Raw genomic sequence first — 243,793 nt, 5'->3', positions numbered from 1 at the left:
CAGCCCAGCCACAGCAGGGAAGGGGTGTGGGCACTGCAGGTGCCCTGTGCGGGGTTTGGGGCACACCCACCAGGCCATGATGGACCACTGCCCCACTTGTGCAGCAGGCATGGTAGACAACCAACAAGGAAACGAGAGACACTCCAGCTCAAACTTTTTTTCCTCATGAGAGCTTTGCATGAATCCTCAAGGATGCAGGAAGCAAGACTCACTGTAGTCCAAAGATAGTACTGGCTGTATCTACGACACAGGCACGGAGCACCAAGCACAAAAGAATTATTTACTACAGAAAAAATATAAAATTCTTCCGTGAAGCAGAATCAACGTGAGAATGCCCACTTGTACTACTAGGCAGGTAGCTTGGTGGTAAACATTCAATTGCAGAGCTCTGATAAAGCACTGAAGCTCTTTCAGAAGGCTTCTGGACTGGACAGTTGAGGTTGGTTTTCCTGGCTTAACTGACAGCAGCAGTCAGGATTACAGGTATTAGGTATCCCCAACAATACTGCATTGAGATATCCTCCAGCCACGTACACTTAGATTGGCACCATTTTTCTCACCTCAAAATTCAAGCACTCAGTTTTCTTGAGCTTTAGAACCAGGGCCACTCAGAACTTGCAGTTCATTTTGCAGTTAGGTCCCTGCACAGCAAAACTTGTAAAACTTAAATTTCATTGCTCAGACTGTGGTTTGTGGCTCCTTTAGGGAGGAAGGCGTGTCTGAGGAAGTCACAAAACATTTCTGAAGGGATCTTCTAAGTTCAACAGCCACAGTTCAAATCACCTTGAACAAGCAGAGAATTGGTAATAATTTCAACTGTTCCCATCAGCTCAGCTCCACCGAAGAGGATGTGTGAGTGGAAACGCTACTGGTCAGGACTTGTGGCCTTCTCTCTTTTCTCCACTGTCAAACATCAAATGTAACTTCAGAAAATCCAGAATTTAGTGCTTTAGCAGTAACACAAGGAATCCTCTTCTCACAGAAATACCACTCCAGCGCTGCAAAGACTGACAAGAAATATGTGGTGCTCTGCTGCGCTTTTCAAGTGACACCAGGAGCTCGTTAGTCCTCAGCTTGTATTTCCTCCCACAGCACACTCCAGTGACAGCATCTGATGGTTGATGTCGGTCAGTGCAACTGAAGTTATTACAGGGCACTCTACACACTTGCTTCACCAACCCGATGACCCTCTGAAGGAGAAACCCAACCAAAACCATCTGCAGCAGCCTCTGTAACACCACTGAGAACACTCCTGTATATCCAGCAAGTCATACGGAAAGGCAGGGAGAAGAGCACCTATGACTGAATTTATGGAAGCAGCTACAGAAGTGCAATGTGCCAGCAACAAGAAAATCTCCCGCAAAAACAACTTAAAATGACTTTATTTTTTTAAGTATATTAGCACAATATTTACAAAATCATTTCCTGTTTCATAAATAAAAACATTTTCTTGGGTAAAGACTATAGATCTATAGATATTTCAAATGTCTGTATGTTTATATATACACACATGTACACACACAAATGAAAGCACACAGTTATGAACAACTTTGGTCTTAAATTACTGGTGGAAAAGGGCTGGGTGTATCAATGACTTTTTAAACTCTTGCTTTTAAGTTTGTACCTACAAGAAATCCAGCCCTTAACACAACAGGACAGTGGGTTTCTCCCATTTCTGGGGCAACTGATTCTGCAGCCCCTACAGGGCCACTGAGCTCCTCAGGTTTTGAGCTCGGCCCGATCCCAAGGTGACACAAACGGGTTCTGCTGCAGTTTGCTTTACAGAAGGTAACATAAAGCTATTGTACATAACAGTTTTTATAAGGCAGAATACCTCAACAGAATTCCACTTGATTTGGTTTTTTAATTCCTCAGCTGCTAGACTTTCAATTTGCCAGAGGGAATCACTAGTTATAAACAGGGAGCACCGCACAGTGCTAATCAGATAAATTCTTACACTGAATTGTTAATAGAGAATCATTCCCATCTTTAGCTAGAGATCGACTGACATTATGGAAAAACCTGCATCAAAAGATTCATAGGTAAGCGCTCAAATCTTACAGGAACACTCCCACTGACAAAGTATGACAGTGAGTGTAAGCCATACATGCTTCTTCCATGTTTTACCACATGAATGATCTTCTTCCCTGTGTCCAGTTCCACTGATCCTAGGGAGGGCTGGACTAGAGGTTGCTTTAAATGGTTCAATCCTGCAGCCTTAGCAAGAGGGCTGTTTATGACAGCACCTTTTGTAAAATCAGGTATCTCGATTTTGTTTTGTTGAATTCTCGATGCCAAGTGCCTGCATCAAGACTTGGAGCTCAACATGCAGAGACCAGAATCTCTGCAACATGCACCCACAATATGGACATGGAACTTTGTAACATTCAACTCTGAGAAGTGCCAAATTACTCAGAATCTTTAAAAACATGGATTTTATTATGTTACTGCTTGGCAAACCAAGTTTTAAATTGTTAGGAGGAGAAAACCATGTGTATCTTTGAAATACAATACCTTAGTACAAACAGCAGACAGTGTCAAGATTTCTACAAAGTATACACAAAGTCCAAGAGAAACCAAGTATATTGGAACAACTCTCATAACAGCTGTAAAATGTGGTAAAATCTCATGGAATGTGCAAGTCCTAGAAAACTGATTTTTAACTGTACCACATATATATATATACAGAAACTGAGCTTCCTTATTTCTCATCAGCTCCTCCTACTTACTTTGTATTTTATGTATTTGTGATATAACGGCAGCAACATAAACTTCGGTGAGAAATTATATAGCTCCTTTTTTCCATTCAAGAAAACAAGATTTTAAAACTCTGCCAAAAATACACTAAATAGGACGGCTCCTATTTTTATGAAGCATCCACGACTTTTACAAATTCATCGAGTTAAGAAAGCCTGAAATTGCTTCCAGTACCACACACTGCACAACATGAACACACACATAAGAACCACATTCAGCATGAAAATTACTAACTGCTGTGCTCCGTAATTCCAGTGCTGAATTAGGCTCCAACAGCTGAGCAGTTTCTCATCCAGGAATACAGAGGAGGCACGGAATGCTCTCTCCCTGGACAAAAATACCGGCCACCACAGCATACACGGCTACTGTCCAGAGAGAGGAATACTAATGTTTTGTGGAATTAGAACTCTGTTAATGACTTCATGAGAACTGGGAGTAAACTTTGTACTTATGCAACTTTGTGTAAAAGGTTTTACTTTTTCTTAGAAAAGTTTTGCTGAATGTCAGAAAAGATGTATTTTTACAATCTCTACTTCCTGCTTGTATCACACACATAGACCATACTTTGCCCATGCACACAAATAAAGAAAACAATAGTCTAAATGGTATTGCAACCTCTGGGCTGAGCAGGCCCATTATCAAAGCAGTGACTAATGATAGTTTTTGAAAATAATACCACTAAGGATTACTGCAGGGAGACCCTGTAGTGGGCAAACAGTGCTTTCTATGTTCTCACCCTCAACCATCCCATATATACCAGAACAAAAGAAAATGAAGTTCACATGTGGGCAAACACACATGTTCCTTGCTACAGCTGCTGTGACTATAAAATTACATCATTTATATCAAAAGCACTTTTGCCACACATGCAAAACAACCAGTTTCCTGAATTTCTTCTCGTTGAGTAGTGCATCTTCAAGGCCACGGTGTATCAACAACGGTGTACATTTTGTTCACGCATCACATAGCTTTGGAGTTCTGGGAATTTAAAAGAAAAGACAAAAAAAAAAGATTGTTCGGGAAGAAAAGCAACTCAAGTTACAGTTTCAAAAAAAAAATTATTTCTTTTTTCATTTCAAACTTTGAAAGCACATTTAGCAGTCAAATAATGGAAAAGGGTGTTAGTAACAGCAAGTGATATTTCAGGCTCTCCACCACAGAACAGTGGACACTGCCTTGGAGACCTCTCTCATTTATGAGCTGGAATAAGCTGAAGTGGCTCCCAGACTTAGCTGTCTGACCCACCCTGTCTTTACTCCTAATGCCAGTTTACTTTCACATGCTATTTTGTAAACTAGTGTGCTTCAGCATCTGACTCAAGCCCCCTTCAGTGTGTGAACTTGCAGGGGAAGGTTCAGGTACAAAGCAGGCAGAGCTCCAAAGGTTACTGCCTTCAGCTTGCGAGTCAGAGCACTTGCCTTCCATCTGTAAAACCTTCTGTTAATTTTTAGGAGCCCTCTTTCAAGGCAGAAAAAGCAGACAGATTTCTAGCCTTACCCTGAAAGGAAAAACGAAATGGATAAGTGGCAGTTTCTGGGCTTTGGAAGCTCTACCTCAGCACTAGAAGAGGAGGTGGGTTTTCATAAGCCTAAAGGAGACCCAAGAAGAAACAGTCAACTTATTTAAAATTGGATCTCCGAGCCAAACTCCACACCTTGTCCTTCAGCAGTATGTGGTAACTGCAGTGGTGACATCCTTTTCTCCCTTCTGGTCTCTTTTAAAGAGTGCAATAAACTGATAAATATTTATTTGTTTCCTGATCTCAAACCACTCTGTGAAGACCAAGCAGTAGCCACTTCTGGAGTAAGATCTACCTTCCATTCCTCCTAATTCAGATTCTACTAACTGGTATACGTTTATCAATCCATTTAGGAGATACCAATGCAGTTGTCCTTGGTATTGTAGAAGTGCTTGTATTGCTACTGGTTTAGAAAATTATTATATGGAAATACTTGAATGAACCATGTAGTAGCTATAAGTAACATAAACAGTACAGCACACAGTATCTGTAAGGAAGTCTGGTTTTAAAACCAACTCACACACCTTTTTTCCAATTAGGGCTAACTAGGACCTCATTTATTGTCACGTTGTCAATTCACACCTCCCAGAAGTGGCATGATATAAAACTATTTCAAGTGAACTAACATATTTGAGTGGCCTTACTCTTTATCCTGAGTAGCAAGAGGTTGTCATTTAATGCAAGGAGTACCAGGCTAGGGGTCTAGTGATACCACATCACAAGCTTGTTCAGTTTCCAGGAAGAAACATAAGTACCAATAGCACCAACAAGTGCTCTTTTATCCTATTACCATGAAAAGGAAGTACAGCTTCTGAATAGAAAACGATCAATAAAACCGTTTTGATTTTCAAATGTTAGCATCTAACCTAAAACTAAAGCTCTTCAATGAGAGCATTTGAAATAATAATAAATTAAGTGAAATCTGATTGGAATACAAGCAATCTAATGAAACCAAGAGAAATAAAGTGGCATCTAAAGAGGGGGAAAGTGAGAGAAAGTTACTTTTAAACCACTTTCTAGTGAATTTCCATGGGCGATCACAAACATACTATTAAATAGTTCTCTCACTGACTCATCCTCTTCATTGTTTAGGAATATACATTCCTGCCATGCATATTACAGAAGGTAAATTCTCTTTCTTTTCAATTAAATATAATTTGAATTAAGAACAGCAGCTGCCCTGAAACCTGCCCTCCAAGTTTCATCATATTAGCACTGGGTAACTGTAAACATCCTCCAATACACATTAAATTAAATAGATATCTGGAGATATACTGGGACTTACCATCATTCTAACATCACTCCTTTTGCATCTTTAAAAACCAAGCAAATGGATTAGTAATGATTCAGCAAGAAATGCTTCATAATTAACATTCAGATTAATTCTAAAATTCAGGTTAGAACTTGCAACTACTCAGCATGCCAACTAGTGATTATAATAGCAAAGGAAAAAAAAAAAGAAAAATAGAATTTTAGAGGCATCCCTTTCTCACTGTAACTTTCCCTCACCTTAAGTACTAACAGAGTTTCCCAACACCATGGCAGAATTTCCCCCAACCCAAAGAACTATGGGAAGAATAGGGTGGCAAGGATAATCAGAAGTATTTCACCTAAACAAATGTTTTTGAAGAATTAATATCAAGACCCCATCCTTGTTTCTCTCTTAAAAGCTGAACGTTTTGCAAAGCACAGAGGGTGGGTCAAATATCCTAAAATATTAGATTTGTCCTACAACAGTCAAACAACGCCACTGGCTAGCAAGGAAAGTAGCATAAAGCAAGGAGACTGGATCTGCCCTAACTTCCTTGAGGAGATCAAACTCTTATGACTCACAGAGCTACATACATTGACACACTGATCTGCCTTTTCAGTGCTATTCTACTGGGAACTACACTTATTGTTCAGCCTTTTTCCAACATTAATCCCTTAATTAGAAGATAAGCCTTGAATATCACCTACCATTTAGTGGTTCTTCTACAGCTTTCTGCAAAACATTTAAAAATATATATATGTATAAAAAGCCTTCATGTTTATTTTTGGCTCGCCACAGTTAAATTACTCTAATTGACATATACAGTAAGTAGTGATTCTACAAAAACGAAGAAAGCTTAACGTTAATCAAATTAATGACTGGAGTTCTGAAAAAGATTTAAATCAATCAATAGCTGCATTCTCCAGGTTTTCCCCCACTTTTACTGTTGGCTCAGATGAAATACCCCTAGGTGGCAGCAGAAGGCATGCAGTTACTACTTTTAAGCTCCAACACCTAACTGATTATTTGTGCCACTTGATCAATGGTTAGTAACAAAGCAGCAGGACTAAAAAGAAAAAGAATTAGTAGCCAAGCAGTCAAGTGGAATCTCCTCAAAAAGAAATATGCGACAGTTATGAATTTAGTCTGGAGGACAATCATCAGAAACAACACACGCAATTACAGAAAAGCTAAAAAAAAAAAAATAAATCAGTACTTGGTTAAGATGGCAGATTTCAAAACACACAGCTTTTCCCACCTCTGACTCAAGGAAATCTCAACAACCATTTTGTAAGTTTGCCCCAGTGTCAAAGTGAAGCCCTTCACCAATATTAAATTTTCCATAGTCTTTAGATTACACAGAATCAAAGTGTTATTTCCAGAATTCCTTCACACCTATTTACTGTCTCAAAGCACAGCAATATATGCTGAACAGCCCTTGGTGGAAACAAGCAACATATTAACACACTTCAATTTCCACTAAGTCTTTCCATGAGGCCTGTGCCTTCATGGACACAAATTATGTCACCTGAATTCATTTGTATCTAATCCTCCACTAACAGCAGCCACAAAAAACGTATTTTTAGTGGCTGAGGTTTCCAAGAGACCTCTAAGCTTTCAAAATTTCTTTTGCTTTCATTCCTGTCTCCAGTTCAGAGACGAACACGATGTTCCCTACTACCTTACTGTGGCTATTTGTTTATTTCTCAAATCCTTGCTGCAACGTAAAACCACCTTGTGAGGAGAACAGCTCACAAAGAGAACAGAGTCCTCATCAAAGGATGCTATTTTGCTTGCTGGCTTCTATTTCAAAGTTTATTTAAAAATAATACTAAGTTAAGGAAAAAATCTCTTGCTCTGTTTACTTCCGTTGTATAAGTAGACACAAGGATGTTAGATACAGACAAGACTGCATGTTGAATGAAAGATATCTTTAATGTCTCAGGTCATTTTTATAACATAATTACCTTTCTGAACCTCTTTTTCTTTTTTTTTTTTTTTTAAACTCTGTGCATTTATACTCCTTCCTTAAGTGAAGTTCATTCCTCTGAAATGCTACTCCTTAAAATGACAACAGATGAGAAAAGGCAAAGGAAATAAAAAATTAAAAATCTCTTGTCCTAACTGCAGTCAGCTCTCACGTCCCATTTTTGGAAACCATCTTTCTCTAACAGCTGGGTCTCAGGCTGTAGACTGGAGACCTGGAAAGGTGCCTCAAACAATGGCTGCCACCCAAGAGATGTTCCCCTGCTACAAGGAAATTTTACTGGTATTTTACTGTTGTGCCTCTTTACTTGCTTGTGCAAAAATGCCAGAAATCAGGCAGTTCACATTCATGAGTCACTCGAAAGCACTGCCTAAGTCTATGAAAATTGCTGTTGTGGAAATTATTACTCTAGAATTCAAAACACCTGTCTGAAATACCCTCTTTAAAAAAAACAAGGTGTTTTTGATTTGTTCTGTGTTACCTAAAGACAGAACTCTGTTTTCAGAAGGCCTCATCAAATTAAGGGGCATTATAGGAAAATCAGAAAGAAGGTCAAGGCTATACTATCCAACAGCCAGGAATTAAAAGGGAATATCACAGAGTTTTTCAGAGAGTTTTGATGTACAAGACCACAGTAAAAAAACCTCCTAAGTCTTTCTTACAAGCCACCTGGATGTTTTGCACTCACCTTAATGAAAAAGCTTTTCAAGAAGGTGAGCAGGTCTTTAGAAATACAGATGAAAAAGTGCATTGTAAAAGAATGCCCTTGACATCCACCACCTTTTAGTGACAGCAATGGAAACTCCATTTGGGCACAACAGTCGGAGTAGCCACCAGGTAAGGGTGGCAAGTACAGTACTACAGACACACTCAATAGGGACAATGAAGACCAACTCACTCAACATTAGACATCTGTTACACAGCCAGAACTTTTGCTTGCTACCAACCTGGTCTGAATTCGAACTAGTGAAGAAAGGTTCAGTATCTCACTACAAGCCCCTGTGCCATCTAGTCACCCCAAATTTATTAATTTTAAGCTTACCCCTGGACGAGGATGATCTTTCATTCTGGAACCTAAAATAATTACAAAAAAGTGACCAGGCAGATGAATAAATTTCACGATCAACCAAATAAAAACACAGATTCATAGACTTGCTAAGGTTGGAAAAAGATCTCCAAGAATATCAAGCCCCACCATTCACCTAACACTGCTACCTTCACCACTAAACCATGTCCTCAAGTGCCACAACTAGACAGTTTTTGAACACTTCCAGTAACACTGATTTCACCATGCCCCTGGGCAAGCCTCTTCCAATGCTTGACCACCCTTTCAATGAAGAAATTTTTCCTAATATCTAATCTAAACATTTGCTAATGCAACTTGAAGCCATTTCCTCTCATTCTGTCACTTGTTATCTGGGAAAAGGTATTATCTACAGATAAAACTTGCAACAGAGTAGCAACACACAAAATTCAAGCTTCCCCTACCCAAAAGGACTTAAGTTGATGATCTGCAAATTCCTAAATGCTCTAAGCACTCCTCTGTTTACGAACTGAATAATCTTATCACACGCAGTCTGCAAATTGTTTCACTCATGCACTCAGCTCTAAAGATGAATTACGCTACACACTATTCACTGTGCTTATTTTGGTGTGCTGGTCTACCCCAAGTCACATTTGACTTCTTCAGCCAGCATAATCAAACCACAAATGCAACATTTACATAGCAGCACACAGTATTTAAGTCATATACAAGTAGATTAAAGTCAATAAAAAATACTTTTATTGTTGTTATTAAAAGGCTTGCCTCAGCTCTGTCACATTTTTGATTCATTATCATCTATCCTGGATATCAAATATTAGGAATGCTGTCTTAATTCCTTCTTTACTGGAAATCCTCCCTGTCTCAGGGTCCATTATTTCTGGTCATGCCCACATATGGTGTGCACACACTAAACCTGGAAGCCTGCACAGTTCAGTGCAGACTGGGGAAGCGATGTATCCTCTGTGTCCAAGCTAACAAGCTGTTTGAAGAGCCTTCACGCACAGCTTGGCACAAATAATGTCCCTCTGCTCTCCCACCCAAGCTGTGGAGTCCACATAATGTTATGCTGTGTTGTGCCAGCATTCCAACCACATAGCGTTGCTGTTTGTTGCTTATTTAGCAGATCTTTAAATCTCTCACCTTTTTCGAGATCTGATGAACAGACCAGATTAGTTTCTGAAACAAAGCCTTGCTATTCTTTTCTCCTGGTTTTAAAATTAAGCCTAAGTAAACCCACGATTCACTAAAAATGAAAGGTGTGCATTGAAATTGCTCTTACTTTAACACACCGATTACCAGTGAATACCAGCAGGCAGATTCTGCTTCTTTAAATCCGTATTTTGATAAGCCATCCCAAACCCACTCCATGAAATCCTTAATATCCTTTTGCTGTCTACATTCTAAGCTTCAGCAACCCAACTGTGTAAATGCAGAACTTTAACAGCAACATCCCTCCTACAGCTGAAACACTCTTACTCAAGAAACCTGGCTGTGTTATCTCAAAACAGTTCATGACAATCAACTGCAGATTTCTTTACTCAAGATTCCCTACAGTCTCTGTGAAACAGAGCCAACACATACAGACAACTCTTCAGTAATTTTTAAAACTATGAGATTGTGAAATCACACCTCATGCTCAAATAAAATACATCTACTTAAAAAAAGGAAAAAAAGCAGAACATTAGGTGCTACTTACCCATAATAAACACGTAAACCAGACTAAGCAAACTTGCAGTAGCCATAATAGCAAAGCCAGCAATCAGAACAGACGCATGTAATGGAGGACAGGCTGTTTAAAACACAATAAAAGCAACTGTATCATCAGGCACAAGTAAAAGCACAAACGTTTATTTTCGGACATAACTTATTAAAATAAATAAGCCTGATAAAAGCAGATGGGATTAATTTCTCTTTCAAAGCTATCCCAGAACTACTACTGCATCTTTTTCTGTATACATTCTTTGGTGATACAGAGGCATTTATTGATTTATTTTACTTACATGTACTGTTCTACTAGTTTTGGTATTCTACCATCGTTCACTGCAATTGACAACATTTCTTCATTAACTGTATTTTAAGTTTAAACTTTACATCTTCAATGCCAATTGTTTTGAACTGTAATTGCATCAGATCACAGAATACAATACTGCTATCGAAAAAACAGGATAAAAAAAGGGAAGAAGGGTGCAGAATATGTGGCTAGTTCTGAGGCAAATCAACCACAGAAAACAGGAATGCTCCATATTTACAGGGATACCAGAACAGGAAGAGGCTATTACAGTTTAACCATACTTCACTACTGAAATTCCTTGTTCTCTCTCTGATCCTCCTTTCGAGGGACTTAAAAGTCATTGCAGCTATCTGCGAGCTCAACCCAGGATGAGCAGTTTCTACTGATGCTTAAGGGAGACTGAGCTAAACTTCCAGAAAGACAGGTAACATCAACCATGTATGACCTGGGAAGAGACCGCCCTGAAAAAACAGGGAAGTTTTTCTTTGAGAAGGTAATAAAAACATCCTCCATTTTGTGTTACTCTAGAGCATTAATGCTCTACCAGAAATCTCCTATCAGTTTATTTTACTACTACATCTTACAACACTTCAGTGCCCCTTACAAATACTTCTGTAAATACTAAGCAATAAGCATAAAACTTAAATCATAACCCCACTGAAAGGTCTATCACTCCACTCAGATTACACAAACCTTTAAAAAGCATTTCAAGGAAAAATAGGTCTTAAATCCCCAACCAAATAAATTAATAAAATAAAGGATGTCTCTAAGAAACAATAAATCAGGAGCATAAAGCACCTACAAGGAACACAAGTATACATATACTCTACTACTAAATATACTGCCAAGGATGCCTAGTCCTAAATTCACCCTTTTCTCTGCTGTGGGGTTCTCTGGTGGGTGCAGGGGAAGGCAGGGAGGAGGTAAAGGAAGGGTCAGAGGCAGGAATGAGGCACATCACTGTGTGTGGTGTTTAGTTAGTTCCTTTACTACAGTGACTGTTTTTCAGTGATGAAACAGAATGCCAGCCAGAAATAGACTTAAAACAGTCCAAGAACACTTCCAAGTTTACTGCCTCTACATTTACCTTCTTAATGTGTTTCAGTGGTATTCACTGAAATATTCATGGACTCAGTTGCAAACAAGCAGAGATTAACAAGGGATTTCTGATTTACTCACTGAACATGAGAAAATTATTATGACTCTAGTTGTTTCTAAATATCCTAAGCCTTAGCACGAATAATAATAATAGTCACCTGGAACCAACACTGACCTTCAAGGCACCGATATGTAAAATTAAAATAATTAAATTTTATTTTTCATAAAGCAACTGCTCCTAGAATGCAGTCATGAAAAAGGTATACGTAATACTGCCTTTGGGCTATTCTTCTTTCACCAGATAAAAGCATTAACACAGTAGTCCTAAACTACATTTACAAAAGCTACTTTCACAGCTTTTTACAGTTAGAAATAAAGAAACATGAGGTATAAACAAAAGTAAAAAGCCACTTCCATAGAAGACAAAGTGCTTACCTGGGACACACAGTGCAAAGCCAACCACGGCAATTATATAACCAAGAATTTTCAAACCTATCAGAGCCAGTGTTGTTTGAGGTAGACTGTCAAAAACTGGGAAAAAAGAAAGACAAAACTGTAGTTTTTCAAGTTTAGCTACAGAGACACAAAAGGTAGGTAATTCACATAAAGCTAGGAATCAGACTCTTCTAAATTCTAAGCTTAGCCAGTCAATGTCATAACAAAATTCACAAGTCACTGCAAGGCAGGGCTCTTGTAGGTATACACACACCTAAAAATTATGTACATATAAATAAAATGATAAACAAACCACAATTAGAAAAAAATGAAACAAACATTCTGAGAGACAGTTATTCAACCCAATCCCTAGACCCAGGAAGGAAGAGCAGAAATCCCTCAAATGTGCTACCCTAAACCTCATTCTTCAAGTGGGTAACTTACACTTCTCCCCTGAAGCAACTCAGCCAACCAAACCAGCTGAACATTTTGTTTTGAGATTTGAGAAACGTCAGGAATGCAGGATGCTATTGTAGCACTTATTTATAAAACTCAAAATATTCTGTAGGTTGGGGTGGGGGAAGAGATCAATTTTTTGCATCCACGTGTTAAGGAATAAATAAACACTCACCAATTCCAAACATGAAGTATTGAAATGGTACCAAAATCACAGCAGGGACCACAATTAGGCCAAGACCAGCTTGATTCTGTGCAGTGTAGCCATCTACAAAAATTTATTTGCCAATTAGTAAAACAGAAACTGTTGATCTGAATAAAGTACAAAGTAACAAACATAAATCATTAGCAACATCAAGTTTCGAGGGTTCAGAAAAAATCCCACTAAACCACCAAAAGTCACTCTAGTCCCTACTATTCACCCAAGGCAGTAGGATAGAAAACATAAATAAATTCAGTCTTTATCTTCCTAAGATCACTTCAGGGCCTTACAACCCCAAAGCTGTTTCTCTTATAGTCTATATATATTTTTTTATTTAAAAATTAGTAGATGGCAATTAATAGGTGGTACTAACTTCCATACTACAGCATGGAATAGATTCTTTTGTGCTCTTTTCCCCTTAAATTAAGAAAGTAATTTTTGTTACTTACCTTGGAAAAAAAGAGCAGTGCCTACACCAGCTACAGCTATAAAGATGACAATTGGTACTATAATGCACACTCTCCTCTGAGATTCCATTTCACACTTTAATACTTAAAATAAAAAAAAAAAAAAAAAAAAAAAAAAAAAAAAGGAGACAGAAAGGAAAACAATCAGAACCATTCCTAAGCAAAGAAACTCAAGCTCCTAAAAGTTAAAACTATATACATTCCCAATATTTAATCTGCTTTCATTCCTTGATATGGTAAATGTGGTTTACTCAGGAAAATGAAACCTGGCATTGGTGTTCTGGTCAAATTCTTAAATTTCTCCTTCCATACAATTCAGGTGATATGTTAATGTATTTCTGTGACATGGCACAGGTTGATTCAGGTAGATGCCCTACTGATTTTTAAATGTTACAGTGAATTTGTTACTCAGGTGGAGTGTCACACAGGAATTCATGAAATCCAGGTTTCATTCCCTTTCTCGTGACTCTGTGTGAGCTCAGACATATCACCTCTGTCCCCAGTGGAACTTAAATCCTAAAAGCCAATCCTGTAAACAAAAACCCCCAAAACCCCCACCTCAAACAAATCAACACAACTCCCACAACCCACAAACTGAAAAAACCATACATTCCCAAGTGTTACACAGAAAAATCATGCCCAATTTAACAAGCTATTTAAAGGTATACAGTAGCATTGACAGATTCACAGTTTTTCTAAAAGGGTGCAAATTAAAGGAAAAAAATCCTCCTAAACAAACCAAAAAATCCCAACAATTAAGTCAGAAGTATCAAAACTCTTTTCCCCACAGAGGTCAAAGACCTTTCAATAAATTGCCCAGGTGCAAAAACATCCAAGCACACTCAAATTACTCCTATAAAATGACAGTGCTTCTCCATGAAATTATTACTTTCCCAAAAATATTGAAGTTCTGCTATGAACACGAAGCAATGACAATTCCTGAACACATCAGAGACTCCTAAGCCATAAAGAAAAATTAATCTAACACCCTGGAAATAAAATAATTTTTAAAAAACTGTATTACTTTTCAACCTCTGACCATAGATGAACCTTTGAAGAGTCACATACCACTTCCAGAAGTTCATGAAAACATAATATAGGAAATTATATATAGATGGTTGAATACATATCTGATTACTGCAAGTCACTCTGAGCATGATTTTCCATTTCTTATGGACTTGACTCTTAGCACAATTGTCTGGGGTTTTTTTTGTTTGTTTTTCTTTTGGGAGGGGTGTTTTTGTTTGTTTTTTTAAAATTTTTTAGAAGTCTACAAACTGAGAAAGCCTGAAAAATCTCAAAGATTGATGTAGCAAACTGCATCACAGGGATCCATCTGAAAGGCCAGGACAAAGCACACTCTACACTGCACAGCACTTGGTCACCACTGCATAAAGAGCACCCAAGGATGTCTGACACTGGTGAATGATTGTATTGCCTCTAAAAACATTTAACAAAATCACAGATGTTGGTGTTAAATTATAGCTCAGCCACTGCTAAGAGACAAATGAACAATTTTACATTGAGACGACAGAACCACCCTTCTATCATATTGATTTTATGACCACAAAATGAAACATTTTTGTTTCTAATTTTACAGCAAAGTCATGGTGAACCAACTGTGAAGAAGAGTTTCTTTTTCTACCCAACGACAGTGCCCATTATCAATTACATCCCACAAAAATTATATACCTGCAGAAAAAGCACATCATTTTGCAAATGATACAGTCCTGGCAGCAAAAACATCACATGGCAGATGAGCTCTAAACACAGACCCCAGAAAGCAAGCCCTGGCCTCCAAGCAAATGAGCAGTGCGGCCCAGACCTCACTGCTTAGGGGTAAACACACACCACCTCCCTGAGTATTATCTGCATCGATTCCACCACACATCTTTCAGATGTGACCACCATCTTCCATTTTACACAGATGCCTGTGTGCATGCAAGTGATTTCAGGACAAGTCAATAACGGCAAAGAACTGAAGAGCCGATACTTACCAATGACAATGAGCTGAGCCGCACACAAAATAATAACTATGCACAGCAATGATATGATGATGGCCCTTTCCACAATGAGGAACCATGATCCTAGAGAACAAACAAAGAGAAATGTTGGGAAGAGAAAAAAAACATGAGGTTATTAGCCTTGAATTTATTGTTCCTTTTAGGTTATGCCCTAGATTGCTCACTATTATATGTAAGTTAGCATTAAGAGTTATAATAGGCTAAGAAGGCTATGACCTCTACCTATGTAGCCTTCTCCCTGATCATGTGTGTGACAACCTACTTTTTCAGTATTTCCAGTTACCTTAACATTCTCCAAACTGGAGGTCTTAACCTCCACTGGAGCAGGATATGTTGGTGTTAATTTCTGGCTAGTGAGCTTGTGGAACTACCAAGAGCACTGTTGATCAGAAAAACAGTGTATTTAGGCTAAGTAGTGAAAATATGAGAAATCCAATTTGATACTTCCTCAGCTATTCTACTCTACTGTCAACTGCTGTAACTCCTGAAGAATTCCAGGTGTATGATAAGGAATACAGGAGTTAACCTAAGTGAGAGGGAAACACTGCTTTGTTAATTTTAGGTCTTCCCAACATCATCCATTTAGTCTTTTTTCCGCCTGCATTTTGGATGCCTTAGGCTGTTCAGTCAGTTGTGCTGTAAGACCTTGTAAGCCACCTTCCACCATAAAATTCTGAAAATATCTCCACTGAACTAGAAAATGTAGTTAATTCTTGCATCTCTGCTCGTATCTTCATTTAGACTCACTCAGTGGAAGCCCAACTCTCCATTTCTCACATTATACTTGCCACCATACATGCCTGCACATTTGCTTCCAAAGAAATTTCTAATCTTTATTAAGATACATATTCATTGCACTTTCTCTCCATATATAAAAGCTGTATCTGTAGCTCCAGAAACATGGACTTAAGTAGCAGTACTTTATAACTTTCAATACCATCTGAGTACTCTGAGGACAGGTTTTCAGCTCCTAAATTCCCCTCTTTCCCCTCCCTCCCCGCCTCCCTCAAGAGTCACAGAAGAAGATATTGTGGATGCAGCAGAAATACAAGACAAGCACAAAATAGACTGAAGGCAAAGAAACAGGAAGAATATCGGCCAACTTCCTAACCACCAAAACAAAGTTAATTTATTGAATAGTTTAAAAGAAGGCTTTCAGCTTCATTTGCATTTCCAAAAAAGCAAATACTGAACTGTTGCCATTCTCTAGATAAGCCAAATCCCAGAGATGCTGTTCGATGCAACTGAGAATAACTAACTAAAAAAAGGATCTGCAAGCAGAGACTCAGCACCAACTTCACTTCCTCTGTAGCATTTCCAGATGGCACTACCAGGTATTACAAGCAGAAGAAGAGCAGCCACAAAGCCTGGTATCTGCTAGGACTTCAGCCAGCAACACACAACTACGTATGGTCCAGTCTTAGACTCTAAAAAAACTTACTGTAGAGAAATTCTTGCAATATTGCACATACATGCAACATGCAAATAAGAGGAACAGCTGAGCACATTTTCCTGGTAAGATATTTCCCTTACTGTGATGCTCCATAGCAATAAACTAAACTCCTGGCAAAAAGTAGTATTTTCAGAGCCAATATAAGCAAGTCAGTTCCAATGCCATGAGAGCAACTTCCAGACTGAGGTGAAAGAAAAGTAAAGAGAAGAGGGGAAAGGAAACAGGGGAGGAAGAGAAGGAAGAAAAGAGGAGAAGAGAAAAAGGAGAGCAGGAAGAGGAGAAGACAAAAAGAAAAGATAAAAGAGAAGATGAAGAGTGGAAAAGAAAAGAAAAGGGGGGAAACTTGACAGTTGCTGTCCTGATCAGGAAAGACTGTGCACAAAGACCACAGCACTTGCACAGAAATCTTGCTCACTCTGCTACCCAATTCTTAGGTGAGTCCAGGAATTCTCTGGAGTGAGAATGAAGAATGGTTGGCTCTTGTAAGGCTACCTTTGTAAAAGCATCAACTGGAACATGATAGTAGTGACAGCATGAATTCATTGCTCAGAAATGACAGAGCGAAGACTGGTACAGGATTTCCATTATTCACTAACCCTTTTCAAAACTCACTTGCTACACTTCCTTCTATTACCTTGTCTCAAGAGTTTCTCTAGAGCACTGAGGAGAAAAAAGCAAGAGAGAACTGTGCAGAAGAATGACAAGAGAGAGCGACTGTGCTACCTGCAACTAAACTCTTAAACATAAGATTAGGTTTTACATTTTCTAGCATATACTCTCAAATCTAATGTGACCTTGAAACTATGAATTATTCACCAACCACCTGCTTCCTTTGGTGTTGTATTTTCCTCGCCGCAACTGACAACTAGAAAATGAAATCAGAAAAGTTACATCAGTTTCCAGCTTTGTTGTCTTTATACCAATTTCAAAATTGTAAACACAGCAAAAATAAAATTCACAAATGGAACTCGATCCTACTGCATTCTCAAGCCTTGTTTCCTCTTCCAGAGTTTAACAATGAACGGCAAAAACAGCCAAAAAAGGCTGAATAAGCTGTAAGAGAAGGAACGGAACTGTGTAGACCTCTTCTCCTGTTTTCGCAGTGCTCTAAGAAACAAATGATTTTGTAGCATCTTCACTTTCAGTGCCTGTACCCCTCTCAATCCATTTCAGGATCACATTTGCTTTGCAGTGAATATGCCTAACTGAATAACTAGACCCAACTGAGAATTACACAAATGACTGGAGCAGGACATCTCTCTGCACTTCATAAAGATTTTAACGTGAAATGCAAAAAGTAATAACGAAACCATCCCAGGACAATTCCAGAGTACATGGGTAAGGCAGCATGTGCTACACAGATGCAACAACATGTGGTGCTTCTGAAAACCTCTCCAGAAGCAAGAAGCAAGCCTCCTTGTAAACAGGTACACAGTGCACACAGAGAAATGTGCTCTGTCACTTATGCAGAGCACTTGACAGACAACACATGTACAGCAGAACCCATTATTCAACAACTGAGATGCCAGAGCAAATGGTCAGTGGATGAGAAATTCATTTACTGAATTGCATTAATTTTAACATCACTTTAAACATCATCTTCTGAAGATGACATTTAATCCTGGAAAACCGTAACACATCACCACCTAGTAGTTGCATTTTCAACTTCACTGGAAACCTACATAACTTCAGATCAAGTCTTAGAGCTCTTACACAGAATTTCTATTAGTTCTACCTGTAATTTCCCAGCAAAGAGAAAAGATTGCAAGAAGTAACTCTTCAAAGAAAAGATCTCTGCAGGCACCATAATGAACGTACACATTTCAGTATTATGAAGATAACAGGAATATGTTTCAGTACGTAATGCAATAACATGAGGGTGTTGAGCATATCAACAACTGTATAATCTAAGACGACGTGGGAAAGCACAGATTTTCCTGTAGCAGACAAATCATCCTCAGACATTATTACAGATCTTTCCCACAGAAGCACTCCCCTGTAACTTAAACCAACGTAACTCTTATCAGTTTTCAAGTTAGAAGGCCTGGATGCTACATTTTTTGTATTTTCAATTCAAAGGAATACATTGAGGTGGTCACTGTTTTTCTCCTTCCCTTAAGGTTTTGCTTGTGTTGCATCCCAACAGGTTCTAAAAGAATAGTAGGCAACTCACCTGAGCTCTGTCTAAGTTCCATTCGTGTTTCTCCTTCACTGTTTGATTCTGTTACTTCACAACTGTAATTTCCAACAGTTGCTTGTGCAGTGCTAAGCACCAGAGAGGCCACACCCTTGGTTAAATCCGCCTGAGATACCAATTTTGCTGATAAAAACGATGGGTCTTTATAAAACTCCTTTGTTCCTCCACGAAAAGAAAAAATTACCTTTTTTTCTTTTTTCCATGTAACAAACATGACATTTTCATTGTTCTCCCTTAGATTAGTCACATAACAAGGTAAAATGACAGTTTCGTTACAGTCATTTTTTTCAACAATGTCTGTTCCAGTGAGGATTAACTGGGCAGAACCTATAAAGAAAAATGAGAATGACACATTCAGAATTATTTCTTAATACACATGAGAATAAATTAGAAATAATTACAACAGTGACTTGGGAAAACAAAACAAACTCCCCCATGAAACCACAAAAAGAGAACCATGCTTTCAAGGAGTAACAAAAGAAGGAAAAAAAGGGCATTATTATAATTCTACTCCTCTGCACAGACTTAGCCATTCTCACATCCATTTAATGTACAGATACCATAACCTATCATAAATTTAAAATAAAAGTCGTAAAAATTTGGGTGCCACTTACTTGGACACTTCCCCCAAAATGCCATATGCAGAAATACTGCATGAGGGCCTGGTTTTATTAACCACAAGTTGTGCCATTGATGTTCAAATTTCTGCTCCTGAGCACACAGCTTTAAAAAGTCTACTTTTATACTTCTGAGAGAAGGCAGGCAGGGTAGCTTCGTCAAGAAGGGTTTGATCATTTGTTCCTTCTTATCTCTGAAGGTGGAGCCAAATTCCCACAGCTTTAGATCATTTCTTGCAAATTCTCTCTCTTTTCCTTTCCAATGGAGAAGGTGCACTCACAATACCATACATTAAATCAGATAATTACACTATAATTACACTAAGTAATTATGTAATTATTATTTTTCAAGTGTATACACAGCAGAATTGAAAATGGAGAATGTGTAACAATGAGAGGCTTTTAATGTTTTCTTTTCTATATTTTTACTTCTTTGGGAGAAATCATAACATAGTTTAATAGCTTTCTTATTAGTAATTGCTCCCTAAAGTTCCATAGACATTAATAATCCAAAATGATTTACCACATTCATCTGATAAAAAGAAATATGGGAAAAAGTATGTAAAACAAGACCACAAGCCCTAATACTGTAAGCACAGAGACTTACACACTGGCAAAGTTCCAGGGACCTCAGAGAACTACTGCTATTCCCATGTATAAAACCAGCTCAGATTTGTCATATGTATTTGATGATGATTAAACTTAATTTGGGGAAGGGGAGAAAGGAGAAAAAATAAAATCAATAAGAGTTGTGTCACTATTTGCCATAGTTCTTTTTTTTCAAAGCAGGAGTCTCAGATCAAATTTTAAAAGCATTCATCTTCAAAATATTGTTTTACTATTCTCACACGGGTTGCTGTATTACTACTGAATATCAAAAGCTTATAACAAACTGGCTCTGTATGTATTATGCATGACAGTGCCTTGCAACGAAGGAAGGAAGGAAGGAAGAATTATTCTCTGGCTTACTCACAGTGTTGCATTTTTAAACTGTACCTCAAACAACGAAAGTAACAAAAGCAGAACAAGGGGAAACTATACCCAAACCTCAATCTATGCCCTAAAAAAAACCACGTGTACACAATTAAAAGCTTAAAGGGTTCTTCGTGAACTTCACATATGTTTCCTACTACCTCAAGATAAAAGTTTGGGGTTTTTTTCTCCTTCAGAGTCAGTACATTTACATTTCCCAGGAAGAATTTGTTCACCCCTGGCTTCATTTCACTGAGAAAGCTGATTTTTAAAGTAAAGGAAAGGGACTGTACTTCCAAATATTTACCAAGGCAAACAAAAAGCAACCATCTTGAAGGAAACAGAAACGAATTGATTAAAATGTTCTCCCTAGTATTACAGCAGAGCGGCAGTGAACTGTAAATTCCTGATTCCACCGGTCTGCTGGCGTGTAGTCCACCCACGAAAGCCGGCCTGTTTTGCCTGCAGCCAGTGTAGAAGTGCCGGTGTGAGCTGCTCCACAGCCCAGTGCTGCGGGAATGAGGCGCAGGCTCCAGCGGGAAACAGACCCGTCCGTGCGGGTTCTGCCCCCTGCGAACGCGACTGCTCTCGCACCAAAGGGAACCTCACGGCTTGCTGCAGATGGTACTTCCACTATCAGGTTCCAATAGTCTTCTTGCGGTAAGAGGAAGCTAACAGAACATCTCTGGCAATAGTTCCCAAATCCCGCGGGCAGTGGACTATTGGGCGGGCTCTTAGCATCCAGTTTTCTCCCCGTTTATCAGTTCAGAGGCATCACATTAAGGTGAGAGTTTCAGAGCCTTACATTAAGCAGTCTGGGGCTTCTGAAAAATGTGCAATTGTGAAGCTGACACAGAAAGGCCGTTTCAAGTAATATATGCCGTGTCAAATGGGAAATGCTGCACAGGGTTCACAAAATTGGCTCTGTCTGGTCACCTGATGAGCACTTGCAGTTCTCACTGACTACAAACCTCTTCAGCCCGTCTACTGCCAACTCAGGATGCCAGGCATACATACGAGCTTTAAACACAGATACAAGCTTTAAACAGGCAGATTTAGATGTGCTGCTTACCGACAGAAGCACAAGCCCCTAGCACCCGCACCTCGGTCAAAGTGCCGCTACTTTTTTAACCCTCCATCCCCGCACCGAGTTTCTTCTCAAGGCAGAGAAGCAGTTAAGATGGTGCGGTGTCAACTGCACATCGACGGCACGCGAACTTTTTCTAAGACCAAGACACGTCGTCAACCACTGACCCTGTGCAGCCCGCGACCAGCTGGACTGTTTCAGGAAAGCACACTGAGCTGCGCTGCCCTCGTGCGAAGGCAGGCGAGGAGCAGAGAGCTCCGCGCACGGGGTCCCTCCTCTGCCCGGCATCCCCGGCCCGGGGAGGGAGAGGGAAGCGCTAAGGCGGGGGGGCTGGATGGCAGCGTCTGTGTCCCCGCTCCGTCCCGAGGCACGGCGAGCTCCCGCTGCGCTCCCGCGGCCCCACACGCTGCTGCGGCCGCCAGGGACAGCGGGAGCTCCGCGCAGGGGCCCCGCGAGTCCCCGCGCCGGGCGGACGGAGCGGCGGCGGCACCGCGACGGGTGGCGGCAGCTCCGCTCGGCCCGGGACCGGCTCCCCAGCCACCGCCACCCGCCCCGCCCCTTCCCCCGGGCAACGGGGAAGGCTCAGCCTTTGCCTCGCACCCCCGGGGCCCCGCCGCGGACACCGCCGCGGACACCGCCGGGGCGCCTGCGCCGGGACCGGCCGGAGCCGGGGGCGCAAGGGAGGCGTCTCGGGGCGGCTGCCGCGACCGCAGCCGGAGGGGCCGGGGAGGGAAGGAAGCGGGGGAGAAGGCAGGGAGGGAGCGCGGCGGTGTGTGTCTCACCTGCGCGCAGGGCGCCGAGCAGCACGGAGGCGGCCAGCAGCCACATGGCGGGGCGGCGGCGGGAGCGCGGCCGGGCCGGACCGACGGGCTCGGAGCGGCGCCGCAGCGGGCGGGCCGCGCGGGGGCGGAGGGGGCGCGCTCCCGGCGCTGATTGGCTGCTGGCGCGGGGGCGCGCGGGGCGGGGCAGCTCCACGGACAGCTCCGCTTTCCTCCTCCTCCTCCTCTTGCTGCTGCTGCTGTCGGCGGAGCTGTTGTAGGCCGCGGGAAGGCTGCAGTAGAGCCCTTGTTTTCGTTTTGGTTGTGGGTTTTTTTTCTCGTGTTTTTTTGTTTTGTTTTTTTTTTTTTTTTTTTTTTTTTAAGTAATTGTCAGGACGTGTATTCCACACCCGCGCGATCTCCGGGGCCCGGCGTTCCCGCACGCCCAGGGCAGAGGGGCGGATAAAATGGCTGCTCTGAGGCGGCCGCGGCTGCCAGGGCAAGGCGCCGCGTCCAGCGGCGGGGGAAGCGCTGACAGGGCGACTCCCCGATCGCCGCACCGATGTCGAGCCCTTTATTTTGTGAAGGATAAAACGCCTTGAGGGGCTTAAAGCCCCCCGTCCCCGCTTGCCGGGGGGCAGGCAGGGCTGTGTCCCCGCGGGGCAGGGGCGGGAGGGAGCGCTGTGGTTTCCCGAGCCACTGCTCGGCAGTCAGCTGACGGTGCTCTAGTGAATAATCCCGGCGAGAAGAGCGGAGGCGTTCCTCCTCCTCGCCAAAAGCGTGTGGAAAACCAGCCCTTGCCAGGGGCACGTTTCCTTCTGGCTGTAGTGATACTCTCTACGTAAAGACACCACAAAAAACACTGGCGACTCTGTAAGTGATCTGTTGACAGTTAAAAGCGAGGATAAATGCTCCATTTCTCTATTTCTACGTCTGCTGTAATACACACATTTGACTATTTCAGCAATGAACTTTTTTCTCCAGGAGTAACCCTCTGTAGGACCTTTCTTTTTAATATCTCAAAATTTTGGCTCTATGAATACTTGCACCCTAATTGCATACTTTGTTCTTAGGTGAAGAACATATGTGAAGCTTTGTGAAGCTTTGTGAATATTTGTGAAGCTTTTCACCAACATATTGGTGAAGCTTTGAAAAAGGACTGATAAGTATATATCTGTCTATAGATAGACATGATGTTTTTACAAGTCCCGAAGTTCAACAGAGGACAAAAGCCATGGCAGAATCAAAATTCTGTGAGGAACTGAATTTCCATGCTTTTTATGTCTCGTGGGATTACTACATTTATGGAGTTTTTTAGCTGCAACGTTAATATTGTCTTGGCTGGTTCTTCCCCCCACACACACACACCTCTGCTTCCTGAGACTCCATACTTTTAGATTCTTCCCTGTAAGTGATTAATGGATACCGATGCCTTGACTGCTGTGTTTGTTTTCTCCAGGTACTTATAAAGCACTCAGACATCCACAGCCATTCAAGTTTAGTAAAAAGCCTTGAGCAGTGGGAGCCATCTGACTCCAGAAATGATGGAGGGGGCTGGCACAGAGCTGCTGATCCTGCTCCTGCCAGACTGACTCAGATGATGTTCTCTGGAGGCCAGAAGAAACGAGCTGGAGCAGCGGGTAGCAGGGAAGACATGTCTGCGTCAGCTGTAGCGCATGCATCTATGCCCAGACTGAGCAGTGCCGTGTTGATAGCCACAGGCATTGGGGTCCCCTTTGTGGGGAGCTGCACAGCATGTTTTCTTTAAGAAAACTGGGGATGCTCTCCTCCCACTGCAAAGAGGAGAAGGCTACAGCTGCAGCACGCATTTGTCCCTGTTGCTAAGGTAACAGTAGCACACCCACACTGGCCTAAAAGCAAGACAGCGCGCATGGGAAATTTCATCCGGCCAGGAGTCTCGCGTGGGAGAGCGCTGCTCTCTCGGGTGCTGCCTCCTGTACTACTGAACTGGCTTTCACAAATCCCTGAAAGATAACTCTCTGTGCATGCAGTTTCCCTGATTTTGATGGGAATAGCTGTGCCATCCAGCGAGGTGTCCATCTGCAAGTACTTTGTCTTGTAGTGCTCAGCCTTCTGCTGCTGAGAAAGATCTGCAATGCCCCTGCTTGCTGGTGGTTTCAGGCAGCAGGATTGTGCAGCGCAAGGCAGTTCAGGTGCCCACTGAGACAAAGGTCGGGCAACTCTGCTTTCCTTTCCGAACCAGGAACACAAAGCAAACCCTGGTGAAATAGAAGAGCTGTGTGCTCTTCTCCATTTCCTAACGTCACTGTGACCATTCCCCTCTTGTTTTGCCCAGCAATGTCTCTCTTCACCCGGTGCGTACGTGCTGTAGAAGCTCATACAGAAACATACCTCAGAAGCTGTGAAAAGCACAACTCTGACACATGGATTAAGTCCAAGTGCTCCAAAAGTGAGAGGTCATATATTTTGAAAACTGTGCCTGAGTCAGTCTCTTATTTATGACTTCCAAGGCACAGTTTTGGTCTTTAAATTAGGCAGCTATTTTATTACCCCTTCTAGGCACTGATCTACCATTTCATACTGGTTTACTGCTCTTCGGAGTGCCATTGATCACTCTGGGGTCAGCAAGTGAGGCTGTGACAGGCATGAATCACATACACAACCCAATGTACAGGAGGCAGTGACTGCTGTGGCTGGCAGGAAACTGCTGAAGAGTGACATAAAAGCCTGAGTGCCTAAAGCAAAGGGTGTCTGTAGCTGTGATTTGTCAAACCAACTGTGAGGGCTGTCTCCCTCAGCAAGAAATGCAGTGGCCAGACCTCCATCTGTGTTCCTGGATTCACTCGACAATTTGTATGGAAAAACTCACAGGAACCACCCATACCCAGAAGTCACAGGGCAGCAACTTCATGGGTAGTAAATACCTTGCTCTCCCTCAAGCACCAGGAAGCATTCACAAAGGAGCCCTTTTATCTCTTTGGCTTTTGATCTGGAAACCTAGTCATGCCAAGGTTAAATGAACTGACTAAGGTTGCATAATTAGCCAGTGGCAGAGCTGAGAATAGACGCCATCTCCATTTTTCCAGGCCTAAGATCTAACTCTTAGCCCTTCCTGGGGGCACAGGCAGGCTACCAAAACTATACATCACAGCTCTATAGAATATGACATTTTTAGAACAGGCTCAACCCTGAATTTACAATAGTTCTAAACAACAACAACAACAAAGAGAAAAAACCCAAACCAAACCAAAGAAAAAACACCCCCCCCAAAAACCAACCAAACAACAAAAAATGAAAACAAACAAACAAACAAAAACACATACCAAAAAAAAAAAAAAAGAAGGAGGAAAAAAAAGGAACAATATTATCTTCTTATGAGTGCTCCTGCCTGGGAAGGAAGTAAAAATGGAATTCAAGTGGTATTTATAAATATTAATGGACTTCTAAGCACTAGCACATTAAATAAGTTCTCAGGGGCCAAAGCCTGAATTAACTTTGAGTAATAGTTGCTGGACACCTAGACAAAAATAAAGCAATGCTCTGAAAAAGTGTTAACCTTTCACAGTTTGACTGGGCTAAAATGCAGTCATTTGTCCTCCATTTCAAAACAAACCATTTTAGAAAAACAATTCTTCTTTCATGCTCCCCCCTCCCTTTCTTGGTTTCTTTTCCTGTTGAGTATTTGAATGCTTTTTTTTTGCATTTCCTTTTTTCACCTGCTGCTGTAGCTGCTGGGATTCATCAGGTAACTTACTGGCATTAGTGACTTGGTGGCAATTGAAACCCCAGCATGCAAACCCCTCTCCTTCCTTGAGGGCTCCTGAACTCAGAAGATTTACCTTCGAGGTCACTGAACACCCACTGCAGGCCACAGCTGAGACAGCCAGGTAGAGCAGCTGTCTTGGGGGTTACCTCCAGCCGTCCTCTGTGTAAATGAAATGCCTGGAGAACTGGATCAGGTTATCGACAAGCCTAAAGAAATTATATGTTATGGTATTTAGGCGGTGAAGACGGTGATCTGCTTTCACTCGAGGCATTTTGCTCCTTCCAAGAAAGTCCTGTAATAGTGAAACACTATGTGTCATTCCGGGGAATGGTTCAGTTAAGCAACAACTGCAATTTTCTACTCAGTTCTCAAGGGTTCCAGAAACCTCTCATTTCAGTCAAGATTCGCTCAGAGACGGGATCAATTCTTCTAAAATATTTAAGAAGAAATGTTCCTAGCTTTAAAGCTGTTTAAGACATGACTTCCCATGCAGTGCAAGTCAGAGTCCCTTTTGATGTCAGAAAGAATTAGGCTCTACCTATGTTTAGGTATCTTTGTTCAGTCACCGAAATGTATTTACAAACCTGGCCTTAGCAGCTTTCATTGGTGTACTGGCACAGAGAACACACTGTCCCACACATCACAAGCCTTTGTTAACAATGTACCCATTATGTTCAATTAGTTACAACACAGAGCATACGCTGGCCATGCCTTGCTCTTGGCCCATCCATCCTCCCTGGGGGCACCTACCAGCCCAGCCCAGCCACCATCCAGGTTTTGCAGCCTGCAAATACGGGCCCAGGGCAAAACAGAGCCCCTGCCTGCACCACCACAACTAAACCTTCTTCCCCCATCACAGCCGGCAGAAAGGAGGCGTATGCCTGCTCCCTGCTCTCCCTCTGCACGGCAGCAGCCGCAGATCCCCTGAGAAATAACACCCATAGGCAAGAGACGGTACATCTTGTGAGATGTTTGGGGAGACGCCCCTGCCGACTGACTCTCCAGTGCTTGTAGAGTGCCTGCCTGCCTGCCTGCCTTCAGCCAGAATGGGCTGAGGATCAGCTGAGGCCTCCCAGATTTCCTTGACATGGCACGCTCTCAGTGTGGTCTTGTGCTCTGTCCTCTCCCTCCTCCTTCCTAGCCCCAGCCCACTCTGCTTCTGTCTTTCACTAAATCCATAGAAATATAATTATCATGGAGATGTCTGCCTCTGGCGATTTTTTTCTTTGGAAATAATTATAATTGGCTGTGGCAGTTAAAAACTTATCGGAGTAGACAGATGACAGACAGCACAATCACATAAGCTTCCCTCTGAGAAAATAAAGCTAAAACCCCTTTATCAGCCTGGTTGGAAACAAAAGGTCTTCCTCTGAAGAGGCAGGCTGTGAAAACACAAAGAGAAGACTGTTATGCTCATGGATTAAATCTGTGGTAGGTAACCAAGCACAGGCAGCCCATTTGCAGCACGATGGTACTGTAGTAATTATAATACCACTCCTTTCATCTGAGGAATACCTAGCTAGGGACATATCACTCTATTCAGAGGCAGTGACTGAGGTCCCAAGAGGTTAATTATGTGGCTGGAAGCCATGTGGGCCCAAAGAGTGACTGCACCACAGACATAGAAAAATGTAAGCAAAGCCCCATAGTGTCTGTAAGGGCTACTTGCATGGGGATCCAAAGCTGGACATGGATCACTTATTGCTGGAGTAAGTCAACTACCCTCTCCCAGAGTGCAGAAAAGTTTTGATTCCTAGGTATATCTCTGAAGATCAAAGTCTCCTGGAGCCACCTTTCATGTGACAACTCACATGCCATCCCCAGGAGGAGCCTGTGCCCTCTCCACTTGGCTTCCTAGCAGAGCCCGGGCAAGGACTATGCAGCCCTAAGAATCATAGAATGGTTTGGCTTGGAAAGGACCTTAAAGATCATATAGTTCCAAGCCCCCTGGTGTGGGTTGGAAAACCTTTCACTAGATCAGGTTGCTCAAAACCCCATCCAACCTGGCTTTGAACACTTCCAGGGATGGGGCACGCACAGCTTCTCTGGGTAACATGTTTCAGTATCTCACCACTCCCACAGTAAATAATTCCCTCCTAATACCTAATGTAAACCTCCCCTCTTTCAGTTTCAAGTCATTCCCTGTTGTCCTGTCACTACCTGCCCTTGCAAAAGTCTCTCTCCATCTCTCTTGCAGGCCCCCTTAGGCACTGGGAGGCTGCTACAAGGTCTCCCTGGAGCCTTCTCTAGGCTGAACAACCCCAAGTCTCTCAGCTTTATTCTTCCCCTAATTGGTTTAGCAGCTCTCGTTCTCCAACAGGGCAGGATAATCCATCCACCCTACCCACAGTTCAAATAGTAGTTTTTTCCGAATTATTTTGACATCTGGCCTCTCCTTGGGCTGAATGGTTTTCTAATGGCACACAGGCTGGGGGCGGTTGGGAAAGTGAGGGGGAGAACTTCTCTTGGTACTAATTTAAAACAATTAAACAATTCATAGCAATTCCTGAGATGTTTTTAAGAAAATGAAAGCTGTGTGAGGAGAATGTTCGTCCAGTGTAAGTTGTTGACTACCCAGTACATGTGAACAGATGACAGCCTGAAATTCCATGAGACATGCTTGGATCTCTTGGTATTTGCATAGGCACAAAGAAATAGATTGTTGGCATGCAAGCAGTTGTTGCATGGGGGAGGGCTGATAGGGAGAGGAGGGAGGATGGGAAAGATAAGGACAGGGGAATACCAAAAACAGAACTGCATAAAACGTTTTCTGTAGGTCTAGTTCCCAGGATTACAAACAACCCATCAATGAAATCACTAACTGACATGCCTCATGTGCAGCCACATTAATGTCACAACTATTTCAGTTGGTCTAGTGCTTGCATTTCACTGACAAACTCCTCTACCTTTGGATGAAATCATGGATGGTTTCTATTTCTACTTCTTTTTTTTTTTTTTTTAATAGTCTTCTTGGCTTCCAACAGCTTTGCCTGGTTAAATTTCTCCCTCCAGCTAAAAAAAGAAATTAGACTGATCTCTTTTGGCAGCTGTGAAATGGTTGCATATTGTGTATGTTTTCTTGATAAGCTTGCATGAAATGGAATTTGGTTTTCTTTGGATGGATACACCACTTTTAGCACAATGTCCCTGCAAGATTAGCAAGTGTCCAATTTTTTTAGAGAATTTTTATGTGCACGTAATGTCATGTATGCCATTTCTATACAGCATTATGAATAGCACATGAAGCTGCTTGAACGGGGAGACAGAACTGACTAAGGAATGTTTCCTCAGTGAGTACACAATATATGTGATAGTGTGTAGTTTGCTAATCACAAAGCTTCAATTGATGGCAAAAACTCGACAAGATTCAGGTTTTAATTCTTGCCACTTCCTGGAGCCAAATTCAGGTGCTGTAGAATACAAGAAACTGTCTGTGCTGGGTGTGCCCTCAAAACAATCTAGCCCCACATTCTATAATGACAGTGCCCAGATGTGGGTGCCTGGGAATGAGGGCAGACGTATATGGTAGTTCTTACTTTCATACTTCCTCAGCCTCCAATCTTTTTTAGCTCAGACTCTCTGAGCTCCTGTTTTCTGCATATATTAGAGCCCACAATGCAGAGATAGAGAGAGAGAGGAGGTGCAACTTCCACTGAAGACAACAGATATTACACTGAAAAGTATGTGGGTGAATGTGATTGCTCTGACTTCTTATATGGTTATATGCACGAGCCTCAGCCTAGCCTGTGCTTCATTGTAATGCTATTTATTAAGAATAAAACCAATGAATGACGAAGGAGATGTTCCAAGGCAACAGGGAAAAGACCAAAATGAGTATAAAAGGGTAATAATATCATAAAAGATCCTTATTAATCTCATACTATGAGATAAAGTGGCTGGCATTCTGCCATTCTTTTGCCCAGTGTTTATTTTAGCCTTGAAGGTCTTCCATTGTTATATTCAAGAGACTCCGGAAGGGAGCAGGGGGCAAGGAATCAATTCTGTCTTGAAACTAAAAGCTTTTGGGAGGTGGAGGTGGGAACATTTAACCATTTATCTGACATGACCCCTCAAGATTATATTCAAATATAAGAAAAACTAAGTACTGGAATAATTAGCAGAGTGTTTCAGTTATTATGTGCTGTTTGCCTGCCTGTATGGTGAAGCTCTTCAGTACTGGTAGGAGCCAATAATGGCTCATGGAGAATCATAGACTCTGGCCTCGCAGGCTTCAGTCAGACCACCAGTGCAAGCTGGTGTAACTGTGGATTGCCAACAAAAAATTCTCCACTGTCTTTCTTTCATCTGTTTCTCATTCTGTCTCTTCCCAAGGGGCTGAGCCAACTGCATGGGGTGGGTGGGCAGAGGGGGCTCCTACCAGATCAGCTGATCTGTTGATCAGTCGATCAGCCTGATCTGTGAGCTGTTCCTGCTCATCACACTGCTGTGTATTGGCAACCCGTGTGGGGAAGGAAGTGAAGTGTGGAGATGGGAACAAAATGGGCAGCTGAACACACAGCAGCAGCTTCTCGTTAGATCAGCTTAAGTCAGCAGCAAAGCTGAAGTCCCAGGGCCGTGTGTTTGGTTTTCCTTTCTCCAACTGCAGCAAAGTGCTGCATCTCTGGACAGGCTTCATCCCAACACACACCTGTACAGCCAAGTGGCTCTTGGAGCTGGGGTTTTCAAGGCTTCCAGAGCCAGTGTAGGCAGTCCACGAGGCACTGCCATCTCCAGTTTGGTGGATCTCTGTGGAGTCAGGAGTCTTCCCAGGCAGACTGGCCCAGGCCCAGAGCACAGAGACATATGGTTGGTCTGTGGCTCTGAGGCAGGATGCCAGGGATGCAGGCAGCACTCCAGCTGAACCCTAGCTGGAACTCTGCAATTGGCTTTTCAAGTATGGCACTTTGGCCTCTTCATGTGGGCATTTTTCCACCTGAATTTGGTTACACATGAGTATTTTCAACCAGCTTGTCATCACAAGTCTTCAGTTTGGAGTAGGGACAAAGAAGAAACCAGGATGAAGTTATTTTCTAAGTTATATGAAGCAACTTTAAATTTAGCTTATGGCTCTCACTGTAACTGCTTTTAAACCTTCCTGAAGTGATAATTGTGGGTTTTGCTCTTTGCAACCAAATTTCAACTTGCAAACAGGAAAAAAAAGGAAGTGCTCAACAGGAACTCCACTGGTGAACTGAAAAAAACCTGTAAAACAGCTTTAGTTTTGTTTGAAATTTCCTTATTACTTTAAAAAATTATACTGAACATACAACATTAAAGAATTAAATCCTTATCTACCAACTAACAGCAGTTAAATGCAACTCATCTCCAAAGACAAAGAAAAAAAAAAGCAAGAGGCAAAACATATAATGCCCTGGAAAGCATTACTCCAAGAATTTTTGTACCCTTTCTCCTCAAGACTGTAGGCAAACAAAGCTTGTAGCTGTTACAAGTAGGCCTTTGCTTGTAGTCCTGCAAGAGTTTACACTGCGCTTAACTGTTTCTTTGTGGCTGCAGCAGATAATGTAATATCTCCCTGCATAAGTGGGAACAGTTCCAGCTATTCAGAGACCAGAACTGGAAGAGCTGCTAACAAAGGAGGTCTATGTGAAAACCATCACTGTTCCTGCATACTCAGCTCACTGGCCTCTGCCTTTCTCCTCCTCCCCCCTTCCTCTTCTCCTTCCGTTTATATTTCCTTTGCCTGTGTATCTGTTTCTGAAGTGGCTTAGACTCTGTCCTCACCTAACCTTTTGACTCCCCTGTTTTTTCTCCTCTCCTTATTTCCTTATTTCTCCTTATTTCTTCTTGAGGCTTTTGGACACCAAAGGTAGGTCTGGTAAACAGGTTTGTTTGTTTGTTTGTGCACATAGGCAGGTGGGAATGTCCTGAGACTTATGTAAGTTTATATTAAGGCTGTAGCAAACTCCATTTTCTTATCAGTCTGTCCTCCCAACCCTGAATAGCACTTTTTTACCTCTTCCTGTAAACAAGCTGCATATTTTTCCTATCAAGTGTGCTTTTCTCTTGCTTGGTCACTCTCACAGCAAATAGACTTGCTCCAATGTTTTTGCTTCCTCTCTGGCTTTCTCTGCAACTGCAGCTCCCTTCTGCCGCTTTGCATCACAGAAAGAGCCTCCTCCAGCTAATGATGCTGCAGCCTTACCATTTCTTCTCTGGGATTGTTTCTCTGCATGGGTACATCCAATTGCTTCCTCATGTTCACCAGCTTTTGTCTTCCAGAGTCTGTCCATGGAAGTAAACACAATTTCCATGTCCCTACCCTTGCCTTTCTTCCCTCTGCAGGCTGGGACTGTTGCAGATGCCTGTAGGGTTTCAGTTCCATTTTCAGCTTTCTCCAAGGCCAAGGCACTGGGTGTACGGTCTGCAAGTCAGGCTGACCACTGAAAGCAATGCCCTTCTGTGCCTGAAACTTCTCACAGCTACCCACAGTCACTCCCTCTTCACAGGGTGACATGTACACCCGGGAGTATGATTTCTGGGTAAGAGCAAGGTGTGGCTCAGCGATACTAGTGACGTAACTGCCCACGCTGGTCATGTGGTGGGAATGGAGATAAGCAAAGAAAGCTTAAGCACTGCTGGTTTCTGGGTGTCCTGGTAAGAGTAGTGCAAAACAGTCACTCAGAATAGCAATTGTCACTTGAAAACATGACTCATTTTGACACGCTTGGCTGTTTTAACTGTATACACCATTTGTAGGACTCCAATGACTAAGTGTGAAAATTTGCCTGAACAGTTTCGGGAAAGGCAGGTCAGTGCTAGAATTAGCCTCAAAGAGAGTCCACCGCAGTTCTTCTAGGAAGGTGAGCCTGAATGAAGGGGGCCCCTGAGTGCTGGCAGCTGTATTCCAACATAGGGTGAAAAGCACCAAGAAGTGACTTCCAGTACTAACCTGCCCAGCCGCTGAAAACAGATGCCTTTTTGTCTGGCTTTTGTTTTCAGATGGCCAATAAGAACAGATCAGCACTGGCACCATTGTCTGTAATGTGTCTTCACCCAGTGGAAGACTGTGGTGTGTTGTAAACAATCATGGCACTGAGTAAAGCAGAATCGATCACACAAGCACCACAAAGGATACATTTGCCAAAGCACGGTTTAAAGATCAGGATCTCTATAATGGAGCTACCACACTTAAGTCACAGTGAAAAGGAGGTACCAGCATTTTCTGGGACGAAATATAGAATAGTCATAAAGACTGCCTAACCCTTTAACATGGTTGCATTTTCTTCATCACAGTAAAGCTTTATCTTCTGCTTGTCAGAAGGTCCTTCACTGATAAACTGGTATTTTGTATTCCAAGTAACTACAAAATAAATGCCACGGTTCATCTTAGATGCAGACTCAGTTACTGTTGTGCAGTGACAGATCTTTCTGTATGCCATGGGTCCTTTTCATTGCTAAACTGAAGCTTTTATTGTTGTCACTCTGCTAAAGTCAGGAACGGCAAATTCGGGTGTTCAGAGACACCCCACAGTATGTGGCCACAGGGTAAAAATCTGGGTTCTGCAGGGAATATTACAGCTTTCTAAAGGCTACATTCTGTGGCCACATCTTCTTGTATTTCTCTTTTTCTTCCACCACTGGACAAAACAACTTTTTTCACAGATGAAAGCTTCCCTCTTTCTAGCCAAACCTCATGCTGATAAAGGTCAAGTTAAGGTGTTTTGAAACTCTGCATTATCAGTGCAGCTCTTCATGGTGCAGACAAAAAGGAAGATTTTTGCAGAAGCAGGTGGTTGAAATATAAGGGATTTTGAAAGATGCAACATAAAAATGTCTGTCCTCCAGACAAAGAGATAAGCAGATCCATCCAGAGTTCTGAGGATTTAGGCATATGAAGAGAGAGGTGGTGAAGATCTAAAAACCACAGGTGAGGTAGAAAAACCAATCCAGACTCAGAACAACATTTAGTCTGACCCCAAGAACAAGCCAAGAGAGCAAGTCTACCCGGAGAAGACTTGAATTTGTGAACAGCTTCTGTGTTTTATTTTCTGCTTTTTGTCTGGGCACAGAAGTTACCACCTGGCTTCATCACCACTTTCTCCTCCCCATGATTAGTGCAATCAATGAGATACTGAGTTTTGATTAGCTGCTTTTAGCAGAAGAGTGACAAGCACCATGGTGTTCACCCTCCTGCTGTATGTTGCTGTATTAGCAAATGCAGTCTGACCAGCCTTCTACAGGGTTTTCGTAAATACTCTGTAGAGCAGCTGAGGTTTCTGTGGCAGGATAGGCAGGGGCACCTTCCTGCTTCTCATCTCCTTTTGACACCCACACTGAATCGATGTCAGCAGTGGCTGCTTACACATAGCACCCTACAGAGACACCACGTCACTTCCACCCGGGTTAGCAGAAGCTCAGACAGACTGACAGCATCAGTTACATTCAGGTCATGTTGTTAAACTTCCAATTTTTCACAGGGAAAGCATCACAGAGGAGCACAGTGTGCACTTCAGAGGGATGAAGAGTAACTAGAAGCAACAAATGGAACGTAACTATGTGAAGGCATGTTTTCTGTATTGAAGCAATGATAATATGGAAGACCTTTTAAAGGAAGCTTTTTCATTCTATCCATTTAAATTTGTTACCTGTGTATCAATCCTGTTCACAACTGAGAGAAAATTAAACTGACTTTCAATAACTTTTATCTTCTCTAACACAGTTACCTGCAATTCTTTTTTCAATAGAGTTCTCCCAAACCCAAAGATAGTATAAAGTATTCTCTTACTCAAACAGAAAAGTCAGTGTACTAGAGTACTTACAGCAAAAAAACTCCAAACCTGCCACACCTAGAATATACCTTTCTGTCCCAAGAAAAGTCTTCTCAGAACAAGACTTTTTATTCTTTAGTGTCAATATAGCTGAAGATGAAAATCTTCATGAATGTTATACTTGAGCTTATAATATGGGCACTCCACAGAAGGCTGTAAAGAAATGGCTGCTGGACAGATCAGTACAAAATCAATGAGTGATACACTTTAAGATCACAGAGTTTGCATTGTTTTTACTGTTGTTAGATAGCATTTGTCAAACTAAGCAGAAATCCTTCCTGCCATCATTCTATGAAATTATGCACTTCCTGTAACAATGGAAATGATCTACAGATGCTGACAAACCTCTTGAAACCTTCTGCACAATTTTTTGGCTCTAGTTTCCAGAGAAACTTCACAAACAGCCTGTCTCCCTTGATCTGACTACTGGCTTGTATTCTTTCACAAATGGATTCTTTGAAAAGAGATAATATGCTCATGGGCCAGCAATGCCAAGAGAAGAATAGAGACAACCCTCTAAAACCTTACAAGAGCTCCCCTACCAAGACAAAATGAGAAACTTCTGCCCTAAAACCAGAGGAGGGATGGGAAACTTTTGATCCCGGGCATGCCAATTTAATTCTTTGTGTTACTACTGAATAACACTAATATGTCACTTGAAGTATTGTCACCCTTGAAAGCCACAGAAACAGGACAGTATTTTTGAATGAACAATTGCAATTAGTAAATCATCAAGAGGAATATTATTAGAAATAATTACTCTCTCCTTCTGACCTTAAAATATTCACCTTTGTTGATTTTTGCAACAGGTAGCTGAGACGTGAGTGAACTGGCATGTCTCAGCCACTTCTGGGAGTACTGAGATACAACCATTCTTAACTACTAAGAAAGGAATGAAAAAGAACAGAGTAAAACTAGGCAGTAAGTGAAAGACTAGCATTATTCAAATTGTTACTTCTCTTAATAAAAAGCTCTTAACACTGCTCATTCCAGTGTTGCGTGGGAATCATTGCAAAATGGTAGGGCTCTTACTAGGAGGCTGAAAGACAGACATTTCCAGCAACACCAAGCCCTGGAGCAATAGCTGAGCATTAGCTAATACCAGAGAAAGCCCTGCTAATGGCAACTGCTGAATGAAGAAATACATCGGAAGGAGGAAACGGCAGGCAAAAATAACCTTTGCTATCTCAAAGACTTCTGTGGAAACTCCCCACCTATAAAGAGTACAGATGCAAAACAGTAATCATATCCTGTGTTTACTTAGCCTCACAGGTACCAAAGAACTTCTCCCAAGTTTTATTGCAAGCCCTTGTCAGCAGCCACCCAGCCATTTCCTCAAACATTAACTCATCAACAAGGAAGTGGAAAGCAGTGACTGCCCTGCCGCTGCAGGAACTAGGGCAGGGTTTTCACAGGCATGTTGATATGCTGCCCAGGTCTGCGCTGGTCCCAGCCGAGGGGCAGGCAGGAGTGTGCGCCTTGCACGTGCAGCTGCCCTGTGCGGGCACAGAGCAGCATTGACATTCCCCCAGCAGGCAGGGAGCCAGCGTGACAAGACACAGCATCACACTAATTCCTTCTTTTTTTAATTAACATTTGTCAAACTTGGAGAGAAGCCCAGGCTGCAAAATTGGGATGCAAAACTCAAAGAGCGCAGAAGCTGGAAACGTTCACATACAGGCTCTTCATTTATGCCTAGTCTTTTTTATAGGTCATGCAGAGATGACTTAATTGCTCTTATTGTAACTTACAATTAGCAATACAGGGATTTTTTTGTATGTCGTAGTGCACAGTAGAGCTGTACTTCAAAAAAAGGGGCAAAGTTTAATAGTAGGTGGACATTTGTTTTCCTTTTCAAGGAAGAATTTTCCCTGACTTTTCTCTCTTTCGGGTGGGGGAAGAGGGGAAGGCCTTTAACGCCACCAGCAGACAGGAGTGGGAATATTTTGACCAGATCCAGGAGTTGTTTCTAACTTGGGAGTGGTTTCTCAAACTCTCATGAACTTCTCATTCACCCTCCCGAACAGCACTGCCTGGTGCAAGTTCAAATGATTGTCTCATCGCTGAAACACTGAATTCTCAGCATAAGACTGAAAGCCACTATTAAACTCTTGCAATTTCAATATTAAATTGCCAACACCGAGGTCCTCTATGAGAGAATTGGATTAAGAGGTAAAAATCCAGCCCTTTGCACTTTCCACCAGCACAGCACATAATACTCAATTTATGCTATTTGCTGACATTAGAAGAGAATGGGGAGTGGGATACTATATTTATTAAAGTAAGATGGTAATGCATGTACCATCACTCTCAGACATCCTAAATGGCCTGTAAACAGCACCTCTAATAGGGTACCAAGCACTAAGTCTACTTCCAATTTCCAGCACTTCCAATTTCCAGAGCACTTACATCCTAGCCTAGACATAAGATAGCTCTGGGAAATAAGACGTTGAGTCATATTATGAGGTTCAGAGGGATTTCAAAGCTGCAGAAACTCTAAGAAGTAATATGCTGCTAGTGTTACTCTCCTGGAGCTCTGGTGGGTACATGCAAGAGAGTTGAGCTGGCTACTGATGAGCCTTCCTCAACAACTCACTTCTAACAGCCAAGTGTCAGCTCTTCCTGGGGCCACGTACAAGATGGAACTATTGCAGTCCTCACGACTTCTCTGACCAGTCAGCAAATGAAGTTCCTTTTTTGTCCCTCTGCATGACTTCTGGATCTGTCCACAGCTAGCTTCTCTTTGGCTTCTACATGACATGTGACAGTGACACCATGATGCCTCCATGCTGATGTGTTTCAGAGGACTGAAAATGTTAAAGAGACCTTTGAAGAGGAGAGCTGTTAACTCTTACAAATAGTCCTTCTGCCCTAAATATTCTTCAAAAGAGAGACTCTTTTATAGCACAGCTTCACATGCATCCTACTAACTTAGGGACACCTTATTTTGCTGCTCTTCAGTTCTGACACTGCGTTAGATAATGAGCAATGTAGGAAGTAATGTGATTCAAGTGATTTAATTTTAATGTGGCTTCTGCTTCCTGCATTGATTCAGCAGTGGAGTAATTACACAGATCATTGCTTTTTTAGAAGGGCCTTTCAGGCCTCACTGCTTTCCTCATGCTTTTAAGGAAGGTGGAGTGGCCACTTGCTGGATCAGTAAGACTGTTTTCAAAGCAGGGTCAAGTGCTTTTACTGTCTAAAGGGACAAATGCCACTCTTTGCCAGATGACAAGTAAAGGCCATGTATCACTCCTGAGACAACAACAGAAGTGTCCTACTTAGATTAATGCAGTTCCAGACAGTACCATTAAAAATAATGTAGATCAATTACAGATAATTAGCATGCTATTTCAGAATTACCGTGGCATAAAGGCGGTTAGCTTTTCTTCCGGAGATTTTTCTGTCACATTAGAGGGTTTTTGGCCATGCCTGTCTCAACAGATTCACTTCTAACAGAGTGCTCAGTTCATAAGGGAAGGGTTTTGATTAATTGTGTTTGTTATATTAGCATGAAGGAGGAGTTTTTTGGGGAAAGTATTTACATAAACAGCACTTACACAGCACAACATTTGCAATCCAAAAGCGTCAGAGAGCTGCTTTGCAGGCCATGCTGAAGAGGTTTTGCTTTAGCTTAAGTTTAACTAAACCCACTGCTAAAAGTAAATACGCAGTAGCAACACCTCCTAACAAAGGGAACATGAATAATAACTTTTCTAATTTCAGCTGAATGTGGGAGGATATAGGTAGGCAGCAGAAAGTTGGAAACCGGTTTCCAATGTGATTCATGGAGATTTTCAGCAGTTGCTTGCACAGGTAAATTATAATAGCTGACATTTACATTTAGCTTTTCACTTATTAAAATCTAATGGGTTAAGGGCTTTTTCTTTTTGGTAAATGAAATACTCAGGCATAACAAACTCGAACTGGCTCATGGTACTGACTGTGTCAAGTATCTTGACTTTCAGGCACAGAACTGATCCACTGATTCTGCAGAATACTGCTCACCTTCAAGTGAGAGAAATTAATTGTAAGATGAAGGGAATTGCTTATGAAAGTTAGGGGAGGATTTTAATATCACTGGAATTTCACAAATATTGTCCATGGCTTATGAACAACTGGAACCAAAAGGATGTACTAGTACTTTAATAAGATTATTTCTTTGTTCCATCCTCCCTCATTACCAATAACATCTAGAATCACTCCCTACCTACACCTTTACTAAGACAAAGCGAGCTCCCCTATTGCCATAACATTTCCAACCCCTTCCTCCTACATTTTCCTTCTCGTTCCATATTACTCAACTAGATTTGGCAACATTTTTCCTTCACAGAGTTCAAAATTACGTGTTCTGACAAAAGAACAAAAACCAAGAATAATCCAAATTATGTCCACGGAGCTCTACTACATACTATTAATAAAAAAGTAGCATTTGACCCAATGCTAATATAAAGTGATTCTGAAACAGTAATGACACATGGAAATAAATTAGAAAGCTACAGTAATTTCCAAAGAGTACTTTTCACCTTCTTTGGTCTTATATAGATTTTGATATCATTGCTTCTGTTAAAGACAGCATTGCAGCTGATATCAATTTTGACCCAGCCTTTTAGAAAAGGCAATGATGTATTATTTTAATTTCATCAATTAAATACTTTACACTAAATCTGTGTAAATGGCAGTAATAGACATTTAGCATTCCTTTCAAGTCCTTTGCAAGTAATTTCCTTTCAGCACTGCAGAGTATCAAGATTGCAGGCTGTCAGTATCACTCTATAGACTTCCACACTACAATGTTAATTCTCCAATGAAGTAGAGACATCTTCATTAATAAGAATTTATTTGTATATCTGGAAGAGATCTGCAGTAAATCTTTACAGCACAAAAATAAACATGGCTCCACACTGAGTCCAAAGTGTGAATGTTACCGCTTTAAAAAGTGCACAACAAGCATCTTATTAAAAAGGAACAAGAAAAAAACATAATCCCCCCCCCCCCCAACAAAAACAAAACCTCTGAACTCACAGAAAAGCAAATGGTAGAAAACTGTATTTTGGGCAAACCAAGTCAGGTCCAAATAATTTTAATAGGCCCCTACTGGGGCTTCTGGAATCATTGTTGCATGCATATCTCTAGTCATATTGGACTTCTCTTTCAGCTTTGACTGGAGTAATGTGTGTTCCATCACACCAATCTGTATGTCCATCTGAATGGTTTCTTGCTTCAATTTTGTCAAGGCCTGTTTAATCTTCACTAGAGGAGCTGTTCAAAAAAAAAGATAAACAGTGGAACTCTGACAGCTACTCAACACAAAAGCATTGTTTTCTATACTTCACTCCTTAAAATTGAAGAGCTGAATGAACAAAAGGGCGTTCTACTCTAAAGACATGATTGTAGATACATCATTTTTAATATGCAAAACATTATAAAGACAGAAATAGGCAATGATAATTTTGCTCTTTTCTTGACATCTAAGATCTTCATAAAGATTTGCATCAGCATTAAGACAGGTTTTTCAATTATGTGTTTTGCTCAGCTGAAAGCCTCATCGCCATACCTGACTTGAGGTTTGGTAGAGAACACAAGACACCTTCAACAAAGGGTTATCTCTACCTGTGAAGAGTTATTAAATAATGTTTCTAATCCCTCACTTCCTACTATTATGATGCTGCTGCTGCATCATATTGCTCCTTATAATTGCTCTTGTTTTATTTTTCTTTAATCAAGTATAAATTATGTACCTGTCACTAAGAAAAAGAGTTTTTGGTTTGAAGCAAAAACATACTTACCACCATCAGTCATACTGCTTCCTTTCTCCTCTGTTTCTTGCTTTACTTTCTCTAATACTTCTGTAATCTTAAAAGAGATATTTTTCCTTAATTAAACTAGATGAATGTCAAGTTAAAAGAAAAAAATCTCTGCTGAATAACTGCATTAGTTAAAAAAAAAAATAAATAATCTATCTTTCTTGTTGAATACAGAGGAAGAATTTTTTCCAAACATTCAGAAAATCGTAATTTAACTTTAACTACATTAATGTTGTAAAAAAATTACACAAAAGCAAAAAGAGTAACAAGTTGAACAAACAGCATGGTGTTACTGAGAGTCTGCCCATCCCGAATGAAAACAACAAAGTAAGTTTTCACACAAAGTGTGACGCTGGATGGAAGAAGATAGGAATCAATATCCTTGCAGGCCAAGATTCACCAAATAACCATGCCTGCTGCCTGTCTGGAAGTGTCAAGACTTCAACATCTAACTGTGGAAACCTGGGAAGCAGCACAAGACGGTGCAGCAGTCAAGCCTGCTGGCACTGGCACAGGTACAGGTATGTAAAGTGCACGTAGGAAGAATAAAAATGCATTTCAGCACTGACTATCTATCGACCAGTCTGCCTTTGTAGACAATGAAGAAAACCCAAATATATCATTCTACAGTACAGTCAAGGTAATAATTCAGTATTTTTGTCTGTAATTTATAAGCAGCCCTTTATTAGGGCTTCAATGAGCCTTCTCAGTAACAACAAAGAACCATTCCTGCACGCCTGCAGTGGTAACGGTATCCCCGAGCGGGCTGAGGTTTGACTGCACTGAAGGCAGATCAGCAGGAACATCCAACGTGTCTAGTTTATCTCAGATATGCACCAATGCATCTACATAGTTTGAAGGGTGCCAACCACTAATATATTCATCATCACTAATGAGTCTATCAGCTTCCAAAGCACAAACACATTATAAATCTCAAGTCATCGTAAAATACATTCTTTTTCAAACCTACTTCCTTGAGAGTGAAATAGAAAGCAGCTCTAATTCTGCAGAATTCATATGCTCAGAAATCTTTGCCAGAAAACTCCCATTAAACTGCTGTATTACCTACTGCAGTTGGACTAGGTGATCACTGTAGATCCCTCCTAACTGAACTATTCGATCTTAAAACAGCTCAAACTTGTTCCACAATTTCCAGCACATTCTTAATGTGTAATCTATTTTATGTTACTTATTCCAGAGACTTTATTGTGTAATAAAGGAAGTGGGTTGCTCAAACTCAAACAGAGCCATTAAAAAATAATTTCAGAGTCGGACAACGGGTTGAAGTATTTGGAAATCAGGCCATAATTCTACATGACATGCCATGAAACACTCAATTTGTGGAGGCAGTTAGGAGTCTGGAGATTTTTCTTTGAATTTGTCAGAGCAGTGATTTAAAGGCAAAAAAAAACCACCACAGATTTGTGTATAATTTCATGTATGGAAAAAGTTAATATTTAGCAAATATTGCTTTTAAGTGCCTGGAAAATGAAAATTTCAAATTGTTAATTTCAACTAAAAATTAACAGTTGAGCTTTTCTTCTTCCAAAGAATTTATGGATATGACTTATTACTCTTCAATAATTCTAGGACATGAGTTATAAAATACAGAACACTTACCCTCATTTACAAACTGAGCTCACGATTCATGAGTTAAAAATCAATGGCAGCCCTGGTTTAAAATTTAGGCACTGGACTAGATCACCTCTCCTTAACAAACATTAATCTTTAACATGAGAACAAACCAGAAAGAACTGGTTTCATTAAACTATAAACACTAAATGATGACTCTCTGAAGACTGTTTTAAAATAAGATGTGTTTTACCTCAGAAAGCACTCTAGTCCTTTCAATTACTCCTCCACTTCCCTCCTGGTACTTCTCTTTAGCCTGGAAAGAAACATGCTTGTTGCTGTAATGACAGAGTTGAAGAGATGTATGCAGATAGCTCAGAGAAAACACCAAAACTTGCTCTCACATGTTCCAATTCCAGAAACTCTCCCACAAAGTCCCAATGACATTTACAAATGAGGACAGGCTTGAAACATCGGCCCCTGTAATGCCTATCATTCAGAACTTTAAAGCAGTTCTCAAAACTGTAATTACCAAATACACACCAGATAAGGAGTATGTTTTTTAATCACTGACATGAGGAAATAGACATAAAGAAAATTTGCCAGAACGCAACAGAACTGAATTCTGAAGCCCAGAACAGTACTTTGTCAACAGTAAATTACTATCTTGAAGATACTTAAAAGTTTAACAGCAAGGCAAACAGAAAGCACCGAGGTCAAATCCTGTTTAAGTCTTATTACCACAAACAGGAGGGCTTGCCAACAGGCAGCTTAAACAGGCCTCCTAACTAGGGTATCAAAAAGCTTCTCAGACAACACTCTATTGGCATAAAAACTAAGAAAAGCAAATAAGCAGAGTGCTTTGTGCACATTAGCACGAGTACTCAGTCTAAGAGATGGATGTTGGACTGAGACTGTAGCTTCTCCAGTCCTGACACATGTGTGAACTGCACACGGAAAACAGAACTAGCAATTTACTAGCTGCTCAAGACCGGAACAGATTTAGATAATACTCAGGCAAAAAACATTTACTTTGCCTGGTAGAACAGTTGAAAAAAAATTGCTAGTTTAGCTTAGGAAGAATATAATTTTACAACTAATCAACATGTCCCCTGCTTTATATCCAACAGCAAAATTCATAGATAATTCACTCCACTTCTTCTTGGCCTCTATCCTCACTTTATAGCAAGTTAATACTAGAGAAGGCAACAACAAAAGATCAGCAATACCTCACTCAGCAAGGCTTGGGCTGAACGGTATTCTTGAATCAAGTGCTCCAACTGATTGTTGATGTACTTTTCCCTGCTATTGATCTTCTCCAGTGTTCTGCTGATCTCATTATGGAGTTTGTCAAGATAACCCTAGAAAATCACATTCTCTGGGTTGAAAGTATAAAGATAGTACACAAAGAGTACTGAAATGATGCTGTAGTTAAGAAAGGATATGGAAGACTATAGTGAGAGAGAAAATAGTACAGAAATGCTGTGTTTAGCCAACAAAAAGTTATTCCCAACGTGTTCTGGTTTGCCCACCTCCAACAAAACACATATTTCAAGCTTTACTGCTTCCATCACAAATGTCAATGTCAGTATGTTACTCCAGCAACAGTATTTGACAGTATTGGGGGTTTTTTATCAGCACTTATTTTCGGATTTTATTATTCTATTTTGCCTTCTGCAGTCAGCATGTACTTATGGTAATGCATACATTACTGAATCCTGATATCCCAGTTAATCCTCACACATACAACTCTTTCTCACAAGGTATTTTGCCAGTCACACTGTCCCTAACCATCATTATCATATTTTTCCCTTTTTCGTTTAACAGCAATAGCACAAATAAAATGAAGGAAAAAGAAATCAGTTTGGTTCTTAATGCATATCAAATAAAAGAGAAAATGAAAATGCTGATAGATCAGTGAAATAATCTGTACATACAAGACATACCCTAGTTTCTTTCAAAGAAGAATCAATTCCATCCTTATGCTGGTGCATTTGATCTACATGAATCCTCCAATCCTAAAAAAGATGTCACAAATTAAAACATAGGTAAGTACAACTTTTATCCTCCTCTGGTTACTAAAAAAGGCGGGTACGCAAAGCAGGGTCAGTTCTCTTTTATTTATTTATTACCACATATCATTCTGCCCCTGCTATATTCATAGCCAGAGGCACTTGCTCAATGTGACACAATTTGTAAATCTCCTAAATGTCACATGTGACACTGAGATCGATAAACAAACACTGACATCCTCACTGATACCCACAGCAGCTCTGCTTTTGAGAGTCTGATCTTCACGGAACTATTACTGCTAGAAAACACTCTGGACACAAATACTGAAAATACTGAATGTAGCTGCACTAGCTCAGTTTATTCATAGACAAAATTAATGCTTTAGATGCCCAAATCCTACAGCTCCAGACTATCAGTTCTTCCCTTTCTATTTTAGACCTTACGGATACCAGGAGAATGAACAGAAATGAAAGAGGCAGAAATACCTAAACTTGGTTTTGATAATGGGACATAATTAAAAGAGGGAAAATTACTTCCACCTTCTGGATTATAGGAAACATACATGGACTCAGGGATGTGGGATGAGAAAAGGTGCTGTGAATTGTCACAGGACTTTACAATTAAGTTCTAGTTTCTAATGTCATTGATTAAACCATTAACACTCTCCTGGTACTACTTTTACATGCACAGCTTAGGAAACAGAATATGATGCCTTTCTTGTAGAATGGAAAAAGGCCAAACACTTCTATCCAGCTATTTCTGAAAGCATGAAAGCACAGAAGCTAGAAAAAGAATAATCCTCTTTTCATGGTCATTTTGACACATTCCTTACAGCCAAGAGATGGTGCATTAAGCTGGAAGATGGTAAACCATAGATCCTACAGTGGCTTTAATTTTTCATGTATGTCTTTATTAAGTTTTAATTCCTTACTGTGAGAATCAAGCATCATGTTCTCTGCAACAGATGGGCTTGCTGACGATCACAGAAAAATGGTCTGAACCAGGCAATTCTTCACATAGAAGAATGCAGGACAGTGTAAGACAGGCAAGCAGTTCAGCAGACAGTTGAGAGCGCCCCTGTTTTTGGCAAGATAATTATCTTTCATTGCATTCATGTGTATGTATTGTACTGATATATCACTGCTGCAGATTGATCCAACACCCCAAGTAGCTGGGTCACTACAAATGAACGATTTCAATACTGCTCTGATCTGTGTGTGCTACACAAGCTCCTAGAAAGAATGCTCATGGCAATGCCAGGAATGGTCCTAGGTTTGGTCTAGCCAAAGGTAGATGTCTACTTATAAGCTGCTCATTCCAGACTACTTGAAACAGATATTGGAGAGAAATACTCATAATGAATATACATATGATATATACACATGATGAATTTCACCTTGAGATAGTTATCTAAAAATTTGGTAAGCAAAATCCACTGAAAAATTTCTTTTTGCAAAACATAAGGAAAGCACATAATGACCAGATGAGAGGTAGAGACCAACTGTACTGTTACGTAAAGTTCAGAAAGATGAATTCCATACAATCAACCTTTCATGTGGTTGACAAATGGAACAGTTGAAAGAAGTTCATCAGCTCTCTTCCAGGACAATGTTTTAAGAGTTGGTAAACTAAGGGTATAATTTTTCAGAAGTGTGAATACATTGGAAATGTCAAAGGATTGAAGAAGTTTCCACTGAGCAAATACATAGAAATAAATATGCAGAAGTAAATATACAGAAATAAGGTGCCCTGTAAGTAGCAGAAAAAAGTACTATATAATATTGAGAAAACACCCTACTGAAAATTATCGCTTCTGTGGTCAAAGTAAGTGGCAAAGGTTCAGACAAGACAGCACTGGAGAGCCCATTTATTCACAAGTCTTGGCATGACAAAAGACAAAAACTGTAAATGGAAGATAAACAACACTGACTGAAATAACATTTTAATCAGCATGTGTACACACACAGATCCATTCTCAGGTACCTTATTATCAGTCCTGACTGTAACTTTCAGCTGTGGAAGCACACGTTCCACTTCCAGATTCCACTCTGCTGCATCTGTCGTGGACTGTAAAATCTCTTCTTGCTTTGAAGTTTCATTCATGTCCTGTGTAAAAATCACAGTTTGTATAGGAAATATTGTTATGCACAGTGAGAACTGTTAGAAATCATTATAATTCATATTTAGAAAAATATTTATATCAAGAATTATCTAGACTACAGACATAACAGATTTCTTTAATGGCTTTCTTTGAATTCATAAAGATTAGGAATTGTAACATATCTTCTCATCAAACTTAGAATTGAAAAGAGTTAAATGTATATAATAAGAAATTACATTTCAGAAATGGTGTTTGCATTTGTATCTGTAGTTTAAAATACATTCAAGAAACAAGTATCATGTTTCCCTAGATGTTTCTGCAAAAAATCTCCAGCAAATATTCTAGCAGTCCTTCAGTGATATCAATTTAGAAACTAGCTGCACATGGTTCCTTTAAAATAAGCTGATTCATTTCAGTTGGAATATTTTTTCAAGTTCAGACTACACAGGGATTTTCAGATTTAAATCAACAGAAACAAACTGCTGCTACAGATTTAAAAACCCTTCAAGAGAGGACTGATGTGTAACAACTTACTGATCTGTATGTTTGTGCCTTTAGGACATTCAGGTCAATATAATTTTCTTCGTTGTCTGATTCTTCTTCCTTAAGGAAAGTTGCAAAGTTAGACTTCAGTAGGTATTGTACAATCTTTCTCCATAGTTTCATTTTACAGGAGCACAGAACAAGAAGTATTAAATTCCATATTTCTGAACAAAACAAGACATGGGGAGTTTATAATAGAGCTTATGAACAGACACAATACCCGAGACAAGATGAAAGATGAAAGCTACCCCAGCATTAAAAAAATAAAACAAACAACCAAAAAATCCCCCTAAACCTAAGCCCACTCACATCAAATGGGCCATTATCAAAAGTTGTATGGTAACTGCAGTTTTTACATTTCTTAAAGCTTTACCTTAACAATAAAACCAAACCAAACAAAAAACCAAACCGCACCCAGACTTGAATACAGTTTTCAAGATGTTGTTTGCACTACATGTTTGCACTACATGCTGGAGTTGCAGAATGATGCCATATTTTAAGTGTTCAGAATAACACAATTGAAATTAAGGCAACTGGTTTGTTTTCTTGCCCATGAGACCACACACTGGACTGAGAGTTTTACAGAATTCTCTATTATAGTCTCAAAATTGCATTCTTCAGTGACTATGACCAGCCTAGAGCCCATCACCCATAACATGCATTTTCTGTGCATTACCCTCCATCTATCTACGCTGTATTTCACCTGCCATTTCATCACCCATACACTTCACCCTCATACACGTTGTCCTTCTGTTAACTGGCTTTTCTACTGAAACTGAAATTTCACCATCCACCTCCTTTCTAGACAAATTATGAAAGCTGCAATAACAGAGGTCTTAGTGAAGAACCCTTCAAGACTCAGTGAAAACCTTGGAGCTTATTCTTCTTTCTTCTACTCTACCCAGTTTGTAACCAACAGGGACCACTGTTTTCTTCTGGCATGTTTGACCCCTAGTCCCTGAATACTTGCAAGAAATTACTGGCAACTAGATGGGGACTATCTTTTGCTACCTGGACAATAAGTATTTGTGCAGGACTTCACAGACCATCCTACCAGAACAACAAGACTAGTTATCAGAACTGAGAACCCAAACTGTGCAGATTTCCTTGCACACCCAGCCTCAGTACTGCTGGCCACGTAGTGCAGGCTACCCAATTCTCCAAGATTTACAAAACTTTTACAGTTCTGATTTACAGACTAGACTTGTCTCTGCCTCATCAATTTTATTGAGAAGAATCAAACCCAAATAACAATCAATGAAACTCATGGCTAGCATATAACTACTGGAAATATTGCTAAATTCAGTTATGGGTACAGCTAATATCAATATACTGGCAGCAACAATGGACTGAGGGAAGAAACTTACACTGGCCTATAATTAGTCCCTGTAGAACCACAAGGGGCTCTAAAACCTGAGTATCTGCTTGGTATAAACCACCTGGGAACAAAATACCTAGTAAGGCAGTAAAACCTCAATGGTTTTATTAACACACAATTCAGAAGAGCCAACAGAACAGTTAGTTGTGAAAATCATGGCCTAGAGCAAACCCAGAGGTTCTCTGAAGGCCTTCAACTGTGCTTTAGTTAACTGTTTCATGCCTGCTTCCCCATTTAGGCAGCTTAGACCTTAACAAGATACAGAAAAGAGCAGGCAGATGACTGTTTTCCTATTTAAACCTTTCAGCCAACAGCTCATGTTTCTGAGGCTGGTCAAAAATGCAACACAGAACGTCTCTTATTCTTCTCATAATTATTCAAGAACTTTTTCTGTGGAGAATTGAAAGCTGATAAAAACGCAACCAGACAGCCGCATCACAACAGTTGCGTATTGTATGAAATTTAAGAATTGGAGTTTGGAATTTTTCTTGGCTAATAAAAATAAGCAAAATAATGTAATACTAAGGAAGACTGAGAGAAAATGAAGAGGAGAAGTAAACTCTTCAACTGTTACATTATTGTGGACTACTGTGCCCTACAAATTGGGACTATAATCATATGAAAACATTACTGGCACTCTATTTCCAACATTCTGACCTTTATTTTTCCCCAAGCAATTGAACACAAAAGTGGGATAGCTGTGGCATTTTCTATTCAATATTGCTCGGCCTTAGCACTCCAGAAAATTGTTTTTCCCTCAAGTAATTTTTACTGACATGGCAAGTGACCACTCCCAGGCTCACAGCTTTCAGTGTTTTGGTTTTGATCTACATTTATCTTGCACAGAATCATCAATTTTTGCAGAAATCGGATGTGAAATTAATTTCTTTCTGAAATTTTCACTTTAATTGTCCTCAGCTAACATCCTCTCCAGAAAAATCCAGTTTAAGTTAGCAGCAAAAGGACTCATTTCACAGAGACAAAACATGCCTGTTAACATGCCAATGTCTTGTGATCACATTAAGCTACCAGGTTACAGCGAGACTCCATCTCTCATAAAACTAATCTTCTGAGAAAGTCTGTCAGCCAGAAAGAACTTCTCCTCAACATCCATTCATCAGTAAGTCCTAAAAGCATATTAGAACTTACAGGTATATTTCATAGGCTGTTTCATAGCCATGACAACTTCACTGTAATTATTACAGTTAAAAAGTAGGAATAAATAAAACAATTGATCCTCAAACATTGCCATCTTTTTGATAAAAGGCATTTTGAAGCACACAGAAAGACTTACTCTTCAGCCAGAATTAATGATGGAATACTATTACCACTGCATTCATGGAATATATAGCAATGAGCTCCTATGACCTTTGTCTACAACAACAATTCTGCAACCTCTATTCAGATCTTTGTTGGTATTTTTAAATAAACATTCTATTTCCAGTTGTTCTTCTCCATCTACTCTGTTCCCAAATTTCAGACAAACTAAATACCAAAGTTAGTTTCCTATTTGCATGAAACCTAAGTTACAATAGTGAGCACTGTATTGTACTCACTATACAACAGAGTGAGTACAATATGCAAATTTTTTATTGGGCAAATTTTAGCACTGGGCAAATTTTAGCCAATTCTTTAAACAGGGATTGAAGTTTTGTTTAACATCAAGAGCTTGCATCAGTAGAACACAACTCTGAATCTCTGTGATTTTAATGCATGGTTAGATTCCACTGCACATAAGAACATGTGCTCTGTCTCAATGAGTTCACAACCTTATCTGAAAAGCAACAAAAAACTCTACAGAGAATCTGATGATGCAGGAATGGAGCCACAGGGAAAAAAACTGAACAGCTAATAGAAAGGACTTCATAAACAAAGCCAAGCAAAATGAACAGTGAATAAAAATGTGCTGATAGCTGACCAATACTAGTATCATCAAAGCATAAACCTACTGCAACATCCTCTTCCAATTTATTAAGTGTCAATTCTGCATCATCTTCTGTTATTTCTTCTTCTTCTAGCTCTTCTGTTGGATATGCTGGCCTGAAATTAATTCAAAGAGCAGCAGAGCTTTTAAACACAGTAAATTGTAAATACTTCTGTAAATTGCTCCTTAGCAAACAAAACATTTTATGAGAAGTAGGGATGGTGTGGAATATAATGAGACAGTGATTAGCATTTCACATATTTAAACAAATAAATTAACAGCCTTAAAAGACTTTGTTTATCTTGCATTGTTTATCTTGCACTTTATCTTAAAAGTAAGGATTATTTACTATGCCAAACAGTACAGTACATTCATAATACAAAAACATCTGGGGAGTAAATTTTGGTTTTCTCTTTTGGTCTAACCTCTTAAAATTCAAGTGCAAGTCACCACAGACTTATTTGCAGCTCACGTTGGAATTTGTGTATTAACTTTGCTATATCCATTTCAAAGCCCATCAGAGTGAAGGAATGAAATAAAGAACACTTTTAAACACATTTTCATACACTTGAAATTATCTGTGATCTAATTTCTCCTAATGTTTCCTTCATATTAAATAAAACTACTGTACCCTACTTGTAACATGATCATACTGTGCATACCTCCAGCTGAAGAGGTTAAGAACTGATTGTTAGAACCTAAAGGGACATTAAATATTTCAACTCAACTGTCAGATTAACAAGGAGTTATGCATAGGGAAATGACCAAAAAAAGGTCATCAGTTACATCTTAATTAGCTAAGTCTAATAATGGTCCAAACTCAGGCTTGCTGGTAATAGACTAAGTTGTGTGAAATTGCATTAGGAATTAATTGGTCCCAGTGCTTCAAGCCTAGTTGAATTTTGCATCTCAAGAAATGTCAAGTAAAACATTTTTAGTCATTACTAGGTTTTGTCTTTACCATTACAACTTACATCTGTTTGCTGGAAATCAGTGCATAAGGGAGGATGCTTAAAAGTGTATTATACCTTTTCCAGCTAAAGCCGGTGTGTTTCAAGGCTTCTTCAGCTAAACAATCAAGAACATAGCACACTTGCTCTCCACAACCAGCCTTTAATTTTGAGGGAGGAAAATCCACAGGCCTTCCCTAAAATAAAGAGACGTGCTATTTATTAATGGCCCATTGATCTGAGTTTCCTCGCAGGGAGAAAATATTTTTTTACACTAAAACCAAGGCATCCCTTGTGTGTGAAGATTTTATTAATGTTAATTTACGTTCTTCCCTTAATGCAGCTCCAGTCAGGCAACAGAAGGGAAAAGAAAACATCCCAATGCAGTGTAGAAACCTTAAAGCACGTGGTAACAAGGATACTCATAGGGAGCAGAAGAGTCAGCAGCCACAAGAGAGATGGATGGTCAAGCTCACAGGTGACAAGCTGGCAAAGGTAAGAACAGCTGTGGAGAAACTCGAGTCCTGAGACTTAAACACCAGCTTTTCAACATTGTTTTGTTTGCTCCAGATTTTATTTATAAAATATTTTTATTTATTGCTGTCATATAGAATGAAAATATTCGTTTGTTATGGTTTAACTCCTTTAGAGAACAGTCTTAACATCACAGCTCCACTGTAGTATAATCTTCCATAAGATCATACTTTCTGTAAGTTGATATATTTTCCTGACCTTTGTTTTTGTTGGTTTTTTTTTTTTTTTTAATTTGAAAAAAAAATCCCAATACTTCCTGGCAGTTTATACAACCTTTTACTTCTTACCAAAAAAAAGAAGAAAACATGAACACCATTGTGAACCATTCCCTTCACTGTGAATTATACCACTGACCATGGCAGGAGCAGGATCACAAGAACTGTGCAAACTTTCCAGATAAAATCTCTGCAAATTATGCTACTATAAATGAGCAACATATGTGGCACTACAAAAAGTAAACCCAGTTCAATCCATTTTGTAGAACAAAAGTAATTGGAATCATATATATTATTATAAGACCATTTTCTGCAGTGCTAAAATAATTAGCAAGTGTATAAACTTCCAATTAACTAAGTAACACAGTAGAAACTTATAAATAGGAGAAGTCTGACCGGTCCTTGTGCAAACAGAAGCAGGAAGGAGCGGAAGTGTGTGATTGTGGTTCTTTCTGAAGGTGATGCACATGTCTGACATACACCTGGGAAAACAGCCTGTTCAACACTTACAAAGGACCGCAGTTCCGAGAGCACGTTCGATATCACCGCGTTGGGGTCATCGCACTCCTGGGGCTGCTCGAAGGGACGTCCCGCTTTCGTGATCAGCCAAGCAGCGAGCGTGCAAAACATGAAGAACTGCTCACCAGGATTGGTGGGTAGTGCAAAGTAGTGCCTGTTTCAAAAGCAGGAAGAATGACAAATATTATGAGCTCCTGGAGCTCTTACAGCATTACAGGCCAGCACACACCACAGAGCAGTTTCTTTCTCTGACTTTCTCAATGAGCAATCCATCTGAACTAAATTCAGGATGCCTGGTTTCACACGTAATCACAGCAGGCTAAGTTTTCACAATCCAGCTCACTTGTTTCCAGCTTTGAGTGAGCTATTAATCAACATTAATTTCCAAGGAATCAAATAGAAACTGGGTACTCCTCTCTCCTGCCAGCAGGATACCTTCAGTTAAACACCACCAAATTAACATTTCCACACAAACTAAACTTACTCCCCTCGTTGGAGGAGCAACTTGGAGGAGTTGTTTACCTGAGCAGTCTCAAATCGCGATGAGCTCAATTCTGTTACCATTATAGAGATGCAGAATCCCATCACTTCATAAAAATACTACCACTGGCTAATGGAGAACCTATGCAATAGATCCATTCAAGTATCCCTTGCTTCCCTGCTCCAAACATCCCAATGGTCTGACAGCTCGCTAGAACCAATTTACAGCTGCTGTGCTCATGCTTGAGCCTGCTTCCCAACCAGGGAATAATCTGGACTGCCTACCTACCAAAATGTTGCTTACAGAAAGCTTAACTGTGACACGCTGCTGTGGAGCCTGGTTGAACCTGACAAGATGGGTTTGGAAGTTATTTGGGTAGGTGGATGTTTGGAACATATTGGTCCCATTTCCCAAGTTTCCTGCTCCCCCGATAATTAAAAAAAAAAAACCAAACAAACATATGAAGAAATGGATATGGATATGAAAACCCAGATGGATATGAAAACCCAAACTTAACAAGAATGGATCCAAGACCCTTTTTGCAAAGGGTCAAAAAATATATACTCCCCACAAATAGTTACGCTGAATTCAAGACACTCGGGATTATTCAGAATTATTTAGAATTTAGGTAGAACTATTTCTGGCACAGGTACCTTGGCCTGCAGCTTTCCAGTACCTGTCGGGGGGCAGGGAAGCTCAAGTGCTATTTACTTATCACATCTCAGCCTTCGGCGTTTTGAAAGCTTCCAGATGACACGGGAAGCTGTGCCTCTGGCTGGTTTTGCCTTGAGCCAGGACCTGGCTGGACCTGCCAGCCGGGACCTGCCCTCCTTCTTTCCCTGGGACTTCTCGCCCTCCGACCCCTCCCGCCGCCGCGCTGGGCCAGGAGCACCTGGAGAGCGGCCGCATGTTGTGGCGCCTCAGCGCCTCCTCCTCGCAGCTCAGCAGCTTCAGCTTGTCCAGCAGGTCCTCCATGACCACGAACATGTGAAAGGCCGCGCCGGGGCCGCGCTCTGCCGGCCCCTCGTCCGCCGGCCGCTCCCGCTCCCGCTCCCGCTCCCGCTCCCGCTCCCGCTCCCGCTCCCGATCCCGATCCCGATCCCGATCCCGATCCCGATCCCGATCCCGATCCCGATCCCGATCCCGATCCCGATCCCCCCGCCGGCCCATCCCGGCCTCCTCCGCCATCTCGGCCGCCCGTAACCAAGGCAAAGCGGCCTGGGGCGGGCCGGCCACGCCCCCCGACCAATCAGCGCTCACGGGGCAGAGTAACCCCGCCCATCATCACCATATATGGCGGGGGTGTGGCCCGGCCGCTCCTCCCGGTGCCGCTGGATCTTTAACTTTCCCGGTTCCCACGAGCTTCCCAGCGCCTCGCACGGTGCCGGCGCAGGGCGGGCAGCGTCTCGCGGCCTCAGGTGCGGTACTCTGCAGCTGGAAGAGTAAGTCTCGGGAGCTGAGGAGCTGTAGCGGGAGGTCAGTTGCGGCCGGCGGCTGGAAGTGCCGCGGGGTGGTGGGGAAGGGAGCGCGTGGGAAAGCTGGGACTCCCGGGAATGTACTTGGCACTGGTGAGGTACTTCGAGTGCTGTGTCCGGTTCTGGACCGCTCAGTTCAGGAGGGACACTGAGATGCTGGAGTGTGCCCAGAGAAGGGCGGCAGAGCTGGGGAAGGGTCTGGAGCACAAGTCTGATGGGGAGCAGCTGGAGGAGCTGCAGGGGCTTAGCCTGGAGAAGAGAAAGCTCAGGGAGACCTTATCACTCTTTACAGCTCCCTGAAAGGAGGTTGTAGCCAGCTGGGAGTCAGTGACTTCTCCCAGGCAACTAATGACAGGACAAGAGGACACAGCCTCAAGCTGCACCAGGGGAGGTTGAGGTTGGACATTAGGAGAAATTCACAGAAATTGTTGTCAAGCTTTGGAATGGGCTGCCCAGGGAGGTGGTGGAGTCACCATCCCTGGAGGTGTTCAAGAAACAGCAGGTTGCAGCACCTTATTGACAAGGTGGCAATCAGTCAAAGTTTGGACTTGATCTCAGAGTTCTTTTCCAACCTAAATGAGTCTGTGATTCACTGAATGTAGGAGGCAAACCTCACCTGTGTACTGCTGACACCAGACAAGGCCTTTGAAGAGAGACACCTCTTCTTCTGACTTCTTCCTGCATTTTATTTGGGTTTTTTGTAAGCTCTCTTCCAGAAAATATTTGAATCATTCTGTCATTTCTTCTACAGGAAACCAGATAGCACATGCAGGGCCTGAACTGTCCGGAGAAAAAGAAGCACTAGGGAAATATTGTTAGAAACTAATCACCTAACCCTGCAGGCAACCCAAGGCACCTTCTTGTTTCACATTACCAGCTTTCTGAGAAGAGTGTCATGATGTTTTCAGTCTTGTCTTCTTGTTCTCCTGTGCCCACACAGAGCTGACCTCGCTCCCTGTGCCAGTGTTGTGTCACTGTAAGGGCATTGCAGGTCTGGCTGCTGCTGCTGCGGTGCTCTGGCTCTCTGGGTGCCCCAGCACATTCCCAAGTGGCATTGACACTGCTGTAGAGATCACATTACTGATGAGAACTGATTTCTTCTCAGTTACAGCTTGCAGGAGTTAAAATTAAAGGGTTTGCTCAACAAAGCTGGGCAAAAGAAATGGTTAAGAGAAAAAGTCTTTTAATCCCAAAGAGAGAGAAAAGGAACACAAAAAGTGTGAAAGCTTCACATGTATAGAAACTTAGTTTGCACTGGAGAAACAACTGCTTTCCTTTATGGGAAAGGCATTAACTGTACCATGTGTGTGAGGCAAAGATCAACAGAGAGTGCTGTATATTTGGTTTTTTGTATATTTTGGTTGCCCATGCAGTCCCCAAAGGTGTCACAGAGGTACTGTTTGAACCATGTTACTCTGAGAGCATCACTGCCAATTAAATGTGATTGTCTGTTAAATGTGGCACATCACTCACTAAGAGAAATATAGCATTAATTGCTGGTTTTGAAAACAGCAAGCATAATATGTTGTATCAGTCTCAAGTTAGAAGTGATGGGCAAGTGAGTGAAGAACCCAATGAAACATGATCTACACCACTAGTAAGTGGAAAGAGAAAAGAAGGTGGATACTGGCAGTTGTTGCTGACATGGAGCAAAGTTATATATCATAAATGTTTGTTTTACTCTTTCATCACCTCTGTCTCAGATTTAATAACTTGATGCGTCTTTGTTGGTTTTGGTTTAGTTTTCTCTCCTAATGAATAGTGAGAATACATAAAACAATCACAGTAGCTTTACAAAAGAAATAACATGCAAAAATCATTGGGGTGTAAGATTTACATTCACCACAAATACAGTGACACCCTCCAGTCAAAGTCATTCATTAGTATCAAAAGAACTGGCTAGCAAGCCTGGCTAAGCCTGTGCCTTGTGTAAGTTAGGAATGGTACCTATAGCTGCCTTTTGAGAGGAAGAGGACTAGGGAAAGCTCTTTAAACTCTTTTCAAGCTATTTGATTCGTGAGGTAATTTCTCCACTGTGGCATGCTGTATTTTAGGATGTTATGCCTGAATGGAGGAAGAGTGCGGTTTATCAGCTACAATAAGATTATTCTTTTTCTATTATGCATGAGAGCCTTCAGTTCATTGCTATTTAAGTGACAAACCAGAAGATATGATGAGAGACTCTCCCCTGCCTTTGCATTCCTACCCTAGACTTCTATAGACACCTTTTTGAAAGTTCAGCTGATGTCCTTTTGATCTGATGAAAAGTAAAGTGTGAAAAGTTCTCTATATCTGCAATATTTGCAAATACAATCAAATTTCCCACCCAAGACAGTCAAGTGTTGTAGTAATCAGAAATATATTTTAAGAAGTAAAAAACAAAAATCACGCTTGACAAGGGGCAATGTTACATCATTTTGCAAATTATACTTGACCATTTTTATTTGATGTCCTGTTCAGGAATGATGAAGATTAATATACCCTAACCCTGCAAGAACACTGAGTATCAGTCTGCAAGGTAATGAGAGGACCTCAGCCATTATGAAATGTATAGGATCCTAAGGCCAAAAATCTGGGCCAAGACTTTTGGAAATAAAAAACATGGTACAAAGGCCTACAGTTCCTGTACAAAGGAAATTATATCATTATGGTGTGTCTTTTACCTGCCTTTAAGCAGGTTTTCTCCCCTTCTTTATGATACCAGTTTGACATGAGTCTACTACAAACCAGTGAAGACATGAAGGGACAGAACATATCAACTCTTACCATCTATTTATTTTACATCAGTGCTACACTTTGGTGTAGGTTTTAGCTGACAAATAATAAAGACAACAATGATTACTTATTTCTAATAGGGAGAATTAATTAATTCAAACACCGTTTATTAATGGTAGAGAATTGAGGAGTGTGTGAGGAATGCACACCCTGATTATCTCTGGGGTCCGGGACAGAGCTCCTGGTCTGTGGTGGCAAAGCTCTTTCAAGACGTTCTGCCCTTCCTGCCAGTTACACCATCATGTCCTTTTTTTCCCTGTGATGGTACAACTGCTTGGCACCGTGTGAGGCTGGTTGGTAACGTGGGTCATTGCAGCATGGCACTGGGAAGGTATGAGCAAACTGCAGCTCAGAAGGGTTTGAAGTTCAAGGTGGAAAAGGTGTGGAAACACATTTGAAGCTCAGGTGGTAAGGTGGCAGTGTGCTGATTTGAACATGTAGGTGTTTATTTAGGATTTCTACCTAAAGTTTACTTCAAGTTTAAAGACCAGAGCTCTGTGTTATAATATTGATTAAACTGAATGAAGACCCTTGCTGTCCCAAGGGACTCATGCAGCAGAAAAGCCATGAAAGAGACATTGGCACACTGGGTAGGAATGTGCTGCCTGCAAGAGTATTTTTTTTGTCAGGGCTAAGGAAGGGCAGAAGTATACTTATAGACTGGATTAAACTTACTCATTTGTACTTATGGGCTTTAGGTTGTACAGAACAGGAAGAAGTTACAGGGCTGTTTTCCAAGGATTGCATCCTGCCTTGTCCTTTCCCACATGGGAATGATGTTGTAATTCACTGGCACAAAGGGGGAAAACGTCTGCACTCCTACTACCACCACCAAGGCAGATAGCTCAGAATATGTTAACAGAACACGGCTTTTCCATGAGAACATCCCTAGTGGAAACACCTCCTTGAAAATTTGTAACCTGACTGTGACTGATGAGGGCACTTATGAATGCTATGTGGGAACAACGCAAAATTCTACAAAACGGAAGGTCATGCTGCATGTAAAAGGTCACTAAAACATCAAAAATGCTTGGATAGTGACAGTGGAAATGGGATGATTTTCTCATGTTGTTTCTCACATGGAATCAAAATCCTCCAACCCAGTAGAGCCCATTTTGAGCTGATGGTGTTATGAAGCAATTTGCTGTCTCTGGTGAAACACTGTAACATGAGTTGAAAAATTACAGCGCAGCACTTGTTTTCATAACCTACTGCACAGTGGTTTCTAAGGGATTATGAGGTGGTATATGTTATGTGGCTTCTCAGAACAGTACAGACCCTGGCATTGACAGTTAAGTTGCTATGCTTTCTTCTGAAATTTTGAAAGTAGTAAGATTTATTTTTTTTCCTTTAGTTGTTTTTTTTTTTCCCCCATCTACAGTCTCCTCTTACTATGCACTGGAATACCAAAAGACAGACACAGAAAGGAAACTGAAGTGCTATGCCTTTCTCACTTATTCAGCACCAAATATGTCTTGGCTACAAGGCAATATATCCATCCAAGAAACAGATCATAAGGAAACCAGGGATGGAGTCCTCTATTCTCTTAGAGGTGACCAGAACATTATAAGCACAACAGCAGATCCTTACTACTGTCGTAGTCATGTCCATTGTTTAATCTGGACTGCTGAATGGAAGATGCAAGGTAGGAATGAATGGAAGTCTCATCCTGCATCATTACTAAATGTCACAGGTGGCTTCAGAGCCAAACTGAGGACAGTATTTCTGCAGTGGGGCAACATGGATATGGAATAGTGCAAAAGGATGTACCCTTCTCTTTGAAACTCACCTGTTAGGATTACAAGGCAACATTACAATTTAAATCCAAGAAGTAGAAATGAGAGGGTCTAGCTCACCCTTCTGTAAGTTACTTTTACTCTGAATATTTCTTCCATATCAGTTTCACATTTTAAGAGGTACCTAATAAATAAACTTTACACTCTATCAAGGAAAGAATGAACTTGGACAAAATACACAGAAACCTTAGAGAATATGTGGGTTATATGAAAGTTTGCCTGCTGCTCTAGATGCATATGGTCCTTACTCAGTCCATTTCCCATCTTTTGCCAGACTTTTAGCAGTACTGTTTGCTCCTTCCACTGTACATGCGTTCTTAGGTGCCAGTTTGAGTGCTGGGCTGCATGGGAATGGAGAGCAGCAAACACTGCCTGCATTTTAGCAAACAGCAGCTCATTTAGTTAGTTCAGGAAAATCAGGACTATGAAACTTCAACTCTGTTTTGTCGTCCTCCTGAATTTCGTTGGAAATTCAGTTTGAGTAAATAACTGGTACTTTTCGACCTCTCCTGTATCTTAGGAAATATTTTTTAACTGGATGAAGAGCAGTTTCCTTGTGAGATGTGCATGGCTGCTTCCATCACCCTAGCATGTACCCAGATGCTCTCAGTTCCTAATCCACTGCACGTGCTTCAGAACAAGAATACAGTTGTTAATATATATGGAAGAGCTTACAATATGTAGGGTTTCAAGTATGCTGTCACAGTAGCTGACAGTTGCACTGTAAGTCTCTGTTTTGTTAATCTATGCCTCTGATCCGCAAGAGAAAAAGGTACATTTGGTTACACTTTTATTTGAATTTTCCTGAATTCACCGATCCCCCTCAGTAGAACATTTTGAAAGCAAACTGCCTTAGTTTTCCTTCTATAATAGCAGTGTGAGGTACAGTTCCGTTTTGTTTTGTCTACATGATTTTCTACCCCACACCTCTGTTCATTCAGCCTTACACACAGAAACCAAGCGTGGTTATACCATGTCAAAATAACGTATTAGCTTCCTCTCCAGCTGACTGCCAGCCACCACAGCCTCCTCTGGTTTTCCTTTCTTGGCTGAAAATCCCTGCTGTTAAATTGATGGTTGTGCTATGACGCTAGTTTGTCTTAACTAAGTTATAAAATATTAAGACATTCCTTCCACTTACCTGCCTTCTCCTTCCCTTCCTTGTTTTTTTAAAGCTATTCCTTAACTGTTAAATGTTCAACATAGACAAGTAAAATACTTAAGTCCACTGTAGCTGAAAGCTATTTCTAACTAAATACAATCTTTTTATGCTTTTATTAAATTGTGTTGTAAGAGTTTTATCCTTTTGCTTTAAATGTGCAGGTATCTTATTAGTTACATTTTCTCTCTGCTCCCAGCGTGTGGGATTTCATGCTACTTTACACAGGAACTAAGACTAGACTGAATCACTTCTATTAATGAGCCCCCCAGTTAAAGGAGAAATAGTCAAATGAAAAAGAATTTTTTTAAGTATTGCTGATACCAACTAGATTTTTTTTTTTTTTTAGTGTAAGATAGGTTTGTTTTTAAAATCTTCAGGTCCTTCTAGAAACATATAGTGATGTTTGAATATGATATCAAAGTAGTGAAATATGTTTTTATATTTGTTCATAGTAGTATCAGACCTCGTAAAAAAATCAGAAAATGTCTGAATAACCTTCATAGTATTTTCAAAATAACCTACAGAGAGTTCTTTAATTATCCTTTTCAGATTAACTGTCTAATACAGAAGGAAGTAACACCGTAATTCCTTGTGAATACAGCAGTAACACTGCAAACACTGAAGGTGTCTGTGTTGTTTGGAAATTAAACAGAAATTCAGTGACTTCAGTTGTGGCCTCCTTCAATGGTATATCCCACTCTTACCAGCCTCGAGCCCAGATAAACACAAGTGACCCTTCACTGATCCTGCATGATCTTACTGCAGTTGACAGTGGAGAATGCCTGTGTAATACTTCAACACCTCACTACACAAAACTTTTTGTGGCAACTTTGCAAATTGGTAAGTTGCCACTCCTTTCATTTCAGAGGATGGGGACCAGGTAGGGTGATGCACAGCCAAAGAGTCAATTGGAAATCTTTAAAACATTAGAAAAATCATCTTGTATAATTGGTACAGTTGGGTAGAGGAGACATTTTATTATTGTTGTCCCAGGCAAGAAAAGGTTACATAAGATGTTTTTATTTAAAGACTAGAAATTCCTTCTTTTTCAATCAGCAGCTTATTGTGGCCAAGGTCTCAAAATCGGTGGCTGCCTTCAGTTGCCACGAACTGCCCTCAGAGCTGAGGGCACAGGGGAACTCTCAGAATCCTGTTCTAAATGTTGTGCTCACAGCAAATATGGCTTTAAAGGCAGCAGAGGGATGATGGGAAGCCCAAAGATGTGGTAAAAGTTTGGCTGCAGAAGAAACCTGGTTGAAGAGAACACAACAGTTGTTATTTTCAAAACTTTAATTCTACGCTGTGGGCCTCTTTTATGCCTTTGTATACATATGTTTAAATGAATGCCTGTGTTTTTATAAACTGTAGTAAATTTCCAGCTGTGAAGTCTTAGTTACAGTTTTGTCATTGTCAGCAGCACATATAACAACAGTAGCACACAGGCTACTTTAATTTTACACAATTAAATACAATCACCTAAAGGACTGAGAACTAATATAGGGCACCTCATCAGTGTTTTTCAAGAAAGAAGAGAATTTGAAACATGCCAGGACATGAAAAATAGTGGCAACATAAGTGAAAAGGGGCTAGAATAAGTGATAATAGCTGAATGTTTTTGTCTTCCTTTCTTCCCCCTCCACCATGATAGCTTAGTTTCTTTCTGAAAACTTGATGTTTTAAATGGCAGTGGCTATAGACAACCTGAAGGAGGGGAGTTAGATTAAAGAAAACAGTTAAATCAGCCAAACATACTTCCCTGCAGATCAAATTCCAACATGATCATCCTTATCCTGTAAACCTAATATTGTGCTTCTGAAGTAGGGAGTGTTGAACACCTCCAAGGCGTCACATATTTAACTGGCTCTCCTAAGTTATATGCACAAGTCCATCCAGTTTAAACTTTATGTTTACTGGAGACAGTCCAAATATGATCAGAATCATCCCCTACAAATGTCTTTCTTTAGCTGCTGTCTACAGATGGATCTTACGATAGCCCTAGGTGATAGAAATCCCCTCTTTAGTGGTGAAATTACTGTGCTGCTCACAGAATCTTCCTGCTCTTGGGCCAGAAATACATTACACAGTACAGAGAAGACACTTACCAGAGAGATTGGCACCTTTGTGGCAGCACAGGCAGGTAAGCAGATAGACAGTAGGGTGGAAGGGAACGAGACAGGTCACTCTGTTGCAGAGCAGTTGTGGCACAGTAGCTGCTCAAGCATCAGAAGGATTTCCAAGTGTCACTGGAAAGAAGGCTTTTAAGGGGAAAAGAAGGATGAATTTACAATCATTTAAGAGGGTCTCTCCTGTGTAAGGAAGGGTTGCAGCTTAAAGCTGCTCTACCAGAGGAACTGACAAGATGTGGATACAGAGTCAAGCTAAAGGCAATGACTCGGTTAAATGCTATGTTTTGGCACTTTTCAATTTTTACTGTTTCCAGAGGAGCGTAGAATTTTTCAAATTCTTTGGACTAGACACAGCAGTGGAAAGGTAGCCTGAAGTAGAAGAACCATACAGTTCTTCTGACAGTTTGGTGCCACGCAGAGGTTTGTGCTAGACGGGCAATTGTGTAATCCATTGTTACCACCCACCTTGGGATTTCTTGTGTCCACCTGGATTGCATGGTTGCACTAAGAAGCTGGGAAATGTTTTAGATTAAAGTTGCAAAGATTTTGCAACAGAAGTCGTGGTCCAGGCTGGATAACACTTACAGAGCTGCTCTACTGGAAATCAGCAGAGCCATTAATGGCACTGAGCACCGTGCCTGGAGACAGTGTTTAATATCCTGGGGCAGTTGATTGGTTTTAAATGGGACTAGTGTTAAGAAGTCATCAAATCATACCATATAAACACAAATACAATTCTTTATCAGGAAAATTAAGTAAAATAATGTGCTTTTGGCTTTTTCTCCGTTTCCTTTTAATATTCTTTCTCCCTAAATCATAGCTTTTAGATTATAAATAAGAAAAATCATTGCTTTGATATAGATATTGAACAATAGTGAACATTAATTTGTGATATAAAGCACTTCTGTTAAATTTTTGGAATTTTTATTTTTAAAGAAAATTCAAGCAACACCTGGAAAATTGTGCTAGGAGTGCCTGTTGCAGTAGTGCTGGTAGCAGGATACTGTCTCTATATGAAGGTATGTGCAATCATTAGAGTATTTATTTTTTAAGGTAATATTCCCTCAAGATTTGCATAGGGGTTTGAGTCAAACTTTGCAACTTTTTATGAAGCATTATGACGCATTTGTAATTGGCTGGCTCTGTCTTAAAATATTCTGTCTTTTTCCTCTGCATTTGCTGTGAGTACCCTTAAAAAACCCAAACTTTCATTATTAGCCCATCTTTCTGTGCTTGACAGCACAGCCCTATCCATGGAGAGATATACCTCCAAACTCCCTTGGGTTTTGTCACAGTCTGAATTTGGAAAGCTTCAGGAGGCATTTGACGATGGTTACCGTGAGGTTCAGCAAGAACACGTGATTATGCCTCAGTCATTTTTCATGTGTGTCTCACTTGGAGATTCACTTACATGCTTTTTATTAGTCAATTTTAATGCTAACATGCTTTAGAGATGATAATATGCTTTTGCGATGCCGGTCTTTAAAGAATTTAAGCAAGATTATCTTGGGACCAATTGAGACCTTGAACATATCATAATCAGAGGAAGTGGAACAGTTTACAGGGTAACTCAGCTCTGGTTCCATGATGAAGGACTCGATGGAAGAAACAGGAATGTTTCTGCACTATTATGTGGATGCTTATTTTACTCAGATAATGTTAAAATGGAAAATGCTGACTTAACTTTACAGCAAGTGTGTCTTGTTCTGTTCCCAGTAGGGGATTAATTTTACACTTCAGTAGTTCTTACAAGCATTTTTGTTTTGCCTAGCTACGCAGAAGGGCAGAAATCCTATGAGCACCTTGACGTACCAGAAAAAAAACCAAAATCCTTCTGTGCACACAGGTGCACTTGAAATTGTTGATGAAAAGAACAAACAGTTCCTTCACCTTCCCCCTTCAGTTACAACAAGAAGCCACATGGAAATGTGATTCTCTGAGCAACAGTAACAAACAAAGGAACTGATAGAAGGCGAAAAAAAGTCAATTGACACTTGTATGTGAGAAGTTGGCATGAAAAATTGGAACTTGGATTTCCCAAAGGGTCAGAGAATTTTCCACAGAAGAAGGAATCCCTAAGTTTTGAGGGATTTTTTTTTTCAGTGTTAGGGAAAGAGAAGGCTTACTGTTTTTCATTTCTTTTAGTATTTGTGCTGGGTTACACAAAACTCTGGTATCCACCTTTTCTCTTTTCCCAAAATATGCTAATTTAGGTTGTGGAGAGGGACTTAAGGAGAGTACTCTATTATCCTAGGAGAAGAATGTATCCACAAGTGTGAAAAGACTGGAATGCTGATGCCTCAGACAATCCAGGTGTGCACACCTGCCACCTCAGGCTACCAGCTGGGTGTTGTTTCTTTGTCCTTGCACAAATGACTCATCTGTGATAACTCCCCTCAGGGAGGCTTCAGGACAATTCACTCACATGGCCTGAAGATATTCACCTCTGCTGATGGCCATAGTGGATCCACCTGTGCTGACAGTACAGGCAGCCTTAACATCTTAGAAGGTGTCCAAGGTTCTTGAAATCTCCAGTGATCCAGTATTCATCATTCAGTGAAGAACCACACCTGGACTTCACTCAGGAGGTTGAGGGTCTCCTCCCCTCATTTCATGGGAATTCTACCACCCAGGCCTCTACCACCACCTTTGATGGATCAGGACTACAACCACCATTGGAGTTGCAGCGACCAGGTCTCACTGCTGGATCCAGTGGGTGCCTTGTGAGTCCTTCCAGTCTCAGCCCTGCTCCAACTGCCTGTGCCAGCCACTGCAGCCTCACTCCAGCACTGACCCTCCAAACCATTCCTGCACAGGTTTTAACGGGTGAGGGGAGACTGACTGCCACCTCATTTTGGCATGGTGGGTAGGAGCTTTTGAATTTTCTGGTAAGCTTAACCCAGTTTTATCAGTACTGTTGTTTATTGTTCTTCCTGGTAGAGAGTTATTTTTTTTCATTTACATCCGAGTGTATTTGATCTCTGTCTCTCTCTGTATTGGAGAGAGCCAGGGATATTGAATTGGAGGAAGGATACTTCCATCTGGAGGTCTCCTTCCTCCCCAAACTGTCTCAAACTGAGACAATATTTTAATTTAGTATTAGTATTCTTATTAGTATTTAATATTTATTAGTAGTATTTAATAAGCAAAGACCACCTCCCAGTTTAAAGACAGAAAAGACCTAAGAGAATGCCCTGTTTCTGAGCAACAGGCAGTCCTGCTGGGAGGTGTCCCTTGACAGCATCTCCTGTGTCTGTCCTGCAGCTGGCAAACAAAAATCCTTTGACTGGTGGTAGTGGAAGCTTTTAAACTGACTGTTCTTATGAACATTTTTACTTTCTCCTCTCCTACAAAACCCTGTACTACTGGCAGGACAAATGGAAGTCGGGTTGTCCCAGCTTTAAGGGCTGTCCCTGGGCATAGGTATTATCTGTGCTTCTGTCCTGGTTTCAGCCAGGACAGGGTTAGTTTTTTTGCAGTAGTTGTGAGGGGCGTGGCCAGGACCCAAATTTTATTGGAGACCACCTCACATCATTTCCACAGACAGGGAGAAGGGACTCTCTTCCTGGGAGAAGGGGTTCTTTCCAGCTGAGAAAATGTGGTAGGGGAGCAGTCTGGCATTGTTCATTGTCTCAGGGTCCACAGTGAGCATTTCTGCATGTGAATCACTCTTTGGTGCATTTTTGTTATTAATATTGGTGCTGTTACTGTTCATTTTCTTATCTCATTGCTGTTTCCAGCAAATTGTTCCTATCTCAACCTGGGATCCTCACCTTTTGTGCCTCCAGTTCTCAACTCCATCCCTCCGCAGCGATAAGGGGAGGGGGAAAAGGGAGTGAGAGTGTGATGTGTGGTTTGGAAGAGTCCTGGTGGGGGCACTGAATTGGGAGAGTACCACTCCTAAACCATGACAGCCTTACTTGGCACCCAGTGTGGAGCACAAAGGGTTGAGATGACAACAGATCTTCCCAGAGCGGGTTTGAAACAATTTTGATCTAAGCATTTGCTGTATTAGGTATGGAGCCAGTGGTCACAATATTGCTTGGTCTGTTTATGTGGGTGTGGTACCTAATCCTGTATAGATTCCCATATGTGCTCCTTGAAGTGATCTTTTTCAGAGTAGCGAGAGGAATCAAGATTGCTTTGTTGCTGTACTGTGTGATGTCAGTTTATGACATGATAACGTAAAGGGCAGTGAGGGACATTTGGGATGTACATTAAGTGTTGCTCTCCTGCCCTGGCCTTGAGTGCTACTGGGAATTCATTAATGATCATACCCAGCCTGTGATGGGGAACAAGGGAAGATGATTTTCCCCAAGATTTTCAACCCTTTTTCCTCCTTCATGCCTATTTCAACAGTTTCTGAGATGTTCTTGTTGCTAAGTCTGCCAGGTCTTCCCAGAGTGATCCACACTGTGTTTAGAGTCAAGAAAGTGATTTCTAGGAAGGTCATTCAGAGATCTGCCCTGAAGGTGGTAGTCATGAGTGGCATGGAATGTGGGGGAAAATGGACCAGTTTTTTTGAAAATTCTCTGCTCCAATGATTTGGAAGTTCATCTCTGAGCAACTACAGAACTCTGATAAAGTGACAGGATATTTGCAAAGAGAATGCCATGGCAACTCTGTAGAGGAGCAACTTACTGCAGTGTGCTGAGCCCTGGCCACTATTTATTGGACACTGCTTGTCACTAGACAGCACCCTCAGGAGGAGGAAAAGGAAAGCAGACCAGCAGGCACCATGGCCACTCAAACTGCAGCTGAACCAGAGGAACAACGCATGCCAGTAGCAATCACCCCTATACTGAAGAAGAAATGCAAGACCAACTCCTACATGGCAAGTTGCAGAAACTATTAAGGGACAAGGTTGATCAATCTGCCAAAATTTAAATGTCTCAGGTGGATTTGGACTGGCAAAGGTGAATTATTTCTGGCTTGATGGGCCCATTATGCATCAGGTCATCAGGGAAGAGATGCAACATACAGATGGGCTCGTGAGTGAGGATTGGATTTAACCATGGACACCGTCTCCCAGGTTATCCATAACTGTGAAACAATGTGCTGCAATCAAGCAGGTGAAGCCTCTGTGGCATGGTGGTCAATGGCCAAAATATAAATATGGGGAGTCCTGGCAGATTGATTCCATCACACTCCTGCAAACCCACCAAGGCAAGTGCTATGTGCTGACAGTGGTGGAGGCAATCACTGGATGGCTGGAGATGCACCCTGTGCCTCACTCCACTACCCAGAACACTTTCTTAGGCCTTAAAAATCAAGTCCCATGGGGACATGGCACCCCGGAAACAACAGCTACTTTAACAATCTGCATATGACATACATGAGGCTGTGAAGCGTGACTGGATTTGCCCTTGGTTTTGATTTTGTCAGAGATCTGCCAATTAGGATTTGTTCCAACATAATGAAGTGGGCTGTTGGCAAGATGTAATCTTTTATTGATCCCTGAGGCTTGGCAAAATAGAAACGCAAATAAATGAATGAAATAAATACACTATAAAGTCTGTTTGGATTTTCACTTCATGTTTATTTCTGTAAGTGCTTATTTTTTTTCCTACATCTGCTTTCAGTTGTGCCTGATTATATCAAGTATCTTCTCATATCTGTCAGCTTCGATTGAGCTTACTCCTCTTCATGAACCTGAAATGCAATTGAGATAGTATAGGACTGTTAAAAAGAAAATGGCAGTGTTGAGGGGTTTTGGGGTAAAGTCACAAGCAAATGACAAAAGCTTCTATTTACTAATGGTTCTGCTCCCTGGTATTTCTGGTTTGTATCTGAAATAGTCTAGCAGCAATCTAGCCCATCTTTGCCATTTCACTGCGCTAACAATACAGCTGTCTTGTCCTCATTCTAGATTGTATATATATCCCTTTGAGAGCAGAGGACTTCTATACAACCCTGTTTCAACAGGTGGTGTTTCCAGGAAAATGGGTATTAGTAGCAGTAGCCAAGGTATTTCTCATGCTACATGATCAGAGTAGTCTCTACAGTGCCTTTCTCTCCCCAAAGATATTTCATGACTTTTGGGACAGCACTCACTGCCTGAACACGTCTCTTGGCAGCTATTGCTGTTACTGCCACAAAACTCTTTTTGTGGAGCTGACACCTCTGTGTGCACTGTTGAGCTCAGCTTTTAGCAGCGCAACACTCTGCTCTAAACCAGAGCTGGAATTGGTGTTGGCAAATAGCATCTGATTAATAAAACCAGATATCCACTGTTCTATGACTTTTGCATATTTGAGGCAGAAAGAGAGTACTACTAAGACACAGGGAATAAACAGCAATCTTAACAGTATTTACAAAAATAATTTACTCTCATGGTTTACCTAAATAGGTATGGTGCCACAGCTTTGTGAATCCGTGAGTTTTCTTTTTTTTTTTTTGTAGGGCTGGAATAATTTAGAGAAAAATCTGTGGAAATTTTTTACTCTTAAAAGCTGCAAATCTTTTTCTGAGCTTCAGTTACAGTACTGCTTCCATTGTATGTAAACGTGTGAGAGACCAGCTATCCATATAGTTTTAATGTAGCTGTGCTCTAGATGATGTAACAACAGTCATTTATATTAGTCAAAGGTGACTTTATTAGTCCAATATGAAATCAAAAGTTAGAGTGTTCCCTGCCGTAGAATGGTGGCTACAGAAGAGAAAAGGGGAGTGCTGCAATCACATGTGATAAAACCACCAAAATTATAGAGAAAGGGTTTTTTTCACCTCTTTCTTAACTCAGGAGTTGTTATGCCCGTAAAACTTAAGTGATGTTAAGCATGGAAGTTTGTATTTCACTTGCAAATGAAAGAGATAAAGCAATGAGCCAGCTCCTCTTTCTTCCATTCCTAGAAATAAGAACTCTACTCTTATTTGCCAGAAGGCAAAGCATAGATAAGCAAAGGTTTGCATTCAGTTCCAGACCAAGTGCTTAGGTCTCTTTTAGTTTCATCAAAATTATTCTACCACCATTCATATCAACTGCAAAACACCACAACTATATTTCTAATAACTAATGACTTCCCAGCATGTAGGTGACTAATCACTAGTATTTTATTTTTGTCCAGCTCTTCAAATCAATACAAGTTCATTAAAAGAGCAATGTTAAAATATCTAGCAATCTGCTAATGCAGTAACCCTCAGGCTGTATCACATACATGGAAAGCTACATCAACAGAGGGAGGAAAACGTGGAGTCTTTTAATATTCCTTGCAGAAAAAAAAAATCAAAAAACCAACCATAATAAATCCACCAAAATCACCACTTCTGCTGCTGAGCACAGAGGTTAGTTAAATGACAACATCAAGAGGACAGAGAATATATTTTGTCTTAAGTGTCAGATTGCTGTCTTAAAGGGTTATCTTAATATTAAAGGGTAGACCAAAACTAAAAAAATGCAGTAAACAAGAATTTATTCCAGTCTATGATATTTTTTCGGATGTAACAGATACACAGCATCCATTACTGTGTGTTAAACAGCCTCATTTACCCCACACAGTATTACTGTACCTTTTTCATGCCAATATCCCTTGACTTGCTCCTCAGCTTATTAACTTGAGATTCAGCTATTTCAGCCCTTTCTTCAGCATCATCCAGATCATGTTGCTGTTTTCTGTACTTCGAGAGGTACAGATTGGCTTGAGCTTCCTGGTGAGAAAAAACAGTGTAGCTGATTTCCTCCTGTCCACATGAAACAAAGCTTTTCATTTGAAGTGGGATGGAAAGTGCTCAGCATGATGAGCTAACAGCCGTATGGGGACCATTTGCCTCCTGGAGAACTGAGATTGCTGTTTTACAGAGCTAATGTTTCCAGTGGCATTCTCCATTTTAGGTGAACTGTGAGGCTCTCAATGTGCTTTCTAGGGGGCTAGAAGGAAAAAAGCCTTTCCTGTTCTTTCCCTTCCCCCCTTCCCTTGCAAATTATACTGCAATCATAAGGTAAAATTGAATATCTTAACTATAATCAACAAATATGCCAAATGTTTTATTTTATGTGAAATATAAATAGTTTTATATACAGGGTTTATATGACATAAAAATATCAATGCACAAAAAGTGTGTATTTGTACTAGAAGCTTCTATGGATAAAAGGCTGTGGGTTTAGAACAATAAATCTCTCAAAGGTAAAAAGGCCCAAACAGTTACTTACAGCTTCCTCTGCTTGGTGCTTGTAACTCTTCACTTTTAATTGTAGCTTGTCAATCAGATCCTGCATCCTGGCAAGATTCTTCTTATCTTCCTCTGACTGTATCAAAACACTGTTAGTTGGGCTGCTGAAGTAAAAAGGCCTAGAGCATCTCCCACAATGCATGAAGTATAGATGTGAAACTTATAGCTCAAAACACAAACTAGCCATGTTGTGATCCTCCTGTACACAGATGAGAAAATCTTCTGTAGGTTCATTGAAAATGTGTGTAAGCGTGGAGGACTGAAAGAGAGTACCCTCTCCATTTATACAGATGTAAATATAGATACATATATAGAAACATATATATGTGTGCACTTGCACTTTCAGAGTTGTACACATACATACACTCAGAGTTCCTTGCTCAGGGATGAGGAACACTCTTGTCATTATAAAGTGTGTCATGATACAATGAAACAGACTTATGGGAGAGTCTAAAACTGTAATTTGCATAATTTGAAGTCTGGTTTGGAGGCATTTCTGGCAAAAGGAGCCAGGTTTCAGCTGTCACACTCCATAACCAGATAATTCTGCTGGCTCACAGTATTCTAAGAAAACAAACTTCCCCTTCTGCATACAAAAGTCAAAGTAAAACAACAGGTAGGAGGCTAAATAATCTAAAGCAGATGGATGGGTTTATCTTCTTAAGAATGCTGTTGGAAGCAAAAGGATCAGTGCTCTGTGCTGCAGGCCTTTTTCAAAAGAGCAGCTGTTAGCAAACCTGCAGGGGGCTCAGGACTAGACCTTGCTGCTCAGCAATAGGTGATGGGGCCATGGGACTGAGCAACCCTACAGTGAGTGGTGCATTAGTCAGAAGAGTCCTTCTGGCTCCTTTTGGTAACAGCTGGGAGACAGCTGAGCTCTTTTTTCCCTTGCATTGTGAATAGTCATCAAAGCCTGCTCCGTATTAATACTGTACTAAAACTTTCCAAATTCCCAGAGACAGAGCCTTTCTAACACTAGTTACAAGTCAGGCAAGAGGGTGATGATTACTAGAACAGGATGCCAAGAGAAGCTGTGGATGCCCCATTCCTGGAAGTAGTATTTAAGGCCAGGCTGGATGGAGCTCTGAGCAGCCTGATGTAGTGGAAAGTGTCCCTGCTCATGGCAGGGGGGGTTGGAATAAGATGATCTTTAAGGTCCTTCCAAACCCCAACTGTTCTATGCTTCTATGATGGTAGCCCGAGGGAGATGTTTCTCCTATGCCTAAGCTTTGGTCGTAACCAGAAAGCTCTGGGTAATGCCATCCCTCACTGGAACATTGAGGCAATTTAAGACATGTTTCTTTCCAGTGACCTAGTGGTTACCACAGTCCCCAACATACCTGGTAAGTCAGCTCTTTTATGCGTCTCTCAAACTTGCGGGCTCCTTTTTGGGCATCTGAATTGCGGCGGAGTTCAGTCTCGAGTTCATTCTCCAGCTCACGAACCTGCAAAAAAAGAAAAACCATTGCCATTATGCTGCATCAATTTAAAGCAGCAGATAATTTGGTTCACATTTCAAGAAATGCTTATTTTCTAGGCGTATCCATAGAGTCAAATTTCAAGAAGGGATCAAAATGTCACCTTTCCATTCAGCTTTTTTCTAAAAGTATTTAAGCTGCACCAGCAGTCAGAGGTGCAGACATATGCAAAGGCCAGAAAAGTTTAACAAAGCAAGCATTGGAGAGGCTTTTGCTGATTTTAGATGCTGGGGCTTTTAATTATTTTTTTTAATCAAGGGCTTTGGTTATCTGCTGGTCAACAGCTCTCTGTAGCTGGATGATGAAGGGGAAGCATGCCTCCAAGAACTGCTGACCTGCATTTTGTGAAACAGAGGAAAAATGTTCATACTATCCCTTCTTGGCCTCTATAAACGTACCAGGCCAGCCCTAGGCTACCTACCTAGTGCCAGTTCTGGAAGCAGAAGGCAATGGTCTGAAATTGCACCACAAACTTACCCTGGATTCCAGTTTCTGGATCTGCTTCTTGCCACCTTTCAGAGCTATTTGTTCTGCTTCATCCAGTCTCTTCTGGAGGTCTTTAATGGTTTGCTCCATGTTCTTCTTCATTCTCTCTAAGTGAGCACTAGTATCCTGCTCCTTTTTAAGCTCCTCAGCCATCATTGCTGCCTGAAAAACAACCACATTTTACAGCAGCTCTCTTATGCTGTTGGATTATGTTTCAGAATAAAGGGTGGAAGATCAGCCTTGAATTGTCTCCTATTTGGATCAATCACTGTACCCAAAGCTCCAGATAATACCTTCTTTGTGTATATCTTTCATGGACAGAGAAAACAAAAGAACAGAAAAACCTTGGAGGCCTTTATTCCCTCTAATGCTTTGATTTAAGATTCCATCCCTCCCTTTTTTTTTTTTTTTTTTTTTTAGTTTTATTATCGGTGCTATATCATATTCTCATTTATAATGCCCATAAGTAAGCTTGTGGCACTCACTAGAGGCATTTTTTACAGAAACTATTCAAAATCGATTCTAGGTGTTTGGAGCTCTTGAAAGGTAGTAGCCTAAGACAACTGGCAGACAACTTTCCCTGCACAGCCACAGGTGAGAGCTGCCTGGGCAGTTCTAAGAGCAGAGCAACTTCTGCAGTCTGTGCTGGGATAGAAACTCGGTATCAACATCTTACATAGTCCCTGGTCTTTCTGTAAGACAGGTAAAAAGGGTGCCAAATTAGCTCATTCCTGCTTTGATGTTTGTACCTGCCACCAAGAGCCATTTACAGATTTTGTACCCATCACTGAGCTGTCACCAAAAGACAGCAGTCAGTGTAATCCAGGCTGGAGCCGCATCAAGGAGAATCAGCATCTTCTGTGTGGCAGGCAGTAATAGAGCTGTCAGCCGAGAACAGTAAAGACCACGGTACCAGAATAGCTTCATCCAGGCACTCCAGACACATAGCTCACAGAAAGGTCCAGTTTTAACTTTCATTTTTATTTGCTGGTATGATGTGAAACATCATCTGAACTATGAAGACGTGGATTTCTCCAGGTCTGTGGGAAATGAAACCACACCTGCCCAAACACCTGTCCGCCCTAGAAGAGTAAACTCCATCTCTCCTCCTGGGATCTTAGGCCTCATGTTTTTCCAGTTCAGTAATTTTGTTTCTCACATCATATTCTATGTACACCAGGAGATCAGTTAGCGCTAGTTCAATCTGTATTGGTTTAACTGTATCCAGGTGAATAACTTGCTCAATAAAAAGGTGATGTGACCTGAGACTTTGAGGACCAGTGGAAACTGCATTCTTGGGAAAACAAAACCCCAAGAAAACCCAAACCCTAAACATAAGAAAAAAGAACCTGTCCTCTCTTTTACCTCTAGCCTGCTTTATTTTGTAGTTTCATCAGTTACCTCCAAATAACTGTGGAACACTTTGCATACATGAGCTCTGTGACAAGCACAGAAATGGTCACCTGGAAATACTTTCTTGGCTGTCCTTGGACATTGCGGTATGAGAAGAAGTGAGCAAGGAACCAGCCTACTTACATCTGTGATTGCTTTCTTGGCTTTTTCTTCTGCATTCCGGCACTCCTGGACTGATTCTTCCACTTCATTCTGCATTTGGGAAATATCACCCTCCAGCTTCTTCTTTTGATTGATCAGGCTTGTGTTCTTTTATTAAGTTTTCCCCAGAGGAACAGTGGAAAAGGAGGGAAACTGATGATTAGAGACAACTCCTCTAAATACCATAGCACACCAGGGCTTACTGATTTTTGCATCTTCTGGATTACACGGAGCAATATTTGGGAAGGGAGAGCCAGGTACATGATAAGGGCTGGCTTGACTAGCAAATGTAGCTTCAGACAGAGCAAATGTTAAAAATACTCTCAAAGCTGTAAATATTCAGATTTTGATGCAGATAAAATAATAAGCAATAAGCTTAGAAGAATGAATAAGGCAGTTCATTTTGGTAAATTAATGATAGTTAATCAGCCAATAAGGTGATTAAAACAGAAGCTCAATGCCACCAATGGGCTGGAGGAAACACTGCAAAACATCACCAGCCTGTAGCACATTTTGATTTCTTTGTGACTATTTTTTGTGAAGAGAAGCAAAAATGCCATCGAGTCAGGACATGCCCCTCCATGGCACCTTAAAAACTGAAGTGTCCACCTCGACAAAGCCCAAAGGCCAATCTTAATGGAGACCTGCAAGGCACAGAGTGCACTTTGCTGCAGGTGGTTTCCTGCCCTGCTCAATCCCCCTGTTGTTGGAGTCCAGCCCCCGTGGTTACATCACAGGGTTACAACATCAGTGCCCTGCACAAACACAGCACCTGCTTTGCTTCTCCAAAGAAATGCCTCACCATCCCAGACATGGCTTATCTAAAGCAGGAAACTGGCCTTACAGCATGGAAGAATGAAAGAAATAAAATTTACCCTTGTTATTTTCCATCATCACTTTTCCTGGAAGCTGTTTAAAACAGTTGGATGAATCACCAATTCCTGCTAACTTGAAGGGAGTGAGGTGGCATATCTACAGCATGACTGAACTGTCCCTCATTTTCTCTCTAGATTTGTGATGGCCATGGACAAACAGTGTCAGTGGTTAACAGAGAAGGCAGTGAGGGAGAAGGCACAGAAAAAGCCAACCTGACTGTGAAGCAGGTTCACACGCTCAGTGGCTTCCAGCAGCTCGTGCTCTGCCAGCTTCCTTGCCCGTTCAGTCTGGTCCAGCAGAGCCCTCAGCTCATCCAGCTCTGACTGGAGAAGATTATTCCTCCTGTCAGAGACTGCCAGCTGCTCCTTCAGATCTTCATTCACATGTCCCGAGTCATCCAGCTGCACCTGAAGCTCCTAAAACAAAGCAGGTGTTTGGTTTTTTACCAGTGCAACTCCATTTCAAGCCACTGTGCTTACAGAGGAAAGGCAATAACAGAAGAGATGCCTTAGCAGAGTGATCTTTTTTTTTTTTTTTTTTTTTAAGCTATTACAAATATTTATGCAAACAAGAGAGCTGAATATACACATACTCCCTGAACTTCAGCCAACTCACTTGCTCTCCACTTTTAAAAGACTTGCAAGCTCACAAGAAAATCACAGGTTTTCAGTTTCTCATGCTGTAGCTTTTTGCCTCTGCAGGAGGCTGCAGCCAGCAAGGAGTTTATGACTGGATCTCATCCAGCTTGTATGCAAGTCTGAGAAGAAATCCATATTTCAGTATTCTCTGATGCCAGATGTGATCACTATTTCCCTTTACATTGTTGGAAGTAGTTTATGAACATCACCACTGCTGTTTTGGTCTGTGTTGATGAAACCCAGCCCGTGATTACTGATGGGTGCTTGGGGCAGGCAGTTCCCTGAGTACCTTTATTTGTGTCTGCAAGCCACGTGTTGCCTTGGTTGCCTCTGCAGCGTGCCTGTTAGCATGGCTGAGCTGGATTTCCATCTCGTTGAGGTCCCCCTCCATCTTCTTCTTGAGCCGGATGGCCTCATTTCTGCTGCGGGCTTCTGAGTCCAGGGTGGACTGCAGTGAATCTATGGCACGCTGCTGGTTTCTCCTGAAAAGGACATGAAGGATGAATGGAATAATTTTCCTCTCTGCACAGCAATGTAGAACTGCATGCAACAGTATTGCGCTCTCTGAAAGTGCCTCATTTCCAGAAACAGTATATTTCTGAATGTCACACATACATAACAACCCATGGATTCTAGTTCCTCACTGCTGTCTAACTATCTGGTGTGCTTCACACCCTCCGCTAACTCCTGATCTGTAAGCACCGGTAGCATCCTCCTTCTGCATTTCCTTTGGCAATACTGGATCTAGGAGTGCTCTCAGACTTCTGGTAAACACAAGCAAGTATGGATTTGAACCTAACAAGGAGCACTTCAAGCCTAGCAGTCACTTCCTAAGATATTTACTGAATAATTCACTTGTATGTTTTACATCTCAGCCTTTTTATGAAGACATTATGGAGGGTATTAATCAAACTGAAGGTGGGCTGTTATGTTCTAAGCTAATTACTCTAGGTGCTCTTTATAGTAAATGGCATGTATAAGCTATAAGTTATTGGGTCTTAAAATAGATGTTGAAAAAAACCGTTCTTATGCTAATGGTAAGGGGAATAATTCAGGAATAGAAATCCCGTTACGGACATCTAAATTTAGAAGAGATTAAACCCACCCAATTAAACAGCCTTGTCCCCCTGTGAAAGGCAGCTTAGTGTCAATTTAAAGACAAAACAGATACAAACAGGAGCTTAATTTTCTTGACTCTATAACAGAGAAGTCCTGCCATGAAAGTTTTGCTCTCTAACAACCAGAAGGTAACTCAAAGCACAGAATAGAACTCACAGAGAAACATTTATCTCACTGCTGGCCAAATTTTGCTGAAAGTGTAGGAATTCTAGGAAAGCATTGAGTAAACAAGGAAAACCTTGAGGGCCTTATTACTTCAGCAAGATACTGAACTGTACCCTAGACTCCCAGGAAACAAACCAGCATGTCTGCTGAACACTCATAATGAGGCTGAAGCAGAAAGCTCTGGTTAGCTTATCCCAAGGTCTCTGCAGTCCAGACATCTGCAGGATATCAAAATATTAAAGGGCAAAAAACTTCCTGAGCGTGAAACAACACTGGCCTGGCTGGGCCTTGGACTTTCCCTTCCCTACACTTTAGTGTACCAATCAATAATGACATGATTCTTGGGTAAATAACATTGCAACACTGACCAATTCAAGACCAAAGTTTTCTGAATGACTACACACACATATTGCTGAACATCTGGCCTAATGTGGCCTCCTTTTATGGGTGTAACTCTTCAGATTTGAATTTGTGCTGGGTGGGAGGGAAGAGACAAAAAATGTCATCGTCCTCTTATCTAATTGCTTTCCATTTTTCCTGTTGATCCCTCTCAGCTATAAGCTCTCCTCCTGTTACATTCACACTTTCTGCACCTCTGCAATTCTCACTGCTTACCCAAATGGTGTACACATAACAGCAACCTCCCCACATCCTCCCACGATCAGTGTAGCTGTAATTGCATAAATTAACTAAATGCCTTTAGATAACATAGGTTTGAGCACCACTGAGGTAAGTACTGCTAATTTTGCTTGGGATTCCCCTTGGGAGTCAGCCATCCTACAGGATTAGGAGATGGCAGACTCTCTATACCTACCTGTTTCCATATTGTAAACATACAAACTTAGTGGCCCTTGGTCTGCTGGGAATTTGGTCAGTTTTGTTACAGCTGCCATGTGATAATGTGATGCACTTGATGGGTTTAATTGTACACTGACAGAGACTGATCCGACAGGAATATTTGAACTAAGAAGTGGTATTGTGAGAGGATTACCCTTTGGCAAATAGTCAGAGCTGTCCTGGTTTCTGGTACAGACAGAATCTGCTTGTGGTGGCAATAACTACCTGTGGTACATTTGACTGGGTTGGGTCTTGAGCATTGTTCTGGTCTTTGAAGACTTTCCTGTTAAAAAACCATGCTGCTTTCTGGACAATACCTTATGTTTTCCATTTCTTCCTCCTTTTCTGTCAGTTTCCTTTCAAACTCTGCTTTAAGCTGAGAAAGTTCAAGCTGAAAACGAAGGGTTTTGCTTTCTTCATGCTCCAAAGCTCCCTGAAATACAAAGCACCAAGAGCTTGCAAGCCAGGAATTGCTCTTTTTTTTTTTTTTTTCCCAAATCACAACGGCTGCACAAAGATGATCCCTTCACACATCTCTTCCTGTTTCCAATAGCACTACTTCCTCCTTCCCTCTCTCTCTCTAGGCAAGGACATGAGTAGCTTACATTGCAAAACAAGGCACTTAAACGCCTTCTAATGCAACCTGACAGTTGGAAAATCGAGCAGCAAGTTCCTCAGAGGACAAATTGTCAAACAGTCCACAGCTCACTAGAAAACCCCCAGACAGCAACACCTTGGCCCTGCCTGCATGGCTTTGACATCAACAGCTGCTCCCTGCTCCACACCTCCGTAAAGACACCCTCCAGAAATTCACAGGCTTGCAAGGGATAGGAATAAGCTAAAACAAGATTATTTTTAGGAAGGTGAAGGGGTCCACACATCCATCCTCCAGCTCACAAAAATCTCTCCAAATCACAAAGTGTTGGAAGCCTCCTAATTATATAAGCTTATTAGGCAATATGACTTCAAAGAAAGAAATAACAGGTATCATCTCTGTATGACAAAATGCAAAAATACTGTCATTCTTTCCAATTAAAATGAATTGTCTGTTAAATAGGGGAATTTTGTTCCCATGTCTTTATTGCTACATTTCTCTCATATATGGAAGTGAAGGACTAAGCAGACAACAGCCCATGTAGAAATAGCAAGGCCTCTGACTTTCAGGTCTTGCATAAATCAGTCTCAGTGTCATTCTGTCTCCTTATTGATCAAACAGGGAATGAAAGCACAGAACAGAACATTGTATTTTTTGGGAGTGCTCTCTGAGGGTGGAACTGCACAAGCTTAGCTGTGCTTCCCTTGAGAGATGATGGAAGCAGAATGGAGGTTCTGAAAACTGAGCTGCACAAAATCCCTGCTAATCTCTGGCCGACATGCAACAGCTACAAGTCAATCAAATGCACACTTCATGCCAAGGAGCCACAACATATTAATGGGCACTGCACACAGAAGTTCTGTGTCACCAGCAGTGACTGCCAGAGACCCAAATTCACAAGGAAGGGAGAAAAACTGCATTAGACCATTTCTTCCACAATTAAAATAAGATACATCACCACTTTACTTTTGTTAGTTCCTAACATCACAGGGATTTAGGAAGCCATTCCACACAGTCCAGAAAAGTAAAGTGTGCCCCTCAGATTCCTCAAGAACTGATGTATTCTTTCTAGCAAGGGACGTTTTTTGACAAAGTGCATAATCATTCTCCACATTTCAGAGCTGTGGAAGAAAGACATGCTCTTCCCTCTGCTCTGATAGTGACACCTGTTTGTTTGGCTGTGAAATCCCTGCAATGTATAAAGCATCCTGTAACAAACAAAAGAAGTTGCACAGCATTTAAGTTATTAATGGATCCCTGTCACTGGCTGATGTTTGTTTTAGCAGATATTATTTAGCTGCAATCAAAAAAAAAAAAAAAAAAAAAAAGCTGTCTTCACCAAAAATCCCTTGCTGTATGTTGTGTTGTTTCTAGCCAGCACCACCTACACCCCTTCTTAGCTTTGCAATGCACCTCACTTTTGAGAAAACTGTCAGCTGAGCCCTTTAAGTGAATAACAAGTATTTCCACTTGGCTCATACCATATTGTTGTTTCTGGAAACTGGGATAAGGCAACCCTCTTGGGTATGTGCATACTTGTCACTGTAGAAATTAATGCAGTGAGGCCAATGTCTTTATCAAACTCCTGTTTTCATTTGCTTTCTGAGACTACTGCATCTTTTTAAGGAGGCTGCAGTATCCAACAATATATCTGAGACCTTATAAAATTGAAAGTCATCAGGAGGTTTGCTTTCTTATAAATAGGAAACGGTGGATTTGCTGTTGGAAACTAGACAGTTGAAATACCTGATAAAAGAGTATATTACCATAATTTTCATCAGTTTCTGTTTTTCAAGAGACTGTAATATTCTACGGTAAAGTCAGACAGGACTGAATTTTGAGGAAGTGGGGAGATTTCTGAGCTTCCTGAAAGTGAAAAAACCCCAAAACATGAAACCAAACAACGAGAGAAGGGCAACAAGGCTAGTGAAGGGTCTAGAAAACATGTCTTGTAAGGAACAGCAGAGGGAGCTGGGTTTGTTTAATCTCAAGAAGAGGAGGCTCAGGGGGCACCTCATCTCTCTCTACAACTACTGAAATGAGGTTGCAGTGAGGTGGTGGCCAGTCTCTTCTACTGTGCCTGCAGTGAGAGGACATGGCCTAAAGCTAAGATAGTTTAGATATTAAAAAAAAAAAAAATAGTTGTTGGAGTGGTCAGGCATTGGAATAGGTTGCCCAGGGAGGTGGTGGAGTCCCCATCCCTAGAGTTATTCAGGAGATGTCTGGTTCTGGCACTGGGTGACATAGTTTAGCGGTTTAGAGGTTACAGTGGTAGTGTTGGATGCATGGTTGGGTTGGTCTGTTCCAGCCTTGATGATTCTATGATTCTAACATAAAAATGAAGTTATGAGGCACCTCCTTTGAAAGGGCCTCCATGGATAATCATAGAGCTCACATCTCCAAAAGTCACTAATCACTCTTGAAGACACTGGCTAGCAAGGTTGGCGGAGCTGGGTGCAGAGAGGCCACGCGTGCTAAAAATCAACACACTGGTTGTGTTGCTGAGAGGATGAAAAAGATGGGAAATCCTGATAAAGACACCTTTCCCTCTTCCCTTGATCTTTCTTTCCTTACCTCTGCTTCTTCCAGAGCCAGCTGAACTTCTGACTTCTCTTGTTCAACCTGCTTCTTGATTTTTTCTATTTCGTGGAGGCTCTTGTTTCCTTCACTAATCTGATTGGTCAGATCAGAAATCTCCTCTGTAACAAAAGAGGATGGATGGATTTAGCAAACAGGGTGTCTGGACCATGCTGCAATTCATGGAGCGTGAATATAGGAACCATGCCTCAACTTGCTACCTCAAGGGCTTGTCTGTACACAAGCCCTGCCTTACTTTTACTTTTACTTACAGCAACTTTTTTTACCTGAACAACTTGAAGGCACAGCCTTTCTTGTGAACACTTTTTGAAGTGGTTATAATGATTTAGATTTTATCTGTGATCTGCAGGCTAGCAACACCATGCTCTGCTTTTAGAGCTGTCTAGGCTTCATCCACTGCACCTCTGTCATCTTTCTTGTTCCTCCCCTGAGACTGGCCTCTGCCAGTGACCTTGATTGGCAGGGTGGCAAAGGGAAGCTTGCTCTTCTCTGGCCATGCCAGTTTTTATGTTCAAAACCTTCACTGCCAGCATCAGTCAGTGTCTTAAGTGATATCAAAAAGCTCATCTCAGGACGAGATAAACACCTTTCCCCACGGCTGCCACAGGGCACCTGCATCCCCCCAGCTGTCCTCTGATGTGGCTCTTGCACTGGCTGCAGCACCTGAATGAAGCCTACCTTGGAGGTTCTTGTTTTCCCTTTTCAAAGTCTCCAGGTGGTCCAGTGTCTCCTCATAGGCATTCTTCAGCTTGAAGAGCTCAGTGCTGAGGCCACGGGCCTCCTTCTGGGAAGCCTCCAGCTCAGCCTGTGACTCTTCATACTTCTGCTTCCAGTCATTGATGATCTTGTCAAACCCACGCTGCTTCTTGTCCAGGGAGGCAGCTGCCGAGTTGGCCTTCTCCAGGTCAATCATCATGTCTTCCAGCTCATTCTGCAGCCTGTGCTTTGTCTTTTCCAGGGAAGAGCACTTGGCATTGGCTGCCTCAATTGCTTCCTCAGCTTCTTGCAGTCGAGCAGCAAGCTTCTTCCTAACCAGGTGGGAAGACACAGTGAAATGAACAAGTGTCACCACTGCTGTGTTATCCAGAAACACTGGCACCAAAGCAGTGTCTCAGTAAATCAGGTCTGAAAGGGAAAATGGGGAGAGGGGTGGAAGGTGAGGCAAGGGGAAGGTGAAGAGAGGGGGAAATCAAGCCTCTGTAGAGAAGGGACTATGATGGAAAAAACCCCCAGCTTAAATTATAAATGCTGACATGTGGCAGATAATTTTGTGCATGTGTGCCTGTGTATGAATATTTGAAATTGAACTTTTGAACTTGCAGGCACCAGCTTGCTACTTACTAGCTATAACCAGAATGGGCTTGTTGTGAATATTTGATAAGACCTGGTCTAAATGACAGTGTCATTTTCCTCCAATTAAGAGATATGAGACAATCACCAGTTAGGAGGCTGGTGTTGCCCTGTGCTTTTGTTCATAGACTATTTAGAATGGGAAAACAGGGGTCTGGCAAGAAGAGGTCCTGGAAAGGAAGGATGGCCCAGAAAGAAGATTGTGAACATACTAGATGGAGAAGACATGCTGGAAGGGGGAGAAGATCCTAAAGATCAGAGGTGTGTGGAGGCAGATCCTCGAGATGTTGAGACCTTGCCCAGTAACACCCAAGCCTGGTAACTGGGAGCAGCTGAACAGTGTGAGCCAACATGACTTTCTGCCCTACCTTCCCAGGGCAGCCCACCATCTCCCAGCTGGGAAGGGAAGTCAAGACCAAGAAAACAGCGCTGGGCCGGGGCAAAGCAAGTGAGTGTGAAAGATAACCAAGTAGGGCTATCTAATTTTGTTAGTACTCAAATGAACTCCAGTATCCACCACCACTACTCCACAGACAAGGACTCAGCAGAAACATTGACCTGCCCAAGCAATATGAAGAACAGAAGGACAGTCACAAATAACAGCAATAAGTCAGAGGGACTTTTCCAACCAGGTTGCCCCATTTCTTAGCACGTGACAAGCCCTAGGAAGCACAGTCCTGCCAGACAAGGGCACAGTGAAGCCCACGTAACTCACTTGGCATCTTCCAGCTCCTCAGTTCTCTGAATGGCATCAGTCTCATACTTTGTTCTCCACTGTGCCACTTCAGCATTTCCCTTAGAGAGAGCCCGCTGCAGCTCTGCCTTGGCTTCTTGCTCCTCCTCATACTGCTCCCGCAAGAGATCACAGTCGTGCCTGGCCGCTTGCAGGGCATGAGCCAGGGCATTTTTGGACTGCAGGGATAGAAAGGTCACAGCATTGCAGGGTTACCTACAACAAAACCCAAACAAACAGCCCCTAGAAATTCCAGTGGAGGCTTAAGCCTTTTTTTCCTTTTTGCCTCTGGCTTCAACAGTAGAGGTCAAGTAAGGTAAGAAGTGTTAAGTCATCCCTAACTAGTGACATGTGGAGGAAGCTATCAAGACTGAACATAATTTGACAGCTTTGGAGAAACACCCAAACATTTAAGGTGCAAGATCTGAGACTTTGGCTATCTTACTGGGTAAGTTTTATTTAACATTTATAGATGCTGATGATTTTCCCAAACATGAATATTTTTCCCCATTCCATTCCAGTGAATGGACACAAGCAAAGCATTACCTTGGTTTCCTCTTCTAGCTGTCTCTTAAGTTCTTCAATCTGTTGTGTAAATGATGTTTTCCCCCGGGACAGCTGGCTTATCAATGACTCCTTCTCTTCAAGTTGTCTAATAAACTCACCTGCCACAAAATTCAACAAACAAACAAACAAACAAACAAACAAATCAGTATGATGAAATTACAAAGTCCCAGTCAAAAAATCAAAGTTCCTGTCCAATTCTGCTGAGGAAAAGAACTTACAGTGATTGTGACTGACCTTTTGTGAAGCTTCTTCCAATGTTGTAACCATCAGACACTTCCCCAGGATAACTTTCCTTCGTGTTTGTTTGTTTGTTTGATTGTTTGTTTGTTTATGGGTTTTTAATGAGTTTTGTGGTTTGTGTTTTTTTAAATTTAATTTTTTTCTTTTGTACTGCCAATACTTTGGTTCATTAATTTTACTTCAGTTCCAGGATTAGACTAGACTGATGCTTACTTTCACATGCAGCTGTAGCTTGTTTTGTTTATACTCTTTTTCACTACTTTACATTGTTTTTCCACAGACTTCTTTTCAGAGGGCTACAAGGCACCCCGAGAACCTCACAACAACCAGCATACAGAGCAAAGGGATACGTAAGGAAAACTTAATTTAGCACAAGAAGGGTGTCACTGCAGGGTGAAAACTGCAGGTCAGGTTGAGGAAGATGCTATTCAACACAGAGAGCAACAGTATGCCAGCTCCTTCTTTATCCCTCTAGCATTGAAGGATGGGTGTACATGTCCTTGTTCCTGACACTGGGCACCTAGCTGGCACATCCACTGGTAAATATGGATATAGGTTTGTTTCAAAAGCCAGTCCAAGGCAAGGTCTCACCACCAAGTTTATAAAAAAACTAAAGATAGGAATGTCAAAAGACACAAAAACTGCTGCTCCATTCAGCAATCCTAATGCAGCCACCTTCAGAGCAGATGCCATCGCACAACACCGATGCGGTGCTGAGGCACCCCTGATAAATTCCTGGGAGACAGTCTATCTGGGCTGAACATACACATACCATTCTCACTCTGGAGTTTTGTCTTCTGAGTAGTGAGGTCATTCATGAGGCGAGTCATTTCATCCAGTTTTGTTTTTGTCTCATTCAGATGGTCTTCGTAAGTGCGACAAAGTTTCTCTGCATTGGCCTATTGAGAATCAGGAGAAAAGACAAGGAAAGCTCTGGCCTCCTGGCAGACATCTGAAAGCTGTAGCCATCCAAATGTATCTTTTTTTAATATGTGTGTGTTTGTCTTTCAGAGAAATGGCAAATAGCAAAGACACAAATACCAGAGTGGAGCGGGGAAGAATATCCCCATGTCTATGGTCCCAGGTCAGGGGACTCCCCATCAGACCACCTTCCCCGTTTGTTTTCCCTGAATTGCATTCCACCAGTGTAAAAAGACTCTGATAAAGGTTCAAAAGCCTATGAAATTCAGGCATAGCCTCCTCATAATTGCTAGATGGGAAAATCACCTCCAATGAAAATTGCTCTACTGATTCTGCTTTAATTGCCATTTATCATAAATTGGGTTTGATGACAGCTTTCTAACTCTGAGAATACTGACATTTCTTTTCTTCACTTGCACTGGAGGAAATCTATTTAGAGTGTTCTGAAAGCTAACAAGATTATCTATTCAGGAAACAAAATCCACAGTTCGTCTGTGAAAATGTACAGTGTGGTCGTGCAAGCCTTTGCTTTGCACTCCTTGCTAGCATGAGTCAAAACTGTGAACCAAGGGCAGGATCTGAAAGGACTCTGCTTAGGGTGAGAGATTTACTGCCTTGGATGGCATCACCCCAGTTGTCACTAGCCTGGGGAAGCCTAATTTAAGTGACACATTTTTGTGCTCTGAGATCATGGATAAACGGCATGCCTGGGATTGGAGATGCACCACGTGTTTTAGACAGGCCAGTTGCTGTCCCATCTCCAGGTAAGAAGGGTTTTTACCACCAGCTGGGGAAGTGAGACACTGTGCATCTCAGCATCTCCAATTCCAAGACATCACCTTCTAAGCAACTCTGGCTGTACCAGGTGTCCCGGGAAACCAAGCCTTAGCTACACATGGCTTTGTGCGGCTTTGGGAAGCCTCAGGACCCTTACTTTTCCCTTGACCATCTGCTCCATGTTGGATGACAGATCATCCACTTCCATCTTCAGCTCGCTTTTCTCCTTTTCCAGTTTCTGCTTGACCCTCTGCAGGTTGTCCAGCTGCTCCCCCATCTCGGCCACACTGTCCGCGTGCTTCTTCCTCAGGGTGGCGGCCGTGGCCTCGTAGTGCAGCGTGGCCTCCTCGAGGTCCCGCCGCAGCTTCAGGAACTCCGCCTCACGTTTCTTGTTCATCTCCAGCTGGGCAGCTGTGGCTCCTCCAGCCTCCTCAAGTCTCTCACTTAATTCCTCCAGCTCTCGGGCCAAGTCTGATCTCTGCTTTTCCACCTTGGCTCGAGCAGCTCTTTCTGCTTCCAGCTCCTCTTCTAGTTCTTCTATACGAGCCTACCAGAGAGAGATGAACACCTTTTGGTCACCTGCATGAGGATTACCTTCAGAATACCATGGAGAACCTTACAAATTGTTAAACCTTCTGCCAGCCCATGTTTTACAACACTGGCAGCTCAGCAGCTAAAAAGGACTTGCCCATTTGTGCCAGTAAATCAGATCTTGAGCTACAGTAATGAGGATGAGTCACATCTTTCTCACAGTACATTGCTCTACAAGTTCTAGTTCAAGACATTTAGGTCCAGTGCACTGACCTTATACTCCTGTATTTGACATTCAGCTGAAGTACATAGGAGGACTCACTTGCTAGTAAGAGTAGCAGCAATAAATTGTCATTTTAAGAGCTCTGTGACTGAAGTAACTTCTCTTTAGGAGTGTTTAGACGGGATTTCAAATACAGCAGTGTGAAGAACTGCGTGAATAGAGAATATTCATTGGGAGCAGTCTTTTTTATTAAAAGGCTATTTTGACCAATCTGCACTTTACATCCAGGTTATACAAATATTCTTTATTAACAAAAAAAGCAGAGCTGATATTTTCAGGTCCAGACATTTTGTTTGGACGGTGCTGACTTTCCTTGGCCTTTTCATTTCTGTTGAAAGTTTTCTAAGCATATAAAGCCCTTCTCTTAATTTCAAATCCAAGCTTATCCCTGCTGAACTCCTCTCCAGCAACTACCCTCAGCTCCATGGTCTGGAACAATGTTATTTGGTTAAAGCAAAACACCAGAGCCTTTCTGCTTTGCTTGAAACTTTTCTGCTTCTGGGAAGGAACCACATCCTGAGAGAAAAGGGAAATGGTACAGAGATGTACTACCTTCTGTCTCAAGGAGGAGCTGCAGCTAGCCATGAAAAGTTTCTGCAAGGCCTTTCAGGGAGGCACAAAGAGAAACTCATCCTATGATATATGAGAAAAAAAGCAAGCTGACCTGAAGCTCCTTGATCTTCTTCTGCAGCTGCATCACTATAGCTTGTTCATCTTCTATCTTGGAATTCAGCTGGCTCATTTCAAATTCTTTCCTGCCACAGAAAGGAAATTCCTACTGTGACAATTTGCCTTGTAGCTTCAAGTTAGGCTTTTGCAATTTTTAAACAGTTGTTCAATAAAACTTCTAACGTATCTAAAAATGAAAACAATCCTCATGTACTGCAATTTGCATGAAAACACATTTTCCTCCGAACAGCGGTTTCCAAGCCAAGCCTCTGCATGCATTTGTGCAGTTATATTTCTGGCTCTCTGTGTCATACAAAAGTAACACTATTTTCAGACTCAATGGAAAAATATTTTTAACAGTCAGGTCTTCCAGGTCTTCCAACAATACTGCAACAGATAGTTAGGATGAATAACTTTTTAGAGAGTTCCTTCAGCTTTCTTCTCTAAGCAAGGAAAACATTAGTAAGTTTTTTTAGGGATTTGTTGGGTTGTTTGTGGGTTTTTTGGGTTTTTGGTTTTTTTAATGTTGGAAAGTTTAACAAATTCTAATGTTTCAGGTATACTGTGCAAAAGTAAGAGTGATTTTCCCTCCCTTCTTGGCTACACACTCTCATAGTGGAATTTCCTCTTAGCCCTCAGAGGAGGATGACACACCTGAAGGCTCCGAAATAAGAATGGTAACTGTGCTGCTTTATTTTGTACAGCAGCATCAGCTTCTTACTTTTTCAGCTTTTCTTCCATCTGCAGCTTATCGTTCTCCAAGTCCATGACGCTCTCTTGGGTCAGCTTCAAATCCCCTTCCAGTTTGCGTTTTGCCCTTTCTAGATCCATCCTCACTTTCTTCTCTTGTTCCAGTGATCCCTCAAGCTTTAGGAACAAAGTCACTCAGTAAAAATATTGAAACAGATGGTTTACAACACTCAGATGTATGCTGTGCCCAGTTCTGTGCTGAGCTCTATCAAGCTGTGAAGCAGAAGTACTTTAACCACAAGCATCATTTTACTTTTTTTTTTTTTTTTCCCTAGCGGCCAGTGGGCATGTGGACTAAAGAAATAGAACAAAAAGGTTAGTCCATGCTTTACAGTTGTGCAAGCAGTACAATTCTCTTAGTAGCAAAGTTCTGTTTGACTTATGACAGTTATTTTGCAAGTGCAAACTGGGTGGATTTTCCCATGTTATTGCAATCCTTTCAGAGGCTGAACTACACAAATAAATGTTATAGTATTCCTGTAATTATACTTTTTACAGGCAATACAAGGACTACATTTCTTAAATGACAGGAATACCTTTCAAAGCTTTGCAACCTTTCATTCTCACGAAAACTGCTAAGTGGTGGACAAACAAGCCTGGTGAAACATGAAGGCAGAGCCAGCTTACATCATCCACTTGCTGTTCCAGTTTCACTTTAGCTTTGCTCAGTGTGTTGACTTTGTCCTCCTCTGCTTGTAGGTCATCTAGAACTTGCTGATGAGCTTCCTGCAAGGACTTTTTCTCCTTAGTAAGTTTGCTGATATTCTCATCAAGTGTTGCCATTTCTTCTGTCAGATTTTTGACCTGTGTGAGAAAGGAAGACGTATTTGTAAGATTTTGAAGGAAGGGGTTATCACAACATGGGTCAAATGACTGTCTGTTCTGAACTTGTAAGCAGGAAAACAAAGGAAAAAAAAGGATGTTTCCTCTCCTAGCACCTTGTGGCTTTTTGATTGAAATTGCCATCAAGGAAGTCAATGTGTGGCAGTGCTTGTTGTAAATGTAGTACATTATTTCAAATGTAATAAATTTTTTTCAGAGTCACTCTCATGGTGATGGACTCCAGCTTCTGATTCTTTCTGGGAGAAGCAGGAGATGAGCTTTACATTTACAGGCTCTAAGCAGGAGAGATGGAAAAATTCATGGTTATGTTACATTAGAAAATTGTTTACTTAAAAATGCCCAAAATAGATTTAATTTTTTAGCTGAATTGTAGCTCACTTCAGAAAAAGAAAAACTTAGTCCCAGAGTTAACAATTTTTATAAGGTCAAATAACTGAATATACTGACTCTTCAGTGTTACAAACAGTGTAAAACCATCAGAAGACCAGTAGCACTTGTCAGAAAGGTAATCCATGCCCAACATCTTGTGAATACTTGGTGAAATTCTAAATGTACCTTGTTTTCAGTAGCATGCTTCTCTTTTTCTACTTTTGCAAGTGTTATTTCAAGATCATCAATATCCTTCTTGAGCTCAGAGCACTCATCTTCCAATTTTCTCTTCTTGGAAGTCAGCTCAGAATTCATCTCTTCCTCATCCTCAACCCGCTCTGTCAGTTCTTTGACTTTGGCCTCCAGCTGAATCTTGGATTTAATCAACAAGTCGCATCGTTCCTCAGCATCTGCCAGAGTGTCTTGCTCCTGGTGTGGCACAAGAACGAGGACAGCAATCACTGCCTGGCCTTTTTCTTCCTCTCTTTTTCCCTATCCTGTAAGTGATCAGAGAGCCTGATCCAACGCTACAGAGCAGCGTAAGGAAAATTTCCTAGTCTTGATTTCAGAAGACAAGTAATTAATGAAGCAGGAAGAGACCATAGTGACATGACTAGTCGCATATGGGAGAACTTCCATTTCTTACTGCCACGGACAGTGCCTTGTACAGAACCTCTTACCATTTGTTATAAGCTAAAACATGAGATTTCTACCCACTCTAATTTTTAGCAAGACTCTGATGAGATCAACAGCTTCTTTTAATTAAATTGTACTAATACGCTGGTCTGTAAACCCTTGAGTTTCAAAGAACACCTAATAAGTATATGAATCTATGTGTCTACTCACAGCTTGGAGCTGGAGAAGCAAATCATTTTTTTCCTGAACTAAAGAAACTTGCTTTTCTTCAAGTTCCTTTCTCCGGGCTTCAGATTTTTCCAGGGCCTCCTTCAGTTTCAAGAATTCTTCCTTCATATTGGCCATCTCCTTTTCTGTTTCTGCAGTCTTCAGTAGAGGTTTGATCTTAAAGAAAAGCTTCATCCAGGGCCAGTTCTTGACAGCCATAAAAGCACGGATGTTCCACTGAATTACAAGAAGAGCATCCCTGGTTTAAGAGAAAACAAATAAAATTCCCTGAAGCTCAGCCTGCATTGGAAAAGTGAGATATTTTTTTTTCCACTTTCAGTCAGTTTCATGGCTTTGTTCTGAGCAATATTAGGAACTTGTACTAGATTACAAGAGATATGAAAAACTTCCTCCAGATTTTCAGAGACACAACAAATTTCGAAATCTGATTTTTACCAGAGCTTCAGGCAACCTAATATACAGTTTTATTTTATACAGTTATTTTCATCATACATCCACTTTAAGCCTTTAATTTAGGGTTATCTATAGCCTCAGGGACTGTAATTAATGGCTCTATCCAACTTATAATTAAATGGTAATTACTATTGTCTGCTAAGATTTAAGGAGGTGCCTTCATACCTGCGCTCCACTATCTTCTGAAACTCAATCCTCATCAGTCTGCCACGTGCTCTTGCCTGGATCATCGTCAAGATTTTTGCAAGCCTCTCATCCCTCATCTCTTCTAGATGGCCCAGGAGACCAGCCTTGAAGAACACCTGGTACATGCACAGATGTCATTTCACCATAACAGACCTTACTGAAATAGTCCAGAATGGTATTTTTGTTGACACATTATAAACTATACAAGTACGGAGGGCCAAATACTACTTGCATCGGGGACTGCATTGCACAGTTCCAGAGTTGTTTTAAAACTGGGGTTTATCTCCCCAGTTTGGAATAGGCCAAACTATTTTATTGCCACAGTACCTTTCAGCTGTGGCAGGGCTCTAAGTAGGTCAGCTGAACCACAACTCCTGACTCACAGAAATCCCTGCTAATGGGATCATGTTAGAATTGCACATGGCCTCATTTCAGCTGATCTTGTGGTCCATCTATGTTTGAATGTACATGTATTATATTAAATAAGCTATTGTTTTACTGGGAGGCATAGAGCATCAGCTGCTGCTGCGTCCACTTGTGTTTCTGTAATAAAAGCTTTGTGGGAGCTTGAGCCAGAGAAATAACGTTCCTCCAAGAACAGCTTAAAACCTACTATCACTTTGCTGCTATTTTGATGGTTTCTTTTATTATTAAGTCTCCATTAATCACCACCACCAGAAATTGCATAGTGTCCTATTCTGAAAAATAAATATTAGATTTATCATTTTTCTCTTTACATAAGCAGTGATGATCTTTTCTGGTTACCTTGGTGTGTCCAAAACGATACTGGTTATGGTCAACATCTAAAGATGCCATCAGTTTTTCAGCAGCTTTTCTGCTATCCACAAACTTATCCTCTGGGATCGCACCCGGATTCAGAATGCGGTACCTGTTAATAACAGATGAGCAATGAGCAAAATTGGGCTAATTCTCCTTTGGTTTTTCTTTCCCCTCTTCCCCCAAAACTTTAAAAAAAAAAAAAAAAAATCACCCAGGGTAATTTTCTACTTTGCATCTACCCAGACACAAGGAAGAGCAGAATTCCGCCTTCCATGTTCAGGCAAATTGAATGAAAAATTGACTTGAATGGAATAAAATACCTCAAATAAAAATGAGAATACATGCTTCGCCTATTTTGACTGATGGATTAGGACAGGAGACAGCACAGCTCTGCATTACCTTTGTTTGAAGTCAGCATAAAGCACCCTGTTTGGGAAACCCTTACGGCAAATGCGGATGCCTTCCAGGACACCATTACAGCGGAGCTGATGCAAGACAAGGAACGCATCCATTTCACCTGCAAGGGAAAACCAAGGCTAAATTAAGCTGAGTTTCTCCATAGGGCTTCATCTTAATTTCCCTGAGGAAATAGGAAAATGTGGGACGCCATCTCCTGAAAGAGCAACACCACTGAAATAGGTGAACAGCACAGACAGTATTTAAGTACTGTCTGGTGATTTAGAAGTAAGTAATAGAATGACAGAATTAAATAAACTAAAATTATAAGACTGCTGTGTTTTCCATACCTGGAGTTTTTGATTCATTGGGGATAATGCATCGTACAAAGTGAGGGGCTGTAGATTTTAGGTTAGTCATCAGCTTATTTAAATTTTCCTAGAACAGACACATTAAAAACATGATTAGCTTTACTGGTTTACTGGGATTCCAGCCACTTATTTCTCTCTTTGGTTTGTTGCTTGTTAAGTTAACTAAGGTCATATTTCTAAAAAATCTCCAACAAAGTTGTAAGCTTGCCAAAATTATTACAGCGAAATATGTTCAAATAAACCAAAGTAACTTTATTATAGGATTCCTCTCAGCTGTGGTAAAGTCTTAAGAAGACATATGTTTTACTTGGAAGCCTAGAAATGTCAAAACCAAGATGAACAGCAAGCAAGATGCAGTATCATCCTGTGGAGCATTTCTGTAAAGCCAGCTGCATTTTTGCCTCGTCACTTCTCCACTCATGGTCATGAGGAGTACCTCCAAATAAGATAATGAGTGGAAGGTAACTGTGTCCTTCTATCTGAGGTTTACCTACATTACAGCTTCCTCAATGTTACCCATAAGAAATGGTGAAAATGATGAATCACAGGCCCCATTTTCCCACAGGCATGATCCTAGTGGCAGCTTGCACCAGGAGCACATGCCAATCCCAGTAAAAGGGGATAACTGAAGAAAAAAGAGACTATCTGCCACTTCATTCAACCACAACTGCTTTAACCTTAGGATCCAGTTCCAAGCAGTAATAAGATAGGCACTAGCAAATTAGTTGTAATCAGTTCCTGTTCCAAAAGCAGGTATGAAGCTGTAATCTACAAAATAGGCGATAAAGGTTGTTGGCAATGTTTTACGATACTTTCTCAAACAAAATAAAAAAACCTGCTTAGTCTCCTGATTGTTCAAAGATGATGAAACAGAGCAGTCCCTGACACTTGAAATTTTAATAGCAGCATATTCCCTTAGCCAAGGTCAATAACCCAGTCCCCAAATCAAATTCCAGCATTTGAATTTCAATGTTTTTCTTGCCCATTACAATCCTCAACATTCTTCTTCAAAGCATTGTCCTAACTGAGATGATCAGGTGAGAAGAGGTAAACAAACCTTGTGCAACGATGACACTGTTTGGAAAGAAGCACCTTTCTTGCGTTTCTTTTCCCCGCCCTGGTCACCTGAGGGGAAAAAAGGAACATAAAACAATCTGTATCTCATTAAGGGGTGCAGGCAGGATGTGGGAAACAGGCAGACCATTTTAATAGTGCTACTCCCTTTGACTGAAAGGCATAGCTCATGACCTGATAGCTCTGATTGAGCACACCACGTGTGATACCTCAGAGATTTGCAGCTCTCTGTCCGTATTTAGGATTTTTGTCAAAGATCGCTGTAAGCTTTCTGGATTGCATTTGCATTTCAGATCTATACCACATTCGTGTCATGCAGAAAGTCCATAAATATGAATAAGGCAGAAAAATAACTTGTAACAAAAGTAATCTGTGGTTCATTGAAAGCCCCATAGGGTGAGATGATGTAGAAAAAGAAAAACTTAAATAATGCTTACAGAAAATGTATACTGTACATTGTACTGTATAGGCATTGATTCTCTCGTGTCTGCCATGCAGCCACTGACCTCGTGCAAGTAAAATTTGTCTAGTACAGAGGGAAATAAATATTTGTAATTTTAGATATAGTAGCTTTGCATCCCCTGAATTATGCTTAAAGCTTGGAAGTCAAAATCCCTCAGATCCTCCCAAGGAATGCTGGATTCTGACAAGCCCTTTACAAAGTTTCACAAGTTTCAAACATGACCCCAAAATGTACAGCAGTTGCTGCAGCTTTCTAAACAGTGGACCATTAGATCATTCCCAGGAGGTCTGGCATTCTGTCACCTGTCAACAATAGTCAACATAAACGGAGAAGTGGAGAGTGCAATGTGCTTGATGCAATTATCCACAGCCTTTCCCCCTTCAGAAAGTGACACTGCTGAGACTGGAAAAGGCTAATCTGGACAGGCTGTTTCTTTCTCCTGACACTTAAGAAAAGCAAGGTGGTATTCTGACAGACAGGAATATCCACAGGCAAATAGGCAGTTAGTAATTTGCAAGGATTTGCTAGTGGCAGGATTTTTGTTATTTATGTTCAGCTCCATCTCATTCCATTATGAAGTCTTCAGCCTGCTTGCTTCCTCAGGAAGTGTCTTATGATTCATGACAACAACATCTACTGAAATGAGGTGAGTAAAAAACAGGCTGTAAGTGATTGCAACTTCAGGACATAAGAGCTACATCTTTGTAATGAATGTCAGGTATTTACTTAAGAACAATTTTCTGGATGTTTACTACTCACCTTGTCATAAATAAAACAGTTCCATGTAAAGGATAGAGGTTAAATACATTCTTGGATGTACATGAGTCTTGTCAAACAAAAAACCAAGAGCAAACAAAAGGGAAGACATATTTGCAAAGTCTTCTACTTTGGCCAATGTGGAATGGTGTTCCTGTACCTTCAGTGTCTACTTGCCACTAATCCTACAAAATATTCCAAAACTCGTTCCTAAACTTGGTATTTCTTATTTATTTCAGTGTGGGTGTCAAGGAGGATTATAGCATGGGAAAGAAGAGCTGTTCTTGTTCAGAGGCATTTTATGTACACAATTTTTTGTGCAACACTTGGCTGCATATCCGAATACTTGCATGCCTAAACTCCCACTGGAGTGTTCACAACACACAGATCTCCTTGCCAAAATTGCTCAGAGATATTACGCATTCAAACTATCCGACTTAATGGCCTCCTTGCTATTACTGGCAAACTCCTACAGATGCTGTGTGCATCTAATTAATCACTGCCTCATCTAACATCGAGGTAATTGCATTTGAGAGAATCGCTTTGTTTCTGAAATTCGCTGCCGAGCACACATCCCAAAAACCAAAGAAAACCCATGTGAGCTGTTCCTGCTTACCACTGTCAGCGCCAACGTAGCTTTCAAACAAGCTTGCCAGGAGTTTGTTGGATGACTTTTGGAAAATACCTACTACGGTTTCATTAAGTGGGTCTTTGTTCTTCTCAAGCCATCCAATGATGTTGTAGGGAACCTGCAGCATTGAAAACAAAACAGAGGTTGCAAATGTTCCTCGCCAGAGCAGCCAGGAGCTCTTTATGGTTTGGCTTGAAGCCAGTGACTCCCTGTGCAGTGCTGTGCTCAGTGCAGTACCAGCTGCCAGTGGTCTTTTCATCACTCCGCTTCCAGTTCTCTGCTTCCTAATGCCCAAACCTCTCTTCCTAATAATGACCATCAGAATCTCATGCACCCTTCCAACCTGTCCGGTCCCTACATTTCCCATGGACTCCATGTGGCTGTAGGGATACCATGTCATCGGTGGCCCAGACACCCTACTAATAAGTGCTGAAGTATAAGGCACACAATTAATTATTTAACTTCAAAATAGCATGCTACGCTGGAATAGTTAGGGTTTTCTGACAGAAACATAATTATTAAAAATCTAAATCCAGGACTTTACCACAGCTCTGTTTAGTGGGAAAATATGTTCCATTATGAGTAGCATAAGGGAATAGAAGTTCTAATTTTCTTTGCTGAATACATTAACAACTACAATAAGGACCAAGATGGGCATTATTTCTTTTAATAAATAAAAAATGAGCTTAATGGCTCAATTATAATTTGAAATTAACAGCGTCAGGTAAACTCCAGCTCTGTTGAGCTGAGGTTTCATATCATCTGTAAAAAGTGTCTTATGCTCTTCTTGAACTCTTCCTGCCTATCAGGTCTGAAAACTAAGCTTTGAAACTGGGCACGTTTTGGCTCAGATACCACAGCACTGAATTATATTGTTGTTCACTTGTTCAGCAGACCTGTTAATTAAACCCTTACAGCAGAGTTAACCACTCTTCCTTTTGCTACTTTGACACAGTGGTCCTAACATGAGTAAAAACTGATATCAGATCTTTCGGGTTTTTTTTTCTTTTTTTAAATCCCCCTAGAGTTAGGCAGAAATTTATCAGTTCATTTGTCCAGGAAACCAAGGTGAAGAGTTAAATGCTGTTGCTGTTGTTTAATCACTAATCTTAATCTGACTATAGGAAAAATGAAAAGAGCAAGCCATATTTTCAGCAAAAGCACTGTTAGACTTCCTCAATTTTTATTATTCTATCTGTGCATTCAAAGGCCAGATGTTCTGGTGGCATCTAACTGTGCTGTGACACTTGTGCAGAGAGAGTAGATCCCTGCTTTTACTCCTCACTGTTCCTTTCTTCCCCTCTTCATCCTTCCCACCCTCTCTTGTTGTGTGCTATGGCCAAACCCCACCTGGAAAGCCTCTAAACAGAGCAGCAGAGGAACTTACTGCACCAGCATAATGAAGGAGTTCAAAGTGAGCTTCGTACTTCCTCTTCTTGTCAGGTCTGGGCTTCTGTAAATTAGGTGACTTGCCAAGATGGTTGTCGTAGAGTTTGGATTTGAACGTCATATCTGTAGCTTTTGGGAACATGCATTCCTCTTCAAGGATAGACAGGATTCCCAATGGCTGTGGATTGAGGAGCATCTTTGTTGGAAAATGTTTAGGCTGCCTGCTTTCAGTAGCTGTGTGCAGCTTGTGAGTTTTATCTGATGGAATTTTAAGCCTGCAAATTTTTTTCTCATCCTGAGGAGGAAACCCTTCACTATTCAGTATGTCAGCTGTGCCTTAGGAGGCCTTATGATGGCTTGCAGAAAGGTTTTGGTCTACCTTTCAGGGCAATTGGGCCAACTGGCATTTTATCATTCTTGTTTCAGGAAAAGATGAACTAACTTCCTAGCAGTGGACAGATTTTTTATGAGGGACCACAATCATGCACAGATATCCTGGCCCTGGAGAAGAAAGTAATTAAGTAGAACACTTAATAATCAGCCTTTCTACTCCAGCTCTTCCAAACATCCTGATAGTGCAAAATGCAAAATTTCATGTTTCCTTTCAGATCAGCAGGAATAGATGCTGTGCCATAAAAAACATGGCAGAGAGACACAAAGGGAGATACAGTTAGGGACAGCTGTCCCCACCAGGACCACATTACACTCACAAAGGAGGGAAAAGGAAAGGCATATCCGATGCTGGGGAAGTGGTGAGAGGTTTCTACCCTTTCCAGGGCAGAAAGAGCACAAAGCATTTTGTACATCAGCATGTAATGTGAGAATCAGGAGCCTCACAGGGAGAGGTACAGGGCATGAGACTGAAGCACGGCATTTGCCCTGAGAAGCTGACAGGTTTGATGTTAAGTATATGTGGAACAAGCTAAAAGGAAGAACAGCAGGGACAGAGAAAGACAAAAGTGCAAATCAGAGAAGGTTACACAGCTGTACAAATTACCAATTACAGCTTGTGGTTACTGTTTGCTCTGGAAGGCAGGCTTACAGAGGCAAAACCAAGCAGCCACAAATACTGATTTTCCTTTAATTCTGTACTGTGTGTAGCAAGGCAAGAAACTTGTCCTGCTGTTTATCCTACTCTGTTCACTGGGCTGTGAGGACATATCAAAGGGAGCATCATGAATAAAACCAGTTCAATAAGTACTCCTTAGCACTGCACATACCTTCTCAATTAGATCAATGCAGGCCTGCAGGTCCATGCCAAAATCAATGAATACCCACTCAATGCCTTCCTTCTTATACTCTTCTTGCTCCAGGACAAACATGTGATGATTGAAAAACTGCTGCAGTTTCTCATTAGTGTAATTGATGCACAATTGCTCAAAGCTGTTAAACTGCAGAAAGAGATGAAAAAGAGAAGCATTTGCATTGCAGTTAACTGTGGTAAGAGCTTGGTGGAACAGCAAGAAGGAAACTGTTTACATCTAAAACCTTCTAAACAGTAGCTGATTGAGAAACCACTGAGCATAAGACCAAAGGCAAAGGAGGAGGCAGTTCAATAGCAGGCAGCCAGCAGCCCACATTTGTTCAGGTCTCTCAGGATGCACATGCCTTTCCTTCAGCAGCGTGACACACCAGTCTGGTAAAGCAGAGCCAACGAGTTTTTTGCTCTGCACGTAGGGAGAGCAACATGTGGCAGCAACAGCATTAAGCACTTATCTTCAGGAATGGATTCCGAGAAACAGGAGTTGTGACACTCCTTTCTCACATACAGTCCTGTGCAACAGTGATAGAACAGAACAACCCAGATTGGAAGGAAACCCTGAGCTATGGTCTGGTGAAAACCTCCAGTGAAGGGGGCTCTACCAAGCCCTGGGGAGATGGTTTCAGTGCATGATTGTTCCCAGTGTAAAATCTTTCTTACAGTGAGATGAAGATATATCTTATATTGAGATACAAAGAGGAAGGAATATCATACCCTATAAAAGATGCTTTCTCTAAAAAAGAAAGAATGGGAACAATATATTCACCTAAAAACAGCCCAAAGCATGTGAGATGTTGTCCCCAGGAACTGTTGGCGAGTCCAGCTGTGCTAAATGCTGAGTGTTTTTTACATTTGTTCATGGAAAAAAAAAGCATTTAAAATCCTATACACTATTTGCTTTATGGCTTTCTCAGCACTTTGCCTCCTGTTCATTTAGAAATAGGAATACCCACCCAAGAGCTATCGTTTGACATCTTTCATGTCCTTCCACCAAGTCCTCACACGTTACTACTCACATCAAAGATTTCAAACCCAGCAATATCCAGGACTCCAATGAAGAACTGTCTTGGCAGCTTAGTGTCCAAGGTCTTGTTGATACGGACCACCAGCCATTTGAACATTCGATCATACACTGCCTTAGATAAGGCACCAACAGCATACAAAACCTAAAATACACGTTTCAAAATACCACTGTGTGAGACAAAATCCACTGTGGAAGACAAGGATTTCAGTGCAGTAGCCTGTTTCAATGTCTGCTTACAGTTTAAATGAAATTTCACAATGGTTCTTATAATCACCAGGGCATACTTAATACAACACACAACTTCTCCTATTATCTGCTGAATTTTTTTTCAAGTTATTGCTATTTATATGTGTGTATACTAACATGTATATAAAGTGCTCCTAAAGCACCTCTTCAGAATCAGCTGGACAGCAAGTTGCAAATGTTTTAATACCTTACATACTTCTGGAATTAGGTATCAGAAAGCTCACACACCGGATGCCAGCCATGATGTCCAGAGCAACTGCCAGAATGGGGGGTGAGGTCTGTGCTCAAGTTGCTCATTGCCATTTACTTCTAATTTTTGAGGGATGTAATAGCATGAGCAATAGGAAAAGTCTGCCTACAGTCTCTTCTTTAGGCTATGTACAACTACACCATTAGGACAGACCTCTCTGCAGCAGTTTTGTAGTTTCTCAGCTAGTATCACAGCCTGTCTTCAAAAAACAACTTTCACTGTAACCAAAATGCTGCAGTATCTTCTATAGCTGCAGCAGTGCTAACCCACGGACTTTTTTTCCCCCCTAAATTAAGAGATACCTTTAAGTGAATATTGCCTTTAGCTGATTGAGGTCACACAGAGTTTAAAATTACATTAGTAATGAATGAGTGATGAGTGAATAAATAATCCATGGTTCAACTCTTCCAGGTAACTATTCCCATCCAGAATTAGATATAAATACCCATGTGGTTTTACTGCACCTGGTTTCCTAGAGTGGCTGCTACTTACACATCAGAAAAACAATCCTATCAAAAGCAGTGCTGGCCACTATTCCTTTATCAGTCTCTTTACCAGTTTCCCTCACTTTCACTGTCTATTCCACCAAGTTTGGGGATATAAAATGAGAACAGGTACTAGAGGCTCATGTTAGTATTTCTAGCAGTTTTCTGTTTCTGTAAGATCTAATAGATGAATTCTCAAGGCTTGCAGGACAGGTTTCCAAATATCCTGAGAGCTTCTCCTTACCTGTTCAACACTCTGACCTTTGGTCACATACTCGTTGCCAACTTTCACTCTAGGGTGCAACAAACCCTTAATCAGATCTGAGGAGTTGATTCCCATCAGGTAGGCAGCTTTGTCAGCACCTGGTCAAGAGAAACAAGGTTTCAACAGGCTTTAAACTTAAAAAAAAGTACCTCCACTTCCAAAGAGAAATTAGATAAAGACCTTGGCCTTTTAATGATTTGTGTTAGGTGTGCCTGTACTCTCCCTTGTGGTAGAGAAGGTCATCTAACTATACCCCCATTGCTGCAAGAATCACACTTAAGAAACTCTTCAGATTTAGGGAAAAGAATGTATCTACACCCTGAGGTGCAAGAGAAAGTAAAGAAAACCGACCTCCACACGTGAAAGAGAAAACTAAGGCAGCAACATTTTACAGCCATCCTGCTATTCTGACTGTGTGTGTTCACCCTCTGCTGAGTAAGGTTACCCACCCCTCACCAAGCCTGCTAGAAATAAAGCACAGCACTCTTGGTTGAGCAGGAGCTACAGTGTGCAAGAACAACGCAAACAGGCTGCTGCTTCCTCAGCACACTGCCTGATACATGCTAGAGTGCTGAAGGTGAGGAGTAATTTTGGGTGTTATTCTTACTTTCAGTGCCATCAGCCTCTGCCTGCTCTTCTCTGGGTCTTTGTTTGAATTTCATATTCCCAAAGTGCATGATGGCACCTGTGAGCTTGTAGGAACCAGACTTCTCATCGGGCACAAATCCCAAGATGTCCATGGCTTGCTGTGAAAAGGAAACACAGGTATTTTTTTCACTTCCCTACTCAAAAGCAATGGTGTGTTCGCAGTCTCACAATCTACCTTTGCTGGCAGATGTTACTATCTTGTCAAAGTGTCTTATCACCCAAAGCAGCCCCTGGAACACCCTGAAGACCCAGCAGTGGCTGGGGAACAGGGGAAGAGTTCCCCTTATCCAGCATTTTATAAATCAAAATTATAAGAAGGTTGTGCCCATGGGCATTGCATGGAGTTAGGCCAGATTCAAAAGCATAATAGTCTACCAGGCCTCATGTTCTCATAATCTGAATAAAATTAACACCCATTTCTGTTTTCTCTTTAGTAGTTCCAGTGACAGAAGTTAGGCTCCTCTCAGCGATTTTCCTCCCCACATGCACCCGATCTACAGAACCCAGAGTCAAATCCATGCAGGCTTACATCTGTTGCCAACAATTCTTCTCCATCATCCAAGTTGTCCACTGTAACTACTCCTTGGGAGCAAAAGTGGTAATCGTATGGGTTGGTAGATATCAGTAGCATATCTGTAAAAGAACCGCCAAGGTCAAAACTGCCATCCATTCAGGTTAACCTCAAAGATGGAGATCAAAAAATCAACAGTAACATACATTTTGCTCTGCACAACTGGGCTGTTTTGTTGGGGTTTTTTACTTAACAGCTGCAGGGCAGCAACCAACTCTACTGTTCTAGTCTGAAGATGAAGACTTAGAGAAAGCATGAATAAAAAGAATATGGGAATACTGCATACACATCTATTAAACATGTATTGCAGTATATTGAGTTCATAATTTCCTGTATAGCCCTACTTTCTGCCTTGTGTGCCTGCAGGGGTAAAAATACCATCTAAGTAGAGAGAAGTATGATCCAAGACAAGAAGGATGTGCATAGTTTCCCCTTTTTTATAACAGACTCACAAAATAGTGCCTTCCATCACTCTTTGCAGTAGAGACTTTCATTTTGATAAATAAAAGTCTGAATATGGCTTGCTCTCTCTTTTCTCTTTCCTTTGCCTTCACATCAAAACCCCAAAATGCAGAGTTATTTTCTAGAAAGCTATCTGGCTCCAAAACTACAGGCAGAGATCTGCTTCCTTAAATCATCAGAAAGTTTCTCCCACGTTCAGCAGAACAATGTTTGGTCTAGATTTCAATCTTTTGTATACATGCACACATTCTTACATGTCCAGATATGCATGTATGCACGTAAATATGTCTATCAATATATGTTTATATAAAATCTTATTGTCTACAAGCCTATCTTACTTTGCTATGTAGTCACTATGTTATATATTCATTTATCTCCATTTATACCTGTCTATACTTGTTGATATTTATACTTATCCATATTTAGATATGTATATGTTTATATACAAGCACATACATTTCTTGTCTACAAAACAGAAGTCCTTATTGGTTTCAGCCTCTTCAAGAGCCTGCAGACTTGCTCTTGCTGGCCAGAAAGGTGTGTGCTGTTGTGGAGTATACAGATAGCTTATGAGAAAAAGCATATTTTCCCAGCACAGGGATTCTCACAGGAATCTCAGTGCAAAGCTTCCTTGAAATCTTTCCTGTAATATAATTGTCACTAATTAGGCCAAGTAAAGCTAAGAATGTTAGGGACTTGACCATGCACTGTCAGGATAATAAGACTTCAAAAGAGATCATGATTGCTATGGTGTAGTGGGAGTTTAGAGGAGCAGTAACGTGACTCCACAATGTATTTCATAGAATGTGTTCCTTCAGAGCACAAATTGAAGTCAGCAAACCACATGTAACGAGGGAAGGTTTTATTCAAAGCATTAGGAGATAGCAGCAGAGACCTCAGCTGCTCTCTGCCCTTCTGCAGTGGGTCTGTGGGACCCCATTTAGGCAGGGGAATCTTGAAAGGGGTAATCACCACATAATCAGCAGCAGGCAGCTTTGAGTATTTTCTCCTGCTACACAACATGCTGGGATGCCAGTTTTGCCACTTGGGGCAGAAAGAGGAAACTACCTTTTCTTCTTGGACCTATAAGCAGATCTTCTCATATGTGAAAATCTGGATAATTAAAGTTTTATCACCACAAATGCTTTTGGAGGCATAGCATTTTCCAGATGTTTTGAGAACTTGGATTACAGAAACCCAGTGTGACACTTTTTGCCTTTATAACGCTATGTTTTAAAAGTCTTAGACTTTAGAAAAATGGTCTCTGTTGCTGCCATTGGAACAGCATCTCTAAAAGATTGCATTTGACAGTGGAAGTTCAGTTTCATCAAGTAGAAGCGTAGCGGCCTTTCTGCACATGACTTTGCCCCCAGCCTCTCCTTATGCACTGTCCATTCAGTTGAAAGTTGGTTCTTAAAGGCCTCGGACCCCCATGATGCTTACCTAGTAGCTCTGGTTTCTTTCCTGACAGGATTTGGTAGAAGATGTGATAGTCTCTTTCCCCGGGTTGTTGGAAAATCACTCGGGATTTCTCCAATAAATCTAGTTGCACAAAGGAAAATTCAGTGAGAAAGGCTCTTGGAGCTTTCAGATGAGCAATTGTGTTTTTAAAAAGGAGAGAGTGTTCTGCTTACAGATCTCAATATCAGCAGATGACAGCTTGCCTGTAGTTCCAAAATGGATTCGGATAAATTTACCCTAATTCACAAGAAGAATATTCTAATTAGTGCATATAGTATACACAAAGGGAAACAAAGGATGCTGCTTGATGGCAATCATTTGGCCCAAAGAATCAGTTTATGCCAACTCCTTGGATTTGCACAGGCGGATTTTCAATGAGAAGTATCCAACAATGATACTGTTCTTCTCCAAGTCTAAATCTGCACATACAGCTACATAATCTGCTTGTGGAGAAAGGATAACAGTATACTTATCTGCCAGGCTAAGATACAGGAAAGCACACTGCTTCTAGTTCCATGATGCAGGTTTTACTGTAATGCAGGACTCAGAGCAATAAGCCTGGACTTAAGGGACACAAGCTTCTTTTTTGGCTTCTCCTCATTTGCAGTCCTAACTTACACGCAGCTACTTATGTCAGAAGAGTGTTGTGATTTTACACAGCTTTGCCCATTAAATTTGCATAGTCATCCATCCCAATTCATAAAAATTTAGTAGTTTTCATTTAGTTTCTCATATTCAAACACAGAAACTTTTTACAATAATTAATTTCTGTTCCAGCTGACAAGCTTCTTATACAATTGTGTAGCTTAATATCTGTTCCAGCTGACAAGCTCCTTATACAATTGTGTAGCTTTCCACAGATGCTTACAACTTCTAACCCTCTCCACACCTTCCAATTTAATTTTTAACTAGGTTTATTAGGGAAGCATGGGCTCCAAACTCAGGCTGTCGTCCTCATGCCATTCTTTTTGGACTTCTGAGCCAATGTCAACCAAATGTGTCAGAGGCAGAGCTCCTAAACAATTGCTCTCCTGAGAGGCCCAAGGTCATACCAGCAGGGAGGGACAAGCAGGGGCAGCTCACTGAGCCAAAAAGGTAGATGTTATGGATCAAAGGTAGGAGTACTGCTGCATGTGTGGGTGTGCAGAGAGGGAGGATGTCAAAGGGAGCAGCAACTGTGTTTTATTTCTGATATTTAGTGACAAAGTAGTGTTATTATAGGAAGTGTGAGTAACTTAGGAAAACATGGTAAAAAAATAAGGCGATGTAGCAGAGGCAGTCCTAGGAAAGATCTGCCATTGCTGTTCAGAGGGCTTCCTAAAACTGGGCTTTGCTTGTCTGCTGTTAATTTTAAACAATTTAAACATTTTAAACAATTATTCAGAGTGGATCTTTCTTTGTTCCTTTTTATTTTTTAATCCTTTCAGTAGGTTTGGTTTTAGGTGTTGGGTTTTGTTGTTGTTGTTGGTTTTGTTTGTTTGTTTGTTTTGTTTGGGGTTTTTGTTGTTGTTGTTTGTTTTTGTTAGATTCTACTTAGTTATTCTAAGTGTGGAAATCCAATCCTTTCATTGAGTAAAATGAGAAGCCATTTATGAAGGGCTTATGACAGAGATATTATTAACTGGCCATTGTTGAATTAGACATCACTACATTATGTTACAGACTTACAAAACGCGAGGAATTGTCGTTTCTCAGGGTTTTGGCATTTCCAAAAGCTTCTAGGGCCGGGTTTGCTTGAATGATTTGATCCTCCAAGGTTCCCTGGGAATCAAGATAGAAATACTGTTGAGAAACCTACAGGCCACAGACTCAGCTGTCAACTGTAACTCAGCCATGCATTCACTTACAGAGTGGAGCCTCTACACCAAAGTGATTTATTTAGCTTCACCCCAGGGGTGGCACAGTGTGAATGGCATAACAGCAAGGTCGTCAGGCAATTATGAGCGCTTTAAAAGCCTCAAACATTCTGCTGCTCCCTACTGTTTTGCTTCGTAGCTTTCACATCTTGTGCCATCTGCATGCGAGAGAAGTCACTGTATCTTCCCGTGTACTGTGGAGCATGTGGGGACATGGGCGTCAGTGTGTGTAGGAGAGGGGCTATTGAAGACAGTGACAAGTGCTAGAATGCCTCAGATTTGAAGGCACTCAGAGCTTGTAGTATTTGGGATTTTTGGGGATGAGAAAAGCTTTAACTGTCACTTGCACAGACTTCAGTTTGCTGAAGAGAATGACTTTATCTGCCTGGGCTCTGGGGATGCCTCACTGGGGGAACCACACAAAGTGAAATGCTGAGGTTTGTGACACATCTGACAGAGCCCAGCACCGTTTTGGCATGGAAAAGGTAAAATAGCAAAGCTGATGACTTACCCCGGTTTTGGTAGATGGCTGCAGACAAAATAGGAACATAATGGAGAGAGGAAAAAAGAGAGAATGTAAATATTGACATGAAGAACAATACAAAAGATAAAGATTATCAAAGTTAGCTGTCTAGTGGACACCAACAAACAAGCAGTACTTTTTGAAGCCTTCAAAAAGCATGTGTGGCTGTTACTTTATATTAACCATACAACACTGATACCTTGGAGTTTTGATGTTTTGATTTTTTAATTTTTGTAGATCTTAGAAGTAGTTATGTAGTAAATGTAGATTTTAGAATAGCAGCATATTATCCCTTTACCCTTAACACACCAGCTCAAACCCCTGTTACCCATTCCCATATCAATTCCCTAAATTCCACAGCCTGTTTAGTCTCTTTTTCAAGGTAGAATTGTAGAAGAACACCCTAACCCTATGGAAGAAGATAGAGCCATAGACCCAACAACCTTCAGGCCTAGAATTCTGGAAGGCCTCCAAGGACATTACGTGCTCTGAGGAAGATGAAGAAGAGGGGGTCCCAAAACGCCCCCAGACTCAATTTCCAAGAGGCGTGGCGGGGGCAGAACCTGGGTGGTGGCTGGACAGGGATTGGGTGAAAATCATTATAAAAACTGTGAACATCTGTATTTTGGGAGCCCACGTTGGGGTATTCCAGAAAGCCTGGGGGCTCATTTAAGCCTTTGTATCCTTATCTTATCTCCTACCTAATTTGGCTTGGAGTCCTTTTTTTTTCCCCACAGCCATTTAGGCAACAACACAGCGGTGCAAATAACAGATGGAAGATATTCCATGTAGTTTATCAGCCCAGACTGCATTTTACTTTCATTATCATCACCCTTTTTTCCCCCAAAAAATCCAACATTTTAAGTGCAGCATGATCGCATTGCCTAAAATTTGCCATCTGGCAGCAGTCTCCCTTCCCTGTCCAGTTAGTTGGTGTTTTGGTTCATTGGTTCCTTCATCTCCAGAGCGAAACCACCATGAGCACCAACCATGTTTGCATGCAGAGAGCTGGCTCTGAACCACTCGGTCATTTGTTAAGAAAGCCTTGCAGGTCTCAGATGAATGTGGATTAGATTTTGATGGCGTGAGTTATGTGTATAGACTCAAAGTCTGGCTGAAATTTTGGTCTTACAAATACAGCTCATAGGAATCAGTTAATTCACCATGCAAGAGCACTGAGCCTTCAAGTGCAATGAAGCTCATAGCAACACAAGATAAAAAGCAGCATGAATACAGTATTCACTGTAACGTTAGAGAGCACTTTTAAAAAACCAGCACTTATCCAAACAGAGATATAGAAAAGCTGATTGAAAAAAAAAATCTTTTGTCAAAACATTACATTTTTTTGGAGAATAAAGAAAAGCTTTCAACAAAACAGACATTTTGTTGAGAAGTTATAATTCTAGTCTTTTTGAAGACTATTTTCCTTGTGGGAAAAAAAAATTCCCAATCTTTACAGTCTCCTCATCTTCTGACCAGCTTTAACACAATCAGAAGCAAATTTAGCACACACAAAACCTGAAACTCCTGGAGAAAAGAGCAGCAACAACAAGAAACTGTCCAGAACTGGGAGTGTGTTTTCTGCTCCATTCGGAATGTGGCAAGTTCAGCTGTGCATTGCCTCTGTACCTTCAGAACAGCATGCTGTCAGTACTGCAACTTGAGAGGTTAGTTGTACACAACAAGCGAACCTTGGGAGCCTGAAATAAGACAGCCACTGGCAGACTTACGTTCTTTTTACCAGTTTCACCCAGGGCTGCCACTGTGGCAAAGTACTGGATGACACGTTTCGTGTTGACAGTCTTGCCAGCGCCGGATTCTCCGCTAGAGGAAGGAGGAAGACAACACAGGCCTTGCTCAAACAGCTGTAACTCATCCTTTCAACCCCTTTCCAGCCACCTCCTCCCCTCAAGGCTATTCTCAGAGTCACTGACTCTGATGTCTGCAGCCTGTTGTTTGGCCATTGCCATGGAAATCACATCAAACTGACTGAATGAAGAGGTGAATTCCTGTGACAGCGGTGACTCACTCTTCAAGTGACTGGGTTCAGAAGTCCAGACCAAACCTGACATTTCTTTAAGCCTGTGAAGTTTTATTGCAAACTTCTAGACTGAGTATCTGAGGTAGACCTATATACAGCTAATGAGTTAGAAGGAGTACAGCACAGCTGCAATAATTTGCCAGCATTACCCAGGAACACACATGAATTGTGTAGAGACACTCTCAAGTGTCCATAATTCTTGCTTGCCAGTAAATGACACACCTCTTCTTCTCTAGCTTGGTCATTTCCCTCTCTTCCGGTGCATCTACACAAAATTCTTAAATATAATTTGCAGCAAAAGAAACCACACTGAAAAGAAGGAGTCCTCTGCGTTCTGAAGAGGGCAGCTGCACCAGGGCTAACCCTGGAAGAAGCTTCTCTAACTGCCTACCCAGTTGTCATGCCTACTTGGAATGAACACCAGATGGGGATCAGAAATGGGCCAAACTCCACCAAACCCTTAGTTTCTCACAGAGCTCAAGTTAACCATCAGATGGCCAAATTGCCAGTTACTCGGCTTGAATCAAGTTCCAGGTGATTTAGCTGAGATTTCGGGAGTCAACTTGTATTTCATTTCAGGTTTCTTTTTCTTCAGAGTTTCTCACAGCAACAGAGTCTCAAACCAGTCAAAAACGAAACACTTACGTGATCAGCATAGACTGATTCTCCCGATCTGTGGAGGGGGAAAAAAAGGAGACAAACTTAACAGGGTGTGCAAATTGCTTATTATAATTGCAAATGAGTACTAACTACTCCAGAATCAGTCCTTCAAGGACAGGAGAGAATCACATGAAGCAGAGATGGAAAGATAAAAACTAGTATCACCTCGAATGACCTCTTGCAGTTAAAGCCCTGCCCTGAATCCTTCTCTTGTGTTTTTTTTCAAATCGGTATTAAAAACCTGTGAGTCATACACATTCCCCTGTGTCTGGGAAACCATAATAAAAAAAGTAATTTCCTGTTACCAAAACATTTCTTCTCTTACTCCTGGGTGTGTCTTTGCTCACATCTGACCCTTCTGCTCCTTCAATACCAGACCAACAAAGTAATTTTGCTGTTTTTTCACAGGCCATTCCTTAAAATGCTGGAATGAAGCAAGCTATTGTCCAGACGTAACGGCCTGATCAGAAACAAGCCTTTATTAGAACAATTTGCAACCTTAATATATTATTAATCAAGTTCAGCAAATACTAAATCATGGCAGTTTAGCAAGTCACTGCATCTGAATTCCTCTTTCTTTTTTTTAACATCCCAGTCATCATGGCAGGCTACCTATTGGATAGTCTTATCTGATAAAAGAGCATTTCTTTGCAGCCACACACACATCCCCTCTGCCCAGAACTTTCTGTCCCCTCACAGCCGAGGCACTTTACGTTTTATTAAAACCAGGTAACAGCAGAATGTGTTCCACTCAAGCCTCTTTGGGATTTGTCCTGGGCACCTCACAGGACCTGGTGTGAACACGCTGCTGCTGCCCCCTGCTGATAAACTCTTATTTTTCCCAGTAACTTGAGGGTCAGGATGAGAAAATTCCATAGGGAAATCCGGAGTTCAGTGCCACAGAGTTGGCACCCAGAGACACAGCAGGTGGTGTGACAATGAACGGTGGCAAGTTCATGCAAGTGAGGTGCCCACAGCACCCTCGTTAGCTGGCCTTGGAATGCATACATTCCAAGGGGGACAATGCATCTTATCAGTGTTAGAATACAGAGCCTAAACTGACAGTAAGTGTATTTTTGGTGTTGGGAAAACACAGACATTTGGGACATGGGCCTATTTCTGTTACAAACTGATGAATTCACCCAGATCAGACAACTAAATTTGTGCACTTTACAGATAATCCATGTATGGAGCTTACTGTTACCAGCAGTACCACAGGAACAAGCAGGGGTATTTTTTTTTTTTAAATAGATAATATATATATATGTGTATATATATAGAGAGAGAAAGAGATACAAATCCATAACAAAAATCAGCAGACTGCCAAGCCCTGTTGCTTGTAGAGTATTTTCACATTTGTTACACGCTGCAAAAGCTCTCACAAACTTCCATCCAGTACAACCCCATTGTCTAATTAAAGCAAAACCCAGTGTGAAAGCAAACCGTGCCACTTACTCCGCAGCATGTCGTGGTACGCGTTATCAGCGATGGAGAAGATGTGGGGAGGAGCCTCTGAGCGCCTCTTCCCTTTGTATGCAGCAACAACCTCTGGCTTGTAGACAGGCAACCACTTGTAGGGATTTATAGTCACGCAGAATAAACCGGAATAGGTCTGGAGAGGAACACAAAACAAGAGTAGAAAAACAAACTCTTTCAGTGAATAAAGGAAAAAGTCGTGGTTAACCAAGCAGGACCTGGTGTTGCCAGCTTCTGATTTGGGTTTGGATTTCAGCCTTTGATTTGAATTTCTGAAGATGGTGGTCTGCTAATTGACTTCCTAATGGCAATTGATACCAAAACTACAGATATAGAAGCTTTCAAAAGGGGAAAAGTGTTTTTGGGATGTCAACCAGAAACAGAAACCATCCCTTCAGTAAAACAAAGGAGCAGCAAATAGATCTACGTCTGATTTTCTGCCTTGCTAACCCACATGAGTTGTTTCCTCTTGAAAACAGGCATTGGGATGGAAAGTTACAGTTATCCCATTTGAACTCCATTCTTGGGAGGATAAACAACCTCCCATTATTAATTTCATGTGAGCACCTTGGGACAATTTTTGGTGGACGTTCAAAGAGAAAACAACCTCATAGGGTTATACTCCAAAGATGTGGAGCTTTTTCAGCTTTTGGAGAAACACAGTTGGTAAAAATATATCTTTGTAGTTGTTCTTTGGACTATCTACAGTCCAAGTTCACTGGGGCCTGGATGTTCTGAGGAGAAATGAGCTTTCAGTTGTAACCTCAGGGAACTGGTGTCAGCAGGTACTTAGTCCAGCTTGAGGCAAAAATCTTCAAAGAAACCCAGTTATTATGTGGGCACAATCACTATGTGCACACAGTTTAATTAGCTCAGTCAAATTCTAAAAGTTTCAGGTGAAATCTAGGTCTCTTCCCCTAAAAATAGCATTAAGCCTTGGCATGAATCCTCAGTCATGTTTCCTACATAATAATGGCCAGTCTTCGCGAGCGAAGATCCGGGGAAGGTCTTTACACCTTCCAGCCTGCGCATTGGATTTTTTAGGTGAGACACAGTGTGCGCGGAACTGAGCCCACCCTTTAATCCTAAGGTTCATCTGCCGGGGCCAAGCGAGCTTGGACGGTGGCAGCGAGGTCCTTAGGACGTAGGTGGGTTGCCTTTAAGGGCTAACGAGCTCCACCTGCCCGGGAGTGGCCCTGACCGGGAATCGAACCCGGGTCTCCGCGGTGATAGCGCGGCGCCTTTACCACTAGACCACCAGGGGCTCCTATAAACCCCAACCAGAAAACCAGAAAACGGATTAAGGCAAAATGCAGATTTACCTTTCTACCTATACTGATCTGGAAACAAAGCTGTGCTTTAGGCCGTACACGTCTGTAAAGGGATTATTAGAGAAATGCAGTAACTGTTTGATAATCAGAATTTAAATGGGAAAAAGTTGGATTTGCTCTTCTGATGAACACCAAAAATCAGAGCAGAGACTGGCTGGAAAATCAATAGATTCCTCTGAGTGATTTCAAACACAATTGAATGCAGCAAACTGAGAGTAAAATTTTGGGCCTGTAAAATTAGATGCTACTGAAGCTTGTTCTGGTGCTGACAGAAATTATGTTAATCATGTCATAGGAAAGATACAGAACAAAGGGAAAGATCAGAATGAAACAAGACAGATGTTAGCACTGAAAATGAAGGGCATATAACTACTAAATTAAGATAGAAAGGCTCATACTTTAAAGAAGCTGTGTTTGTAAAGAACTCTGAGCTTGAGGCAGTTTCTTAACAAAGAAATCCCTATGGCTTGTGTTGACATAGATTAGTTTGAGAAGATAAAAAATAAACTGGGTCTCCCCAATGCCTTGATAGAAGAAAATACGTCCCACACCACACATCTCCTAGGCAAGCAAGCAAAACCGAGGAGCTATGCACTATCTTAGTAATTTGGTTTTGTCTGTCTTTATTCAGACACATGTCAGCTCTGAGTAACTTCTTCCTTGAAGAGATGAGCAAGACCCTCGGTTTTGTGACTTATCAAAGTTGCAAGACGAATATGAAGAACACAACACGTCCAAACACGTAGTCTGGACTTGAAGTGCAGGTGGCTAAATATACCCTGTGTTGGCCCTTACATAGATCATCCAGTTGCTGTAGCGCTTTCTCAGATTGTACAGCACAGACGCCTCGTTCAGATGGGTCAGCATAGACATGTCCTCGATCATGTCGAATTTGGGAGGGTTCATTGTCTGTATGTCGTCTTCTTTTATAGTCATGGTCTGCAAAGACAAATAAGTACAGAAACACTGGAAAACACTGGGATTTTCTCTTGCTTCCCACACCTTATAAGAGAAAATATATTTTCCCCCTGTAGAGGGAAGTTCTTCAGCTCAGTCCCTACATAAATATCATTTGTTTACACAGATATCTGAAGAATGGGGGAAGGCTGAGATGACAAAATAAGAAGCATGATGATATGGCTGCAAAAGGGGTCATGAAATTTGACTACAGCCTGGGTTTTTACCTGTGGGGACCAAACCAGAACTGGCTGGTTGCAAACCTCCAGGCACAGACTGCCCATGGCTGTGTGGTGGCTGATGATCAACTACCCACCACTGCATCGCTGGTTTCCCCTTGGTGGTTTTCCCAGTGTTATCTTATCCTGATGTGGTACCAGTTACTGGGCTTCCCCTCTGCAGCCTGTTTCATGAAACAGGCAACTGTGCTTAAACTAAGACAGGGAAATTATGGAGCTTGCAGCTCTGGCCTTGTTAGTCAGGGATCAGACAAAACCAGTTTTGTACCCTTCCATCCGTTGTCTGCACAGTCACTTTGCCTTCACTGGTTTCTGTAATTTCAGCTTCAACGTAAGCTTTCTTTTCATCAGGAACCCAGCATTTCTTCTTCCCTGTGAAATTATGGAGATTGAGGGTTCACAGCCTTGCATCAAACAGTAACACTACGCCTAACTAAGTGAGATTTCTGGGTTACTTTTTCTGCACAAGTGACACAAAACCTCTGGGATTGCAGCAGATTGGCAGTGCTGGGAAGCTGCCTGATGAAGCAGAAGGAGTAGGGCTCCCAAATGTTGTCTCCCTTTGAAACTACGGCTCAGCTTCCTCTAGATCCTTCCAACACAAGGTGTCAAAATATTTCACTAATGCTGGCTAAGCCTCAGCCTCCACGGGAAATCCATAATCACTATCACCAGTGTGCAGATGGAGAAACTGAGATCTAAGCCCAAATTAAGGCGTAAGCTAAAAAGTCACACAGAGAATTTCAAACTGCCCAAGAAATTCAACCCACATTATTTGCCTGCCAGCTATCAGATTTAACCTTATTCCTTCATATTTTTCTGAGGTTGCTGTTGAAAAACAGCAATATTAATAACTTGCACTGAGTTATGTATGTGCTTTTTAGAGTTTGGAGTAGCTGCATTAGACTTTAGGTCTTTAGTTACAGGAACTGTTGGGAATAGGGAAAGGCTGAAGTTATTGGCATATTTACACTCACTACTAAACCTCAGGGCTCATATAAGCCCATTTCATGAAAAATAAATTATGAGAAACTAAAAGCTATCATCACATTGCCATACAGACTGCAAATCAAACGAGACATCTAGTCAGGCCACAGAATCTCTCATTACTGAAATATCAGTGTCTGTTGTTTTTCTCTCAAACTGACAAAGAGATGACTCCCCTTTTAGCAGAGCAGTACCAATACACCTTGCCCTAAATCTGGATAATGACTGACTTACCATATATTATTTTTATTTTGTACTATCTGTAGTTTTTTAATAGCTTTGCCAAATTAAGGAATCAGAACTTGGTTGGACCAGCTACCTCCAACAGCAGCAGCACAGCAGTGACAGTGGAGGATTTGCACTCCTGCTGCATTTCCTTGACTACACTTGGGTGTAACCCTCGTCCCTCTTAACCAGCCACTGGCAGCACAAAGGGTATTGCAACTCACCATCGAAGGCAACGGTCTGAGCCTTCATCAGCTCCTTCTCGCTCTTTCGGAGGTAGGGAGCCGCCTCCCCAAACTCTGACATATCGACCATCATCTTGGCAAGGATTTGAGGTGGCACAGCTCACAGAGGGAAAAAGAAAGGCACCTGACCTACCAAAGAAAGAGGGGGGAAAAAACCCAAACAGATGTCTATTTGGTGAACGATCCGAGGAAATATAGAATGCTCAGCACAACATGGCAGGTGGGTGATCAAAGTGATGATTAATTTGAATCACAAATAGCTGACACAGATTCGGAGCTATACTGCACCATTCCTTGGCTCAGCTTATTTAAAGCCACTCAGATCTTTCAGGGTTCAAAAACCTTAACATGGATCACAGTTATCTCCACAGGAGAATTTTATCTCTTCTTCATGACACATAGGGTGCTTAGGAGCAGGAGGGACCACTTGAAGCTGTGACCACTTGAAGCTATGATTTTAAAAGCTACTTAGCAGGGGCCTCTTCTGGCCCCTTTCAAAATCTCCTGGAGCAGAGGTATGCTCTCCAGCTGGTCTCCCTGGGGCTGTGCCACTCAATCTCTTCAAGCACCACCTCAGGCAGGCATTTTCTGGGAAACACGGAGCAAGACTTCACCGCTGCAAACTCAGAACTGCTGCAAGGGTGTGCGTTATGTCCTTGGTGTGGCTCCAGGGACACACGCCCATGCTCTCACTGCAGAAAGTCAGCACTGGAGCTGGAAACAGCTCTGCTCCCTGCAGGACACTCCTCTCATTGCAGGAATCGGCATGTTAATAAAAACAGGGCTAACGCGGCTCGGGGAGTTGCTGTGCTGGCGCAGCTTCCCAGCTCGCTGCTGCCTCCGAATTCACCAGGTCTCCTCCTGCTGCAGCAGGGCATGACATAGGGCAAGTGTATCTGCAGTATGGGTGCAAGGGCTTCGTTTTTAGGTTGATTTGAGCATATTAGTCCAGCTTAACACCTACGCGTGTTTTCTCAAATGACAAGGCCATGGTGTTTAAGAGCCTTTTACTTTTATCATGAAAGAGAAGGCAGGGGACATGGGTATCAGCGAGACCAATTTGCTGGGTTTATACTACCAAGTAATTAATTTGATTGTTTTGTACTCTCTAAAGTGATCAAACACATATGTTAGTTGTTTTGGTTTTTTTTACATACACAGACATAAATACTTACACACACACACACACACTCTCTCACTCTCTTACATAAACTACTCAAAGTGCTGTCTAGAGAATGTCTAAAAGAAGTTCCACTGCTGTAAGGTGCACACGCACAATTTTAGAATTTCAGGTATTTTTTTCTTTAAAGTCAAGACACCATTTGATAACTATTCAAAGCTGTATAACAGACCCTCAGATATAGTATTTTCCCTTATTTAAATTCTTGTGCAATATCCAGAACAGTTGGACAATTTTTTGAGACCCCCATCAAGACAGACACTGTAGCCTTTCAAAATTTAGTTCAATGTATTTCTAACAAAATTCTGGTAGGAATAAAAATTCCTCGCTAACCAAGGCAGCTTTTTTTTCAACACATTCCTCCTGGAGAACGTAAAGCCCTAAGACAGCAGAGCTGCCAAAGTGTTACATCCAGCAGTACAAGCTGGATACCTTCTGTCTTTTTGCTGTAGAGCAAAAATTTTCTTCTTCAGAATTAACCTTAATTTTTTGTAGACTTTAAAATAATCTTTTAAACCTTAATCTTTTTAAAGATTAAGGTCCTACATAAGCACAAGTATTGCCAATTGTTTTAACATGATCTGAGCTGACCAAAATTCCCAGTTGGAGACACAACTCAATACCAGCCTGGCGGAGTCTCTCTCCCTCTCTATGTGTGTCTCAGCTCTAGTGGAGCAATGAAATTACATCAGTTCGTACATTTAAACAGAACAGCGTTAGAGCACATAAGTGTCATTTCACATTAAATGTGCAAATGCCAGGGGGCCACTCCAGTGTTAATCTCTAGGACTCAGGGCAGGTTCTCACAAGTCATAATTTACACTAAAGTGCTCTGAACTACCTCTATGCAGCCTAGCTCCATTTGCAGACCTCTTAGGGACAGTTACTCAGCTATCACCTCCTTGTCTCTTCCCCATCCCCCCATATTCAGGATGAGCCACCATGGTAAGTATGTTATGGTGTAAAGCAGCACTATGACAGCTGGGAGAGAATCCCTTTTTCTTCAGCAGCCTGTGTGCTTGGGAATACGGCAGAGGTTGGAGCCCAGGCAGCACACACCCTGTGGGTGCAGGGAACTCAGTGAGGCAAATCCATCACCAGATACAAGAAATTGGAAATTTTGTTTTGTTATGGACGTAGGATTATTTTTAAAATGCAGGATACTCAGGAAAGATGAGGCTAAAGCTAAAGATGTTCTAGCTAACAACAAAAAGAGCCAGCCCTTGTTTATCAATTGTGGAAGATTCTTGAAAACACCTATTCCCTGTAGAAAGCCAATAATACTGTTGCACAAAATTAAGTGGCATGATGAGGACCACCAATAATTTAATGGTGCATTCAGACTTGGAAAGGAGGGACTTCATCTTTCTCTGTTGGGACTGTTGGCAGAGAGAAGGTAGTACTAATGGCAGATAATAACACAATGGCAACAATGTCAGGCACTGCCGGGCTCTGAAGGGAGCACAGTAATTTTCCAAGGGTTGTATCTCAGGTTGGATTAATGAATGCCTTGGACCAGCAAGCTGCTTAAAATTGCAAATTACATAAGCCATCATCTCTTGCAGCTGATACAGAAGGCAGAAAAGATGACTTGCAGGTACTGGCTAATCATTCCACCCAGATGCATAATTACAAGGGATCTGACCCTTCCCAAAGCAGTTACTGCAGTTGGCTAAATGAACGCGCTGGTGTTAGGGAAGAAATGTGCTTGCCATTCTAGCATTCAAGCAGCATCCTAGGATGACTAGCATAGGCTAGATGTTTAGTGACACTGCTGTTAGGCCACATGAAAACCTTAGTCACATCAAAACCACGGCACAGTGTTAGAGCACAGCACCCACACTGAAAAATGAGAGAGGTTGGTACTCACCCTGGAGGGCACACAGAAAGTGTCACGACTCCGCCTGGTCCAGACTTTATATGTCCCTGTCTCAAGGTCACTGGTGATAACTGTTTAAAGGCATCAGCAGTTTTCCTCCATGCCTATATTTGTCCGCCGGGTCCCAGCTGAGGAGACAATGCCCAAGGAGGGGACACATGTGGCTGTGCCCTGACGAAGGGGGGCAGGAATGTCAGCGGGGAGAGACACTCTCCTCATTGCCGGCTGCCCCTCACCACACCATTCTTGCTCCATGACTTCATGGAAGAAGCTTTTCCTGCTTCTGTGTTTTCACAGGGGCGAGTATTTCTTTCCCAAGTGCCTCAGAACTTAATTAACATGGGTTTGTATGTGTGTGTAAATTAAGACTATTCAGACATAACTCCCCTGGAATAAGAAAAAGCTTCTTGCACAAGGGATAAGTGATAAGGGAATTTGGTTACATGAGCCAAACTGCTTTCAAGCAACAAACCTAGGCTGTGGGTTCTCATATCCCAGTCCAGGGCTTAAAAACCCCTTCTTGGGCCCCAGGAGTTTAAAAGCCAAGACTATAGGCTCAGGTTTGGCATATACAGGTATTCCCCAGAATTAAGAATGTATTGATTCTGCCTGTAAAGTGAATCACAGATAATGAACAAAGTAGGCATCAATTTTAGAGAGTGTTTTGCTTCAGGAAAATAATTTATGAGATCAAGTTTAGGCAATGTCTGGCCTTCTTATCGTAAACTCATTTTTCCTGTAAAACAAGCACCGTAAGTAACTCAGGTCTCATTTCACTGCAACCTATAAATAGCAAAACAACTGACACAGCCAGATTGATTTGCTTTTACCAGCAGACGTAGATATATATGTTTCCTTTGGTTATAGCATAAACTGAATATAAAAGCACAAAGGAAAATAAATATTGTGGATAATGCTTGTTGGACACAAGGGAAGGCAATATATTAGGGCTTTATAAAACTCAATTCCAAGGAAGTGAGGAGGGAGCTTATCCACAGCTTCATTGAATTCTTAGATACCCACAGGAACAAGTGGTTTGGTTTTTGACCATGGAAAAAGGAAAATGTCTGCATACTGAGTATGCTATTTTTAAAGCTGTTGCCCTGATGACTGGACGGGACAGGTTGCACAGACAAAGTAGGTTGGTAAGAAACAGGAATTTATGGAAGTGATAGGCTCAAAGACAGAAGACTGATGTGGCAGGTCTGAGGATCTGAGTGCTTTAGCAACTTGGTATTTTTAGCGTTTGGGGAACGCAACCAAGAGACAGAGAATTGCTACTGCTTTGCTGGAGACATGGGCACCTCCAGAAGAGAGCCCTCTGCTACAGCTAGGGCTGAAGCTTTCTGTCCTGGTGTGGATACACCTGTGAAAGGAACTCCTGCTCAAGGTGGTCAGCTTGTGTCGCGTTCCAGAGCCTGACTGACTGTTGCACTTAAATCAGAATTGCTTCCTGGCCTGCTGCTTTAGCAGTGCTTGGTGCCCTCAGTGTGGATCTATGTCGATGATGGATCTAACTCATTGTCTTTTTGCTTTATAGCTGGCACAATGGAAAATAGAACTGGTGATTCTGGCTGCTTATGTGAACAGTGAGTGATTGTGTAAACTCAAGCAGATGCTCCTGACCACATAGTTTGAAACCAGGTAAATTACAAGCATCACCAAGATTTATGGACACCATTAATCTGCTGTGAAAACTGAGAATATGACTATTTCAAGTGATGAGGATATAACGCACTGATACTCCCTCCCTCTTGCTCCTCTCTCACACTGCCAGTAGCTTTGCTTTTAAACACAATATTCCCATTACCACCTACATTGCTTAGAAGAAGCCATCTTCTTACAAATATGCTGTTATCACTTACATTTTTTCTGTTCTGCAGATATTCAGCTTTCATCAGTCCTGCGTGAACACTACAATCTCTCTCCCACGCCTCCCTTTTCTTTTTTTGGGGCTGCAAACAACTGTTTCCATAGCTGACTCTAATGTAGTTTCAATGCTTGTGTCACTTAGAAAGGGACACAGCCAGCACTGGTTTAAATGTGATCAATTTATTTTCCTTGCTAGCCTGATGTGAATTGATACTGCATATTATTCCTGCATTTTTGGAGTTTATTTGCTTTCTTTTAATATGAAAGAGAAATTGAAGCACATTTTCCCTAGATTAAATTTGCAACAGTGACAACCAAAGACATTTGTCTCCTGCAGGGGCTACTTTTAGAAAGGTTAATGCTGGTCACTGTTTCTAGGGAAACAAGAGACTTTGATAAGGAACTCTTGTGACTAACCTATTTTTAATAACGTTACGTATTGGAAAGGAATGCAATAATGTTTATCAGCTCTAGACACAGATAGTGTCAATATTGTGGTCTTATATGGAAAAGTTGACATCTGGGATCTGTAAAATCCCAGTTATGAACCCTCTCTATTTTCTTAGACAAAAAGACAAACAGCCAGCTGGGTTTTGACAAAAGCTGACCTTTAGACCACTCTTAATAAAATGTGCACTGTAATAACCTGGCACTCTTGAAAAGCAAGATCAATGAGAGAGAAGGACACCAGTTCAAGATGCAGATGCTTGGAGAAAGCATCTTCTGAATCAGGATCCTTTAAGGATCCTAAGCTCCATAAGCAAGCAGAAAGACTACCCCTCCATAAGATGAATCTAAAAAGACCAAGAACCTCATTATTTACCTTGGGGCTTTTTTCTCGTCACTGGTCCCTGCTGGTGTTGTAGTCTCTGTTTAAAAGACGAATGGGAAAGAGCCAAAATTATATAGTTGGATGCTTTTTGAAAGTTCATCCACGTGAGAATAGTTTCAGCAGAAGAAACGTGCTAACATCATACCCAGCAGAAAAACCAGGCCTGTTCTGTACAAGTGAATATATTTTCTCTTGTGAAGAATTATGGTTTAATTCTTCACTCCGCTGAGGGCCCGAACAGAAATTGGAGGGGGAGAGAAGCTTGGCTTTAAAAATAGTTGCACTCTGCTACATCTATAAAGGAGGAGAAAATTGGCACTAAACAGTACATTGAAAGTGTGTTTATGACAGCTAGATTCCCATTATTAGAACCTGAGATTTTCAGGTTTCTGCAAGCCTTTGTGCTCCCCCTGCTGCAGTGCCGGTGCTCCGCCCTGGACACGAGCACCTGCAACCCAAAGAGGTATTGGAACACCTCTTCACATTCTTTTCAGAATCATAATTTTAAACAGTTTCCTCCAATTAATTCTTTACTGATAGCTACTGTGTGGTGTGAGAGTAGAAAGGAAATTTAAATTTCTCTATGGAAAGCATCTGCTTTCAAATATGCCTGGGGGAAATAATTCCTAAGCCACCAAAAGTGTTTTAAGTGCTTTTTAAGCCACTGTAATCCATGATCTATTGCTATCAAAATGCAGACCTCTGAAACCTCTTCCAGTTTTGAGCAGCAGGATGTCACCAGTGACTGCAGAGCATTAACCCACGAAACCACAAGAGGAATGTGGCTGATCTCCCTGGCTTGGTAGCGTGGCAGCGCCTGCCCCTCAGCCTCTCATCCCATGCCAAGTGCCCAGCTCCAGGCTGCACTGGCACGCTCCCCTCCTAACCCGGGCTAGGATAATAAACATTTCAGAGCTGTCATTGCTGCCTCTCCCCTGCTGACATTCAATCATTACGGTATCTTAAGAATGTTTAAACAGGTCAGGGTTTTAATGGGAGTGCTTGGCTTCTGGGAGTGAGACTGACAGCGCTTTGAGAGCAGATTAACAGCACTGATAGATCAATCTCATACTGACTCACAGCCACAGGAAAAATAGGAAGGTGAAAAGGGAGCCTAGTTAAATAAATGGTCTCAGCTCTCCAGCTCTGGAGATGTACCAGGGAAGGAAAAGAAGGTTTTTGTCATGGGCCTTCTCACTCTTCTTTTTCCAAAAGCTGACACCACACCACCTCTCCGTGAAAAGTTTTCAGTCTCCAATAACCTCGAGCATCCCACCCCGCCCATCAGGTCAGAGAGTAATGGTATGTTTTCAGAAGTGTGGTGCAACATTTTCCCAAACATCACACATCCTAATTGCCATTACAGAGTTTTGGGGTTCCCACACACCCCCTGCTCCAACTTAAACTGTTCTGCTTTATCCATAACCACTGGGGGAAGGCTGGGAGTGAAAAACAACAACAATGCATGTAGGTAGTTCAGGTTAATCTTTTCAGCACTCATTAAGGAAGCATTTGTTTGCACAGCATGCCATCAGAATTACAGTAGCCCAGTCGCCCTGATTCTATTAAGCCTTTCTGAAGCTAATAGCAGAAGTATTTTAGCCTTCATCAATGCCAGGAAAGAAAAAAAACATATGTAAGTGTCTCTCTAGGGTTTGTATTACACAATCTGACTTCAAAGACAGGGTGCTTCATTAGCTTACTTCAGGTTCTGACTATGATGCACTCTCTCTGCTCCAGCAGCCTGAAAACCACATTTCCATTTCAATAGGCAGCACTGTCCTAAAATACTCCTAGGCCTTCAGACACAACATATTCTAGCTCCCGGTGCTGAACTCCTGCAAGACAACTTGCCTTTCCTTGCCTTTCAACTTCAAGTATTCAGAGACTGCCCTTAAGGTATGGGCAGAGGTGGGTATAGCCCTTGCTGATCGCCTGGCTTTGCTACTATGGAAGCTTATTTTTTAGAGGAGCTGAAGGGGAAAGAAGTAAAATATTTATGCTCTTTTAGATACAGGAGATTTTCTGATTTTTCAATTTTTCGCTGCTGTAATTCTATGAGTCATAACTCTACTTTCAACCAAGGATTGTTTGCTATCTTGTGTTTACCTTCTGCCAACTGCAAACTACACTAAGAAAATGCCGTGACAGTTTAATTGGTGAAGCAATTGTCACGGGGGATACTTTATTAACATTGCAAGTGCTGACAGAAGAAACTCGACGTAATTGGCACAACGCTAAATAGCGGGAAAGCACTGCAGAAAGGAGAATGTGTGAGATTTTCAACGTTCTGTAAGCAAAGAAGACGTTGCTTCTTTCCAAGCACAGATACACTGATATACAGAGACACTGAGCTGGTCACCTCCACCAAAAATTCAATCAGCAAAACTCCTTGAAAAATTAAGGCCAGTTTTTAAAGAAAATCTATCTCCAGAGGTTATGCTTTCTGCCTGAAAAAGCACAAGTCTGCGCTTCACACATAGTCTAATGACTTGATGCTTTTTGTCAGTTGAATTTAAACACCTCCAAAAATGGACAAGACATCCTTCTCTCCAGCAGCAATGTTCTGGAGTGACTGGCTGGTGTGTGCATATAAGTGTATATATAGAGAGACACACACATACATATTTATACCTCTGTGTGTATATCTAAACATATCTATACATACATAGAGATTTATAAATATGAAAACAAGTTTATTTTCTAACCTCTCCCCTCCCAGCTGTGATGCTCCATGCTTACAGCTTAACACTAGATAAAACAGACATTTCCCTTGAAGGTCTGCTGAACTGACCCTGTGAATTGCTGCTGTACCATTGCCAAGCCTTGGTAAACTCCACTACTGCTGTGCTCCCTCCTTTCACTATGCCAGGCTCCTGCTACCCTGGCTCAGCACCAGCAAGACACAGAGGCTGATGCTACAGTGAAATCCTGCCACCAGCAAAATCCCCAAAGTGCTTCAGGCTCAGCCTCTTTTCCACACAGGGAATTTCTATTTTGCTGGATAAGCACATCATAGAATCATAGAATCATAGAATAGATTGGGTTGGAAAAGACCTCCAAGATCATCAAGTCCAACCCCTGATCCAACTCTAATTACTATATCATGGCACTAAGGGCCATGTCCAATCTCTTTTTAAAAACTTCCAGGGATGGTGAATCCACCACCTCTCTGGGCAGGCCATTCCAATACCTGATCACCCTCTCTGTAAAGAATTTCTTCCTAACATCTAACCTAAACTTCCCCTGGCAGAGCTTGAGCCCATGTCCCCTTGTCCTGTTGTTGGTTGCCTGGGAGAAGAGACCAACCCCCACCTGGCTATAACTTCCCTTCAGGTAGTTGAAGAGAGTGATGAGGTCACCTCTAAGCCTTCTCTTCTCTAGACTAAACAATCCCAGCTCCCTCAGCCTCTCCTCATAGGACTTGTGCTCAAGTCCCTTCACCAGCCTGGTTGCTCTTCTCTGGACCCGCTCCAGCACCTCAATATCCTTCCTGAACTGAGGGGCCCAGAGCTGAACACAATACTCAAGGTGCGGCCTCACCAACGCAGAGTACAGGGGAAGGATCACTTCCCTGCTCCTGCTGGCCACACTGTTCTTGATGCAGGCCAGGATGCCATTGGCCTTCTTGGCCACCTGGGCACACTGCTGGCTCATGTTCAGCCTCCTGTCAATCCAGACTCCCAGGTCCCTTTCCACCTGGCTGCTCTCCAACCACTCTGTGCCCAGCCTGTAGCGCTGCAGGGTTGTTGTGGCCAAAGTGCATGACCCGGCACTTGGCCTTGTTGAACTTCATCCCATTGGAGTCAGCCCATCTCTCCAGTCTATCCAGGTCCCTCTGCAGAGCCCTCCTGCCTTCTGGTAGGTTGACACTCCCTCCCAACTTGGTGTCATCAGCAAATTTGCTGATGATGGACTCAATCCCCTCATCTAGGTCATCGATAAAGATGTTAAACAGGACTGGGCCCAGCACTGATCCCTGGGGGACACCACTGGTGACCGGCCGCCAGCTGGATGCAGCCCCGTTCACCAGCACTCTTTGGGCCCGGCCCTCCAGCCAGTTCCTAACCCAGCACAGAGTGCCCCTGTCCAAGCCATGGGCTGCCAGCTTTTCCAGGAGTATATTATGGGAGACAGTGTCAAAGGCTTTGCTGAAGTCCAGATAGACCACATCCACAGCCTTCCCCTTGTCCACCAGGTGAGTCACCTGATCGTAAAAGGAGATCAGGTTGGTCAAGCAGGATCTGCCTCTCCTAAACCCGTGCTGGCTGGGTCTGATTCCTTGTCCATCTTGTAGGTGCTGTGTGATTGCACACAGGATGATCTGTTCCATAACTCTGCCAGGCACCGAGGTCAGGCTGACAGGCCTGTAGTTACCAGGGTCAGCCTTGCAGCCTTTTTATGGATTGGGGTGATATTTGCCAACTTCCAATCATGTGGGACCTCCCCAGTGAGCCAGAACTGTTGGAAGATAATGGAGAGCGGCTTGGCAAGCTCTTCTGCCAGCTCCCTCATTACCCTAGGATGGATCCCATCTGGTCCCATAGACTTGTGAGGATCCAGGTGGCTCAGTAAGTCACTAACTATTTCCTCCTGGAATACAGGGGGCTATTTGGTTTCCTCTCTCTGTCTACCAGCTCCAGAGGCCAGTTGCCTTGAGGGCTACCTGTCTTACTGGTAAAAACTGAGGCAAAGTAGGTGTTAAGTACCTCAGCCTTCTCCTCATCTCTATTAACTATGTTTCCCTCCGAGTCCATCAAAGAATGGAGGTTTTCTTTGCCCCTCCTTTTGTTATTAATGTATTTATAGAAGGACTTTTGTTATCCCTAACAGAAGTGGCCAATTTAACTTCAAATTGCGCTTTTGTATCCCTGATTTTCTTTCTGCATGATCTAGCTGTCTTCCTGAATTCTTCGTAAGTAGCCAGCCCTCTCTTCCATAGTCGATAAACTCTCTTTTTATCCCTGATTTCCTTCAGAATCTCCCTGTTTAACCAGGCTGGTTGTCTTCCCCGCCGGCTTGCCTTTCGGCACACCGGTATGGCCTGTTCCTGTGCACTCAAAACTTCCTGTTTGAAGCACGTCCATCCCTCCTGGACTCCCTTGTTTTCAAGGGTTGTTTCCCAGGGTATGCTCTGGACTAGACTTCTGAATAGGTCAAAATCTGCTCTCCGGAAGTCCAGCGTAGAGGTTTTATTGTTGTTTCTCCTTGAATCTCTGAGTATTGAAAATTCTATTATTTCATGATCACTATTTCCTAGGCGGCCTTCAACCACTATATCTCCCACCAGCTCCTCTCTGTTTGTAAACAGCAGGTCTAGCGGGGCCTTACCCCTGGTAGGTTCATTTACCAGTTGATGAAGGAAATTGTCCTCTATACACTCCAGGAAATTCCTAGACTGCCTCTTCTCTGCAGTATTGAGCTCCCAGCAGATATCCGGCAGGTTAAAGTCACCTACAAGGACAAGGGCTGACAACTTTGAGACATCCGCCAGCTGCTTGTAGAATAATTCATCCCCTTCATCATCCTGGTAGGGCGGTCTGTAACAGACACCCATGATGATGTCAGTCTTGTTGGTCTTCCCCCTGATTTTGATCCACAGGCACTCAACCTTATCACTGCTGACCTCAAGTTCAACAGGGTCCAGAGAGTCTCTAACATATAAAGCCACCCCTCCACCTCTCCTCCCCTGCCTGTTCTTCCTGAAGAGCTTATAGCCTTCCATAGCAGCACTCCAGACATGCGAGTCATCCCACCATGTTTCTGTGATGGCGACTACATCATAGCCTTCCTGCTGCACATCATGTCTTACCCCAGGTTAGTTTCTGAAAAGGCACAGCAGGGCAAGAGGGGGAAGGGGTGAGCTGCAGCAAACTCCCACTGCTTCAGTGCTGTTTGGGGAGGGCAGAGATGGGAGTGCTGATGTGCCAGGAGTTACAGGAGGGAGGGTTGGGGAGGCCATGGTGAGAAAGGGCTGTGCTGGACCACATAGAGAAACCCATTGAGCCCATTGGAAAAAGATTGCACCACATACCTAGACCAAAACCCACAGGGAGACCATCAGTGAGATCAGCCAGGCCTTTGAGGAGGATGGCTGACTTTTACCAAACAGCAGCTGATATTTCCAGTGAGGTTACAGGCATAAGTCCCTTCAGAGTCACACCAGCTTCCCAGCAGCTGCTAATCCTGTTGAAACAGGATTGATTTTAATTTATTAATTTATTTGTTTGTTTGTAGTTGAAATGCATATTTTGTCTTTACAGGAAAAAGTAATGAAGGAGATGGAATGGAAAAAAAGGCAGATTATACGCTTGAACCTTATTGCACAAAGCCCAAGTACCAGCTCCATGTGCAGTTTTAGGCACTTCAGTTTCACACAATGGGCTAGAAACAAAAAGGGAAAGAAGAAAAGAAATAATGTACCTGGTATGATGATGCAAAGCTAGACTGCTGTAAAACCACTAAGCAAGAATGGGGCATCTGCCCTCTCCCAGTGGATGCCTCTGAAGCTTCACTTTAAATATCAGTAGCTGAGCAGCATGAAAACACCAAACAGCTCACTTGACAGGACCACCAGCCTGGTTGAGTAGCTCACTCACTGACAGAAAACCTTGGAATTTGATCTATCCAGCCTGTCCCACAGTAACTGCTCACCAGCAGGTCCATGTATTCAAACCTGTTCACCAAAACAATAGTCTTGATTGAAGATCTGTTTACCACCCTATGAATGCAGATAGTAATTCATCTCACCTTCTCAGATGCTGCTCTGCAGGTCTGGTGCCTGAGTCTTGACTCTGCTAGAGGAGAGAATGAGATCTCAACAGTAACTCCTGCAGGGCAACAAAATAAGATTTTAATTTATATAACTATAGAAAAAATTATATAATCTTTTAAAAATCATCCCTGATGTTTTTCTGAGAAACCAAATTTACAGCAGAAGACTAACTGCAAAATTTAATGCAGAACTTTGACAAAAATGTGAGCTATCTTGGGGTATAAAAATATGCTATAGAAAAAAAATAGAAAAGGAAGCTTTATTTTTTAAGTTGGATTATTCTACCACTTGCCTGTCCTATATATAGGTCTTGTCCTGGTAGAAGCTCTGGTCCTTCTTGTACTGCAACTGGTGAGTAGGGATTTCCCAGAACAGAAAAATCTCCCCTCTTGTCCTCACCTAAATGTGCACCAGAACCACAGAGAGGGCATTGCTGAGCTAAAGTGCAGATGATTTCCACTGCATTGCTAGTATGGTCTGGATACCTACATTCATCCATCACTGTCACACTTTTGTACTTCAAGATCTGAGAATTATCCATGCTCAGGAGAAAAACAGTATTAAAAACACAGTGATACAGAAATTACTGACACCTTTCTAGGAGAAGAAACCCGACCAAAGCAAAGGTAGGGGCTACATCCATGTAAACAATGAGGCACTTACTTCCCACTGCTTTCTCTGTGTGGAGTTACAAGGCTGATTACCTCCATGATCATGAACATACTGCTTAGTCCTTCTTTGCTGTTGGACCAGAAAAAACCCACCAGGAAATAGGGCTATAAGAATTTGACAGTGCTCTCAGGGCAAGTCCCGCTCTTCTCCACAGGGAGACAGTCTTCTCACCAGATGGGTTGTCTCTTTCATGCTCACTTGGTTTCAAAAGTAGGAATTTTACCTGTGTAAAAACTAATAGTCAGTCATTTCTTGCTTAACCAGTTTATTCTGAATCGAGAACAAGAGGGACAGATTTTAGATATTGTAAGTATAAGGAGCAATGCAATAATTGGCACTGTTGTTCAAAGAGAATAGGCAGATACATTCAAAGACAAAAGCAATGCCCATTATGCCTGAAGTTACCTTGCAAGGAAATTTGGCTCACTCTTCACTGGACACACAGACTTGACTTTTAGCTATTTGCAGCAATCAGAAAGTTATCCTGAATTACCTGAACTACTTATAGTTTTCTGTTGCCACACAGGGAGTCTGTGCCTTGTCAGGTAAAAGTATGCAAAGTGGAGTTTGAGACCAATGAGTAGAATTTATTTCAACGAGAGAAAGAATCAGAGAGCAGATATAGAGTCCCATTTCCCAGAAATAGTAAACCAAATGACATTTAAGACCAAGCCCAACAATAGGCACCAATTCTGTCCCATACTCGTGCAGTGTAGAAAGGTCTGACTGATTTGTTCACAGAATACACATAACATTCAGTGAAAAACCACCCAAATGCTTTCTTAACCAGGAAGGACACAGTCTTTCAGACTACAGCTTAAAGGTGCGTTTTAACAAGCGTTAAAAGAGTACAAATTTGTGCTTTTGTACAGCTTATGGTAGGAGGTTCCAAAATGAAACAGAACCTTCCACACTCTTCCTATTCCCCATACCACAGCCTGTTTGTTAGCAGTAACAACGTGTGACATGTCACACGGGGCTCTGCTGAGCTGAGCTCCAGACCTCTGACCCTGAATCACTGATAAAGTCTTGACATGGAAAAAAGGGCAGCCCAAGTGCCTTCACAACAGCCACGCTCTGGGATCCAGCAACGCCTGCTTTAATCCAGCTATCTCCTTTAAGTGCTTTCTAGCAGCATTATCAGAACTAGAAGTGAAGAGGTATTAGCAATGGAAAGATATTTTTGCACTGAGCTCTTTCCCAGGCTGTGGCTCCTGCCTGACTCCCAGTGTCCAGCCTGGCAGCCCGGGCCCAGCGAGGGGAGCACGCATGTGCGCGGACACGCGTGACGGCCCCTGCCTGCCACGAGGGCTGCTGGACACGGGGTGCATTCAGAGAGTGAGCCAAGTGACAACCAGTCAGCCATGCCTTCGCATACTCATAGCACTTCATTTTCTTCCTTTCTGTCCCTGTCCTCCCCTAAGGATGAGATGGTCTAGGGGTGGGCCCGTAATCTCCCTTCACACCTGTCTCTTCCTGGACTTGGAGGAGGCAGAAGGAGAACACCAGCAGTCGTCACTGCTTGTGGCTCCACATTTACAGACTAAAACCCAACCATATATGGGCAAGAAAGCATAATTAGCAGACACCGTTTCAGCCTTACTCCTCCTTTATCCGTTAATGTCTTCAAAGACACCCCCTTCCTCCTCAAAATAAACCCATCATTGAAACAACAGGGTGGACACTTCACCTTGCCTGTTCGTACAACACGACAAAACACACTAAGCACTGACATACAATTCATCATTCTCAGGATTCAGCACTTGTCGTGTCTATCAGAATTTCTTTACAGATCTCAAATACCAAAAAAGGAATCCTGCACTTGACAAGAGAGTATCTTCCTAGCAATAAAGGGCTAGGGTCCTTAAATAAAAGCTGAAAATTCTGCGTGAACTGATGATAAGAACAAATCATTAGTATTAAAAATGCAAATTCACAGAGGATATATCATCCTCCTACACCAGCAGTATTTCTGATCAGCCAGTCTAAGTAAATCCAGCCCAGTATTTATGTACTCAACTTGAAGAAAAATACTTATTAAGGACAGAATTACAGTTCGTAATATGACAATGGTGCTATCATTAGCCTCCAACCAAGCATCACTGATCCAGGAGATTAAGATATTAGATAAAAAGAAACAAAACTTTATTGAAATAAGAAACATATATTTAGGGTGTTCAAAAAGTCTTAATGTTGCAGTATAGTGAGGACAGACTGTGACTAAAGCATCTGTTTGTATTCCTACAAGCCTTTTTAAAGCCAATTCCACCTTCCTGGATTCACTGAATGAGTAATCACTAGCATTCATTCATTTTATTGGGCTTTTTTTTTTTTTTCCTTTTGCTTTTCTCCCCTTCAGGAAGTTCCTGTTTCAAAATGTCTATGTGGAGACTGAGAGAGGAGCACCAGCTGTGGTTCCTGCACAAGATTTCTGGCCTTCTGGAAGAGCAGAGTACTGAGGAGCAGAGCTATTTTAAGGCCAGAGCTACTGGAGACTATTAAGACAACCAGCAGTCACCATCCCCCTAACAAGCCCCACACCTGGTTTGCGTGACTGAAGCCTCACACGGAGCAGCTCATTCCACTCAGGTTTGGCGTTTAATACGGAGTAGAGCTGGGTTAGGGATTTTTTTCTAGAGAGAGAACACATACAAAGAAACACTGTAGAGATCCTATTTTCCGAGTCCTGCCAGCACCAAGTGTTCTCTGTGGTTCTCCCTCATTCCCACAGCAGCAGACAAGGTTTCAGTGGTGTGGGTGAGATTTCAAGCAGAAACACGCAGGCCACTCAACCATTAAGCCATTTAACCTTTAAAGGCTAAAGCTAAGTGACACAGCTAATCCACCAGTGAAAGTCTCTGTGTGCCCTGTTTCCCTATAAGAGTGGCATTACAGCCACTGCAGAAGACTGATAACAGGTTGCATTATCTCCACTATCATACTGGACCTATTTAAAATTTCTTAGGCTGCTCTCTATATGTAATATTAAATACAGCCATTGCTAATAACTTGGCTTAATTATTAGCTGATTTCTTCACATACATGCAGGCAGAAGATTTCAATTATTTTTAATTATATGGAAAGTTCCAAATGTCTGTTTTATTCCATTAAGATCATTCAAAACTCTAGAAAACCTGCAAGCGCTTAATTCTTTAAATGACAGTTTTTAATTAATTTGAACTCAGGCTAATTAAAAGATTTGCAGACTACAACAATCTAGTTCATTTTGGAAAGGCAAGCTTTTGCAGCAAATACGCTCTATTTTCTGTTGAGATTAAAGATTCAGCCCCTATTTTAAGTGCAAAACCCTCTTCAGCCTTAACAGTGGAATTATAAGTGACAGCAGGTAATAGAAGTGCTCCATTGGTTTGGGCTTTAAGCTACAAAAAACACATCTTGAGCCTACCCAAATCCACTGCTCGCTCTTGCATGAAAATCTGGGCACTGGAGACAGGAATAAGAGCTTTAGCCAGAGTCTGTGGTGGTAACAGCCTTGGCTTAACCCCCTCACCTATCAAATACTTGTATAAAGGGAGAAACCAATGGCCAGCTTTGGCAGCCACAGCCAGCCAGCCTGCATCAAAATAAGGGAATTGTGTTTGCTACGTACTCCATGGAAACACTTGCTTCTGTGGATAAATTCCAAAGGGAGGACAAAATATTTTACTTTAAATTTGTAACCAACAAAAATAAAGCTGTGGTTATGCTACAAATCTCTCCCCACCCACAGTTATTTTGTCCTCACCGATCAATTCCAATGTCACTGGACAATTGGAAAGTGGCTCTGATGACAGCCCTACAAATCAGTAGCTAGCTAGAAGCTGGACTCTGAAGCCAACAAAGTTAGGAGTTGTTTTTCTCAAATTCAGGGGCCCAGAGCCCAGGTCAGCCAGCATCATGATATGCCATTTCCACCCTACTGCAACAACCTCCCCAGGGACAGAGTAGAGACCCCGTTGCTGTAGGGTTTTAGGATGCAATAGGACAAGGTGCTGCACAATCTCATCCAGGCTCCCTTTCCCATCAAAGGATGGACCAGATGATCTCCCAAGGCCCCCTCCTACCTGGGCTGTTCTGTGATCACTAGGGGCACAGAGATGAGGAAACTTTTGCATAGAGCAAAACAAGGACTGAAGGAGGACAAAGGACACGATTCCACCATGCATAACTTTTGCTGCTTTCAATCTGCACCTCTTTAAATGTATGAAAGTCACCAAGTCCTTGACTGGCATGAACGAAGTTGGATTTTCATCACAACACCTTCACACAGCTGCTGGCAATGAGCTTCCTTCATATACAAATATAGTTAATGTATACAGCGATTGTTGGCTTGATTTCTCCATTTAGAGTGAGTAATGCATATAGCCATAGTAACCAGCTCCTGCCTGAGTCCTCCTTCTCTTCTGAAGTCAATCCACTTATGCATGGCTCTGTGAAGAGGAGTTTACATTTCTCCTGGTTGGAAGAGCAGGCGAGGGAGATCTGGCTCTGCAGTTCTGCCACATGCTGCAGATATGACATGGAATGACCTTGGCTATTGTTCTGTAAGTGGTTTTCCAGCATGTCACATGCCTCTGTTACCCGCTTATCGACCCACTTGAGTCTATATAAACCAGCCAATATTCTCTTTGCTAAGCAGGGTTATTAAAGATGCAGCATCAATGTGCAGTAATATCTCCAAACACATTTTCCAGTCAAGGTATTAATAGTTTTAAGGTGTTGGAAAACCATTTTCAATGAGTTTATGGAGTTTCACAGCAAAATAGGCTTGTAGCTAGCATTCACATTAGCATTTTTCCTGCCTAAAGCATATTGAATCTGAGGACATTTAGCTTTTAATGCTTTAAAGATATGAGCATGCCAGAGCCTCTAACACAAGATAACAAAATCCAATTTCACTTGGGTAGATCAGCTTTTGTAAGTGTTGCTACCCAAGTGCTGAAGACCCAGATCTGATCTAAGCTTTATCCCTTCCTAAATGGGTGAAAATAAACACATTCTTCCTTGCCCTTTATGGAGACAAAAACATTGCAAAGAAGGGAGAACATGGGTACTGTGAAGAACTGTGCCAAACAGTAGAGATCACCTCAGAAGGGCACGTGGAAAATACCACTTTAGTTGTTGAGCCCTTTATAGTAAATAGTGGTGTTTAGATACAAAATAAACAGTTCAGATGGTAGCTTAGCCTGCAGACCTGTTCCTGGAAGAAGAGAAAAGCCTACCTCCTTCCCCAGAAAGCCCTAAAGAGATTACAGAGACCTTTGCACAGAGGAATAATGTGTAGAGTTTAAGAAAAAGCTGAAAGCTATTGTGATATTTTAATTGCTACACAGCACCTTTCTGAATGAGAGGGGAGGTGGCCACATGCATGAACTGTGGAAAGCAACTAGTTTAGACAGCACTAAAACAAGTTTGGCCTAAATTGCTGGGCTGAACTTTACCTTGGGCTATGCACAAGTACAGAAGTTACCAGAGCCCTTCTGGCATCAGTAGCCCACTGAATCCCTGAGCTTTGAGGCATGAATGTAACTATCCAAGAAAAAAATTACTGGTTTGTATCAGTGGTATGAACTGTCATTGTTTAATATTTCAGTCCAGCTGAGTTCTCATCGAGGCACATGTCCTTGTTAGATTTTCATGGGACTGATGATGTTTAATGACTCTGGGAGAAATCCAGGAAAATGTTATCACTGAACAACAGAGACTAATGCCAGACTTCAGCTACCTGATCTAAAATTTTTCTCACACTTCAATGAATGGAAAATACTTCCCAAAGATTAGGACCACTCCTTCTATCTCTCCTCTAATTACTTTCTACCTCAAGTTCTGAGGAATGGAAGAACTTTGGGGAGGTGATGCTGTAGAGGACACTGTTTTCTGTAATACAACCTCATGCTTCTTAGCTTGTGGGGCAAAACCCACTCTTACATCCTTGCTATACATAGCTGTAGTGCAGTAGCTTTTTAGATTACACTAATCTTACGATAGTAAAATTCTTACACATTTAAAACATTGATAATTTAAACACTTTTCCTCTGAGACTCGCTGACATAAGATATCAGCTTTATCTCAGCAGGATATCACGGAAGGGTAGAGGAGACTTAACAAGTGTCACCCTCCAACAAACAGCAAAGTTATCAATCACCTGGGAACTGTACCTCAGGACTTGCACTTGCTTGGGATCAGCCAAATGGCTTTTCACCTCCAGCAATTGTCATTTGCAATCCCCCTTGTGAGCAGACTCAGTAAGCTACTACAGCTTAGGTCTAGCTTCTATCCCTTCTTCTCACCAACTTATGAATAAACATGACAGTATCATCAGGCCTTGAGTAGTTAGATTTATAATAAACAAGGCTTGGGAGCAGGAGGGAAAGAGGGAAGGAAAAATGTCATTTGAGTACTCCAGGCTTCAGAAATAGAACAAAAATTGGAGGCTGTGTGACCTCGCTTCAGCACCTGCGTGCGTAAGCGCTCTGCTTCCAGCTCTGTGATTAGATGCTATTTTTCCCCTGGGGGCTCTGCCTCGTTCTGCATATGAGATAGGTCTGCGTGGGGAGGAAGGCAGAGTCAGGTGGCAAAGGAGACACTGCTGTCTGCATGTCCCTTTCCACTCTGTTTGCAGAAGCTGCCTTCTGTATGAGTCAGAAGTGGGAAGAGAAAGAGGATTTTAAGATTCAAGTAATTGCTTGCTGCATTAGTACGCCAGGAGAGTTCACTACAATGGCAAGCAAGCCATTTACATTTAGACAGGCGACCACCATAAATGGTTTTACGTCCTATGTAACTAGAGGTTGAAACCCCTGATTTGCACGGAAATGCCGAGTGGAAGCACATGGAAGTGCTGCAGGTCAGGGCTGCAGGCAAAGCCACCAAGAACCAAATGGAGGTTTTCAACTTTTGACATAAAAAGTCCCAAATTAGCAGTTTACCCTAATGCATCTTGAGTCCCTATGGGTAACACAAAGGTAATTGTATGTAGATACTGTAATGATAGGTACCATACAGAAATGAATGAGTAAGAGAGGCTACACAGTAGATATTCCATCTGGCTGTTTAATAGATACATATCGGCAAACGTTGTTTGCACACATGGGTGTTTGAGCACCATCTTAGCAGCAGCAGCAGCAGCAGCCCCTGAGGTGTGTGGGGGAGAACAGTCACCTGGAGGGTAGCACGCATCAGCCAGCCTAAAGACTGGGCAATCCAAGCACACCTTGCCTAAAAATATACAGCACTTCAGCCACAGACACTAAACAGCTATGATGCTGTTTCCCAGCATATTCGCACACACACCTTACCAGCACAAACAACTTCTGCCCTTGCTAGTGAAAGGTACAAAGGCATTTATTTACCTGGCCTTTGCAGAACACAAGCAAAGCAACAGCACAGTACCTCAAAGCATATTCTGAGGAGCTTTTTGGAGTTGGAGCTTCTCAGTGTTGAAGCAAACCCCTAAACTGATGCTGAAATGAACACAATAGCTCTCCGAGGCTCCCCACTGCCTTAGAAAGCCACAACAAAGAACTTGTATTGATTCACCTCATCTTGAATATAAGCAAGAAAATTAAAGGCTTCTTTTAAAACTAGACTCATTTCCAGCTTCTAGATGCATGATAAAAATAAACCAAAGATATTTTCCTAAGCTTTAGGCTTAAAAGATAAAAAGAGAAACAATTAAGGCACTCAATATGACACATAAGCAAGAAGAAATGGCCCCCATTCTCCAAACAAGATTAAACAAAATATACTGTAACTGAGCAGCACTGGATTTTTTTCCCCTTGGGGCTTATCAGTAGCCTCTCTGGCTTTTTAAATTACAATAGCTCTGTATTTCCTTCAAAGGTTATATGGCATCCTGGCTGTGCTGTAAAACAACTGAAATTCAACACTTGAGTATCAATGTAAGCAAATAATACACCCAGATAGATTATTCTGAAGAATAACTGAGTCAAAACAACAGCTGCTTACTTACAAAATTAGTTTTTAATAGCTTAATACAGTGTAAAATCCTGAAACAGATTGTTAGCTCAGTTACTCTGAAGAAAAATTTAACCAGTGCAGTATTTTTTCTCTCGTGTAAAGGCTTAGCTACATACGGGTAAGTCAAGGACTAGCCATCCCTGCTATGTGGGACTAACCCTCCCACTAGTATGAGATGCTTGTTCTCCAGGCACAGATAACCTTTTCAAAGATTTACCTTGGCCCAAAGGAACAGGATCCTATGGAATTTAATTAAATAACAACTCACAGGCCAGACTTAGAATAGAGATTCTGTAACATGACCCAACCACATTCAAAGAAAACTGCAATCAACTATACTACTACAGCACCTTAGCCAAGGAAATCTGGGATCTTTCCACTCCTATCTTGGGATCTGGTGACACAGTCTCACCCTTTCCCTGCACTTTCTCCTTTCCTTATTTCAGAGCATAAGCAGTGCAGGAAATGTGTCAGAAAAACAAACAAACAGAACTGTCTCTCTAAACCTCCCACTTTGCAACAAGGAATGTGCAAGCCACCTTCATCACATTTCTCCAGCACTGAAGAGTTCATTTCTGATGCAGAGCTTTTGGAGGAAAAGATGTTTTCAAGCCCTGCAAACAAGCAGTGCTTTCAAAGTCCATCTAAGCAATAAGAGTACAATGCCCACTCCCAAGTAACATATCTTGTCCTTGGCTTGTTCCTTCTTTCTTACGGAAAAAGCCCAGAGGTTTGTATCACACACAGTACATACCCCAGTATACTCTGTTCAGGACTGGGGTTGTGTACTGCCTGAAAAGATACTTCACATCATCATTCCCAAATATGCTTCGAGGTCCTCCATACCTTCTTCTTTTCTGCCTCCCCACACCAAATAAAGGGTTTAATTACCTTCTTTCCTCGTGGCTGTGCAAAGCTCAGCTATTAGCCCAACAGCTTTGGATTCCATTTTGCAGCTGTGCACATTTGATACGAGGTTGAACACTTCCTATGGTCGTTAGGACTTCTTGCCCAGACTGCGGCCAGTTTTGTCCACACAGTCTGTTTTTCAGGCTAGGCCAGAGCCTGCACTGCAAGACTCAAGGGAGTATGAATCCAGATACTTTTCCTCACAGCCAGGTGCCCTACCCCCAGCACCATCTTCTTTTTGTTTCTTTGTTTCCCCAGTCAGCATCAAAAATACATAAGGCTAAAGGAGAAAGTCGCTGCCCCAATACTTTTGTTACACTGATTTCCCTTTTTGGTGTTTTTTCCACAAGAAGGGAAGACACTGGCAGAAGAAAGCAGCAGGCAGCAATGCTCTTACACATTTCTCCTGGGAAGGTGGGTAGTGGGGCAAACCACACAACAGTTCTGACAGCCATACACCAGGAGTTTGCATATTTCCATTTCCAAAGACATCCTCAGTAACAAACCAAACAAAATCTGTTATCATGAGCAAAGTGGCTGCCATGTTTGCTCAAAACCTAACGCAGCTCGAAAATAATGGGTCAGGAAGACAAACTTCATATGAGGGATCCCATAACTCCTGTCTGTTTTTGGACAAAAGCTAATGGCCACAAAAACCCCTGACCCAACCCAACCCCCACCTTCTGGACTCAAACCTGCATTTAGAGCCCAGTTAGAAAGCCATGGGGGCACATAAGGGGAGACATGGAGAGTTTCTACTCTAATGCTGAGCATGAAACACATGCACAGACCCAGCTGGCTCTTCTTACTAATTCCCCGTTATAGGAATCACTCATGTTAAAATCTCCCAGCTGACCACCAGCAGCCAAGACTGCCATCCCAGGTCAAAGGGCAACGTGTCCAAAGGCACACAAGTTTGTTTCTTAGGAAGAATTTAACATATTGCAACTATGAGAACTCAGGTACAGCAGATTCAAACAGAAGCTGGACATAAAAATGAGTCATATTACCTTGTTATTTCTGTTCTGAAATGGACATCTTCTTGGAAACAGTTGCTTAATTTTTCCAACAGTGACCAGAACAATCTAGACTGCCATTCAGGAGGTGGGGAAGCACCTTGCCCTGGTTGTCAGGCATGGTCCAGGACTATCAGGATATTTACATTAACAGCTGTACAGCTTTCAGTGTGGTATAATTCAGCCTAACTAGTTACCCCTCGTTTCTACATACTCCTAGGGAAGGAACCAATTTAGATTGGACTGTGTTAGAGAGAGATGGATGTGTCACTGGGGATATAAAGCTGCAGTCTGTTCCAAACCTCATCAGGCTGAGAAGGGAAATTGGTGAGATGGAAAGGAAGCATGCTTCAGTGAGCAAATCTGAAAATTTTGAAAGTAACCAGATGGGAACGCATGGAGGAGTTTATTTATATATAAACCAACTTTGCAAGGTTGAAAGCATTTTTTGTGAAATAAGTACTTGCCTAAAAATACTTGATCTTTGGCTGCTAACAATAAACTCGAAGAAAAAAGGAGCAGAGAACCTCTTCTTACATCTTCACATAACCCAACCTATAAAGCTGGGTGTCACAATTTCAGTGGAGTTTGTCCCATTTTTGGCCTGCACTTATTCCAGAAAAGTGCACTGTTAGAGAATACCTGGAGGACAAGACACACACCTCTGAATCAAAACTGTAAACCTAAACAAGACATAAGCCCTGAACAGCATTCAACACTTTTGGCACTCCTGAATCTGTAGCTTAAGTGGTTTTTAGATTTCTTCACTCGGATTTTTACGTTTTGTTTATACCATCACTAAATAAATCCTACTCTTCACCGTGAGCACCAAGTACTTCATGAAACACCTATCCCAGATACCAACAGCTGTACATTATATTGCTTATTTTAAACAGCCTACTTACCAGCATGCATGTTTAGGATCACTTAACTACAGCAAGGCCACGCTTTCAGTTTGTAAAGCTCAGAAGTCCTGCCATTTGTGCAGGATATTAACTTGACCCCGAAGCTAAGAAAATTCCAGCCCAAGTTTCACAAGGCTGGGAGGAAAAGGTTTTTTGCCCACATTAAGCTGCATGCACTAACACAGATACCACAGCACAGGCATTTTGGCCACACCAATAATAATAAGCAATAGCTCTGCCTGGTTTGCAATACAGGTAAGTGTAGGAGGAGGACAAGGACAGCATAGGAATTGGTTCAGGAAAAGCTTCACATCCCATCTTTTGTGTAGGTGAGGATGATCAACTGGACTTAACTCCAAAGTCAGAGCACCATTCGACGGCCTGATTTATCAAAGAGGTGGGAAAGACTCCACTAACATATTTAAACAGCACAAAAGAAAATCTTCCTAATTTCAATAAAAGACAGACTTCACCAGGGAAAAGCAAGTGGCAGGCACTGCCTCTTGGAATCAGTGGTGAGAGAGAGGTGGAGAGATGGAGAAACACAGGAAAGCAAAAGCCTAAAATAAACCACCAGCAGGGAAATAGAAAAAAGATCAAAGAATGCAGAATCGATACTAAAGAGAAGGGGAGTGCTAAGGTGAAGACAACATACAACAGGATGATGAACTGAAGAGCATTGACCCCAAACTACTATCTCATCTTTCCCAATACCTACACAAAAGTGAACCAGAGAAAACACACACTACAGAAAAATAAATACTGATTTTACAGTGTGATTGAAACAACGTACAAAGCCATACAGAACCACGTGCTGAATGGAAAACTTTCTCCAGCTTATGCAGGATAAAAAGCAGCTGCTTTCAGATAAGAAGTACTAGAGTGCTCAATATTGAGATGTAAGGATGCTCTGACCTAAGATATCTCAAAGTCTCTGCTTGTAAAACAGGCAAATCGACAACCTGATGCAACACAGATAATTAAAAATCGGCTCTATTGAAGAGCTATTTGTTGTGCTGGTGCCAGCTACTCCCTGCACTGAATGAGGGAGCCTATGGGGAAAGAAAAAACGTCCAATAACACAGGATACAGCACATAACAGGAATGTTAAAACAGCAGAGGAAATACCTAACACTGATAATAACAAGATGCCTAAAATCAAGCCCCATAACACAGGTATTTCTCTGCATGAACTAAGTGCAAAAATCTCTAGGCTTTTCTACAGTGAAGAGAGCTATATGTTTTGAACAAAACTTTAAACAGGCATCAATTTATTTGCTAGTTCCATTAGCCACTATTCATTACCATTTGTGAAAACACTGCCAGGAAAGAACACAGAAATGCTGTCAAAGTACCTTGATGTGCCCATGCATTTATCTGCTATGCAACCCTGAGTTCAGCACCACTTGGCTTAGAACAGCATATTGAAACACCACATTTTTCTGGGGGCGGGGAATATAATCACTGTTTATATACTCTGGGTTCTGTCATGAAAATGCCAAAGATTCATTTACCATTTCCTGCAGACATGTACCTTATTGTTGCCTCACTCTGGGGAGCAGCTTGATATTTTTGCCCTCCCATTCCACCATCTGACAACAAAGTCAAACCAGCATTTATCAGTGTAGTTCTTAACATGCTTGACATTTCCTACTAGAATTTGTTTACTCGAGCACTTCCTGGTAGAAAAGGAGAAAAAACCCACACCAAACCCCCCCCCCAACCTTTACTTACCCTTTCCTCATGACCAAGAGAGTTAAAGAGAAATGAGGCCACGTCTGCAAATTTATTTTGACACTAAAAATTAACCCATTAGACTGAAGTAAAGATGTATGGTTAATAAAGCTCTCCTTCCTAAATGAGTTTGCAAAATTCCACCAAAACCCTTTAACTCAGCAATTCTGATTATTCTTTTTTTTTTTTTTTGGTTAACCATGCTAAGCAATAACTGCATTATGCAGAAAGGCAACCAAACTGCATCAGCTGTGTATAAAGCTGGCAGTCATCCCTATAATTTACCTCACTTAACTGAATACACAGAACACAGAAAACACAGCAACTATTTTATTTTTTATTCCCCTGATCTTCCAAGAGACCAGAACAACGTCTATAAAGCTTCCCTGTGGCTGATAGTTATAAAACCTTTATTTCAGTAACAGGTTAAAATACATATAATTCATCTGATGTTTTGTAATTGCAACAGAATGTACAAGGCTGTACTTAGACGTGAGCTGAACAGTTTCAGTAAGGTACATCTACTACTCAACAGAAAACAAAAGAATCTCAGGTATTTTAAAAGCTACCCATTACAAATTAGATATAAATAAAGGTAGTAATGCTACAGGGGGGATTTTTCCCCCCCCGCTCTGGTAATTCTACCAAAATACAAATACTAATGAAATACTTCTGTCAACTGCTAAAAGACAGGCTTTTCTTGTCACATTTAAATTAAGGACAGGAAAGTGTTCTGTCACTCAAAATCATGCATCAGATCCTAGTAGTAGTCTTTCATAGGAAAGTACATTTTTAAAAAGAAAACCAAGATACTTGAATAGTTACACTGTGAACAATATATGAAATCCTGTTGATGCTCAGTAAAAAATGACAATGCTGATAATAGCTTGCACATTGGAGGATTGCCAGAAAAAGTGCAGATCTTTTTAAAAAACAAAGTGTTGTAGGATTAGGAAAGTATTATCTAGGATTTAAAAATATTTGTACATTCCTGTAACGCATTTTCTCATGCCTTCCCTAATTGGTGCTGCTTGCTAAAAGGTCATTTAGATCTGGTGTTCTACTTGCTCAAATTCATGTCTCCTCATAATTAGAAACACTTCCACATTTTTACTACATGAATCACTTGGACCAATAGGCTGATAAATAGAGCTTTCAGTGTAACATGTTCTAATTGACAGAATTCATTTTATTTTTATCTTTGTACCTTAGACAGGAAAAGGCAACACTGCACAAATAATAATAATGGTATTCAGAAGGGTCAGAGTGAACAAGATTAAAGTATAGAAGTGCTCAACTTATGAAGCACGCTGCTTGCCAGACAGCCAAAAGAAGGATATGCAGAGAAAAACAAGTCAGTGACTCCCATGTGCTTTATGTTTCCCTACATATATATTTAATCACATGCTGAAGCTGCATTTAGCTCCCCAAACAGACGATAATAGTTCTACCAAGACCTATTTGCTATACAGTAGCTCATTTTTTCAGACCCAAGTTTCCCCAATTACTATGTTTTCTTCTCAATTGATAGTTAGGCTACTTTAATTTTAGACGTTTTAAAAGTCTGATCTAAAAATCTTTACGTACATTCATACATATGTATAAAACACTAAAATCATAAAACCAGAGCCCTACAAACTGAGGTTCACTGCTTCTGCACTTAACTTGCCACCACTTAGACTATGAATCATTGCAATCATAGCGGAGTGTTTGTTCAGTTCTTCCTTCTGTAGTTTTACAAGTGCCTCTTTTTCTTCCAAGCGTCCTTCCAACTGGGATTTTTGAACTTCCAGAGAAGATGCCTGAAGAAACAAACAAAATGTTATTGTTTCCACCACTATCAACTGAAAAACATGCACAATACAGTGAAAGCTTGAGTGGCCTGGTGGTGAATTTAAGCAAGTAATTAAAAAGCAGTTTTAAAATTCCAAGCTTATTCCAGCAGTCTCTCTCAGCTGTACGTTTGGTGAACATGAATGATTACAACTACTGCCACACTGCAAAATGGGAAAGCACAAACCCCCATGTCCTATTCAAGCAGCAGAAGTGTTTACAGTTAAGCTGTCTACATTTCATTTCAATACCCAGGCCAGTAAATATTTACTGAGAACAAGGGAAATATTTGGTATATACTGGATAATACTGCCTGGAAAGATTACGCTTTTGCTTCCAGGAAATGGAAATACAACAAATGTGTTTGTCAAACTGCCCACTTTACATTTGCTGCTCAGTTTGCATGCAAAAGGAATCTCTGCCCTGAGAGTTTACATGGAGCCTTACCTGCAGACAAGGACATGTAGGTTGCACTGAAGTTTGGGGCATTTAGTTGTTGGGCGTTTAATTTTGTTTGTGTGCCTTTTTTTAAAAAAAAAAACCCAAACCATTACCCTGTTAACCAGGCATAGCATAGCAAAACTGGTTCCTGTTTTAAAAAAAGACTATTTCTTAGAGATAAAAATATTTTTTATTAGAATTTCAAAGATCAAAAAATCAGGTGCATTTTGGTGCATGGATATGTACTTTAATTCATGACGTGAGAAAGAGGGGAAGGTAAGCTGATCCCTATTTTACATAAGTCCAAACTACTGAAGAGGAATGTGCTACCCTCTCTTATTTAACGTTATGCTATAGGTTTGGTGATGTTTTTTCCCCCTTCCAAACATTACGTACTCACACATCACGCCTCACACAGCCTCACTAGAACTAGATCCTGACTTAAAACTCAATAGGTATACAATTAAAATTGAGAGAATTTGCTCTTGTCCACTACTAGACTAGTATCTTTAGCTACTCTACCACCAAAATACCCATTTACCAAATCATCAGTTAAATAGATATCTAAAATTCCAGTCTCTAGAATGCAAGTGCAAATAAGTTCTTACCTTGATACTGAGTTCTTTCCTTGCTTGCTCTGTTTTACTTAATTCCTTTCTAAGAATATCGATAGTTTGTTCCATATCTGTTTTTTCTTTCTGGTGAGTTTTCAGTTTTTCTTCCAGAACTTTTATATTCTGTTGCAAGGCTTAAGAAAATGAACACATAAAAAGATTGGTTGCCAAACTCAGAAAACAGGTACTGCATTGCCCTGGGAAACAAGGTGTTTTTTTAATTAACTTTTTTTTTTTAGCCTCAACATGGCTGCTAATTGAATTACTGAGTAGTGCCACCTACTGCTATATTTTAGTGGTTGCTTCCAGTCATTTGCCCAAGAGTTAAATTAAGCTCTTCTAATTTGCAATTCCTACAAAAAATAATTCTAAAGACATGCTGTAAGAAGATCCTGAAGGGACATGTGATGCTGTGCAGAGATTCAGTGAAGTCTGGGAAATCAACTTCATGTATCCTTTGGAAAAAATTAAAATCTGTATTTGTTTCATTCAACTATTAAATTACATATCCATGGCCAACTAAGATTTACAAGTTGCTTAGCAAGATACAGCTGCTTATCTAGAGCCCATAAGAACAACATCTAGTTAATGTGGACAGTTTTCCAGCTTCAGTGACCTTTGGGTAAGAGACTTACTTGCTATTTTGCCATCTCTCTCCTGTAGCTGCTGCTGTAATTCTTTTCTGTGATCTTCACTTTCTACCAACTGTGCAGCAGTCCTAAAAATGCAGGGAAATAAATTTTAATGATCAAAGAGAGATATGCCATCATTTCCATGCCCTAAGAAGCTAGAATGATTTTCATATTATTTCCAACTGCCATAGAGAGTTTCAAACCATAAAACCTACGAATGTGCAGGATGTGAGCACAGATAGATCTTATTTCCCTCCCCCCACTCTCCATGGAACAGTCACTGCCTTCCCTGATCATGGTAGAAACTATTGAAAAGGTTCATATCTGGAGCTCAAACCCCAGAAACTGTTGCCTTTGATTACAGCCACAAAGCATCCAAAGCACTGACAGAACTGAAACTGTCATTCAACACGAGTCAAAATTCACTGCCATTAGTGATTAGGGATGCTGGGGTTTTAGCTCTTAGTAAGCTCCTGAATAGGCAATACCATTAGTAAAACTTGTTTCAGGCATTATTCAGGACATCTACGCATAAAAAAACTACCATTCTGGACATCATCTCAATTGTCACACAACACTAACCCGACCATTCCATAAGATACTGCCATAGCCCATATATAGGTTTGCCTCAGACTTCCAGATTTAAGTGTTATATTTAGTTTCCACACCCATTTAATATATAGGTACTGTCATCTACCAGCAGCATAGCTGTAACCTGAGCACTTTATGCTCTGAGAAGCTAATCTACTTCTTCAGTGATCAGCTAGCCCAATTTCTAAGGCATATTCTATCTGTCACTTGCCTTGCCTAGATGGCATTTGCTGTCAGTCTTGTTTACTTCTTCATCCACTTTTTATCTACCAGTTTCTAAGCTGCAGCCTCCAGCAAGAGGGAGGGAAGTGTATTTCCGTGGTCTCCCTTTTATTCGTGGCAGTTCAAGAATACCTCTCTAAAAACTGCACCTCTGACCTGCCTTTAATGAGGGTCAGCTTTCATCAGAACAGCCCCCCCAATTGCAATGATCTGCATGTTGAATCTAAGTGTCCAAATTTATTCAGCAGTAAACTAATGTATCAGTATGAAAATTTTCCATTTGAATCAGAACTCAAGGCAGTGATTTGGACTGCTCTGATTACTGACAAGGCAAGCGCCTGGAAGGATGAAGTGAACTTTGCAAGCAAAATCCAGAATAGTATTTTATTTCTAAACTGAATATAAGGCCTGCCTATGAGTATGTTTTAAATATATTTTCTGAAAATGTATTAAATAAAATCTGTCAAAGAGGAGCCCTGTATTTCCCTTAGTTACATTGGTAAAAGGTATATCAGACCTCTACTTTAAGCCATCAAAAAAGAAAAATTATAATTAATACTCAAGAAGATATAAGTGATGCTAGTTTTATGGTTGAAGAATAACGTTTTATACCACAGACAGAACACCAACCTTCAGTATTTCTAATCTCAAATGCATTCGTTTAGTAGGGTTGGTTGATTTTTTTCTGATCTGACATTAAGAGAAAACTTGCATGAAAATCTTTGGGTGATAAAAGCATTTAAAAATTCAACAACTACCAAAACGACACCTCCTCATTCCCCAAAATGCACCCAAGAACTGGGTCATCATCTTTCTCTTCCTACTATCACTGAAGTCTGTGGGTATTCCCTCACCACCTTCAACTAATAAAGGAGCAAAATAAACCACCACAGTCTCTCACTACTACAGATTCTCATCTAACATAAACATATAAAGCAACCCTGAAGCATCTTTGGCTTCCTCTAACTTTGCTTCTCAGAAGTTACCTAAAGCACAACTGAAAAATTGAGACTAAAGTGCTACTTAGTTTTACTGTTCAATTTGCTTTAAAAAGACTAGACTGAGCTTACCTGTCATTCTGCTGCTGGAGTGATTCATTTAGTTTCTTCATTGCTTCCATTTGTTTATTTAGTGAATTGCATGTTGTCTGTAGATCTTTATATTGTCTTTCAGTGGTTTCATACCTACACATGAAGTAGAATTGCTTTTGAAGAGTTTTACTTTAATAGTTTGAAAAAAAACCCCAAAAAACTTGACATCATCTATGCAATCATCCCACTCAAGCTAGAAGGAAGGTGTTTTGGGAAGGGCTGTTCAGTTGATGATTTTTTTGGTGGTAGTTACCTGTGTACTAGATTATTATTTTTTTTAATGAACATACTTAGAATCATATAATCATTTAGGATGGAAAAGTTGAGTTCATTGAGTCAAACCATTAACCCAGCATTGCCAAGACCACCACTAAACCATGTCCCTAAATGTCACACCTACACATCTTTTAGACACCTCCAGGGATGGTGACTCAGCCACTTCCCTGGGCAGCCTGTTCCAATGCTTGACTTGGAAGAAGAAAATAAACAAACAAGGCAGCCAAGCTTCAGTGGATCCCTTAGATATCCTTAATTATTAATGATCAGGAAGCAACCTTCTTCCAGCAGATAATTTAGGAACTGTCAAAACATATAAACGCCCTTAGAAATTTGCAATTTGCAATGTTACTCTCCAACAGTCTGGGTATGTCAGTCATCTTTTAAGGGAACCTGAGAGTCAGTTCATGACTTCCACTTGTCTCATGATCCTAAAAACTGAACGTACTGAAAACAATGCAGTGTGCATTTAATACAGGCTTATGAAACAGATCTCATCCTCTAAGCAAACATTTTCCGATTCTCCTACCAAAGGCAAAATTCTCTCCCCTGATGTCAGTCACTCGATTGTTTTTAAGGAACAGTATATCTGAAGTTTGCAAAATTATTTAAAGAGCAAGTTTTTGCTTTGTAAACACATTGTGAGGATCAGGAAGCTTTTATTCCTGCTTTGGAGAATTTAAAGCCTCAGACTGAGGCTGATTTATTTCATGTGACTTAGTCAAATTAGATATTCACAAAGTGCATGGCTGCATATAATTCAAGCAAAAATGGAGGCACTTCCACAATGACCATATTAGACACCTATTATAGAAATCTCATCATGGACAAAAGTTTTATACATTTTCCTCCCTCAATGACTCCTTTATTGGCAGCAATAAGCCTTCAAAATTGTCTAATGTAATGCCTGCTTCCATTATTAAGCAAGAAATTTGCTCTCAGTTTTATCAGCTTCTTTGCCTTGCTGACACCTAGTGACAAGACCAGCTCATGAGAGTTGAGAAGTTTATGCCTTTATTCTTCTAAAGCACATTCTAGTTTCTATCTTTATGTACTTCTGTGTCTAATGTGTCCCTTTTTAGCTTAAGATCCTAAATAACAGTTATAAATAATTCAGGACACAGAAGGTGCCACCTTCCTCCCTACCTCACTTTTACCTAATTTCAGTCAAATTTGCTACTGCAATGATCAAAGATCCAAAGTCCTTATGCAGATATATTTGCAGCATATAAAATCAGACACTGAGAGCATGGTATAATGCTAACAGAAACTAAGCATTGTTAGTTCTGTTTCCTAAAGAACAATGCTCTCCTTTATACAAAGTTCTTGCTGTTTCCTGAACTGGACCATCAACATCTACTTCAGTTCTTGTTCCATTGAGAGCTGAATGTTAAACTATGTTAGATTTAACATAATAAAGTTCTTGAATGACTTAAGTTCACCTCACTGACAAGCATATAGGAGAAAGAAAAACCAGTGAACTTTCCACTTAAAAACATGACTTAGCAGGTTATGTTGCTCTTGTAATGTGTTTAACCCAATAAAGGGCATTACCACTTTAAACCCAAAGTCTTTGTTTAGCCATCTTACATGCCTTACCTCTGAAGAAGATCAACAGAGGATTTTTTCAGTATTTCATGTTCTTCAGCAACTGTCTGCAACTTCCTGTTGTGTTGAAAGAGCTGCTCAATATCAGTCTGTGCTCGTTCAGATTCTACCTGCTGAGCTTTCAGCAAATCATTAAGTTCCTCATTTTTTCGTTCTGCATCCTTCAACATTGCAGCCAGAGTTCTTGCCTTTGAATGGAAGGACACGTCCCCCACAAATAAAAATCAAAGGAACAAAACACCACATACACCATTACCAGGAATTCATTTTTAGAAGTCACTTTGTAATAGGCAAGTTTGAGGCCACAGGTCTAGCACTAAAATGTCATCACCTACATTAAGAGAACAAATTCTCTCATCTAATGTTAACTACAAATTAATTTGTTTACTAAATTCCTTTAGCTCCCCTTATAGACAATGTAAGGGAAGAAGGAAGAATAAAGTAAATAATGACACATTTTAACTATGAATTTAGTAATCTGCAGCCCAATATTTACTATAACTTTTAAACAGTAGAAATTATTCTGAGTTTTCAATGCAGAGCTCAAATACATACCCCACAGAAGCAAGCTTTATTTCAAAGTTCATCTCTGACCAGTGATTAAAAGGCACAAACAAAAAACAGTTCTCCATATACCAGCACATTCTGTAGAGAATTTTAATAAGTGGCTTTATTAATTCTCAAGATTATTGATTATTGTTTGTTAATAATTAGTGTTAATTCAGTGATAGTAAAGTAGGTCAGTTTTGTTGACTTCCTTAAGGGAAAAGACATTAAAGAAAACTGTGCCAAAGAACAATTCAGAGGAAAACAGAACACTGATGATGAAAATTAAGACTGCCCTAACCTGCAAGCACAGCTTACAGATAAGCAGCATAGTTTCCACACGCAATCACACTCAAAACTACCAAGGCAATTATTAGTCTCACCTCCGAGTCCCAGAAGGAAGCTCCTGCTACTTACCTCGGACTCAGCCTGGGCTCTCTGACATCGGTACTGAGCCATCAGCCTGTCAGCCTGAGCCAGAGCTACTGCCTTGGCTTCCAAAAGGTCTTGCAGCCTGGTTTCTTTGGACTGTGTGTAGGAAGAGCATTTTTCATTAACATTTTCTGGATGTACAAACTGCAAGGTACCCCCACGTGCCAGGTTGTACTCACTGCTAATGCCGACAGCTTCTGCTCGTAGACATCCATTATGTCAGAGATCCTCATGTCAGCCAACGGCTCCTTCATCTGTGGAAACGTTTTCCAGTTACTGCTACTGTAAATCTGCGTGTACTTAAGACAGGTAATGCATGCTGAAAGAGTTCAATAGCTTTGTGAGCTCCACCTGTCCATTAGCTTTATGAATTCCTATTTTCACATCTGCGACTGTCTGCTCCAATACATCCACCTGACTCTTTGGGAAAATTTATGACTAATTGAACTAGTTAGGCTTAATAGGAGTCATCTGCAGTAGACTGTCAGTCCAGCACTATAAAAAGGTAAAATTATCACTCAAATTGTTCCCTTTGGTCTAATCTTTGCTGGAGAATTACCAGTCCTCTCATAGGATGCCTAAAGTAATCTGCCCTAACATTCACAGCACAAATGCTTATGGCTAAAATTCCTTGTTCATACTCCATGGCTTTCTTATTGTCCAGATTAGCAGAAAAGGCCCAGGAAAGTTGTTTTGACAGGATACTATCCAGAACAGAACTTACTATGTTAACCCATTGACTTACTAGACAAAATTCACCATATATGGCACAACAAGTCCTAAGTGTTTGTTAAAATATATGCCTGAGCCAAGTGAGAATGCTACTTTGTGATTTTGGGATATAACACCACTTTTGAGCAGTTGTTCATATCTGCTTATATATGACCAAGTGCAAACTATGCCAGCTGTTCATACACTGAACACCTACTGAAAACTTACAATCTCTGCACCATTTTGAACCATTATGTAAGAACTTTTTTGCATATTGACAGGAGCCCCCGTGTAGCTCCAGCTGTCAGATCATTTTTCTGTCCCTAAAGTACGAAACAACTAGTTTATTTGCCTACTTGCAAACTTAAAATATCCAAAAGGACATGGAGGTGACTGCTATAAGAAAAGCTTCTGTAAGTTCCTTTCATTCTCTCTGTACAGGAATACAATGAAGAGTGTTTTCTCAATTATGTTTTGACACACATTTGAGCTTCACACAACATAGAGAGCACACACAGAAATGAAGAACTGGATATTCAAAGTGAACATGTATATTGATTTTTAATGGAAAGTTCTACTAATTAGAAGGCCTAAGAAAAGTGTTACCCAACAATTCATCAACAACTTTCTTCCCTAAAAAAAATGGAAGCAGCTTTACAATCTGTCACAATACTGGAAGCTGCTGCACTAGTGCTGTTTAGGCACCTGTGGCTGCTTTGATTTACATTAATATAAACACAGCAATGCACCCACAGACTGTCACGTACAGTCCTGGAAAGGACAATCAATGGGAGCATCCAGTGGAAGAATAAAAAAATAAGTCAATGAAGACTCACTTGACTTTTTTCATTATTATTCTGGCAGCTGACTGGAACTGGTAGCTCCCTGAGTTCAAGTGTTATCAGTTACAACAAAGAAATGAGAGTTGCAAAGCTAAGGCTGGAGGCAATCCCACTAATACAGATATCAAGCTGTTATCAAGAAACTTTCTATTCATTTTCCCAATCTGCATACTGTTCTTTCAAGCCAAAAGAAAAGAGAATCAACAATCCATCACTCAGTCTGAAGCAGCTACAAAGCAGCTAATTTGCTTTGAACAGAAAATAGAAAGAGGAGATATATCCAGCATCTGACAGCACAGCCCACAGAGCAGCTCACGGTATGTGGTGCTCGTTTGAGTGTCTCACCCGCGATGCACGTTGCTGCAGAGGGAAGTAAAAACTTTTGAAATAATAACAGTGCCTTTCCAAGAAATAATAACAGTCCACTTTCCAAAACTGAACTGCAAATGCTAGAGTCAGCTACAGCCAACAAGAGGAAAATGCTGCTGGGTGTGTTTAGGCATACAAGAGGTGCACTGCACTTTTCTAAGGCAGCATAGCCTCTCTTCTTGATTACAGGTCATTTCTCAGGAGAGGGAGAAGGCTCCTTGTTTGTGTCCCAGGAAGTTCAGGCACCTGGACTATATCTGACTCTGCCTTCACATCTGACTGCTAAGAAGAGCGTAGGAGCCTCACTGGAGAAAGGGACCTCAATAAAAGGAGCACATTCTGAGTAGACAGCAATCTAAACCAAACTCAACTGATACACACGTGGCAGACTGACACTTGGATTTTAATTTCCATCCCTCCCAGTAAAAAGAGTGTCAAATATTTAAAAAGGGCATATAAATTCTACCAACCTCTAGTCCAGAGTGAAGTTTTTGTATTAATTCCTGAATATTTGAAGCTGTGGATTCATCGCTTGAAGGATGGTATGAGGAACACCTCACTGAAGTAATGGTGGTCACAGGTGCCTGCATTTGGATTCTTTTTGCTGCATGTTCTGTTTCTTGTTGTCTGTAGGCATTATTTGCTGCAATGCTTTCACCAAGCCTGTATAAGTGTAAAGGTTATTAATGACACAATCTCCATTGCAAGGACTGAAGAGAACAATTTCAGAACAAAATTAATTTCTCTTTCATGGAAAACAGATTGGAGTCACATTTGCATTATCACAGAACATTAAGATGTGTATCAGACATGTGCCCAAACTGTCCAAAGACACAGAGTGTAGGGAAAAAAAAAAAAAAAGAAGAGTATTATGGTTAACCTTTAGAGACAAATGCAGAATCTCATCAGAAGGGACATAGTGCTCAGCTCTTTTTGAGCAGATCAGATCATGCCTCTTATGAGCCTGTGAAATAGGTTATTTCACCTGTTATTATTCAACTTAACTAGGCAATTGTTTGTCTCAATGAAGACTGAGAAGTTACTTAGTAAGAATTTTTATTGGGCATAAAAATAAGAAAACTGAATCACAAGAAAGCAGAATGCTGCCAATAAACCTTAGTTTTCCCTTGTCTATAATTCTGTTTTACAATGCTATATTGCACACAGCACATTTAATTTTCTAAGTTTTAACCCAAATTTAAGTATGCAGATAAAAGTGCAATCTGTTAAAATTTGTATAGAGAAGAGAACTCAAGAGCTTAGTTAAAAGTAATTACGGTACCTATATTCCAGTGCCTGTAATGCAATTTGTGGTTGGTATTTTCAAGGCAGGTAGTAATGACATGTTTCAAATAAGAAAGAATGATAAATCAAAAGAGCTGATTTTGGAGGTAACAGTTAAAAAACTTTTTTCCTCTTGATAAACTCCTTAATTATTAAGCTATCCCAACCACTTCACTGAAGTGCTGTCTCAATTGCTTCCTAAGTGAACCCAAAGCCTATTTTTAACTCGCATTTAGATATGTTATTTGGCTATTCCATTGCATAACTCCAGACATATTTGATTGTACAGATCCTTCATTCTTCCAGCCAGACTACTTGTTACTGGCCATTATGAACATGTTTCCTATATCCACCACATCATTTAATTATAGAATAATTAAGGTTGAAAGGGGCCCATCTACAGACCAGCTAGTTCAACTCTCCTGTTCTAAGCAGATTGCACAGGACTGTAGTATTCATAAAAACAGCCCAGCTGTTTTCAGGGTGAACACAATTTTAGACTCTTATTAGTGTCTTCTTATCACTGGCCTATTTCTGGGTTATGATAGAAATAGTAGGATTTCCTGGGGTGTGGGGAGACTTTTGTTTGTTTTCTGAACTTCCTGTACATGCCACTACCTTCACAAACTTTCTCAAAACCAACCAAAAAAACACAGCAAGGCAAATTGCCATGATTTGGTTGGGTCATCTTTCTTTACTTTTCCCCCCATATAAGTTGTAATTCAATCACTGTTCCAAGATAAGTTGGTTATGTTACAAATCTTTCACTCAAGAAAAGCAGCTCAAATGCCAAAGAGGCATCTGATCTGGAAGTTCTTCCAAACCATTTCCGTTTTTTGTTTTTAAAAAACTCTACAAACAAAAAAGGAAGAAGTTTCAGATTAGTTTCCTAGGTTGCAAAGACTTGTGATACAATTTAAAACCTTTTTTTTTTAAATTTTTATTACATCTACAGAAATAAGGACCATCAAACAGAGTTTGTCAATATTTTTTCCTTATTTAGGCCAGCTTAAATACTTAAATACCCAAATCATATCCCTACCATCTGCCTGTATCTATCCTAATTTGCTCTTTCTTGGAAGTTATTCTATGGAGGAACTGAAGAATGACATGTCTGACAAAGTTCAGCAGGGAGAGAAGTCTGACAGTCAGAATATTAGATGTACACTAAGTTCCAAGCACAGACTTAAGGCAAATGAATGCTGGGAGATAGGAATCAGTTACTCCTATGCTCCCTAGGATCTGATGTAAAATGAATGCCATCAGCACTGGGACTCTTTCCCTGGCTTCCAAGATCACTACTGTCTCATAACTGCACAAAAGGAAAAGATAGTTTTTCCAAAGTTTCTGCCTCTGATGAGCTGAAAATAGCACTCCAAAAACATGAATATCACTAGAAAAGCTCACAAAAATGTGTAATTTAACCAAACTCTCCAGAAATAGACTTACACTACGGCAGGAAAATCTGGTAAGGGTGCAGCCTCAAACAGTATTCCAAGCCCCACTTGGACTTGCTCTCCGTGGTTTGATGTTAAAGCAAATGTCAAAGGTGTAATCAAGCGCTGATCCTAAAAGACAGTTTGGTCAAAACAAAATATAGCAGTCAACAATAACAAAACCTCCCTCACCAAACACAAACTACTAAAACATCACAATATCAAGGCCTATGAGCACAGAAATATTTTATTCAAAACTTGAGCTACCTCCTTAAAGTTTGCTCTTCCTAAGTTTCTGAACCTGAAGTCAATGGAAGACAACTGATTTATACAAACAGTTTACACCTCTGAGTACTTAAAAACAAGTTTTCCCGTTAAAGCCAAGAAAACAGGTAAAGAGACTACTTAATTCCCTCGAGTTTTCAAGTGCTTGATTTTCAACATAAAGTGTCACAAGTTAAAGTGACTGTGAAACTCATTGTTACCCATTAAATTACACAATTCCCATTCCTGAAAGAAAAATCTCCAAACCAGCAAGAATTGCTTGATTGTCTGGATTGCTTTTCCATCATTATTAAGGCATCATCTGACCAATAAGTGCCAGAAACTGTTTTGACCATGCAAAGGCCAAAAGTAATGCACATATTTAATAGTAACTAACCCCATTAATAATTATATTGTTGTGATAGTTTTTTTCTACTTTGCTACCTTTAAACTGGAGTCCTAATGCAGTCTTAAAAGGATAATTCTTACCAGACAGCTAAAGTATGATTTCACAGGCGTTACTGAATTAAATGACTGAAGGAGAAGCAAACTTCTCTTATTTTAGAACAATTAACAGTGAAACAACCTTTAAGAATTGTGCACTGGGGATTACATTTTCCTAGAAGTTTCACCAGTTTGGAGATAACCACGCAAAACATTCAAAACTAAATCTTATACTGTAGTGCAGTGACACTTCACTTCACCGATACATTTCATGAGACATTTTCAAACCATACCTGTAAAATTTTGTAGAAGCTGACCTCCATACCAGGTACATCCTGCTTCAATCTGCTCATGAGATCAAGTGTTTTCAAAATAATATCAGCAGCAAGTTTGCTTTTGAGACATCCAAGCAGAAAAGCAAATTGAGTGGAAAAAACAAAAAAGAGTGAGATTTGTCAAATCAGCGCTGATAAATAAATTCAGTCAATTTAAAAAAATTCCTTTAAATTCATTTAAAAATACCTTCACAATGAAAATTAAATATGTCTATCAAGGCAACAATGCCAAAACCAAAGAGACAACACTGGGTTCCTTGGACATGTTCCTAAGCTTCTCCAGCATGCCAAGGATGGCAACAGTGAAGACAAAAAAAAAATTCACTTCCAAGTTGAAAGTGAAGAGGGTTTAATTGTGGGTCCAATTATATTTCATTGGGCTTTGGCTGTGTAATTCTTAGTTATATCAACATTCAGGTTCATGACTCCGAGTTGAAGAAACATGTATTTAATTTTCCGTGCAATAATTCCCTCTGATAGCAATGTGTGATATTTTTGAACTCCGATTGCATAAAATCAAAAAGAGAAATTAGGTGGCGTAAGCCAGCTCTACTAAGCCTCTACTTGGATAAGGTTGAACTACTGCAGGAGGTTTAAGGTGTTCCACGTAAGTGGATCTCCAGCTTATGCCAACTGAATGTTTAAACTCAGTTTTACCAACTGAACTGAGCAGCAACATTACCTTCTGTTCCCACAAAAATGCTAAGTTTGATTTAATATCTGTATTGATTTATATGCATTTAAGTGGTACTTTCAACTATCATATACTTTCCACTGGTATAATAACTCTCATACAAGTCACGCTCAATTAGGTTTTAGATAAACGTGCTCACCACATTTTAGAGTCCACCACTTTTGTCCCAAAGCCAGTATCAATCCCACTGTAAGTAAACTGGTGTTCTATGAGACACGTGCACTGGCTGGCAGTCAGCACCTTCGAGACGTGCATTTTCAGTATGTCATCTCTACAGAGCAGTAGACAGAGTTAAGAATAACGTCAATATGCCTGTGCTTAGGTATTGGCACCAAAAGGCAACATTTTCTAATAATAAAAGACACAAAAGCTACTGCATCAAAGCACAAGAGCCTCCAAAAATTCTTTTAAAACCCAACTACATAAGCCACTTAAATCATACTTAACTCACAACCTAAGTAAGCTTCACTTTCCAGTTAACTCACACACTTGGAAACAGACTAAGGGAAACCACAATAAAATGGGTAGCATAAAGTAACATAGTGAACAAGACGCAGTGACCAGGCAGTCCTGAGAAGGGAGTTAGCAGACTTCTTCACAGAACTCAGCTTAGATGCAGGACTGCAGTCATGTCCTCCTTACTAAATTTACTGTGAACACTAAGGACTCAATGAGGAGCGTAAAACTATTATTCCACATTATTTTTCCTTGTTTCATTGATCTAAATTTATGTTGTATTTGGCTGGGTGCTGCACTTGACTTAGCCAGGCAACAGTACTATAGATGGCCACCCAAACTCCCCTTGCAATTTCAGGAGAAAACAGTCATCTTTGTTTTTAATCTGCAAAGTGCTTCTGCACTATTGAATAGCCACAACATTTTATCCTGCACCACTGTATTGCAAAATAATTTCACAGCAATTAGAAAGCTACTTAAGATCTACCAAGATGACAGTCCTAAGTAAAATTAGGGCAGTTATTGTCATTAGAAGCTATTAAAGTAACCCAAGATGGACATATCTTGTAACATCTTAGAGCACATCATGGTGGAGGAATAATAAATTAGCTGCCAATGGACACATAAAAAGGATATTTGTCAGGACATTAATAGCCTTGACCATTCTTTCACACTTTTTCTTCACTAATAGCTCATCCACAATCTGTTCTGGCATCTGAAGATGATCAAGAAGAACAGGCAGCAAAAGATCCACAAAGTGTTTGGCTGAGACGCTGTTCCCACTGTCAATAACATCCTGTAATAAAGACATTTTATTTTGTGTCAATATCTAAAAGCACAGCACAAGGAAGCCAAGCTTACTGTTCTACATTCTAGAAAGCAATTCTGATAGTTTTCTATCTACCTCATGACTTCATGAACTGCCATATTTCCACTTACAACACTGACATACTTCTAAAATACAGCATGTTTTTAAAAGAACAGTTGTTTATAAAGTATGTTTATTTCAACACAACTTCTTTACAAAGAAGTCTTCTTCAGGTATTGTTTTATGTGCTATTTTTCAAGTCAAATTCCAATAGTTGTTTAAATACAATTTAAAAATAGAGCTCCACAGACGCTCTTTAAACTCAATTATCAGTCTTGGTACCTCAAAAATCTCTCTGAATAGTTGCAACGCTAGAACTGAACAGTCTTCAGAGCCTTCCAATGGCTGGTTTGACAAGTGCACCAATGCAACAGATGGTTCAAAAGTCTTTGAGCGAGTCACAAATCTGGTGCTTCCAGAGACTGGGAAGCCAGATGGTTCCAGTATTGCCTGCCGCAGGGTATGACGCAGTTCTGCCACGGAACAGAAGGCAAGGAGCAGCTCCAAGATCTGTGTGAAGTGAATAAGAGTTCAAATGCTGTTAAGTCAAGAACTTACACAGAAATTGCGACTCCCATAGCACAAGTCTAAAGAGATATGAAAGTTCTATGCAATTCCTTTTTAGCATTTTGAAGTTTTCTGAAGAATAGTTTTCCTTCCTTACAGCCAAGTCAGCAGCAGAAACACAGTTCATTATATTGGGGAAGGCTTGTACAGTATTTAGTGTATTGCTTTCCCTTCTTTTTAAAAGACTATGACTGCTGGCTAGTGATTTGGTAAGCAGGACAAATGCATCTACACTCTGAATGAAGAAAGCTGTGGAAGTGAAAACATTCTGAGACATGAAGAGATGCACCTGTGTCTGAGCATGCACAAAGAGAAAAGCACCCTGGAAAGCTCCTTCTCTAAATAAACCCAATAAACAACAACAACAATCACACAGAGGGAAATATTAGCATTTATTATTAACTAGGATGTGTAACACATTCATAAATAAAAGCTTAAGATGCGTTTCACAGATGTGTTCAGCTCCATAATTTTCATGTTTTAGCCTTAGGAACAGGTAGCCAATGGTTCATTTATGTAAGATGGTAGTGAGACAAACCTGAATGTAACAGTTTACTGCTTAAACAGACATGGCATCAATTTGTTCAACTAAAGTGAAACCATTTACTCTTAAATCTTTGAAATCAGCATCAGGGTTCTCTGATCATCAGTTGAAGTCTGAGTGGTATTAATTCAAGTTTTATACAGTGAAGTGGGTACACATTGTACTTCTGGTAGATACCAAAATTTCTTATTAGCTGAAGCACAAAAGGTGTTTTTGTTGGCTTTTTGCTTTTATGTCTGTTGCCAGAAAGCAGACACACATAATCTGGCAAAAAAAAAGTATGAACTTGGCGAATACTCCAGGTCATTTAAGAGTCCTGAAGTCAATGTATTTCATTACCAACCCTTGTATACAAGGAACCTACTTGTGACAACAGAAGAGGAACTAGATTAGGAGTTGTACCCTCTTAGCCTTTAACTGGAAAAGCATAAATACCTTAGATGATGAGTCAGGATCCCTTCCATGAAGAAGATCTAATACTTGACCAAGGCAAGAGGTGAAGTGCTCATATCTACAGCATGCATAGAGGAGAAAAAAATATAAAAATAAAACTGAAATTTCACCACAGACATTTATACTGAGTGCTGAATGCGGGTGCCCTGTTCTCCTTCTTACTCCCAGACACTTCAGGCACAGTTACAGTTTTGATAATGTAACTTCTGTTTGAAATAGAATAAGCTTTAAAAATGTTCTAAGAATGAAAGCAAATTCCTTAAAATAAGCCAAGACTTTTCATCTATTTTTATGGTTTGATTTAGATTGAAAATCAGCAACTAAATTCTGCTAGCTGAATTTGCACAACCACTAGTCAACCTCTCCACAGAACTGCTCTACAACACCCCCACCCTCATAAAATTATTAATTCTTACAACTTCTACCATACTATTCCACTTCAGGATGATATAGCACTGCAAAAGGCAAGATCAAGTTGTCTGACTACCGATACTGTCCAGACAAAGAATTACAGAATACACTATTCAATATTTCTTAAGTGACAATGAAAAAAGAAGATTTCAATTCACACTTCTGTGTGAAACTAGTAACCCAACAACCCTTTAGGTTCAGATATAGCAGTTATAATCAACTATTAAAAAAGCACCTAGGGATTTTTTTTCCCCCCAGTGTTTGGTTCAGAATTCAAATAGCATACAGCAAAGAAACTGAACCAGGGCTCAGGAAAAATACCTCATACTTTTAGGAAATGAAGCCATACCTGGTAAGATAATCTGCAACTTTGGGGTTCTTCATAAGATCCATGAGTAGATCAACAGAGTATTTTCTTGTTAGAGTACCATCTCCATTTACAACAATATTGAATATTAACTGAAACGTCTGATGGATATTTCGAGCATGAAAGAGCTGAAAGGAAGAAGAAAGTTAATGTACAGGCACATACTTAGCAGGGTCTCTTGCTTATTGAAACTAGCTGGAATTAGAATTTTATTTGGCCAGTGTGATAATTAGTTTTATCTACAACATAAGAATAGAATAGACTACAAAGCATCACTTACTTTTTCTCCTACTTCTTCATTTAGGGTAAGGCTTGATAATACTGAAAGTGCAAACACAACCATAGTCAAACTGCTGTGGGCCAGGAAGCTTATTAAGGTACGATAGAAACTCTTCACATTATTCTAAAGCAAAAAGGAGAAACATAGGTATTATAAAAGTTGCAAATTTACAGATTTTATGAATTTATAAGTAAGACATACAAATCATGAATAACACAAAAAAAAAAGTAACTCTTGCCCCAAAGAACCATGATAGAGAAACAAAACTCTTACCAAAGATTTTATCTGACTTTGAATAGACAAGTTGTGACGACAGAGATTTGCCAGGAGTCCTAAACATGGTATCGTTAACTCATCTTCACTGGATTGACTTAAAAGAAAAGTTCAAAAGATGTTTTTATTAAAGCATCTAGAATTTAATTACAAGAGATTGTAGGGTGGGGGATTGGGTGATTGAAGGACTTTTAATTTTACGGTTTTTTGGGGGGAGCTTGTTTTTCAATTAGACACCATTCCACCGAGCAAAGCAAAATTCAGATTGTAATCCACGAAGTGTGGGCAGCTTTTAACTGGGTACATCTGGAAAAAGCCCCAGAGTATCAGAGATCAATGCTATCAAAGGTCATTTATTGCATATACTTCTAATACTCATTAGACTTGTTACAAGGACACTTGAATAAAGTTTGTAATAAGTTAACAAGTCTGCTCCTAGTGACAAGCATGAATTTTTCTCCCAGCTCTTCTCTCTGTTACCGTCCTGCTCCCAGAGGTGTGGGGGTGGGCTAAGAGGCCAATTAATATTCCATCACCCAAAGTCCCACAATCACTGCATTAAACAATCTGAAACAACACGACTTTGAAAAAAAGTCTGTTAACTTCAGAGAAATTAATGCCACAGCTCACTCTGGAGACCAGGTTAGTACAATATGCTGTATGCCTTCAGAAAGTTTGCTATTTCCTGAGTACACACTTACACGTGATGCATTAGAAATGAAATTAATTCATCGATGTTGGTGCCAGCACAGAAGACTGGAACGTTGTAGGTTAGCCTCTGCAGCAACTGAATCCCCTGAGGAAATGAACAGTTATTCACATGTCTTTCCTATAGCATCTCACTGAGGAATGTTACAAGTTACAAAAGCTAAAACTGAAAGGACAAATAACAAGACATACAAACTGAATTAGTTTTCAGACTCTAATGCTAACATAACAATTACACAAGCTGCTGCAAGCACACTGAGTAATGTCCTACTACACCGATGTACTTATTAGAATGCCAAAGAGATTAGTCAGGTTTTATTTTGACAGAGGAGTTACCTTACCTTTCCAGACCATCTAAAATAGGGTTTTGTCTTACTGAAAGGTCTAGAAGTCTCATCAAAATCCAAGAAGTACTTTGCAACCTCTTGCAGAAAGGATGCTCATAGGAAAAGAGATTTGCTCTAAAGACTGACAACAGGTCTAATGGTGGCAAAGTTCTTCATCTTTTGGCACATAACTGAGTTAGCAGAAGTTAACACACTCAGATATGACAAGAATCACAGCACAGGTTAGCAGCTGAAACAAAATCTAAGTGTTTCAAGGTCTTATTGGATCTATTTGGTGACTACAATATCTCCCCTACTGATGGGCTGGTCACTTGGATCCCCAAGCTGTGGTACTCCTGTTGCTTTGAGATATATACAAACCATGAGAAAAGTGTTCTTTACTGGATGCCTGACTCACTTTCCACAGAACAAGTGCAACAGCACTACTAGCAAAATTCATTTTCTGCTCTTCCACTCTATAAAGAGAGATGTGACCACAGGCAACCAGCAAGTACTTGCTAAAAGCTCAGAACGACATAGGAGAAAATCTGTGCATATTAAAAAAAAACAAAAAACCTTTAAGGAAAGGTTAAAATTGGTGAGGTCAAACTGGGAGATGCCAGATGTTCACTGTAAGCTTCTGTAAGTACAGCCCCCTGGCATTCACTGGCAGATGGCACTGACCAGGAAGGAAGGAGGCCAGACATGCCCTGCAAAACTTCCATGAAAACAGGCAGCCACAGCTTTCCTTTCACTCCTTCACAGTCACCTGTCAAAGTATTAGATACAAATAATCTCAGGCTTTTGTTATGAACATTAGGAGAAATAACTGAATACCACACCTAAGACTTTTCCTGAACACATTATTTCAGATAGGGCTTTTGGAGGCTTATTACATGCATACAGTATAATGCATATTATGCAACAGTAGCCAAATATTATTAAGCATTAGTTCCCGTTACCTGTAATAAGAGCGGGTCGCTAAGGTTCGTAGAACTTCGATAAACCACTCCTGCCAGCACGCTGGTCAGATTGTAGGTGTCCTGCAGAGCTTCTCTAGTCTCATTGTCTGAAGCTAGAATTTAAGAATTATTAGCAAAATCCCCTATCTATTAGCAAAAGCAACTGTTGTATTAGCTACCAATCTGAGTAGAAGCCTAAGTCAAGTAGACTAAAACTGATAAATTGATAGGGTTTCTAGAAATAGTTAAATAAAAAAAACCCAGGCCATTTCTACTTAGGAACTGGAAAAGACGTAGCAAACAAGGATGACAGGTAAAACAAATCAGTTGGAAGAAGAATAATTCTTTAAATTTTCCAGACCCAACCTCAGACAATATAATTTTACAGTAACTGTTCTGAAAACATAAAAGAAAGCTCAGAGAGGCTAAAACTCCATGAATCAGAGATGACAAATGAAGTGATCACCCCAAAGGACTCAAGTCTTCAATAATGACTCACACATGATGAGAAACTAAGCAGTGAAGGGATAATTTTCCCCCATATATGTACGTTGTGCTCTGAGCACAGAGCTCCCAGGACAATGAAGTCCCACTTCTGTGAAACGGAGGGAAAAATCAAACAAAAAAGGCATCTCAAGAGACAAGTAAGAGGCAGTAGAATCTACTTTGCAATTGGGAAACTTGACGCACAGGGGCTCAAGGTATAGGAGAGCCCAGACTGCCACCCTGACAACACTCTGGTGGGAGAGGTAAACAGAGGTGATGACATTTGTTGACGTAACATGCCTTCTCCCTGTCCTTGCACCCAGGCAGGTCTCTCACTTCTTTAAAAAGTTAGTCTGTTCAAGCTCCAAAAATAAAGGACAAGAGAATAATTCCTCACCCTACCCAGTGAGGAAACAAATGCTGACAAGCACAGTCATTGTAATTTCACAGTGATGACTTGAAATGTGCTTCTCATGGAGATTTAACATCTTAACAGGTGGCTCAGCCAAGCACTCCACCACAAAGAAAAATACTTCATCTTTCACACCCAAAGCTTCTTCCAAGAAATTCATCACACACACCACAGAATCAGCCCCTGTCTTATCTTCCCTTGCCCAGACAAAAGATAAAAAGTTCAGATGGAAACCTTACCTAGTTGTGATAGCAAAGTAACCACAGACAAGGTGAGAGATGGGTTTGTATTAGTGTCCTCGAGGAGCTCCACAAGGCAACTGAGACACTCACTTGGTAAAATCTGGTTTGAAGCAAATAACCGTGTAAGCTTCAGTCCAGAGATAACCTGGAGATGAAAGGGGAAAAACAAGCTTACTCAACTGCAACAAAGTAATTCACACAGAAGTCAAAGCACAGAGTTGTATTAAATAGACTATGCCCTTTATGACAAACTGAGAATACAAGTGCCACTCTACAGAGGCATTTGAATTCCCATCTGCTAAGAAAAAGAAATGTTTTGAAAGAAAATCTGTTTTTCATTCCAGTGGATGTGTTCCCTTTACTCTTGGAAAGTACCAGATTTATTTATTTTGAAAGTACAACCAAACAGATTGCTCAACACAAACATGTAGCAATCAGCCTTCAGCTGAGCCCAACAGCCTGCTTCCTTAGGATGTGGACAGGATCCCAAAGGTGCCATTCCACAGGAAGAGAAGCAGCAGCAGTCAGTGCTGTTTTGGGAGCACTCTGTGACTGAGATGAAAAAAAGTGAAGCCTGGGTTCAGGAAACCCTGTACAAGAAGATGCCAAAAATTACATATCTGTACATCAATACAGGCAGACGCAATTTGTATTTTAGATAACAGAGACACATCATGTTGAGTTTGCACATTCCCTGTGTATCTCTTTACGAGGTGCACAAACAAGAAAGCAAATAGAGATGCTAAGTCTCATATAAATGTTTTAGTGATTAAAAAAAAAAAAAATCTGTATTTGAAAAAGGTGCCTTGCAGATGAAGTAATTCAGCCAGTGGCCAACACAGGGTTCTGCACAAGGCTGTACCTGGAGGCCAGGGAAATGCACTGGCCTACCATCTGAACAAAAAACACACCGGAATACGTGTTGCATGGAACTGGCAAACTCCAGATACAAGACCAATTCATCATTCAAACTCTGTTTTTAAGACGTGAAAATAAGTGATCTTTGTGGGTCAGAATTCTGGGGATATGAAAAAAACCAGAAGTCCCTCGTAACACACGCTATATGCCTTCCCCGAGTGTTTATAAGCATACTGTACACATCTGCAAACACACTGTAAACACATAAGCACACCACAAAGCATTATAACAAAGGACACCACAGCCGCCCCCACGCCCCGCTCCCGCCGCGCCTCGGGACTCCCACCTCCAGGCTGCGCTGCAGGAGCGCGGCGTTGTGCGGTGTCTTGGCGGCGCGGTACTGCGTGGCTGCGAGGAGCAGAGCCTTCATGCAGCCCGGGGCGTCCATGGCGGGGCAGCCCCTCACACGCTCCGCGCTCCGCCCTCGCTCGCATTTCCCGCCGCCGGCGCCATCTTGACGCAGCGGCCACTGAGCGGGACCGGCCGCCGGCGCCGCGGGGCACGACGGGAGACGCCGCCGCCGCCATCTTGCTTAAGGGAGACAGGGACGAGGGGTCGGGCGGCGAGGGGAGTTGAGGGAGGAGCGGGGTAAATCCAGGGAATGCAGCCGCCTGGTTTGATAACACCGGCTTCAGGGTTTACGTGCAGCGGTGCAGAGAGAGACTCTTCCTAAGCGGAGCTCTGTGCGGTTGAGATGAGCTGTCCTGCAGCCCCCCGCGCTGTGGAGGGCAGCCTGGGGGTTGCAGCTGCCGCCGGTTCCCACCTGCGCCCATAGCCCTGTTTCTCTCTGCTGTTGCCTGACTTGTCCGCATCAGCTTTTCCTCTCTCACTGGGGTGGGCTTGAGCCCGGGGAGCAGCCAGGAGCTCCTCCTGGGCTCCTCCAGCCTCTCCCGTGGGAAAGGGAAGCCTTGGTGGGGTCTCGGCGGCGGCGGGGATCGAACCCGAGAGCCGCCGCTTGTCCTCGCACGGCGCCCACCCCCTGCGGTCTGAGACCGTGCTGGAACCCTCCTTACACCGTATTGTCTCACACCGTGTTCTCACCTTTCTTACACCGTGTTCTCACCTTTCTTACACCTTGTTCTCACACCTTTCGACTCTTCAGGTGCAACAGGGTCTGCCCCCTCACTGCTCAATCCCCCCCTCCACACGGATACACACACACTCGCCCTTGGGATGTAGGGAAGTAGTTGCTGCTGCGTGAAGCTTTCAAACATGTTTTCTCAGCTCATGCACGGATTGTTTCCTGCTATTTGTGTTGCCTCCAAATGTGTGCAGGAATGTGTATGTTGTCCTCATTTTCTTATACTGTTAACAGGATAAACATTGCCGTATAGCAATAAAGCAGTGGTGAATAATGTAACGTCAATCGCGATGTAAGGCCAATTGCAATCTATGTCTCTTTTTCCTGCTTTAAATCCTTTATCTTTATCATGCTCTGTGCTTCACCTGACCGCTCGGAGGTAATGCCTGAGAAGTGACCAGAGCGTGGGCTTGGAGCCACCCTCAGTCCTAGATGCAACACCTGGAGCTGCAGCCACAGTTGCGTTGTAAATCCAAGTCTGAAACACGTCTGCCAGCTGAAAGGCACCTCAGCCCGGCCCCTTGTTCCCTCTCCAGCCACCAGGAATCACATAGTCAGAGTCATGAGGCACAGGCTGGGAATTCTTGTCACTCAGCCCTTTCCCAAGGCTGAGCATCAGTGAGACTGACTGAGCACGCAGGGGACTGCTGAGACTGTGATTTCAGAAAAACGAGTGTTGTGTTCTGTTAAAGACCAGGCTGCTGGAGGTGGAGTGTCTCAGCACAGCAGTTGCTCAGTCTGATACCTGTGATAACCAGCCATCAGACAGGCTGCTCCATTCTGAAAGTAAAGAGACACATCAGTGTACGCACTTCTACAGAGCAAGGGTTGTTTTTTTTTTTAGTCCAATAGTACAATTTTTCATGGACAACTACTTTCTTTTCAATTCATAATGTTTTGGACACATATTTTAGTGTTTCTGGTAATGCCAGAGTTAATTAACATCCTTATTTTTTTTCTCTCCTTCATGCTGTAAGTACCAGTTGTCTCTGGCACCAAAAACTGTTAGCACTGTTAAATTAATAATTAATTCCTAAGCACTGAAAGAGCTAAAATTCCTTTGACAAGTTCCTTTCTCATGAAAGAAACATAATAGAAAAAAATGTGACTAGTATTATCCATTAAAATACATAAATAATTTGTGAAAGATCTTAAACACACAACCAGTATAAATGTGTTTCTCACTGTCTCAAGTGGTGAGAGACTGTGTAGTAGTGACTTGGAGAGTCAGGACATACCTTCCAATTCTGGCTTTGACTGTTAATTGCAGACCACCTTCAGAACAAAAGTGTTTATTAAATATTTAAAACTGAGGTTAGTATTAAAGAAAATTTTTGTATTTAAAAAAACAACAAAACACATCACAATATAGAGCCAATGGCAGTAGCAAATGAAATGCAGTAAGCATTCTCATATGTGCAGCACCTATTAAACACTGGTATGCGTTCATACCGACATGCACACAGAATTTGCACTCCACTTGTAATCTGCCAGAACCATTCCTCAATATTAGAAGTATTTCAAACCTTTTTCGTTTTGTTGATTAATTCTTTATGGCATGGATTTAACACAGCATTTTTGTTTTAATTTGGATTATTCCAAACTACAGAGCATTACTAGTATTCTTTGGTGTTGATGAAATCCTATCCAATTATCCAACAAGGTAACATGAATCATGTGCAAAATAGCAGAGTTCAGAGGTTTTAAAGCATCTTGTAATGCCAGTAGAAGATTTTACATTTATGGTTTTTATAGACACATATCAATTCTGTCATAAATTACTGCTTTATGTACATTAATTTATTGTACTTATATTGCTGCTTTCTAACAGAATATTCACTCTAGTGGTCAATATCTTGGACAGTTTGCTGGCAAAAAACCCCAAAACACACATACATGGACAGAAATACCTTTCCATGTATGAATGTGTCTGTTATAAAAAATAATTCTTATATTGCTGAGCAAAAATACATAGTAGCCTGTACTGGCTCTAATGGGAGAAAATACAGCTGCTCTGACAGTCTGCAAAAGGAAGAGAATAATTCCAAAGGTAAAGATCCACAGAGGACGCCCAGCTGGCAGCTCTCTCCAGCTGATCCACTGCACTGTGGCACAGCCTGAAATGGCAGCTTCCCAAATTGTCAGGTGCAGATCCTTCAGGGTAAGACAGTGACATAATCGCCATCATCAATTTCTGTAAAGCAATCGAGAAAAACAAAAAAGGATGTTCTCATTAAAAGTGGCCCCTCTGAAAGGCCATGGTAAGCAGGATGACCTGTGGCGGGGCAGGTATCAGTAACTCGATTTGGTTTCTCAATATTCCCTCTGCTGTTGCAGGGACAACGTTTAGGCCCCCTGTCCTATGGACTGGGTTTGCCACCAGCCCGCGTGGAGGCAAAACCTGCATTGCCTTTTCTGAGCCATCAAGCCCTGATATAAACAGTTGTATCCCACGTGAGACCCCCTTCTTCCTGAGGAGCAGTGAAATGTTGGCAATCATTCATAGTATGTAAATCAGATCAGTAGCTGAGATATCTGTGACTATCGCATAACACATCCTCTCTTCTCTAAATAAATACCCAAGAGGAAAGGTCTCATCCCAACCAAGGAAGGAGAGCCTGAAGAAACCCTTTCTCTCTTACACCTTGTTCATATTTATTATGCTTTTTGAGAAGCCAGGGGAAAAGCAGAAATTGCATGCTTGGGACTCAAAGCTCTGCTATGGAAACCTACTGCTCTTCAGACAAGCTGTTCCTAGGCTAAAAAGCAAAGTTCAAAAATCTCCAACCACCAGGATCGTGATTCCAGTCCCTTGTGGTGTTCCACTGGTCGCACTGGAGCCCTCAGTCCCACAAGTGCAGCAAAGCCAGCTGCTGGTGCAACATGAGGGACTGGGACAAGAAAACACTGTGCTTGCTTTGGGGAGCACTGCGGTGTGTTGTGAGGTGCCTGTGTTTCAGAAAGATCCATCATGACATTAACCTGAGCTCCCCTTGTAAGCACATAAAAATGCAGTCTGAGGGGAAAGTTTGGAATGCTAAGTGAAATTTAAATTAAAATTGAGTAACAACAATTCCAAAGTAGTTGGATTGTTTCTAATAGCCTCCATATTTATGGACAACCATGAATATTTTGACAGTGAAATGAAAGGGTTTGTTTTCCTCCCTGTAAATCCAGAGCAGAACATTGTTCATCTACTAAAAAAATCCTTGTTGCAGGACTAGACAATAAAATATGTATTACACCTGATTTTTCCTAAAAACATATCCATACTACTGCAGTATTTTCCATCTCCCCGGAGCTGCAATGGTAAGATGTCATAAAAACATTTTTAGAGTAAATGTGGCCTATCTGCCTTTTGGTAGAGGTGACAAGGTGATGTTGAAGACATGGGAAATCTCTTTGCTACTGTTTCCCTCAGTCTGTTGGGCTCAGGGAGCACCAGGACTGTTGCAGTGCTGTTGTGTGCAAAAAAACAGTGACTGCAGCACAGAGAGGCTGCCCCACACCACTGCGCTGAGCTATTGTTAGGCATGAGATCTAAATCACACAGCAGATTGGACACTTCAAGGTTTTGTTTCCTTTACAATAATGGTACTTAATGGAAGGATTTCCCTTGCTCACGTGTTCCCTCGCTGTGACTCTTGTCACACTCAGTCAGAGGACACTGAACAGTTTCAGGGTTATTTTTCAGCCTGTGGCCTGATGGATGCTGCAGCTGAGCATAGTACAGCAGTAACATGAAGGATGGCTTTCAGTGGTGTGTGAGGGGTGCTGGCAAGTTAGCAATAGCATGTCCAGTCATCCCTCCCAAAACAAGGCCGTTTGGATTGACATGAGGCTATAAAACAGTCTAAATCTTTATGAAAACCTGCATCTTTATTGTAACTATTTCCATAATTATGTCAGGAGAAATGTCATATCCTTGTCTTACAGCTGGGACTCATAAGCATAAATTAGCAGAAGAAGATCAACAAGAGGCTGAACTCTCTGGTTCCAAATGTGTGATTCTGACTACCAGGCTATATGCTTATTAATTAGCCATGTTTTAATCTAAATCACAATTAATCACAAGATGACTGGCTTTCTTTTTTTTCTTCATTTTTTGTTCTTGCTCCTCTCCCCCCAGTCTCAGAAATAACTGAGTTAGGTTTTCATGTAAAAATAGCTTAGAACCTGGACAATGAAGGTAAAACAGCTTCAACTCTCAGTGAAGCACAAAGGCCTGACACCTCAGCAGAACCACATTGGGTAAAACTGGTTCTCAGCCTAGAAATGTCAATACCCACGAGGGAGTGAGATGTGGGCAATATCATGATTCTCTATCTCTCACAATTTTAATTTGTTAATTTGTAGTGGACGAGGGTAAGTAACGTAAGTAACCTGTGAGAATAACCATTTTCAGTGAGCATAAGAGAGAAGGGAGAATGTCGAACTTCTATCCACGTGAGAGGACATTCAGCAACTATTTACCACAAACCTGTCAAAGCTGTCATCTTAAAAAAACCCACAAAGGCAGAGCTAAATTTCTCACCACCATAAACCTTGTCCATTCCTGAGCTGAACCTCTGGCTTCTTTGTGAGGCCTTCTGTTTCTTCACTGGGTAGCGGAGGTTTGTTATTAGTCCTTGATCTGGCTTTTCAAATGCATATATCAGGTCCTTTAATGTTCTGAAGACCCTCTCTGGATCACCTTCAGAAGTCTGCAAGGAAAAGACAACAAAGTTTGTTTGCAACTGTCCTTCCCATGGAGTCCCCTAAATGAAAGAAATGATAGGTTGTTTCTTATTTAACAAGGACCTGTTTTGTAAACAGATTTGATGACAGAATATTGTACTGTCTTTAAAAAACATTTGCAACACCTGTTTGGTAGCATGGTTTTGACACTAAGAGTAACCTCCCTCACCATCTCTTCCTTTCTTTTTCTTTATTTTTCCAAAAGAACAGTGTATTTAAAATATTGCTGTAGATGTGGGCTGCGGCAATTCCACTACAGCAGAGAACCAGAGACAGCATGACACATAAGTTTAGGGATAACATATTTAGTTCTCACTTAAAATGTTGTATTTAAACAACTATGTAACAAACAGGAGCCAAACTTTTACAAAACATCAGCACTGTCAAGCAAAGGACATGTGCAGTGGTGGTGGATGTGTCTGAGGAGCCATACGAAAGCCCCCGGCTTTCACTATCAGGCAGGGGTTTATTATCTGTCCAGCTTTGTAACTTCCATTGGAGACTTCTGAGGCCAAAAATGGAGGATGGTACTCCTTAGGGGAGCAACAATGTTCTCACAAACTGCTTTTGAAGTGTAAGTTCATACAACAAGACTGAACTGCTTCCATGGCACAGCTCCACAGGGGTCTGTACGCAGACTTTACAGCGCTGGTGACTTCAGGGCCAGGCAGTGAGCACATCAATCAGCTCTAATCACAGCAAGCATCCTCATTAAAAGTGAACGGGGCTTTGGTTTCACTTAATTCACCATTTAACAAAGAAACGTGTCTTAATTTTCTTTGGTTTTCTGCATCCTTTGTCTTCCATTCAGCCCTGTATGGACTTTGTGCCTCTGCCTCTGTGTACTAGGTCTAGCTGGGATGGAGTTAACTTTCCTTGTAGCAGCCTGGATAGTGCTGTGTTCTGAATGTGTGACTAAAACTGTGGATAACACACCCATGTTTGGCTGTTGCTGAGCAGTGCTCATGCAGCCTTCAGATTGTTCTTTTTTTTTCACATTTTGCTTCCCCAGTGAGTAGATTGAGAGTGTGCTGGGAGGGGACACAGAAGAACAGCAGATCCGAATGTACCAAAGGGCTATCCCATCCCATCCCATCCCATCCCATCCCATCCCATCCCATCCCATCCCATCCCATCCCATCCCATCCCATCCCATCCCATCCCATCCCATCCCATCCCATCCCATCCCATCTCACACTGTGATCAGCCATAAAAGCTCAGGGAAAGTGAAGAAGTTTGTGGTTGTAGCATCTGTCTTCTCATGTAAACACTGCATGTGCTGAGGCCCTGTTTTCTAGAGGGTGGCTGCCTCCTGATGGGAAGGAGTGACTAAACTCCATCTTTGCTTTGCTTGCATGCACAACTTTGCCTTACCTATTAAACTGGTCCAGGAGTTTCCTCACTTTTGCTCTTCTCATTCTTTTTGCCCCACCTGTCCTGCTAGGCAGGGCAAGGAATAAGAAGCTGTGGGGGTGCTTAACTGCTGGTGGGGGCAAACTACTGCACTCTGGAAAGCTCATGGCTGAATCCGGCCTTTAAAAAACCCCACATCTCTCCTCCACCATCAGTATATTATTTCAGTCTATTAGTTTAGTAAGGCCAAACAATCTGACTTTAAATTTTGAAGAACAAAATTCTTCTTTCACATTCTTGGCAAAACTTTGTAAAGAAAAGTGGGTTTGAAAAAACTAAAAGTGTCTGAGTTATCACCTGCTGATAAGAATGACAGCAAATCCCACTACTGTGTCTATAGTCCCAAACATATTATATTTTGTCAACAAACCATTCTTCTTCATGGCAAATTGCATCTCTCATACTCAGGGAAAACCACTAATAAGCAATAAATTACCAGCCTATGAGAGCTTGGCATGTCTTTTATGAAGTGATTTCCTCATTCCACTTAAATGCTACCTAATTGTTGGCAGTGCTTTTGGCTGTCTTCCTACATGCAGGGTAGCGGGCCAGCTTTATAGGTGTTCTCTCACATTGCCTGGGGATTTGATTGATGCAGTGGTCTGCTCTTACACTTATCTTTTCTTGAATAAGCAGCATTATTTGGCATCATTACTTCAGGTGCCTCAAAATCACACAGAATTATGGACTCTTCAAATGAAAAAGATGATTGCAATATTCCATATCCCTACAAGATGCTGTGTGCAATGGCAGAGCTTTCAAGTAGAAAGCGCTAATTAGGAATAGGAGCAAGTAACAAAAGGGACAGATTTTTCTTCAATGCTATCAAAAACAAATGGTCAAATCAGAAAGCAGCAGGTTAATAAATAACAGATCTGCTTGGATTATAAGGAAGTTCTACAAAAACGGTAGCTACTTTTGAGCTCTTAAGTAATAATAAATATAACATCAAAAAGACAAGAGAAGAAAGCAAACTTGTAAATATTTTCTATGGTATTGTGTTTATGTATTTTTTTTAAAATCTATGATCTATGATAGATCAAATGATTGTAGATTAAAATGATCATTTATTGACTATAATCTTTTAATCTATGATTTTTAAAATCTAAAATTTTAATGGGCAATCTCTAGAGATATATGGAGAGTTACTCACCTGTATTCTAAAATATCCTTGGTGCTCCCTGAAGATACGGTACGTGTAGATGAGGTTTTCAAAGCTGTAAAAAACATAGTTGTATAAATAATACACCACATCTGTAACTAAGTGCAAGACTAGAGATATCTTCAAACAGTAGATAGTATTAAAGATATGAGGAGCTGTGCAGTAAAATTCAATGATACAGAGGCAGAAAAGCAAACCAGAAGATTGCAAAAAAACAGGGATTTCAAAATGAGTGAAGGTTTAATATCTTGAAATATAAGATTACTCTAAATAGGGGTTTTCAAGAACTTATGAACTAAACCTAACACACAGACCTTTTATAAGCATAATTTGTTTCCACAGACATCATCTCCTCTCATCTGTCTTCTTATCCTCCTCTGGTGTGATATCTCCCTGAATTTCTTTGATATTCTATCACAAGAAGTCTGTTGAATTCTTGAAGGGATGTTAGCAGAAAATGGCCTCCAGTCACCAGCACCTGGAAAATTACTGCATGGCTCCTACTTCTAAGAAAGTTGTTCTTCCTTTGCATTTCCCAGGGCTTTACTTATTGTTATTTTTGATAATATTCAGGTGTTTGAACACTGAGGCTACTGATGTCTTTGGACATACTTTGTCAGCAGAAATTAAAGCTTTATCAAGTACTGCAGGGGCAGCAATTCAAGAGGTGAACGAGAGATTGTGACTGTGATGAAAAAAGGCAGCAGAGCTGCAAGAAGACCTACACCACAAATAAGTGAGAGGATTGGAGAGTGGGGAGCAGTATCTGAAAACAAGTTCTTTTAACTGGTATAAATGTTCATCGGAGGAACTTCAGTTGTGGCTATGTGACTAAGTGAATTGAGCTGTCTTGAGAGGGAGAATCTTAGGGTGAAAACCTGGGTCAGGGGACTTGCACATAAATGAAGAGTTACTCTGAAATAAACAGCTTTGGTTTGCAAAAAAAGTTATTATGGACTGAAATGAGGATAAGGCTTCCAGTTGTAATAGATTCATTTTAATTCAAAGAGTGGTATCACAGGGATGCATGTTTTCTACTTGATATACCTGTGAAAATCCACATGTTCCTTGCTTAAGAGTACTTCATGAATGTAGTTGCTTATTTTTTGAATGAGCAACCTTTTATACCTTCTGACAGGGTATGCAAGCTCTGTTCCCTCCCATACTCCTCAACCCCTACATTGTCTCATTCCACAGCACAGTGAAAGCAGGTTCCCATAGCACGCTCCCTGAGGGATCTGTTTTTCCCCCACTTGCTATTTCTCTTGTTTTTCTGTCGTGTGCAGACCTCCTCTCTTCTACCTAGCAACCCTATGGTACTACATTTTTCTCTCCCTTTTTCTCCCTTCTCCTTTGATTTATTTCAGAAGAAATGCATTTTTAGTCATTGATAAAACATTTTCTTGTATTTTTGAATTAATTAGATATGTTTTTAAAAATTTTTCATGTCATACTCAAACACATCCTCAAGGAAAGTGTAAAACTTCACAGGTTCAAGCAAAGAAAGACCTAGATTCTAATTTATAAACTTTAATGCATTAGGAACAGATCAATTATATATGAGAAGTGTAAAACAACCTTCTTGACAGGGAAATAAAAGTGTTATTCCCTACAGGAGAAGAAAATAATAAAATTTTAATTGTAGTAATTAAAGTTAAGGACTAGAAGTAGCAATTTTCTATGCCCATCTTGTCTGTGGATTTGTCATATTAATTCAAACAGGACTTTATAACGTTCTGTCTCAGCTTATATTCTTATATCAGGTAAAATTACTTTGAAACACAAGGCTAAGCTTTCATCAGAAAGAAATTCTAGAAAGAAGGAAGCGTTTTATAACAGACCATGAGACTTTTCAGTCTCTGAACAGTGCTAAAATGCTGTTTACTCATCATTACAGAGGCAGTCACTTTGAGTAAGGTTCTTAACGTGTTTTGGCAGGCTAAGCTGTTTTCTTTGGGCTCTCCTTGTTGTCTGCAGAGAGAGACCAGCATCAACAGATTACAGTTCATTTATTGTCTGTTACATAAAATATTTTTTGCAAAGGTCACCCTCTCACCACTCACTATAAAGGAAGCTTAAGACAAGCAGCACTGCTTGAATGCGTGGACACACTGCCTTGGAGTCTGTTAATATCAGAGAAGAACCATTAATGTTAGAGAAGATGAATGTTGCCTTTGGATCCATCTGAAAACTCATTAAAAAATCAGTATTAGAGTACTTACAAAACACAGAGACACAAGGCTCCTTCCATACTCTCACTCTCTCGTATTAAATAGCTACCATTCTTTCTCTTCTTGCCCAGCAGTTCTTCACAAGTTTTTTTTGTTATCTTTCCATGAAAAAATGGCAACTCCATGGACAAAAGAAAACAAGGTATCTTGCCTTTCAGAGCAATTCCAGAGGAAGTCAGAAGGCTGGCATTAAAAGAAGACTTATTCCAAGTGCAGCTGCCTGCAGAGAACTGAAACTGGAGGCACTGAGTACACACACGAGTTCTTCTGTGTTGGTCACTGATCAGTCCAACCTGAGGCTGGTTAGCAGATGCTGCTCACAGCTCATGAATGCAGTGAAGGCAGGAAAGGGTTGGTCTACACTGGTCACCATCTACATCAAAAGGGAAATGACTTTTGAGGTACATACCACACCTCTAAGTTATGAAATAACTGAGTTGAGACCAAAGTAATTTTTTTAAAATTAACTTTTTATGTTTAAAGTGGCTCCAAGCCCTGCAAATAGGGTCCTGTGCTACAGGAATAAGTCAGGACTGTATAGAGAAGGAGAAAATTATCTAAAGAAACTCTTGACTTTTTATTCAAAATTAATTGGTGAATTTGAGAAGAGAAAATGAGTGTGTGTGATGTTCTAATCAGCCTCAGTCATGAGGCCATAGAACGTTCCAGAAAAGACTTGGTAATTCTTTTCATGCAGAGGTTTAAACAAATTTCATCAAAATAAGCTGTAGAACTACACAAGGTGTTTAACAGAGAAACAGTGTGAGGTGGAGGGTCTCTCCCTGGCTGGCTTCTTGACCCCAGACTGGGAAAAACCACCAGTGAAAAAAACAAGGTAAATTCTGACCAAACACTGTAAGCAAGAGCAGCCTTGTTGTACATGCAGCTATTACTTTCATGTTTCTTACTCTGACAACTTTATACACACAAAAATCTGATATTAACATTAGTGGATTTAACTGCAAGTTAATCATGCACGTCACTGAGATGTTTTCCAGATGGCATCTTAGTTCAGGAATAAAGCAATAAAGTACTGTTTTGTCTCAAAGAAATTTAGAGACTTATGAAAAAATGATAACCTTAAAAGAGAAACCTAGAAATGGCAAGTCCAAGGTGTCACTAAAGCTGAGGTCTGTACTGCATCACCACAGATTACCAACAAACAAGTCCCCATCCCCATGCAGGTGAACCTGTGTCTGTACTTAGAACCTCCAGTTTCTACTGTCTGCAAACAGCTGCATTTGGAATAAGTCTTCTTTTATCCCCCAAGGAGATGGGGATAGAGGTATTGTGGGGGAAATACCTTTGCCTTTCAAGTGTCCATAAGAGCATATGACAAATATTCTCCTTGCTTTGAAATACACTTGTATTTTCCTATGAGTTAAAACTGCTTGGGGCACATCTTATAAATAAAAGTTTTCCGTGAGGTATTGTGAGGTGAATGGCTTTTCCGGAAGCCCAGCTCTGCAAAGAAAGAGCAGCAGCTGCTCAGCACTGCCCTGCTTCAGACAGATCCTCTCTTCTCAGCGTTGAAAGGACGATGGATAGGAAACAACTACAAATTCCTCTTTCAGAAAGGTAGTCACTAGATCTTCCTCACAACTTTCCTTGAAAGACCTCATTATCTAGGTGCAGAAATAGAAGACAGTAGTGTCAGTAGATCTTGCAGATCTGAATCCAGAAGTTACTTAAAGGGAAACAACAACCACATGCTGCCCACTGATGGCTTAGTAGAGTGCTTCCCTGATGACAAAAAAAAAAACCTGGAGAAGGAGAAAGTGCTTGAGGAGAAATGGGGGCTAGGGTCTCCTTCCAGCAGCAGTCACCATCCCCTGCCCTGCCCACCTTCCTCCTCAGTTGTTTCCATGGCTCCCAGAGGGCACTCATGAATTAAGATAGTCCTTTTTCCTTACCTTACCTATCTGTAGTCTTTAAATGGACCTGAGAGTAGGAGCTTGATTTAAAAGCAGAAATCATAGAATTATACCAGAAAAAGGGGTCTGGGAAGGAGAAGGAAGAGAGAGGTTACAAATACAGTGTGGTCTGTCACTAAACCACAAACATGACTCTGTGACCAGACACAGGAACTTCCCACTGTGTCTTGTATGCTTACATATACGTATGTTTGTGTGTTTTGCTCTGACACTGGAGGGCAAAAATGCACAGCTTCTGGCAAAAATAAAACAGAACCTGTTGATGGAAGGTGAGGTGAGATTTCCTTGTTAATCACCATAGAATTGCTCCATGAGCCTCAACACAGCTTGTACCATACAGCATTGAGTCTATATTGTGTATGTTGGGATCACGTAACAATATATTTCCACAAGCCAAATTTAGCTGTAACTCTGAGCAAACATTTCCTAACAAGTATTTATGGCTTAACAATTTTAGCAAGTATTTTTGGCTTACACAAACCTGTATACCCAGAGTGCCTTCTTAGCTGAGTCTGAGGAGTGGTCAGAAATATGAGCTGGTGGTATCAATTGTGATGAAATCTGTGATGAGAAGCTTGGGAAGGTAGAATGGCAGTGATGTCCCAAGGTAATTGGGCTTATAATGGCAATCTTAGCTAAACCAAATCCAGCAAAGGCTGTTGTGAATTTGCTCTTAAAATCATTTTACTCCACTCCAAAATAGGAATTGGTCTGTTTTTTTCTTCTCATCTACTGAAGGAGATGTCACAGTTTCTAGGATAGCCCCCTTGCAGTGACTAACTAGCTTTTCAGATAACAGAGAAAAGGGAAAAAGCAAAGTTCTTTTTCCTGATAGACTGCCTCTTGGCCTGCTTCTACCATAGCATGGAAAAAACCGGGTAGAGTATCACTTCCTAAAAACCTTTGTATGTCAAAACAATTACATCCTTTAGTCAATTTCTTGTTTTATGAAGTTAAGGCAATCACTTCCTGCAGTCTTTCCCCACAAGCCACATTTTCTGGCAATTGTTCTTTTTACTTTTTCTGGCACCACTTTGGCTACGACTTCTATGAAATTTGATGCCTGCAAATGCACAAAATCTTTTGATTAGAAGAACAGGATAGTTAACCACTCTTCCTTTGATACAACAGCTGTAAGAGAAACAAAACCTGCAACATTTTGGAAGCAGTGTCAAGTCCTAGTTGACCATACATCTAATTGGTTTTCTACCATTCTATTGCCTTTACTAATTTTTGGGTTTTTTTTCCCTCTTGTTATCATGAAATTTAGTGGGCCCATTTCAGAGTGGAACCTCATGTTATCAACCACACTTTGGGCTCTGCTTTTACATCTCCTAGCTGCAGCTCTAATACAGCAAAGCTCTTGATAGTGTTTATGTAAGGACAGAAAATCTGAGGAAGAGCTTGGCTGCATTCATCAATACTCAGTGAGAATGTGGGATATGAGAGTTAGATTAAAAGCTGTATTCAAAAGCAGCTAAAAGCAAAACCAATGTGCTTGAGCTGTTGTGAATAAAGCAGGAAACTGAAGGGTCATTTGTTATTTGACCAGAAAAAAAAAAAAGACAACAAACAACCACAAAATAAGAAAACAGAAAGTAAGTTCTGAGAATCTGAGTCTCCTGACAACCTAAGATCTCATTGAGCTATGTTGCCAGGCAGTCACAGTCCTGTGGCTACTGTACAAACAGAACCAATTAGGTTTTTTGCAATAAGTACCACTATAGCAAGAAATTACATTTAATCTTGCAAAATTCACAACTGTAGCATGATATTTACACCAATCTGTGTTTTTGCAATGTACTGTGTCTGCATACAAATTTTTTTTTTTTTTGATGGTAAGATTTAATTTATAACAAAAGAAATATCATTATGTAAATTCAAGAAGAAAATTGAACTAGTGTGTCTATTAGTTACAGATTGCTGCTCGAGCTGTCTACAGAGCCCCAAGGCATCAGAGCTCTGCCATTAGCTTTCTAATAAAATGTAAACCTAGGAGGAAAAGTCTGTTTTATCACCCTCTTAAGGTATTGCCTTTTATAAAATAAAAGTAAATTGCAAATGATAATTCAAAATGAAAATGATAATTCAAAACTTGTCTGTGCTAAAAATTGAATCAAAAAGCCACAGAACCAAGGATTTAAAAAACGTAATATATCTATAAGATATATGAATAAGTGTAACTAGTGGGGTTTGGTCTTGAAATTATCTAGAATTTTGCTTAGAAATTTACTTGCAAGATAGAGCCACAAAATAATATTTTATTTCTCACTGGCAACCACGCTGCCAGGGTTCACAGCAATCTGTATTCAATTACTCTCTGAGCTTAGAATAGTTGCAATTTTTGTATTTAAGTGTTACGACCTGCCCCTGAGACAGGGTAACAGGTTCCTGGTAATAGATCCCTTGAGGTGAATTAGAGTGAAATGACACTGAATGACTGGTGTATGTATGAAGCAGATTTATTTTAAAACTATTTAATTGCAACAGAAAGAAGTTATGTAGCAGTTTTGGTTCTTTTCTGTAAAAATATAAATATATCACACCCTGAAAATTCATCTTCTAAAACATCATTAATTGATCTCAAATATCACATAAATCAATTAATGAAATGCAGTAAGAAGTCAGCTCACAGCATAATGCCTCCAAAGTACTGCCTTCCTATTAAGAAATATGCAAATGAAGCTGTGGGAAATGACAAAACTCACACTCAATCACATTTCTATACTTCTGCTGCATACTCCATCAAATATAACTACACTATAAAACTTGTAGCTTTTGTCTTAATATTTGACAAGACTCTGACTATGGTGTTCATTTGTCCACATCTAGAGTCACATTAACAGGGACATGTTTTTTACCTTCTGAATTTACTCTTACTAATAGATCTTTTCACTGTTACTAATATCTTCCCAGTCATTAAATTACCAGAATGATTACATACAAACTTTAGAGGGCTCTTATATAATTTTCTAAACCACTTAGATGCCAGCATTTAATTATTACCCTTCAACTACCAAACTTCCTTCATGTATTCCTTTACTGATGGTCTGGACAACATTAGAGAGGGTGATCAGAGAACAAGGCTCTCCAAGTGCACAGTGCAGTGCATGCACAGGACAAAATGATGGTCTAAACTCTCAAGAGTTTACAAGACAAGCTCATATAGATCCTGGGCTTGAATTCATGATCTTCAAGCAAGGCAGACAGATATGAATCCCCATACAGAAACTTGTACTTGAAAGTACCAACTAGGCAAATAAATGAGAGTTTAAGTCATAGATGTAGGAATAATGGGGTCAAAAGAATAGGCTAGGAGAAGTGTTTAAAGAAGAATTTGGGGAGCATATCAAAAGCAAAGAAAGCACTTAGGCTGCCTATCTCGTTTGAACCAAAAGTCATTTTTATGTCCCACATCCAACAATGGTCACTAGCAGATATGTAGAAGAAGGAAGTGTAAGAAATACACTCTTTCTTTGGTGTAAAAGTGAATACAGTTCTTGTAAAAGAGAGGATAAATACTGTGGAAGGACAGGTAGGATAAGAACCTTATCAATAGGAAGCATAAGTGAGATCCTGTGAGGAGTCCTTAAAACGAGAAACAGTGAAACCATGGAAGAGTGACTGATGTCTCAAAGACAGTTACAGGTCAGAGGATGAGGTAAGCCACGGATGAAGGAAAAGGTAGAGGCAGGACAACAAAGGAGGGAAAGGAAGGGAAGTAGGGAAAAAAAGAAATGGGTGAATGAAACAAAATTTGATTTTCTGTTAAAACAATCAAAGGCTGAGAGAATAATGTAAAAGGGAAAGTATCTGAAGACCACTTAACCTTATTTTGTTTTAGGCCATATGAGCAAACAATGATCACACAACAAGTGATTCATTAGAGCAGTACAGAGTGTTACTACTGTGACTTTCATGTGAACATAACCCATGAACTGCACTGCAGGATGGTTTCCCCACACTGTTTCAGCTTCTCTGATCAAATTCACATGGCTAGTTTTGATCTTCTCCGGCACAGTTATATTTGAGCAGGGAAACTTTTCTTCAAGGACAGTGTCTAAAAGTGAGCTGAGTGGAGGCCCTGTGAGGATTCCCACCTGTTCTGTGGCTTTCAGAGCCTAAGAGCTTCAGTTGGTACATTACTATTTGCCTGCGAAGTCACCTGCCTCTCTCAGCGAGAATTATCATCTCTAATCTCTAGCTTGTCTTCTACTAGTTTTCATTATTTTTCAAATAATGCAATGAAGATTTAGGAAACTAGATTAGCACTTCAGCCAAAATCAGCTCTTACATACCTCCAAACTGGTTAGAGAACCTTTGGGGTTTTTTTGCCATAAATTAATAAAGGCCAAATTTATCAAGGCATTTGTGTTTTTACAGCGTGCCTAGATCTGAAGTGCTGAGCCAGGCAGGAGCACTTTTTCCATCACTTGATTACGGGGAAAAAGAAAGGAATAGAAAAAGAAAGGAATAGAACTATGGCAGCACAGCTGTAACAGAGTAACTCACTGAACGAGTTCTCAGTTCTGCTTCATTTTGACTCCCTTTGACAGATAAAGCTTCCCACTGCTACTGTTGCTACTATCAAATTCATATTCAACCCCAAATGCTCCATCTCACAGCATGAAAGCTGATTGAAATGATTCTCTGGCTTGGTGCCTCTGAAAATAACTCCACTGCACTGGTTAAATTAATCATGAAGAAGGAAGCAGGAATGAAAATAAGCCCATGAACACTTCGATTTTTCTTTGGAAGTCTGGGAGTTTGTCAACAAAGCTCACTTACTTCCTGTAGAGGAGGAAAAGTGTAAATATTTGTGATCACATAAAGACTGTTATAATCTTTATGTACAGATACGCTTCATTAAAAAGTAGCAAAATAAACCCTATTGTGCAGCTGTTCGTGTCTCAGCTCTTACCTCCTCAACCTGGCATCCTGGCAGTATTCCTGTGGCAAGCCCTTGCTGTTTCGTTTAGTTTAGTCTGTCCTACTTGCAGATCACTACCTCACTTCTGTGATCTAGAGAAGACGCCTGTTTGGATATGAATTCACAAAGACCTTATCCTCTCACCCATGAAGGAAAAAATGTTATAAGACACCACTTAACATAAATACAAAAAATTCCAAATGCTCTGCAACTGTAATTAGGACCAAAAGAAAGAAAATGCAGTTCAGAAACCCTTCCCCTGCAAACTACGAGGGCCCTGAGTGCAGCCCCCATGACTGGCATGGCTGCAGTGGGGCCGTGGGTGCTCCCAAGGGAGAGTGACCTGGACCTGGGAGATGCTTTCAGTCAAGGCTCATCCCAGTGGAGCCTGCCTGGTCCCAGCCATGGGTGCCAGCCTATCCCCAGCCCCATGGAAAAAGCCCTGAATTTGTTTGTGAAACTGTACAAGTGGAACATCTGGATTCACAGCAAAACCAAGTTTTACCCACAGGCTTCCAAGAAAAATTGGAGATTATTAATTACTTACTAAAACGCGATTTTCAACAGAGCTATCAGCAGACTATCAAGTAAATCTGTTTTCTTGTGCCTCCTCTGAGAGCCCAATTAGACCCCTCTGCTCTGCAGCCATTGCTCTTTACTACATGCTGGGCACTTTGTTTTAGTGAGGAGTTATTTCTTTACGGCTGAAAAATACGGAAGGTCTGTCATGCTGATTTGTCACTTCATGATTCATCAAATTGCCTTGTCAAACTGAAAGCTGCTCTGTAGGTTTCCTCAACAACTTTCATAAAATAACATCTCACTCAGCTTGTTACTGACAAATATGCAATGGCTATATCTAATACTGGGTTAACAGCAGGTCAAGTAGACTTTGGCTGTAGACTTTGGCTTTAGAAAGATACTCAACTGTTAAACTTTAGACGCCGAGAACAAGTGAGAAATTCCTTTCACAGTTGGAAAGAAAAGAGATTTCTGTATAATGTTACAGAATTTCTTCAGTTTTTTGTTTTAAACTGCAATTAAATTATTTATAGAAACTAAGAAGGAACCAACAAAGTGCCTGATATAAAACAACGAAACAAAGTGATCTCCTATGTTCATGTATTATAATTAAGCAATACCCATCTGTTTACATCTATCTAAAGAAAGGCAGAAAGGTTTTTTTCTGCTATTCTTAGAGTAGCCCTATGAAGGGGTATGAAGGAATGGGATCCATAATTGACACTAAGCTCAAGAGATTTCCTAGGGTTCCCCTGTATAAATATTTTTGTTTGGGACATGCTGTTATTTTCTTTCCCTTTTTTATATTTAACTCAGCAGAGTTAAAAAAGAAAAAAAAAAAAAAAAGGAAGGTTCATTTTGTCTTCACAGGAAGGAGTCAGACCTAACAGTAGCCAAGTACACTGCATCCCTTTTGCTTTGACTTCTCTCCCTGGATTGAGGGTTACAGCAGGATGCTGAGGCCAGCCCCCAACATTTTAATATGTCCCATTTACATGGATCAATTCCAGTCTTGTATAACGTGGGAAAAAAAATAAATTACATGTTAAAAAACAGGTACAGAAGGCAACAAGACAGGGATTTACACACCCACCTCTGCATGGGCCTACCCTGATTTCTTCAGAGACAGGAATGTGATGGTACAGGAGGAGCAGGGCTGCCTCGTGGGCTGCCCAGCAACTGCAGGAGCAAAAAGCAATGGCATGGCCTTAACCAGGATCTTCTTTGGCTCTATCCTCCTAGGTGCCCCCAAGACAGACACCCTACCAGCTGCCTCAGGAAGGGCTGAGAACTTTGTACAGACATAGTTATCAAGCTCCTAGCACCATTCTGCCTTCATTTCTCAAAGAGAAAAAACCCTTTCATGGACAAAACCAGCATACTGTGTTGAGGATATGATAGCTAACCAGCCTTTTGTGCTCATTCCTGGACCAACAAAAAGTAGGGTTTGCCTTTGCCAGGGGAAGAGCAGTTTCTTTAAGAAGATGTACTTTTAGGAGACACGAGTGTTCAATAGGCCCAATGCTACCTGCCAGTGATTTTTATCTTAGTCTACATAGTATTTTATTGTTACCATTCAGTTACCCAGTCTCCATTGTCACTGTTTAATAGGGAAAAATGAAGATTCTAAGTTTGCATGGTATACAAAGAAGACATGTATTCAAGCATCTATAGCAGGATGCTTTGCCTAAGCTGGGGTACAGCAGCTCAAACTGTCTTATTTAGAAGTTATCAGTGATGGATTATGCAAAGAGGGTTTTTAGCATTGAAGAATGCTGAGACCACCCTGCCAAGTTGTCTTCAACTACACTCATCATGAGAAAGTGCAGGACAGGTGCTTCCTGGCTGAGTCTGGCATGAGCAGGGATGTGCAGGCTCTGAGGGTGAAAAGATAGCCAAAAGTATCGAGTAGAAGGAACCAAAGAGCTGATAGCATCCCTTTCAGCAATAAAGCATATTTTGTTGAGTAGACAGAACAAGAGATAATCTAAAACTTTATATGATTGACAGTCAATCATTTTATACTATAAAAGACCAGTCCCACTTTTTATGGTGGGTATTTGCAGCTTACCTCATTAATGAGTGTGAAGATCCTTCTCTTGAGTGGGGATGCCCCTCAAGGATACCTCTTCAGGCTGGGTGAGAAACATCCATCTCTATTTGATAAGCTAGCTCTGATATTATTGATTCAATGAGTACTGCACTATATTTGTAGTTTTACAGTGCAGTAAATAATTCTGATTAAAGCCTTTTGACTTTTTGACCTTTCTTCCTTTTACCTTTTTGTTTTCTTTTTTTTTTTCCTACATTTTTACCTAATCATTAACAATTTTTATTCATATTGAATACCTGGTTTGCCATCCTTAATCCTGCAGGACAAACTTGTGTAAAGGTTCAATTGTACCAATACAGTTCTTCAGATATAAGCTGTTGACCAAGTCTGGGGCTAGGATTAGATCCAGCCCCACCTAGACTCCTCTCTGAGAAGAAATTTGGAAAGCATGGGGGTCTTTTTTGAACTTTGTGGCTCAACAGGAGGGTATCCCTAATAAACTTTATCTAAAGCTCCCATTTGGTTCAGTGACAGCATCCAGTGTAAAGGTTGTAGGTAGCTGTTGTCTCAGCTTTGAAAGCAGCTTTACAGGCACCAAGAAAGGCTGAGTGGGGGATTGCCAGTATGGTGGAATTGCTGGCCTTTAGAAATAATTCATGAAGACTCACAGGCCTCCAAACTTTCCTCTCCCTTCTACTTCAAAGCACCAAGAGTATGAAAAAGCACCAAGTGTAAGCCCAAATGACAGCACGTCTGTGGGCCCTGGGTTTCCAAATCCCCAGAAGTGGGGATTTAATGCAATGTTTGCATCTTCTCCATGGAGACAAGAGACATAACCCAACTGATTTTGGATACCTGACTGAATTACACAAACTATGGCCATGGAAGACCTACAGAACCATGTCACCCAGCTCCTGAAACTGACTCTTTCCCATCTGAATCCCAAATTGTACATCACAGATGCAGATGACTGTTTACAGGGGCAGGTCTCAACTCATGCCTCAGGTCTTAGGAAAATTCAGATTGGCAGCTTGTCATTACAGGAGATTAATTAAATCTGTTAGGTTTAATAAAAAAAAAAAAAATCAGAATATGTTACTTCTTTCCACTGCTCATCCCAGATTGTTTACTTTGGTCCTTCTGGTAAGTGGCTTTTGCCAAGCACTTGTTCCCTGCAGATTACAGAGCAGATCAGAATGCTCTTCAGACACTTGTACTGCTATGCCTGCAGCATTCCCCCTCTCTCCCTCCTTCCCTCCCTTCTAATAACTGTGAAGGCACATGATGAAAACAGCATTAGCCAATGCTGAGTACACAGGCTTCCCAAAACAGCTCTAATCAGAAAGGCTGGAAATGCAAAGTACTTCCTACGGAAGTCTTACCTCCCACCCTGATAAATACAGCAAGGGAAAGCATATGCCACCTTCTTTCTCTTGGAAGTTCACAGGGTTTATCTCTTGAGTCCACAGTGCCTTCTGCTGTGTAACACCACAGCTGCAGTTCAGGTGCAAATGCTTCAGGGACTGGGTTTGACTGTCACGTTAGCTTTGTTTAAGCCTGCTTCCACCAGTTCCTAGTCTTCTTTGCCTTTTCATATTTAAGATCAGATTTAAAAAAACCCCACAAACAGGCAAGAGGTAGGCCCAAGTTCAAAATGGGATATTAATAACCACAAAGCAAGCTATTGTTTCAGCAAAGAGCAGTGTTCTTGAGGAGTAATGCATTAAACATAAGTATGACAACAAAGCTTTCTCTGTTCCTCTAAAATCAGTTCTGAAAACTGTTTAGAGTCTGTAAGCAGTCTCTAGATGGCACTGTGACTCTTTGTAATGATTAATCTAAAATGACAAACCCTTTAAAAAAGTGCATTGCCAATTAGGTAAGAACTCACAGCTGCCAAGTGACTAGCTTCCAGTCCTTTATATATCAGATGCGTAATAACAGCTGTTTTTATAGTGCTTATTTCCTTCTTGGGCCACAACACAAGCTTGTGCTTCATAAAATACCTTCTTCAGTTTGTTCACAGTTAATACTACAAATACAGCCAGCTGGGTGCTGTTTTACTTATATGTTCTTTCTTAAGTAAAGGGAATTAGCTAATTAGGGACTCACTTCACCATCGTTCTGTCCCTGTGTTCTCAGGATATAGTAGTACCTGTGGCCAGGCTCTTATGTCTGATTAGAAACACATAACTGAAGGGTTAATCAGCTGTTCACAATTGCAGGGTTTCAGTGTGATCAATTAGTGCTAGTGAATTCACTGATAGCCATCATCTTATTGAAGTCATGGAGAGATATATTATCCAGAGTCTTAAATCAATAGAGATAATATTTTTTCCCCTGCTTCCAAAGTGGAAATGAAGATAATATAAAAGTTTTAAAATATAAATCAACCTTCAATCTACATTACTGTTGAGAATAGCTCCTTGCAGAAGAAACACCAGTGTAGGTGGTGGGGGATGCACAGAGCAAAAGCAGGTTCAAGATCACTGAGATCTTCTGTATTATAGAAGAGTGGTATTTCGTCACCTCCTGATTCACACTGATAAAAGCCTCTAACATTATCTCCTTAATGGAAAGCAGCATGATAGCTGTCATGATGAAAGATCAGGCTTAACATTTTGAATAATTATTCTGTGTATTTGGGCTGCAGTTGGGTATCAGCTCTAAGAATGATACAGAAGTAGGATGAGAGAAGAACAATGTTTTCACAAAGAAGCTTAATCTGTTCCAACCCATCAGGAAGTCCAGTGCATTATATAATTTGTAATTTGTAATAAATTTGTAATAAATACTTTTGAATAGTGGTGTGCGTTATCATTATGTGAACACACTATGTTTCAACAGGTGATACAGACAAATGTGATAATGAAGGCTTAACAGTTGGAATAAAGTGATCAAATGGAAATGACAAAGTTCTTTGTGATCACATACCAAAGAGGCCTAAGCTATTTTGCCTCTCACCTCTGGCCTGCAAAGGTGTGCGTCTTTCCTAACTTCACGTAAAATGTTTCTGATTTGCACAAAGATGATTTCACGGCTATAAACGCAAGGAGAAGCCTAAGTCAAGCCCATAGTGCTATGCCTAAGGCAGGCAGTTCAGTTTCTGTCATCCAAAGAGTGGATGCAGGCTGTGTTTAGACCAGATGTTCGTGATTTCTTAGCACAACCATCAACCAAGATAGCAAGAGGACTGAATTCCAAAAAATCTAGACAAATCCCTCTGTGTAGTGAATTTCTTTATAATACCCAAGAGGGTTCATAGCCCATTATGGTATAAGCATAATCCATACAAATATTGTAAATAAATACTGCAGACTCATAATTTTTTGTCTCAGATTGCAGTGGGAAAATGAGACACACCAACAAAGATATAATTAGTACATTATTGAACAGATGAAGGGAGGAAACTTAAAAAGCTTTAAACGACATAAGCAGCAACAACATTTTTAAAAGCAAGAGCAAGCCCCTTGACCTTACCCGACTGTCAGATGATGTGGTGATATTGGAATATATGCACATATCACACATGGTAGAAGCAGGAGATTATAACCCAGTCAGGGTTTCCATTCTCTCTGCTTTTGTGCAGAAAGCTAAGTTTCACTGGCCTTGGGTTGCATTCTTACACAGATACATACAGTCCCAAAAGTGATGGAATAGACCAGCAAACTTGTTTTTCAAGTGCTACACTTAATTCTTCTAATATGCCCTAGTCTTCCTCCAAGTTTAATCTCCTGTTTATGGACTCCTGAAATGACAATTTTCATAGCAATAAGGAATTTTAGCAGATGTCTTCACACTGAGAAAACCCACGCAATGCCCTGCCTTCACAAGCGGTCTTGAAGGTTCCCTGCTGCAAACTTGTGTTAGATACCTGGTACCAATGCTGCCAGATGACAATGGTCAGGATCCAGTTGATGCTGGTACAGTGTGCTCTTCTGGCTGGCTTGAACTGTGTCCCCGAACAGTCTAGAGAGGAATGTTCTAGATCAACAAGTGTATTTTGTTGTTGTTGTGAAAATCTGCTGCTATACAAACAGCAGCATGGTAGAATTACTAATTACAGCTGACTAAGTTTTGAAGATCAAAAGTCCTCTCCAACAAGTAAGCATTATGTGCAATTCAGCTGCCATATGATTTTGGGAAATGGATGGACCAAGGCAGGCACAGAATTGCAGCAATAAATCATTTTATAGCTGCTTCTTGCCTCAGTGTTGATGAGACTGTGTTCTGACCTACACCTAGACAGAAATTTGAATTAAATGGGAAGTTAATCTGAATCAATGTAATTACTATTTTGCAAAATGGATACCACCTTCCTACTATCCCTGTACAGAGAAGAACAGAAGTGAAAACACTTTTTGTTAATGGAAGAGCAGTTGCATCTTTTTGGTCCCATCTCTCATTCTCCACCTCTTAATTCAAAAACAAGAACAAAGAAATAGATGGTGCACATTACAGAAAATATGGCACTCCAATAATTCTGCATCTTATTTATCAACTTACACTGTGCTCCTTGGAAATTTGGAGATTCATTGGTTTTAATTAAACCGGAAAGGTATGGCAAATGACATGCCAGCACAGCCTACCTGTTTCTTGTTCTCAAACACCATTGACATAAAGATTTAATGCCAGTCTTATGGCTGAAGTTTAACACTTCTGATACCAGAATACAAATTCACATTGGGCTTGTTGCTACATTACAGGAAACAAAACCCAAGCTTGTTCTGTGTCAAGATGGGAAGTATGTTTTATCTAGGGAACAGAAGTAACATTCAAAGACAGCCAGGCTTTCAACTCAGTAGAAAATGTGAAAGGACATTATGAAAGATAAAATTTGTATTGAGTAAAGGTTTGGAGGGGAGAAGACTTACTTTTTATATATTTGTGCCATGAAGTTGCATTTTAACCCACTTATTTAAAAGCGTTCAGATTTTGTTTCACATTGATGATTCCCACTGAAAAAAAAGTCAACATAAACCCTTTTGTTTCAGTTCAAAGATTTCAAAAGATTATTTTGTTTCAAGATTTATAATTTGAAAATTTCAGAACTTTGCTCTGAAAAACAATAATGATTTAACCATTGTCTTGTTTCACAATAAAATATATCAGTTTTTAGATGATTTTCCTGCTGAAACTCCCATTCTTCAAATGTCTACATTTGCATTGTGATTTTCTTCAATTTGGTTAAACAAACTTAGCTTGAATTTGTTATTAAGCAATTATTGAAAAACATTCTCCAGTTAAATAAAGGAAAAATGATGTAAGTATTCTTCAGATAGGTATATAGAACAAAAACTCCAGCATAAACAGAGACTTCAGTTATGGTTACATAACTTATATTTCCTGGGAAAATGTTTGTACATTGTTGATGCATGCTTTTTGGCAGACATCACAGAGTTGAGGTATCTTAGTGCTCTGCTCCAATAGCACCTGCCCCATCACACTCCCAAGCACAGAGATGAGGAAATAGTTGAATATCTTCTTTGAGAACCTTCTCTGATATCTACCCAATGATATAAATCACACCTATTTGCGCTTTGAATCCCATGCTTCTGAACATGAGGCCTGAATATTTTTCTCCCTTTTCTGATAGTTCATTTTCAAGTTATTGAGATTTGTTACAACTGAATATTTGTTGTAAATTCAATTATATATATTTTTTTTCCTAAAAGAAAAACCTGCATTTCATTCTGTCTCGTCAGGACACTCTTCATAAGCCTAGGCTTTGACAGAGCTGTGTAAAACATCTAAAATGAAATGACTCCTTACCTTACAAGCTTTCAGCATTTTAACTTGGAAATTTCCCTGGGGCCTCCCTCAGCATTTACTTGAATCTCATTTTTCTCTTCTTTGCTCATGCTGTGATGGGGATAGTTGAGAGCAAGGAGTTACTGCCAGTCAACAGTTTCTCTTGGTGTCCAGCCTATTTACCATGTCCTGAGAGTTACAGCTGTTGCTCTTAGTTCTTCTTCTGCCCATGTGTCTCCTTGTTTATCTGTAAGAGGTACCGTATTAGTACAAATTTACAGACTATTTATTTTGATGTTATTGAATCACTGATGCCTTTTGCTGCACCTCCTTCAGCTTCCTTGATGTTATTCACATGCTTCTGACGCATTTTGTGTTTTGTGCTTCATTATACAGCAATCTTTTTTAATCTCTTTTGCAGGTGTTCACAGAAAAAAACAAGACTCACCTTTGCTTGTTTACTTTCTTAATATAGATTTTAGATTTATTCTGTTGAAAATAAACAAAACTCCCAAGCCATTAGCATAGTGATTCTCACATCACAGAATAAAAGGGAATCAGAATGTGCTACGGGGCCTGTGAGGGCTTTGGGGCCCATGGGGGTCTGTCAGGGCTATGCAAGTCCAGCTTTTTGAAACTGGAGCTCTGCTCTCTAGTACCACTTGAAATTGTTGTGATCTCATCTTTTCTTTTGGCTGGTTGCCATTAGCTGTCTTGGTGCTGTCTGGCATTTTGTTCTCTAAATACACTATTTCTTCTTGCTGTTGAAGTCAGCTCCTTTGCACTCCAGCATTACAAACGTGAACCTCAGTCTGCTGAAGGCCACATCCAGATGACGTGTGGTTTACCCAAAACTCGCTGTGGCTCTTGCTTCCTGCACTGAATATGGATGCTCCCAACTAGTTACAAGAGTCCTGCCTGCTTCATGAGGGAGGCCAACACTAGCAGATGCAGTAATCACGTCCCAGATGTAACCCCCAGCTAGGATGTGACTATTTTGCACTCTGATATACAAATATAAAGACATATATATATATGTATAAAGGATGTTTGTCAGTTCCTGGCCTTTACTTCAAGACATGTGAGATTTGCAGAAACACAAGGGAATCCTCTTTGATCAAATATTATATCCTACTCTTGTAGAGGAAACAGTCAGAAGAAGTTTCTTCTGGTTGCGTGCTACTATGTGGAACACAGCTGAAGTAGCAGCCAGATAACTGCTTTGCTTTCTGGCCTGTTCCTTCAAATTCGTTAGAGAAAATATCGCCTTCAGTTGTATCAGTAACGAGAGGAAAGGTCTTGTGATTGCCAAATTTGGCAATCTGTAATTTAGGCATTAGATCTCTGCCAATACAGACATCCAATCATAATGTTAGTCATTGCTAAATGGAGAGGGGGATTCAATTTTCCTTTTGTTCCACTGCAAGTCAGGAGGTGATCTGTGGTATTAAAATAACAGTGCAAAACTGGGATAAATGAAGGCACTCAAGCTCTAAAACACTTGATCTTGGTAATTTTCTGCAATAACAAGGTAATTATTATTTTACATCTAACATCTTTCATGCTTTTAAGCCTAATACAGACAGCTACAGTTGAGTGCCACCTATATACTAGGCAATCCCATATATTTGCTATTACTTAATTATAAACATTTATTTCTGAACAATATTTACTCTGGAGTCAAACTACAGCAGCTGTAGAATAGTATTGTTTGTAATTGCAGTAAGGACAAAAACCAAAGGCTCTGTTTAAATGGGCTATTGAGTTTGCAGCACATCTGGGTGTGTTATACAAAGTATTCAGGGGAGAAAAACACAACTCTTTTTCTGTGCAGAGAGAAATTCTGTCTCGAATTTCAAATCAAGTTCTGTTTCATGCAAAGGATCACTTTCAAGCAATCACAGTATTTCCTCAGTGAAGAGAAAAATTATGTATCACACTGAGGATGCTGTCTAAAAAGCTAAATATTTTGAGCAAAATATTTAGTACTCATTTTGTAAGCACAGGATTAAACAACATACAGTTGAAAATAAGGATCTGGAACTGTGGATCTTCCCATTTTCTCAAGCTAAACATTACTGCCCATTTTAAAGTTGACTTTGTGACATGGTCAGTGGGTCCCTTCATAATGCCTTTGAGCTCTGTACCCCTACCCAGCCTTTTAGGTATGTTCTTTCTACTTAGATTTGGACTAGCACGTGTAACCTTGCTTATGCCACCAAGGTCAAAATAACTCCAGGTGTCAGTCTTCAATACTATAAATTATACCAGTATCATCTGCTCTGAGACAAAGAAAAAGCTTTCCACCAGCCTTGCTGGTTAATAAATTCAGCCCTTACAGGTGTTACCTGAGGGTCATCTTGCCATACACCGTACAGGCAGAACAGGGGTTGGAAAAGCAGGCACAGCTACTTCATGGAAATTTCTTTGACAGGCTTGAGGCACAAAGCAAGTGCTTTTCAAAAGATTTCTTCTTTGTATCGGTCTTTTAGCATGACACTTTCCCCACAGTCCTGTTCTTCTAACTTCAAAAATATATTCCCCATTGGTGTCCTAACCTTTCTACAGAATGACTTCATAAGCAGACTGTGATTATGTGCTCCAGATCAGTTAAGGAAGAGCTGGTTCTTTCTGTCCAATATGCACCATTTATTCTTTGTGTGACCTGTCAGGCTGCCTACTTGCAGATAAGTATTGACCCCATAAAGCAATTCCAGTTCAGATGGAACAGGTCAGAGCAATGTGGCAGAAAACCATTTGTATAACCAAAAAATAGTTCAAGTTAAAGACCTTGAACAAAATAGTTCAAGATTTTTACACAACTTACGCTTACTTTTTAATAAAATATGCTCAATTATAATATGAGAAATAATGCAGATTGGTGTTGGAGGCACATGCTAAAGAGGACAAACAGGTACATGCCCAAGCATGGCTTGGAATTATCCCCTATTTTTGCTTTTGGAATGGAAGTCCTAAATTACTGTATTCCTGCAGCCATTCAGGATCAGACCTAAAGTTTTGCTTATGGTTCATACATAATTATTGGTTGAAGGAAGAGCTCACTGAGAGATGTACTGGGTAGCCCTTTACATCACAGAATTTAACACTTTGCTGTAATGTGACTTCCTCCTTAGGCACACAGATACTGCTGAAGCAGTTTATATATAAGACTAATTGCTTGAGCTCAATTCATAGGCATGCCCAACATTAAAATATCCTCAATAAAGCAGGATCATTTGGACTCTTTATTCCCTGCTTTGTGACTCACTGTGACAACCATTACAATCACTGCCAAATCCTCAAAGAGTCTCTCATAAATGCTAAGTCAGCACAGACTTGGGCTACAGAAGTAAAACCTTCCTCAACACTGCTTAGAATGAAAAACCACACACAATCAATCAGAGCATGGTTTTGGTTACATATTAGACCATGAAGTCTGATTTCAGCAGGAAGGACAGAATTGCTAGGTGAGCTGTGATCAAGTCAGAGAGGTTCACAAACAATTAAAAACATAATCATTATATTATTCATATGTTTCCTTACCCCCAAGAAGCATCAACTATAGCTCATTAAAGTTTATCACCCCAGTGCAAACATTTCAAAAACACAGATTTTGTTCAGTGATTTTCATTGCCTGCAGCCCCTAAGAGAGATCAGCATCAGAATAAATAGTAACCCCTGAGAGATGGATTTGCTGATGCAGCTGGCTCATTCGGTGTCTAAATGAAACATGATCTCCCTAAGGCCAAAGGTTGTTTTAAAATTATTTACCTAAAGATTGATGATATCCATGGGCTTATTTCATTACTTCATTACAGTTCTCCCATCTCTGCCCTCCCTTACCAGCCTCTGTAAGAGCGGTTTAGCTTTACATTTCCTCTATGGTTAACACTTTCTTTTTCCAGTGAGAAGCCCTGCATAAGTGAGTGAAAAACTTGTGTACTTTCTGCACAACCAACAGATTTGTAGAAAAAAAGTTCCACTTTGGCAGCCATGGTAAAACAATCTATTGCCACTCTATCTTTGCATTGTTGTACTTTTTTGCAACTAAAACTAATTGGAAGAACTTACATGTCCTGTGTGAAGGTATATTTGTTTCAAATTTAATTTTTTTCCTTGTTTGCACTAACTGAACGTTTACTTGATCGTAATTATGTTGTTTCTAATCAAGAACTAAGTATTATTAGTACTTTAACATTACTAATGGATGGCAGCAAACTTAACTTGCATTTTCTTTTTTAGAATATTTGGGTGTTTTCTTCAGTGAAAGGGGAGATTTTTAGGATTCTTAAAGCACAGATTTGTTTATTTGTGGGAGTCATTAGACTAGTTGAATGCTCCTGGTCAGTGGGGTATATTTAAACTTTGAGAACAACAGAATGACTGAAAAGATTTGATTTTTCACAGGATCTATCATATAAAAATAATATCAAAGCTAAACAACATTTTAAAAACCAAAACCTGATACAGTAGTTGATTAAAAGCTTAACTAATATTTTGTCTGAAAACTGTTTCCACTCTCAGTTTTTTGAGGAAGAGAACGATTTTAGAATGCAGGAAATATTTTGCTATGAATTGCATGCAAGTCAAGAATAAAAGATCTAGAAATACTGATGCACAAAGGACAGAATGAGTTCTTTAAGAGAAGTGCAGTGATTAGTAGCGATGTGCTAACGGAATCTATCAAGATTTAGGGGGGGGCAGGGTGGTGGCAGGGACATCTTCATTTAGGTAACAGTGATCCAGCTCTAAGGAAACTGGCCCAGATCTGATCATACATATTCTTTTATTCAGAATAATTCTCTCTGTTCCCAGCACTAGGTGGATTTCAGTTGCTAGAAGTCTTTCTGTTGAAACTAATCTTTATCGTAGCAACATTCAAGACTGAGAATTTAGGTGCACCCAACACTGCACTGTTCTGTACATAAACACTCCCCTATCTGTTAAATACATATTTATAGCCTGGGAGGAAGACTCGTAACTGACTGTGGTTATATGCAGGTAGTTACTTTGGTGGTGTCTGAAGAATAAAGCAGTGCTTCAAAGTGCAACATAAGTGTTTCTGTCTTGCAAATTCTGCTACCTCATTTGCAGTAAACAGGACCTTGGCAGCTGAGAATTGTTCCGAATCTAATCCAGTAGAGTGCTCAAATGCATCCTTACCTTTAACTAGGCAAGTATCCCTGCTGAGTTCAGTACATGCATATAAGACAAAATATATTCTACTAAGTGCCTTGCTGAATCATGACCAGAATGTACAAAACCTGCAGGATTACGTTACATGGGGCTTATTTTTATTGTCCTTAATACTTGCACTGATATTTATGGGTTATCACTTTTGAGGCTGCAAAGTGTACACTACAACTTAGTGTAAGAGAGTAAGCCATTTAAAATTTCAGAGTGTATTCTTCATGTCTGACACTAGAGATCATACACAGAGAAAGGTATATTTTACATTTTAGAACAAGAATACTAGACAGAAAATAACTTTCAAATGCAGATGGATACTGTTCTTTCCAACTTGAATTTTTTTTTGTTGGGTTTTATTTTTTTTTTTTTTTTTTTTGGTGACCTTTACAGAACTAGCATAGTCAGAGGATTGACAAAACAAATACAGTCATTTGTTTGATAAGAGCATATATTACAGGTCTGATAGGGTTATAGAACTATGACAGAACTAACTTCATTATTGGTTCAAAAATATATATACTCTTTCTTCTGCTGGTACTCACAATTTTAAATCTGCAAGAATGCCAGAGTGGATAGGAACCTTGTAAAGTAGTGACAGGAATGGTCAGTGATTCAAACTGAAAAGGATTTTAGCCTTTTGTCACATGAAAAATGTAGGGCTAAAAGGCAAGGCCTTGATGTGGGCCAGGCTCATGCATCCTGTTCTCTGTAGCCAGAGCAAATGCTTTCCCCACAAACAGCCTGTCTCTGGATCTGTGAAATTCAATAAATAGCAAATCAATCCCCATGGCTACAATCTAGGATGAACCTTAATCTGAAATACTTTTTATGGCTCAGCTTGGAAGGCAAAAAGCATAATTACCACTACCTCACTGGTGTGAAGTGTTTTCACTTGTGCAACTATTTGCAGAGCCATTTCTGTTGCAACAAGCACTGCCTGTACTCTTCTGTATCTCAGTGGAAGACAGGATATACTTTTGTATTCAGCTGTAGGATAGCAGTCTTCAGAGATTCTGCAGTTAGTCTGGTAAATAATAGATATTTGTTTGGTCCAGGCTATCCCTCAACTTTCCAATATCTTTGTCAGCCTTCACATTCTTTGGGGGCCTCTACTGGTTACACACTACCTTTTCCTTTCCCCTGTTGGAACAGGTGGGAAGAGACTGAGCAAGATTTTAGGCTGAAAAGAGTAGATGTGGAATTGGAGGAGGCATAAATGAGACTCTTCATCCCTGCAGCTTTTACAGAGCTACTCCAGAACCCTCACAAAGCCCAGTCTACCCATATTTTAGAGCTGCCTTTCAGCCAGAGGTAGCTTGGCCAAATTGTGTTAGTAAGAAGGATGTCTGGCTTCACGAAATTGGGCTACCACAGAGACATGTTCCTGAGCTAAGTGAGATGGCCATCACAAGTCCTAAGTGGAAAAGCACAGAAAGTTGGAGAAAAGGCTCTAAAGGTCTTCCAGCCTCTCAACAAGACAAGCTGGGAAAATACAGCATTAGCAAAGGGAACACGTTACATTTCCACCCTCCAAGACCTTAGAACACCTCCTATTCTTGCCTGTGAGCTGCTTCTCTCTAGGGATTTTGGCAAGAGAGAACAAACTGATAAATGAGCTTAGCTTACCATAGTCACACTCAAACCTTTCTTCTGCTCAATTACGGAAACTGATTAGGGTTTCAGTGAGTTAATTTATCTTGGTTATGCAATGACTTGTCACCTCAGCTGCCAGTTTTGTCTTCCATATTTTCCTGGGCATGAGAACAGTTTGTTAGTGAAAGGAAAAAAAAAACAACAAAAGAAGTCAAAGCTATTTGGTGAAACAGTCTGAAGCACCTTGAGGTTGGTGGAGAGAGACAAGAACTAAGATGTAATGAAGCAGTAAGATGCAACATAATGCACACTGTTTGGTTCCAGGCATGCTTGCTTTCAGCCAAGAAGTATATGAGCCAGGGAATGAACTTCTAAAAATCCTGCTTCTTCTAGGAGATAATCAACAGTATGATACCTGGAAGCACTCATACTAGTTAACTTCCTCACTAACCAAAAAAAAATTTACTCTGGAGAAGAGGATTTCATACCACCTAATTTAGACAGAGTTTTCCTCTCTGAGGATGGAGAGAAGTAAATAGGAACGTATGTACTATCCTTCACTACTCCGTATCAATGGAATGGCCCAGCACAGGCCTGAGCACATATTCAGTGCTGACCACTGAATTTTGTGTCCAATATATTTTCCAAGACTGGTGTAACCATGATTGTTGAGGAGTTGCTCAAACAGAGTCAGTAGAGTTTCCTTCTGGTGTTCCATGGTAACATTAGTTAAAGCCAGTCAACTAACCAGGGGCCTCAGGAATCTCATGTTCAGTCTGAGGAGCTGACAGCAGTACTGATACAAGAGCCACTGGCCATTTGCTTTGCTTTGCTGTGTAGGGGTGAATGTCAGATTAGAAGTGACAGATCAGATGACACTAGGCAAATAGCTTGCTGATGGGATCTAAACCACACACAGCCAGCCCCTCTCTTCCTTACCCCATAACCCTAACAAGTCTTTAAAGAGGGAGGGAGATAAGCTAAAGAACCAAGACATGCAGGGTGTAATTTACCAAACCTGAGAGCTTTCCAGTTGGAAGAAATCTTTGTTCTTTAGGACACCAGAGACACCTGCCCCACATCTCTGCAGTCTACGCTACAGCTCTACCTTAAAGTCCATTTTGAGGGCTGTGGCTCCCAAAGGTGCCTCACAAAAGGACAGTACTGCAGCCTGCAGGAGAAGTGCTCTAACTGGAGCAGGGCTTTGCAGTGTTTACATCAGTTTGGCCTTCTCACTGAAGTTTTTTATCTCTGGTTTAGGCATCCACGCTGCATTTCTGTGGCCCAGCAGCAGGCCAGCATGTTGTGGCAGGTGAGATGCAGCAGGCAAGGCAAAGCGTGCATCACCCAGAACATCAAGGCTGTGCCAGAGCAATGGGCTGCAGAAGTGCAAGTTCAGTCCCTCCAGCTGCAAATTTCCCACTTCTGTGAAGTAGCTGCTACACTGTCACACAGATGATGCTTACAAGCTGTCATTTTTAATCAACCAGGCTTTAGTTAAATTTTATAGAAGTTACCGTGCTCCATGGGATCAACTGCTGCCAGGATACATCCATTATAACAGATCCTCAGGTGCCTGCAGTAGAGGAACACACAGTGTATATCGTGCATAGCTGTAGACACAGGAATTGCATTCAGTTAATACCTTAATTCAAGACTGCAGTCCAGAAAACATACCCTCATATTTCACTCACCCTGTTAAGATCTGAAATTACTGCCATATTTCTTGAAAAATAATCCCCCCATCTTCTCACATACTCAGAGATTCTGCTATTTGAGGTATGAGATATATCAGGGTTGAACTACGGCATTTGTTACCACTCAAGTGAGCAGAATTCTGTATTTCAGTTTCTGTATCAAAAACAGAGATGCTGGCTCTTCTCTGTATCATCAGTACATCATAACTATATATGCACTTTATCACCTGGATACTGCAGTGAAAACAGCTCAGATGTAGAGCTCGGTACATGTAAAAGAGAGGTAACCTGCTTCATGCATGGACTGCAATCTCTCCTTTTTACTCAATCTGAATAGCAGCTCCTGGCACATCTCTGAACCATCTCCATCACTTTCAGATTTCAGGGACAGGCCTCATTTCTAGTCATTAAGTCATGCTTTCACAGCACTTAGATTAAAGTACCATATGTGAAGCGTGAAGCACACGAGGTTTCTCCCGAGCAGCTTGCCTATCTGCTGTAGGCAGGCAATGCTCTAAGTCCATACCACTTGCTCCTTCATCTCCTTGATTTAGTGAAACGTGGGATGTATTAATCTTCAACTGAATGTGTTTCACTTGCTCCTACTTCCTCCTCCCTTCCAAATTGTCTTTCTACCTATTATGCATGCAAAATTACAGCAAGTGGATCTCTTGTGAATTTGAAATAATCTCTGCATCAGCCTTGATTTCTTAAAGCATTTCATTTTCAACACCACCTTTTATGACCCAAATCTTAGTCTGAGACTGCGTGGGTCAGGGAATCTTCAGATTTTTCTTGTTACACTACTGGGATATGCTTTTACCATTTCCAGACCCAAGATTAAAAAAAAAAAAAAAATTGTTTATAATAGGGTAGATTGGTATTTCTTCATAAAAACAACTTTGATATTGTTACATATTACATTCTCAGGATGAGGTACATTTGAACTTCCAGAATTCCTGATAGGTACCTGTATTTGCCCCAGTTTTATGTGAAAAGCTCATGTTCTTGACCAGACATTCAGTTTTTAAGAGAAATTTGAAATTTGGGAACTCTTCCATAGTTTCACATGCCAAAACAAGAGTTCTTGTTGCCTTTAGAGTCTATTTAATCAGCTGGGCTTTTGATCTGTCTACCCCTAAAGTTGTGTGTAAGAGTGCCTCTGCCAGGTCACCGCTTGTGGTTCTGCTTAGTGAACTTCCAGCTATTTCAGAAAAGCTTAATAAATTTTAAGAATTGTGATCATTTTCATACATATTTTGTAGACTGCTGAACTGCTACCCTTCCCCATCTGCTGTTTGCTCTTCCCTAATTCAGAAGAACATTATTATTCCATGTGGGACTAATGCAGTGTAACGGAGGAAGCCAAACACCAGAAATAATCAAAGTAAATGGTTTACAGATTACCAGTGGGATGCAGATTCTTTCTCACCATCTACCAAAATAAATAGCATGGGATTTTTTTTTTTTCAGGATGTTTGCAATGTAAGAGAAAACCCACCGTTTTGTGGGTCACAGGAAATGTTAATCAGCCCTTGGAACATCAAATATTGGCTGCCTTCAGACACAGCACTTCAGTAATTAAAAACTACATTTATCAGTTCAAAAGGCAATGTAGCATCACAAGCAACTTCCACTGTATCACTGCATCCTGTATCCTTGCTATTATAACAGGCCATACTTTTTCTGGGAAGCCATTTTAGAGAGGAACAAATGAAAGCAATTTACCTCTATGAGGTTTTTTGTTTCAAATATTTTTAAAATTCCATTTACGCTTGGTTTTGTTGTTGGTGGTGGTTTTTTCCTAATACTGAGAACAAAACACATCCTGATTTAACCATGAGAGTCCAGGAGCTAGGGTATATTCTTGGGCTAGATCTGGAGTCCCAGTACTTCAAACCATTCCCTGGCAGCAAGGCAACTTCTATGAGCTTCAAGTACTCACCAAATGTATTGTTTCTAGGGCATCAATTCAGTTCTGTCATCACACCTAAAACTGTAGTTACAAACTACTCTCCAGATTTTATGTATGTGAGCTTTTGATTTATGCTGAATGCTTGACTCCATTTCACCAGCTTGTTTTTCAGGAAAAGAAATGGAAGCAGAACCTCCTGCAACACTACTCCTCACTCATCCACAAAGTAATTTGCAGATATCCATGAGCATGGAGGAGCAGGGAAATTAAAACCATGGAGCATGGAAATTAAAACCAACTAATTGAAAAATAATTGAAAAGTCACTAAAGTGATCTCCAGAACCTTATAAATGAAAGGTAATTAAAAAATGGAAGTATGACATTTGTAATTGAATATAATATATATTTACATTTTTTATTCTATAAAGCTTTCAGACTAATTATTATGCCCAATTTTTAGAGAAGTGTACTGATGAAAAAAAGAGGAAATAAATATTGTTTTCCTCTTAGAAAATATACCTGTCTTGACTACAAAAGCAAGAGTTTACTTTAAAACCTCAGTTCTTATAAATTAGCTGAAGTGCTCCATCTTTTCTCCACCTGCTTCTTCAATGCCTCTGCCCAAGAATGTGATAATCATTCTGGCTACGAACATTAAAAGGGTAAATTGAATTATACCTGTTCTGCAGAAGTATTAATATATGTTCTTTGGTCTCTTCCACATGTAGTCAGCTGCTTTCCATGGTCCTAACCTAAAAATCACCTTTTGCACATAGCAGTGATTATTACAGATAAAGTTGCATAAAGAATTATTTTCATCCCTTTTCTTAGTTTTGTATCCTCCCCAAATCCATGAATCAGTTACCTCTCAGGGAGTTCTGTAGGCTTAGCTTTTGGTGAAGAAATCTTTAGCTATATAATGCCAAAATACATGCACAAAAAAGCACAGTTTTCTTGAATCAAGAAACTAACGTCTCTAGAACTAGTTCTGCCTGTAGCATTTGAGCAGCTGAATCCAAATTTAATATCTTCAGAAATGTCCCAGAGCCTTAGGAGCACAAGGTGTGCTGATTTTGGCGGGTATTTTGCTGCTGTAAAGTACTTCACAGTTCATGTAGACAAGCACTGCTTAGTACTTAGAAGTGTACTTCGCAGCTCCACCTTAAACTAAGCACACTGTTCACCTGCTTTGAAATAATACACTTTGAAATCTCAAAGCCCTTGAACAGCTTGGTAAAATGCAATATCTCTCTCTGAAGAAACCAAGAACCATTCAAAGGTCTTTCCCACAAAGTTTCCTAACTTGGAGTTGGGTTTCTCTAGTGCTTTGACATTAATACAAATTAGGCAGTGATTCACAGTTTCCTGATTTCAGTGTAATGTGCACACTGAGGTGAGAGCCCAAAGCAGGCACCTGCTGCTTTCCCTGCAATGGTCAGAAGTAGTGAAAGTGCTCCAAATGACACTGAGTATTCCTGTGCTGGGCTCTATAAAAAGCCAGATCACACAAATTTTGTTCAGTGCCTGACATATAGAAAAGGACTTTGGGTATCCAGCTCTGGTGCTTAATCAAAGCTAATTAAAGACCATTTTTAGATGTGAGAGTCTTAGTTTATGTAGGTTCCCTCAAAAACTCTTTTTACATAACAATTTGTGTGAATTACAAAATGAACAGGATTATCCCACTGACCTCCACAAAAGCCAGTGATGTTAGTTGAGTTGTTGTAGGACAGCAGTTGGGCAACTATACTATTTAGCATCTCCTCACTCCAAGGCTGTATAGCATACAAGCACTGTACAATATTAACAATGCTGCTTCCACAGTCCTAACAGGTGTTTTAGGTTTATAATAAAGGCTATTTTTAAGTACAGTAATGCTAATAAGCTGATTACACCACAATGTGAATTGTTCTTTAACCTACCATGAAAACCTAGGACTCATTTTGAAACATTAATTGAAGAGGAGCAGAACAACATACACAAATCTTTAAAGGCTAATTTCCTAGCACAAGCCTCTGTTAAATATGGTATATCAGCACTACTTGCTTGCACATTCGATTTCAAGTCTCTGTCTGATGCTGAATCTGAAGTCTATTGGAACATGCAGCTCCTAAACAACACCTAGAAGTAACCAGCCTCATACTCTGAGCACTCACAGGCTGAAACTAAAGACATCATCTCTGAAGATGGTGGGAAAAACAAGTTTGAAGCCAATCTTCTGAGTGTCAGTCTTGTCGAAAGTGAAGAATCTTCAGCCAAGAGATAGAGGACTCTACACATGCCAGGCAGCATGTTAAATGCCACCATATCTGGAAGCAGTGGAACATCATAGGATTTTGCTAACCTCCATTTATGAACCCTTCTTCCCAATATATAACCTAAACATGGGGTACTTACACTAGAGGAAATAACCCACAGTTATCTGGCATCCAATGAATGAAAATTAAATTCGCCATAATCTTAAATCCTCAAATCTGCAACAGTAGCCATGGATACTGAAATCCCGTGCTTATCCACAGACTGAGATGCCATATGACCATGAATAATTCCCAAGTTTCCCTAAAGTCCTATATATTACTCCTATTTTGGCACAAAGGTGTCCTCTAATCACAGATTTAGAGCAGGTGAAATGAAATCCTATATTCCTTACCACACTTATGCCATACTCAGCAAACAATGATGACAAATGTATGGCTTTTGGCTTAAAGCTTGCAGAGGTGTCCTGATCTCTGCCAATGTCTTTCCTAATTCATAATATTCAACTTTAACAAGGTGCTCAGAAGCAAAAAGAGCTTCTAAAGAAAAGGTGTGTACATTTGTTACTTGAGAAATTTATTTTTAAAAAACATTCCTATCACAAGTTCGCATTTTGACCTCCTTTCCAATCTGTGAATCTGATTTGTCACCTTTTCACCTTTCATCCCTAGTTCCTGAATTTAGGCTCTGCTTGTAGCTAGAAGGCAGACTTTGATCAGATTTTAGGAAAATGAGCAAAAAGTGACCTGCACTGAAACCCAGTTTTGAAGTTGGGCTACTTTCTGTTTCTACCTCTCCTGAGATATCAAATGCTATTTGTCATCTGCATTGCAATTGTGTCAACTTGTTTGTCTGTCACAGTCACAGACATGGTAGTTTATCATGGGTAACTGTTTTGCTTTAAAGTCATGTATGTCCTAAGTAATAGAGTGATATTTTATTGTTAACAAGATTCTGTCTGCACTGAATTTTCTCCTTATGTGAAGAGGGAAGGGGAGTGGAATAAACCAAGCCACCTCATCCAGTGTCTTAATTCACTTTAAAAAAGGAGACCCTATTAAGAAATTTTTGAAGCAGGTGTTTTTATCCATATTACCAGAGTAGAATAAACAAGTAGGAGATCTTTAGTTACATCTGACTTTTCAAAAGATCAGTTACATTACAAATTGACTTAATTTAGGAATATCTGTGTTAATACAGATGTGCTTTACAGGTATAGGTTCACTGGTTTGGGGTTAGATACCTAGGAAACTTTTTACAATTTGCACCTGAAAGGAACACTGTGTGGCCTCAACAGGCTTCCCTTTGTTAGGGATTGACTAACTGTGCTTCACTGGAGAAGGGGATACAGGAACAATTCACTAGACAGAGAAAAGGCAGACTAAAACATAAATTGTATTTATGCATTAATGTTACCAGGACACTCACCAGAGCATTCTGCTGCAAAGAGTGTTTGAAGGAACAGGGGCACCAGATAACAGCAGCACCTCATCACCTCCTCATTCTTACCTAGTGAACCCAGGACACACTGAAAAACAGAGACAGACACTCAGACGATCATATTCCTTGAAAACATCTTCAAATTGCAGAGCCACATGAATACTTTTCTTCATTTAGCTGAGAAAGAAAGATCATCATAATACTGAAAGACAGCAGCAATTCATGAAAACGTTCATGCAAAATGATACCCAGCTCAAAAAGTCTCTGGTGGGTTTAAGACCCGACCAGGGCTAAACTGGACACATTTGAGTGACAGCCATTATGAATAAAGACTAGAGCCTGAATACTCCCAGATTCCTGTCACGCTCCCAGTGCTTTATATCCAACTCAGATTTTTTTTTTTCCCCTCATACTTTCAAGCAGTTCAAAAACATTTATTCGGCATTTCTTATTGTGCCAGCTGCTTATTCCTTGTGGTGTATAATAGGATTAAGGGATGTAGAAGATGGGGATGCACTGGCCCTGTAATACCTTGGGAGATTAAATGTTTTCTTTCTAACATTTTAAAGTATTACTTCATTTTGCACCAATTTATAATGGAATGATTTCTCCCCTCCTTCCCTACCTCCTCTGATGTTTGAAGAGCAGTGTGTCACCTTGAAAAACAGCATGTGGGATCAAGATGAGAGAGGCAGAAGAGAAAAGCTTTCAGGAGCAGATCTGTAGTCCTGTGGGAATCGAAAGTGTAAATCTGAAAAGCACAGGATTAACTATAATCTGAGATTTCAATGTGAGAAATAATGAAACTGCATGCTCTCCTACATTCTTGTTAAAAGTAACAGTGGTTTTCTCCTTAGAAAGACAGTAGCAAAAAACATCAGGTAAGATTTATTATTGCATCTCAGAAGCAATTCAAAAGGAACCTGATATATTTGCAAGAATTCTCCAGTTTCTGTGGCTATTTTATTTTAAGAATAAATAATTTCTAACAGGTTGAATAGCGAGATATTAAGAAACCCCACTGACCTGTACTTAACTAGCACAGGAGCCCATAGATCCATCTACATAACCTCCTATGGAATTCAAGATATATTGCCTAACAATCTTGTTACAGCCTTGTTGATATTCCTATATCCGAATGCAACCTGAACGATAACAGATATAAGATATTATTCTGGGTAGGGACATACTGCTGTAATGGATTCCTCTGAAAACCTTCATCCCTTCCCTGAACAGAGCATCTGGAGAGGAAGAAGGATCAGGGAGTGGAATATTTAAAGAGACATAAAGGCAAGGGAGGGTACGCTTCACAGGAGACGTTGCTTACTTTTATTTTGTCTCAGCTGCTCTCAGACACAAAGCAGAACACATCCACTGAAGAAAGAGGCCAGGCTGCAGTTGACTTTCACCCTGGCTAGCAACTTATATAGGCGTGACCTCTGGGCAGGAGTCACACTTAATTGTCATACTTAACTACTCACACATGACACAAGTCAGTGCTATCAGGAAGCAGCGTTATTCCCATGTTGGAGACACATGCCAAGAGCTCTTAAAGAAATGAAACTAAATCACAAGGGCTTCCTCAGAGGAGTTCCAGATTGAGGTTTGGTCAAGAAAGCTTAACTCTTTGCTCTCTAAGTCATTGAATCTGGTAATACACACATGGATTATTGTAAGAGAGAGAGAAAAAAGGCAGCTTTAGGTTACAGGAGTTGGTTTGCATTTTAGCTTCAAATTTATCCTTAGACTTTTTCTGAATCCTGTACCTTTCATCCCTTCTTTCCCAGCCTGTTCTTCACCCTTTCTTTCCTACACTGTTCTCTACCCAGTTTCACCTTTCCTTCCAAATCCGCATTAGGCTGGATTTTAAATTCTAGCTTTCCCTGTAATAATTTTTATCTGCATGTAGGGAAAGTTAATGGTCAAAACTAGCAACTAGGGATATGTCAAAGCTTTTAGAATGAGCTGAATTGTTCAAGCTGTCAGTTAGGTAAGAAACCTGCCTTTTATTTCTCCCACAGCAGATCGATCAATTTGCTATCCATAAGAAGATGCTCAGCATAATTCTAAAGTGGAGATTCTCATCCATCCTCCTTCACTAATCTTCATGAGCATTTGGCTTGAAAGAGCCATTGCATCCCGAATCCATCTTGCTCAGCCTCTCTATTATGCCATTTTATTAACATCTGTGATGTGACTGAGGCATTCAGGGTTTCATTTGTAACCTGTACAAAACCCAGATACAGACATTGCTGATAAATGAAGGTCCAGGTTCTACGTGAAACATTATTACACAATACATCAGTTTTATGTCAGAGTTACTGATGTTTTCATGGCCTCTGTATTCAGAGTAATAGGCCTGTACTCACAGGGGCTTCATAATTTGAATAGCAAGCATCTTTTAGATTGACACAGTAATTTATAAAACCTGCATCATGACTCAAGGCTACTTATGTAAATTGCAAGTTTTTCTTGAAAAGTGAACTGATCTTTCTTTCTGTTGATGAATGTGGTGTGCAAGTTTCTCTGGAGAAACTCCTAATCCCTAATAGTATCCTGAAAATAATATTATGCTAATGAAGGCCATTTTTCACTTGTAATCCTACCCAATTAAATTTGAGCAATGCCTTTTTGCATATGGACATATGTAGCTTGATTTCCTGAGCACTTCCTTTCTCAGTGTCATAATCAGTGTAAAATCCCACAAATTCTGAGGCACAGCACCTGCAACAGCTGTTCTGAGTCGTGACAAAATGCACATTCCCTACTTACAAAAGGTTGAGAGAAAGCAGAGTCTTTAACAAGGTATTTCTGAACCCTTTTGGTAGACCTGAGTTGAGCTGGTAGACTATTTGTTAAGCTAAAGAAAACAAGTCAAAGTAAACAAGTCGCAGCTGCTTTTCTTTTTTTCTTTTCTTTTTTTTTTTTTTTCCTAAATTATGGTTTTAAATGTCCCTTACATGTACCTCCCAGGTATAAACTAAGAAAATTTGACTTAATGCACAGAGGTAACCAGTTGCCAGCAATACTAGATTTGATGAATTAGCTCAAACTCTCTATTGCTCCAGTTCTTGCTACAGATCTCTTCTTCTGAATTTGTCACATTTCCTGTCTTATTGTTCAGATTATCAGGATTTTGGCAAAGCAAAGAGACACTCCAGAAATGTTAGGGGGAGACATCATGCTGTGTTCTCACTTGCTGTCCTCATTACCCAAATGCAAAGGAACTACGCTACATAATTAAATTTGTGTCTTGAAACTTCAGTGTGACAAAACTGTTCAGTGTTATTCTAATCTGGAAAACAGGGAACCCGAAAGAAAGTTTAGGCATCTTATCATTGTAAACCACACAACAATAAGCTGTTGAATGATATTTTGCCTCAAGTTTCTCTATGACTCAACTTTCTCTTGTTAATCCTGTTCTTCTAATGTTCCACAAATATGTGAAAGAGTATTTTAAGATAGCTCTAGGAAAATGGTTGAGAAGTTCTGATTCTATCTCAAATCCTAAAATACCCAAATTGGAATGTTTTCTATTGATTACTGGTGGTGAAAATCAGGGAACAAATTCCGTTTTGGCGTGAGACCAAGCACAGTGATTCTGAATTACCCTTTCCTTCCTATCACTGAAGCAATGAGGGTATTACTGGCAACTACAAAGCTCAGCTCGCTTCCCTCTGAGCCTGTTGCAATCTCTGGTTTATTAATGGGAGACAGGAACTTTCCATAATTTAAGCTTTTACTGTGTTCCCATTAAATGCTATGTTTTGATATCCTTTTATAGTCAAAAGGAAGAAAGATGAGCTTTTAAAATGCTTAGAGCTGTTTCATTATCAGAAGATATTATCTAAGAAAAGCAGCTATAAGATTTAAATAACTTCAAGTGGCCATTTAGAGATCTGCAAAGCATTCAGTCTTTTCATAGTACTTAACTATTGTAGGACTCATTCAATAGCCATAAGAGACTAGAAGATGGATTTCTAAATCAATGAGAAAGTTATCAGGAAAAATCTAGTAGGTTGATGGAGATAACCTACCTACACTTCCTTGATTTTAGTTTTTCATGTTGAGCTAATTAGCACTTTCCAATGCTAGACTATTTCACAGCATTTGCATTCTAAGTGCTAGAGAAGGAACATGAACTTAGATGAACAAGTTTGGTCATGAGCATATTTGACCTTTAGGAAATGTTTAAACATGAGAGGAATTAAGAGGTACCATTTATAGGCTGTACCCATGCTGCTGAGGAAGGCAAAGGTAAGTAAAAGATAATTCAACTTAATGCTTTTCCAAAAGAAGATCATTTGAAAATAGCTTAATAGATACTGTCTATGATCTGCCTGGGCCCCAAACCTTAATTTAGTATCAAGACAGAAGAGAAAGGACTTATCTGTTATCAATTCATTTTTAGTTCTACCTACTGTGTCTGACACTTTGCAACCACAGGTAAATATGGGTCCTCCTCCAGGATCCTTTCTGCCCTCAAAGAAAGGAGCTTTCTGGGCAGAAAAAGCAATAAATTGTAATAATGGCAGGAGTTTACATACATATTTTAGTAATGGCGAATATAAACTGCTGAGTTACTCTTGGAGGCTGACAATGAGAACTGGAATCTGAAGCAGTGCATACATATGTACATGTATATGTATACATGTACGTATATGTGTAAATGTATATTATCCAGAACACTAAGTACAAAATAGTCACATGGGTAGATTGAGCAATATTTAGAATATATAAAAAGTTTGTCCTTTATTCCTAATTTCATGTTTTTGCAGTAATGTTTAGCAAGCAATGTAATACTGATAGCTACTTATGTATACATCTAGTTTCTGAAACAGCGTCAGTTCTTCCTGGTATTCCAGGAACTTGAACATCCTTTCCTAAAACATACACGTAGTAACTTCATTACAAGAAAATCTAACTCAAAATCTTTTAATATATACTTATACCACTGCAACTATAAAATAATGCATTAAATTACTTCATGTTTCCTTCATGTTCTTTCCAGCTTCAAAGAAAATCACCTGCTAGATCACATTTACAGCCACAAAGAGATTACTTATTATACATGGATGTGAATATTAAAAGACTCAATACCAAGAGTGAAAGATGAATGACCTTGAACTAAAAAAAAAAATTATGTTCTCCTATTCTTCCTGTACCTTGTCAGGAAATTTACAGACATGGTGCATTTTACATCAAAACCCATGCTGCTTTAACACTGCATGCAAGTAGCACAAGCTGCACTTGTTTTTTTCTTGAGAGCCTTAAAATTTAATTTTGTTTAGCAACTTGCAAGGCAGTCTCAGAGCCAACAGGATATTTCAGTTTCCTGGAATAAAAGCAATCTCTGAGTCTTATGGATGTAAAGGGACTAATTTTATTTCAAATATTGACGTTCTTAGAAGTATTTTGTAGATTTCAGGGTGCTTTTTGCTGTTTGGCCTGGAAGAAAAACAAGTTGCCTTTCCCTTCAAGTGCTTTAGTGCTAGTTATCTTAAACAAGCCACCAATAGTTCTTCTTTTTGATCAAAATAATGAAATCCCAAGCTGAAGAGCTCAAGCAAATATTGTTTGCATGCTGCACTGACAAACCAGCTGATCCAGTGGGCACTTCTCACAGCAGCATTTTTTTTAGGTAAAGTACTCTCTGGATGTTGGCTTTCAGTATGGCTTCATTCATTAACACTCTTGATTAGACACTTCCCCCCCCCCTTCATTTTCCATTTGACTTCAAACAATGTTTAGTACCTCTATGAAGGTATTAGTGCTCTTAGAGATGGCTAAAACCCCAAGAGAAATACTCAGTGTTTATGGACACACCTCATGCCTCCTCCCAGACTGTGAGGTATTTAGTTAGCAGCTGGGGTTAAACCACAACAGCATTAATATGCAGGAGTCACTGAACACCACAAATCACTGCTTTTTCTTTCCCCTTCTGGTAAAATAACATGTCATTATTCACTAGCACCAGAATTAATTACCAGCTCCTGTAATTCCTGTTAGTTTTATACTAACCAGCATTTGTGGAAGTAGTCAGAAATTTGTATACTTGCCTGAACTCATTGGAGCTACCCTGCGTAGTCCACGCCACAGACAGCACTCCACACTATCATCTTCCAGGCAGGTTTGCTCTTGGATGCCACAGAGCAATGTCTTCACCAGGAATCAAGACATCTTAGACACAGTGCACATGAAAACAGCTAATAGACCAAGAAACAGGTAATTCTGATGGATCTGTTTAATTTCTATCCATACAATGAACTGGGAGTTATGTCTCCCTTGAGTTTAAAGACTTGAAGTGAACAGCTAAAACAACCTTGTGCTGCCAGCAGGAAAATGTTCCTGTTTTTGTTTTGGTTTTTTGTTTGTTTTGGTTTTTGTTTGTTTTTTGTTTTTGTTTTGGTTTGGTTTGGTTTTGGTTTTTTCCTTTTTTTCCAGAAAGAGGAAGTTCACAAAAACATTAATAACTTTTAGTCCATGGTACACCAACATTTTAAATGTAGACAAGAGTATTGAAACAGGATTTTTTTCAATTTGAAGACAGATGATCATCAAAGCCAAGTCTTTCTCACAGTCATTTTCAACACAGTGGCATTCTCCACTTTGCAATAGTTTTGCTGGAAGTGAGGAAAAAAAAAAAATCCAAACCCACATACACACCTGTCTGGTTTATAATTTAATTTCTGGTTTTAAGGTAGTTTTGTAAGCTAGTTGCGTGTTGAAGTAGCTTACAAAATCTATCACTATTAAAAAAATATGGATACATACATAATGAGAAGTCATTCAGGTTTTCAATTCTTCTCTGGACAGCCTTGCATGAGGAGGAATAAAAGGAGACACTGGAGGAAATGGTTTGTGTTACCTAATTAAATTTCCAGTTACAAGACAGCTATTTCTTGCAAAGCAGAAAGGGAGCAAATTAGGTAAACCAGCTGTTTCCTTCAGTCAGAGAATTTCCAAACTTTGTCACTGCTTGGGTAATGGGTTTGCACAATACCCTGAATTTACCTAGTTTTGTGGTATTCATGGATTTGTATCCCTTTTACATGGATCTGCAGCTTTCAGACAAACTTTAGGAGTAAACCCAAGCATTCTCCAAAGGCAACTCTGTTTCAGGTTCACTTGAGGGTAAAAGCCAGTTTGTTCTTCATGCTCCCTCTTACAGTAGCACAGTAAGGAAGCACAAGCCAAGAAGAGCAGAGGTGGAACTGTAGAGACAAGAATATACAGAATTGTTTCAGGAATAGTTAGGTCCTGGTTTGCCAGCACTGACCAGATGATATCGTAATGGCTGAGTTAAATTATACTGCTTGCCCTAATATATAATATTTCAAAGGATCACATCCCACCTTTCCTGGATTCAAAATAGCTCACTGAAGGAGCAATCTGTTTACCCCACTCAAGCCATTTGGGCAAGAAGTCTCCTTTTACCAGACCTCCTGGAGCCTACTCTCTTCACCATAAGCCAGTTTGTTTCTTCATTACAAATTGGCATTCAAAATGAAAGTGTGAGTGAAGGATTCACAATGTTCTATGAATCCCAGTAGTGAAAAACTTTAAAATTAGGTCCCTTTTTTAGCCTAGAATTGCCATGGTAACCCTACTCTGTATGAATGTTGCAATTTCCTCCAGCAGTTATTTTATGAACCCACCAATCAACTCCCTAAATCTTTTGTGCAGGTGCTGGTCAATGAGTTTGATCTGGCTTTACCTGGAACTCTTAGAGTCATTCTCTTCCTGACCCTCAGAAAGTAGCTGATTTTTTACTGTATTCCCTGACCTAAATTACTCTCAGGAATTAAAAAGGGAAAGACTAAGATCCAGTACACTGGCTGAAAGATATTAATATGGGGCTTGGAACCATGCTGCCAAGACCCTCAGGAGGAAATTAATTTTCTGGGACATCACGTCTTCAGCCACCACGCTGCTTTCCCTATCAAAAAGACAGCTCAGCTACTACTGCAAGGAGTCTGCAAGGTTACCTAGCCTTATTTTGTGGAGGAAACTGGAAAACAGGCTTCAGCCTCACTTACTTCTCACAGAGCTGAAATAGGCATTAGGAGTAGGGGACTGAATTAAGATTCGAAGAGGGGATGGTAAATTTTATTGCCTTGAGTTGCAAAGGTTCAAATGGGCTTGTCAGCCAGTCAGGCACGTGACATGAGGAAGTTAAATTATTCACTGTGCAGCAGTGCTACTAACATGGGTTGCATATCATGAAAGGTCAATGACCTTTTCCCATACCTTTGGCATTCATCTTCTAAACCATAACCTAAATCCTCTAAATTGCTTAGCTGTGTTCAAGAATCCCTTTGTGGTTTGTGAGACACTGTTCTTGCCCACTGAGAGTCCCAGACCTCACACCCACACACCTCTACACACATTGCTTAATGTCCCAGTAAAAGCATTTGCCATTAGGGTACTCTTGGGCTGGTTGGGAAATGTTGCCCTGAGGGGTGGGCACCATTTTGAACAGTGAGGAGGCAGCAGACACCACTTGACTGAAGCCCTCAGCAAGTCACTTAACATCTCAACAGGTGCTAACCAGCCACCATACATGCTAACTGCAGGTAAGGGATGGAAATGTTCCTGCCCCTGGAGACCTGGCTTGAATCTGCTTAAAGACCCAACAGAAGATTTCCCTTTCCTTCCTCCTCTTTCCTTCCTTTCCTCATGAATTCATCACACCTCTTTCCTTACATCTCTTCACATCTCATTTCAGTGGCAGTACAAACCCTTCCTGCCCTTTGCTTTTGGGTCTTCTTTATAAACACGTTCCCTTTCATTCAGGTATGTTCAGTTCTGTTCATTCTTTGGCTATATATGTCCTTTGTTGCCCTAATGACTGATCCTTGCCACATATTTTTCCACTTCCCTTACATCTATGTATTATTTTTGTTTCATAGCCTCCTGTCTCTTCAGTCCTTGTTCCATTTTTGTTCTCGTTTTCCCCTGTAGACCCACTCCAAGTAATAAAAGATGTTGTGATAATAAACTCAGAAGAATATGTTACACTGTAGAGGCACACTAGTCTGACTAGTCATAGTTACACACTTGTCCTTTGAAGAAGTCCAGAAGTTTCAAAAACCTTTGACCCCAAAACCATTTAAAGTGAGGTTCTGAAAAATAAGTAATGTTTATCCACAACTCTTAAAGAAGAGATATATGGTGACATGCTTCTGAAACAGGGAAGTCAAAGAAAGTATTCAAGAAATACTTGCTCAAGCTTTTCCAAAATGAAACATCAAAACAATGTTTAATGAAAATTTTAGATCTTATTTAAAGTGACCTTTTCACAGAAAACTCATTCAGTAAATGTTACCAAGTTCTATTGTGAGCTTTCTGTGCAAGCTACTCAAACACAAAAAGGTGAATATTGCCTTTCATATAGTCGTTGGGTAAATATAAAATCAGCTAATACAAAATTTGACACCACAAAAGAATGGCATTATCATGGGTACACACATCTATAAAGGTCATTAGCTCTAGACATGAGACACAGATGGCTCTGTTCTGGCCCTGCCAGCCAGAAAATGAGCTGTTGCTGCCTCTGCACTCCATCAAAGGTTGTGGAGGACCTGCAAAAGAGCAAAAACTGGCTGCAGGGCACCAGTGACTCATCTCAGGCAGAGCCCCACTGTGTCCCCTGCAGCACCTGTGCTGCCAGCCTGCCCAGGACATGGGCTCTGACTGGGGCTGTCGGACTGGGGCTGCCCTCTGGAAGGTCAAACTGTCCCCCAGAGGGGCCACACGAGGCAGAGATCAAGGCTGTGTTCCCACAGCAGCACAGATGGAGCTGGCAGTAGTTGGATGCTGACTGGGTTATACATGTTAAAGAAGACAGAAGGGTTCATGTAAAACACCAGCCTGCCCCGTGCTGCTGGTGATCAGCTGCTAACTTAGATGCAGAGAGTTCATCTCTGCATCACCTGCCAGGGCCCCCACCGCGCCCCCTCTCACATTTGTGCCTGCACAGGCAGTGCAGGGATCCAACTAAATTTCAGTCTTCCACAAACTTTGTGTGTGTCAGCAACCAGGAATTCTTTCAGACCGTGTTCATTTTATCTAGATGGCTTTTTTTGGCCTCAGATACAAAGGAAAATATCCATAAAAATAGTAGAATCACTACTAACCAAACAAGCAACATCAAAACCAAGACAACACAAAGTGTCACTACCCTACTTGTTCCCAAAACTTCCCCAGACTAGATTATAATACAAGAAAAGTAATTTCCAGGGAAAACTCCACTTGCAAGAAAAAAATTTTAAGCCTTGGGATGCACTGTCATGGAGTAAATAACAAATATACAGCTAGAACACTTTTGTATTTCTGTTTAGCTTTACTTTGTTAGAGTGTTATATATTCAGAGTAAAATCTTTCCTTGCAGTTCAAGACCAAACCCTCAAATTCTACTGGAAGAAAAGTGTCATGAAGTAAACTGTTTCACATTGCTGTGCCCAAAGCATAATCTTTGCTGCAAGATCTGCTTGAGCTTCAAGAAGAAAGAAATACAAAATTCAAACAAAGATCAAAAGCCTCCAAAAAAATGTGGCTTTTTTTTTTTTTAACCTACCCACATATTTTTAGGATAATGAAACAGTTTTAAAAATTAAACTATATCATTAATTCCTACCAGTCAGTATGCGAAGACACCACAGGTGCACTACTCATTGTAAAAAACTATATGGATCACAAACTCTTCTATCCAATCTGGAAATCAGTTTCTAGTCCTAAATATATTTTGTTGTGAAATATTAAACTCTTCTAGCTATGGAATCTCTCACCAATTCTCCATCTGATTTTCTTTACTGGACAAATCAGTTACTACAACCAAATTATTTGGTATAGAAAATAGAAGCAACAAAGTCCTCTTTCAGTTCACTTGCAGAGTGAACAGGAAGCTGCAATGGAGTCTTACAATGAAATAAGAAAATGGCCTGAATAAAGCATAGAGCAAGCAAATGATGTCTTTGTCTGGAAGGCTTTGGCAGATACTTGCCAGATAACTGTGACAAACTTAGAAACTTTACACAGTTGTGTCTCCATTCTTCCCCACTCTTGTGTGAAAACCAAAGATATGATGATAGTCAAAATCAGGTGTAAATAGAAAATTATATAAGGATAAGGGCTGTTCTATAGTAAGTTATTAACTATTTTTGAGCATTTGCTCTTCACGCTGAAGTAAAAAGAGGCAGTGTTTTCATCAGCTTGATCCATTTTCATACTAGCTGAAGGTTTTTATGCCCTAGTCCCTCACTGATGCATGACTGCTGAACACTAAAGGAAAGGAGTCTCCATTTCCCTTGTGCCCTGCTCCTAAAGATTTGCTGTCTTTCTGCAGCTGCCATCTCTGTACTTTGCTGTTTTCTGCTACACACAAGTACCAGGCCAAGGGTTTTAGAGAGGACAATGGAGATTATTTGCACTCAGAAAACTGCAATCAAAACATCTGGATATTGTCCAAACATTTAGAATCTGGTGTGCCACAAACAGCAGTTTCAACTGTCTCATATTATGTAGGTGAGCTCTGCTCAGGTGGTCTGTGCTCACTCTCCCTGTCTTGCTTTAGGCAGTGCTGTTTGCAAACAAGCATTAGCTGGTCTTCACTTGATCAGAAAGTGACCACCAAATGCTATCTGTGACAATGAAAGAAAGAATTAGCTATGAAACATCTCAAATCTATATCAAAAGTGTCACATTTAAATACATAAGGCAGCAGAAATATAATTTGCTATAAGCTTGTGATGCATAAAAGTCTTACATATTTCTTTTTGCTCATGTTTGTTTATGTGTTAGAGCAAGGAAAGGCAGCAGTACTTTCATTCAAGTCTTACATTCCTCTGCCATCAGGAAGAAGATGTTCAGAAGGGCTGAATGGTTCAATGCTTTACTTGTCGTCTCTTTCCCTCCCAGGACATGAGATTCTACTGTAGTTCCAGATTTAGTTTTTTTTCTGCAGTTCAGAGATAATGGACATAAGCAGGAAGAAAGACTCTTGTCCCTCATTGTAATCACATGCACTAAACTGAACTCAGCAGATTTCATAAAACAAAGTTTTTAAGAAGAAAATACCTCTACTAAATCACCTGATTAATGAAGTAAAAAACCAACAACACCCAAACCCAAGCTGGTAGCACTTGACTGTCCAGAAAATCACTTTTGGCTTTTTTTTCCCAAACAGAATAACCAGTCTGAGATTCTCTCTCCCTTGTTAATGTTCTGACTGTATTCAGTCTGTTCATATCCATTAGAGTTTACAGAAACTGGGAGATGCAGAACACCCAGAATCTTAAAGTCTGTAACCGCAACAGTTGCTGGATCTATAGTTTTGGAATTGACTATGATGTCTGGCAAGGGGGGGCCCAAGTACAGGCTGTGTACTTAATGGATGTACTGCTACAGTAGGAAAATAAGCTGTGAAATATACCCTATAAAGCGGAGGTGGGCAGGGAAGAAAGAGCAAAGACAGAACAAAAAGTAATTAAGTGCTACCACAAAGCCTCACAAACTTAGGCTTCACTTAGAAATTGAATATCATCATATATAAATTTGTTTTTCCATTCATAGTCTCTGGAACATCTCAGCACTAAGTGGTGCTGCTGTACAACAAAAGAGGCAGCCTTGTGCTTCTGTAAAATGGAAAGCAAGTCCATGCTCCTTCTTCATACATCAGGCAGTAACAGGATTGTTACATTGCAACATTGCAACACATGAGACACAGATATCTGTGCAGGTCTAATCGTTCCTGTAAGAGCTCATTTAAATTAAGCAAATTTAAATTAACTAGGATTCTGAATGATGCAACTTCATGCCCAGTGTGACACTGAACAGGCGGCACTGATTATGGAGCACTAGTCAACGACAAGGACACAAGACTGAAATATAGGGACAGTCCTGCAAAGCAGAGGGGGGCAGTTCAGGCTGACAAAGATCCAGAGAGGCAAAAGGTACACTTTCATTTTAAGATGATTTTAAATTTCTAAGGTGAACACAGCATGGTCTGCCTAGGAGCTGACAGCAAAAAGACCCTCGTGGCCCACTCACACACACCCAAACTACAACAGTGTCAGTTCCTGAAGTCTGCAGAGTGTTCCAAGCATGGAGCACACAAAGCTGTCAGGTAAGGTTGTCACGAGTCATTCAGCTTTCAGGCAGAAAGCTGAGGGGAGCTGGCACTGGAAAGAGACCATGACAGTCTGTGGAAGCTCAACATGCTTTTCTAAGCTGATACTGAAAGCAACTGCCATGACAATAAGGATTAGGCAGGCAGCTGGTATATTTGGCAGGCACATATAAGCATATCAAGGGTGCTAACAGGGCACCCTTCCTTCCTGGGATTGCTGGGGGACAGAACAGACCATGTACAATCACAACATCTTCTCTATCAGCACCATTAGCAAGGGGAGTCAATAGTTAATATATCTTGCTACAGGCAAATAAAATCCAGATTAAAGCCTACACTGAGAAAGCAACCAACAACTTGGTTAAGGAGAAGGAAAAGAAAAGGCTTTGTATACAAATGGTTTATTTTCTTCTGCATCAGCAGATGGTGCTCTTCATATTCTCTCACAGGTTGCTTCTAAGACACAGTGCTTTCATGCCCGGGGGCTGGAAATCTCTAAGTGCTTTATCCACACACCCGTCTTCATCTCCTTAAATTACCAGACCTTCTTCCCTCTAAAATGGCTGGACAATAATCATATTAGTGCTCAATGGGTTCAGTCAGGAGCTTTAGATTAATCTGTCATGGTAAATAACCAAAGGAGTCAGAGAACATGTAGGATTTCTATGCCTCTCTGGAAAGCTACCACTCAGTAAATACTAATGTGATCCTTCTTTTGTACTTTCTTCTGAAGGCGTCTCACCATGCTGCTGTCCATGGTTGTCCTGGCAGGAATGTGCTGAGCAGCAGTGACACCACATCTGACAAAGCCCAAGGAAGGTGCTTGTGGGTGCACAGTGTTTAGAGCTGGCATATAAATTTGAAACACTGGAGATGCATCAAAGCCACCTTGCACACCTCTGTAACACCACTTACTCCTATTAGGCTACCACAGTCCCAAACACCTTGAACAGTTCCCGTTCAGATAGAATTTCCAAGTGCAGAATGAGGGAGGACACATCCTGGGAAAGGCACACAGACACCAGCCCCTTTTCTGATCCCCAGAACAGAGGCATTCGTGGTCTATGCAGTAGCAAAACCAGCTGTCCTCATTCCCACAGGCAGGCGCAAATGCCCTTGTCCTCTGGAAATGAAGCATTTGGACATTTGTTCCAGTGTATTCACTGCAATCAGGCAGGAGATGGAACATCATGCAGTCTTTAAATAGGCCCAGAGGCATGACGAAACAGAATCAATTTCTGGGATAGTAGGAAGAAAATAAGTCCAAATATACGCACACATAAATCAAGGAAGTTGGCACACTTACATAAAAGTGCTATAAATGATGCAGTACTGAGCAGAACCCCATCCATTCTTAGTTGACTTTTAAATCTATAGCCTTCCATAACCAGCATTCATTTTTTCATGGCTTCCTTCTGCGAAGTTGCTCTAAGAACAATGTATTGTATGAAATGACCTGAATTTATTAAAAAGGAATTAACCCATACCACAAAATGCACCCAGCCTACAACAATAATGATAAGACCACAAACCACAAAAAAGTGGCACTGACACCACTGAAGTAACAATACACTGCAGCTTTCCTATCACAGGGAAAGCAAACAAACAAACAAATAAAAAAATTTCACACGTCCCCCCAAACCCCTCAAACTCCAAGGAGGTATCTATAACATTTAGTGCTGCCTTAATTCCTTAGAACACCTGGTCAGGGTGTTATTCTTCAGAGGCCTGAGACTGAGTCTTTAAATCTCTGGCACTGAAAGTAACCCACAAAGAACCACAGGGTGGTTAATTAAGACTTACTCAAGAATTACCTCCGTCCCAGCTGCTTCCTTTTTAAACCCAGAAAAGCCCTTCTGTTTTGGTTGGCTTTTTTGGTTTTTTTTGTTGCTTATTCCTCTCTTGCCTTTGTGTACAGAGCCTATCCTGCATCTTTGGCAGGAGGAGGAGTGTTTCCCAGCGCAGGTGAGGAGAATCAAGTAGCTGGAACATGAGTCCCTTTCTAAAGTGGTGAGATTCAACACTTCCACAGATTTTTTTTCACATAGGATAAGGTTTATATGTCCATTACCTGTTGCCAACCTCCTGCCCCTGCCCAGGCACAGTCCTTATGTAAGGACTCAGTTTTGCTTTTGCAGCAGACCTGATGATTTCAAGGACACCCCATCCAAGTGCTCCACCATATAACTTAGCACCATCATCCAAGACTGTATGCCTCTGGCTACTTTAATGAAGCATAGCTCTTATGGGGGCCTTTGTTATTTATCCTTTACTAAAGAGATCTGACTTCTGCTTTCTGTCTTTCTCCCACACCTCTTTCCTTATTCATTAGCTCTTTCTCATCTTAAATCTTGCTGCTCTTTTCCCTGTAGTATTGCCCAGCTGCCCTTTCCAGCAAGGCCCCAGATCCTGATTCAACCTTTGATGAAACAGGTTCATCATTGAACTCAAGTATCCATAACCCGAAGAATTTCCTGAGAGCAAAGGAATTCAGCTTCAAAATGTGCTGATGAAAAGTGTGCACAGAGACTTTGGAACTTGCTGCCTCAGTTCTGCATTTTCACAATTCCTTTCTGAGCAAGAACATTTGCCTTGAGAAAGCGCTGAATATGGCACGAAGATAAAAATGGCTTTGGCACTCAGTGCACTCTACTTTTTCATTTGTTATTCTAATGAAGCAACACAAACCCTATTATTTTTCTCCCATCAGAAGCCATGTATCTGATAGTCTAGAAAATACCTTTCTGTACCTTAAACACCTATCTCAGAAATGCTACCCTGCTGTGGTAAACCGAGTTATGTATCTTGACCTGGTATTTACTGTACATATATATTGGTTTGTTTTCACTCCATGCTCTGCTCTCTCAAGATAAGACATTCTTTGAATGGAGATGGGAGGAGGAGTTGGAAAACAAAGAGGATGAGAATTCACTAGCACTGGGAAGACTACTGGGAAGTACCTGCTGAGGGCACTAGATAAATTCTATTCTTAAAGGTAGAAAGATGAATACGGAAGAGAGCTGATCTGAAAGAAAGGATCTTGAAGGATCTGATGTTCTGGCTGCTCAGCTTATCATCATAAGAAATTCTTTGCACAGGACAGATGGATGTATTTACCCTTTTAAAATCCTCTAATTAAATAGTAGTTAGGGTTAAGATAGCAGAAAACTCCTTATGCTTGCCAAAAATCACACATTGGATGCAAAGCAACACAATTATTGATTCAGCTCCAGGATAACAAACATCTTCATTTCTGAGCTACAGCAAGGCATCTGCCAATTAATCAGCAGCCTCGGTGTCCTGGTGAGGGGAGGGATATGGCTGATCTGTACAAAATAACCCTGAAGTAATACAGAATTTCTCTGACCAGTAAAGAAACCAGTTGGCCCTAAGAAGTGCTGATTTCATAGGTGAAATTGCACTATTTAGTCAGTATGTTTTAAGTTCTAGAAATTTGCCAGTCCTCCCCTCCACCTCCATCAGAGCTGGACAGAAGACATCAGTGAAATGCTGCTAAAGGCTAATGCATCCAGACAAGCGTCTGTTCTTTTTCCTGTTAAGGCTGTCAGGTCTCTCATACGGGGCAAGACAACCTTGCCCAATTGTCTCCAATCACATGCTTCAATGTCATCAGAGCTTTCCCTTGTGGATCAGTGCAGGAGGGACACTCCAGCCTTGCTCTGCAGCTGGGCAGGCAGGTCGTGTCAGGAAAGACAGTGCTCAAAATGTACCCTGCCCATAGCAAACTACTCACTTGTTCAGCCAAGGGTGAGTCCCTCCCTCACCTCAGGAGCAGGATGCTCAAAGCAGCAGGTGTCACAGCGGAAAAGCAGAGACATAAAAGGACGGTGCTGTAAGTACTGCTAGCCACACATTAACAAAATTCCTTGTAACAGTGCTCTGCTCCCCTCCTTCACTTCTCCAAACCTAAAATGTAACCATCTTAATCATCAATATGACATCTTTAAAAACACTGGCACCAAAATGAGGAGTACGGGTCGTACTTCATAGTCACTTTGTCAGGCTCTCTACAGTCACAGGGAAATATTACTGAGTTGCTACATAAGTCACGTTATAAAACACAAGCCTGTTAGGTAGGGTAGAAACTTCCTCACTCCAGGAATTGTAGAAGTACTAGTACAATGCCCTTCCTGAAAACCTGGACACATTTATCTTTAAAAGCATTAAATCTCCAGATTTCTCTGGTACTAAAATAGACATGAATTAATGCTCTCAGCAAGTCACTGGAGATCTGGACTTGCAAATACAGTAATGCTCATGGGAAATTCAGAGCCAAGACTCTCCATATATACCATAGATCTGTTTGCACAAGGAGAAAAAAGTTACTCGAGCATGTGAAGGAAACTGTGTGTTACTACCTCTAGTCAGGAGGAGCCAACCTGCACTCCTCATTCGATGGCATCCTTCAAGCATGGCTTTGAACAATCTCACAGAGCTGCTGCTGGGTAAGGTGTGTGTTCTAATTCAGTGCTGGGTTGTACGATCATGCTCTGTATGATGCACGGTGTTTATTGATTTCACTTTATAAAGTGTTTTGATAAGTTTCAAAGACAGGCAGTCCTGTAGTAATACCAAGCTTTAAAAAGCACTTCAGATCAGATTCATTTCTGAATAGCTTGTCTCTGGATTTCATTGCCTCAGCTGAGAGGGGAAAAAAATTAGCTTCAAGTCACAGCATTACTATATGAATCATGCATTCAATTATGCATGTTTAACCAGTAACATAGAAAACTTAGTGAGGTACAAATTGCCTCTGAGTTTTTTTCCTCCATCCCCAGGTGAAAAAAAAAAAAAAAAAGGCTATCAACAGTTTCATTAAGAGAACCTCCTTAACCTCCAGTTATGGAGAAAGAAACTCTGGGTTTTGATGTCAACATTGCATATTTGTTCAGCAGTGTAATCAGTGCAAACTTTTGATGCATACTGGAAGTTAATAATGGTTAAAAGAAAAGCAGTCATATACAGATGGAGAAAATTCCAACTTTTCTTTGCACACCACAGTTTTGCTAGTTGTTACTGAGCTGTAGCACAGCTCCAGGAAAAGTGGTGCAAGGCATATCAGAACCTGTCATCTCTGTGTGGTTCCATGACCCTCTGTGAACTGTCCCACGATGTAAAGTCATGATGTGCATGTCTCAAGCACAGAATAAAAGCATTCAATAAGGCGAAAGCCACAAACCAGAATGGTCAGCCTTTACCACAGTTCTTTTCTCCCCAAGTAGCTGCAATACCCAGGTTGTGACTGCTCAGCTAAAACAGATAAATGTTTGCAAAAATGACAGAAAATAATTTACACTCTTTCCTCAATTTTAGCACCATGCTCTAACTCCTAAAAAATGTTTCACTTCAAGTATAGGGTAGAGCAATGCTTTATCCAGGATGCTTGACTTACAGCAAAGAGAAACAGTTTTAAGCATGCATTTAGTTATGGACTGAGAAGAAAATAAAGCTTGGTGCACAAAGATCAAACTAACACTAACACCATTCTCTTGCTTGTCTCTCTTAAGCTTCCTGTGTACTGGTATTTCCTTTTGTTCCCCCACTGTGGTGTGGTGTGGGTACAGCATATAATACACCTCCCTATACCTCTCTACCCCACTATACTACTTAATAATATGCTACCTCTTCGTTAGGGAGTTGTAGGAAAATGGCTTGATAGCCTGCCTGCCCTGTGCTCTACCTGCCTCCTCTGCTTGCAGGAAATGCTGTCAAGTTCCTGAGCTCCGCTTAGAAGAACTTTTCAGCAGCTGTAGAGCATTTCTTAAGGAGCATTCTATGAACTACATAGTTATAGCACACTTTCCCCTAAAATGACAACCAGTTTTAAAGATGGAAATGTCATCTCTTTCTGCAGTGCTCATGAAGAGGGGCGGCACAGCTGGCTGCTTTGGTGTCGTTCAACTCCCATCTCACTCACTATGCCTTTGCTCCTCCTGGTTGTGTCTGACACAGAGAACTGAACCTACAGGCAAATGTACATCAATGCTGATTTAGGAGGATGTACATTTTTTTATTCATCAGTTACATCAGCATCTGAACAGAACTATCTGAAGAACAATCAAATCAGGCGATTTGCTATCGCACCTTTCAATGTTACATAATTTTTTTCCTTAGATTATAAAAGGAGAAAAGTCACTCATGCAAGTATTTTTTCATCACTGGAAAGTGCTACAAATAAAGCACTGACTAAGCAATAAAGCAAGAATTTATTTGCACCAGTAATAGCAACATAGAGTAACTCTTTCCTAATTATCTGCTATGAAAGTGGTAGCTGCACACACAACAAAAAAGAAGGCAGAAAATACTCCCAAGAAGCATAATTCATATGACAGAGAAACACCTTTCTGAAGTAGTCACCCTCAGGACACGAATAGAAAGGCCATAGCAACCTAGACTAGAAACAAAGCAAAAATCAAAGTTGTGGGACTGCTCTGCTAGTTTACAAGTTTGAGGTAACCACAACAGAGCTTGCTTAGAGCCGATCAGTTTTTCAGCAATGCCATACTTCTGAGAGAACAGGGTCTTGTTAACCAGGAAGCTTAGTGAAATGTGTCATGACATTTCTCTCAGGAAAATCCTCTTGGAAAAACTTACAGAATCATGGATTGAAAGGAACCTTAAAGACCATCTAGTTCCAAACCACCTTCCTACCACTGCAGATGCGGAATTTGCACATGACAGAGGTAAGGCCGCCCACGACAATTAATGGGGTTGATGACTGCATTTTTCAGCTATCACAGAGACAGAAATTCAGTCCATGTCCTGCTTCCTTCACACAGATACCTTAATCCAATACTCTCACGCCCAAAGAAAACACTATAAACATTCATAATACCCACTTTAGCCTCTGAGAAACGCCAAAAGGTACATGTCAATGCAGAAGAGTCACTTCAAAGGCTTTCAACATTTTGTGGGACATTTTCCGTGCACCTGTGCTCTTACTTTCTCTAAATGCTAACAAGTCTCTGACAGTTTGAACTACAAGAGAACTAGCACACGCTTTGCTGTGCCCAAATGCACTGCTGAACAGGAAGTAGTAAGAAAACAATGTTTTAACAGCCACGAATGTGGCACTTTTATCTGCTCACCAGATACTTCTTTAAATAGAGATGCAACCACAACACTGTTGAATTGAAAGGTTCAGTAGTTGAGTGAGCTCAAATTCACTACTTCAATGCATCACTGACCACTTTTCAAGGTCATTATTTCAGTCATTATTTCAAATCTTCCTCTTAGCCTACACACACACACTACTTAGATCTAAGCAATCATTCAGCTGCACTGCAGAGATAACTTACTGGTAAATACATCTAATCACAGATTAAGTTGAGGCAGGCTCATACATTTTTTTATTTCCTTGGCAGACATGTGCATGACTTGGCACACACGTGCATGACCTGCACTTGACTCCCAGTACTGTGGTTCTCCTACTGCCCTATGGCAATTGTGCCATGTCAGAGGAACAATATCCCTCTGGGATAAAATGCAGAAAGGATTTTAGAAGAGAAAATCATGTAGTTCAAATGCTTTTTACCTGCACTGTCATGGCAAAAGGAGGTGGGATCAGATACATATGCATCAGAGTCTGACTTCTAACAGAACACCCAACAGGACAGCCTAGACTAGGTCTCCATCAGGTTTTAAAGAGCTCAGAACTCCTGTTGTGCCCAGAAGGATAGGCCAAGGTCCAGTTAAGACCCAATATGAAACATGCTGTGATAATATAAGCTTCAAAAAGTGATGGAAGAGGCTTGGGGTTCAAATACAGACACAGCATTCTGAGTCACGACGACTCTTTAGCTGCGATACCAGTCGTTCAGTAGAGCACAGGTGTTGTTTCCCTCAAAGGAAGGATTATTTTCATTCCAATTGTAACTGGAAACACTTCAAACTATAACTCAGAATCACAGAATATTCTGGAGCAAGTTTAACTTGTAACACAGAAGACAAGCTTCTGGCATTCTCTTAGCCAAACACTTAAGCCAGAAATAAGGAATGAAAAAGTCTACTATGAAGACTAAGCTGGTTAAAGGAGACATTGCAAAACAGGACTCAGATTAATCACCTTAGTAATGAGGATGGTTGAGGAGTCAGGTTTATTAGCTCAGCCTTAGTGCTGTAGCAAGGGATTTGGACTGTTCAGGATGATTCTCCACAAGGCTTCAGGTCTTACACAGGAGTCTGGGTTTTCTACACTAACTCCAACAGATCCACATGAACAGAAGCCATGGCTTCAGCAGCCACAAAAAACTTTTAAAAGAACAAGCTCATTATTTTAGAGGCACTATCTTGCTCACAAATTCTTCTTGCACTCTGGTCAAAGTTGATAGAGTTGTAAACTTGCTACCAAGCACAGAGTTGAGCCCACTGGCTTCACTAGGGTGTCCCACATGAGGAATAATTGCAGGGTCAGGTCTTTGGCTGACCAGGTAAAAATATTTGCCCACACTCTTTGTATAAGTGTGTCAAGAGGGAATTACAAAAATCCTAAATCCAGGTCAATGGATTACAGCCACTTTAATAGGAAATTCATTCTTCTTATGGCTATTGAAAGAAAATCACTAGAGATTGCATCTCTCTTAGGATACAGTGTCTATCTGAATAGAAAGTAAATTCTACTGAAGTCAATGGAAAAGCCACACTTTATTTCTTCAGTTTTTGGATGAAGTGGCATCTGTTCAGTTTTCTCTCTGCTAGACATGCAGGGATTGCTCTGCTATCTCACAGCATGTAACACAAAAAAACCCCACCCAAAGCTGCACAAGTATGCAGTGTTAGCTTTCAATGGAAACTTTTCAGTGCAGAATTAACAAGATAAGAAATTTTCTCTTTACAGTCCTTGATAACATGGTTTTGTAGCATTCAGAAAAAAACCCCTGTGGTTTCCCTACAGGAAACCCATGATACTGCTTGTAATAGGAGCCATAATTTCAAGGGCATTTAATGAGATAACATTTTACTTAACACTTTCTTAAGCAATGAATAAAGACAAGACTTTTCTACAAGGCACAAATGACATTTATTAGTTTTTTAATTTTATGATTAAGCACAATATTAATTGTAAAAGTCAAAATAGCTCTCTGCAGCCTTGAAAGGCCTCACTCTTTCTGGCAGCTATTTTACACCAACCCCTCTCCTGTGGCACCGTTGCTCATCTGTGTTCAGTGCACAAGGAGCAGCACCAGATCTGCACCTGCAATCTAAGCAAAGAGCCACATGCTAATCTTAAGAGTTCTACTTCTCCAATATGTTTGTGAGGTTAAAACCAGAACAGACTTCACTTCAGCACAAGCTCTACTCAAAACACATCTCCAGCAAATCCTGAAGTTTCATTATAAAAATATATTCCCACTTCAAACAGCAATATAATTTCCATCTTCCAGGAATACCTACACTTTTCAAGACCTTTACTACAAACCGTGTCTTTTTCATTCTTTGCAAGGGGGTTTCCACAACAACAGTTAGCATTGAAAATTATGTAATTTTTCAAAGAAAGGTTGTAATTTGAGTAGTAGTAGAGAAAGCAGGCATTTGAAGCCTGATTCTGTTGTCAGCTATGCAACTTATTTCACTTTCAGGAAGACAGAATAATCATTCATTCTGCACAACTTGCTGGCTACATGCATACACTACAAAAATGTACTAATGTACTCTTTGACTCTGTTTGAGCACGGATTTACTCCTTCATATACATCTGTGCACAGCAATATTGAATGGTCACCCATTTACCTTCTCCAAGATCTTAAACAGCCAGAGCTATTCCCAGCCAAGTCAGATGTCCACTTGAGACAGATTCTTATCTTGGGGATACCAGCAGCACATATTTACCAAAGATCACGTAAGTAGCTAAGCAGTCAGAGGTAATTTCCCAGAATATTCACCCAGCAGTTTATATATTTGGGACTTGCAAAAGAGGAGGAAATGTCTTTGAACACAGTAGATGGGTATGGAGTAGCATTACCTTATGACTTGTCTTTCTAAGTATAGAAAGGCATGATTTGTCCTTGCCTTTGTTATCCTGAATAACAGCACTTTAAGCAGAGTACTGGCTCACTAAGTTTTTTAATGTAGCGCTGATACAAAGGACAAGAAAAGAAAGTAAGAAGTCTTATATTCACAACGGATTTTACAGCCTGCAGCAAGTATTTTCTTGCTATCTGACAGAGCCTTCAGTCTCTTGCAGGCTGCCCAAAATAGCACACCAAGCTCATATTCAATCCAATAGACTTTGGTTCTGCAGCCAGTCAAAGCTGATATGGTACAGCAATGATTTCCTCCTGGAGAGCAGATTTATTAACACACCACCAGGACTACAAACCCAGAAATCCCCTGCTGCATTCTCAGCATTCACCTTTCCATTATGCCCCTAATTATCTCCAAAGGAGTTTATTCCTTGTAAGCTTCTTGTTCAGGCTGATAAGCATTTTATTCTGAATCCTCTGCAGATTTAAAATTTACTCCTTGTGCTCTTAGTTGAGACACTAAGCAACTGTCTTCATTTTGCACAACCCACATCTCCTACTTTCTCCAGCCTCTCTCTCAGTTCAGTATCCGTTTATAAGAATTCCCACCATTATCAGTATTTTTATATTAATTCCTCATCCTCAATTCACTTAATTATGATAAAGCTCTGAGTTGTTAAGGGTCTGTATCACCCTTGGACTCAAATAGAAGGGTGTATATTAATCAAGACTAACCTGTTCCTTCATGCTAATCCAGTAAATTATTTCTTAAGCATTGATCTAAGGCAGTTAAAATAAAATAATATTCCGAAGTAATTGCGTCCCAAGTAAACATACATGGCACAGGACATTTTCTCACATTAGAGCCTTTCTTGAAGAGCAGTTTTACACTGAGGAGTATTTCAATGTACATATTCCAAAAAGACAAACATGGTCATGTGATTCACTTTCTTTTTTCTTAAGAAACCCTTCCTACTTTTGAATTATGCATAATTGGAAATAAAACCATTTGCTCTGAAGAAAAACCAAAGAAACAATCTAACTCTAAAACCTCAGAAGTTAGCAGAAAGTTTCTTTGGCTTAGTGCTCAGAGTGCAAACTTTCTCTGGAAGAAGCTACTCCGGTTCTGAGAATAAAATGGCTTCTCTACCTAAACACAGACATTTCATTAAATCTTAAAGATAAATACCCACAGTAAGCCACACGCTGACTTATCCTTTCTTTTCAGAACGGAGCTGGACCGTAGGCCCAGATTAACAAAATTTAAAGAATGGAGGGACTATACTATGTTATTCTAACTTGACCTTCAAGAGAATGCAATGTTATAATTTCTTCATCGTGCCTCTGATTCCTATCTTAGCGACAACTGTAGGCTCTCAGCAGTGCATTTTCAGAGTTGGTTCAGAAGCCTCAAGAGATAAAGAGTCTCATAGCACTATTAGGTAAAATATTTCTGTAATTTAGTTTAAGAGGGATTTAAATTTAGGAGGTTTTAGTTTAAGAGGTATTTAGGAGGTATGTTGTGTTGAGTTCAACACAACATCAAAACTGAGAAGACTTAAAATATGGGTCTCATGAACATTACAAAAGTAAGTTTGTATCACATAAATGGAACTAATAGTGCTGTTCATGTTCTTCCGTGGCAAGACAGGTGGGTAATAAATACAAGTGCACACATAAATATTTTAATTCTCTTTCAGAGACAAACACTGAAGGAGACTGCGAGTTTGCCAGTGAGCTTGCAAAAGCCCAAACCACATTTCCTGTTTGTAACAAAGCAGGTGAAAAAAAAGACTGGAGGCCTTTAAGGTTGACGGCAACTCTAGAGGCAGATCCATGCTGCCAGGTCCAAAACAAAAGAGTATCCAAGGTCTGTGAACACAACTTGATTTCCTGCTGGACAAAGGGGCGGGGAGTGTTCCCAGAACCTACAAAAACAGGTAGGCCCTATCTTTCAGTTTTAAAATAGTAAACAAAGGAGCAGTAAAACCTATGGCAGATTACCAGTCTTCCAAGAGGGTTGATCAGGGTATTAAATTAGAATTATTAATAACAGCTTAAACCATCATTAATTAAGGCTTGTTAATGAAGACTAAGCATTGGCATTAGTTTTTTGCTGAAAGTACTTACTGTGCTGTGGGCCTTCTTATTTTACAATGCACCGTTTCCCTTCTGAGGTATGAAGTTGATATTTTACAAAGCAATTAGTTGTGCACTAATTAATTGCAGTTTAAGGAATTTTTTCCAGAGAATTAATCCTGTATTAAAAGCTCATACAGGTGGAAGCATCTTTAACGCTAATTTAACATTCATCAGTCCCTTAATGAGTTTCTTTTTCTAAGGGTCATTAGTACAAAATATTATTTATATCAACATTTAATTAGAAGGGAGAAGGAAAGACATTTTTATCTCATCTTTGACAAATTTGCAGACAAAACCAACAGGAAACAAACCATTTTGTGCTCCAGATCACCATCTTAAATCTGGTAGCAATTAATCTGCCTCTAAGGAATGATGAGTTGATACCATAGATGGCATGTCCAGCTGGATGGTATCTATATTTCTCACCTCATATTGCTTTTCATTACAAAAACCTGGTAGATGTATGCTATCCTCCCGTTATCCTCCATGATGCGTTCTCTAACCAAAATACATTAGAACAAGAAAGAACAAAACTTAGTACTCCTGCTACCTATTCCTCTGTTGTTAAGAGGACAAACATGTAACATGAATTGTTAAATCTGGCCCCTTTCCTCAAAGGTAAGTACCTGATTACATCCACTCCTTTGAGTTGCATTAAATTGAGTTGCAGAAACTCATCCAAGAAAGATTTGAACGTTTTGGAGGCTTTTGTTTATTTGCTAAGGGTTTTTTGTTTGCTTCTCCCCCCTCACACCCCTCCAGTTACAGTATAATGAACCCTGCAAAGAGAAGACCAAAGAACAGATAACCAACACTCTATTTATTCCCATGTCTTGTCTCTGTTGGTGGAGAAAATTGTCAACAGATTTAAAAGAGAGAAAAAGCCCAATTAACTATGTATTCAGAAAGTCTTTTGCTCGCTCGTATTTTGTGATGTGAATATGGTACCTTCAGTTTATAGCAATGTAAAATGTACTAAACCCCATTCCTAAAGTCAGAAAAGTAAAAACATCATTCAAATGAAGTAAATTACCTAAAGTAGACGTTCTATTTGGATGGGACTCCAAGTTTAACCTGCTTTCCAAATTGAAATGGAAGAACAGCAGCAGAGGAGTAAATCATTAACACTAGAAAGATTCTGATATTAATTTCTCCAAATACTGTCATCTTTATAATGATTAATTATAATACTTCCCCACTCACACATTCCAAATTCTTCTAACAATGAAACAAGAATTGTTGTTTCTCTTATAAAACCTTTGGCTACACCATCTTATTCCTTTCACAGCACAATACTTTAAGAATAGCTTTGATATTATTTCTTGCACTGAAATACCACCAATCTTAGCTTTTCTCATCACAGATTATCACAGAAAACCCTGATGGGGTTTGAGCTTATCCTGTTAGAGTCATAATGTACTATTTCTAAAGGAGTAATTTTTCTATATGACTTTTTTTCTGCAGATAACAACATTTTTAAATATATTCTAAGTGTTGGCTTGAGTGAGAATGCCCCTGAACACAGTGTCAGGAGTTCTATGGAATAATTATATACTATGCAAAATGTAACAACCCGCTTCTGCTACATCTGAGAATAAATTACATGAACGAGAATTAAAATTAGAGTACAGAACAGAAATACTATTTTCAGAATAGAATAAATAAAATAAAAGACACTATTTTCAGAATGGAATGTAATTAGTCTAATAGACTTTCTGCTTATTTCTCACTCACCATCCACAGTCTCCTTATCTCACTTTCGTCTCTAGCACAGCCAGTTAACTGTGACAGGTTGTGTCTGCTGTTATACATATAGGGACAGCAGTGTAGTTGTCTGTGGAGGCAAATTGTCCTTCACAGTTATTCAGCCTTCCTTCTACTGCTGCTGCTGTCAAAGTAGTTGCTATTTAAATAATTCAGTTATAAATGTAAATAACTAGCATATTGGCAACAACTAGAAGAACAAGAACACCTGGGAAAGACCTGGTAGTTGTACATTTGTAAAGTGAAGATATAAAATAAAAATTTATCATATTTTATATCTGGATAGTAAGATTAACTTGAAACTGATATCAGAATGGCATAAAATGCTCAGAACCACAGCTTATGTCTCTGATCAAGGTCTTTACTATGGTTTTATAGAGTAAATTAACACTGCTGTTGTTTCCACAATATAAGTAGTCTTATCTGAGAACCAAATAGCTTGTATTGAAAAGAGGAAAAGTTAGAAAAATAAGATATTGAAATCACACATATGTTTGTATATATTTTGCTGCAACAGAAGCAGATGTTTAACTCAGATGTGTGGAAAATAAATTTAAAAATAAACTAAGCAGTGTTCATCTGGGAAGAAATTTAAATGTTGTTTTCTTAGTCTCCCCACACCCATGAATTTTTCTAAGTCATGCTTAAGAAAGAACTATAGATTGTGAGATTTAAAATGTTGATATATTTTATTAGAATGTTTTTAAAGTTCTAGAGAAGTGGGATTGCTCAAATACTGTAAAGTTAAACTTGAAAAATGAAAAGAGAAGCAATTTTTTCCAACCTTTACTATTTTCCAGATAATAATTCCAATTTAAATCAGAAGCCCAAACAGGAATATAATAGTTGTCATCAAAAAATCAAAATACATTCAAATTGAAACTAAAAGTTCTCCTTCTACCCTGGAAACATCGGGGAAAAATAGGACTCCTGAATAAGAAAGATAAATTACAGCATTGTGTATCAAGTTAAAGGAACAACCTTAGATTGGAACTACTTCACGTATCTGCTCACTCTTTTTATTCTAATGAATCACAGGCTTGTGGCTTCTATCACACTTACACGTGCTTCCCTTCTCACTGCTTTTGCTCCCTGGTAAAAGAGTTTGTAGGAAAACAAATACAAAATAAACATTATAAAAATGGAAAATAATTACATCAGAAAAGAAAAAAAGGACAAGAGAAGAACGAAGGATGAATGATTATTTAGGCACAACACTGAGACTTGAAATTTCTTGCCTTTGAGAGACTTGTAGTTTTGGACTAGTAGTTTTGCACTAGTTGCAAATGTTGAGTGACTAACTTTAGAGTAACCAGGTTCCAAACAATGGACATACCTTGATAACATCTTCTCAGTGTAGACTTCGCTTTCTTTAATTCCTTCTCTGAAAAACTGGAATAATATATAGCGGCTTCATGGAGGTGGTGTCTCTCCTCATGAATATCTGTATCTCATTGCAAAAAAGTGCCTCTCAACATGAAAAGTACTATTGCAGTGATAGAGAGCCCTCAAGTGCCTTTGGGAGAACTTGAGTGGGAGAAAAGAAAGGAATGGAAACTGGATGTTTATTTTAAAAGGAAGGATAAATGGCCGCTGTAAGTACCATGTGGAAAACCCAGTTACAAGTCCGTCAGAAAGTCACAGCTTATTTGCTCTTTTTGTTCCTTTTAAAAGAGAATTCTGAAACCTGCACCCTAGAAGCCCACGTGATTTGTGACTTTTTACTGCCAAGGTTTATCCTGTCTTGTTTCATCATCATAAAAACATCTGGGGCTTGGAGTAAAACAAACCTAAAATAGCTTTTGCGAAAGCATAATGAGGGAACAAAACCTGTAAGGAGAAGTTCTTAAGATGAGCTGGAGCTGGTCAGCCAAGGAACAAAGCTTTGTGTCCTCAGCAGGAGCAAATGCATTGCCACCTATCCCTGGCCAGCAACATGGAAATGTGTGTATTCCTGTACTCCTTTGCCTCAGCTTTCCTTCAAGAAGCAAACAAAATGTCAGCCTCGTGAAGGAATCCAGGTATGTCCAAAACAACAGAGTGATTTAAGGATCAGTATCATCCAATCCCTCCCTTTGACTGCTCTGCCACAGCTAGACTTTTTTATGCAGTATTAGAGGATGTCATTAAGTTTTGGGCACCAGGCTTTATTTTTAAACACTCCAAATCTAGTGGGATGTGAAACATGCCTCAGGAGGAAAGTGAAGACTCTAACTGCAAGCTCCTTTCACTCACGTATTTGGCTCAGTGTTTCCTCTGCCAAGGAGGGTTTCATTGGCCATTTGCAGTAATGCTGATTATTTTGGCCCTTAGACTGTCACAAACAAGCTATTTTCTTCAGCATGGTTTGTGATGGAAAATTTGTATGAGCTAGATTGAGTGAAGAATTAATTAAATGACAAAATAGATTAATTAAATGACAAAATAGGCATGGGGGTTTTTCCCTGTGCTTATAACAGGACTCCAAGGAGAGGCAAGCTCATGGCAAAAGGAAACTTTGTTCAATTAAATTGACCCACCTTTCACCAGGTGATTTTCCAGGAGCTGTCTGGGCTTTTCTCTGCAGAGGTTCTGGGGGGTTCACTGATTCCCAGCTACTGTTTATCCTTTATCACCACTTCTTCTGCTTTCTCAAGCAAGAAAATGAGTACAAGTAAGTGTTTTTAATAGCAAGAAAACAATGCAAGAAAACAACCAACTTTTCATATTTTTCTGCAAGAATTGTTAAAACCTTCTGGTCTTAGCTATTTTTCAGAGATATTTCCAATGAATTTGTTTTGACTGAATTCAGAACTTCACTCATGAACTCTAGAATTTAGCCAAAAATTTACTGCAAAAAGTAAGTTAAAGACAATTACAGAATTAATTTCAAAGCTATTCAGTAAAAAGACTTTTTTCTTTATTAATTTCTGATTTTTACTGTATGTTACTGGCAAACCAATAGCCCAACCTTTGGCAGAATTCCTATGAAACAATAGTTCCACTAACAGTTTATTGATCTTGCTGTCTTATTATTTAGCATCTGGTTTTGATATTAATTATGTAGCTTGTATATCAACGGCTGTCACAGAGTAAACAACAAAAAAAGCAGCTTCAATTACAGAAAGCAAAAATCAACCAAGCACAAAGAAAATGGTGAAACTATTAAACAACACAAATGACAAAATTATTTTCCTTCAGTTACAGAAATGGGCTGCCACTTTTCTGTCTGGGGAGTTTTGGCCTTCCTGAGTTTGGCTCTCATTGTTTCATTGACACTGAACATTTCACAGTATTTGAAAAAAAAGAGAGGTAAGAAACATCATCTCTTTGTAAAGAATGGAGTTTCAATATTTAAATTGTCTGTAGAGAAAGCCATCACTGCTCAGAGATTTCAAGGCAACAAATTGATTCGTTTGAAAAGTTATCCTTTAGCAAGAATGATTTTAATAGAAAGCATGTAACTTTTAAAAATTTTTAGGAGAGTCAGGTACAATTACAGAATGATTGCTAACTGCCCAATCCACTGCTAGAAACAGCCACCCAAACCCATTCTCTGAAGACAAACCAACAGAATACGTACAAGGTGAAGAATTTAGTTCTGACTAAATCTTTATTTTTAAAGTATATTTTATATCTGTAATTTTCTTTTTTTTAAAAGTGTACTTTTCATATAATTGGTTATTATTTGTACCTCAATTTAAAAATTATTTTAAGTAGCTTCTCCTCAAATTCTTGAATGCTCATTAGAATTTCTGATTTCATATACAGTTTATGCTCAATCTGTGTATTTTGGAAAAACATTCTAATTGCTTTTCATCATGGGATTCTAATGAAACTCTTAAAACAATGTGCCACTCACAATAAGAAACTCATTTGTTTATGTTAGAAGTTGACTACAGTCATACTCCGGTTTTGGTTGAAATTATCTATGACTTTTTTGACAGAACTAATTATGCCAGTGAAACCTCTCTTATGCATACAGTTCTATTGCTAGGAAGCTGTACAGTCCTCACCATTCCCTTAGCACAGGGACAACTGCACCTGTGTATGGGTGGGCAGGCAAACACTGGTGTCTTCAACCACACTAAATATACATATATAATCTACATAAACAGCAGGCCTGTGTTTATAAACTGAATTCACCAGGTGTAAGAGAACCAGGATATTAAAAGAGCTGCTGGAGCATTTTTGGATGGGTGGGGAGATGGGTGCGGGTTGGTCTCTTTAGGTTTATTTTGTTTTTTAGGGCCACTAGGCAGATATTTCCATGAGCTAAAAATCCCAGTCATTTACAAAACTAACCTTGACCAAGGTTTAGGACTGGCTGATGCTGCACTGCTCATGGAATCGGAGCTTACCATGGTATGCTTACCAGGTTAGAGTCCTGGAGCAGAGGATGGAAAGTCAGGCGTTTCTGAGTTACGCATCAAGCTCTAGCAATAAATCTCTTTGTAGCCATTGCCTCTCTGCTTCAGTTTCTTCATCTTTCAGAGATACAAGCTACAGAACTAATAAAACAAATACACCTTCACTTGTCATATAAGCATACGATGCACCCGCCTAGTCAGAGAAAGAGATGAGGTAGAAGTGGAAGGTGGAGGAAAAAAAGGAATGAATTACACGCGTTACAGTAAGTTTTTGGGATATTGTAACCTAACATAGGCTTTGCAGCCATAGCACAGGGTGTTAACACAAACATTTCTTGTATTAGACAAAAGTATTTGAGAAAAGTAGAGGGATGACTGAAGAGCCAAAACTTTCAATTGTATTCTCTAAACTGAAATCAAAAGCATATCCATTGAGACAATTCTCTGAAGTGTTCCAAAAGAGCATGTTTCATTTTCTCTTAAAAATTTTTTTTTTAACAAATTTTCCAGATAAAATGCATAAAGACTATGAAGAGAACAATCCAAGGTAAGTTGGATAAAAAAATTTTCTTTCTCCCAAGGGTGACATAAGCAATAAATAATGACAGATGGCTTTGGAGGGGTAACATAGATGAAAATTCAGTATCTCTTGCAGTCTGCCTGGAAATGTTGGAGAGAATGGCTGTGGGAAAAAAGAAGTTTTCCAAAGAAAACCAGAAAAAAAATTCATGTGGGAGATACATCCTGCAGTCATTTTATCAACAATGAAATAATTGCATGCTAATTCTATAATTTTATCTGTTGAAGGGAGCGCAAGATACTGAACTAAACCAGCATTTACTATAAACTTAACCTCAGAATTCTATAATAATTTAAAAGAACTCTCAGAAAACAATGATGAATTATAGTCTGATAGTTAATATGTCTGGAGCAATAAGTTATTTATGTTAATATTTTATAATATTTTATATTATTAATTAGTATTTACATTTCAAAAACAATCTTTACAAACGATGCCCCAAAGCAATGAAACAGAAGTTGGGAAGTCTCTATTACTGCCTGTTTAGCTGAAAAATACCACTGAAGAACTGGCGTTAGATTGCATGGATTCATTCCCTTGATGAGACACAGTATAGGGATGCAATAGAAAGAAGTGCTTCCCACTAACAATGCCCACTCTACAAACACACTTAGAAACATTTTCAAGTAACACTAGGTGATAAAACACAGCATACCATTAAAAATCCAAAGGTGAACTGTGCTTTGCTCTTCTGTTTGTGTCGACACAAGAGTGTGGATCTTTTAAGAACATCATCCCAAAAGACACATGCAGTGCTTTAGTTTGTCTTGCAGAGTGGTCTCAGAGGACATGAACCAGGTTCCTTTCAGTTGAGATAAGCTTTATACTTAACTAAGCTACAGGAAAGAAGAGTTCAATTATTGGCTAGATAACAAATCTCTCTTCAGAATATGCACATTGCCATGTCTGCCCCCTCCAGTATTTTTGGTCTTGTTTATTAGATCACATACAATCTGCTATGGATATATATATACATCTATGTATGTATATATATATATATATATACACACACACGATCTGGATATTGGTATGCGTGCATTAAATGTTTATTAGAGCAGAACAATGGGGTCCTAAATAAAGCATATTCTGTGAATTAAAAGTATTTTTCCATTCCCCTTGTAGCTATGATGACTATCCCACAGAAGATTACCCAGTTTATGGCAACCTTAATCAAGATACTTTAGGTAAGATTTATTTTAGGAACAGGTGTCTATTCAGTGGCTCTAATAAGATTAAAAACTGGCTGATCAACATGTTTTGCATTTGTCAAATGCCAAGCTTGAGAATCTACATCTTTTCAAAAAGTATTACCACCTACTTGGGATAGAAATACAAACCATCATAATACACTACTATTTGTAAGAAGAGATCTCATACTGAATTTAATTTTTTATGGTTCAAATGGTCCTATTGAACTAAGCATCTCAAAACAAAGAGCTCGTGTATGTGTAAAGCTGCACCAGTTGAAATAACAGCTTGATCCATGCATGTTAAAGCAATATAAACCACATATTACTCATGGTTCAAGGTCAATGCTCCCACAGAAGCAAGCAGAAACAAGCACACACCAGTTCTCTGCTGTAGCTATCCAAACATCATCAGCAACACTGACAAATATGCTGAAGCCCAGCGGCTGAGTGGTGGGCAGACAGCTTTGCTTTGTTTTACTGGGCTGAAGTTGATAATCCTTGGCAGAGAGATACCACAATAAAGGCAGTAATATCACATAACTGCAGCTAGAGCTAGATATGCTGAGACTACATCTCTTGAAGAGCTTATGGTGTTAAAGCAGTAGTTAAGTAATATGAATATAAGTTTTTTGCAAGCCTTATTTGGGGTTAAGCAAAACTAAAGTTCCCTGAGCTGCAGGGAAAAAAAATTAAAAAACCAAACCCAACGTTTTCATGCATGGTTTGCATAAATTTATCTAAGTCAACACTCAAATGGATTGACATTGTAAAAGTCTGAAAAGTGTAAGGAAGTAATCTGCTTTACTGATGGCTAAAATGAGATATGAAATAAGAATATAACTTGCACCAAATTTACAAAAAACTGTAAGTAAATTTAGAAATAGAATTTAATCACCAGCTGCTGCAAGTCACAGCCCCTTTCTCAGCCAAAGGGTACTTATAGTGAAAAATACATCAATATGTTGTTACCCTTAAATTGCAAGAAATCCTCCTAGCACTCTAAAATGATGCCCACTTAGTGAATAACGAGAAATCTTCCACCCATGAACAGAAAATGTTTTTCATTTCCACAGTATGTGTGTCTGAATTTCTTAGCTATTTGCCTCTCTGTACACAGAGGGAGTGATCTGTGTGTGATTTCAAAACAAAACAAACTTCTACCAAAGAAAACTGGGGGAAGTGAGTTCTGTAATACAGAGGATCTGTTGATCTGATCTTTTAAGACTCAGTAATATAACTTAATAACTAAAATGTTTTTCTACTTTGATAAGTTACAGAAGAATGTTGTTATGAGCAGATGAAGTCCCAACCTCAAAGGCCAGTTAACCAGCTACAGGTATCTTTAATTTTAATGTTGGATTTCTGAATTAGGGTGATGTGGTCTGTCTCAGAGTTCCTGTGTTTATTCCATGACAAAAATCTTGACACTATCACAAAATTACCATGCATTATCTCATTTCATCAAGGTATTTCAGCACAGACTTGACTGTTCAATCTGAGTTATTAATGAGGAAGCAGGAAAATTATAGACAGCTCAAGTGCACACCTATGGAATGATAAAGCTCTGCCACAGGCATGCAGATCAGACTGAATTAAATCTACTGCCATGGCTTAGGTAAATAATTAATTTGATCTATTTGTGATATCAAAGTGGAAACACAAGCTGTATCACGTGATACTCATGAATTTGAGTGGCTCTCTCCTGTCCAGCACAAAATCTATGTGCCTTAACAAGTGAAAATGGAAAACAACTGTTTTCTATTGATTTGTATTTTGTTGAGATACCTAAGAGCATGCAAGCTTCAACTGAAATTTGCCTGTAGTTGAAGCATTCCCAGCATCAATTTCCTAAGTTCCATGTATTTCACTAGGATCAATTTCCAGCCTCTCTCTCAGGATATTTCCAGCAGGTAAAACTATCTTTTATAATCTAGACATTCATTTTTATTAACTTTATGACAACAGAATAATCTATGAAAATTCCAATGTCAATAGTCATTGACAGTTTGGTTTGAAAAACGGAGAAGCGGGGAAAGATACAAAAGGCATACATTTTGCACTGGAAACGAGATCATATATATGGATGAGAATCATCCACCTTTGGTACTCTGCAGAGACAAAGCATGTGAACAATATTGCTAACAACTGGATTCTAACTAAACAAAAGTGAGAAGAAACACAGATCAAATCATATCTTGCATCCCAAAGAACTTGGACTGATTTCATAACCTACCCTTCTTCCCAAAGAGAATCTTTCCAATGATACCTTGGAGAATTTTTCCTTATTGCCACTATGGGCCATTTACCATAGGTAAATGTTTCTAGGTCCCATATCTCAATTGTTTGTACTTTGAATGGCTTGTTCTACAGCTAGTTTGGGCGTCCTTCAGCCACTATTATGATTACAGTGTAGACATACTCACAGTCTCACGTATAATTTTAAAACAAGGGTAACTACCGAATGTTAAAAGTGAATTTCCCTTCAGGTGGAGTCTGCCAGTCAGATGTGTTATGCCTCGCTTGATCACAGCGTCAAGGGAAAACGCAGAAAACCAAGGAGAAAGAAAGATCCTTCATTAGAGGAAGATGAAAAAAGATCATCTAACCCTGCCACGAGGGCTTCTGAAGTGAGCATTTACCTCAACAGTGAGCAGCTGGCTGCTGAAAACACAGCAAAAGTAGAAGCCATTCATGACGATCCCATCAGATTAATGGGCTTGATTCATTCAGCAAAAGGAGAGAACATCTGAAGTGGCTTCCTGGAACCAACAACGTAATCATAGAGTGAGATCTGCTTTTTCATTCTGGAGCAACAGTGAAGGACTAGAGACAATATCCTGTCAAACTGTCATACCAAACAATGATTTAAAATGGGTAAGTGTTCCAAAGTGTCTTCCAAGCATATTTAAGGACTAAGCAAGAAAAAGATATAGGTCCAGACTGCCACTTTGAAGGATCTGCCTTCCTGAGGACAATTTGAAAGAATTGTGGAATCTGGTGTTTCAGCATTCCTGTGGTATTGATCCCAGTAAAAATTAATCCTGTGTTTTAAACAACCATCAGCTTTCAAACAGTCCCAAAAGACCCACTGATTGTCTGTAGAGCTGTAGCAGAGGACAACTCTTCTATATAGGTTTCTGTCAATGCTTTCAAAAGAAAATTTTTTTTTCATACTGGCACACTTGGTTATTTAGTTGTTTTACCAGTTAAAAACTCACCTGCTGTTCCACACCATGTACTTTCCTGCTGTGACTGGTTTATGGTAATAACACAATCTAACTAAAGATAACTGGAGAATAATTTAACAGATTGTTTAAAGTAGAAATTGTACATCTCACAAGATTTAACGGTATCTTTATATATCTTCGGTTTCCTTTAGCAATACCACAGCTAGTCCTGGAATCTCTACTCCTCTACTAAATGCAATATTGTATCCAACCTTTTTCAAGAGTCCACAAAGATATTATCAAATTACCTGTAACAATAAATCTCCTAGTAAGGATTTCTTCCTTCTAATACTCTATGTTATGTTTACATTCCTATTGGGTTTTTCATTGCAATTCTTGCTATTTTACAAAAGCAGAGAGAGCTTTTCATTTCCCCAAACAATTCACTTACTGTGTGCACATTCATCTTAAGACTTTAAACTCATTAAATGGTAAGTTTTATGGAGTGGGGATCTCTTTTTATATTCTAGGAGTCATTAAGTAGTTGTAGCAGAAAACATCAAGGCATGTTGATGTAATATGCCTACCTCTAGCTGTCAGACAAGTCTTCCTTTTCAAAGATAAAGGACACTAGTGCCTTAAAAATCCACACAGAGCACAGTGTCAAGGAGCTTCCAGCTCTCAAGCACACTACGGAACTCTGCAAGTGTTTCAGATCCTGAAAACAAACAAAAGGCCCAAAGTACAGAGAGCTAACACCTAAAAGCAGAAGTGGATGGACACATCCAGCCATGAGACAAATTTATGAAAAGAAAATCAGTATAAAGGAAAAAAAATCAATATAAAAGAAATAGTTCTCTAACAACCTGGTTAACATTTAGTTTTGTTCATAGTTAATGATCTTACACAACAAGCTGTAACTTCTATGCAAGACCAAAAGGAAGGGGCCAAGCCCTGCAGCCAAAGCTGCCCCAGTGTCACTGACTGTCTTGTGCTAGCACTTGCTTTTGTGTGCAGAAATCAACTCAGTATGCTTGGCCGTTACATCCCAGAAACAAGGCAGACTTGGAATGAAAGTAACTGTGTTATCACAGTCTTAGCCCACCCATCACTGGATAGGCAGAGACAAATATTGTTGAAGAATCTACAAAAACCAATTTAATGAAGAACCATGTTAAACAATGGCCCTAAGGCCCTACAGGGGTAAAGAAGGAAGACCAGATGCAAAGCCAGATATCTAAAGCTAAACATCAGTGCTTGAAGCACTCACTTAATTTGATTAGACTGGAAGGAGTTATATTTTGTTCCATAGTAGGAACTAAATAAGTAATAAATCTCAAAATACACTTGCTTAGACTCACATCGAAATAGTCTGAATAACAATAATATCAAAATATTCACATAAAGTGTTTTAATGCATCAGTGAGTTGCAACTTTTGATTATGCCTTTGTTCTAAATTCACAAGTTAAAGAACTTGCACGAGTTAACTAAATTCAACCTGCCATTTCAATCTGATCATCAGTTTAACAGAAATGAAGTACACACTTGTCTCATTGAGTGTAATTGTAGCAGTAAGTTCACCTCATGGGATTTAGGTAAATCTAGTTTCCTCTGTCTCAGACTTCATTGTTTAGTCCAGCAATTTTCATCAGCTGCTTTCCCTTGCAATGTACCTTGTTAACAGAGCAGGGCATTCTTGTAAATATTCTCCAATATATCCTTCCTCTCCACATTTAATCACTGCTTCCATTAAATGACTGACTGTTGTGTGCAGACACTCTCCTTCAGGATCATCTTTAGTGGCTTATCAACTCTTTCCAAGGCACTTTTAATGTTGCCACGTTCAGATTTAGCTTTATTTCTCCAGCTCTTTAACCTGCATCTGCTTAAGTAAGCAACTGAATGACCTAATTTTTTTAAATGACTTTTGGGATACTTTTTCAAATGACTACTGAATTCTTAAATGAAAGAGCATGTTCAATATATTGCTCCATCTTCAATCCATTAGAGAAAGACCTGCATAAACTATCAGATACTAGTAAAATTCTTTATGTATAAAGCAAGTTTCAACTAATTACAACAAAATAAGAAAAGGAGGTGCTAGGTCTAGGTTTATACCCTATATATGTTATATAAACAAGCTTACCTTCTTACCTGGGTGAGCCTTCATTAAAGTTGCTGGGTAGAATTCGTATCTAGAGTCAGATCATGTCCAAAACCCAATTCCAGTTAACCTCTAAGTTACTTTAGAACATTAATACATTATACAATCTCTCAGTGCTGGTGTATCAAGAAATACTGGGAAAGAATTGCCTCGACTATTACAAGGAGAAGGTAGGGTATAAAGCATATTTCCTACAGCACATCCATGTCTGAACAGGAAGAAAAATGAGCCCCAAAAGCATTTCTAAAAGAAAATATTTTGTTGCTGTTGTTGAAGGAAACATAACATACAAATTATGAGGGAATGTAGAATATGTATGCACAGTGCAGAAGTTCTTTCTGTTCTTTCTGCAGAGAAAACCTCACTGAAGCTAGCTTCTTGTCCTATTCAAGAACAGTATTTAAGATAACAGGATTTTGATTTTAAGAGCTAAGATAACACAAAACACTACTGTGTGCCCAAAAATAAAGCCAAAGAAAACCCATTTTTTCCTTTTCTGGAGCTCAGAAAGCTGACAAGGGGCAATGCTGATAAAAGAGAATACTTGACCTGACACCACTAGCACAATCCCCTTGCCTAGAAAGGCCACAGCAATGAAAACCAGTGGGACCCCAACACATCATTCTCAGGTATTTGCTGTATACAAACTCCTTCTCAGAATTCCCATATCTGAAACAAAAGTGTTGAAAGCAGCTATTTGTTCAGAATAATTTTTTATTTAGAATATAAATTGTGTCAGAACACGGAACATAACTTTATCAAATCCAGTAAAATTTATAAAATTTAATTGAACAATCAGCTTTAGTGAGCTTCTTATAGAATTTTAACATTAATATGGCAGAACAGACAAAAATAGTAGCATATAACACTGAATTTGGGTGTATACTGATACACAGAGAAAGCATGAATAGGCAGGAATTTAGGTGAATGAGTGTGTTCCTTATTATTAACTCATTAAGAATCAAATCTAATTAGCAGATAAAAGATAATATAGATAACATTCCGTTATTATAAGCACTTAAATACACAATTCCAACTTAGCCATAAATTGAGAAAGAAATCCCTGTCAAAAGGGACAAACCCGTTCCTTGAAGAATTATAGTGCAAGGAAGTATAGATAAGAATTAGTTGTGTATTACAAACATCCTTGATTCTTGGAAGAAGAAAGAAAGCCAGGTAAAGCACAACATTTATAAAACTATGTTGTATCTTTAGCAGTCTACGAATGCTCCTTGATGAGTTTTGCCCTGGAAGTCAAAGGGAGTGCTAGGATTTTGGTCTTTTCCATCAGTGTAGCTTAGTTTTCTGTATACCCTATGGAAAAAAACCCAACAATAACCTGTTTAGATGATAGAGTAAATTACACAAAAATACTATGTTTTGCTGAAATTCCAGTGAACAGAATGAAATCGAAACAAATTGCCAAAGCAAAATAGCTGAACATCTGAACTGTGAACAGCAGCAGGACTCCTTGTCTGAAATCCTATGTGCTTTCAGAGAGAAAGCTCTTCATGCTATGCCATTTTAAAGTCTCAGTAGTGCTTCTACATCAACCTAAGTTATATATACATTTATTAAGTTTCAAGATGCAATCTTTGAATGCATTCAAAGATAGCTAAAAATTAAAAACACAAGTGAGAAGACAATTATTTCCTTGCATATTACTTAAGAAATTGCATAAATTTTATCTGTCATCTATTTTAAACTAATTTTGTTTACAACTGACAATTAAGTATAGCAGTGCAGCTGTAGGACAGCCTTCATACAGAGCTGAAGAAAAGTTCATTAGTTACGAACATTTCTTTATCAGAAATATCTATTTCATAATCACCTAGATAAAGGCAATCTAGTTCCAGACAGAATGACAATATTTTTTCATTTCAGAACCATTTATTACAACATACAGTATTTCGCCACATCTCTTTGGCATAAAACTTCTGAGGGATCTGAAGCCATTAAAGAAGAGCTTCAATGCTGGGAAACACAGAAAGCTAAAAATATCACACCACAAGCTAAGGAAACTTGCCAGCTGACAGTCCGTGTTGGCTACAAATCAGCAAACATGTATTTGCGTAATTAAGGAACAAAGAAATAGATTTTATTCCAGATGGCTTGGCAAGAAAACACTCTGTGGAATCTTGATTTCTCTACTTACATGCATTAAGGAAAGAAAAACCATTTCCTTTAGAACAATAATTAATCTTATAGGAATGGCTGTTTTGTATGGAGGCTGGAAAAAGTAGTGAGGAAAACCAAAAGGAAACCCAAGAACTGAGCAGAACTTTATTCAGCTAAGTGGACATACTCAACATCACAGAAACATTGGTGTATACTCATCAGCTTGTCTCCCATCTTCCATTATATCAAAAATAACCCAAATATAACCTTTATCAATACGGTACGCATTTTTAATACAGGCCTCTAAGTTTTAATTCCATCTTGGCATAAACTGAAACTTTTTTCTTTAAATCATGAAGCCTCTTTTCTGGTTAAGTTCTCCATAAAAGTAGTTGTAAGAAAAACAGATGTAGTAGGCTAGTATTTTGTGAATTGTTCTCCTTTCAGAGATCTAAACACATTACCAGTAGTGATACCAGCAGGAGGAGAGGATCTCTGATATCTTCCAAGCAGAGCTATTGCTTGTATACTGAGCCAAAATGCAGGTAATGATGCTCAACTGCACAGAGGTTAACTTTTGAAAGTCCTTTTAAATGGCAATATACTGCACTCTCCACAGTCTACAGATCTGAGAGGACTTGTTAGCTCAAACACACAGCCACAATCAAAACAATTCTTTAGTGTATCTAAAATAATAAATGTCTCCACACTGAACACAAAATAAGGACTACAGTAGCTACTAAGTTAGGCCACTTGTGTTTGCTGGCTATCCACGCTGCAGTCTGGCTGGTTTGGCCCACAGTCATCTGCCCTTTAATGTCCAAGTCTGCAGCTTAGATTGGGCTCTCTCATACTGATTTTCATTCTAGAAGCACGCATGAAAGCTCCATACCTTTTCTACAGAAGACAAGCAGCAAGAATTAATTTTGAAATCTCTTTTTTTTTTTTCCAAGAAGCTCTTACCTTTGGTGAAACATCTGCACGTTTCTGGGAGAGCTGCAAACCGTCACTGTCCTGGGCCAACCAGAGTGGGCATAGTCAATCCCAGCTTCTGGTGATGAAGAACAGTGGTGTGAAAAGGGCAAGAACAATCCTGAGCAGCGTGAACACTACAGTATGTTGTTAAAATATTAGTCTAATCAAACACTAGAAATACTTCATTGGCATACTTCAATAAGCAAATTTCCCTATAAAAATAGTCCCGTGCAAAAGGTCCTGGCAAAACAATTTCAAATACATT

At 40.4% G+C, this 243,793-nt stretch overlaps 8 protein-coding genes across 15 annotated transcripts in view; 2 read left to right on the top strand and 6 right to left on the bottom strand.

Moving 5' to 3' along the window:
* Nucleotides 1-1,364: 1,364 nt before the first annotated feature.
* CD47 (CD47 molecule) lies at nt 1,365-22,471 on the bottom strand. Of its 6 annotated transcripts, none has more exons than XR_007630899.1 (12): nt 22,362-22,471; nt 18,880-19,230; nt 17,530-17,571; nt 15,227-15,316; nt 13,212-13,313; nt 12,736-12,828; nt 12,105-12,200; nt 10,257-10,349; nt 8,558-8,589; nt 6,236-6,365; nt 5,562-5,589; nt 1,365-3,735 (listed from the first exon to the last, which is right to left on the bottom strand). XR_007630899.1 is itself a non-coding variant. In XM_050332383.1 (12 exons), the coding sequence occupies exons 1-11, from the start codon at nt 22,405-22,407 to the stop codon at nt 5,564-5,566; spliced, it is 996 nt and encodes a 331-aa protein (XP_050188340.1). In that variant the 5' UTR covers nt 22,408-22,471; the 3' UTR covers nt 1,365-3,735; nt 5,562-5,563. The 6 variants fall into 6 exon arrangements, 4 of the variants coding, with proteins under 4 accessions (XP_050188340.1, XP_050188343.1, XP_050188344.1 ...); XM_050332383.1 differs by having other exon boundaries at nt 6,236-6,260; XR_007630898.1 differs by having other exon boundaries at nt 5,562-6,365.
* A 17,226-nt stretch (nt 22,472-39,697) lies between these two features.
* Nucleotides 39,698-53,959, bottom strand: IFT57 (intraflagellar transport 57). The gene is made up of 11 exons (XM_050333583.1): nt 53,804-53,959; nt 52,422-52,584; nt 51,241-51,359; nt 50,238-50,328; nt 46,902-46,970; nt 46,250-46,372; nt 44,200-44,271; nt 43,483-43,614; nt 42,507-42,569; nt 40,664-40,730; nt 39,698-40,136 (listed from the first exon to the last, which is right to left on the bottom strand). The coding sequence occupies exons 1-11, from the start codon at nt 53,896-53,898 to the stop codon at nt 39,958-39,960; spliced, it is 1,173 nt and encodes a 390-aa protein (XP_050189540.1). The 5' UTR covers nt 53,899-53,959; the 3' UTR covers nt 39,698-39,957.
* A 3,137-nt stretch (nt 53,960-57,096) lies between these two features.
* HHLA2 (HERV-H LTR-associating 2) lies at nt 57,097-65,059 on the top strand. Its single transcript, XM_050332392.1, is given in 7 exon segments — nt 57,097-57,187; nt 57,860-57,995; nt 57,997-58,169; nt 58,543-58,806; nt 60,669-60,959; nt 63,182-63,264; nt 64,017-65,059. Coding segments are annotated over 7 exon segments (1,065 nt in total). The 3' UTR covers nt 64,044-65,059.
* Nucleotides 65,060-67,763: 2,704 nt separating this feature from the next.
* On the bottom strand, nt 67,764-113,439 carry MYH15 (myosin heavy chain 15). Of its 3 annotated transcripts, XM_050332390.1 has the most exons (43): nt 113,349-113,439; nt 112,181-112,284; nt 111,512-111,655; nt 109,365-109,521; nt 107,895-107,922; nt 106,927-107,032; nt 105,197-105,214; nt 104,498-104,590; nt 103,003-103,066; nt 102,812-102,910; nt 100,865-100,968; nt 100,295-100,433; nt 99,667-99,785; nt 98,434-98,583; nt 97,377-97,547; nt 96,155-96,334; nt 94,753-94,885; nt 94,353-94,361; nt 92,901-92,968; nt 91,823-91,910; nt 91,476-91,593; nt 91,062-91,185; nt 90,276-90,412; nt 89,640-89,895; nt 88,980-89,222; nt 88,209-88,385; nt 87,553-87,698; nt 86,827-86,917; nt 85,506-85,895; nt 84,423-84,549; nt 83,390-83,508; nt 82,826-83,022; nt 81,439-81,788; nt 80,737-80,861; nt 77,885-78,000; nt 75,736-75,928; nt 75,021-75,224; nt 73,915-74,040; nt 72,370-72,540; nt 71,755-71,859; nt 70,395-70,490; nt 69,755-69,892; nt 67,764-67,897 (listed from the first exon to the last, which is right to left on the bottom strand). In XM_050332390.1, exons 1-43 carry the CDS (start codon nt 113,437-113,439, stop codon nt 67,880-67,882), a joined length of 5,832 nt encoding a protein of 1,943 aa, XP_050188347.1. In that variant the 3' UTR covers nt 67,764-67,879. The 3 variants fall into 3 exon arrangements, with proteins under 3 accessions (XP_050188347.1, XP_050188346.1, XP_050188348.1); XM_050332389.1 differs by lacking the exons at nt 67,764-67,897; nt 94,353-94,361 and having other exon boundaries at nt 69,746-69,892; XM_050332391.1 differs by lacking the exons at nt 67,764-67,897; nt 94,353-94,361; nt 105,197-105,214 and having other exon boundaries at nt 69,746-69,892; nt 106,939-107,032.
* A 26,009-nt stretch (nt 113,440-139,448) lies between these two features.
* Nucleotides 139,449-162,499, bottom strand: CIP2A (cellular inhibitor of PP2A). The gene is made up of 21 exons (XM_050333741.1): nt 162,348-162,499; nt 161,141-161,288; nt 160,004-160,116; nt 158,709-158,803; nt 158,008-158,104; nt 157,735-157,857; nt 157,437-157,582; nt 156,659-156,734; nt 155,395-155,622; nt 154,881-155,040; nt 153,928-154,069; nt 153,053-153,152; nt 152,065-152,183; nt 149,802-149,994; nt 147,589-147,663; nt 147,395-147,505; nt 146,423-146,619; nt 144,527-144,640; nt 142,647-142,729; nt 142,006-142,145; nt 139,449-140,925 (listed from the first exon to the last, which is right to left on the bottom strand). The coding sequence occupies exons 1-21, from the start codon at nt 162,447-162,449 to the stop codon at nt 140,755-140,757; spliced, it is 2,733 nt and encodes a 910-aa protein (XP_050189698.1). The 5' UTR covers nt 162,450-162,499; the 3' UTR covers nt 139,449-140,754.
* A 2,674-nt stretch (nt 162,500-165,173) lies between these two features.
* SH2D1B (SH2 domain containing 1B) lies at nt 165,174-172,825 on the bottom strand. Its single transcript, XM_050333355.1, has 4 exons — nt 172,677-172,825; nt 170,446-170,509; nt 167,677-167,845; nt 165,174-165,336 (listed from the first exon to the last, which is right to left on the bottom strand). Exons 1-4 carry the CDS (start codon nt 172,808-172,810, stop codon nt 165,299-165,301), a joined length of 405 nt encoding a protein of 134 aa, XP_050189312.1. The 5' UTR covers nt 172,811-172,825; the 3' UTR covers nt 165,174-165,298.
* Nucleotides 172,826-226,893: 54,068 nt separating this feature from the next.
* On the top strand, nt 226,894-238,354 carry LOC126649261 (T-cell receptor-associated transmembrane adapter 1). Its single transcript, XM_050333240.1, has 6 exons — nt 226,894-227,018; nt 232,165-232,275; nt 233,844-233,880; nt 235,036-235,097; nt 236,375-236,439; nt 237,590-238,354. The coding sequence occupies exons 2-6, from the start codon at nt 232,173-232,175 to the stop codon at nt 237,851-237,853; spliced, it is 531 nt and encodes a 176-aa protein (XP_050189197.1). The 5' UTR covers nt 226,894-227,018; nt 232,165-232,172; the 3' UTR covers nt 237,854-238,354.
* A 2,974-nt stretch (nt 238,355-241,328) lies between these two features.
* HJURP (Holliday junction recognition protein) overlaps nt 241,329-243,793 on the bottom strand; it is a 21,644-nt gene continuing 19,179 nt past the window's right edge. Inside the window, exons 10-11 of the mRNA XM_050334206.1 lie at nt 243,517-243,604; nt 241,329-241,749 (exon numbers count right to left, since the gene is read on the bottom strand). Coding sequence (XP_050190163.1) covers nt 241,647-241,749; nt 243,517-243,604 — 191 coding nt within the window. The 3' untranslated portion in view covers nt 241,329-241,646. The remainder of the gene's footprint in view (nt 241,750-243,516; nt 243,605-243,793) is intronic.

This window comes from Myiozetetes cayanensis, unplaced genomic scaffold (genome assembly GCF_022539395.1).
Source record: "Myiozetetes cayanensis isolate MyiCay16 unplaced genomic scaffold, myiCay2020 scf5-8, whole genome shotgun sequence".
NCBI lineage: Eukaryota > Metazoa > Chordata > Aves > Passeriformes > Tyrannidae > Myiozetetes > Myiozetetes cayanensis.
Note: the sequence above shows the minus strand (reverse complement) of the source record. Positions and strands in the feature narration are given on the sequence as shown.

What these genes read in the sequence shown, in the direction of transcription:
- CD47 (XM_050332383.1), bottom strand. Translation starts at nt 22,407, where the DNA reads ATGTGGCTGCTGGCCGCCTCCGTGCTGCTCGGCGCCCTGCGCGCAG. An exon ending in GCTCGGCGCCCTGCGCGCAG is followed by an intron (nt 19,231 to 22,361) that starts GTGAGACACACA and finishes TTTTCTTTATAG; the next exon opens with GTTCTGCCCAGTTAATCCTC. An exon ending in TGTAGAAGAACCACTAAATG is followed by an intron (nt 5,590 to 6,235) that starts GTAGGTGATATT and finishes TGGTTTTTAAAG; the next exon opens with ATGCAAAAGGAGTGATGTTA.
- IFT57 (XM_050333583.1), bottom strand. Translation starts at nt 53,898, where the DNA reads ATGTTCGTGGTCATGGAGGACCTGCTGGACAAGCTGAAGCTGCTGAGC. An exon ending in AATTGGAAGAGGATGTTGCA is followed by an intron (nt 46,971 to 50,237) that starts GTAGGTTTATGC and finishes ACTTTCCTTAAG; the next exon opens with GAAGAAGAATCAGACAACGA. An exon ending in CCCAAGCCTTGCTGAGTGAG is followed by an intron (nt 42,570 to 43,482) that starts GTATTGCTGATC and finishes GTTTCTTTCCAG; the next exon opens with GCTAAAGAGAAGTACCAGGA.
- MYH15 (XM_050332390.1), bottom strand. Translation starts at nt 113,439, where the DNA reads ATGGTCGATATGTCAGAGTTTGGGGAGGCGGCTCCCTACCTCCGAAAG. An exon ending in CTGGGTTTGAAATCTTTGAT is followed by an intron (nt 97,548 to 98,433) that starts GTGAGTAGTAAC and finishes CTCTTTCTGCAG; the next exon opens with TTTAACAGCTTTGAGCAATT. An exon ending in AGCAGATGGTCAAGGGAAAA is followed by an intron (nt 84,550 to 85,505) that starts GTAAGGGTCCTG and finishes GATTCTCAATAG; the next exon opens with GCCAATGCAGAGAAACTTTG.
- CIP2A (XM_050333741.1), bottom strand. Translation starts at nt 162,449, where the DNA reads ATGGACGCCCCGGGCTGCATGAAGGCTCTGCTCCTCGCAGCCACGCAG. An exon ending in GCTTCTACAAAATTTTACAG is followed by an intron (nt 152,184 to 153,052) that starts GTATGGTTTGAA and finishes ACTGTCTTTTAG; the next exon opens with GATCAGCGCTTGATTACACC. An exon ending in GAGCCCAGGCTGAGTCCGAG is followed by an intron (nt 146,620 to 147,394) that starts GTAAGTAGCAGG and finishes TTCCATTCAAAG; the next exon opens with GCAAGAACTCTGGCTGCAAT.
- SH2D1B (XM_050333355.1), bottom strand. Translation starts at nt 172,810, where the DNA reads ATGGAGTTGCCATTTTTTCATGGAAAGATAACAAAAAAAACTTGTGAA. An exon ending in GCCTTGTGTCTCTGTGTTTT is followed by an intron (nt 170,510 to 172,676) that starts GTAAGTACTCTA and finishes TGTTTTTTACAG; the next exon opens with CTTTGAAAACCTCATCTACA. An exon ending in AATGGACAAGGTTTATGGTG is followed by an intron (nt 165,337 to 167,676) that starts GTGAGAAATTTA and finishes ATTGCTTTACAG; the next exon opens with AAATTGATGATGGCGATTAT.
- LOC126649261 (XM_050333240.1), top strand. Translation starts at nt 232,173, where the DNA reads ATGGGCTGCCACTTTTCTGTCTGGGGAGTTTTGGCCTTCCTGAGTTTG. An exon ending in CCTTAATCAAGATACTTTAG is followed by an intron (nt 235,098 to 236,374) that starts GTAAGATTTATT and finishes TACTTTGATAAG; the next exon opens with TTACAGAAGAATGTTGTTAT. An exon ending in GGCCAGTTAACCAGCTACAG is followed by an intron (nt 236,440 to 237,589) that starts GTATCTTTAATT and finishes ATTTCCCTTCAG; the next exon opens with GTGGAGTCTGCCAGTCAGAT.